At 38.7% G+C, this 288,358-nt stretch overlaps 4 protein-coding genes across 16 annotated transcripts; 2 read left to right on the top strand and 2 right to left on the bottom strand.

Moving 5' to 3' along the window:
• Positions 1–73,957: 73,957 nt before the first annotated feature.
• On the bottom strand, positions 73,958–134,105 carry tbc1d4 (TBC1 domain family, member 4). Of its 2 annotated transcripts, XM_088913081.1 has the most exons (20): positions 133,044–134,105; positions 102,395–103,003; positions 101,780–101,869; positions 101,340–101,444; positions 100,724–100,856; positions 100,342–100,433; positions 99,291–99,401; positions 97,627–97,749; positions 96,003–96,077; positions 94,668–94,903; positions 92,753–92,908; positions 87,917–88,077; positions 86,558–86,767; positions 84,159–84,320; positions 83,320–83,478; positions 81,657–81,901; positions 80,839–80,998; positions 79,120–79,289; positions 77,529–77,705; positions 73,958–76,503 (listed from the first exon to the last, which is right to left on the bottom strand). In XM_088913081.1, the coding sequence occupies exons 1-20, from the start codon at positions 133,446–133,448 to the stop codon at positions 76,273–76,275; spliced, it is 3,810 nt and encodes a 1,269-aa protein (XP_088769207.1). In that variant the 5' UTR covers positions 133,449–134,105; the 3' UTR covers positions 73,958–76,272. The 2 variants fall into 2 exon arrangements, with proteins under 2 accessions (XP_088769207.1, XP_088769208.1); XM_088913082.1 differs by lacking the exon at positions 92,753–92,908.
• Positions 134,106–136,152: 2,047 nt separating this feature from the next.
• commd6 (COMM domain containing 6) lies at positions 136,153–145,068 on the bottom strand. Its single transcript, XM_088912758.1, has 8 exons — positions 144,928–145,068; positions 144,224–144,365; positions 143,586–143,644; positions 141,090–141,155; positions 140,901–140,977; positions 138,483–138,651; positions 137,040–137,192; positions 136,153–136,717 (listed from the first exon to the last, which is right to left on the bottom strand). Exons 2-8 carry the CDS (start codon positions 144,246–144,248, stop codon positions 136,667–136,669), a joined length of 600 nt encoding a protein of 199 aa, XP_088768884.1. The 5' UTR covers positions 144,249–144,365; positions 144,928–145,068; the 3' UTR covers positions 136,153–136,666.
• A 303-nt stretch (positions 145,069–145,371) lies between these two features.
• On the top strand, positions 145,372–157,169 carry uchl3 (ubiquitin carboxyl-terminal esterase L3 (ubiquitin thiolesterase)). 3 transcript variants are annotated; one of them, XM_088912757.1, is made up of 9 exons: positions 145,372–145,539; positions 145,678–145,689; positions 146,449–146,577; positions 147,248–147,404; positions 148,441–148,526; positions 149,389–149,436; positions 150,757–150,832; positions 154,444–154,502; positions 156,600–157,169. In XM_088912757.1, the coding sequence occupies exons 1-9, from the start codon at positions 145,498–145,500 to the stop codon at positions 156,681–156,683; spliced, it is 693 nt and encodes a 230-aa protein (XP_088768883.1). In that variant the 5' UTR covers positions 145,372–145,497; the 3' UTR covers positions 156,684–157,169. The 3 variants fall into 3 exon arrangements, with proteins under 3 accessions (XP_088768883.1, XP_088768881.1, XP_088768882.1); XM_088912755.1 differs by lacking the exon at positions 145,678–145,689 and having other exon boundaries at positions 145,385–145,642; XM_088912756.1 differs by lacking the exon at positions 145,372–145,539 and having other exon boundaries at positions 145,678–145,743.
• Positions 157,170–162,032: 4,863 nt separating this feature from the next.
• On the top strand, positions 162,033–234,059 carry LOC148835570 (LIM domain only protein 7-like). 10 transcript variants are annotated; one of them, XM_088912716.1, is made up of 35 exons: positions 162,059–162,148; positions 162,670–162,767; positions 177,424–177,494; positions 181,289–181,358; positions 189,062–189,168; positions 200,986–201,016; positions 201,908–202,021; positions 202,761–202,956; positions 204,516–204,765; positions 205,317–205,613; positions 205,972–206,268; positions 206,598–206,780; positions 207,343–208,086; positions 211,061–211,090; positions 212,163–212,277; positions 213,056–213,198; positions 213,992–214,559; positions 215,037–215,333; positions 216,551–216,669; positions 217,824–217,981; positions 219,750–219,928; positions 220,586–220,649; positions 220,952–221,008; positions 222,516–222,541; positions 222,911–223,018; positions 223,284–223,376; positions 223,790–224,265; positions 224,543–224,599; positions 224,799–224,854; positions 225,899–226,057; positions 226,504–226,711; positions 228,134–228,391; positions 230,237–230,345; positions 231,179–231,281; positions 232,986–234,054. In XM_088912716.1, the coding sequence occupies exons 2-35, from the start codon at positions 162,699–162,701 to the stop codon at positions 233,006–233,008; spliced, it is 5,835 nt and encodes a 1,944-aa protein (XP_088768842.1). In that variant the 5' UTR covers positions 162,059–162,148; positions 162,670–162,698; the 3' UTR covers positions 233,009–234,054. The 10 variants fall into 10 exon arrangements, with proteins under 10 accessions (XP_088768840.1, XP_088768842.1, XP_088768836.1 ...); XM_088912714.1 differs by lacking the exon at positions 225,899–226,057 and having other exon boundaries at positions 162,033–162,148; positions 232,986–234,059; XM_088912710.1 differs by lacking the exon at positions 225,899–226,057 and having other exon boundaries at positions 219,831–219,928; positions 232,986–234,059.
• Positions 234,060–288,358: the final 54,299 nt, after the last annotated feature.

The raw sequence follows: 288,358 nt of genomic DNA, 5'->3' as shown, positions 1-288,358 counted from the left end.
CTACAGTGAGATAAAACATAATATTTGCATGGTTCATGCTCTATAAAACCCCATAGTGAATGGATGCTGTGCATTCATAAATCATTTGGAGAACAAACAAACATGCAAAAAAAATAACAACAGACCACAAGTTTATAAGTTTCCATACCAAATCAGTTCACATCTTTGACCAATTATGACCAGCTGGTAGGTAAACAACAGCTATCTGGGAACCTACTTAGCTACCCACAGGGAAATAATGCTACCAAGGATGCAGACAGCCAGATGCAGAGGAATACTCCATCAAAGCAGATTCCCTGTGATGATATTATATTGTGCTGTTCACAATCCTCTTTTATACATATACCCAAATAATTACAAAACAGTTTGACTATTGCAATTATATATGTGTTATAAGATTTTGTTATTGCTATACACAGGGGTATTAAACACCAATGTTAATAAGATAGATTACACAATACTTGAATACACGTTATTATACTTTATATTATATTGAACCACTTGCAGTGTATGATATGCATATACTGTAAAGAAATTACCATTGTGAAAGTTTATGCTTTGGAATATCATGGAGAAACTGCTAGTACTACTGGTACATTTGGGGAATTTTACCAAGACTCTTTTAAATATAACATATATATATATAAATAAAACATAGATATGTTATAATGTATCTATTGTGTGATGAGTATTTGTAAAAAATACAAAATTTGCAATTTGTATCAATTTTAATACCAGTACTAAATTTTGAAATTCATATGCATTTGAGCCAAGATACAGATTCTATGTCTCATTAGTATACTTTAAATGAAGTTAAGATGGTATAGACTATGTATTAACCTACATTTAGTTTAACACCAGTTACCCATATCACAAGCCCAAAAGCCAGTATCAATTATCTGATCTATAATTCACAATTGGTTTTTAAGTCAAAGTTATGATTAACAAAGTGTGAGAACTAAGAAGCAAAGAAAATATTCTCACAGAATGTTTTGCTTTTTTGCCATAAATTGTGGTCACTCCATGGCTTTAGCAATTCTCATGTACTGGTCTCATGTACATGTTTCACTTTTAAAAACATCTTACAAAAACATTGCTTTAACTTCAATGAATCACAAAAGAATCATTTTTATTTTATAGATTTTTATAGATATAGATCAGCATAATTCTGCTCAGATCCTTCAAATATTAAAATGGGAATGACATTAAGAGGGAATACTGTATGGATTGTCTTTGAACATTTTGTTCACTTGTTTTTTTTTTGTGTCGGTTGGACAAGCGTTCTAGGAGTTGAATATAGTTATAATTTCAGTACAAATCTGTTCGACCTGAGCAGGTACACTCCAGCTAGTTTTTATTTTAGTGGCACACAAACATGCTGACACAGCCTTTTCAGTGATGAGTTGTCTCCCACCCTAGACAAAGTCACAGCAGCAGAGGTGCAAAGATAAAGTCCTAAGGATTATACTCACGCTCAAGCTTGTTGTTTATGGCAGTATTTAGGAAAAAATAAATAACCTGGGAGAATTCCATAAAACAAAATGGAGTTCATAATGAATGTTCGGGAGGGATGACAACAGCTAAGTTCAATCAGCCTCAGCTGTCAGTCATTTGTAATCAATCCTGACAATTTCCTCACTTAAATATTATAAATAGTGTACATGATCCTCATCTCCCCCTCTCATAAATCTCTTGCATCCATTCTCCACCTCATCTCCACCTCTGCAGCTGTCCCTTGGTCACCCCTCACTCTGCATGGGGGTCCCAGCCTCCTCGTCCTGTGGCCAGGAGGCCAGCCCTCAGTAAAGCAGGTGAAGCCAGATTACTGTAAATAAATACTCAATGAACTAATATGGCTCATTCTGCGGTGATGTAATTCCTAGTAAAAATAAATTGTATTCATATGCCAGATGCCCATATGTCTCCCATTGGTGTTACGTCTGCACATTTTAGTAGAATCAAGGGTGCAACTCACAAGTGTTCACAGATTTTTAGTTTCTAGATGTATTCACTGGGGGCACCCCTTCATTGATTGCAATAGAAAACAGAAAATCAAGCGTTATGTGATCCTGCAGAGAAATAGTTTCACAAGCACCTCTGCAGACAAACTGACACATCTGACACATTGGAAGTTCACTAACAGAGGTTGGAGTGTGAAAGCTGACATCACATGACATAATCTGTACTACCACATTCACAAATTCTGCAGCCTCTAAAAATTCATCTGTCTTAACCTTATGATCATACTAGCTTAATTCCACATGTAGCTACACATAACAGCATCAACTAAAGTGTTATCTGATATGAAAGTTTGAAAGTTAAGGAAACTAGGATACCCTTTTAAGAGACAGTGTATAGTGTGTGTTTTTTCTTAATGTTGTTGTGTATTGGGGGATATGAAAATCTTTGCTGAATTTTCTACCACCAACCTATTCTAACTAAAGAAGCCCACATGGTGACAATTGTTGAATCCCCAGATGGAAGAGGAATTAAGAACTAATATTCTTTATTATATTTATATTTATATATTTAATTTTCAGATTATTAAATATGATTATTTATGTATAAAACATGCCTACAAACAAACACAAAAAAACTGATTATTTACCAAGACAGTGAGAATTTGAGCTCAGCCCTTCTATAGCTGAAGGACTCCCCTAAAATATGAGTAAACCTTATGTCAAATTTTAGACACAGTCAGCTTAGAAACAGTCCTTAAAAGACAGGCCATTGTTTAAAACTGATACACAATAATGGAAACATTTTTCTAAACCAGATAATGCATCCAGAGTTAATTCAGGCTCTGCCTGGCTCTTAGCTACCAAGCTCTGTACAAAAAAGGAGATAAATACGCCTTTGTTTTAAAACAACTGAAGTCTTTTGTGCTTAAAACTAGTTCAGATTTCTTCTGTGATCAGAGATGATCTGTTACATTGTTCTCTCCAAAGATCGGGCTTAAATGCTGATGCTTTCTGAAGGCAGATGAAACTCACTTACAGGGTCTAACTCCAAGTCTCTCTGAGTGAGAACATCAGAGAGTGCTGCAGTGCAAGAGAGCAAATCATCCAAATCTACTTCATATACTGTACACTAAGCTGGTCCTCCTGGAGCTGCTGATCATCTTTTAGTCCATCCCAGGATCTAGTCTGCCCTTGCAAAAGAGCTATAACTGGTGGATAGTTAGAGAAGACACTTTAAATTGCCCCCAGTTTGACTTGGGATTCTCCTACTGCAAAACAGGGCCACTGATAAGTGATCTGTATGCCTCCTTTTTTGCCTCCCAATGTTTTCTGGCCTGTTATAGCTCTGTCTAAAATCTATAAGCCATTTGTGCAAAATGGCTATTTCACAATCCGTGTTGGTATATTGAGAAAAACCTCAACATTGTGGAGACTTTGAAGTCCTTTAACTGATGATCTTGATCCATTCAATATTCCTGGATACTGTGCATTGTGGAAAATAAATCTTGACTAAGCTGCTAGGCAAGAGTTCTACTTCACCCAGGCAGGTTTTGATCATGGCCATTTGCAGACACATACCAGCTTACACAGAGCCAGTCCCTAGACTATGGTGAACTACAGTCAACCCAGGACCAGGTCTTCTGTTGTGGGAGAATTCTACACTGTCTAGATATCAAGGGGTGATGTAACCCCTTTTGTGACAGTGTCATGCTCACTGAACCCTGTTAATCGGCTTTGGAATTATCTGTTGATGTTTCCTAATTTATTACAGAATGACACACAGTTCAGCATTTCTAGTGCTCAACACCAAGAAAAAGGGTAGTTCTGATTATGTACTGATTATGCCTGTACTTCTGATACTCCATGTAAGAGTATAAAAAGGTAGAGATTAGGTTAAACATCTGTTTGCTAAAAAAAACTTTTACACTTTTCACTGATGAAGACATTGTTGACCTTCATTAAGATCCTAGGCAGTCCTCTGGAAACAGAACAAGATTCTATGAAATATAATGGCAATAGGAACACAACAGAAGAATTCATACTTCACTCAATGCTGTGGGCCAGTCTCAAATTTGTCTTTCAGAGCAAACTTCTTTGCTACTTAGAAAATGTGAGACATATTTTGTTGTCATTGCAAAGATTCGTATACTGTATATACTTATCAAGCTAACCTGTTAGAAGTTGGGAAACAACTAATTGGTTTATCCTTCATAGTCCATTTCACTACATTCACCCAGCGCTGTCCTCAGATGAGTACCCTCCAGCTTTTTCCCAATTAGTTTCAAAAGAAATGTGTTGTAAAGCAAGTCGAGAGGTTCATTACCTTCTTGTTCCATTGTTCCATATGTGCACCCTGCATTTATAAGAGCTCACATCAGTGTAGTCGAGGATATGCTTTACTATGATTTGTTTTTTGTCCAGCTTGGAATCTGGTCTACCTGATTTTCTTATTTCATACAGTAAATGCTATAATACTGGGAGCAAAGCAAACAACATGTACAGAAGCCAGCTGTTGCCCTTTGTGTTGCAAGCGCCATTGCTGTGTGCAGCAAAGACTGGAGAAATGACTGTACCCATGTTCAAATTCCATGGCATTCAGTGGATCCTCAGAGCATCAGCAGCTGGCTTCGCTGAAAAGCACAGCAGTACACTCAGCCAGACTGCTTGACACTTAACAGGGTCTGTCAACCTTCTGCTACCATTGCTTCAGTGACTCATTCTAAAGCACTTCAACTCAGAACCCAGCGGTTTTGATTATAATGGAAAATAGAAAACCTGTTGGGGTTGGGGGTGAATATAACCCGCAAAATATTTGTTAGGATACAGTTAATTCTAGCATTTTTTAACAGTATAAAATGCAAACATAATTGGTCACACATTTCTTAAAACAAATGCTTTTTTTGCCTACAGTATATCTTTTGTTGTGCAATCATCCACAACTATCCACACATGTCCACTCAGCCCTTGCTAACCTAAAAAAAACAGCATGAGCAATTACATCATGATTTACACAGACAATAATACAAATATATATGTTGCATAACAGAATTGATTGGATCTATTAATTAATTTTCTTAATGAACTCTGATTATTTGAAAGACATAATCTGCTTTAAGAAGGTAAATAAATACTGTACATATTTTGAGTACTTAAATGAACACTTATGCATCCAACAAGATTCTAGCCAAAATGCATCTTAAATATATTTTAAGAAATTTTGAGCATTGAGTAATTCTGAACAAGTGTGCTTACTTTTAAAATAGTGCAATATATTGCAAATACTGGTTTCTCACTGTCTTCAAGTCTTTTCTGAAATCTCAACTCTTTACAGCTCCAACAGTTCTAACAAAGAGGTCTGCTGCTGCTGCCTCACAAATGCATCCTGGGATTTTTGCAGTCCTGCCCGGGGCCCCTGTCATCCTGCAGAGCAGCACAGAGCTGTATCGCTGTAGGCAGCCAGGTGTAGCTGGGAGTGCTGGGAGACTGCTAGTGATGACACAAAAATCTCCATCTGCATCAGTCTTAAAGGTGCAGTGTGCCATTACTCTAAACAAAAGAAGAGGTATAGATTGTAAGGATCAAAATGCCCCACGTAACACACATGTAATTTAAAGATATTTGCATGGAAAGGTGTTTTTTATAACATAATTAATTTCAAAGTTTTTGCCTGGTGATTATTTCATAATACTTATGTTTTATCTATATTTTCTGGCATATACTGTATGTCTTTTTCTATAAAATGAAATGCAAAAAGTAAAAATTGCAGTACATATTAACCCTGAAGCAGACCAAGCTTTACATTCTATGACAAAATGCCATAACTAAAGTTTACAGTCAGCTGCCAAAGGTCGGTATAAATTCTCTACAGTAGGCTGATGTTGTCAACACCTCAGCTCACAGATAGTAGTATTTTGAATTCTTGAGCCAGGTCCCCTCAAGAATTTGTAGTCTTTTCTGCTCAAGACTAAGAAGATTCAGTTTCTCCTCTGGATTGATCCTAGAGCGGCATCCCTTTTTTGTAACCTGGTGACCGAAATTGAGGTCAATGTTCTGAATGGGGTTTTACTAGTGCAATTTTAACATAACATACCTTCATTTAAAATATACACACCCAAAGAAGGCTCCACAGGTGAAACTTTGTGTTTCTTTTCTTCTCTTTTTGGCATTGAATAAACCTCTACTTGTCACTTTTAACCCAATATCCTCACATTTTATGTTGCCTATTTTAAACCGGTTCTGGTTTTAAATCTTCTGTCCAGGCTGGATTGCCTGGCCTTGGACTTTTGCCCTGTTTTTGGATTTCCCTTTTGACTCATCCCCGGATTGTTTGCCTCGGACTCACCTCCCACCACCACCAGCACTCCATGGACACGCCCCCCTGTTCTCATTCCCATATCCTGCATGACTTTTTCCCCGTGTTTTCTTCACTAATCCCTGGATCGTGTCGTCTGCATAGGGTCCGGAAAGAACTCTTTCCCTGACGCTCTTTTCCTTTATCGTATACATCCCTAATTGCAATACATACTGTATATGTACAATAGACTGTATTAGAATTCATATCTGCATTTGATGTGTGTACCAACACAATGCCCTTTGAATGTCTTTTATAATTCAGAAATATATACTGTAGGATCTGACACCCTTGATTCATCTAAATTAACTTCCTGTTTCTGAATGCTCTGTCTAATGTACTGTATAGTGCTACACCTGCACCTCTTCCATTTTCTGTCCCCTCAGAACACAATGCATCCTGAAGATGTTTTATTCTTCTCCATGTTTTACTCTTCTTCATCACTGTCTCTGAGCCATGATTCAGAGATTCCGTTACATTGAAACATCCTGCTACAGCTGTAGCTTCTATTTTTTTTACGTTTGTGTCCAAATACACTTAATTTATATTGGAGCTTCCAGAGAAGTAACCAACATGTCCTACTACCGTCGTCTCCCACAGGATCCTGCCAATGACTACCAAAAGGAAGTGCAATTCACCATCTCTCTTCTTATCAGCAGCAAGGAGCTCCCCCAGGAGGCGAACCATCTTATCATTGAACATCCGCAAGTATCCTAATTTTACCTACTCCCCCAAATCCACAAACCTGACACCCCTGGTCGCCCTATAATCTCAGCATGCAACTGTCCACAAACTCACTTCTGCATTCTTGTTCACAGCTCACTTGACCTCACCAATCATCCACACCAGGCACTTTCCCCTGCATCACTTGTAAAAATACAGTATATCCAATACCGCGCTCATTCAAGGCCTTTCTGGACAATTTCGGATCACTCAAATGATATTTTGTACCGCCAGCAACTTTCTTTACTGCAGAAAATTCCCAGCTATTTACAGGTAAAACAGGAAGGAGACTGGGATACCATTTAAGGGAACATGCCAGGCTGTCTCCAAGACAATGGTGATCTCCAAGCCCATAGTTTCTCACTTCACCTCTAAGGGCCATGATCATACTTATCTCTCCATCTGCGTTCTCAAAGAGGGGTTTCAGGGATCTTATTGCAGGAAGACATCTAAAACCAAAATTATCCTGAAATCACACCTTACCCCTTCTCGCAACGACAGACTTGATTTCCTGCTAATCCTCTTTCTTCATTTGCAGCTTTTGACTTCACACCTCTCCTCACCTCTCAACTTCACACCCCTTGAGTGTCCACTCTGTTTCTCTCCTGCTTCTGCCTCCTCTCCACTCCCGGCTCTTGTTCTCACTGCTTTATCAGCTGCTGACTTTCCTCTCTTTCTCACACCTGAAGAAAGCTCCACAGCCAAAACGTTGTGTTTCTTTTCTTCTTTTTTCAGCACAGAATAAACCTTTACTTGTACCTTTGCAACCTATGTATGCTGACGTGGCTACCTATTGTACTTAACCTATTTACAACTAATTTAGCTTAGTTATTAGTCCTTAATAAATTTCACTCATGTGCAAAACACAAATTAATAAATTTCTAAATAAATAAATAATAGTACACTGAACATCCATGCTAAAGCCTGTAGTTTAAAGCTTAAGTAAGATGACAAAACAGCTAAACTTAGGCTTCTTTGGCATGTATATTAGTTTTCTGAGTCATTCTTTTTTGTATACATAATCTTTGGGTGTTTACCCAAAGACAGAGATATAAGCTTCTATTTTTATTCTGTTACAGTGTTTATTTTGATTGTGCTGGCATTTCAGACAACAGAAATGAAAGAACATTTAGAGTCCAGCATTTATTTCTTTCCCCCTTTGTGTTCCTCCTGCCAGATGACTGTTATCGGCTGTAATATGATGTAGTGAGCAGACAGATGTTCTCTGACCGTCAAGTGTGATTACTGTATATTAGTTCAAAGGCTAAGACAGTAGTGCCATATGCTGTGAGTCTATACAGTATAAAAAGAATTTTTAAGATTTCTTAAGGAAATAAGCTAACGTAATACAAGAGGTCTCTCCCTCAATAATGTACTGAGAGTATGTTATTAATGGAGCTGCAGTATGATGTTATACATACTGTAACAGGAATGACAACTGTAAGCAAAAAGTATTCAAAACAAGCTACCTGTACACATAGTTCACCCATCAGCATCAGAAGTTTAGTCTTTTTTTGAAAATATTTTAATCTCAGTATTAAGGCAATTATAATGCATCTCTGCTAGACCCAACAGTTTGTGTTGTTTTTGTTTGCATTGTACATTTAGTACAAATATCCCGCACTTTTGAATACAATGACAGACAAGATTTTAATTATCTTGTTTAAAATTAATCATCTATAAAATCAGCATAATTTTTTCCTGCATTTTCTTTCAAGTGAAAAATAGAAATTTGTTCATTTGTAAAAACTGGAATTTGACAAAATGTGTCTATGATGTGCTGAGGGTGAAGAAATGACCTAATACAGTATGTAGTTAGAAAATAGGGTAAGATCAAGTATTCTTTATCACCAAACTTTTTTTATCTTAATTAAGAATGAAAATCATTTCTTTTTTTTCCAGTAAGAATGCATGAAATCTAGGAGATAAGGAGTTACAGATAGGAAAAACTAATTTGACATTTTTTGGGGGGGAATTGTAATTTACCTTTTACAGCAACCCCTAGGATTTAAAACAAGAAAGCAGAAGGAAGAGCTTCATCATAAACACATACTGTATATACAGTATGTTTATTAAAGGCTGTGTTATCATTTAAAGCTTATGCATTAATTTTAATATTAAAAACATCCTTTAACAACCATGCACACAATTAAAATATAACAAAAGTATTTAGAACATGTATACAAATATTTTTGAAAAAATGAACCCACAAATATGATGTAAGAGAGCTAAATACTGTATATACTGATTAACACTAACAGTAAAGGTAAGAGGATATAGAGAAGCCTGACTCACATCTGGCTGTGGGGAACTTTGATGAGAGGAGAGAGTCCCAATGACATCAAGTGCTCTGAGACATTGCAAGATTTCACAGTGTTGCCAAGGCACAGGGGAGAAGTGGCGCTGGAAACAGACAAACAGAAGCGATTGTTCCCATCAGCCAGAAAGTGGAATCTAACTGGCATTGATAAAGAGTGCACCGCTCATTCACATCCGTACTTGCCTAGGGTTTGGTACAGCTACAAATTCATCCCTTGGGTGGTTCTGTGGCTAAGGATCTGCACTTGTGGCTGGAAGGTTGCTGGTTTGTATCCTGCAGCCGGCAGAGGATTCCTACTCCATTGGGCCCCTGAGCAAGGCCCTTCATCTGCTCCAGGGGTGCTGTATAAATGGCTGTCCCTGTGCTCTGACCCCAAGCTTCTCTCCCTGTCTGTGTCTCTCATGGAGAGCAAGTTGGGGTATGTGAAAAGACAAATTCCTAATACAAGAAACTGTATTTGGCCAATAAAGTGATTTTATCCTAAAATCTCACAGCCTTTACAAGCAATGTAGTAGCTTTAATGTGTAGAATTTCTCTTTCTTTAAAATCTTTAGCATGTTCAAGGTCACTAACTTTTTTCATGTCTCACATGATTCTATTTTATTAATATTAATAATCCATTTGTCTTGTTACTTTATAGATCACTAAAACTTTGCAGCATATTGTTTTTCAAAAAACAATTACCTCCACTAAGCAGTGTATTACCGAACATTAAAAGAATGTACTGTGTGTGTCTGCAAACTCCTCAGAAGACCTTAAAATCTTACATGTCAAAACCCAATAGCTATAAAGAACAGACTCTTTTAAGCTGTATTTAAATTTGTTTTTAAGCATGACTCAATTATGCCACATTTTTGTTTGATTGCATCAGTAGACAGACTGCATTGACTGAAATAGGGTGTGCTGCTCACTACATTATGTCTCTCTCAGACATTATAAACCTAAGGCCAACAAACACATTTAAGGGGTTTTGGTTCTTACTCAAACAGCTTGTTATCTGTAGACAGTGGTTTTACAGAACCAAACTACTGTCCAGCCCCTACCACTATATCAATGTCATCACCACCACCATCTAAGACTCAGTCAAATTAGTTTTCCATCAGAGCTGAAGGCAAAAGCACTCTCCACACCAACAGCAGTATTTGCAAATGGTGAGAGTAACACAAATCCTTTTCCTTCTTTAAAGAGACATAAAATAGTTTATACACAACAGTATGTATTGTACTGTACATACACAAGTGTAATGGATCAGGCTATTTTGCAGTTCAGTCTGATTTGTTATTTTTAAGACCATTCCATTCTTTGGTGCAGTTTTTTTTGGGGTCTATCTGGTCTTTCTCTGTGGCAGCAGATGCCGGTGGACCAGATTATAGCATGTCACATGCTCTCATCAGGAACAGTATGTTATGTCCCAGTATGTGTCCATGTGTGTTTTTGTTGCTATGTTCCACACTTCCTGACCTTGATTGTTCTCCTTCCCCCATTGGCCCATCATTACACCATTGTTTCCATATGACATCATCATCAATCAGCTTCTGGGCCAATCAGAGTGCAGCTTATTCAGTATATAACTTGGAGGTTTGCAGAAGGAAGGGGCCTCTTGTTTGACTGAGGTCCTGCTTGGCTCAGCTTCGGTTTCATTTTGCTTTTGGTTTTGCTTCAGCTTCGCTTCTTCGTTTTCGTTCGTTTTGCTTCATGTGTGTATTTGTATAGCTTCGGCTTTGTTGGTTTGTGTTCGTCTCCTCATACTTTCGTTTGTTTGTGTGTTTATCCTTATTTAGCCATTACCTTTACCATTACCATTACCAATTCAAGTTCAAGTTCAGGTTTATTGTCATTATACCTATAAACAGGTATATGGTATAACAAAATGCTATTTAGCTAGCTCTCAGATGATAAGTAGTACAAAAAACAACAATACAATTGTATAATAAAATAAAGACAGAGACACCAGGCAGTGTGCAAAACAACAACAGGTAACAGGTAATGTGCAAAACAACATCAGATGTGCAAAATCATACATCAACAGAATGAAATAAAGGATAGAAAATTATGGGGAGTGAGCTTCTTGACATGTGAGTTAGGGGTAGATTTCAATGCGTGTTTGAGTTTTTGGTAAGAAAGAAGGCACTGTGAGGTTCAGATCGTAGGTGAGAGAGGCTGGGAGTTTAATAGTTTGACAGTGCAGGGGTAAAAACTGTCTCTGAGTCTGGTAGTCCAGACCCTAATGCTCCGGTACCGTTTTCCAGATGGTAGAGGGTCATACAGTCTGTAGCTGGGGTGTATGGGGTCTTTGATGATGCTTAGAGCTTTCCTCAAGCACCATCTGTCATAAATGTCATGTATGGATGGGAGGGCAACCCTAGTGATGGACTGGGCAGTTTTCACCACCCGCTGTAGGGCTTTGCGGTCAGCAATACTGCAGTTGCCATACCACACTGTGATGCAACCTGTCAGTGTGCTTTGTAGTGCATCTGTAAAAGTTAGGGAGGATCTGGGGACATATCTTAGCCTTCTTCAACCGTCTTAGGAAGTACAGGCACTGTTGCACTTTTTTTTATCAGACAGGTGGCGTTGAGAGACCATGTGAGGTCCTCAGTGATATGGACACCAAGGAATTTGAAGTTACTGACCCTTTCCACTTCAGTCCCATTGATGTGGATGGGGCATGTCCGTTTTGCAGTTTTCTGAAATCAACGATCAGCTCCTTGGTTTTGCTGACATTGAGGGTGAGGTTGTTGTCTTCACACCACGATGTAAGGAGATTGACCTCCTCCCTATAGGCCCTCTCATCATTGTCTTTGATCAGATCTACAACTGTGGTGTCATCGGCAAACTTGATGATGGAGTTGATGTTGTGTTTGGCCTTACAGTCGTGTGTATAGAGGGATATACAGTAGTAGAGCAATGGAATAAACACACAACCCTGGGGAACCCCAGTGTTCAGAGTTAGTGTGCCGGAGGTTTGGTTTCCAAGCCTAGTATTGTATCAACCTCTGTGTTCTTTTGTACCCAGTTACTTGTGTCTACTCTCATTTTCCCTTATTTGTATTCATAGTTCACTTGTGTATTTGTGTGAACTTCTGTGTACAGGGTTAGTTTAGGTTGTTGATACATTCTACACACGTAGTTTGTCTCTGTATTAGTAACACTAGTTTAGGACGGGTGAGGGCCTTTTGTCTTGTATGGTTATGGGTAGTCAGTGAAGGTTAGCTAGGGTGTTTGAAGACGCCGAAGACCAAGTGTTTTGGGTTTTCTTTTGTAGTTAGGTCAGCTTTCCCTCACTTTCTTGGCCAACTCCATTTTGTTTGTTATTTTCTTTTCTTTGGCACTGCTCTAGTTCCCTCTCCCTGTGTGCTATTTTGTCCTATTACTTATCAGTCACTTATTCACCTTGAAATAATCACTTTTGGCACCAACACTTGTTATCACGCTTCCTAAGTCCCTCACCAGAACCCACCTGCATCCAAAAACTATCCTAAATATTATACCCCTTTACCCCTAGACACTTGGGGTCGAAACAAGGTGTTTTTGAATCTATTCACAACATTTCTACACATTTTTCCATTACATACGGTGTGTTCCATATGAGGTAGACAGTCTTCTATGTGTCATATGGGTGACATTTGACTCTGCTTCTCTTGAGTAATGGTAACCATTACATCATGACCACTACTACTGTACCTAACACAGTTAAACTGAACACTAAGGGGCACAAGAAATGACTCACAGGCCTCCTGAGTGGCAGAGGACTACGACCAGGGTTTCCCAAGGGGAGTAAGGTGACATTAGTCAGGCAGGGGTCTCTTGTCTGTCAGTGGCGCAATGATCCCTGCAGTCTCCCGGGCACTTTCAGGCACGCAATGCCATAGGCATGGGGTGAGCCTCATTGCCAACCAGTGCTGAGCTGGGCTGCGGTACCTGCGACATGTTAAAAGACAAGGACCTCAGAGGTGGGCGAGCTGGAGGAGTCTGCCTACACCCCCTCATAGTTAGATAGGTCATATCTAACACCACATTAATTCAAGTCCCCTCAGGACAATTTCCAATCACTCAGATGACATCTTGTACCCCCAGCAACCTTTTTTTACTGTATCTCCTTTGGAAAATGACCAGCCCTCTACATTGGGGAAACAGGAGACCACTGCTGGAGGGGAGTCCCCATTACCTGTAAAGCGCTTTGAGTGGAGTGTCCAGAAAAAGCGCTATATAAATGTAAGCAATTATTATTATTATTATTATTATTATTATTATTATTATTATTATTATTCAGAGAACATGTCAAGACTGTGAAGATTTAAGTTTTCTCCAAGCCCATAGTTTCTCATTTCACCTCTGACGGCTGTGCCATCTGCATTCTCAAAAGTAGGGTTTCTTAACTCCCATAGCAGAAAGACATCAGAAACTAAATTTATCCTGAAACTTGGTTCACACCTTCCCCCTTCTCTCAACGACAGATTTATTTTCTTCTAATTCTCTCTATTCATTTGTTGGTTTCGTTTCACACCTCTGCTCAAATCTCTCGACCTTGCACCACTCAATTGGCCACTCTGCCTCTCCCCTGCTCCCGACTCCTCCTCTTTCCTGGCTTGTTTTCCAAGGCTATATTATCTTTGCTGACTGCCCTATCTTTTGCACACCTGAAGAAGGCTCCACAGCTGAAACGTTGTTTTCTTTCTTCTCTTTTCTGACGCAGCTACCCACCTGAACTACACTCATTCTGCCTTTTGTGAGCTTAAAGAGTTCATACCCGCAAGTTATTCTAAATTAGGTGGATAGAATAAAAATAATTGGAGATCCTAGATTTATTATAAAAAATGACACACTTCTACAGTATGTTCTCACTTCTGAACTGTGGCTTCATCTTCTATTACTTGAATGGACTGGCAGTATAATAGAAGGGATTTTTTCTTTTTGCTGTTTCTGTTAAATTATATATTGGTTTAGTAAGGCCTGGTGTACTGAGCTCCCATTTTCTCTATTGCATTTCAGGGTTTCTTTGGAGAAGGCAATATAAGTTTGCTTTGGCTCATTTTGCCTACATTTCTCCTCTTCTACTGTAAGTAATACTAATTTAAGTTTTGTGAAATGTTTGGAATTAGATGTTTTCTATTGGTAGAAAGAATAACTTTAGCTTTTAAAATCTAGACATTTATTTAACCTTGATTTCTTAACTGATTCTTACCTACAGTATGAAAGTCTCAGTCATTGTGTATGTAATCTGACTCTGTGAGATATGAATTTTAGATTGGATCTTTATTAGAAAAGTGCTTAACTTGACACTACTATCTTGTTTGGCAAAACATAAAATGTAAAGCACAGTTAAATAAACCCAATGTAAAATAAAATTTAAGTTAGAATATTGTTAATAATATATCAGTACACATAATGTAAACTCCTTTTATACTGGAATATACTGGTGTTACTTGAAAAATAAGATATCTGTATTTATACAGTACCTGTGATTACAATGCATTATTTGGTAGCCTCATAAATAAGCAGACTTTTGGCAATTGTAATCTAATGTTTAATCAAATGTAATACTTTTCAGCCTATAAATTATGCTATCATCAGATTACATACATTGAAAATGAGTGGGAAAATAAAACATTTTTAAATTTACATCAGTCGTTTGTTCTTGTATAAATGTTTGCTGCGTTATCCATGCTTTGGGCATCATTTTGTAACATTCACAAACATACGTTTAGTGTATATATTAAACCAAAATTAGCATGTTGGAGCCCTCAACATTCCCTTTTCTGGGGGTTTCCTAAACCACCAAGGCCAGACAGCATCTGTTTGCAATAATGTGTTGTTGCACTGCAGTATTTTGGGAGTTCTGCTATTAAAAAGCACTTCATCCATTTTTCCCAGATTTACCATAAAATGCAATTTGGTATCTGCTTTTTAAAATGCATGGAGAAATCATATCAGTTTACACAGTACCAGCATTGAGAACAGTGCACATACCTGTTTTCTTTAAAGATTGACTTGTTTAGACATGGAGCTTCCCAGAGGATTTCCCCCTAGTTTTGAAAAATGATTTTTTTTTTCATTTTATTGTTCTGCTTTGGTTGAAAGTCTATAAGTTTAAATGACAAAGTAAGTTTATTTTAAATGATCCATGTAACCAGCTGTCATAAATACCACATGTAATATAACTGACTTTCATAAATTCAGGTTTGTAGAATGAAAGAGCCGATGAAAATCTCACTCCTTCGGAGTTTAACATGACTTATTATAAATTCTCATTTTTTAATAAAATCAAAATCCTTTTTAGAAACAAAATGTTTTTCTGATGTTTGAAGATACAAAATGAACAAATAAAACTATTTACAGGTTTCTGTGCTTCCAATTTGACTTGCGTAGTTTGCAGAACAGCTACACATGCAGTGTGTTACAGTCACCTGGCACAGCGCTAAAATTTATGAAGAAAATAATTTGAAATCCCAGAAAAAGAACACTAGTTTGTCTATTTTTTAATTAGGTCTGAAGCTTGTTTCTCAGTCAGAGTAACAGAAGTACACAAGAATACGTTTTCTTTACACACTTCATTGTTTAAATGCAGACATACTGTAAAAGGGAACTGCAACATTTTTTATATTTCAGGGTTATAAACAACTGGCATTGATGAATGCATTTCAAACCAGAATGAAAGTAATGTCAACACAGTTAAGTGTAAAACCTCCAATTTACATCACAAAAGAGACTAAATTTCCAGGTATCCAGAGCGCCATATTGCCCTCATTGTCTGCGATTCTGAATGCGGCAACAACACATCCGGTGACATGAACTGGCCCTTTGGCATTGTAAACAAGCAGGCTTCTGAATCTCTTTTAATCCAATAGAAATATGGCTCTCAATTTCAAAACAGTTTTGCCAAATACTACTTACTTGTTAACTCTGCTTGCAAATGACATTGGGACATTTCATACATCTAATTACATTAATCATTACAGTGACTAGTGAGCAGGAAGATCTGGTTTAAGACAATTCTCGGGAGCTCTTGTTCTCGAGGCTAGTGGGTTGCAACAATATGGAAACCTTACAGTACTTTCACAAAGTTCACGATTTTGTGCTTAATTTGAAATTTGTTCAATTTTGTCACACTGTCAATTTCACTTATTTTGTTACCAGAACTGGTCTGAAAAATTGGGACTGCAGTTCCCCTTTAAGAGTTAACAGTTTTTGTAAATAGTGCTGCTTATTCAGTTGTGTCTAAAATTGAGCAGAATTATTATTTATTATTTACTGTAAATTTGCAAGAAAACATAGGGATGCCTAAATCAAATGCATACCTTTAGATTACATTTGAAAAATGTTAAAAATCTGAACTCCAGTCATTATAAAAGAGAATGATGTCAAACTGAAAGAATGTCTAATGAGAAAACATCATTCTCATTTCATTCTTTTTTTTTCTCCTAGACCTTGTAGCCCATGTAGAAAGGGCATTTTCTGTATAGTAAGAAAAACCACAGTTACCACCCCCGGCTCACACCCTCCCACACACAGAGATCTGTAGACACATTTGTGCACAGCCTCAGGTCAGGATCCACAGCTGCACCAAAGCATCAGAAATCCACTGGCTGCAGGTCTTGCTTTCCTCTAGAGCCAAGAGCTCAGCAACATCACCTTCCAAAATCACCTCCTACCGCGTATAGTCAAAATCGGACCTTCTGCTCTTCATCTTCCACTGGAATTGCAGTCCCCATCTTTACTGGAGATGCTGGTATGCCAGATGGCACAGATAGTCAGCTACTATCCCTTTCTGTCTTCAGGAACAAGATTCTAATCCTGTTATTCCTTGATCATTCTGCAAAACTAACTGACCTAACCTGCACAGTTTAGACCACATGCTTTCCCACTCTAACTTCACACAAGAGGCTGTTAAAAAAGTTTAAGGCATTCAGCAGTTTCAGGATCTCACTCTTGTATGATGACTTTTCAACAAGTCAGTTTCTTTTAAAACACTCCACCCACAGGAGTTATGATGCTCAGACTGAGAAATCAAGGGCATTTTTATTTTTTTGCTTTGGTTCTTACAGGATGAGCAGGGTGGGTGTATTTATCATTCAGACGCAGTTCTCTCTTTTTTTTCTCTGACTGCACGGGGAATCCAAATACACAGTACAATTGGTTACTTTCACTGCAGGGCACACAGTCTTTGCCTTCAGCAAACACCTTCTACATTCTCCCTGGCAACCCAGATAGAGGCTGCTGTGATTTGTCAGGCTAAATTTAAACAAAATCACTCCCTGCAAACAAGAACTGCCCATTCGGCTCAAGCTCCAGATGTTTCTTATTGATCTCCCTGTGGATACAGCAGAAGGATTTTTGTTTGCTTACCTCAGAAAAAAAAAGTCTTCGGGCCACTGTGTCTTTGTTTTTGCAATGTGCCTGTCTCCTTGATTAAGTGTGCAATTTCAGCCAGCAGTAGAGCTGGCCCTTTTACACTTTGTTCTTTCTCTTGTTAATAATGCAGTGTATCTCTTCCTAATGTTTTGCTGCAGCACTATAGCTGCCGTTGCCACTGTTGTCAGCTTGCAAAGGGATTGTTCTGTGTTTGTGTGGCACTAGGATCTAGGTTGCTGTGGCAGCATGCCTGAATGTATCATGACAGTACCTCTGTTGAATGTTTATTCGACAGACAGGCAGGGGTAACATTTTACTCACCCCACCCTGTACAGTAAACTTGTGTGAAATCTAGGTCACTTTATCCTAAATGTACACCTTCTGTAATAGCTGGGGACATGGAAACATAAGTTTATTGGTTTATAGCAAATGGATATCCTAAATTGCATTTTATAATAGCACCATTGGGCTATTTAGGGGTTTGGCAATGACTCATACATTTGTTCACTTCACCAGCCCTAGTTATTCTATTGTTTGTGTTTTTAGTTTTCATTTTTACTGGGGTGGAAGTTTTTTTATATTTTTTCTCCAATAAACATCTTTCCTTACCAGTGCAAACAAGGCCTGCCTTAAGACCACATGTGCAGCAGATTGCTCCTTCTAGTAAGAACCAGAGCTTACCAAGGCTGGAGGACAGGCATGGCCTGTGCAACACCACTATCCCAGTGTTCAGGAGCAAGGTGAGAATGCTTGTGCAGACTTTTGTTGTTACCATCCTGATATCCTTTAGAGTTTGGGTACATGAACAGCTGCTGCTTCACTGTCAGTGAGGAGCTAAGCCTAGATTCTATATAGACATCTCCATATAGACATCTCCAGACATCCTCCAGACATATAAGCCTCATGTTGCAGCCTAACAGAGGCTTCACAGGATGTGGTACTGTACTCTGTAAAACCCCTTCCCAGACACATTTCTAGCAGATGTTTTTTTAACTTCTGCACTACAGAAAATGAAGCGCAAACTGTTTAAAAAAACAAATAATTATTTGATTTAAATCATTGTTTGAAAGAGGAATAGGATAAAAAAAACAAAAACAAAAGGCCAACAAAAATCTTTATGTACACCTGAAATTTACTAGTTACAGAAGTTTGGTGATAGAAAAAAAAATTAATTCCCTTTTTCCTAGCCACTCCATCAGTGAGGTTTTCTTTGTCTTTCAAAAACAGAGAGCAGCCTGTACATGAAATTTTCCCTCTGAGTGTGAATGTTCCTCTGTGGGTGGCATGTGGGAGAAGGTCTGTGGCACCTGGCTCAGTTTTCAGCCTATAGAGGGTGAGTGATATTTCACATCCAAGGTGATTGTCATCAACAATCCCATTCAGCTTGAGGACTTTGAGAAGAGCATAAACTACATATTCAAAACATTTAAAAACCAGTAGCGATTTTGCAGGCTTCGTTTATGTTTTAAATATATGTCATTATTTTGCCAGATGGATTTCTTTTGGTAGAACTGATTCAGGTAATGATTTCAATGATTTGGGTAAAATCTTACTTACAAATACTTTATTTCTAGCATAGATTATTTTCCCAATAAGTGCCACAAAGTCATTCCATGTAGATAATAGGAATACTTTTTTATAGTTTTTATAATTATAAAACTATGATGGTGCCTATTAATGTATAGTAGCTCCAGAATATAGTAATTCAAAGGATGTACAAAACCTGTTATAATGAATAAGTAAAAATATTGGGAAGAAAGTACATGATTTTGGATGTCACCAATGATATGCCCTGGTACTTTATATTGAAAATGGTTTGTTTTCTTGGCACTGACAAGCTGAAAATGATTGTTTTGGCTCCTGGCTATTATGATGACTAGTAGCTTAAGATCAAGACAATTTTGCTATTTGTCACCCTGTCACAGTCCACTGGGCCAGGGCAAAGTTCAGCTGCTTTTGCACTCTGCTGGTACATATCATTTTTTGTAAATCAATGTAATCTCCGAATCAGATTTGCCATTGAGTCAGTAATGCCTTCTGGTGCCGTTTTCTTCAAAAATTAAACTGAACTTTGTAGCGGGGGGGGGGGCGGCAGTTAGCTCTCTCTAGTTTTAAAAGGTATTGTTTATGTACCACAGCATGAAATTGCATAAATACGAGTATGAAAAGTAACATCACACATGAAAACCCATCCCAGTCCATTAATATATCAATAACCCCAACATTTAGGTTGTGGTCAATGAAAAGGCTGATGTAGAGTCAATAGGGACAGTTGTCAGTTCTAGTGGCTCTATCCCATGTAATCAAGCATATCAAATCATGTCTTTCTTTAACTTTTATATCTGGGAGATATTTTTAGGGGAAGCAGAAAGCTATGAGCTACATTTTTTAAAATACATGGTGAGAAAAGCAATTTTCTTCACAGCATATTTTCTTTTTTGGTGTTATGTGAGAGCCACTATCATGAAATTGCTGTCTTGTGTAAATAAACACAATAAGAATAATGTTAAGTTTAAGAGAAAAAAAAATCCATAACTGCAAGAATGAAAACAAGTATGCAGATTTTCTGCATGAATATGACTTTGAAAACAATCGTGATTTTTTTTCTCAGGATATTCCCTGCTGCAATACATTCCAAAGTTCTTCTGTTATTTTGGCTGCTGTTCCGGCTTCCCCCTGCCAGCAAACTCCCATAAACACACTTGATGCTGAAGTTCAGACTCTGCAGGGGGCATTCCATGAGTGTCAAAGCTACAACTGCTTTCGTCTTTCTAACAAAATCCTACCATCCTCTTGGTCTTTTCGACCACAGGCAACCCCCAAAAAATGAATTCTCAGCATTTTACCTGATGATAATAAGTGGATTTAAAGATTCCATTGCTTGCAGTAACAACTTTTCATTTTTCTCTGCTGGATACTATGACTTCTCATTTCCATTGTTAACTTCATGTTCCTGGGAAACTGTGTCTGTTGTCTGTTATATAGTGAATTGGATGCAAGCACTTTATGTTTGTGATAACTTGGCTATTCATTTTCCTAAGTGAAGTTGGAATGGTTATTCTCACACTTCATATCAAATGTTCACAGAAAGTAGAAAGGAGAAAAATCAGTCTACAGTAACCCCATCTTGGCTGATACCTATTGAAGTAATCTAGAGGTTGTTCATACTGAACAGAATATAATATAAACATATTAATGTTTTTTTCTAATTCAAGTTATGTAAAACCGCTGCAAGTAAATAACTTATATAGAATCTACAGGATCAGAGTTGAGACGCATCAATAATGTTGAAGGTTCTAGTACTTTAAAGCCTGACTAAATACTCAAATATTCCTGCTCACCACACATTCCTGTGGTTTGTTTGACTTGAAACATTTTTTTGAGGAAATTGCTGCCAAGTTACCATATCTTTCTCTGACCATCTATATGTGCGAATGCTTAATGCCTATAAAGTAGGAATATTAGAGAGGCATTTAGCTTTTGTTGTATGAGCAATATCAGCACTGTTCCCCCAGTTGTTCATGCAACTGCACAATGTCATACATGAGTTCATAACCAAACTTATTATACTATTTGAAACTTTCCAAACTTTAGAGATTAATTTTGATGAGAAAGACAACTAAAACTGGTATCATTTATGTTTATTACTTCTCTTGTAATAAAGTGGCAATTTGGACTTGACCCATAATGGAAATTAAAACAATTAGTATACAGTATGTCAACATTTTGATATTGTTTTCAACATATATTATTAGGTTTCACCACCGAAAAACCAAATGAAAAACCAAATGAGCTTGCTGGGCTTATTTCCTTAAACATTCAGTTGTTCCTTATTTAATTTAATCTAAATTTATTTTGAAGTGTGTTTGAAATATCTGTAATTTGTAGCTATTTGATGGAGTTTGTATGTCTATATGGTTTCCTCTGGGTCTTCCAGTTTCATCCCACAATCAATGTTAATTGGCTACTGGAAAGATTGGCCCTGGTGTGAGTGTGTGATCTGTGATGTACTGACATCCTGTACAGGTGGGATCCTGCCTTGCACCTGTTGCTTTACAGGATAGGCTCTGGCTCCCTTGTAACAGTGTATTGGATAAAATGGTTAGAAAATAGATGTAAAACTAGTACAATCATGAATTTTTGAAAACCTGAATTGCCCGAATTTCAGAGTTACTATTAGAATTGCATAGTGCCTCCAGAAATGAAAAGTTATGTAAAATATGGTGAACTAGATGTACAGTGTCAGTCAAGATCTAGACACAAATAAAACCACCCCTCCCCCAATGTAGCTTTCTGCCTTAATAAATCTATAAAAACAGACTCAATCCTTTTTATGATATTATTAAGACGAACAAGAGATATGATTTGAACGGGGAATATCATTGGGATAATTTGCCAGTCTGAGGAGAATGAAGAACATGTATCAGAAAACAAGAGAACATGTATCACCAATGCAATTTTTTAAGTTACAAATACTAAATATGAAAGCAAGTGGAAATTTTGAGAATAAAACGAAAGATCCGATAAAAACCTTAGTAACATTTCCAAGTCAACAAGGGGGAGGAAATTCTCTTGAAGAATGTTCGAATGAGAGTGAAGAAGGAGAACTAATAAGAAACCTGTGATCACTGAGGCAGAATTCTCAATTGCAAAGCAATGTTTGTGTGTTTAAAGATTAGATTTGAATCTGATGTAGACTTCAGACCTTCAAAGGACCAGCTGGTTAGAGCTAAAGAAACTACCAAGTACACGCTAATGTGCACAACCTCCAATTTACATCATAAAATGGAAAAAGTTTCAATGTATGCGCAGAACTATATTGCCGTCTTTGTCTGTGATTCAGATCAAGGTAACAAAACTTCAGATGGCACAAAAACTGCGCTATTACAGTACATTGTAAGCATGCTTTAGACCAAGCGAATTTTGTTACTGTATTAATACTAAACGTTTTCATGAAACCAATACAATACATAAGACAACATATCTTTTACATACTTTTAAGTATTACAAAAAAAGAGCAATATTCCAACCAATTAAATATATTCATAATAATGTTGCTAGAAGACATTCGCTTATAGAGACTAGTGAGTAGGAAGGGCCTCTTTCAAGCCAACTCCTGTTCTCACCTACGGTGATACCAGCAGTTTGTCGTCTGCCTAAGACAATGTGGCAACCATACAGCTCTTTCACAAAATTCACAATTTTACACTTCATTTGAAATGTGTAAAATTTTACGATATTGTCAGTTAATTTATTTTGGTACTGAAATTTAATAAACGGTCTAAGAAACTGGGACTGCAGTTTCATTTTAAAGTGGCATTATTTATAATGTATATGCTGGACATGAGACTGAGAGGATTAGGCCAGATTTGGGCTTGAATGGGAATCCCAAGGAAGAGTAGTGATGACAGCTTGTAAAACACAGAGGAATCTGAGAAGATTCATGAGGCGAATGTGACACAAACATTTCTCCTCTATAAGACAGTACAGCATATGGACAGTGCTGAGCAGTGGAAAAGCTGGAGGTCTTCAGGAGATGAAGCAGTCATTATAGATAAGTGATGCCGTTTCATTGCCTCTGAAGCAGAGGCTACACACTTGATTCCACTGGCAGCTTACAGCTGCGTTAACACTGTGGTGCAGAATTTTTATAGCAGAACAAGAACAAAGGATCCTAATGTGACATTGTGCATAGTGTGGTTTAAGTTACCAAGGATGTTTGACAGCTTGTGTTGAATGAGAGTGAAAGAAAGTGGAAAGAATTACCTTGATGCAGCCAGGCTTGGAATCCTGAGGTGGGACTGAGGAATATGTGGTAAATGGGACCCATTGCCAATGGACTGAATGAGATACCCAGAAAAATACCGTGCATTTGGCGCACAGTGATATAGTGAACTTCAGGAAGTGTTCCTACAGGGACAGCACAAAGCAAGGATTAGGGAAAGAAAAAAAACAACAAAGATTTTGCTGGGACCAAAGGTATGGTGGGTATATCTGATGATGAAATGGGAGGGATGGGTGGTAAAGAATCTAGAGAACTGATCAGTTGTTGATTGTAGACTGAGAGAGAAAGAGATGTGGAGCAGCTTTGATATTTCTTTGTGTTTTTTGCTGACATTTAACTTCATTCAGCCTTGAAAGTGTTCCAATGACACAATCAAGTTTTGATTAAAAATGTTCACTTTAAGAACATTTAATTTTTCTTCGGATGTGCAGTTAAGAGTGGAAGAGAGTAGGAGGGATGGGTTAGACCAAATAAAAGAATCTGAGAATAAGTAGGAGAGGTGAAAGGGGGCCTAAAGAGATGGAGATTTGGACAACAAAGTCCAGGGGAAATCTGTACAATCTGTAAATGACTGGTGTTATAAGAAAGAGAGCCGATTGTAATTTCTGAAGCAAGTTTAAAAGATATATTTGGTTTCTGATGTCTTTGTGATATGGGAGTCTTTCAATCCCTGTAAAAGAACACAAATGGAAAGAAGAGGTCATCACTTCTCTAACACGTTCCTTGAAATTGTTGTCCATTCTTTTTCCATATTCATCAATGTAAATGACAAGCATTTTCATTTGCAAGAGACGGATAGTAGGTAGACTGTAAGAAGACTGTAGGTTTGATGATTGTCAGTATGAGATTATGTTAGTATATGTATATATACAGTATGTATGTATAATATATGTTAGTCAGCCTAGGAAAAAGGTGGAATATCAAAAGAACTTTAGTTTGATAGCTTTATGAATAGAAAGCACGCTAGAGTGAAATAATTATACAGAAGTATCAGTTCAATTCAAGAATATCCCTTTGTCAATTAAAAAACTGCATTTTAAGGGTTTGGTTTTGAAAGTCAGTCTCAGTGCTGTATAAATGACAAAGTCTAAGGAACAGTGAGGAAGGAGGAGAATTTTTAGTATTTTTGGATTGGAAGAAGGTGTAAAAGAGATAACTGTGTGAATCTGCTTTATGCTGAAAGAACATTTGCCAAGAATCTATTATGAACTACGCACAGAAATAAAAATTACAAGACTCTTTCCAATCTACTGCAGGAAATACAAGAATAAAAATATAATCTGACATGAAAAGTTAGCATCAAGTGTTTTTTGTAAAATGAGTGGAAAACACAAACAAGAGCTAAAGGAAAAAGATATTTTTCATTGTAATTAAAAAAAATTGAATATATATTAAAGGCATAAAACAAGACCAGAAAAAAAGTATTATTACAAAATAAATAAAATCAACAAAACATCAAAACCAAAGTAAAAATATTTTTACTGATATATTTGTGTTATAAAATGTAAATATAACTTATTAATGCTCAAACTGATATTACATCTTACCAGTCAAGAAGCAATATCCTCAAATATACCCCTGCAAAAAGGTATCTATTAGACGAAGCTTCAGTGTAACAAAATCTTGTAACCACAAAAGGGTTCAGTTTACTGTAGGTTAAGTGGTGATTGTGTCACATTCTGTGAATATTTTTTAAATAGTTCCACTTTTGAACTATTCCACATTTATGACAAATCTTCAATTGCTACCTTACATTCACATATGAAAAAATTAAGTGCAGTATTTCTGATGTTATCTTTCCAAATGATCAAATATTGTTAAAAACAATTTTGGTTTGATCTTAATGAATTTTTTTGCACTTATCTGAAGCCCAGCAAAAGTCACAGTTAATTTAAAATGATTTGGCTACCTGGTTTTCCATCTAAAGGGATATATCATCAATTAAGCCATTTCAATTAAATTGAGTTGAAAGATTATTAAGCATTCGGTGATCGATGTGGTGATTTAATTATTTATTAGATAAGTTTCATCCAATGGAATTCATTCACATGTTGAGAATTCATAAGGAAAACAAAAGCACCAGTGAATTTTACCGTGCCTTACATAGAGTATAATCTATCCATTTTCCTTATTAAAACTAGTTCATCTTTAGATTTTTTAATAATGTTGTCATCTGGGAGAGTACATAACAGAAAGGTAAACTTTTTTCACAGTACTGCAATTCTGCATTTAATTTAACCAGGGGTTATACCGTTTCAAATGCCATTGGATCAATTAGAATGAGAGTTCTACTTTTTTTAGAAGGTTTTTCATTTGAAAATAGAAATCAACTTCATCCTAATAAAACTGTAGGGAAGGGAAACTGGGTGATGTAAGTTGGTCAACAGGATGAATTTTTAAACACTACAGGAACAATGTATGGTGGTGCAATGAATGGCATCACTGCCTTGTAGTGTGGGGGTTCTGGGTTCAATTCCAGACCTTGGCTGCTCTCTGCCTGAAGTTTGTATGTTCTCCCTATGATCCCAGGGGTTTCCTCTGGGTCCTGATTTCTTCAAACAGTTAAAAAACATACTGGCACGTTAATTGGCTTCTGGGGAAATTAGCCCTGTTGTGAGTGTGTGCTCATCTGTGTTTGTGTCTGTGGGTCTGCCCTGTGTTGGACTGGCATCCTGTCTTGTGCTCTTTTCTTGATGGGATAGGCTCCAGCTCCCCTGTGACCCTGCTTTGGAAGAAGCAGATTGAAAAAGGATGGATATTAAAGAGATAATGAGTCCATTGTGTTCTGGTATCATATTACAATTCTAAATATATTTAAAATGTGAAAAGAATGAAGGCCAAACACTAAGCACTTTCAAACCTATACTGTTTTTTGTTGCCATTTAAACTATTGTCTTATACAGTGCTGAACAAATATTTCTTGTTTCAAGTGCTCAAGTAGTGTTAATGTTTTAAAATTAATTGAAACTTGTAGGAAGTCTTTATCTTGAGGTATGAAATATGCACATGAAAAATGTGCTTCTGAATTCAGACACAATTTGCATTACTCGAGAAATGCCAGCTTCCCAGTCACTTAGAAATTGATTTCAACCACTTTTCCAACCTCAAAATGCGAAGGATTGCCTCATGTTCCTTGGCTTTCTAATGGGAAACACGCCCTAGCAATAATACTGATTAAACTGGCTTGTAGCCATCCACCATCACTGGCTAACAGCATACTGTGTAAATGTCTCCTATAAAATTCCTAGAAAGGAAGGTCCTGCCAGTCTCGTCTCAGGTAACACACAACCCTGCATTGACCAGAGCTGTTCTTGCTTCTAGGAGCCAATCAGAGAGACAGACTTTACTGTAATCAAGAAATGGATGATGACTGAAACCTGCTAATGTCAACTGACTGATGATTTTCATAGGACTGTTCCTTTCTTCTTATTATTCATCTTGCCAACTGAAACAGAACTAGCATTCCACATATTTACTCACACACACCTGTACAGATAGGTATTTGTGTTGATACATTCAACTAGTGACATACTGTGGTGCTCAGTTCACCTGCTAAGTTGGAAACCCTAGACTGCTTAAAACTTATTTTTACAGATTCTCTAGAGGGATTAAGAAATATGAAGGTAAAAAATTACATCGTTATTTTCCAAAACGCAAATTGTACCCTTACTATCAGTGTATTATGCACGATGTAATGTGATCTATTATAATAAAGTAAGGTAAATGTCTGAGTATGTTATCTCCCACACATCTGTCAACTTGCAAAATATCATATCACATTCTGAATTTCTAAAAGTACTCTCTATAAATGTACAGTATAATATAGTATAAAGCTGTAAAGACGTGCAAAAACATCAAATAAAAACAAAGAAATGAGCATCACAATACTCTAAATATGTTGTTTATTTCTATTGTACCATGAAAAATTAAGGACATCAATCTAAGTGAATAAACCGGTAACAAGCTTAACGAGCTGTAAATTGGAAATAAACTGGAGAATCATCTCTTGTATATAGTGTCATGCTTACCCTGGCTGCTGCTCTGCAGGGTGAGCTAGCTGAGTCATGGCAGCTGGTTATGTCATTGTCCACATACCTCCCTACCATGGTTGCTGTGGATACTAATCACCTGAAGAGTTGGAGCACCTGCAGGCGGTTTACAGCCATGCCTGTCCCAGGTGTTCTTGCAAATAAATACTCTGATCTGTTAAGCTTGGGTCTCTCTTATTGAATTTAACTGCTGAGCCCTTTGTGTACAGTTTGAGAGTTCTGCCTCTGGATGCCCTCATAGTTTCCCCCCCAGCTGTGTTTTGTTTGGTATTCTGACCTTTGTTTGTTCTCTTGACATTGTCTTTTGGATTTGCCCTTGTTATGGACTGATTCCGGTGTTTTCTGTCTGCCTGTGCAGTTCTGCTACACCTTTAAGTCTCAAGCTAGCCACAGCACCACATCTGCCTAAGTGCCTGATTCGTTCAGCTTGCCAGTGCCAGCTTGTCAGTGAGCAGCCTGCTTCCTGTAACTCCCAGCTCTAGGATATTCCCTGTATGCTGCTTGCAGGATTCCTAACTCAGCCCAACACTTGGATGTTCATGCTCCTGGATCATGCTGTAAGTTCATTCATAATAGCATGACATTACATATAGAAACAGGACTCTAGGGCATAATCTTTATGGATTTAGAAAAGTCTAAGCCTAAATAATTTGTTAAAGTTCTTTGAACAAGCAGTTATAGTAATGGATACACAGACTATACAATATTGCATATTTATATATTTTTTAAATCTTTTTAAGGCTCTTTTAAAGTTTTTTTTTTTTAAGTTGAATTCTCCAATTACAAGCAGTAGGCATTCAAGCACTAAGTGTGTTTGAGATCTGTTTAATGGATGAGGGGCAAATGGTGCAGTTGTTGTGGTGTACTTTGTGGAGTACCACGGGGATCTACATTGGGTCCATTCTCATGAAGAACATACTATCCTTCCTAATTGATATAAATGAATGATCAAGATTCTGATATAGCTAATAAACTAGTGAAATTTGAAGAATATATCCATAGAGGAGCATTACCAAATGCTGTAGAAGCTTTTGAAGATCTAGATGGAGTTCTGGCAGATGAGTTAATATAGACAAGTGGATAGGAAAATACACAAACTATAGATAAAATATGAAATAATAACCTTCAAAAAGATACTTAGCTGTTTATATTGACACATTTTTTTAAACTTTTGGGAAGCAATTAAAAAAGGCAAACAGAAAGTTAGAATACATTACATCAAAAGTATCCACTCCCTTGGGCTTTTCACATTTTATTGTGTTAAAATATTGAATCATAATATTTAATTGGGATTTCTTGCCATTGATTGACACAAAATATTTAATAATGTCAATGTGAAAACACAATTCTACAAATCCTCCTAAATTATAAATATGAAACGGCAAATAACTGATTGCATAAATATTCTCCCCACCTTGAGTCAATATTTGGTACATAGATAGATAGATACTTTATTGATCCCGTAAGGGAAATTGCAGTGCAACAGCAGCTTAACACACACAACACAGCCACAGTGTAACGAATTATATAATAATAGTACAATACATACAATACAATACAATACAAGAGTTACTCACAGTCCGGACACACAAGAACAAACTAGAACAGAACAGTACACAGAAAATCGTATCACACTCATATCACACATATGAATATAAATATAGATGTAACTATAGATATAAATATAAATGTATTGCACGGGTCCCTGGCATATATTGCACAAAAAGTGGTTGTAAACGGGAAAAAGAAAAAGAAAGAGAACAGATGTAGCAGTAGATGTGTAGATGCGTTTAGTCCAGAAACAGGTCACTGTCGATGTTGCCTCTGCCAAGACGCAAGGTGGATGCGTTGTACAGTCTTATGGCAGACGGCAAGAATGACCTCCTGTAGCGCTCCCTGTCGCACCGTGGATGAATCAGTCTATTGCTGAACGTGCTCTTCATTCCTGCAAGCCTGTCATAGGTACATGTACCTTTGGTAGAAATTACATCCACATGTCTTCTTGAATAAGTCTCTACAAGCTTTTCACATCTTCTAATGAGTCCCAGATACTGCAAACTGCAATAGGTTTTCCTCCAGGTTTACTTCTCTCAGTACTTTGCTGAATCCACTTTGCCTATTATATTCGCAAGTCTTCTAGGCCATAATGCACTGAAGCATCCATATACCAAAATGTTACCACCATCATACATCATGATAGGGATGGCGTTCTCAAGATGATGTGTGGTGTTATTCTTGTACCAGACGCAAAGCTTAACATTGAGGCCATATAGGTCATTTTTCATCTCAACAAATCATCTTCCACATGTTTTCTGGCAAACTGTAGTTGAGGTTTGATGTGTGTTTTATCAACAAAGGCTTTTATTTTGCCATTCTCCCATAATCCCAGATTTGTGAAACACCTATGCAATTGTTGTACTTTGCACTGTTAATCCCATCTCTGTAGTTGAAGACTGTAGATCATTTAGAGTTGTCATAGGTCTCTTGTTGGCCTCCCTGACTAGTGCTCTTCTTGCCCAGGTATTCAGTTTCTGAAGACAACCTTTTCTGCACCAATTCAAAGTTGTTTTGTATTTCCTTTATGTCTTTATAATAGATTTTACTGTGCTTTGGAGGATATTCATTGCTTTGGAAATTTTCTTATACCCTTCTGCTGAATGGTGCTTTTCAACAACCCTATCCTAGATTTACTTTGAAGGTTCCATCATCTTCATGATGTAGTTTTTGTTGGGAGCTATACTAATCAACTTACAGTATGAGACCTCCCACAAGTGCAGTAGGATGCACAGTATGGTTTCAAATTTATGTATTCACAAGAATTCGGTCAGGCCAACAAGATCTTTGAAGAAAAAAGAGCAGAGCGAGATGAAACTGAGCCAAAGGTTGTTGTGCGCAACTTTCAAATAAGCTTTCAAATTTTAAATAAACTTTCCAGTTAGCTTCACAACAAACTAGGATTGTGAGACATAACTAGTGAGCGGGCCTCTCCCAACCTCCTGTTCAAGTACCCCCTACCCGTTATCCCCATCTCAACGCGGTCTTGTTTTCATATTGTAACAGATACTCATGGTTCTGTGTCATCTGACACTGGAGATTACTTTTTAGGCTCTCTGACAGTTTTATTGCCTGCTTCATTACAGTGAGGTGGGCTAATCATGGAGGGAAAAAGAGAAAGGAGGGTTCATGTTATTTATTTTAACTGATTACTATATGTTTGTGATTTGTTGTTTCTTTTAGTTGATGTTATTTAAAGACAATGAAATAGTACTTTAATTATCTTATAAAGTAGGGTTACCCATGTACTTTAACCATAATACATACTGTTTACTGTACTGTATTACGCAACAGTATAGGGGTGGATTCACTTTTATGAGAATCTGACTATTTGAGACAGTTCTTTACACCAAACTCTCATGCTGAGACCCTATTATATTTAACCTGAACTCATGTGAAACACCTTAATTGCACACAGATGGACTCCATTCAACTAATTATGGGACATCTAAAGACAATGAGTTGCATCAGAGCCTATTTAGGTGCGTTATAGTGAAGGGGTGAATACTAATGCAGTTTTTTCCATGTTTTTTTATATTTACAGTTAAGAAATTAATTTTTCACTTTGAAATTCTAGAATATTTTGTATTGTCGATTAATGGCAAAAATTCCAATTAAACGCATTATGATTCCATATTGTAACAATGTGAAAACCTCCAAGGGGAGTGAATAGTTTTGAAAGCCACTGTACTGTATATCACAAAAATATGTAACAAGAATTCAGAAATGTTTTGGTTCTGTAATAATGATCATATTGCAAAGTTAGTAAGAGTAGGTTTTGTCTACTGCCAATCACCACATATATTTCATTTCAGACACCACATATGTCTACTTCTGTGCATATTTAATTTTTCCATCTTTTCAAAACCCACTCAAACTCAGCTACAAAGAGCAGAGACAGTGTCTGTGCTAATGTTTACATTATTTAGCTATTTTCTCAGTCTGTCTCCATAAGGAACACCATGTTCTCACCATTAGATTTGCAAGGGGCTCAAAAGATCTGACTGATAACATCGACATACTAATAAACAGCTCCGAGCCCCCGTGCCTGTGCATCTCCTGTGATCATGGCAATAGGATTTTAGAAAGCCGTTCATTAAAACAGAAATGTGTGCAGCACTTGAAGATGGGGATAACAAGGCCCTTGAGTCACCTGCACACTAAGTCTTCAGTACTGAAGTGCAGTAAATGCATCCTTTCATCTCATCTCACACAACAATATGAACACCTTCCAGCTCAGCAGGGTGCGTCTTACTGCCACTAATTCAGACATGCAAAAGTGTGTTACTTTTTATTTGCGGAGAAATGTTTTCAAAAATGTTTTAAAAAAAACAGTGGTTTTGTCATTTTTAAAGGAAAGTGATAAGGTAAAAGACAATGCACCTGTAGTAAGGAAAATGAATTTTACATAATTAAACCAATTAAATAGAATTTAGAATATGTATCTTATATACAGTACATACAGTATGTGTTTTACAGTATTTTGCTGTAGTCGCTTTATAATTTCAGATAAAGTGTATGAGACATATGTGGGAACAACATATGTGGCTTTCTCTGAATTTGGACGCTCATAATACCTAACACTGATATATAACCTACAAGCTAATACATATGACTAAGGCTTCTCTGAGCATCTTCTATTGTTAAAACAGTCACGTGGGAATTCTGGGAACACAACCCCCACCAAATGACAATTACAACTAAACTAGCACTGTGCAGACATTTCTAGTTTAAAACCTGCAGTGATGCTTTTGCAGTTAGACTTTACAAAAGGAACTGAATGCATGCCATCAATGGCTCCTGTGAGTAGTTGTGTGCATACACATATTGGAACACATAAATGTAACATTTAGATGCCAAACAAATCTGGAAATACCTCCAGGAGCATAAACAAAAGAAAGTGTTCTCTGTGCAACATAGTACCAACTACAACAAAGCCTGTGTATTGACAGCATTGCCCAGTGAACTGGGCAAACAGATAACAGCCAGACCCTCATGTATGCCAGCACACTGGGCCTATCCAGATGGGGATGGGCAGTCCCTAAACAAGATAAAACAGTATTTCTAATCTGAAAAGCAAAATACATTGTGTGTCCTTACCTCTGAGTACATTGGAATATATTTTTCAGTACTCAGAACAATTATAGATCACAGAAATTCACATTCTAAACATCAATGCCTGTTGCCAAATGGTAATGTAAATAATTGTTAGTTCCAATACATGACCTGATGCTTTTCAGCCACTGTAGTGCCTATGATCAAACAATATGTTCATTATGGATATTCATTTCATTACTAGCCATGATATCCAGAAAACCTGAACCAAAGCAGTAGAATAGGCTAATAAGGACATTTCTTATGCTGCTGAAGTTCATTTTACCAACTGTTTATACTTTGAGGTTTTCAGATTCGGATTAATGGTTCATAATTTCTTATTATCACTGCCAACCATCTTGTCTCCGAAAGGACTCGAGTAAATTGTGGATTATCATGCTGAATTTGCTCAACTTTTCTTCCAGCTCCCTCCGGGAGATCTGTGAAAGCCAGTTCAAGATGGTTGACAGTTCTTCAGGACTAAGGCAAGTTATTGTGAATTTCAAATTGTTTCAGGGGCTTTGCTGCCAATATAGCAGGTTCTCATACATTTCTTACCGTTATTTCTGTAGAAATCTCAAATCCTGATTTATAAAGAATGTGGGGCTTTGCATTGCCATCAACAGTAGAAAATGCATTATTTTTGTAATTTAGCAGTACTGGTCAGAATATATCATGTAGCACCATTGTATCTCATTTCTTTATTCCCCCAGTTTGCTTGCAGTTTGCTTACAGTTTAGAAACTGTACAATTAGTAATAAAGATTAGGCTACAGGGTTAGAAAGTTTTAGGGGTAGAACTCATGTGCTTTAAAACTTTACAGTTCTCTGCTTTACAATCCAGCTCTTCATTAAGTACATTTTCAATTAAACCCACAACAACTATCCCCTCACTTATTTTGGTATGACATAAAATTCTGATGTTTTTTTTCTTCATTCCCTTTTTGCCAGGTCAACACTTTGATTCTTCAACTCTTTTTCCATATAAAGTCAAGGTGTTTTGTTACCTCTGCATTGTCATAGATGGGGTACTATACAGTATTCGCCTCATTTTGTAAAATAAAAAACAATGTTGGACTATGCCTAATATTTCTTGATTATCTGTATGTACATAATTTTGTTCGTCAATTTGATTGCACTTTTACTGGTAAGTTTGCAAATATTTTAAATATTTACCCAATAGAAGTAGAAATAGCATAGTAAGAATGCTATTCTTACCATACTATAAGGTTTTTCTTGAGGATCGGTGTTTGTAAAGTTTTCACTTTTAGCAGTAAAATGCTAATAAAAATTTGCTGTGTCTTGAGAGATTGCTTCCAAAATTCAATGAGGTAAGCATGTTCATTTGGTTTTGTACAATTATTGAACAAGCCAAGCCTTTTTATGCTTGGGAAACTTGACTCTAAGTGCTGTACTTTCAGTTACTGCAAGAGGTTTATTGGGAATCTTCTTTTGTTGTTATACAAGCTATAGCTATGTTCAAATTCATCTGGAAAGCAGTCTCTAAATCCAATAGGTATTTTGAAAACCAAACCTGTTGGTGTTGAACAAATCTTAGTGTGGGGCGTATTGTCAGAGTTGGTCTGGAAGCCAAAATGCTTTACCACACACCTCAGGTTAATTGAAATGCATTCATTCATACTATCATTAATGAAGTTAAACATTCCAGTTCTGAATCTTTCCATACTATACTTCACAGATCTGTGTTCTGGGCATTATTTTCACCTGTTCATGTTTTGGTACAAAATGCTTGTCTCTGTAATAGGTCTGTGGTGTAGGTGCTGGTCTGTTCTTGAGTGTGTTTCCTGTTTGTAAAACTGATCTCTTAGATATGTTGAAGCACAAACACACACCAACCCCAGGAGCTTGAATGCAGTCAAGATTGATATCCCAAGCAGTAGGATGTAATTCCACAAATTTACAATTACAGTAGTGTCAAGGAAGATCCACTTGGGCTTGCAGGAACTGAGCTTTTGTTTATCACACCAGATAGAGTGGAGGCTTTGCTAATTTGTTTGTGGATTTACCATTGCAGGACCAAGACTTAGAAAGACACTTTAGCATCAAAATACTATTTTCATTTGCCTTCAGCCTCTATGCAAAGATATTCCAGCGAATGCATTGAGCCAGCAGAAATGGTAATAAGTTGTTGAAGAAAAACAAAAAGGTTCACTGCTTGGAGACAGTACTGGACAGCATTATTACCAACAAGATTTAAAAAATATACCGTATAAAGCATGTAATGTGCCAAAGACCTTATCTGTTTAATATGTGCCTGTAGTCTATAATATCTTCCTGCCATATTGGTTACATTATCAAAGGTTGTTCACCACAATCAGAAATATTAAAGTCTAGCTCATTTAGTATGTATCACATTACTGCTGTGATTGTAAATTGGCACATATTTCAGAACTTGTTTGGTGGTTAAAAAAAAGTGGCAGTGAATGCCAACTCATCAATGCCTACTCATCAACCTAAGAGACAACTGACAGCAAGTGATATTTTGCAGTTTTATTTTCTTTCTGGATAAGTGATTGTACTTTCTTGCCCATCACCAACATTAACTCTTCACACAATGGAAGAAGTATACATTGGTTTCCATGTCCTTTTTTGTTTCCATTTTTTAAATGTGACTTACAGGAAAGTTACCAAATTTGGACATCAGTGTTATGATTCCAAAATAAGATTTCTCTTATGAGCTGATCCAATTATTTCATCATCACTACAAAATGAGAGATCTTTTTCATTGATAAATCTAATTACCTCTGTAGTTCACATACCCTTCACCAATACTGCTTTCCCGTGTGTTCAGTATGAATGCAATGACTGAGATGACATAAGTTAAAATAATTATAGCCTATTGCTATTCTCATGTACCAAGATCTTGAAAGTTGGATGAGCCCAATCACTCATGAGTGGGGGCGTGCCCAGTGTGTAGGCAGAGCCCCGGTAGAAGGGTGACGCCTCAACTTTGTTTCCCAGCTGTCTTGGCTTCTAGATGATGAGCCCCAGCTGGGCAGGTCCTGTAAAGGCACACTGGACAGCCTCTGAAAGGACGAGCAGGGCCAACTCAGAAGGAAGAGTCGTACACCGACAGTCCCAGAGGGGATTGCACCCGTGTGAGGTTTTCTTTTTCTATTCTTTTTCTTTTTGCCTGTCCCATGACGCACTTTCATTGGGGCAGGCACACCTTTTTCACACACAAAGGTCTTGTTTTGTTTTTGCCTTATGCGCCCTGCTCCACTAGACTGGACCCCGCTAAATAGGGTCAGTCTGGTCACTGCTAGGCTAGGGGCTCTTTTTCTCCCAGGCTGGACCCCATTAAATAGGGTAATCCCAGCCTGGAGGTCACGAGGCACAGTGGCAAAGTGGTACTCTTTCTTCTTTATTTTTGGCCACTGCTAACCTCACACCAGTGCTTCCCTCCCTCAGATAGGGGCGTTTTTTTCTGATGCACTTGTGACTTGGATACCTGCCTCCAGTGCTCTATTTTTTAACTCATGTCATTAACTATTTTCTGTTTGCTTGAAATCCTCTGTTAATTCCTAATTTCCTACATGTGTTGTGAAGTCTCCTTTCTCATGTATTTTCATTTTAATAAGAATATTTTAAATTCTGCAGAGTGATCTTGTTTTTCTTCAGGGAGCTCATTCCAGTCAGTTGTGGTAAAATTGTTTCTGTCCGCTTTGTCTTTCTATATGTCAGAGTCAGGACATTGAGCTCTATGAATTTGCTTGGGTGTACTTTTATCTTTAGTCACCATTATTGTCCTATTATTTCATCCAAGAAAATAAAAAAAGCCATATATTACTTGATTAGGATTATTTTTGTTGAGGAGCTCAAGAATCATAATGCATTAATGTGGATCTTTACTTATTCTTACTTTGCCCAAATTTGGACTTTCTTCTGAGTGTATTTAAATTGGCTCTCTTTTTCATGTCTTCACTTAGATTCTACTTCAGACTCTCATGTTATTTTCTTTAAAAACCCTCACTCCTCACCTCTCACGCTTTATTTGCGACTGTCATTATCCCTTGTTTTAAGCTTCCTTTCTCTCCCACATTCTCCATCATCCTGAGTTTTGCTTATTCCTTGTCTATAATAATGTTTTTCTCTCTGTTTATTCTCTTCTAGAGGTAAAAATACCCTGCCCTTTCAGGTAATATGTGGATCTCTTAGCCACTGAAATAAATATAGAAATATATAGATCCATGCTGCAATACCATGATAAATGCATTGAGACTCAAAAATCACTAGGGATGTAAGGTGGTTAAATAGATATTGGAATTATGTGACTATAAATATTTTGTCTAACTTAAGTTTGGTTTGTTAGAGTGTACACATGTAGAGTGTTACACACAGAGACAAGCTATAAATATGTAATGGAAACTACAAAACTTAAATAAGCTAACTTTGATCAAATGAGGTGTTTGTGTTGGTACATTACTTTCCTACTTTACACACTGTGTGAGAGCAATAAAGAAAAGGCAAACAAATGTTTGTATTTATATGGATGTGATATTATAATTGTATAAGGGAACAAGTAATAGTTTTATTCCATGCTGAAAAGAGAAGAGAAAACACAACGTTTCGGCTGTGAAGCCTTCTTCTGGTATGAGAAAGACAGGCAGACAGCAAAGATTAAATAGCACAGGAGAACACAAGCTGGGAGAGGGGGGGGGAGGCAGGAGGGGCGGAGAGATACCACTCAGGAAGTGCAAAGTGGAGAGGGGTGAAGACAGGCGTGAAGTCAAAACAACCGGCATGAGAATAGAGAAGATTACATGAAAATAAATCGGTCATTGAGAGAAGTGGGAAGGTGTGAACCTAGTTTCAGGATGAGTTTAGTTTCTGTAGTCTTTCTGCTATGGGAGCTGAGAAAGCCTTCTTTGAGAACAGAGACAGAGAGATCAGTATGATCATGGCTGTCTGAGGTGAAATGAGAAACTATGGTCTTGGAGAAATCTTTCATCTTCAGAGCCCTAACATGTTCTCAGAAGTGGTCTCTTAGTCTCCTTCCTGTTTCCCCAACGTATATAGCTGGGCATGTTTTGCAAGATATACAGTAAATGAGGCTGCTGGAGATACAGGATGTCGCCTGGGTGATCCAGAATTGACCTGAGGGGCCCTGAATGATTGTGTTGTTAAATATGTATTTGCAGGTGATGCAGCGAGTTCTGTTGCAGGGAAGGTGCCTGGTGGGGATGACTGCCGAGTGCAGTCAAGAGAGCTGTGAACAAGACGTTTATGTAGATTGAGTAGTCGGCGGTAAGAGATGATTGGGCAATCAGAAAGAAGGGAACTGATGGAAGGATCATCCTGTAAAATGGAGTAGTTGTTAATAATGGTCCTGGGGGTAGAAAGTGTGTTAGAGTAGTAGGGAAGCACCAAAGGAATGCGGTTGTGAGACCTGGGGTTCCTGATTGAGTTGATGATCCGAGGGCTGTTTTTGGCCCGGGTGAGGGCCCTATCGATAACATGGGTAGGGTATCCTCTGTTGATGAAAAAATCATGTATTTTGAGTGCTTGGTCCATGTTATAAATGTAGAATACACAGGCAAGATGTTATTTAGATTATTTGTATAGTTTCTGTTAAAAAAATTGCAACAACAAAATTGGTGTTTACAATAGTTCAGGAGGAAGTCAAATTCTAATGTCGCATGTCCATTCCTCTATGCATAAATGCTGCCTTGCTGCAGACAGTGCTGTGCACATCTTTCTAGCATCCAGCACTGCTCAGACTTGATCTTTATTGCGTTCATCTCTTGCAGGCCACGACTCAAGTAGCTTCCTCTCCTCTTCAGCCTCAAATTCTCCACCGAAAACAAGAGCTCTACTTAACCTGTCCAGAAACTCCAAACAACTGTAGCCATTTCATCTTCTCTTTTCCTTCCCCTTCAGTCTTTTCTTATGCCCACTTGCTCCACTCTCCCTCCTTCCTCCCTTTTGTCTTGTCTCTGTAATAGACTTCTGGTTGAGCACAACCCACACCTACAATATTTGTTGTTTTGTCCCTTCCTTTTCCCCAGCCTTTCTTATTGTCTTCACAAAAGCCCCCCTGTCACTGACACCCACTCTGCCCTGTGCATGCTAGTGCACACTGTTAGTCTGTACTGGATCCAGGCCTCCTTATTCATAGCTCCCACTGTTCCTGGCACCTTCAATGGGTTTTCTCCCCATTCGTCTCCTCTCTCTCTCAGTTGGTGTCCAACTGGTGCAGTGTCAGCCATCAATTCTTCCCCCTTCCAAAGCATCCATCCGCAAACATAGCTGATGTTTTCTCTTTTTTTTGGGGGGGGTCCTCAGAATACATTTGCATCCATTTCATCTAGCAAATTTTAGCAAGCAGTATCTCTCTTCGGAGCATATCATACTACTCTTTAGGTTGCCGTAGAGTCATTTGCTGCCCACCACAGAATCTGAATCTCAAGCTAACCGTATGTATTGCATCTATACATATACTGTATATACATAATTATATAATGTATTGCTACTAGTGCTGCTAGCTGTTACTGCTGCCACCTGTTTTCTGATTCTTTTTCTATCACCCACATCATCTGTGCTTCTCATTGACTTTATTCACCGTCTGTGTTGCTTGAAAACAGTTCATATCCAAATGTACTTATTCTGACAAGCTTAAGACTGCACCATACATGCCTCTCATTCATTTAATGATTTGTGCAGTTCTTGTGAAACTGCAGTCGAACTGACTAACTCTTATCTCATTGTGAGAAATTTGTGTCAAGTGTTTTGGGGGATCCTTTGGGGAGATACAACAGTGCTGTTCTCTTACCAGTGCTGTCATTTCATCAGCCGAGCAAGTTAATATCAAGCTATTAAGTACGATATCCATTTATATTCATCAAATTATTTCATCATTCCTCGCCTAATCCTTTGTAAGTGTGTGTAGGGCAGGTGTTTGTGATAATCCTGATCTCCAACCAGTCATTTCCTCAGGTAGGCAAGTTAATTCCAAAGTATTAAGTATGCTATATATTTATATTTCTCAGCTTGTTGTGTCTGTGTTTGAATTTGACTAAACTATACTTGTTTCAAGTCTCCTCATAGTCCTCCTTCTGTATGTTCAACACTTTGAGAAATGTATCTGGAAAATCTTTCTGGACTATGTTCAGATCAGCAATATCTTTTTTTGCATCTTAATGACCCAAATTGCATTCAGTATTCTTAAAGAAGTTTTAAACTTCTTAAAGAAGTACCAAGTACTGGACAGAAGTATAATAGACATCCTTAGCAAGGAACCTCTGATTTGCAAAGAAGCCTTATACCAAAAAACTATTTGGAATGAAGGTGACGAGGTTCATATGACACTTACTTCAGGATAATTTTGAAACTAGTATCTGAATAAAATAATAATTAAGTCAAGTAATAAAGACAATTAAAGATTAATTGTCCCATGTGGTCAGTTGCAACAAGACTCAAAAAAATTAACACACCTAATTGAGTTTTATTTTTTATATGTACTTAATTTGTCATTTATTTATTTCATTGGCCTTAGTGATAGTGGGTGAATTAATTGTTTTCCTGTACTTCAATTATTGGATGGCCATTTTTTTCCTTGGTGAAATGGGTAGTGTATGTAAAGAGCAAGGCAAATTTACTTTTATTACAGTTTTTGAGGCAGGATAGAGCTCGATAGCCTTGCTCGATGGGACATTAGATAGTGTGTTTTGGTTTGGTATTGCATAGTTTGCTCTGGTCCCCCTGTGTGGATAAAACTGTCAAGTTTTACTGCAGCCCTTTCCTGTGAATGACTGCATCGGGGAGTCCCAGCAGACAATTTTGAGTTGATTTGAAATGGATATCTATTTACTCATGAGAATAATGTTACTGTTATCCCACAAGATCCACTCTCCTGTATCTCAACAATGGACTGAAATTCAGAAGTACTTCTCATTAAAGAGGTAAAATAATAATGTCTTATATCTGTGGACAGGATGGCATGAGAATGCCTAGAATGCCTACAGACCAATAAACATACCACTTTGTTATACCAGACAAACTATTAACTATTGGTCTTATTAAGGAGGAAATTATGGGAAATTAATTTTACAATCAATTAGGTAGGAATAATTTCTTAACATTTGTTGCAACTCTTAAAAACCTGCTAAAACAGGTTGTTATTATTAACTGTTAAATGGCTGGTCATAGTGTTTATGCATCATTCACTAATTGTAAAACAATTCCCTAGTGAACCTAATCCACTCACTATACTGTATATCCAGGCTGTCGGGAAAAATAATAATGTCTGAAACTGATGTCATTTATTTAAAAAATATGAATAACTAGATAGCACAGCAGAGTTCATGTTTATGATTTTTCCCATATAAATTTAAGAATTTCTGCTAAGACAAATGACAGAAGACACAGGTGCAAAACAGCTCTTTTATAATTCTTTAAAATATCAGTTTTCTTTGAGCTATATAAATGCACCTGCTGCAAGACTTCTAGCATGGGAAATATTTCCTTGTAATGGGATTTAACCAGTCTCACGTGAAATGTCACAATAAGCTCTGTTTATTAGCAATGTGAGTTACCTGATTCTCAAAGTTACAGTAGCAGAACAGTGTGTAATGTTGATAGCAAAATTTCCACAATTGTAACTGTGATGAAGCATTACAACATCTGTACTTTATGTGCCTGATCTATGCAGCTGTGAATACATAGAGCGGTGTCAGTGACTCTCTTTTACATCTACAAGAAAATGGCTCAGTACTGTTCATCTATTACAAGAACATATGAAAATTTCTTTAGTCTATCCCCTTCTTATTGCACATGAGTTCCAAATGTCTGTATGCATGAACAAAACCTGAGTTTTGATGTTATAATTTAAGGAACACACAAATAGCATACATAAGTTTCATGGTACTGAATTTATCAGAATGTTTTATTTTTCTTTATAGGATCATGTGGAATTATTTGTTTAAAGTCTTTCTGACAAATTTAACCCCTAAACAAAATATTCACACAGAGCTAATGATTTCATCTAAAAGTAAAAATGAATTTTATTTTTCTATAAACTGTTTATGAGGTACTTCAGTATTGAATTAACTATAGCCCAGTCCATATATAACAAAACCACATGTGATTCCTGATTAAATCAATTCACTGTATACTGTATGCAATATGTGCTTATGGGCCTACATGTTTAAGGACTAATATAGTCAGTTATGCTGTATTTTTTACTTGACCTTATAAAGTGAGCCAGCCTTTAAAAATCAAAAGAAATCAATGTAGCAGGCTGTGCCATGATCCCATTTTCCAACATTATAAATACATCAAAATCATCTTTTTCCTGCATTGTGCTTGTGTTGCCTAAAATCATTACTTGATGTAAATGAGATATTAAGAAACATGCTGTTCACTTCTGTTAAGTTTTAAAATCCCAGATTCATGCATACAGTAGTGCACCTTACTCAGTTTTGAGTGAGTCTATTTTGCCCATAGTGAGACAATCAGGAAGACTGCTTTCAGTGCATCTTGTTAAATGCCCTCAAATAATTTGTGGCCTTTAGGTTAACTCCCTTTCAACAAAGTCCTGAGGATTTTTATTTTCTTACAGAAGCCCCAACACCATCTCTCTTACTATTAACCCCTCTATAAAAATTATATACATTACGTGCATCACCTCCACAGTACATGACAGGTATATAAAGCTTCTCTCAATAAAGAAGATTTTTATCTTCAGCTATTCAGTAGCAACCATTCAGATTTAATCTTTAATTCATAATTTGTTTTGAATAAAAACTGCTAAAAATATTTGACTTAAGCTTCAATGAGTCGCATTTACTCTATTAGATAGTATATGCTTGAATTCTGTTAGTTTAAACTACAGTTTTACAGACATGATTAGGATACATACAAATATAAAAAATCAGATGCCATTATAAAAGAAAGACAAGTTTGAAAGAGATCATCCTGCTAATGAGTTAAAATATATGGCATGAAAGAATATTATTTTTAAAGTATTTTGTGTTACCTTATCACAGCCACAATACAGAAAACTAACATCAAGTTACTCTGGAAACTTCTGAATATTTACAGATCTTTCTAGCATAGCTGGTCACCTTATTTTAACAGGAATAATGAGATTATTATTTTAAGTGAAGTGCTTACTTGCTCAGCTATACAAGACAAAAGGAAAAATGCAAAAAGAAAAGAATCTTTAAAAAACTCAATAACTAGCCCAAACACTCTTAGGGGTGTATTGTCGGACTAATAAATTTGTCCCTTGGGTTTCTGGCTTTATTGAAGGAGTGGTCTTATAAATGTCTGCACTGTGTTACGTATTTCATCCAGGGTATCCTTAAAACCAAAAGGCAGACTGGTAAATGATGATGAAGTCAAAGCTGTTGCGCCGTGGTTATTTAAATACTTGGACAATGAGAGCATGTAGTGGCGAAGAGTCAAAGCAGACTGGGCAGCTTGTGAGAATTCTGAGCCAGTGAAGGGGAGGGCAAAATGTGTTAATAATGGATCAGGATAAAGAATGAGACTTGGCTGTGTTTAAGCAGCATTTTATGCAGAGTTTTAGCCTAGAAACAAAGGTCATTTATTCATTTTTAAACAGCTGTCAAAAGGGTACAGTGTTTGTGGATGTAATTGTTTGCTCAGTTATGTTTGCATTTTTAGGTTATGCCATACTAATCAGTATGTATTGAGTATGCTTCTATTAAAGTCTGAAAGATAAAATCCCTTTCACTTGAACATGAGCAGGCTTTTTATGCTAAATTTATTGATTTGTTAATTTCATACACAGGCTAAAGGTTATGAATATTGAAGTCATCAATGTACTCAATGTCTTAAAGGTGTGTGTCTTTTTTGAGAATTGCATGTTCATCTGATTTTGCAAGAATCTTGTATAAATGAGTTTTCAGAATGCCAATTTAATCGTTGTTTTGAGAATCACGATTGCCAAAGCTCAATCAATTGAAAAAGCACAATTAGCAAGTACAGTAAATGTCTGTGGTATAGCAAATTCACCCAACTAGGCAACAGACTGGATGTCATGGAGCTGAAGTTTACCTTGGATTAAGTACAGTTTTTGAGCACAGTTTCAAGTTTAAATCACAGATGCTAAATGCATGACCTGCTGGCTAGAGTTCAGAATTATTTTACACCCTGTTTTGCTAGATAACACATTTAAGGGAGGAAAAATTGTAATAGGCCTATGTACTCATTGGGTGCTGCTGCAGTTAGACAACGGGGACAGTTAGACCCCACAGCTGAACCACTGTCAAGAGGACTGCACCCAATCTTCTAGACGAAATGACCCAAACAAGTCATAAGCCTCTTACTAAGAAGCTATAGAAATTTATCAGTCTATTTGATTCAAGTCCAAGACATCACACACCTCAGAGCACCCAAACCATACAATCCAAACAAGCACAAGGCCTACTTTGATAACACTGGGCCCTCAGGTCAGGGGCTTTGAGCAATTTCACCTTCACTACAATATACTTGTGTCTCTAGGTTGGCAATTAGGAGAAATACTGTAAGTTAACTACTGTACACTGCTTCTTCGCTGTTTATAGCCTGAATACAAAAGGGCCCTTGGAATCCTATGGAAGGAACAGGGCTGATCAAAGAAAGGCAGTTAGCCTTCAGTAGACTGAAGTCTTCTGTCAACAATCTCCAGCTGTAACCTCCCGAGTGCCATCAGTCTGGAATAACAATGAAGACAGTAGAGCGGTTTCCTAACCTTTGGAGGTTTGTGTCAAAAAATGGCTGATAATGACAACACTGGTAACACCTGAAATCTGAACGTTCAGCCAAAGAAAATGTGTTTGAAGAAGTGACATCAAAACTGAAACAAAATTGATGGTACCATACTATAAAGGGCTGAAACATGGTCAACATGCAAGAGGCAATTCAAAAGACTTGAGTCACATCACCAGGACTGTGCTCATGTTTTTAGGTATCAGTTGAAATGATAGACACAACATCATCAGTGTTCACTCTTAACGCAGCACCACAAGCATTAAAGACATGATCATCCTCTGGAGCCCCTTTTGGGATATATTGTCAAGATGTCAGAACTAGCTTGGCCAAGACAATAACAGCAGAGGAGGACAAAAGGCATAGAGGAAGAATATCTATGATAAAGCTCAGCAGTTTAAGAACCAAAGTTAACAGTAAGAATATCCAGAGTATCAAAGAGTTCACCATGACTGTATGCTTACCTAGTTGCAGTAAGCAATTAGATATCTCTCAAGATATCACCTGATCAACCTGCCAGAGAGTGTGCATATTCCACATTGTCATTGTCACCTTCTTATGGAAGGCCATCATCCTCAGCTACAAGGGAGAGCCCATGAATGAATACATCCTATGATCTGGCCAGCTCAAACCACCTGTAAAAATGTGAAATAGTAATGTGGTGGTCAACACTGTGATCAATTACATCTAGGACATTTTAACCAAAAAAAGATACAATGAGAAACATAAAGACAATCTATGATATGAGTTCTGGCTTGTTTTCAATATATTTGCAGTGAAAATTTACTGCATTAACATTTACTAATTATTTACTAATTTCTAAACTAATGGCAAGCCAGGTTTACATAGTTTCAAATTTTCATTGTACCTTTTAAAAACATGTCTACATTTTATTGACACTTTTTTAACATACAGTCTCTGTTAGCAGTGTATATTTTGAGAACTCAAGTGAAGACTTCAATTAGACTGAAATCTGGCACTTTGGCAGGCCAAGGTTACATCGCAATAACACCTAAATACTGCAATAAAGATTGCTTGTATTACATTGTTTTTTTATATTGATCCAGGGGTCTGGGTTTAGTTGAATTTGGCTTGGGATTGCCAGCAAATGTGCCAATTCTCACCTCATATACAGTCTATAATTTAACCTTTCACTGAGATTTTAAGGTCTCTGTTTTTCATGGCTAGTTACTGCAATTATATAGGCTTATTCCAACTATGATATTTCAAACATGCTGCAAATGTGATCTTTTTACTGTACATACTCCTGCTGAGTCTTTGACCTCATGTTATGTAATCAATGTATTCCTGATTATTCTTATTTTCTGAGTTTTCTTTATTTTACTCACATATACTTTTATAAAATTTTAAAAGTTTCTCTATAAATTGTTTAAAATTTAAATATTGTTAGAGGGTTGTATGTTCAGACAAAATGGACACCCTCGTCTGAACCACATTCCCCAGAATGCTGTGGGAAATGAGTTGCTACCCTCAGTCACTTAACAGTTGGGAGAAGACAGACAGCAGATCATTTGTTGTGTGTTTTTACTAGGGAGAAGCAAAAGACTAACCATGTTACGATGGAACTACGATGGAAATTTGAAGTAGTCTAGGTAGAAGCTCAAAGAAGAGCTTAAGCTTTTGTTTTTTGATTTTTATAAATCCCTCTACACTGTAAATAAAATAACTGGATTTTATGCACTGCAGCAACATCTAAGTCTGTTTTTTTAGAGTTGATTTATTAAAGAAATCATTTTCTATGTTATCTCAACCCTTGGTGTGTAACAGTACTTAATTAAAGATTTGGTATGGCATGGTTGCATGTTAGCTGTTGATATACAGCTCTGGGACTCCATGATTGATCCTTTATCAGACATCTTTCTTTGTCGAATTTGAATATTCTAGTTGTGAACATGTGTTCCCCAGGTTCTGTAGTTTTCTTCTTCCTCTCAAGGAAATGCTGGCTAAGTGTGACCAGCTATTCCAAATCTTCCAATTCCCTCTGCCAGTAGGAGGGAAAGGTGTCTGGTCCAAGGAGGCAGTAATGATACTGTATTTTCTCAGTCCCACCTGGTCTAGTTTTTAGCTATGATATTTCCAAACAGCTACATAGATTTGTATAAGCTTATCTTCTACCTGAAGAACAATTTATTTCAATGTTTTTGAAATTTTATTATTGACACTTCATACAGTCTCTGTTAGCAGTGCATATTTTGAAAACTCAAGTGAAGACTTCAGTTCGGCTGAAATGTGGCACTTTGGAACATTGCAATAACACCTAAGTACTGCAATAAAGATTGCTTGTATTACATTGTTTTTTTACATTGATCCAGGGGTCATTCATATCAGCTTATCTTCTAAAACAATTCATTTAAATGTTTTTGCTAAGTAGAATTTCTATCAACAAGAATGACACTTTCCTATTACAAAGACATGTACTGTACTGTACAGGGGTGGGTTTTCTAATTCCTTTAGGAAGGGATTTAAGGTCTGTTTGGGACAAACAGATTTCTGGTAAAATATTTCATGTAAAATCTGAGCCAAAACATCTGCACTGTTACAAGAGTAAAAAAAAAAACTGAAACAAGCAATGTTGTAGAATAAGTACAGTGGCAGAGTGGTATATAAACTAAGAGCTCTCTTGAGTTTTTGTGGTTAATAGATTTACTGGAAACGGGGGTGGAGAAGGGAGGAGGGCCTTTCAAAGAGAACTTCCAAAAAATAGACATTTAGTGTGTCTTTATTGCAGGTAAAACCACAGAAAAATTCTGCTATAACATAAAATGTCTACATAAACAAATTTCTTTTATTATAGTTGTGGAAGAGACAAAAGCTTAGTCTCTTTTTTTTCAGCTTCTTATTTGCACACGTGTCATTTCATTCATATTATAGAACTACTGAAGACCCAAAGCACGGTGCATGCAGTCACCCCCAACAGAATACCTCACTGAGGCTGCTCATTTCATTCGCGATCAATTAATGACTTTCCCTGACCACCTCACTCAGTTCCCATGAACCAATGTAAATACAACGGCAGAAACCTCATCATTTTGGTATAAGAGAATGTCTTGAATTCTTTTACTATAATTATGTCTTTGTTTTATGATTTTAGTTAACCACATTCATGTGGAGGAAACTCTTCAAGCTTTACACCATTTTAGAGTGTCTTGCAATAAAGCTATATCCTGGTTGTCCACATTACTTTATTGTTTCCTTTATTGCAGTAATCCAATTTCCTGAAGCAGCAATAAAACATAAGGCCCTGTATGCAACACTAGACTGCTGAATACACAACAAAAGAGAGAAATGTAAAGAAATTAACTTCAACTGTTATTTAACAGTTTACAGTGCCCTCCATCAAAGGTAGTTGTATAGGTTTGCAGCCTATTTATTTAAACACAAGTTTTACATTCACTAAGGGCAGTATTTTGGATATGGCTGGTCCCAAGTAATGGGAGTTTTAACTGATATTTTGGGAGAAGGTCCCACCCTAATCTCACCCATTTCTTCTCTACTGCACATACATATCATAACTCTTGAATAACTTTCTTACCTGCACTTGATCATACTTCAGTTATCTCACCTACTTTTCTAGTCTTTAAGATTCTTCCATTTTTAACTACATATGGATCTCTAACCTTAATTGGAGCTAACTGATTCCAAATTCCTTTTCTCTGGCCAGATCAACTCCATCTCCCAACCTCTTTTACCTCTCTCCAGGACTGTTGCTCCTCTTCTCATTCTTTACTTCCATCCCTCAGCTTCCACAGTCATCTACACACTTGAATTACTTCTTGGTTTCCATCCCTTCATCTCTCAGCTCTCACTGACCAACCAAGCCTACTGGAAGTCTGGAATTCTAACCACCAATCTAGCCTCTCCAGTCTGTCTCTACAGTTTCAGAGTCCATCACTGCAGTTTGTAAACATGTTGCTACACCATCCATGAAGTCCCCAGCACCACATCCCTTTCAACTTCTTCTCTACTGTTGTGCTACCAGGTGCTGTATGCAATATCCCTACAGTTTTACAAGAACAGCTCTGGAGGCCCCTACACCTGCACCTCAGACCCACACAGACTTCTTTACGGTTTCTTGCTCAAGGTCTGCACCTCCTGCCCTGCATCAAGTTCTGTCTCCAGTCCATTGATTCCCCCTGACTTCAGTAACATAATCTAGGATTATCATCCTCCGTGACTTCCATTCCCACACTACTCTGCAATGTGAGTACAGCCTAAAGCAATATTTAATCTTCCAATAGAAGCTCAGAATAGCAACTAATCCATTTAAAAATTTAACGTACACTGAGAAGCCAATGATATTGGTTCTAGCGTTGATAAATTTGAGTTGAAAAATTAAAATTGGTAACAACATAATCAATAATGTGGCATGTGATGGCAAAATTCTCACACATATTTTTTTAATTTAGCTCAGGTGGGTAGCTGCATCAGCATGCATAGGCTGCAAAGTAACAAGTAATAGGTTTATTCCATGCTGAAAAGAGAAGAAAGAAAACACGAAGGCCGTGGAGCCTTCTTCAGGTGTCAAGTGTTCACACCTGAAGATGGCTCCACGGCTGAAACGTTGTTTTCTTTCTTCTCTTTTCAGCATGGAATAAACCTATTACTTGTTATTTTTTTAATTGGTCTACATGCAAAAAAATGACAACTACTTTGTCCATTAAGTGCTTGTTAACAATATTCTATGCTGTTTGTGGTCAGTTCAAACTGTAGCACTAAAGATTGACAACAGAATTGTGTTCAATCAAGGAAAAGCAACAAGATCAGGTGTAGAATGGTTCAAGCATAGTATTACCATAAAGCACTTTGCTTCAACATTATGGTTATCAGAAGGTGTGCGTGGTCTTTATTCTTCATGCAAGGTTTGTAATGGTAAACAGAATCAACTGACCTATTTCAGATTGGCAGGAGATAAAAAGAACTGAAAAATCCAATTTTTGTTTTTATAAAACTAGGTGCAATATCTCATTTGTCATATTGGATTGGAACTAGCATGTGAGCCAATAATACGGAACGTTAATAATTTTAATTCTAAAATCGGTAATGTCGCTTGTTACTTGAACTTACTCGTTGAATACCAAAACTGCATTTACATTATTGTTCTGCACCCAAACTCTGTATACTGTTTTAGTTTATACTATTTAATTTCCAGCTTCATGCTTTTGTTTTATTATGTTGCATGATTGCTTTACCTGCACTTAACACATAATGTCAATTTTTATACATAATAAGAACTTTTGTTAAGCAAATAAAAAATGACCAATTAAATAACAGTTTTGTAGTGTAATAGATAAATAAAATGATTATACTATCCAACCAGTACACATTTGTGCAATCCTAACTTAAAAATATAGATTTCGAAATATGTTGCTGATTATTAGTTGCAGGGTGATATGGCCAGCAGCTGATGGTATGGATGAGATGTAAAACTGAGGTCCTGACTCTCTGTGGTCATTAAAAATCCCAGAGTGTTTCTCAAAAATAGTAGGGATGTGACCCCAGCATCCTTGCCAAAGTTCCCATTGGCCCTCCTAATAATCCACATCTATGAATTGGCTTCATTATTCATTACTCTGTTCTCCTCACCACTAATAGCTGATGTATGGGGAGCATTCTGGTGCACTATGGCTGCTGTCGCATCATCCAGGTGAGGCTGCACACTGGTGGTGGTGGAGGGGATCCCCATGACCTGTAAAGAGCTCTGAGTGGAGTTTCCAGAAAAAGTGCTATATAAGTGCAAGCAATTATTACTATTATCATTACTATTTTCTTAGAACCATCAATTATGTTTCATATAATGTCTATTTTTTTTTGCAATCAGCATTTGCAGTTTGTAACCAAATATATGATTGAATTTAGTATTAATCAGAGTTCTGTTTAATACCATAATACAATCTTTATATTCAAGCAGCTCTTCCTTGCTGCCAGGCAATGACAAGCAGTTTGTGTTCCAAGTCAGGATAAGTGCACCGACCCATTAAATCACAGGGATACACAGAACCAGTGAAAGAGGATATCATAAACACATTACCTAGTCCAAAATACAAGAGAAGAATTGCTAGCATTATTTATTGGATGCATTGTTTGTTGCTTCCAAAACATGAAATCTAATTCTCTTGCCTCCATCTTCAATATGTTTAGACCAATGTTAGTTATCGTGTTAGAGAAAAGAGGTGAAACCTCAATTGTCTGTCTTGGTGCCAGATAACTAATGTTTTGAGCAAACACCAGGACAGATATTTCATAGTTGTTTTGAAGCTGGGGGACAGTAAGAAACAATATTGTTGTTATGCTATGAAATTCTAAAAATAAACTTCTCATCTATTTAAGATAAAGCACATGTTTTTGGAAGCTTATTTTAATAAGCATACAATGCAATTTTATGCAATTTATTACCAGTATTCTTCACAATACCAAAGCCAGCCCAAAGTCTAAATGCTGAACATTACGCATTGGATGAATATCAATCCCTACTGTGTATTTGATGTTTAGGTTCAGATTTTAGGAAAGAAGGAACATTCTTGTCCAGATTTGAGGAGTCCCAGATTCATATGACATTTCTCTGGACCTGGAACTTCCTTTCCCTTGGAATCACTCAACAGACAATCCATTCCCATGAATGAATGAGACATCCATTCTCCCATCCAAAGCAGAGTAGAAAACACATTCCACTGGATCTTAGCACTTAAAAATAATTAATTACTTATAGCATAAAGCAAAAGTGAGTTTATATTTTCTTTCCATCTGTACTCATCTTATGAAAAAATGGGCTAAGGGCTGCTACTTTCCTCTGGCATGATAGGTTCAGTATACTCAGAATAATTAATCACATGATTTGAAGGACTATGGGGTTTACAAGATAGTATACATATTCCCAACGTCAAAAATGAGACAAATTCAAATAGTTGGTTTATGATATTCACATTATTTTATGATTTTTTTAAAAGTCCTTAACCTGTTCATTTTGGTAGAAAATCTTTCAACCAAAACACAAAAAATGGGTGGAATTAGGTGCCTCTGACAAAGGATAAGTACATAGAGCATAATGTGGAGCATAGGAAAATACCAACACTAAATGCTCTGCAAATTCTTACAACCAGGTATTTTGGAACATCAAATTCATTTTGTGAAAGAATTTACCAACCCAAACTTTGAGGTATAATAACTGATAAACACATATTTGCAACATTAACCACAACACCATAAGCGACTCCCAAACTATAGGGAAGAAACCAGACATAAATGCAAATCGTAAGTCTTCACTGGCTTCACGCATGGTCCATTAAGGAGAAGACTAGACATGTACAGTGTAGTGTAGAGGTCTTCAGCCTTCACAAGGTGGGGGATGGTCTCCAGTGAGACAAAGTAACGAGAGAAATACTGTCTAAAGTGAGAGTTCAGAGGCAAACTGGGCTTATTAGGAAATTCACATCTCCTTTCACTTATCAATCCACCATTTTTGCTGACGGTGGGTGGGATTAGAAGTGATGATAATGGTTAATCTTATTCTTAATGTCATTCTTATTATCATGAACAACAACAATAATAATAAACATAGTGGTGTTCACATCTCTCAGGCGCTGGGTTCATTTCCACTTGTTTCAGAAAATTATGACTGCGTACAGAGGTTTCTTCCCACTCTCCAGAGACATGCTGGCTAAATTTGTGTATTAAAAATGTCCCTTGGTATGTGTGCCTTGTAATGGACAGGCATCTACTCCAGAATGTAGTCCCACCAGGCATGCTGTGCTTCTAGGATAGGTTCCAGGTGTAAATAGGCAGTTTTATGACAGTGGATGGAATTATTAATAGAAGTAACAGTAATAACTGCAATACAAGAGCAATGCTACAAGAACGAGACTACAGGATAAGATTCTGTATCCATGTTAAGTGTCAAAAAATTCTAAGTCATACAGAATCATTCTTTTATTCACCATGGCTCAAGTAAACTACAGACAGACACAGAAATTCCAGGGATTAGCAAAGTCTATACACATACTGCACAGGTCACAAAGGCTGAGCAGGGTAAGTATTTACACATTCTTTGGAGTGCTTGCGATTGCACAGCAGGCTTCAATAATGGACACACGCCTTTCCTTTCTTTCTCTGATATTGGAGCAGGTATTGAAAGCCACATGGTGGCCTTCAAGTCTCTACTTAAAAGAAATATACTGGATTTTAAAAGAAATGTACTGGATTTCTTTTAAAACGATTTGATTTTGTTTTACAAGGAATAGAGAGTACCTGCAGAGCTGTTAGAAACCTGTCATGGTCAGTCATTTGATATCTGCTCATGAAATTTTGTGAGAAATTCATTGTGTGTGTCAAAAGCCAGTTTTCTTTTTCCCTTACTTGACTGGACTTTTTTGCTGCAATTTTGCAAGCAATCGCAAACAGAACAGATGATCAATACAGTTCGGTGCAGTTTCTACATACTGTACCTCTCGTTAAGAAAATACTTCATACAGTAGGTTTTTATTTAATACAGGTTTTGTTACACATTCAACATCAATAAATAAAACATAAAAATATTAACTGCTTAATATAACCCCTTCTTTATTGCTGAAAACTGCATGTTATTTGAAAATGTAAAAAAAATTAGAATATAAAGAAACTGAAGCATTATTAAGAAAAATAAGAGACACCAGGAGGCTAGTGGAGTATTTAAGAGGGTGAAATATTAACAAAGTTGTTCTCCTTTTCCAAGCTTAAAATTCCCCTGAGAAAGAGCATTGAAGTCAACATTTAACAAATAAGAAGTATAAGGCCTATAAATAACACCCACTGAAAGATTGACTGACGCGCACCTTATTTGGATTATTACTGTAAACTTGATAATTGTATAAGATTGAACTTGAAAAAAGGTTAATTGTAACAGCATTCATTCACGTGAGCTTTCAAATTAGGAGAAAAAGACTTATTAATTTCTTTACCTAGAAGTGGTATTTATAGCTCAACATTTTGACAGATGGATGAACTTTTCAATCAATCTTGTTCAATCAATATGCACAGCAATATACAATTTCAAAATGCTGATGCCAACCTTTTCTTAACCTCATACTATATGTTACGATGCTTGAAACATATTCTTTACTCAGCATAGTTTGAGATTTTTTCAGATTGCATCATTGCTTTCAAGCAAAAACAAAATTCCTAGTGTCCTCTAGTGGCAGGAAGAGCAGAACTTTTCTGTCTATTCATAATTTAGTCATTTCAGAAATATATTAATTTCTAAAAGCATTCCTCTTTTATGTGTTTTAAAGTTTGCAAAAGTGATGTAATGACTTCAACTAGTTAGTTCAACTAGTTAAACCATGATGCAATCAATAAAATAACCATTTAATTTTTACATCTAGTCACCAAAAGCAAGCTCAAGCAATGTTTATTTTGGCTTGATCCATATGCAGCTGTTTTATGTTTCTAATGTTCATAAATACACAATACATAAATAACAACATATAACCTTAATTATTAGATTGAAAGCAATGGCAGTAAACTTTCTTGTGGTAAATGTTTAAAATTAAGTTGCTATGACAGTAATGTGTTTGAAAACCAAGAAAATACCTTCAATTTTTTGCCTACCAATTTACACCTAAAATGGGAACATTATATGATGTGTGATATATTAAATGCGCTTTGTGCATATGGAGGGGTGTTATAGCCATCAACAATCACCATATCTCTTTGCAGTTTTGGAAGACCTGAGTCCAGTTGACAAGGAATAATGCATCATCTCCAAAGATTCCAAAGTTTCTTATTGATACGAATCTTATACTGACAGATTAGATTTGCTTGTACAAAATATTGTGCAGATCCTCCTCGCGCTGTAGATCCTAGATTCACCATTTATTGTTTATATGGCAAAAACATCACATCATTCCATCAATGGGTTGTTGAGAGATCAGGTAAGGGTATTTACAGTGATCAGGTTGATGGTATCTCTTTCTGATTACAATGATAAATATTTGCTTTATTCACATAAGATAATGCACCATAAAAGAACCCTTTGGTACCTGCATATTGTTCAATTATGTTACCCACAGGTAGAATCCATTTACAGAAACTACATTACACTACAGTGTTATAAATTGTACATCAAATACTAGGGGAGCAGCTCTCCATGAGAATTTGAACTATTGTATCAGAAACCCACAACAAACATAATGCCAGGTGAAAGTTTTATTCTGTTTTATCAAAAAATAGTTTGATCTTGATGTGAAATCTCTTTAAATGCAGAGGTTTTAACTGTTTTATTACTTATTTTTGCTAAGTAATGAGATCATACTTATGTAAAGCACCTCAGCAGCCCTGCCAAAAACCCATGACATTTTTAATTAGAGAGTCCATCACTCTCCTCTCTATGGGGCGAACACATGTGAGCTCAAATAACCAACCATTTTGTTGGTAGCAGGTCAAAAATGAAGAACTTCTCTGCTTATCAAGACAATTGAGGCGTCCTCACTTTTGACTAACAAGCCAAAATATTCTCGGATACAGTCTGTTGTGCAGTTCTAAGTTGTTTAGCAGTCTGTACCTGGAGAAAAAAGAGCAACGCAACGGCCCTCGCCTCAGAACTGTAGGATTTCAAATGAGGGAAAGCTCAGTGAACCAAAAGCGAATTACTTTTTTCCCTCTGTGACAGGCTTCCAGATATTTACAGCAAAACAGAAATGAAAGGAGGGCATAAATACAGCTTTAACATTCAGTGAGGCAATCTGCCTGACCTCTTATATCCCAGTCCACCAACACCACACCCACGGCACTCTGCGTCGGATTCCACCCTAGACAGACCAGGTTGCCAGAGCTACACAACTCCCACCCATTAGCTGCTTGAATCCAAGATATCCATGGCAACCAGTCTCTCACCCCCAGGGAGACGAGCAGCAGAACTGAAAGGCTCCATTCAATTTCCACATCCACAGCCCACTGAACTGACAGTCTAGCAGCTCCTCTTGTTCCATTAGGGTGGGATGTGGGCTCATTAAAAAAGCTAACACACACCCTACATAATCTCCGGATTAGATCTTTTCCATTTGTTTCAATATGCATGAATTGTGTTTAATATTCACAAATAACACATATTTAAGTCAAGATTGCTGGGTATTTAGTTCAGCTTTTGCCAAATATGTATAGATGGTTCAATAAATAATAGGGAATGAAGAATTCTTAAATATGATTATTTGATTGGACTAAAGAACAATTGTTTTTTGGAACTATTCAAAAAACAGGCAAGAAGACAATTTTAGTATTTCAAAAAATGCAAAAGTAATTTAAATGATAGTATTGGTCATCAACACCATAATTGAAACACAACATGTTTTAAAAACACATAACCAAATATAAAACAAAATATATTTTGTTTGTCATTATATTAAATGCACTTTGTCTGACCATAATAGACTATAACACTGTTAACAACATGTTTGAAAGGCAGTATTTTTATGCTACTGTACCATGCTTCTCTGCTGTATTTATACTTTATTTTCCAGAATACAAACAGCAGATTATACCTCTGCTTGCTTTTTCACAGATGAGCGTTTAAACTAAGAACAGCAACATAAAAAAAATACAGAATCATTTACTTTACACATGTTTATATCAATTTTTAAATGCCCCAAATTAAAATATGGGTTTAACAGTAAACCTTCTGCTGTGCTTATGATGTTATAATTGATATGACATGAATTGGTTAATATACAGTAATATGTCATAACTGTCAGTTCAGTAGCTTCGTTAGATTCTAATGAATGTCATAGAGAATGTACAGTATGCAGAGCATATGTGGTGTTACTCACCTAGCTGAAGGACCCCCCCGCCCCTCACCATTTTGAATATTGAGCTAGGGAGTTGCTGCAAGGGTCTAGAAGGGTGAGAGAGATGCAAGAGAGAAGTGAAGTCCGACAAGACGTACAGTGGGTGAGTGGAAGTATGCGAGAAGTGGAAGTGTGCACAAGTCCCGTACTTGTGTTATATACTCCATTATGAGGCAGATAAAGATCAGCACAACTAAAAGCTGATGGAAAAACAAACCTGAAGCTCAACAAATAAAAAAGGGTATTTCATGTGGAAAATAGGATAATGTTCTAAAATTAATTTCATATCCTGTCACTCTTTGAGTTATCCTCAGAAGTATTGGTGCCTGATGGTATTTTCCCTAACAAAATGAGGGTCATTCATATACTATTAGCTAGGATATTTCAACTTTTTTTAAAGATGGGAGCTGTAACTGTTCTCTGGAAAACCACAGAGGAAACAATTATTAATTAAAAAAGGGAGATGAAACTGAACTAGAAAACAACAGACCATTCATAAAAACATAAAAAGTTTACAAATGAGAGGAATCTGTTATTAATAGCTAATAGCTATACATCTATATAGTTTACACTTACATCCTCAAATTTGTGTTGATTACTTATGAAAGAGTCAATTGGATATATTTTACCAATGTCGTCTTTGAATTTTGAGTACTTGAGTCACTTCATTTACTGTAGGTCTCTGCTCAGAATCAAAAAGGTTAGGTTTTTTAGTGTTTTATCAATGTATGACATTCTTTTAAGCCTGGAAATTAATCTAGTTACTCTTATCTAGACTAATTCCAGAGCGGCACTGTCATTTTTGTAATGTGGTAATCAAAAATAGTAAAAATAGCTCAATGTACTTTTCTAACTTAACATCCCTTGATTTATTATGAATCTTACCTCTGTTATGGTAACATTAAGGAAGCAATAGTGAGAGTTCAACTAGCAAGATACTTACAACACAATGGGATTTTAAGAGACAGCAAACATGTCTTTGGAAAGATATGGTCTTTTTTACTAGAATTCATTGAACAAGCATTAAGGTCTATAACTTTAAATGATATGATTTGATATATTTTAATTATTTTGAGAAGGTTGTCCATAAAAGGTTAATTTCTCAACTTAAAAGCCATAGGAATTCAAGCTAATTCATGCACGTGGAGTGTGAACTGTTTAAGAGACAGGAAAAAGTGTGCAATCTTAAGGAGCACAACCTCTAATTGGACAAATGTAAGCATTGGTGTACTGCAGGAGTCTGTTTTAGGCCTGTTGCTCTTTCTGATCTATCTCAAGACCTTTGATCTGGTATAGTCAGTAAACTACTTAATTTGCATGTAAAACAAAAACAGGGGGAGGTGTAAACGAGAACTAGCGATGGGATTACAAAAAGACATACAGTACAACTGGTATGCCACTGCTTAAGAAGGCTCAGCTGCCGAAATGTTGTGTTTCTTCTTTCTGTTTTTCAGTATGGAATCAACCTTTACATGTTCCTCTACTAAAAGATATAGACAGAGTCTATTGGCAAATACAATTTAACATGAATAAGTGCAAAATGATTCACATTGGCAATATAAACATACAATATACATATTGCATGTGTGCTTCTGAGCTGCAGCAAGTTACACATGAAAGGGATTTGGGTGTTTATGTAGATTCTTCTATGTCCACCTCAAGACAATGTGAGGAGGCAATAGAAAAACTAACAGGATTTTTGGGTGTGACAGCAGGACAAAGTGTGGAAATTCAGTCAAGGGAAGCTTTACTCCTTCTAGTGCAAAGCACTAGTAAGACCACACCTAGAATAGTCTGCTCAGTTTGGATCACAATGGCACAAAAAAGTATTAAAGCCTTCAAAGAAGTGAAACTGGAGACAAGGTGACAACTGGAAAGTCAATGATAAATCCACTTAACACTGAAAGAAGAAAATTCTTCTTTACACAAAGAATTGAGTATCTGGAATTGTCCTCTCCTCCTGTCCAGACGGCCGTGGCTCTACAGGATCGGTGCAAATGACTAGGAAGCAAATCCACCAGAAGATAATCCAGAGACTATATGAGCTGCAGTGTCACAAGTAATATAAGGAATTAAGACAATACAGAGTTTTATCAAATTGATTTATTAATAGAATGGAGTAGCCCAAAACCAAATTGTCATAGTTACTAATTTTTTAATGGTTTATTGAACTAGATGAGTCAAAGGAACAATATTAACATTTACAGTGCCAACCTGAAGAGTACCCATTTACAGTATATAGTAGGTGTTTTACTGGGGCAATATTGCTCAATGTTACCACAATAGCATCAACGTAATTCAAACCTATGGCCATCCAACAGGATGTCTAGATCCCTGGCAACTAAATGACATAAAGAAAACCCTCTTCAAAAACACAAACAGACAAAACAATCAGTTAACAAGCACACACAGTGCTCCAGATCTGCAAGACAGAGAGCACCAAATACTCTGAGGCTTTTTTATACCTGGTGTCTTCCTAAGAGATCCAAGTTATTGATTGATTGGTCAATCATAAACCACATTGTAAATCTCATTCCCAGGCCAATCCCTGCATCAATAAGACTCCCTGTAGTGCAAACATCACTCAAAGATCAGTACTACAAATTAATAGGATGCCAACTATTAGTGGTTTAGCATATTAAAATAGACAAGGAAGGTGGACATTCTTGTATAAACAATGCTTTATCCTCCCAAAATGCTTTATATTCCCAAAAAACATTAAATGTTTTCTATAAGTAATAGATGCAAAACACCTCGTGTCTGTCTGCGGTTAGTAATCTGTTTTGGTAATTACATACAATATGCATTCTAGTTCAAATGCATACTAGATCTTCACCCGTCTTTCTGCATGCTGTAAGAGAAAGTCATGTCAGTGGTCTGGCAGATGTGAGGCTGCAGAGGAAGTGGAATATTTGTTTGGCCTGGGGGTTCACCTTCTCCCAGCAGGGAGCCATCTTCTGAGTCTGGTCAGCACTACGCCCTTCAAGGCAGCTGTGTGGGGCTGTGGGCCTGCAGAGAGGGAACTTGATTCTGTAATGTGAAGGAATTTGAAGGGCCTGGAAAAATAAACAGGATGTACCGTTTCATTCTCAGTGGATGGAGGGATTTTGATATTAAGAAGGAGCATTTCTGTCACTTGCTCTTTTTCTGATTGTCACACAAGTAATATAATGTACTATATACAGTATAGGAATCCTTCAATGTTTTGTCTGTGTAGTGATATATTTACATTGTTTAGAAAAAACTGTAATAGAATACTATTTTATCAATTAAGTTCAGCTCTGTAATTACTGAATCACTTTTTAAAGAGAAATGGTACATGCAACGAATCTGTAACAGCCAAAAAGTTTTTTCATATCAGTAATGTGCAAAATTAATTTCTGGTACAAATGCAGTAATGGAGAGTGACATGGAGACACAGTGGTTATCATTGCTGCCTTGCAGAACTAGGGCCCTGGGTTCCAATACAGACCTGGAGTGGTCTGTAGGTGAAGTTTGTACAGTATGTTCTCACCGTGTTTGTGTAAGATTCCTCCCACAGTCCAAAGACATACAGTAGTTGTAGTTAATGAAAAATTGGCCTTGGTTTGAGTGTGTTTGTGTTCGTGTCTGTGTCTGTGTCTGTCTGCCCTGTAATGGGCTGTCACTGTCCGGAGTGTATTATGCCTTACACCCATTGCTTGCTGGGATAGACTCTGGCTCCCGTGTGACCCTGAATTGGACAGTGCAGTTGGAAAATAGATGAATGGATGTAGTAACAGCATGGAGTAGAATTTAAATTTTGTAGTTCAAAAAGTTTACTTAGTAAGAGAGAAAATTTCTTAATTTTAATCTCTAGTAAAAGCCTATTTCAACTGGATAAACAAATGTTGATAAAACAAAAATAAAAAAATCCTACCAGAGGAGGATGGGGCTTAGCAAGGCGGATCTCTTCCTTAGTTCAGTAGAATTCAGTGACGAAGATTGGGGATAATATTCTGTACGAAAGTCAGTTCTTCCGCTTGGCTGACAGGAACACCCTGTCCAGGGTAGTATTCACTCTGGGCTTTTAGCCAGAAGCAATAGCTGAGCGCCCTGGGATATATTAGCCAGCAGACTGCTGGGAGCATGGACCACCACACCCAAAGGCCAGGGTTCTGATTTTACAAGGTGAGGAAATCTATCAGCAAACATTTAGGGAAAACAAAGTACAAACATAAAATGGCTTAATTAGGATGTTATCTAGCTACGATAAAATTCTGAGAACTCTCGTCTGAAGAAAGACCATGTTCATCTGAATTCTTCATGAATTCAGAATTCATCTGAAATCTAAATTTGTAGTCAAATGGCCTCATTTGGGTATGTCCTTAAGTGAAATCTCTGTACATTAATTTCTTATCACAACAGCTATTGTTGCTTAACTAACATTTGAATGAGTCTAATTGATGATGTATGATAATGTACTGAAAAACCTTAGATTTTGAAAATACTAGAAGTGCAATGCATGTAAGATATTTTTTCTAGCAACTTTAAGAAAAAACTAACACTAAAAATAGATTTATAAATGATGTTCATAATCATTTCATAAATGGAACAAATACAAAAAGTATGGTATAAATAAGGTGGTAACCATATTATACTGTATGTTAATTGGATGATATTAACAAATTCCTAAAATCTTGACCATGCCCTGTAATCACACCCTTAACCCTAACCATAGTATGTAATAATGTTCTTTAACAAAATGATTAATCACATGCGAATAGGCTATTTATAGATATTAATGGACACCAATCTTTAGTGTTAATACTGAGAAAACCATCTGAAACATTTAAGAGAAAAACTCCACATTTTACCTGTACTTGTTATCCTCTTGTTAGTGTCACAATAAGCCAAAGGTTATCCCAGACTTGTAGGGAGCAAGACAGGACTGAGAGCACTGGACCCACTTGTGTGATGGGATGCCAGTCCAGTGCTGGGCCACAAAGAAATGGACAGTTTAGACAAGCCAATCCAATCTTGCCAGCATGTCCCTTGGAGGTGGGAGGAAACCAGATCATTTAGTAAAAATGCAGAGAACATGGGACTGACAAACAGACACATGCCCAAGGCTGGAATCTAACCCAGAACCCCAGAGCTATTAGTCAGCAGCACTAATCATCACACCACTTTTCCTTCTAGTCCTTTTTTATTGTATAGACAAAATATAACTTTATATAAATATAACGCTAGGGCGTTAGAAGATGCCAAAGACCGAGTGTTTCTGGTTTTGTTTTGTAGTTAGGTCAGCTTCCCCTCATTTAATTAGCGTGCTCCGTTTTGTTTGTTATTTTCGTTCCTTTGGCACCACCCATATTTCCTCTTCCCCCATATCAGTCACCTATTCAAATTTAACATATTTCACTTCTGTTTACCTATTCAAATTTGTTACAACTATCTTTTCCCCACACCAAAGATGTCTTCCTGCACACCTGAAATACACTTAATGTCGCACTCCATAGACCCCTAGACTATTGGGGTGCGTAACAGTGCCCAACAGCATATCTGTTTCAAATTCGGGCATGGGAAGAGCTGCACTACACATACAAGTCAGAAGTTTGAGTTTGAAATTCTGTGGTAAAAAGGGATGGATAAAAAGAGATACCTGACTGGAGATTGGAGGAGTCATAATTCCTGTGTTCTTTTAGCTTCCACGTATTTGTTTAGTGAGCTATTTTAATGTACATGTTAATGAAATCAACAACGTTTTCTGCCTTTTGAGTTAGATTCTTACAAAGAAAATATTTTCATAGACGTAGACTGGTTTCCATTAAGCTTTTCAAAATTGATCATTTTGATTTAATGTTATCTACTCTAGGTCTTTTTCTTGACCAGCTTATCATGATGAAAATCACTTACTGAATCACCATGAAGAAAGTCTGATACAATTTATCAGCTCTGAAAACACTGCAAGATGGACTGAATAGCCTCCTCTCATTTGTAACATTTCAAAAATGAAATACACATTAACTGCTATTCCTTTCCGTCTTCTCAATATAATCTTTCCTCATTTCAACACTTGGGAAATGCACAGGGTGAAAGGTAAGCATCTGGACTCATAACTGACAGGTTACCGGTTTGGGTCCTGCAGCTGACAGGCTGTTATATCTTTGACTAAAGTACTTTACCCCATTTGTCCCTGTCCACCCAGGTCGATCATTATATACTGCTTGGAGTAATCCTTTTGAAGGACTGACATCCCCTCCTGGAGGGGAATCACACTCTTTCAGTTTTGTTAATAGCAAATAGGAAGACATTGACTTTCCCTTTTTACCTACCATTTCAGTACATCTATTGGTAATGGGTCAGTTATACAAACTACATACCAAAAGGTGTTTGTACCAAATCATCCTAAACAGTAATTGTAGCAATTGAATAATAAAATCCCACAATAAGGTTAATGGACCTTGTTTTTTTTAATAACAAGTTACTGTACTTGTTTTACTGAAAAGCTCTAAAGGAGAAGTTTAAATGCATGATAGGCAAATGTTTCATTAACTTCATAGATCAGTATGGCCTCATGAAGAGTGTAATCTTAATAACTTATCTTAAAAATCACATTATTTTTGTTTGCAATGCATTTTTATACGTTATAAGCCTCACTACCAAGGTATCCTAGTACATGCTGTCATACAGAGGATAAAACTGATAAACTCCTTAAGAAACTGCTAGGCCAATAGACTCCAGACATAGTAGCTGTCATCCTAATTTTCCCTTACAGTTCACTCACACTATTAAAGTACATAGACACTGCAAAACTGTTTTCATGTTTCTAGTCTTTTTTTGTTTTTCTCCTAAACGTTTTTCTAAAGAAGCTGCCAGGTTATTGATGCTCATTGGCCCCATTACCCTGGAAAAACAAAAAATTGCATAAATGGAATAAGCATTCAGGCTGAGCTTTCTGAAATAAACACACACCCATCTTTTTCTGCCAGTCCTAGAGTGGCTATAGACAGGGTGTGACGTAGAGGGGTTTGTTAGCAATTAATTCAGGGTGTGCCGTGGGCAGCACACACACAGCTGGCACAACAGCACACAGAACTGTCAGGTCAGCACAGCAGAACACTATATTTTAGTGAGGCAAACAGCTGGAGTGCCTGGAGTTACAGATCCACAATGCTGTTTCTGTGCTTCTAATTTCAATGAACCACGTGCAAAAACCTACAAGATTCCAATGGAGAATGGGCATAAAACATTTTTTCTCCTCATATAGAAATTCAAATGTCATCTCAATGCAGACCCTTTGGACATCGAGAGAGAGAGAGCGAGAGAGCGAGAGAGCGAGAGCGAGAGCGAGAGCGAGCGAGCGCTACCCTGTTTGCATTGTTTTAACCTTTCCTTAGTTTTGGTGTAGCAGAATTGTCACACATCCACTTCTCATTTATTTGTCATGTCAAACTGAAGTACTTCACAGGACAGTCAGTGCAGGGAAGTGTGCATGTCTCACTGTAGTCGCCACAAGCTTTCAATGAGCTTTGGAGCTCATAGCTTCCACGAAAATGTTGTTGTGCTGATACTTGGTCAATTAATGCCCACCTATCCCCAACAGCACTTAAGTGCATAACCATGTGAGGAATCACAGTTTAAGCTGGCTAGTGACATGGCTCAGGCTTGAACTGATGACAAATCCTTAGAAGCACCAGTGTTTAAGTAGTATATGTAAAACTAGAACTAAAACAGAACTGGCTTGGTCACACACGTTAAATGGTCTGTGCGGGTGATTTTTAACCTGAGGAGACAACTGGAAGATTAATTATTTCAGGTTAACCTCTACACTACAGAAGATTTAAAGGCAGCATGTGAAAAATAATTTAATTGAGTTATATATAACTTCAGAGTGAATGGTAGAAATTGAACTGGCACTTGCAGAACCGTATTATGTTTGAATTGAGGAGAGGACATATTGAACCTGAAATGGAGTTTGAATCTGCAACAGTGTCAAGATATCCTGTCTAGGTTAATTGGTGTCTTTAAATTGCTCCCCTTCTCTCTCCCTGTATGTCTGTGAGTGAATAAGCCTGTGCTGGATTGAGCTTCAGGTCACTCTGGCCATCCAAGGATAAAATGGTTACTGAAAATTGATTGATGGATGGACGCATACTAATCTGGGTTTTATTAAATTATTATGGCTATGCCTAATAGTCCTATGAATAAGAAATTATTATTGAGTGCTAGTAAATGGCTAATACAGGTCTTATTAGTGATATGTGAAGGCTGTGTTGGAGGATTATTACTGATGAAAGGTAATTGAAGTCAGGCATTATATAAGGGTTGCCCATCATGTACTATTTTTTTATTCACATATCAGCAGCCCATCTTTACAAGTGTTTTCTAAAGTGTTACCCTCAGATGATTATTGTATTTTTATGTCACAAGTCTACAACTGATTCTATGCTGAAAGAGACAACCAGCATCTTTTTAAATTTAGTTTTATTTTTTATTTCTTCACATCTCTCCTGCATTTTATTAGTAAAGGATATGATGGAAATATTTCCAAGCCAAGTGAAATATTTACTAAACACCTCTTTGACACTAAATGGTATGACTGTCCTTGTGAACATTTGCTCTGCTGGCAGTATCTCAACTGCAGTTTTCATTTTTTTTTCTGACAAATACTGTATACAGCTTGATTCATATGATCTATTTTCAAAGTACTTTCCCAAGTTCTCTCTAGTTGATCAATAATTGCTATTTTTTTGCTCATATCATTGATATCATGCAAAATCTTCTAATGTTTATCTGATGAACCTCAGACAACTTTTCTAATTGAAGTTCTGTGCTAATTACTTTTTGATTAATTTTACCCATAGCAATTTTTAAAAACTAGCTGGTGTGATTAATACCAAATGGGATTATGAGGCATGTTATTCCAGTATGCAGGGTATGAGCCTGTCACCAGGGACTGTTAAGTCCCAAGTCCTTAAGTCTCAAGTCCTTAATTCAACTGGAAAATTGTTCTCAATGAGAGTATATGGTAAGAACCTTAAAGCATATTAGCAACAGTCCTGGAACATACTAATGTCTGCTTAACCCTTTCACCATTTTCTAAATGTTATTTTTTTAATTAATTGTGTCACCCATCTATTTTCAATCACCTCTTAATCCAATACAGGGTCATAGTGAACTATCCCAGCAGAAAAAGGTTGCAAGGCAACCCTGGACGTAACACTTGTCTATTTCAGAGCACACACATACTGTTCACGCACTCAAACACATGTTTGTAGAACAGTTCAGAGATAGTTCAGGTGGGTAGCTGCGTCAGCATGTGTAGGCTGCAAAGGAACAAGTAAATTTTATTCCATGATGAAAAGAGAAGAAAGAAAACACAACATTTGGCTGTGGAGTCTTCCTCAGGTGTAAGAAAGATAGGGCAGACAGCAAAGATATTATAGCCTTGGAAAACAAGCCAGGAGAGAGGAGGAGGAGGAGGAGGGAGCAGGGGAGAGGCAGAGTGGCTAATCAAGTGGTGCGAGGTCGAGAGAGGTGGGGAGAGGTGTGAAGTTGAAACCTACAAATACATTGAGAGAATTAGAAGAAAACGAGTCTGTCGTTGAGAGAAGGGGGAAGGTGTGATCCTAGTTTCAGGATAATTTTGGTTTCAAATGTCTTTCTTCAGGAGTTAAGAAACCCTTCTTTGAGAACGCAGATGGAGAGATCAGTGTGATCATGGCCGTCAGTTGTGAAATGAGAAACAATGGGCTTGGAGAAATCTTTCATCTTTACATCCCTAACATGTTCTCTGAAGCGGTCTCCGAGTCTCCCTCCTGTTTCCCCAGTGTAGATGTCTGGGCATTTACTGCAAGAGATACAGTAAATAAGGTTCCTGGAGGTACAAGATGTCATCTGAGTGATCCGGAATTGTCCTGAGGGGCCTTGAATGAATGTGGTGTTAGATACGTGCTTGCAGGTGATACAGCGAGCTCTGTTGCAGGGGAAAGTACCTGGTGTGGATGATTGTCGAGGGCAGTCAAGGGAGCTGTGAACAAGAAGGTTACGGAGATTAGGTGGTCAGCGATATGAGCTGATAGGGCGGTCAGAAAAGAGGGCCCCAATGGAGGGATCATCCTGTAGGATGGAAAAGTTGTTGTTCATAGTCCTGGGGATAGGAAGTGTGATGGGGTGGTAGGGAAGCACCAAAGGAATGCAGTTGTTACAACGGGAGTTCCTGATTGAGTTGATGGTCCGAGGGCTGTTATTGGCTCGGGTGAGGGCTCTGTCAATAACACAGTGGGGTATTCTCTGTTGATGAAAAAAGAATGCATTTTGAGTGCTTGGTTCTGGAAATCGATGTTATCACTGCAGAATCGTCGTATTTGAAGGAACTGTGAAAAAGGGAGAGAGTTTTTAGTATGTTTGGGGTGAAATGAGCTACAGTATACAGGAGATATCTGTATGAATCTGAGGGTTTGTAATAGACTGAAGTAGAGAGTCAGGGATGGTTAATGGATAGGTTTATGTCTAGAAATGGAAGAGTAGCGATTACTCTAATAACAATTTAGAGAGGTCAATCAAACTAGCCAGCATGTCTTTGGACTAGGGGAGGAAATCAGAGGATCCAGCAAAAACATCACCTGAATTATAATTGAACCTTAATAACAATATGCTGGTTTTTATAAGATGTTACAACAATGAATCACTAAAATGTTAACAATGTGAAACCAACTTTGGAGCTGATTATGGTGAAAACAATTTGCCACTGACTTCTTTGCACCAGCCTATTATTTATTCAGTGCACCAAAATCCAAATACAGCAGCAGAAATTTGTAAGCACTATCATCTAACTCATCTATGAAAAGTATGACGCAATTAGAATCTGCTCTGTATTTCAAAAGAAGTCCAGTACCGTACAGTATGTCTTAGCTACACGCACAGTGCTGAGTTTAGTGGGTCAAATGAAAGCTGTGTCTCTCACCTTCCGAGGTCAAAGGCTGTGCTACATTTCCTTCATGCTGTCAAGTGCAGCATGCATATAGGTGTAAAGAAGAAGAACATGACATTTCTACTAGTAGTATTGTAAGGCAAAAATAGTGACGACGACTATGTCAACCCAGACCTGTATTCTACATTGAAAGGGAAAGGGAATGTGATGTTAGGATTTGAGTCACAGCTCTGCCTATCAGAGCTCTGCCTAGGGTGGAGCTGTGGCACTGTGGCTAAGGATCTGCGGCTGTGGCTGGAAGGTTGCTGGTTCAAATCCCATGGCTGGAAGAGGAATCCTACTCCGTTGGGCCACTGAGAAAGGCCCTTTACCCCTACTGCTCTAGGGATGCTGTGCAATGGCTGACCCTGTGCTCTGACCCAAAGCTTCTCTCTGTGTCTCATGGAGAGCAAGCTGGGGTATGTGAAAAGACAAATTCCTAATGCAAGAAATTGTATATGGCCAATAAAGTGATCTTAGCAGATCCAAGATCCCCACCACCCCTATAAGAGATAGCACCAAACACAATGGAAGATATTTGTATAACCTGACATACAAATATTTAAAATATTTTTTAAAACTGTAAAAAAAAAGTTTAATTCTCTTAAAAGAATACTTAATCATTATTAGGTTTATTTTAAAAATGATAGCTTTGCAAAACAAATATCTTCAATAGTCCCTGTTCTGAAAGTAGATTATACAAAAGCATTATCAGATGTGTCCTATATTATACCTCTGGATATAAAAATTGAAAAAAAAACTTAATGCACAAGAAAAAATAAAATCATATCAACAGTGTGAATGTGTGAATTCATTAACTAAAAAATGTAAACATTAACGGTGAAGCACCAGAAAACCTATCCATCAAAAGTTCCACTGCTAATTGGTTGAGAACAAAAGGATCTGCAATTAAGCCAGTCTCACAGCTGGTCTTCAGCCTAGATATAAGTTTGACTAAAATGATTCCTGAATAACATGGAATATTATATATGCAGTTTTGTGTAACAGAACATTAAAAAGGGAATGGTTTTCAAAATTAAAGCTTTTAGAAAAAGGTCACAGCAGACAGCCTGAGACGACATGACTCCTGGCAATAGCCAGAAAGGAGGAATCTTGGGAAGCTCCCTTTGGGCTCTCCGCTGCTTTGTTCTTCTCCCACGAGGGCGGATGATTAATTCTGAAATGTATCAGGTGAGCCCAATGATTTCAGAGAGGATGTGTAGTCAGTCTCCAGAGATTACTGGTGTGCTTTCTAAGCAGCTGTAGATTGTGACTGAAAATGCTGCTCAGAAAGACCCTTAGGCGGAATTGCTTGACAGGTACACCAGACAGAACACAAATTGTATATAACACTGTCTGTACAAATACAAATCACCAAATATCACCATCCAATTGTATTTCTATTCTCTTCCTGGATCTAGCACTGCTGCTCTTCATGCCTGGCTTTTTCTAGTGCAGTTTGAAGCTTCACATCAAATCACTTCCAAACAGGTACTGTACATGCAAACATATTTGTAAACTTGTCATATGCATGTGGCACAACCTCCATGTCATTTTTTCAGCATTCTTATTTACACTGCTTAGGATATGAAAATACAAACATGAAAAAATTCTAGTGTTATGGAATTAACGGGAGTCAACAATACTTTCAATAAGCTAGAATAAGCCTTTATTATACTAATATGCATAAAACAAACACATTGATGTTAGAACTTAAGTTTAAATTTCTCTTGGATAAAAACAAAACAGCAACAAAAAAAACTTATCTACACTCCATATTCCACTTGGCTACAACTAGCACAAATGGAAAATATGATTTTCGGGCTCAGGTTACATCTTTCATGCCAAATATTACTGTATTTAACTTTGGTCATAAACATCTGGTAAAATTCATAACACATTCAAAATCCTTCACCTTAAACATTTACTTTTAGGCAGGATACTGTTATCTTGGACATTAAATCTGTTGAGTCAAATTATTTAAATTATTGAGTTATATGTACATATTTTGCAAGTTAAATTCACAGGATTCAGCTTTTCACACTGCTGTATACCTACATTAATATCTTGGTTCTAAAGTGCTTCACTTTAAGCCTCCTATAATTCGTTTTCAGGTATTTTAATATTTAAACTGATTAACACTGTAGACAATTACATCAGGTATATGTAGAAGAACCTACTGAATTAACATCTGTGATTTCTTTAGGCACCATTAATGTAAGAAATATCAAACTTATTTAGCTAAGATGGACAATCTTAGCTTGATTAAAAGGGGCAAGTGTAAAAAAATATTAGAAGACTATAAAAATGTTATCATAAAAGGTATCATGCAAATGATCATTTCAGCATTCAGAACAATCATAAAAAAAAACAGGAAATGAAACAATTCTCAAGAAAGCACATACAAAATTGTTGTTCTGATCTTGTCTCCACACAGATGAATTGGCAAAGAGAGAAATGGTACATAGGATAACAATAACCTGTACTGTGAATCCCTTGCAAGGGAATGATCATGAAAAATATTTTTTGCTTTGGGCAAAGGGCTTCCTTTACCTAGATGAATGTGTGCCTTAATTGTGAGATTATTCCCTCTCTTACACATTAACAAACCACCTGTTTAAGAAAGGACTTGCATATTCAAAACAGCTACTATTAACAAAGCTGTACCAAAGTATTTACTCCACTCATTTTTCTTTCCCAATGGGAGTCATTTGTGTCCTGTTATAAGCACTGTGGCAAAGTATTGATGTCAGGCTACAACTAATGTGTCCCTGGACTACACTGCTCTCTCTCTCTGCCTGTCAAGCACTTTGAGCCTCTGCAACAGAAGAGCTTTCCCAATTAATGATTGTGGCTGAGGGTAAAATTCTATGTAATTTTTTGCATGCCTAGGTTGTTAACAAGAACATCAGTACTAATTTATCATTTTGAATCCTGGATTTTTAGAATAAGGAAATTAAACATACACTTGAAGGCTGATTATTGTAAACAGATGACAACACACAATCTAATTTTGCAAAAGACTGACCCCCTGCATTGTTTGGTTTTTCTCGGGTTCTCCAGAGCTGTCTTTGTTTTTACAATTTTGAAATCAGTCAGCAAGCAACTTATAGAATGAGGCCATATCATGAGTGAATCCTTGTCAACAAAATGACAATCTGAAGATGAGTCTGGTATGTGAAGAATTAGGGAGTCTTGCTCAGCTATAAAACATCGCTTTTGCACAAGAGTTCGGCATTTGGTTTGCAGCATGAGGATTATTAAACCACAGTCATGTAGTATGTAACACAAAGAATTACACCTGAAATCATACTTCTGTAAAAAAAATATACTCACCAATTCAAGCCAAGCCATTAACAGAACGACCACAGTATAGCTCTGGTTGTTAAGATTAATTTGTAGAGATAGCATCATAACACTTGTGCAATTTCAGGTTAACATAGCCAAGCACTTCAAGGGAAGTGTTTCTGAAACACGTAGAAGAACATGAGCATTGACCATGCGATTATTACACAATTCAAGTTCCTCTGTGGATTGCACTGTTAGCAAGGCACAGCACCTGGCCAGGTATCCCTATGTGAATACTGTCCATTTTAAATTACCCACACTAAAGGCAACATGACATGTGCATAGATGAATCATACAACACTTCTGTCCCTGCAATGTGTGGGAAGGCAACTACAGCTATGCCCACCACCATCCTCTGCTCCTGTATTACTCAAACACAATACAATTTCAATATCTGAGATTATTTTCTGACATTGTCTTCCATCACACAGCAACTGAGAAATAGCTCGGCTGGATTTGTCCTTTTAGCTCCTACATGTTCTGCTGCAGCACCAGAAGTCGTGAAAAACACATTTTGTTTTCCATACAAGGCGAGCTAATAAAGGGTGCTTTGAAATCTGGTAGATGTGTCTGAATGCGATATGGCGCACACTCATCTTCCTGACACTCTGTGTGTCCCGTTCAACAGTGGAGTGGAGAGAGGACACGAGGGAGCAGCCTGGCGGGACCCTCAGGTCACAGGCTGTGGGCTGGATTCACAGCACCTGCGTCTCCTTGTGCTCCATCCCAGCTGCTCCCAGAGAAGCTCCTCTGAAGCACAATCAGACTACCAGCACTGCTTCTGCTGAAACAGCGGCAGCCGCACAAGCAATCCCGACCCGCAGAAACTAACCAAAACACTGAGACAGAATCAAAATGTCTTACTTCAGTTTAGCAGAATAGCTCATTTTGAAAAAATTGTGCCAATACTGCTTACCTTTTGGGTTTTTACAGTTTATACCTCATCGTATCCAACTTATTTGCTGATGTGTGACAGAGGCCACATCATCCAAAACACGTAAGTGTATGTTAATGTGTTGTTTCAGAACATAGTATTTTTCACATTATGGAACAATAGGTTTATTCCATGCTGAAAAAAAAGAAAACTCAATATACTCAAAGCTCCACAGCTGAAATGTTGTGTTTTTTTCTTCTCTTTTCAGCTTGGAATAAACCTATTACTTGTTCCTTTGCAACCTATGTATGCTGACGCAGCTACCCACCTGAACGTTTTCACTTTTTGCCAAGTTTAGTTCCAGACCAGGAAGAGTATAAGCTGTTTATGCATGTATTGGGGGAATTGTTTTAATATTTCTCTCCACTTAAAAATCAACTGAATATTTATATATAACACAAACACATGCATATATACATTTTCTTTTCCAGTCAGGGTTCAGCCTATTCTCCCGATGCCTCCCAGTCTTCAGTTCCAGAGCTTAAAGAACGATGTTCTCTGACACAAGCAATAAGAAGAGCCTTATAAGGCAAAAGAGCACCTACCCCCATCCCCCGCTGAAAGCAGTTCCAACCTGAGACAGTGTAGGCTTTTCTTTTTCATTTTCTATACTTATGAAGCACTGCTTCTATATTTTAAGATCCCTAACAACAGTGATAAATAAAATCATTTAATAAATGTAACAGAACAGGCCCAAGAGATCATTAAATGTTGTAATAATAAAACAAAAACCATCAAGAGACTATTATGTGCACATTTCCAGGAATACCAAGCTCACATTGGACTTTCCCTGTATCAAGGCATTTCCCCAGCAATGTCACTGTTATCACGTGGGAACAGAGATGGAATGTGTCCTTGTTTTGGATGCAAGATAATTTTTTAACATGAAGACTTAAGATCTGTACCATGCAACCCCCTTTCTCACCGAGATATCTACTAAATGAGTCTTCCAACTAAAAAAAATATCCGGACGCACCACACGCTGAACTATAAAACAGTAGATACTATCTTCATGAGCCCATTTCCTTTGTTTCCTCTGACGATGAGCACAAAGCAGCTGAATAGAATTAGACTGTGACCAGCCTTTTTGTCTGAAGCACATACACACCTAACGCGGAGCCCTGAAGACAAAATCAGAACTTTAAAGGTCAAATGAACATGTACAGTCTGCACACATCTTACTCACTTGTCATTGTCATTTTCCATTTCAGTGCTTATTGCTGTACATTTGTATTTAAAAGACAGAACTTTTATACCAGTTAACACTACTAAAAGGTACTACGACAATTGTGTGTGTAGAGGCATTTTCTATGTAGCTTTTTTCACAGGAAAAGTCTTTTAGTCCTCACCCGTTTTCGAAACGTTTCTGACAAAACAAATTACTGTCATTGTAAACCAGCACAGAAGATTCCCATGAAACAATAATACTGCAGGATAGAAAAGCTATATTATAAGCATACAGTATAAGAAATATCAAATCATTTTCATTAAAAACAAACTGAAAGATTGAATTTAAAGCATCTTCAGTTTCTGTTGGAGGGGGGGAATACAAACTAAATTTCTTTTTCTAAAAATGAACATTGATAACTTATTTGATTAAAAGGCCAATTAACTGGCCTGCACTGTATTTGTCACACTGTACACTGTATCTGTCACGGATAATGGAAAAAGTGTATACAGTACCTAATAGATAGATCAACATAAATATGCCTAAGGGCAACAGTGGGTAAGAGAAAACATATCCAGTATCACACAGGTTTTATACTATAAAAACGAACACAAAGCATGTACCTTCAGTTACCGAGTGCAGTACCCTCCTGGTTGGTGTGATGAAATGGGAGAGATGCAATGGTCGACAATGGGGAAAATCCATGCGAGTGAATTTTGAATTGACCCCGAGATGCCTCTCAGGCCAGGCGTGACCACATACCTCAAGCATGCGAAACCGTGGATGGAAAAACCATGATGGAGGATGAAGAGGTGTAATACATGAGAGATGGACCTTTTGTTTGGTACCTAGAACCTTATTAATTATATAATTGTGTAACTATTTTCTACAAAGATCTCACTGAATCATACTCCATAACAATGAATTGGCAGCCATGCAATACGAGCCCATAACAATTTTGAACAGGTTATGGAAACTATGTTGTGTTTAACTTTCATGTTAAAAATTTAAAGTATTTGTTTTGAATTGATCTTCACAGTCCATTTCTTCAGTACCTTAAACTGATTGACCCATAATTATCTTCATTCTAAACTAAATAAAATCAATTCTTTTTCAGCTACCCTGAGTTTGCCCATACCTCTAATGCATGGAGTTAGTACTGGTCGGTGTTCTTTGGTGTTCTTAAAAGACCATCGTCTTTCACCAACCAAAAACTAAGTCATGTTCCACATCTGGTCAAAGCAGAGCAGTTCCACCAATTACTTCATTTTGTAATGAAACCAAAATTCTCAGACATAACAAGATACAAAAATTAATTGTATTTTTCATTCTGTTTTATTGGTGTTAACAATGTAATTTACAATGGCTATTTCATTGCCAAATGATTCCTGGTAACCCCAACATCATAAAAACCTGCACCAGACAAATACTATACAGCAGACAGTCTTCTACAGTGAAAGCTGCATCATGTGCTACATAGAATAGGAAATGACAGAGGATGGGCAGCAGAAATTTTTCTCAAACACTTACTGTAAGTATACCAGTACATCAGTTTACCCTTTACCCTTTTCTATATTCACATTCTTAATTTTCAAGGACACATTGCATAGTGATCATTAATAACTTCTTGAAGTTTCATTAAAAATACTGGTTGAGGAAAGCAATGCTAGTTTTGGCACTTTGTCAGAAAAATGCTTAACTAAGCAAAAATAAAGAAAACAAAACAATAGAAGATAGTCTGTATTTGCAAACAAACTGAAATGGTTTGAAGGTGTTTTTCTGAGGAGTTCACAAAATATCTTGCAGCATCTAAAATTTTGCATAAAGTTACAGAAAACAATCCTCACAGACAAAATAATAAACATCTCTTTAAGTATTAGTTAGTCCACAAAAATAAAATGTGACTTGGAAAAGATAACTCTCTCTCTATAGATTTAAAATTACCAATCATTAATTAGTTCTGCTTTTGATGGTTTCTAGATAATATCTTAGGCCAGGCAAACACCAGTAAATTACCAACCATTTCAGAATCCAGTAAATCTGAAAAAGAAGCTGCAGTTTTTAAATAATATTTGTCAATTATCTGGACAATATTTACAGATATTGATATACATCACATTTCTGGTTCATCACCTATTACAGGTATAAGCAAGTACAAAACTTCAGTGTCTCATCTTCCTGGTGGATGACATGAGCCTGACTAGAACCTGATGAGTTAAGCGTGTTTTTAAGAAAGGATCAATACATTTTTTTGCAAACGTTATGAAAAAGAACCAACACATCATGAAGATAAAAAACAGAGCAAAAGCAGACCAAAAAAATGCTTCACAGGGGCACAGAACTTTCCGCTTTGAGTAATATTCTAACCTCACTGTTTAGGTTTGTGAACAGCTGCAACGCTGCTCATGGTTTCCCACACCGAAGTGTGATCTGACTTTCTCAGGTTAGACAATACCGAAAAGAAAAAAAAGGCGACATCCCCATCACAGAATGAGCAAACTAACAATAAAAATCAAAAAGCAGTAACAGCCTTGGGGGACAGAATTTGTCTAGTTTGTCTTTCTTAAAGAAGCTTAGAACACCTACACTTACAAAAGAAATTAAATCATGAAAAATTATATATACACTGTCCATAAAATCTGACTGTAAAGCACTTAGATTACTTCCGGACACTTTCTACTAGCATCAGTTCTGTAACTGCGTAGCATGCAATCTGTGATCACACCAGCAAAGTTTGCATTAAAGTTACAGTATAAGTGTCATGATGAGAACTGGCAAAGGAATCACTAGACTGCAGCTGTTAATTACCTGTCTGTCTAACACCAAAGTCTGCAACACAGGAAGCCAATGACTGTCGCGACTACAGTTTTGAATTCTGACTGAACTTTGGGTTTAGCTTTTCTTGTAAGAAGCCAGTAATGTTTTTGGTATCACACAGCGCTACAGAAGTAGCCATCCCTTTGTTGCAAATTCTATGTTGTGATGGAAGGCTGTACAGCTTTTAATATTCAGTGTTAACAGCAAAGCCTTATGACCGGTTTATTTGATTCCACACATATATTCTTTTTGCACAAAACAGATTTCATACATGCTGTTCTTTGGAAGGGAAATACATTCAACATTTTCAAGTATTTTCAATACATACAACATTCTTTTGTGTGTCCCAAAATACAGTATATGGAATAAGGTTGTACATGAAAAGCAAAATTTAATTTCAAAACATTGCAATTCACTTTGAATTATATTATTGTAAGGTACTTAAACCCCATATTTCAACGCAACACAGTGATTTTTTCCATGAAAAAACAAAAGGTTTTCTCATGTCGAAATATTAATTTATCTTACCATTACACTGTTTCATTGAAAAAAAGCTCTTATTTGCTTGACATTCAAGGATAATTTGACATTTGTATGATACAGTAATGGACACCCAGGTGAAGCTCTGTATTTCTACACTGATATTACAAAGGCCTGCAAAAGCTTTAACTGGCTCACAACACTTTGCTTTCAAAATGTCATAGGCCAAAGCTTTTAAAGTCTCTGTAGGCAAGGCTTTTTTTTTCCTTATTTATTTTTTATATTCATCCAAAAGGGAATAACATACTGCATGACACCTTACCATATTTCAGCATCACGGCTTTTTGTTTCCTGGTTTTGCTTTGCTATTTGAGCCACACTTAATCTCTGTCAGTTCGACATCAGACAGCATGTCTTGTGGCAGGCTGCTCCGCATGCGCTCTATAGTCTTTTGGTAGGCTGCCTTCTCCTGCTCCAGTGAACGAATCAAGTGCTTCATTTTACTCTCCCGAGTTAGAAAGTTTTCCATGGTAAGTTCCAGGCTCTGGATTTTAAGACGGGCAGCCTGCAGTACAAAAAAAAAATCCTTCTGTCTCATGATACACAAGATCTTCTTCTAAAAACCTATATCTGCACAGCTCACATAAAGGATAAGATAACCACACACTTATCCATTTCTTGTCAAATACTGTGGGTCAGGATTACTTTGACAGGATCTTCACAAGTTCCATTCCATATAACAGTGTTGTCTGTTCAATCAGCTCAGGAATGTCATTGCCAAAGGATTCTAACAGATTGTAAAAACTATGAAGAAAGTAATATGCTACTCTGAGGGATGTATTGTGCAAAGGCCCGGAACTGATAGTTATGTGTTTTCAAATCTAGAATTAAAAAAATATTTCTGAATTAACACTATTCTGATTAATTCAGTGCATTCAAAAATACAACTATGAGAAATGGAATACGAAATAAGTATTTGAATGATAATGAAGTGTGTCTTTGGATTCCTTTGTATGATACCCTTGCTATTTTCTTTTTCTTAGTCTTACATTTATAACTGTCTAAAAGCGCCATCTGCTGGAAGAGAGTTCAACTGCTAAACAGAATCCCATCTTTTTGCAATGTCCTGTAACCAGTGTATAAAGCTCTCAAAATAGGTTTCAGGTATTCGATCACTTTCTTATAATGATTGCACTGTACTTTGTTTCAAAATGAGAACAGGTAAACTGTATGTTCATTTGCCATTTTACAAAATTCTTCAGGGCTGTGAGTTTTGATTTTAAAAACACTCTCTTATTTTGGTCTTAGTGTGACAAAATTATATTAGCCACATTTAATTAATGCCTTCATGCCGAGAAACTGAACAGAGTACAGAGTGTTAAAGTGCAGGCTTTTTAGGCCAAAATACCTTTTTACCAGTCCTGGAAATTGGACATTTCTGAACCATCTTCTTAAAATGTCTAACATAGCACTAGATTCTGACATGTCTGCTCACTTCCTCTTTAAGCAGAGAAGAAGGGGTCTAAAGTGAGAGAGGAGTATTGTTGGCCAAGAAGGACCTTTAAGAACTCTGCAAAAAAAAAGCCTCACCTGTAGTTTTTCAAGCAGGTCCATGTTCTGCTTCTTGAGCTGACTGTTGGCCTTCTCTAATTTCTCCAATCTGTCCCCATCTTCAGTAGGTGAAGATGCTTCCAGCATTTCATCCTGTAGCACATGATATTCGACCTCATATGCGTGGAGCTGCTTGGAAATGTCCATCTCTAGCACCTGCAGCCAGACAACAATGATAAGGCTTAATCACAGTAGTTTCATTAGAGGAGCACTTAGCTTGGTTTTTCATAGTTCCATCTGCTTGCACATGTTTCTCTGGATTTTACCTTTGCTCTGGCCTCACTCAAATATATACCTGGTAATATTTTGCATTTTGTACTTTAAGCTTTTAGGACACTCATAGAAAGAAGCTGCAAAGCCAGCAGCCATATCACCCTGCAACTCACAATTGGCAACCCACTGAAGCTAAGCAAGTGTGAGCCTGGTCAGTACCTGGATGGGAGACCTCCTGGAAAAAACTAAGGTTGCTGCTGGAAGAGGTGTTAGTGGGGCCAGCAGGGGGCGCTCACCCTGCGGTCCATGTGGGTCCTAATGCCCCAGTATAGTGACGGGGACACTATACTGTAAATAAGCGTCGTCCTTCGGATGAGACGTAAAACCGAGGTCTTGACTCTCTGTGGTCATTAAAAATCCCAGGGTGTTTCTCGAAAAGAGTAGGGGTGTAACCCCGGCGTCCTGGCCAAATTTCACATTCTTCCTAATAATCCCCCACTATGAATTGACTCCCCCTCCTCTCCCGGCAGGCGGAGCGATGAGTATTTCTCGGTCGCAGTTAATGGCAACGTCAGCTCCAAGATTTGGTTCAAACCACCAAATGGAGACGGGCGTGCCGACAAGCGGACCCTGCTGATGCGGGATTAACGCTAGGAAAGAGATAGAAAGAAGCTTGAAGCAGTTTTTCACATCTCTCTGCCTATGATGTATAGTGGGACTGTTGGCTGCTGTGCATCACCAAGCTGACCGAAGTGGATCCATTCCTGTATATAAAGTGGTCTGTGATCCTTTGGGATAAAAAGCACTACATAAATTCAATTAATTATTTTTGTGACTTCTTCACTCCCCTGGGCTTTAAACCTTACAGCAGCTTACTGGTGCCTCACTTTCAAACCCTTTTCAGATGTTAATTATGCTTCAGTGATCTATCTAATACTATACAGTCTGTAATGGTGAACATATACACATGGTCAGAATTAATCCTATTATTGTAAATTAAATAAAGCAGGATGAACATCAACAGGGCTATTTTCAATGTCTCTCTGTGATGCACATTACTTTTGTTTATTATAAAGAATACAAATACCCTGTTTTCCAAACTGAGACATGACTATAATGAATGCAATTTACTGCCACTTTAATGTAAAAGTACTGGTATTGTTATTTTAATAGTTTGAAAATAACATAATTGTAATGAAATTTTAACAGTAATATTAGGATTGCTATGCAAAAGTAGCACAGTTCACATTTAATATACCTATATATGCATACATTCTTCTCAAAAGAAATTATTTTTAATAAAATGGTATTTACCTCACTATTTACAAAAATAATATAAAACATTTTTGTTTCACACCTGGGAGATTGTCTTTTCCATCTGAGCTAAGGTCAGATTTGGGATGGTACTCTTCAGAAAGTCCACAATGGTCTCAAAGCTGTCACACTCCATTATACGGGATTCATGGCTACTCAGCAAATACAGAGCCACTTTAAATATCACTTCGGTCCCCTGAAGAAATATTAGATCTGCAACAAAAAGGAGCAAAATTTAGTACTGAGGAATGGAAATAGCTCAATAATTACAATTGATTACAATTACAATTAGCAATTAGCAATAGAAACAACAGCAATTATCAATTATTGTCTATAGTCTATAGCATTCTCTTGTCAGTGTCTTTGTCTGTATTTGCACCTTAGACCTGGAGATTGATATCTCGCTCCTCTGTATACCTGTATATGGCTGGATTGACAAATAAGCTTGAACTTGAAGATGTTCGAATATATGTGGCATTCTTACCCTGTATGTTTCAGACTCAGCAATTCCTGTTTCTTCTCATGTTTCTTTCCAAAATAATCACTAAAGAGATTACTTGAATCCTACAAAATATTCTGATTTATCATTGGAACGCTTTTAGCATGTCTTACAAAGGTGTGCATTATGAACTCCTCATCAGAATGCAACTAAAGTTTTACACTGAAGCCTCAGATCTTCTGATGGAAGGACTGCACAATTATTTTCATGCAATGTGTTCTAAATACTCATTCAAATAACAAAAAGAAAAGGTGCTTGAAAAGATATTGCAAAAACAGTCACAACTGTCACTAGGAGAAAGAGTCTTTCCGTACAGTGTGTATGACCATGGAGAACTTCTCTGAGTGAGAACCTCCTTCCCCTATAGGTGTATTCATGCTCTAAGTAAGGGCTCTCAGTTTTCTGTGCCTTAAAACCACAACAATGAAACTTGTTTAATTACACTTGAATGCTTGCCTTCATATTATAATCACAAAACCATTCAACAAAACTAATGCAGTGCAACAGTCAAATACTATTTTTTTTATTTGCATAACAGCATTTATAACACTTTGCAATAGAATGCTGTATTACTCACCAAATTAACAGTTGATCTTTAAACACAGTTCTGTTACGTTTTCCACTGCTACTATGCTCTTAAGAAGTCTTAAATCATAACTTGTGTATGCATTTAATTTTTGCCAGACAATAGGTTCAATAACTGTTTTAAGATTTGTTAATTCCACAGTATTCATATACCTACTCGGGTATATTTTAGTCTATAAATAGTAACAAAGCTTTACAATCTGATCAATAATCAGATGCAGTGAAAGACAACATTTCCATCGTGTGGAAAAACATTTCTGTATATACAATTTCTGTAAATAAGATGGTTTTAATTGTTTAACTTTAAGTCAATCACACAGTATAAAACTTTTCAATTTCTTCTTTGTACATTTTGTGCACTACTGGCTGGAAATGCTTAGACTCAGCCAACCACAGTAAGCTACAAGTAAATATAAGATTGTCTACTGTGTACACCAATGAAATAATAACTGGTAAGACATCTAAAACTAAATCAAGCCACAGTGATCAGAACACTCAGTAACACACTGCTGTATTTCACAAAAAAGATTGGTCATTCCACACTATCCTCACAAGGAAAGCAATTAGAGTAAAAAAAACTGTAAAAGGCAGTGGCTTTTAAATCAAAAGACAAAGAAAGACAGACACCATATGAAAAGTAGTAACCAAAAACGGTAACAATCCACCCATGGTACTTACCATAAATGCTGGCCACAAAGCCCAGAGGAAACTGAGAAGCAAAGAGAGTGAGAAACCAGGGAGCAGCATAAAGGCTTGGGCTGATCTCATTCTCTTCTAGGTGATCGTACAGATCCCTGTGGTAGTCATGGAGCAGTCGGGAAAGCTGGTACATCTGGATCTAGGAAGCCAAATCCATTCATAAAGTACAATGGACAAAAACAAGAAGATCTGCTGTGAACTTTGTTCAAAACAAAAGCAGATAAACCCACAGTGGAAGTAGTTAAATATTACAATACCTGGTGATGGATTAACTTCTAACTGACACAGGTACATTAAAATTCACAGAACGTCAGGGAAAGAGAATGTATATATATAACTAGGATCACAAACACCCGATTATATACTACGTATCGTGTACCTGCTCATTAGAAAACCCTATACTCTACTTTTAAGGACAATCTTCTTAGTTATACCTATTTTTACTGCTAGTTAAAAATCCTCTCTTGGATAATTTCATTTTTTTGTGCAGAACGTTGAGATATTCTTTTAAGCTATCCTTCAAGCTAAGTGATATGGCTGGCATTGGCTGTTTCTAATTTTTATGCAGGACTACAACAAATGACATTTGCACTTGGCTTAAGCATGAAGAAGGGCTAACAAAAATCTGAGTTAAAATTACATAATTTATTTTTCCAAATCGCAAAGTAGGCTATGATTTTTTTTAGTCATTGCCTGTTAGTCTTATACAGCAAGGACAACTTATGCCCAGAGTGTCCCTCTGTAAAGCTACATCTGCTTTTAATCTCTATTTTAAATTACATGTAAAGTTTCCTCACCTGCAGGGAGACCATGTCAGGCTTGTACTGCTTGCGGAAGCCCAAATCGTACATTATGAACTTGAGCATCTCAAAAGCCTGCTCCTCACTCATGTGTAACAGCAGCACCCCAGCCACAAAGCTGATTCCCTGGCAGTAGCCGACCTCCATGTCCAGCAAAGAGTAGGCCTTCAGAAGATTAAAGAGTGACAGCTGGCCGGCACCCAGCTGCGTGGAGAAGTACTGATGAGTGGGAAATGTCCGTCCTGAAGGAGAAAACAGAGAAGCACTTGATTATTAATTAATTAAATGGGAAAATCACCAAAACTAATGTTTGAAAGTGCAAGTCTTTAGGAAAGCACTGCAACATTTGTTCAAGCAAATACCAGCAGATCAGTACACAAAAATTGACACCACTACAATGTAAGAACACAAGCCAAGAGTGAAATATATTTAAATTAAAAAATGCTGGGGTCATGAGGGTCTTGTGAAAACTGAAAAGGGGGTGTTGTGTCAAAAAGTTTGGAAATCTCGACCTTTCAAGGTTGAGGTTTTATGGCATCATGCTGACATAAGGTGGCACTGTACAGCAACAAGAGAATGCATTAAAAGATTTCAGCACGTTCTTTTTGTTGCTCCTCTCAGTTGTGTTACTAGTACAAAGGAAGCATAGACAGATCAAAAAATATTTATATTAGTCTCAAGCAGTGGTTTTTGGTCTGTCATGGTAGTGAGCCACAGGATTATGCAGACCTCCTCAGTTTCTTAAAAATCCCTCATTGATACGTTTGCACTAATAGATTATCCTACTTTTTTGTATCTACAGTACTTGTTTATTTGTGGTCAGTAAGGCTAGAGAAAGTGTATGTATTTTACAGGCACCTTGGCGCTTTACTCGTGAAATTAAGCTTCACCTCCTGATCTACAATAGCCTCTGAGCCACCATTAGTCTCTACATTACAAGTCCCAAAACACACCTCTGTTTAGGTCCACACATTTCCTCTTATGTGTGTCTTCACCTTCACAAAACCTTTTTCTGTATGCCAACCTGTGCAACTCTCAATTATCCAGAGACAAGCAGCCAGATGAGGAAACTACTTTCATTTGAAAGTAGATGTTATGCAGTAATTACCAACTGTTTTGTAGAAGTTTCTATTTGTAGCACATACTGTACAGCACCATAACTTTCTGTAATGTAAGGGTTCCACATAGTTAAAACAGAGATTAGAACCCTGCACTGCTCTTCCAAGTTCAAAAACAAAGTTCATGTGTGCTGAACCTTGCAAATACACCCATACCTGTATTAGTCTAGCAAAATGTGGACATACTAAGCATCTCCTAATGACAATAATACAGACTGGAGAACCTGTATTTCCTTTTACAGTTCATTGGTCGTCACTGATTTACACAGAGACTAATGGAAACTATTTTTCCTCAAAGAGTCTGTCAGTAGACTTGTATGTTTGTAGGCAATTGCATTTCTCAGTGCAGTTATATACAAACTGTCCGCCAGAAATCTACTACAACATTACATGGCTGCACGTGCTTTGTTTGTGTGTTTGATGTTTTGGGACAGCCAATGTGCATGCCTGCTGGTTTCAGATTTACGCCCCTCAGGCAGGTGCTGGTTACTAGTGATCAGTGGCTCTACCATTGAGAAGAAGAGATGGGAAGCAGAGCTTACCAAGATCTACAAGGATGGCATGCTGCTGTGCAGTGAGCTGCTTCAGGAGCTCTTTGTAAGAAGTGTCTGGAGGTTGCTGTTTACAGGGAAACCGGTGTCGCAGGCGATACTGGTGAGCCAGAAACTGCCAGATCTCCCCACGTCGATTCTTTGGTACACCTACATACAAAAACAAGACAAGTGTGAGAGGGAGGTGGGTACAGACAAGATGGAGACTCTCGTCAGAACTACATTCACCAGAATGCTGTATCCTCGATCACCTGACCAGGTGGCACAAGACCACTGGTCAGGTAAAATTTAAAAACCAGGATGTAGAAGCAGAAGGTGTTTAAAGTTTCGAAGACAGAGGCTTTGTTTTGGAGCTGAAAAGCAGCTTAGTTACCCAGATACTGATAGAGAGTCTTCAAAGAAGAGTTTGGAGCATGTTTGGTTTGTGTTTTGGAAATAATTAGACCGCACACTATAAATAAAATAGCACCTTTTCTTTTCTTTGGCTGGTGTGTGTGTCTGCTTCACCTAAAGCCTCTGTCACACTACAGGACTCGACACAACTTCTAGTCGGAGAGCATGTCAAATTTAACGACTGCAGTTGATGAATCACCCTGCCTTTTCTTACTGCCTTGTCTTTCTCACACCTGAAGAAGGCTCCACAGCCGAAACGTTGTGTTTTCTTTTTTCTTTTTTTTCAGCATGGAATAAACCTATTACTTGTTCCTTTGCATAAAACTATTTGTTGATGTAACAGACACTGTCTGTAAATTAACACTGCTTAGTACCCACACACAATAGCGCTGTGACAGCTATATAACTTACACTGGAATCCAGAATCCAGAGCTCACCTTGACTCAACGCACTGTGGATCTCCTCCATATCACACCGCGCCTTCGCCCGACCAGGAACACTCAGTCTCTTGTCCCATGCTGCTGAAACATCCTTTGGACACTGGCCCACTTCCTGATAATCAAGCTTTATCTTTCGGGTATGGAGTTCATCTCTGCTGGCTGCAACACAAGAGTAAAATCAGTTCTTACTGCCATCTAAGGATATTGCAGTTAAATGCCTTATAAAAAGATTAACAAAACAAGACCTTATCAGCACCAACCAAAACAAAGGAAAGAAACACATACAGGCAAAAACCCATTGTCATCTTGTAATCCTAAATCACCCAGGTATATAAACATACCGAAACAGTTTAGAAACACAGCACATATTTCAACCCCTAATTTGCAGTTCTAAAATACTAAATGATTAACCAGCTTCAGAAATCTTTTGAAAAACAGCTTTTATATGCCAGTAAAAATCTTAGAGCCAGAAATATGTGAGAACAGTGTTGTCAGAAATGTATATTGGTGAGTCTGAGCGTTCATCGCACATGCATAAAGGCACACACTCATCACTTTACTCACACAGCAAGAATGCCAGTCCTCAGTGAGAAAGAGAACCTATGAGAAGCGAAACTACCAGGACATTCTGGATCCATTTATCTACCATCACTAGACTACAGCAGTGCTACCAACTGACAGGAAGCAGTTGTAATTAGCCTAAACCCAATCCACTGTGTATAACAACCCAGAATACTCCACCTGAGGGACCACTTCTGCGCAGTGATGACTGTGGCTGCTAACAGAACTCAGTATTTTGGATTGACCCACAAATCCAACTTAAGTCATCAACCTGCTTAAGTGTTGCCACAGTCTGTCATATAGGTACCCACAGGATGGTAACATTATGACTCAATGTCATGGGGTAGTCTGACTGCACCTTGCACAACAGCATCGGAAAGGCTGTTTAAGAAGTCCTGGTACAAGGTCAAAGCAGTGATTTGTATATGGGAAAAACACTGTTCTAGTGGTGGGTGGTCATTAATGACAGGCTAATATTTTGCTGGTTGCAGATGGTAATCTCACTGTACAGCATTATGCTGACAGCAGTCTGTGACCTGTACTTGGCCTGCTGGTACTCCAACAGCATAGGCAAGACAAGCACCTCAGTGTAAAAAGTTGGGTAGATGTACAAGTTCACCACCCACAATAACATTGCTGCTCTGAAAGCTGCTTGTCCTATTAATATGTATTATGTGTGTTTGTTGAATTTTTCTTATCAATAATTTTCAATTTGATAAAATGGAAAAACACCCCCAAACCCACAGAATAACCTAAATTAGTTCTGTAATTTTTACTTTAAATATAGGGTTGGATTTCTAAAATGTTTCAGCTTATTTAAATGCATGAAAAGGACAGAGGACAAAATAATTTCCTTTAATTAATGTTAATAAGATTTAGGTTTAATGAATATTGTTCATTTCAGAAGGACAAAAAAAATGGAAAAGTGAAGTAAACCACATGCCAGAAGAAAGTTTCCTCTGTTATTCCATAATAATACCGAATCATGCCATCATATAGATTAGTGCCAAAACCTGAAGGTTTTTTCTTACCTTCTACTTAAATTGAATATTCACTGTTAATTCATCTCAAAAGAAAAAAGAACAGGAAACAAATAAACTGACAGAAAAGTGAACATCAAACTTCATCAAAGCTTTCTTGACTTAGTAATAATAATGATAATGTTGCTTTATTAGCCCTATACAAGTTATTGCATTAGGAATTCATCTTTTCGCAGACCCCAGCTTGCTCTCCATTAGACACACAGACACACAGACAGGGAGAGAAGCTGGGGGTCAGAGCGCAGGGTCAGCCATTGTACAGCGCCCCTGAAGCAGCTGGGGTTAAGGGCCTTGCTCAGGGGCCCAACGGAGTAGGATTCCTCTGCCGGCTGCGGGATTTGAACCGGCAACCTTCCAGTCACAGGCACAGATCCTTAGCCACAGAGCCACAGCTCCGCACCCAATGTTAGTAAATACATTTAGAAGGGAATTTAGAAGGTCTCTGCAATTGTAATTATTTCCACAAGAGGATGCTCTCGCCATCAAAAGCCACTTGACCACTGAGCCTCCCTTCAGTTTGTAAGACCAATATGGCTTTTGCTTTCTGACAACAACACATTATAGAGTACTCCCAGACAAACCCGTCATTATACAGTGTTTAATCCACTATAAATATCTATTGTACTAAACAAATCTAATAATATTTCCTAACAAAAAGGGAAAATATCAACACAACAGAGCTGTAGCGTTTTGGATCTCTCATTCATAAGTTCGGTTTCGTTGCTAAAGCATCTATGATCCGAGGAAGTGTCTCTAATCAAGGGTATTCCCACTGGGAATGAGCGAGTGACTGACCTTCCAGCCGCTGGTTCTCCTTCTCCATGCGCAGCAGCAGGATCTGCTGGTGGATGGCCTTCTTCCACAGGGCTCTCAGCTCCTCTGCTGTGTGCCTGGGCCTCTTCTCCACGAAGGCCTCTTCAGGCTGGAGCAGAGCGGCCAGGGGGTCCTTCTCCACAGCGGGCGCCAGCGGGGACAAAGGCAGAAGCTCAGTCCCATCCAGTCGGTCTACAACCCAACAAAAAGACGCCTGTAAGGATGCACCTTATCGGCAGGCCTTTCTGACAGAACTCTCAATGGAAATACTACTCATACATTTAATTTGGCTGACACTTTTATTGAAAGCAATTTACTGTATATTTGCACCCATTTAAACAGCTGGGACAAGTTAAGTAAATGCTCAAAGGTACAATAGCAGTATCTCACAACAGCTTCAAAACTGGATTCAAAACAACAACCATGCAGTTACAAGTCCGGGATCCTGACCACTATGGCCACTGCTGCCAATGTACAGTATACATTTACAGTCAATGTCTCTAAAAGACTTGACGGAGTTTACACAGATAAGTGTGTGATCAGTTCCCAATACAGACAGTCAGAGCTGAGAAACCTTTTATTTATTGCAGCTATCAGGATAGCAAATTAGAATTCTGAGGAGCTAAAGTTGAAAATTAAATCTTTTTTTGAAATGTACAGCATGGTACTGTATATAATTCTGGTAATATCGCTCCTAACACTTTAAGATTCTGTTTTACACACTTTAAAAATGGTATCGTGAGTGGCGAATTGCAGCTTTAATTTACTTTAATTTACACCCGAAGAGGGCTGCACAGTTGAAACGTTGTTTTTCTTTTCTTCGCTTTTCAGCATGGAATAAACCTTTACTTTTTCATTAATTCAAATTTATTTATTCTGCAGACACTTTGATCCAAAGCGACTTACAATTGAATGCAGTCAAGATGCAAAGGGCCCAGTAACAGCAGCCTGTACAGAGTTTGAAATCTGGTTAAAGTCTGTGCATGTGAAAGCAGTGAGACAGACTCCTGTTATGTGTAATATTGTCCCATACTGAATACAGTATGGCAGTCTGCATGCAGAATTTAAAGGTTAATCCTAAATATATACTGTACTGGTCCTGAAATACAGGCTTCTCTAAAACTGGCATTTATGGTAACTAAGAGAGATGGTCTCGCTTATAAAAGTATAAAAGTTGCTTTCTTGCATTACAGTGTGTTCCTGTTTGTTCTCCTCAAATTGGCCTTTTCATAACAAAATAAAACGTTTGCTGAACTGCGCTGCGACTTCTTGCAACCCCACATATAGCAGCAATATAACGCAAAACCACAAGACACTGAAAATGAAAACAACTGAAGGGACCTTTCCGCTGCATCGCGGCGGGGGACTTGTTCATGGGTGAGGCGACCCTGAGGAAGATCTTCTGGCGCCAGGAGATTCGACGGGGGGTGACGGGAGGACCCCCAGCGCTCAGGGAGTCACTGCTGCACCCCGAGAAGGTCCTCTTCCTGCCTTCACCATTGCTGCAGGACAAACGCCACTGTCACCGGACAGAGAACAGCCCGCGCACACTTCTGCTGAGAAGCTCACGCAGCAGGCCCTGCTAAGGGTCGAACTGCGACACATTAACACTGCCGGTCTGTTAATTATGCCCAGTTGGAACAAGATGCTCTCTGCTGGAGATAGCCGCTTATCCTCAGGTGTTTTATTGTCTTTGTTTTCCCTCGTACATTTAAAGTACTGGGCAACAGTGCTTAAAACACTTCTTCGTCAATAACAATCATGGAGAAATAAAGTTTTTCTCTTAATATAAATGTACAATGAACATAATGGTTTTAACTTTTTATCGACGTCACAATCCACCAGTTATTCTTGCATTGTAGAACTACAGGTATTGGACAAAAAAAGTTGACACCTGAGTAAATGAAGGACACCAAGATTATTGAGGGCTGCCTACCACCCACACAGAGGTGGCTCATGGGCTAATTGAGCAAATGACATTCCAATCTGCTTAGGGTTATGTCTAAAAATGCAGGACAGACCTGATTGACTACAGTTACAGCCAGCATGGCTGTATGAGACCTCAATGACTTTGAAGGAGGGGCGATTGTTGGGCTGCATTTACCAGGAGCTTCAGTGGCAAGGACAGCTCAACTTGCCAATGTTTAATAAGTCAACATGTCTAAGATCATGTCAAAATGGAAATTGGAGGGAATTACATTATCAGCAGGGAGCAACAGTGGGCCAAAAACCTATTCCAGGACTGTGGTATCTGTGGATTAATTCAAAGTCCGTGTCAAAACAAGCGAGAAACTGCAGATCACTTGACTGCAAATTTCAACCTTGGGTACAAGCAGCTAGTTTCATCAAGGAACAGTCAGCTGAGAACTGTTTAGTGTTATAGGCAGCATTTTACTGGCATGACTTGGGTGCCTTTGCTACTTAATGGTACTGAGAAATCATCTTTACCTCATATTTCATCATTTCTTTCTTGCTGGTAGGGATGCCCCAATCCACAGAGCATGCTGGTAGACTCTACACCGTGGTGCACACAGGTTGTGCTGACACCATGTAGTGACCCAACAGTTCATTAAGTGACCTTACATCGGTATTTCCATTTTTTGTCCATTACCTACATGTTTTAAAAGTTGTGTAATAAAATACTATGATCTATGGTTCAATATTTCAAGGAACCGATTGGTAGAATTATATTTTAATACTAATTCCCACTCAACAGAGGTATTCCAACAGGTACCACAAATCACCTCTTACCTAAGACAGGAGCAGCTAGAATTATTTTCCAAACAGTTGAAAACTACATAATTATGCCCAAAGCTAGACAAATTTATAATGGATGTCATATACAGTATAACAACAGTTTAATGCGTATTATTCAAATATAATTCAAATGAGTAATGACCTAGATTTCAATATTAAAATATTTTTAAAAAATCACCGAAGCTGTATTAGATAATAAAGAAAAGCCATTAGAAAAACAAAACATTTTAGTCACGTACAAAAACTAAAAAAATAAAGTGATATGATTAAATACAGCTTGATTAGTACCTTAATAATTAGTAAAAAGCTGTAAGAAGAAGCTGCATAACACACATAGTAAGTCAGATATCACAGATGCAAAGGATTCAAAGTACTGAATAAAATGTCAAAAGCTTACAGAAGTGTTTATTTTTCAAATCTCTGAGCGGTTTCATGCCTCTCAGCCTAATACCTTTAGGCCTTAAAGTGCATAAAGAACAGGTTTCTGACAGAAGCAGTTAAAAGTCAGTGTGATTAATGCATTAAGTTTAACCTTAAGACTTTTCAAGGTGAATAAGGCAATAACGCTCAGAAAAGCATTTAAGCTACTTGACAAAATGTGCAAAATAACATGGACCTCTATTCGGTACACAAAGCCCACTCGCCCCACAGTGGAAGTGTTCACTGCAAATGCCATCTGGCTTTTTGGCTCTTCTTATTAATTACCCTGTATTTGGCAGTAATCTCCATTAACCTGCCACACAAGTATGAAGAAAAATCTAAATTGGAAAGCATTAGCTAGCCATCCAATTGCAATGAGATGATGCTTGGTAGAAGTCTTATTAGTTACAGACAAAGCATAATGCACCACTGTTTCATCTTCGAAAAGTGCACAGAAGCTCCTCCTGTTGCAGCACAATCAGGCATATTCAGACAAAAGTAAACAAAAATAACTGAATTACAGAACAGGTTTAATTGATTGTCAAGGGCGCAGTGGCTAGCCCTGCTGCCTCGCAGTGCGGGGGCCCAGGAATTCCAGTTCAATTCTGAGTGAAGTCTGCATGTTCTCTCTGTGTTCGTGTGGGTTTTCTTCAGGTGCTCTGGTTTCCTCTCACAGTCCTTAAACATAACAGCAGGAAAACTGGCCCTGGTGTGACTGTGTGCGTGTTTGTGTCTGTGTGCCCTGTGATGGACTGGAGCCCAGTCACAGGCATACCCTGTCTTGAGCCAGTTGATTTCCAGGTTAGGAGTGGTTAGACAATGGATGGATATAACTAAATGTCACCACAAAAGCACCCCACTAACATAAGTGTGTGACCTATCAGTTTGAGTCACACAAACTAACGTTTCTAACATCAATGAAACCCTCCATTATTTAATGTCATGTCCATTATTTTAACAAGAAAATAAAAAAATGAACTCAATTAAAAATCACAATGCACATATAAATTCATTTAAGATATATTTCACTCACCCAACAGCCTTTAACTGCCATTTCATAAAGCATTTCAGTTATATGAGTTGAACCATAATATCTAATATTCTCCCACAGTGACTTTTTGATTTTGTATTCAACAACTTATTAAACACAAGACTAACACCTTTGCAAAACAAAGACTAAACAAAACAAAACTACTGAGGGAAGGTCCTATCAGATCCTATTTACTAACCAAAAAAACAGAAAACAAAGCAGTTAATTGTCAGTTTAAAACAGTTTAGCTTTCATACCCTACTACACAATAATTACCACACAAACACAATATTTTCGTGATCATGGCAGATGATCAGATCTGAGAATCTTCCTCCCAAATAAATTACAAATATAAATACTAGCACAGCTCAGTTATATTTCCTCGTTAAAGGTTGGAAGAAAAAAAATGCCTAAAAAAATGACATTCAAAACTGGTAACAAACTATATAAAAATCTCTTTTACTACACATAGCTTCTTGCGTGTATAATTGTACAAAAAGAAATATTGTTTCTGTCAAGGAGGTAACTGCATTATAAAGAACTAACTACACCTTATATAAAAAAAGATGTTTATCGCACAGCATACATTACCTTCATTTTGTTCTAAATAGTTTCTAAAACAACCTGGAGCATTTGCTCCTGTTATTTGGCTTATTTGGTTACAACAGAACAAAGGCTACATTTACAGCTGAACTTTTTTGAAAGGGGTTTCATTTTAAGTTCCTCAATTAATAATTAGCGTCAGCTGATGAGAAGCCCACATACAACAGGCGGCACGAAAAGGCTGATTCTTCCTCGCCGTCAGCAATGACATCATAGTCCTTCAATGACAGGTCCTGCCAGATTTACTTGATCCAGAATCTTGATCATTTAAGACAAAAAAGCATTTGTCTCAATTCACTTTAGGTTCTTTTATCATACTGTAGTTTTGTTCTGATAAAGCTGCTGTTGTGTCAGTAAAGACGCAAACAGAGCAGTCTAGACTGACATGGGAAAGGGCACTCCACAATCACATCTCATCTCACATTTTAGTTCCCATTTTCTGTTCAGCTTAGTTGGTTTCTACTGATATGAAGCTTTTTTCACTCCTTTTCTTCTTAGGAGCTACAGTTACTTTTATAAAATATATCTTTTTAATGCCAGATCTTTTCACCCTCTGGTTTCACTCCAAATCAAACATTGGCAGTACGATATGTTTTTTCATGTTTTCTATTCATTACAAGCAAGCCTATATCACTAAATCTCTAGTTGCGTAAATTATAACTTCTCATAACAAGGTAAGTCACATAGTCCCAATTTCACAGAATGTCCTCTACAGTATAATTTTTTAAATGGTGACCCTAAAGCAAGTATTATCCTCATGAAAACCTTAAAGGATGTTCACAGGTAAAATGAATAAACAAATTATTACCAATCAATTCCAAAACTACAAAGATAAACAATTCTGACATTAATAATAAAAGCAGAAATTAAACGGCTGGCCTCTTCAAGGTCTATGCTGGTCTCCACTTCCTAAATTCATTTACAAATCTCTGATAGCCTTTAGTAGACAGACAGGGCACATTGCTTATGTTAGTCCACTTATCATATACAGTATTAGGATATTAAATAGCACATCACTGATTTTTTCATAGTGGAAAATTCATTCACAAAACAACAGGTTACAATGCAGCGCTAAAACAGAAAGACCTAAAGCAAGGGGTTTCAAAGCAAAATCTGACACCTAGCTTTAAATTTTTTTTAAAGAGAGGTAGAGCTGTATATCACCAGAGAGATACAGGAGAAAATAAACTGTGACAAAAAAAGAGCCTGAAAAAGCTGATTTTCCACTATGGAAGTTAGAGTGATTAGACAAATTAGGAATATAATTCAAGGCAGGAAACAAGCACTGAACAGCGGAGCCCCCTTGACGGCACCATTCACCCCCTGAAACACTGCTGATGGGGCAGAGTAGGGGTGGCCCCTCTCACCTCTTGAAGTTCCCACTGTCGGCCAGAGGGAGGGGCCGGCTGGAGGCCTGGTAAAGGTTTTTCAGGAAAGTGGGAGCTGAGAATGAAGAGGGGATGCTGGAGGAGGAGGAATCGCTTTCAGAAACACTGCGAGTGCGCCTCGAGATCGCAATGGGGCTGGGTAAGGCCAATGAAAAACACATTTTCACATTTAACAAACACAAAGGACAAAAACAATGTTAAAAAAAAACAAAGCTGTATATTTGCTGTATATCTGTATATCAATTTTTTTTTATGTCAGGGACATTAAGTAAGGGTAGCACTGGTCAAGAAGTCTGCTAAGCTAAACAAGCATCTTAGTGGTGAGTTCCAGCAACTGTAATATAATCTGAAATTCTGTTCTGGGCTTCTAGCATCCCTACAGACTTGGCATTAGAGAGACACAAATCTGTCTGGATCTGTGTGGAATCTGTCTTTAAAGCATTTAACACCCAGACTACAACTATATAGCATATGCAGTAGGGCATTCCCATTAATAAGCCTCCAAAATGAAACATGCAGTTTAATTACAACTTCTTTTTTACCGCTATAATACATTTTTTGGACAGTCATACCTTGTTATTTGCTGGAGTTTTTGAAAAATACAACAGATAAGGAATTGCCGGAAAATGAAGCAATTACTTGCACAAAGATTAATGTAAAATAGTTGGGTCAATTTCAGGGACTTATATACACTTTGAACAGTACAGTGTTCTTTCCTTTGATAGTTGCACAACACAACAACACAGCAATGAAACATAAATACAAAATAAACCAGGCCAATGTTTGTGTTTTAATGTAACCTTACCTTTTTTACCGTTGTTAGAGTTTGGTGAATTTTACACTAATGTACACGTTACTTATTTTATTCTGATTTGCTGTTTGCTTGCAGGCAAGTTATCAATCTTTGAAAAACACTAAATGTGCATGCAGCACAACGAATTGTAGTCCATGCTGTCATCTGCAGCCCATCAGCCCCACTTTAGTTGGGCAGCTTAGGAAGCTGCTGGTGGAACATATCACAACCATGACCCTGCGCTGCAGCAATGATGAATAGCAGGGTTTGAAATAAGTATACCAGCAATGGATAAAGATTCAACAAGTAGCAGGGTGGGACTGTACATAAAAATAGTATGTTGTTTAACTAAATACTAAAACATGTTTAAATATGAGTAAATGCCTTCTAAATATGACTAAATAGATACTAGATAGTATCAATTATTCAGATATTCACATGCTTGATACAATTATATAACAATAACAAGTGTTCTGTCATAACACTTGTCATGAGGTTACATCATAAAAGGTTCTCCTTGCTAAAGCCTAAAGCAAGCTCTCCGTTAAAAAGAAAAGTTTTTACTGTGTTTGCTTTAAATTAGTACCAAACCACAACAACCGGGAGTTATAAGCCACTTTTCTCATAAGCAGTGTTAGCTCAGACGGTAAAAAGCATGAGATTAAATGTGAATTAAAACATCTTCCATTCAAATTTATATCTCATACTTTTCTCACAAAATCAATTTGCTTGCCACTCTTCAGCTATTTTAGGTATTATGCAGTTTCAGTCTTTTAAGATGAGTTTTTTATAGTTTACTTTACTGCAGTATATAACAGACAGAACAATACATGTATTTTTTTCTGTACACTTCATCTGGCATCACCAGTCTTTCACAACAGGCCCTATAGTATTGGGGATGACAATAAGAATCATAACACACCTTCTATCGTCTGCAAGTTCAGAAACAGAAAATTTGACAACAAAATCAAACTACATTCCTTCCTATCCGAGCCTGTTTTGCAAAGGGTAAAAAAGAGTTACGAGAGAAAAACACAAAACCAAACGATGTAGAGAGTATTGCTGCCTCAGGCAGAAAGAGCGAGCTAGTTTTCACTGTACCTGCTCTGCAGCAGCTCAGGCGCCACAGATTGCTGCCTCTGGATGGGTGATCTGCTGCTCTGAGATCGGGAGTCTGGGAAGGAGATCCTCTTCTTGCTGGAGGGTGGGTGGCTGAAGGTGTGAGCTCGTCTCCTGAACTGCGGAGAGTCAGGGTCTTCCTCGGGGAAGGCCTGTCCCAGCGAGGACACTGGGGAGGCTGGTGGGGTTGTAGGGGGAGAGTCCCCGGGGGAGCAGTCCTGCAGAAGGAACCATGCAGCTGACTTTCAGAGGTCTGAGCAGCTCATGGCAGGAAACATGACAAAACTCTTGATCCATGCACACGGAGCCACAGATCTATTGTATGCAAATTTTCTGCTGGACTCACTTCCTGTGACTCGCAGCGACACCACCTCGTGTTTTTGTAGAATCATACTTGGAACCAAGTCTACTGTAGTTCTTTTTTCCACCCACCAGAGTTTTTTGTAAATAAAAAGGGCACATTTTAGGAGTTCAGCAAACCCTGTGTAGTCGGAAAACACCCCTTGACAACTGAATCAGTGCTTCCTTTTAATATCAGCAACATATTTCCTGTAGCCTTCAAAATATTCTGGAAGACAAACTGTTATTTTGGGATACCACTACTTATCAAAAAGAGATTTCAGGAAGGCAGAAATTTTCAAACAGTAACGTGACAAATGACACCAGAGACAAAAGTCATCCCTGTTAGGACAAAAGCCCAAGAAATAAAATGGAAAAAAAACCCCACAAAAATCCATTTGACATCAGTAATTCATAGTAGTTAAACCTTCTGTTCAATTACACATCTGCTTTCAGCCATATCATCACAGAAAAAAACATTTGAGGAATGTTTCCCCATTATCTTAGAGCTAGAGCTTCTGAATATCAACAAAGTTGATGTTCTAAAATGTTCTGAGGAGGAAAAACATATTTTAATAAAAACATCGCACTTTCAATGACACTCCTAAATTAAAGGAAAAAATGTTGCTACAGAAAGTCAACAAAATTACAGTTTAATCAGAAAATCAAAAACAGACACCAAATTATTGATTTTTTTTAAAGTGCAAAACTATATTTAGGACTATCCATAATCTACAGTAAAACAATTCAGAACATAAAGGTAGGTCTTTCAAAAAGTGTAAATGTATATGATTTTTTCTGATTATGTTTTAGCTGATATTTACACGCTTCAGGATTTGATTTGTACATTTTATGAACTCGGCTAACACACACCAGGTCAGAGACTCAGTTAAAGGCTCCCATCGCATTTCATGCACAAATCCCACAATGACTGAAAGTGACAGATACATTTTGAATGAGGTCTCATTAAATACATACCTTATCGGAGGCTAGGCTGCTGGACCGCTCATAACTGTCCATGCTGCCAAGACGACCTCTCATTCTGCTTGCTCCCTGTTTTAACGATACAAGATTAAACCACTCTAAAATCTTGTTCTATATAAATAGAAAATAATAATTTCAAAAATCGTGATTAACCTACAATATTATCACAAAATATTATGTGCATTTATTATCATTACGAGTCATATTTGTATAGTTGCATTTAAATGAATGGCTATGCACCTGTATTTGTTTTAAAAGCCTTAGAAAGCATTTTAAAAATTGGCTGTTCTGTTCCAAAGTTATAATAACGATTCCCTATACACAGCCTTTTTGTTACAGAGAAGCTGTGTTTATGGCATAAATGTGGCTCATCATTACATCATTAATGTGGTAAATCATTACAAGATAAAAAAACCCTGAAACTATGCTTGCACATGATTTATTTCTTGCTAGCAATCTAAAAATGATTATTCTCTTCCTTGCAGAGAACAGTACAAATGAAGGTGTGTGTGATGATCCCATAGCCTACATCACATTTGAATATTCCTGTTTGTAACATCTTATGATACAGCTTTGAATTCCACAACATAGACACTGTTTTGTGTTTTAAAACACAAACAGATGATTGGGCCGGAAAAATGTTCTCTTCTCAAACAAAGGATGTATTCATCTATCACCGTGGTGTAAATAGGTCAAAAATAAACCGCTCCAATGTGCTAGGCGCCACTGGAAAACAAGGAACAGTTTTCTTAAAAGTAATTAACCACAGTGATGCAGGAGAAAGTCAGGAACATTGACGCAAATTAAGTAATGTAAAACATTGGGATTTCCACATATGTAAGAATGTATTTAATTAAATATTCATTTAATTATTCAATAAATTTACTTATTCACATCAAAGGCCTCCTGTTCAATAGCTGTCAGGTGTTTGATGTTGGCACTGTATAATGTTTCTTTGTTTTGGAGTGAAATTAGCCATTTCAAAATGAATCAGTTGTGCCATCAATTAAATACAGCTGTCAGCATCCTGGTATTTTGAGACCGGTCTCAGCATTAAGAGAAAAACCAAAGCAAAAAAGAAACAGCTCTGATCTCAGCTCAGTCTTTACTGATGCACATTCCCCTGTGCTTGATGCGTCTGGCTGTGAAACCAGCTTCACAGGAAAAATAATAGGCTCTCTGGGTTCAGTAAAATCAAACAAGAAACCTCTCACACTGTTCTACTAAGTGAATTAAAAATGGCTCAACAGACAAATTACTATTAATTAACAGTAAATCTAACTACAGATTACTACTAATCCTTAGGATTCAGATTTAGTCTAAACATTTACTACTTAAAACTGTGATAAGCTCCCAGCTGGTTAAAAACCTTTATTCTGGTTAAATCTATGCAAAAATAATGTTTTTCCTGCCATGTACATTTCTGCCAAACCAATGCAAACAAATATTTTTTGTACTTTACATACCTTTTCACATTCTCATTTCACAATTATAGTACCAAAACACTATAACAGAAAAAAATAACAACAGCAAAAAGTACCCAAATAAACAGGTAAAACCAAAGCTAGAGATGAAGGCACTTAAGCAAAACTAATTATCATGAGATGGCTACACATACCCTTGAAAATATATTTTCCAGAGAGTTGGTCAGAGACTTCCGAGCCTTGTTCTTCAAAACGTCGAGTTTAAACCTGCCGCTTGTAGAAACGCTGTCCGACAACCCGCTGTTTGATGAGTTTGGCTTTCAAGTGCAACACAAAAAGGAGAGATAACACAAACATATAACATGTTTTGTTCATATAACAAAAACTTGAGAACAGTTCATAGAAAGTCTAATTAAAAAATAAAAAAAAATACTTTTTCAATTTTGTCAACAATTATTTCCAGAGATTTCCAAATATACTCCCCCACAGCCGTAGGGGGAAGTTAATTTATATAAAGTTAATTTATTGCCACACAATGTAAAAAAGTAGTTCTCCGGGAAAAGAGGATTGAAAATGACTAGATGAACAGCTGGATAATAATTTTGCTTCAAGAGCAGGAGTTTGCAGTTCAGCATCACCATACAACACACTGTACACTGAAATGTCCAGAGTGCTTCCACAAGCACTACAAGAACATAATACAGCAGAATACAGGTCTACAATCCCATGTATTTGACCAAAATCCATTATCAACATGTAACAACAAATTCTTGGGAATATCTACTTGGGTTTCTCCTTTCCACATTAAATCTGAAATGAAAAACCATGAAACCAAAATTTTCAAAACCTTAAAAATGACCACAACTGAGAAAGTTTTTTTAAAAAAACAAAGTTACACACAATACACAATCTATTTAAAAAATAACATCAAATCAATGACCTTCTTTTTATCTCCCAACATGAAATGTGAAAAGAACAGGATGAGAAGAAAACAATATATGATATTTTATTTGTATCTAGTTTTTAAATAGTTTGCCTTAACTTCAGCCACCCAAAGATGTTATATAAAAATTGAAGACCCAACAGCAGAGGCCTTTTTTTATAGGACATTGTACTGTGCCTCAATTCCTACTGAAAGTGCGAGATCTCTATTCTGAAATGTCTGAAAAGGGCACTTCCGCTCCTGAATTACAGTTGTCAGGTAAGGCCAGATGGTTCCCAAATCATTCCTACTATGACTTTTCTGTAAATTTATTGACAAACATAAAAAGCTTTTATCTTGCACAGAAAGGAAAAGGTAGAAAAGATTCAAAATTAGAGAAGAATTAGGGATTATTTTCAGAAGAAAGATGGCATAGAGAAGTTATAGGAGCTTGTTATCTTTAGCTGCTTTGAGACACAAGTACTGAATTCATCCACATCTCTCCTGGGTTTTAAAATTTAAATAAGACAGATGAGCTGGTTTAACTGAGTGGGGCATTGTGCTGCCGCCCGGTGCAACACACGATTGGATATTTTTCGTATTAGCTTTAAGGAAAGAACGTGTAACCATGTAAACCTGTTTTGCATACAGGTACAGGGTAATCCCTTGCTTTTACAAGGGACGTGTGTCTGCTATGATTTATATGCAAATCCCCTCCAATCTTTACAAAGTCTTTACAAGGAACCCTAACAAACAAAACCACGCTTTTAGATCAATCCTATTATGTTAACTGCGCTGTGACAAGCGTAAGTGAATAAAGACCCCTGTCTGATTTCATTTTAATGGTCTTGTCACTTCAGATATAGTGCACTTATCTAACAACAGGGAGCAGCAGTGCTGTGCTGCAACAGGGAGCAGTGGAGTACGGAGCCATACCTGTGGAGTCTCTCCGATGTGAAGATGGGTTTTTTGTTTAGCTTCACACAACTGCCTCAGGTGCAGAATCACCAGCTCGTTTTCCTCTTGATCGCTGCTTGGCTTCATTTTCTACAAGGAAAAGGTCATGAAAATAAGCACTCACCGTCTTGCATCTTTAGGATAACAATTAAGATAACAGAAAAGCCGTTTTATACCTTTTTTATCATTATTGAACAAATAGAAGCACCTAATCTAATGATCAAGTTTTGTTTGGACTGATGTATAATGTGAACAAATAGAAGCACCTAATCTAATGATCAAGTTTTGTTTGGACTGATGTATAATGTTAAGAGAATATAAATCCACATATTTCTTTCCCTGCAAACATTAAATTGAAAAACTTAATTAATGGTGCTTATGTACTGTATTACTAGTATATCAGGTGGGTAGCTGCGTCAGCATGCATAGGCTGCAAATGAACAAGTAATAGGTTTACTCCATGCTGAAAAGAGAAAAAAGAAAACAAAAAGTTTCGGCCATGGAGCCTTCTTCAGGTGTCTTACTAGTATTACTATTAAGATTATTACTAGTGGCTTATGGACACACCAGCTTTCGGGCAAGTTGGCTGTGGTTTTTGAATAGCATAGGGAAAAATAAAAAATGGAAATGGGTCTTCCCAAGACCAAGGAAATCATTCGTTTTTAAATTGGTAGAGTGGAGGTAGACGTTAACTGGGCTGAGCTCTATTCATTTTGGAGCAGAAGAGAAGAAGAAGCCAGATGGTGAGGTTCATCCACTAAAGAGGACTTGGCAGTTGGTTAGTTTGCATTTGGTATTAGTAAATATTGGAAAAAAGAGCTATTATTATTTAGCTAACTGATCAATCTTTTTAAAAAGCTAAATACAGGGATTCAAGAATACAAAAGAAAGGTTTTTACCAGAACATGGTAGTAGTTAGGCTGAAACCAAGTTCTGCCTTTTTCACATGCAGGAATCTAATATATGCCAACAGATACATCTGAGCCACCCAACTCCCTAGCAGGTGTAATACCATAGGCACATATTTTACCTGAACACGTTCGAAAATGTCAGCCTGTTCATTGTCATTCAACAAGGAAAGATGTCTCTGTATGATGAGCTTTGCTCTAGGTGGGTAAAGACCTACATGAGGGTTAAAAAACAAAATAGATTAATCTTTAATCTTTAAGTTTTTCTAAGACTGGAAAAGCTAATGTTTCAAATTGTGTAGGTATGACAATGGCATTTGTATTAAATTATCTGGACATACCATAATAATTATCTACAATGTTAGATATGAATTGTTTAAGATTAAAAATATAAAGTGACAAAGAGAGTACTTAATGCAATCTTATATATTGATGCATTTCACATGTGAATTAGTAGGCACTACACTAAAAGCAAAATGGCACAGTGGGCAAGTGTCAGGTTACCTTCTATCCTTTCACAGAGTTTGTGTAAGTCATGCATTGGGCAGGCTTCACACAACTTGATTTGGGTTTTTGCATTCTGAAGAGCAGCAGCAGTACTAAATGCTTGTTTCAGAGTCAGCATCACCTCATCCACCTGGCAGGAAAACAGAAAACCAAAAAGAATTGGGTGGCTTTTTGATCTTGTTTTTGATTGGGTGACCGGTACAAAACAAGAAATACATACAGTGTATTATAAACACATTTGCTGTTGCCAAAGAAATACAAAGGGGCAGTGGCTTTTCAACAAGTAAAAACAGTGGAAACATGAAGAAAATACTTTAGACAAGCCATGGCATAAATAATACAGTTGTGTGGCACCTATCATTGTTTTTATGTGAATAGCTTTGTATCACAAACCACGTGGGGGCTACAAGAAAAATGCACTCTTTGCCTGAATGGGACAGGATGATAAAGAAAATACTTTTACAGCTGCATAAAATAACTTTTCCTTGATGCAACAAATCCAACACTGTTTAACAAAGCAACACGATGAGAAAGGAAATACAAAACAGGCTTTAGTGTTGTGGGAGAGAGAATTCCACGAGTATACTGTTCTTTACTATGAGACGGCACTCACCAGAGACTCACTTGCACACTGGAAAACATAGCACACATACTGACTTGGACCTGACTCAATAGCTTCACGGCAGATGAAACCAAAGTGATCAGTTTGTTTAATGCCCTGTAGAAAAGAAAATATACAGATACATATTCGTACACATACATTGAACACTGCATCAGTCTTGTTCAATTATTAAAAGATTAAACTTAACTTTTATGGTATACAAATACAGTGCTTATTTATTTAATTTTAAGTGTTTCCTATTCCTTAAAAATGTAGGCAAAAACAGGCAGAGCATTATTGCACTTTTTCCTTATAAAGATAAATCTAGAATATTGTAAGCTTTTTATTTGTACATAATCATTTGAAGATTAGGTAGTTTCGCCCTATAATCAGTACACATAGAAATATTCTTTAAATAGAATCACTGACAATTGTTTTATTGATATACTGACCTGAGAACATGAAGAAATATCTTTAAAATTCTTTTCAAGCACCACTGATTTACTGTCAGGACTAATGAGGTTTACTTCAAAACGTCCCACCTATAAAAAAAAACATAAAATAGTCTATCTGAAAGCAGCTCTCTAAGGAAACCAACAGTACTGAAAACTAGTTCATAATATCTTAAGATGAGTGGAGAGTATCTCACGGCAGAGGGACATAAGGCTTTATTCAATACCCTGTCATTGTGAGCTACATACTATAACTCCACTGCTCCCATTTAATGATTCCATCAAATCTCAAAATAATTTTATTTCAAACTAGACATGATAGCACCGCTGTAATGCACTGTAAAACGTGTTTCCTAGTTTTGGCACTTAGTCAAATCATATTATTTTAATGAGGATCTGCTTTGTAATCAATGCAATCCGTGGAACTTTTATTTCTGAGTTACTTCTGCAGACTTCTCCTCACCTCAATTTATGAAGCATCTAGTAACTCCTCTCTGGTCTCTCTGCCTCTCTGTGGCAAACCTAGACCAGTCACTCTGGCATGTTTGCTGCTCTGTGACAGCCCAAGAGATTACACCCAGGATTATTGTAATCTACAAATGAGCACCCTTGTACCTGGAAGAGCATGGTCCTGTTCTTTTCTGCATCTGAGGGCTGCACATGGCTTGGCGCACTGGCGTGTCTCCGGCGGAGTGGACCCTTCAAGCTGCTATCTGACACCTTTTTTTGCAACCCTGCAGCCAGGCTGTTGCACCGGGTCCTGAACTCCTGCTGATCATCAAACCCTGAGTCCTCCAAGATGCACTCCGGAAAGGCACTGCGGGACCCATGGAGGCTGGCTTGGCTCGCGCTGGCCGAAAGGACACCGTTCCCATTCACGCTGTCCGCCGCCCCGCCGCCCTCCCCGCGATCGGGCGGGCTGCTCAGGAGCGGCGTCAGGGGGTCTCCTTCCCCAACTATAAAAGTTACCGAGTCTGTCGACCCTCTCTGGTCATTCAGCAGCTTGATGCGTTTGCTCTCCAACTCATGCTGCTTGAACTTCTCAACGCAGTCGTCAATCAGGGTGGAAGGGGCCTTTTTGTGAAGGACTGTCACCTTGCCACAGTAGAGAACCTCAAACCTCTGGGAGTTGTAAAAGGCCTCCTCTCCCTCCTGCTTGGTCTTGGCATCCTCTTTGAGGGCTGCCTTCGACACCTGTCGGATACTGCTGATGACATCAGGCACCTGGGGGGATAGACACAGGCGAACTTCAGCAAAAGACACTAACCTGCAGGAATACTCTCATCTTTACCCAATACACTGATAAAGCACTTCAGTGATAAAGGTCACATTAGCCCGGAGAGGTAAAGAGGGAGGACTCAAGCCTGATAATCTATCTTAAGAGCTGCAGTTGTGGACTGTGAAGTACTCAGCAAAGTTGCAAATCACTGTTATCGACAGTAACAATTGTTACATGGGGAGAAAAAATCCAAATAAATATTTTAAAAAATGAGGAACTGCAGAACAGATTGGAAGTCATGAATTAACTACAGCACCGGGCCATTGCATGGTCACTTTTGTCCTTTGAAAAAACAGCACAATACGACAAAGAATATAGTTTTATAAATGTTCAAGCGAGGAGCTGTCAGCATGCTTTCTTAAATACTCAAATACTTATACATCATCTAATTTATTAAATAATTTTAATATGAAAGAGCAAGTTAAGTGCACATAGAACTTAAAACAGAGCAATACCTTCTCTTTTTGAATCCTTTTGAAGAGAAAAGACATTTTTTCTATTAATACAATCACAGCAAAACACCTTTACTTGGTACTGACCAAGTCTAACAGCTATCAAATAAAGCACTGTGTCGTACTTTTGAACAAAAACACTCAAGACGCCATTTACTTTAGATCATTTCCTCCTTATTTGCTATTTGAGGCTTAAGGGCAGTTCTTAAATCTCCTAGTTTCTTCAAACGATGTCACTTAGCTGTTCAGCAAAATGAAACCGTTACTCCAGGAAATGTGTTTTCTGGGTGGAACTACACTAAAAACAAATTCCAAGGGACAGAATTAAAAAGATAATGTCTGAAAAATACATAACCCCAACTAGATCATACTTAATCTAGGATATTTATTTTTTATTTCATGTTAATAAAACAGAATTCTCTGAATTCTTGAATTCTCTGAATTCTTAATTTACCTGAAACCAGTTCTTGCTAAAATCCATACTTTTAATACAACTTTAAACACTTAATGTAGAAACTGATTCTTTAAAATTTGTTTTTAGTGAGGTGCAACACGTTATAGGATATAAGCCAAGATATGATGTTCTACCAGAACACAAAAAAGAACAGTTTGGGGGTAAAGGAGTTCACATTCAGGTTTTGTGAACCACATGAATAATTATTCCAGATTTAGCACCATAAAACTGTAATTGTTAAAGAAAACACACTGGTTGCCATTAATTTTCAATGTCTTCTCAGTTTATTATACATTTAAATCATTTTAATCTGTAATTCTACAGGCATTATTATACACAGAACAACAACACAAAGTCAGCAATTCAGACAATTACTCAGCAATTAAGATCACTGTCAGTATAAAATATACAGATCCCTGTAATTCTCTTCTTTGCAGAGAACTACACAAGGTTGAATTAGTCCGAATTCTTGTGCTGTGCAGAGGGATTAGCAGGACTGAAGATGTGGTTCATGTGAGCCCGTGGTTCTCACAAAAGTCACCAGACAGCAGTAAATGTAAATTAATTAAAGCTCATTATTAATCACTTAACTATGAAATGAAAATCAAATATGTGTAACAAATGCAGCTGAACTGTTAAGAATAAGCAAGTAAAGGAGCCAGATCTGCACCATTTGCAGATTAGAACACTTCCTTTTGATATTTCTCCTTAGGGTGAATTTATGCGTTTTATTCCTCCTCCCCATTTTTCATCTGATTCACAAAAGCTTCTCGTTGTGTTTTAGTCAAGCATATTTCTCTGTAGGTCCTCCACACAAATGTTATTGTGAAATGTTTTCTTTGCTATCATCAAACTCAGATACGTCATTACACAGCACCTGGTTAACACAGAGTGTATTCTTTGGCAACAGCTTTTATTCTCTGCCAGTTAAACATTTGAAAAGTAAACTTTGCAAAGCCTAACAACAATAAAAGCAATTTAAAATAACCCGATGTACCTTGACAGAAAGCTTTGTAAAAATAACCCTAGTGACAAAACTGGACTGCCAGCCAAAACCAGCCTGAGATGAAAAAGCAAGCTGGCACATGTAGCTAAAAAGAGAAGTGCTGGCCAAAAGCAAAGTCACAGGCTGGTGTGATTTTATCACACAGCTTGAATTCAGCTTCACTGTTCTGGAAATATATGAGTACCCTGCAAGACTGTGTAAGGTCTAATTGATAAATGCTTTCTATTTCAACTACAAAGCTCTGGAGTTACAAGGCCACTCCCTCAGAGCAAACAGCCATACTGAAGGTGGTATGGACCTTGATCACAGATTCTGTATAACATTTCTACCCTTGCAGACACAAAACCTGCTTAACTGAGGAACAGCTAAAGGTTAATTCCACACTGAAAAGTAGAGAAAAGAAAGATTTTGGCTGAGCCCTCTACAAGTGCAGAAGACTCAACATCCAAAACGTTACATTTCTCCTTATTATTTTTCAGTGTGGAATTATCCTTTAGTCTTCAATCAACGTTTTACTACAGCTGTGGTTAGTTTGGTGATGCAATGGATTTAGTGTAGGAACTTACAGTACCATCAGGGAACTGTTCAGTTGAAAAAGGCCAGATTCTTTACTTGAGTTTAATTATGGATATCACTCTGTAGTGACTGAGGAGGGAACTGCATGAGGTCATATTTGTATCCAAAGAAAGTACTGTGAGACAATGTGGTAATCATAGTTGCTGTTAAGGACAGCCTGGTTATGCACTACTTCGAAGGACGTCACTCATCATTTACCAGGGAACTAAAACAGCGGGAATGGTAGTTTTACTGGCTATTTTTTTTTGCTTAGGGTGCTAACCCTGAGCTGAGTGAATGCATAAAGCCAGCAACCACAACTGGACGCCCAATGAAGCTCAGCAGGTGTGAGCCTGGTCAGTACTGGATGGGAGACCATCTGGGAAAAACTAAGGTTGTTGCTGGAAGAGGTGTTAGTGGGGCCAGTAGGGGGCGCTCAGCCTGCAGTCTATGTGGGTCCTAATACCCCAGTATAGGGATACTTGGATGAGACATAGAACCAAGCTCCTGACTCTCTGTGGTCACTAAAAATTCCAGGGTGTCTCTCGAAAAGAGTAGGGGTGTTACCCTGGTGTCCCGGCCAGATTTCCCCATTAGCCTTTAACAGTCATGGCTTTCTAATAATAATCTATGAATTGGATTCATTACTCTGTTCTCGTCTCCATTGAGAGCTGGTGTGTGGTGAGTGAACTGGCGCACTAAGGCTGCTGTCGCATCATCCAGGTGGGTCTACACACTGGTGATGGAGGGGAGTTCCCATTACCTGTAAAGCGCTTTGAGTGGATTGTCCAGAAAACACAATATCAGTGAAAGCAATTATTATTATAAAGAAGTAGACAGGATAGCAATTACATGTTTTTAAAGAAAGTTAAAAAGGTAATTATTAGGTAAATTATTCTTCTCTCTACTACTAAACACTTTGCCAGATCAAGTACATACATAATAGCAGAAAACAGGACAGGAATGTCATGTCTGACTTGAATTCATTTTAGATTTCTATATGATAGAAAAACTGTTTCTACTTTTGCATCTTCCTTATCTAACCAATTCTTCCATCCAGAACCCAGCAGCTTTAGAAAGTGACAACATGGTTTTAATTCAGCTTTTAAATTATGGAGATTCTATCAGGAAAGAAAGTACAGTGCTAATTTAACATCTCAATTCGACTGTTGCTATTGATAAGCAGAACAGCTGGATATCAGCAGCCTCCTCCCTCAACCAACAACAGACGGTTAAACAAACAACTCTCTCAGTTCTCTGGACAAGGTCAAATATAAAAAGCTCACAGCTATCAGCTACACTGCCACCTCTTGCACCAAGGAACAAAGGCATCATAAATAATAAAGACTGTCTTATATTTCAATACAGTCGCTATTTATTATTTTTATTTTATGTTAGGAAAGCTTTATTCTTCTATAGGAAGTATGTTTGGAAAGAAGCTGGAAATAATCTGTTGTGATAATGTCAAGAGTAACAAGGTGAACACCTTGTGTACAGAAAAAAAACATTTACATAATTTACTCAATAATAAAGACAGGAAGAGAGTGATTTTTGTTTTAATAATTTTGCAGTAAATAAAAGAATTTCACATTTTCATTATTCTTTTGGTTGGATCGATGTGTGAAGTGCTAGAATTCTATTACACAATGATCAAACTCATATTCCCCCTTGAGTAATTCAACATAGCTCATGCAGAAGCTAGAATATCGGACTTAAACAGAACCTGTAGGGAATCTCATCTGCACAATAAACTAGACCAGAATATCGTAGGATGTATCCATGATCTACAGCTGCAGAGGTTTCTTAGGGTATTTTAACAATTAAAAATAATTAATACTGTATCAGTAACAGTGGCATTTCTTCTACAACATACACATTATTTGATTTCATGTTGAAGATCAGGGTCCTGCCAGCAAGACATTTCTTTAAAACCAAGAGAAGCTGGAGAGTCCTTGAATTAAAGAGACGGCTCTAATTCAACTCAGAGTACTGAACAGTGTCCACTAAGTATTATTCGTTTGCTTGTTGAGAAAAAGGATCTTTCTGGATGCTGAAATTCAAAATGTTTGCATTTTGCAATTAAAATAAAGGAACCAAATGTTCAAGAGAGGAAGCATGAGAACCATTTTCCAGATGGATCTTGCAATGAGCTGAGTTACTAATGATATAACCTGCACGAGTGCAGATAAAGTGCAGCATAAAAGTCTCAATCTTCCAGCATAAAGGTGATGTTTATTCCCCCACTGAACAGGATTTGCCATTATATCGCCCACAGAATCAAAAACCTTATTATAAAAAGCTGGAATTCCCACTATTAAGCATGAGAAAATGTTATTTGATCTGGTCGCTCGTTTATAACACACATACTGTATATGCCATAACTAACTGGAAATGAGGTCTGCATCGTGTATACAAAAATATCCCAAACAATAGACCACCCACTGAAAAGTGTGAGCCGGACAGAACTGAGGTAAAATGATGCTAAACTACATTAAGAAAAACAGCTGCTCTGAAATGCAAGCATTTGTCTTTAGGATGGGTATGCTTTGAAACTGACCTACTCGAAGCAGGCACCATGTGAACAAAGCAAAGAGCTACTCTTAATGATGCGTGACCATTCTGCTCGTGTTAAACCAGATTAATGACTCCACACTCTCATTCTGATTTTATCAAATTCTGTAAGATGTGCTTGGAGTACTTGTCATGACTCCGCATAAAGGCAGCTCATTATCTTCATTTCTTTTCCAGATGACAGGAAAAGGTCATTTTCCACTGTATGCGATAACACTTTCATTGGCACAGCTGTTAAGGCATGAGGGTGGGTCACCATACTGAGTCAGTCTTTCTCACCTTTTCTCTGGTGCAGGGCACTGCTTTTTTTGTACATTCTCAAGGCTAGATTTTTCACCAGACTCGAGTGAATAATCTTTGTTTGAACATGCATTTGCATTTTCCCAGTTCCTCAACTGAATCGATAGTGTAGAGTACTTCAGGCAAATTGTGTACCAAAATGGATAAGTATATACTGTAGTTATCTAAGAGGTTTTCTATTATACGTTTTTATCACCTATTATTGTCAACACTTAACAGTTAAAAAGTCAAACATTTTCAAACTCCCAAACCCAAGCATCACAATTATAAACAATGAGAAAGCAAAAACAAAACAAGAATTTCCCTACTATTAGATATATTTGCATCAGTTAACCTATGTAACACTTAAAAAAACAGTCTCTCTTCCAGTTCACATATAAGTTTCATACATATTGAAATGCAGATGTTGTATTCAAGTTTAATTTGAAATTGGTGACGTGGCTTCCTGGGTAGATACTTATCTAGCTTTCAGACTCAAGCCCAAATAATTTAATGGCCATCAGTGGTGAAGTGGCCAGCCTCAGGGCTCAACACCAACACGACTGAACAGACAATGCAATTACAGGCCTTACTGGCCTCAGTGCTTGACCCTTAGTAAAAGCATTATGTGACTGAATCTAATTACTGTTAACAAATCTTGCACAGGTAACAAAAATGTACTCACTGCCCTTTATAAAGAATTTGAGAAAAATAAGGCTTTATTGCATGACATAATGCTGAAATAGTGGAATTACTGTACCCCTTTTGCCATTCAGCCCACTGAAGCTCAGCAGGTGGGAGCCTGGTCAGTACCTGCATGGGAGACCTCCTGGGAAAGCTAAGGTTGCTGCTGGAAAAGGTGTTAGTGGGGCCAGCAGGGGGCGCTCACCCTGCGGTCCAGGTGGGTCCTAATCCCCCAGTATAGTGACAGGGACACTATACTGTAAAAAGGCACCATCCTTCGGATGAGACGTTAAACTGAGGTCCTGACTCTGTGGTCATTAGAAATCACAGGGCATTTCTCGAAGAGAGTAGGGGTGTCCTAGCCAAATTTCCTCCTGGCCTTTACCATTCATGGGCTCCTAATAATCCCCATTGAGAGCTGGTGTGTGGGGAGCGTACTGGCGCGCTATATAAGTGCTGTATAAGTAATTATTATTATTCAAGAAAACAATATCATTAGAATGCAGAAAATGTGATGAACAGCCTAAAGGCAAACTATAGAAGTAAGAAGTAGTAATTTTCAAATTTAAAATTTTACCAAAAAATGTCCAAAGCCCCGAAGTGTAATGTCAACTGAAACGCAGGAAAAATATCCTTTAGGTGGTTAAAAGGACTGAAATAAAACATACATTCATCATACATCATAATACAAATAATTCAGATAACTAATGCAGCTGCTGTCTTGTTTCCATGGATGCATCAGGTGTTTCAGTAAGACTAAATCTTAAGCAAAAGTATGCAAATTTTTCAGGAGCATAAATAACTTTTATGTATTTTAGCTCACACAAAAAGAAAAGCGGGAAATGCATTTTCTGTTATTAAATAAATATAAACAATGTCAAAATGTCATTAAATAATACAATGTCAAAATCATCAAAACTTAATAAATCTTCTTTTCTTTAAGCACCACTAATATTAACAAGTGAACAGTCAACTAACTTTTCAATGCTCATCCATTAATTACTTTCCACTATTTAATGTCAGCATTTGTTTTTTTATGTTTTTAATTTTTAGCCTGCAATCACATTATAGCAGTATTTCAGAAAGTTCCATTTAGAGAAGAGGCTCTTGGCAAGAGATCGTCGTGGAGTGCCTTCCCACGTTATTCTGCCAGTGGCATTCCAGCAACTGAAAATAAACAGTAGCCCTCATAAAGACTCCTGGGAAGCTCAAGTTCAAGAGTCAAATATGGTGCAAACGATCATTTCACATTCCAGCTGCAGCCCAGATTCTAATCATTCTAATCTAATACTGGGGAAGTCCGTGCAGCTGCTGCAGCTGCTCATTTGTCTGATTTTACAGTAAAAAGAAGTTTTGGCTGTTGTGCTACTCGTTATCCTGTAGTCTTACTACCCCCATGTTCAATACTTTCAAAAATTCTTTGTTTTTGTATTGTACACTTATTTTCTATGTCAAAATAAACATAAAATAGAGTTTTCATCAGTACAAAATGGGAAAGAGAATAGCTGTCTAATTACAAACTGAAATATCTTCATTTACACTTGTTGGTGTTTCCTTATAAAAAGTCTTCATCATAGAACGCTTGTATAAGCTAGCAAGAAATTAATGTATATAGCAGATCAACTCAGGAAAGGAAGAATATTATCTATAAATCATACATTTTCTTTTTCCTGAGGAGTTCGGTTTCGCTCATCAGTAATATCATACGTAATTACAGCCTGGGAGAAGTTGTAGGGTAATGTAAAGGACACATTTCATACCCAGACTAAATCTAAATTTAAACTCACTGGAAATGAAAATCTTGGTGCGTAATGGTTGCCTTTTCACTGTGAGCAAACAAGAGGCCACTTGTGTGGCAAACTCTGCCGTGTCGTGGGGCTGCACTGCAGCAGCAGACGGAATGAGTCTCCTTATAAAGACCTTTGGGATCCACTAGAATAAAATCTGGTCTAAAAATGCAAAGGACTAAATAATTAAAGTACTGTGTCTCTAACCTGAGACTAGTGGGTAAGTCAAGACTTAGGATTCAGTCAGGGTCCTCTCTTTGCTGGCAAATGAACAACAAATGTTATTTGTCGGAAAGAATGCACTTGACTTAATAAAATCTGCCACTTGCAGCAGCTCTATTGTAGTTTCAAGTTCCATGTATCCTCTGAGCCGTTGTTTTGCTTGTTTTGCAAGACGTGAACTAGAGACTCCACTACCTGCATAACAGATTGCAGCTCTGACGTTGGACTTGTGGAAACACACCTTCCACCTGCCGCACGATTTCTACTGAGAAAAGCAAACCTTCAGTTTTAAAGGAACAGTTGTTTGAACTTTGCACAATAAGTCACCTTCGACAGCTGTGTTTTCATAGAGAACATGGAAAAATGCAGTCAGCACATTACAAAAAACTTTTTCTTTCCAAAACCCAGCTTGGGTATAAAAGGGGGAGCAACAAAAGTGATTCAACTTTAAACATGTAGCCGCTTTTCGTGTAAAGAAATGGGAGTGTAAGTTTTCTTTTGCAATGCTGCAAGTATTGCCAACAATCAGTAGTCAAGCAAGACAGCATTAACACCCCTACTGGAATGACTACAAATCATTAGAAACAACCTGAAAATCTTTGCTTTCAAACACAGGAATGGGAACTCACAGAGCTCTGTGTTATGGGATTTCTTGTTTGTGGAAATATAACAATGGGCAGCTGGACACTGCAACAGAGGGTAGATGAGGTTAACAAACGATTGTTCTCAGCAAAACAGTTTATATTATGTGATGACTAATTAATTTTGTAGCAACTTTTAAAAGCTTTTGGGATACCATTAAATAATCCTATGAGATTAAACTGAAATTAAGGAAAAACTCAGAATAGAAAAGCTTTATTAATTTAATAATATAATAATATTTTATTATAACCTTTGTCTAACATCTGTAAGTGGTGATGTTCATTCACTCTAACCCTGAGGAGATTGTTGAACACTGAAAGCGTTACTGAAAGCGAAAGGTTCACAGTATGTGAACCAACACTTGTGAACATGCGCCAATTAAATCTGAGATAGCACTGTGAAGCAGAAACCTTTAGAAAATGCTGAGCATATCCAATAAAGGGAAAAAATGAGCCCGTCTTGTGGCTCAGACTCATTATGTCTAGACATGTACAATATGAACTCTATATCTAGATTGGGAAATCCTGTTCATTTTCAACCCCACTTTGTATTTTAATACTTTGCTGAAGCTACAGAAACCACACCTCTCTTGCTATTGGTCTGAACAAAGTTAGTTTAAACAGCTTTTCTTTAAAATTTCTTCATAAAGCCTCTTTTCAGTGCTAAAACCAATCTTTGCGATCTTTGCAGACAATAGTACTCAATGGTTATTCTGTAGAGGTTGTGGAGAGCTTTAAATATCTGGGAACACATATCGATCAGAGGCTGAGTTAAACTGAGTATTTAGACTACATTTTTAAGAAAGCAAATCAGAGGCTATTTTTAATTCAAAGTCTAAAGAAGTTTAATGTTAGACAAAATGTCCTAGAGATGGTATGGTACGGCATGGTATGGAAACATGCGGTTGAAAAGCAAAACCAAACTGTCAAGGATTGTGAAAATGGCAGGAAAGATAGCAGCAGCCCCAGCTCTGCGATTTATATCATAATGCAGTTCTCAGAATGGCAAGGAACATCACAGCTGACTTCACACACCCACCCCAATCTCAATTCATAATACACCCATCAGGGAGATGGTATAGGATACCTAATTCAAATAAAAACAGTTATAAGAAGTCCTTTGTCCCCTCTGCAATAAAACTGCTCAATGACTGTATGTAAATGTAGTCTCCTATCTATTTATTTATCAATTTATTTATGTATCAAATACTGTTGTTGTGATTTCATGTGATTTTATGTGACTCTCATATGTGTTTTATACTTCTATGGGAGAAGCCAAAGACAAATTTCCACAGTAGTGGACCATAAAGTATCTATAAACATAGATGCACACTGTACAGAACCAACTCTGGTGAGAAGATTTAGAAATGTGACAAAACTTGATAGACCAAGAAGAAAAAAAAATGCAGTTTAGCTGTTTCTACAGAAAGCCGAGATAATTACCTAAAAATAATCAAATGTGTTTGTACTAAGGGCACAAATGCTAAAAGGCGTGAATGGGCTATACTTGCCTTTTACAATTGCAGCAAACTCAAGGTTCAGATAAACAGGGATATTTGTTTACAATGTGATCATGTTTTGCAAGAAATAATTCACCAAAACACTGCAGATTAGTATGATTGATATACAAAGGGAAGAGAATGATACAGCTTTATAACACAACGTCTTTATGCCAAACGCTTGTCAGTCGTGCAATGTTAACCTTCAGAACAATAAACAACACCTGTCACTGCTGCTCCTGCTGCTAGCAGTTCAAATATAAAACTGTGATAGACCTCAAGAAATTGATGTCCTATTTAGTCTAATTTTGCATAACAGGTTTTGACTATGCAAAGGTTTCTGTGATTTCTTGTTCTAAAATCTTATCTGATTTCAGCTTCACTCACTGAAGGTCAGATTTTTTTTTATAGGAAGTTTATATATTCTAGCTCCACTCCTACACATCCTCATTATAGATATAATTTTTTCCAATTCAGCTGGACAAATGTCAATATTTTTTTAAATAATGCCAAAGAGGAATATGTTTTGTTGTTTGTTTTGTTTATAGCTTTATAGCCTGACCAACAGAATTGTTCAGATGCATCTTTGAAAATCGTTAACAGAGCATGGTGATCATTAATTACCAACTGTATTCTTTTCAACTCCACTCAAGATTCAGGTATGTACAGTCCATCATGAAAATAAAAGCATGGTAAGACAGTTACTTGGACTTATTACTGTATGGCTTTAAAAATAAACTTGACTTCACAGGACAAGCTTTGTCATCTGCAAACTAATAAAAATCCACAAAACTAATTTAGACCAGGTCTTGAGCTGGGGCAATGAGAATATGAGAGGTAAAAGAGGAGGCAGGATGTTGCCTCTCTTCCAAACGACCCATCTAAGTTGTTCACTTACTTGGCTGATGTTATTGAAAACGACTTACATTTGTACCCACCGATATTCTGGGTATTTTGCTGAAGCTACCTGAGAGAAATAACATCAGCAGTGCCTTATCCCTGCCCTCAACTATATTCTAACCTGGTCTCAAATACAAATGTCAGAATTTAATATTTACTGTTAAACTGTGTAAAGAGTGATGCAGGAGCCATTCTCAATAAATATATACAAACTAAACATTTTGATTAAGACTTTCTTAATGACCATTCCATGGTCATACCATGGTCAAGCAGGAACTGAATTTCTTAGATCTCAAACTTGAAGGCGTGTTTAAAACTAGCCAACCACAGTTCCCAGAAAGCAAGATTATAAGAACACATGCTCTAATAGTACCATGAAGCCACTCAATCACAGTGACTCTGAACTGCTTTTGGCTAGAGTCTGCCAGCTCCCTTTACGACAGCTATTCCCAGGAGTAGAGCCTGTTGATTTTGCACTGGTGTACTACTGACATCTACATTTTTTCCCTTAGCCAATTACAAAACCCAGAATTAAAAAATACAGATGCTCCCTGCTTAACTGAGCTCCTTTAAGCCATTCAGAAAACTCAGTGTTTTTTTTTATTTTAAGCCTAGTAAGCATTTATTGTGGCCTGTCTTTCTTTAAATGCATGATAAGCAGCACTTGACAGGATTAAAATGATTTATATTTACCACTTTATAAGGTTCTCCCAGTCTCCTTGAAAGACAGCAGAGTGTAGTTATTAATATTCAAGATGGACTCAGCGTTATCCTCTCAGGAAAGGCACAGCTGAGCACTTACTGTAAATGATTCAGAGATTCAGAGAGTCCCTCCCTCCATCACTGTAACCACATGATATCCTAGTAACAACAAACCAGTCAGAACACATAATACTGGCAGACAATGTGGCAGAAAAAAACACTGATAGCAATAAAACATATTTAATCTAATTATGACGACCAAAACTATCACAGGGTAGAACATGCAAAGTATTTCAAGCTGTATTTTTTAAAATATTAAATAGCCTATTAAAAGCTTTGCTTGTTTCTAAGAAGGTGTATTTTACATGTGGAGGAACAAGTAATAGGTTTATTCCATGCTGAAAAGAGAAGAAAACACAACGTTTTGGCTGTGAAGCCTTCTTCTTTTTACATGTATTTTACATGTGCTTTGTATCAAGGTACTTTCAGAACACAATAATCTTTCAAAATAGTTATGTATCATGTTTTTACTTTCCTTTCCTTCTTGCAGCCTGTAGATTGTTACTCACTCCATTAGAGGTACCGTGAATTTTCATATTCCAATAACCTCACAGCTCCATTAAGGCAAGGGTTGATATATGGGATATTTCTTTAAAAATCTAAACTCTTCCCGAGCCCCATAAATTTGGGGGTCCTGAATAACTCCACCACTAAAGGCTATTGCCTGAAGGTTGGGTAGAGCTGTATATGTCACGATCGTAAGCCCTCGTCTTAAGGATGCTCCAGCCCTTACTTGTTTACCTTTGATTTCCCGCACCTGCCTCCAGTTCCAGCCCCTATCCTACAAAAGCCAGACCCTCCTACCAATCTGGGCTCAGCTTTGAAAGATGGACGCCCGGAAGCCCGCCTCCCAGCGAGTCCAGGAGGGGCTCGACGGCATAGGCTTCACAACAGCGTCCTGACCATCTGGGTCTGGGGCTGGGAGCTTCTGGCCCTGTTACACTTTTTATTCCCCTGACCCTTCACCGGATCCCGCTCCGGCTTTTAACTCTGTCTTGTCTCTGTCATGGATGGATCACCCGGCTCTGAACATTTGCTTTCCCATGGATTTTCTTACGGACTCCCTTCGGACTTGTTAGCCTTGGCCACGCCCACCCCGAGCACCAGCGCACCTTGGACACGCCCCCCTGTTCTTCTTTCAGCCCTTCCAGTCTTCTTCCCCGTGTTTGCCTCACCCCCCTGTCATCTGCATAGGGTCCTGAAGAAGGTTTCGTGAGAGTACAATGCAGACATTGGAAGTTCGAGCTTGGGTCACATCACTAGTAGACTACAATCAGGATTCCCAAAAGACGGATCACAACTGGCTCAGCAGGTCTGGGATCAGTTCGCCAGGGATCTCTGAGATCCCAATGAAACAGCAGCCTTATACTTACTGTATATTCAGGGAGACCTGAGAGAAGCAATTGGGAGCAAAAACAAGTGAGATCTCCTTAAACCAACACCCAACCTTCCAACTGACACTGAAGGACTGTTTATCAGCCTGGACACCTTCCAGAACTTGCAATATCTCTCACTCAACAACCAGAGAGCGGTGGGAAGTCCATGCAGCTGTTATCTCCAAAAAATGTCTGCACATCCCCCTCCCCCAGAAAAACAAATGAGAAAAGTAAATAAAATGTCAGAAACCCACTAAAAGGAGCCATTTGCAATAATGTATATTTATTTACAGTAGGAACTGCAGCATTTATAGAATTGTTCACCACTAGCAGTTTAAGTGTGGGCTTGCTCTTTTTTCACCATGACAACCAGGTCCTGTTAACAAAGATTGCTATGTACACAGTTGCAAAAGGAACAAAAGAGTAGGGCTTTAGGTTAGACTAAAAATACCATGAATAACTAAGCAATAGTGTAAAAAGGTTGTGATCCAATAAAACTCCAGTGAGTCAAGTAATTTATCTCAGCTGCAGCACAGTGAATCCTTAGTGATTCAGAAGGAGATATATCACTGAACTGAGAAATAACAATGTCAAAATGATTTACCCTGTAAAACATATTTTGTGTCATTTGTGAGTAATGGTGTCACAAACAGTCACTGCTGCTGATCTTTCAGCACTATCCCAGGTCTATCAGTTATGAGTTTTGCATAAAGAGCATATCCTCATTCTTCATCTTGAGATTGTATTTGGAGTTTCTGACACTGCTCTTAAATGGTTCAAGTCTTACCACATGTCTGCCTCGCTGGCAGATTTAGTTTTGAAATTGGTCTTGTTAAGCCTGGTGTTCCTCAGGGCTCCGTACTGGGGCCCCCAATTTTTAGAATTTTTATATTTCCACTTGGTCAGCTTTGAAGATTACATGGCCTCTAATATCACTTCTATGTTGACAATACTTAAATCTACATCCATACCAAACCTGACACTGATGTGGCTACATCTACATCCTATGTTATCGCTAACTGTTGCTGAAAAGCTGATCAACACAATTGTCCTCTCCCAAATTGACTACTGTAAGGCTCTACTTGCTGGAAATTTTAAATCCACATTGAAAAAACTCCAGTTTGTCCAAATTTCAGCAGCCAGAATCCTAACCAAGTCTACTGCAAGTGATGAAAATAACTCTTATCCTGGAGTCCTTGCACTGGCTTCCTGTCAGGTTTCATGTCGACTTCAAAATCCTCATGCTCACCAATAAGGCTCTGCATGGCTAGGCACCTCAGCAGCTGTCTGTGCTACTATTGCCTTACTCCCCACCTCACAACCTTCGCTCTTCTAATTCTGGTCTCCTGCCTGCCCCCCAAGCCTGTCCACATTCTATGGGTGAAAGGGCCTTCTCCTGCTATACCCCAAAGCTCTGACACTCTCTCCCCAAGGATATCAGAGAGTCACCTTCTCTAAACTCTAAACTTCTCCAGACTCAAAACCTTCTTCTTTAGAAGAGCCTTTACTGAACTGGTTCTGTTCTTTACCCCTCTGCCCCTACCATGTTCAGCACTCCCTTCTACTGTGTCCTCTCACTGTGAATTTTCATTGAGCATATATTGTGTATTTTTTGGTTATTGTTGAAGTTCTATAAAGCGCTTTGAGAGGACTATATGAAATAAAGTTTTTTATTATATTCAATCCTGGATTTCCCTTCGCACCCTTTGTTTAGTTAATTCCAATTACTCCCTTCTGAATGCAGATACATTTTTCCCAATTTAAAACAAATAGGTTTAAGTTCTAATTTATACCTGTGGCTATAACCGCGATTAACAAATGATCCTTTTGTGCATGAGTATACGTGAACTGCTTGTTTGTGGGTTTTCTTTACATTGTCTGCTGCTGTAAAATACATTACTCCATTAGGACAATAAAGACTTTTTGTTCTTGCATGCTGCTCCCAGAAAGTAGTGGCACAAAACAATGAAATAATACACAAATTATTAGTAGCATCCTCACATTATAATTTTAGATTGATAATGGATTACAAGGAAGAACAATCTCAATGGATATTATCACCACACAGTGCACGCTCACAGTACTATGTTAATGGCTCCTCCCAACATTTTCTTGCTGCAGGCATGCTGGCGCTGGACTCGGACCAAGTTTGTTAAGCTAAAACTACTGCACTGACTTTTTAGGTATGTTGCAGTCAGTCGTTTTATGATTCAAGCTTGCAAAACAGCCCACAATTTTTAACAGTTTTCAAAAGTACACCAGAGACAATTACAGTAGATACACACAAACCTTGAGCTAAAAGATTTTTTTCCAGTTGTTTTTTTAATCACTGCTGTCAGTCTGGACATTTGAAAAAAACAACAAAATAAAGTACTGTATATAAAAATGGCTTCTGTAAAACCACTGAACAGTTGAAAAAAAATACTTATACATATACTACATGTACTAATAAAGAAAAACAAATGATCACACTTATAGGCATGTTGCAGGGGTATTAAGGATTACTGTATAGCCACTGAGCATTATGACCAACCCAGAGTTGATTACAAAGAAAGAAAAGCTGTGAAGTGTTGATACAGCTGGCTATATACAATAAAACTAAACCCTCTTCAATTAGTTTATAGATGACATCAAACGAGGGGAATAGTCAGCACTTTAGACAGAACAAATGAAACTCAAAATTATTAAGATAAATTTCAAGACAGGGCGAACGGCAGGTGACAGGATGTAAAAATTGAACTGTATTAGTTTTGAATAGATAAGACTACAAGGCATCTGTTTGAAGTATTAAAAATCCTTAAGAGGCATTAAAGTCAACCCAGTTGACTTCTTCAGAATCAGCAGTGAAACCAGAGGACACAAGAGTAAACGCTGATTTAAAAACCAAGAACAAGAGCCTTTTTGAAAGGGGATGTAGGTCCATGGAATAAGTTGAATACACTGCTGCCAAAACAACCAGTTGAATGAAATTTGGTTTGATGAGCTCATACGATTAAAAAAAGACGTACAATACAAATAAGAATAATGGCTGGGTACAACAAGCTATAGTATTAAAATACCAGACAGGCAAGAACCAGTACTGATTAAAAATCACATCACTATATACTGACGCTACCTCTCCATATCTGTGGTCATCTAACTTATTTGGTCTATCCATGAAAAGGTTTCCACTGATCAATAAAGTGCATTGTATAAAACAGTTTATTTTTATCATTCTAAGCCTATTAATTTTTTTTAAAATCTTACTATAGCTCCGATTCATTGTGTATTTAGTTTTGATTTGCAGAATTCATGAGACATACAGTAAGTGGTGCTGGTATACCTGTAGGTGGCACTTTTCCCTCTTAACCAGAATTTTCAAACTAGTGCCCCCGTATGGTGACCAGGGACTGGTGTAGGAGGTGCTGTCCTTTGTATAAGACATTCAACTTATAACATCATGACCTAATTACTTTACTTTAAAAATCCCATAGCACTGTTCATGAGAGGGGGTATCCTGGTTAAATTTAACTTTGGGTTTGTATAATCTGATCTACTGAATCTGGGCCTCCTCCTGTATGTAAAATGTGTTGGAATCCTTTGGGATGAAACCACTATTTAAAAAAAACATATTATTGTTTAATAATTATTGTAAGTGTAATGCAAATTGGTTGCTATGGTTGTTGAACTCAAATTCTACATATACCTAATTCTACATTATTCTGCATCTATGACAATACTATCCCATCCAAGGGATCTAGCAGTGTGCTTGAAAAGAAAAAGGAAAATGTGAGTTAAAACCTGACACTTGCAAGCCCTTAGAAAAACTAATTAACAAACCAAAGCTATGGTCTGGAAGAGAGTGTGTTTACAGAGCACAATTAATCACAGATCAGAATTCTGATTTTGCTCGATGTTTCACGGGTCACTTAATATGATCAATAATTACAAAAGCAAAAGACACAAGGTTAGAACCACATGGCACTGAAACCCAATCCAGATGTGGGATGTTCCAGAATCATTTGCAATATTTCCAAGGTCAAAAGAGGGGCTTGTATATCAAAGAAAAATAAATCATTTTTTAACAACCACTTTAATTATCCTTCTGATAACCATCCAGATCACAAAATGATCAATGTTATACCCAATAACATGTTATGCAGGGATGAACCAATTACAGGATTGAATTTATTAAGTTTCCTATCCTTACACCAACAATGGTGATATGACTTTGGACAGCTCCTATCTGGGCATGACTCCAGTCTAGTCTATGGATCGATAGCCGTAGATCAGCAAACAATTTCCAAAGCAGTTAACTGTGAACTCACATTTTTAGGTTTCATGAAATTAGTTGTAAAATTAATTTTGTAGAAGAAGAAAAAGCACTCTACAAGTTGTTTCATTTCTAGACAGTGCAATTTATATTACAAACATAAATAACCAAATAAAACAGTGATAAACGTATATGTATATTGCACCAAATAAAAACATATAAGAAGGACTGGAAGAAAACTGTCATTTCTCAGGTAATATGTTGTTTCTTCAAGTTAAAGTTAATTTATAAGCTCATTTTTGGATTATGTAACAGTTAAAAAACCAGAACTTTTCACTCCATATACCAACCTACTTCAGAGAGCAATTATTTAGATTTTCACACAGCATTATATTAACATCCAAAAAGGTGATATGCTCTCTGTGCTCCTCAAGTACATATCAGCAGAACACTGATCACTCCAATCAGCGATGTATTGAACCTCTAAAATAAGTGTTGGAAGTCTACAAATTAAAATGTAATAGAACATAACAATAATGTTTAAACAGTTAATTTTTCTGCAAACTTACAGCAGGTATTACTGAGTCACAAGTACAATGAATAAACTTGTTTCAGCTACAAGGTGCCAAAGCCTAGCCCTATAGGTGTACTGAATGCTTTGTTCCGAAAGGTATGTTATAGACAACATAATACAAAAGGATTCATATATCACATAAAAGCACAGTCTAATAAAGACTTTACTCATTGTTGATCAAGCTTCAATAACTCAATTCAAAGCTCAATGAATTAATCCAAATACTACAAATCACTCTAAACAATATGGAGATCAGCTTAAACTTTAGAGAAGAAGTCTAGAAGCGAAGAATTAAATATCTGGAATATTTATATTACTCACACTATTCAATACCTGCAATAATGTAGGCACATAACACACTGTAAAAAGCACAATGATTTATTGACATTAACTATTTTAAGTAGTATAGCAACACAGATTAAATTAGGAAGATGAGTGCTCAGGTTCATGCACTCAGATCTACCATATCAGTCAGATCAGGGCCAACAGCTCTCTTCCAACACCCTACAGTCTGAATATGGATGGGAATCAGGATAACTATGCAGTCAGTGTACAAGGTTGAAACATGTTGCACTGCTTCACATCATAGTTGCAAATGAATGTTTGCTTTTGTACATCAATACCAGCAGGCTGTATTTTTTTCAATTTCATACTGTATTTAGTGTGGCGAACATAAAAGGATGGATTAATGAAGTAAAATTGTGTTGAGTAAAAACCCATAAATTAATGTTGTCTTGTTGAACAGGCTATTTAAATAGCCACCCAATAAGCTGTCAATTTGATAACAGAGGGTCTTATTTTCCCTCTAGGCAAACTGTATGCAAGTGGCCTGAATTAGTTAAAAAATGAGTTTTATTCAAAAGGAAACTGGACCAAAAAGTTTAAAAAGGTACCTGAACTATAGCATAGATGCAAAGAATTGCACATTATAAAAAATGATTTTCTAAAAGTAGCCATTTTTACCAGAAAACTCTTTTCATTGTTAAAATATACTTTGTATCAACATTGCTGGAATACAATTCTAAAGCTGTCCAAACTGAAGTATAAATATCACAATTTTGTATCAGATAATTCAGCAACAAGTGTAAAGTTTTAGCAAGTACATCTACTTTAAATTGACAATTTTATAAGCAAAAATCTTTGTGTGGAAGTAACTACTATTTTTTTAACAAAACATTAAAACCTACTACTTAATATCCTTTAGTAATTTAACCCTGAGTCTTTTAACACACACAAAGTTTTCCTTTACAAATCTGTCAGGTTACCAAACTACTGACCTGTCTGTCTTCAAGAATGAAATTAAGAAGAATTATGCAACATTATACATTAAAGTCAGACATATTTCCAGGATTTTGTATTTTCAAAGATATACAGTAAAAAGATAGATTAAAGATAAAGATTAAACACACATTATATTCCTGTAATGAAATGGGATTCAGCAAGTACATATTCAAATTAAAGAAACTTGCTTATGAAAATGAAATTGGCTCCTTTACTTGTTTTTTTTATTCCTTTTCAGATTTTGCAGCTTTAATGTTCTGTTCTTTGTGGAAAGTTACTAAAGGCCACTGTGACCTACAGTCCCTGCTACCAAGCCAGTTTTTCCAGTACAACAGCAAAGCAGCAATTCCACAGTCCCACAGTTGCTCTGTTGGTGCAGCACACTCGGAAACCAGTTAACAGAAATATCACCATCTTTCTCTCCACAAGCCTGCACAATTCCTTAGCTTGTTACTCTCTGAACAGGACCTGCTGAAACGCATCGATGTTATTTTATAAATCTTTGATGACAGACTCTGGGTTGTTTTCAGATGCCACATTCTTTCAAAGCAGAAATCAGAATTTTAACTATTAACTACTTAATCTATAGATAATAGATGTTCTCTCATGGTATTGTATGACACTTACTTATTTGTTTTTATTCCCCTGTTTTTACCCTGGTCATTTTGCTTCTATTTCATGTCTAAAAGAGAGAAAACTTTTGTCCTAAGCTGACTTTTGAGAACAGGGGTAGCTCACTCTAGGCTAGCCTTTATATGATACAGTACTGCATGTTTTACATGTACAAAAAAAGTGCTTTACAGTAGATGTAAAAATGTTAAGGATAGCAAATTGCAAAATAAGGGACATTACAAAATATAGCATATAAGAACATTAGTGGTTAGAGGTATAGCAGAAGATACAAGTTTATTAGAAAATGGAGCAAACACAGACACTAATTAAATTAAAGCCTTTCAGGACTAACATTCTGCACTTGAGGGTGAATAGTCAAATGATAATTCAGACCATGTGATTTTAATATCTGACCAAGTGGGAACATGTAGGGCACCCAGTAACTTTAGAACTAAAAACCCCAAAGAAAATGTCAGTGATTGGAAAGATAAGAGTTGAACCATTTAAGAGCAACGTCAGAAATGTAAAAACCATCTCAAGACAGGGGAGTAGGTCTGGGAGAATTAGAATAGATAAGAGAATCAGAATCAGTTGTGCAATGAGATAAACGTTAAATTGTATTGCAACAGCACATTCTAAAATGGCAAGTTAGAGATAGTCGAAGTCGTGCTTGACTTTTTAGGCACAGCCACAACTGAAACTGTTTTAAAGGCCATTGGTACCACTCCACGCACAAGAACTCATTTATTATGTTGAGGACTTCAGGGCATAGGGCTTGAAGACACGAGTGAAATAAAACAGAACGAATGGGATCCAGCAGACAGGTGGTGAGTTTCACATGCAGCACTAATTACTAAGGCATGCAGTGTCAAGTTGAGAGGAACAAGAAAGAGGAGACCCAGTAAAAACAGGCTTGCAGGGAGGAGTGAAGTAGTGGCAAGTGTGGTGGGGAGAACGTGAAGCTGGATATCGTCAATCCTGGTTGTAAAAAAACTTTAAAAAGTGTTGCATAGTTAGGATGAGGAAGGTAATGCAGTGTGGCATAGGCTTTAGCATTCGATTGACGACAACAGGTACACATGTAGCCATCTAAACTGCTCTTCAAAATGTGCGCCAGTGGAAAGCACACTGCGGTATACTACTATCTGCATCTGTATCTGGGTTGTTTCGATTATTCTCAATGAGAAATCAGAAGTAGCTAGATCTAGCAGATATCACTGCATCTTTATAGTCAGCACCAGTGCATTGTTGACATACAAAAAACAATACCTGCTAAAACAATATTTTATAAGAACAAATCATAAAACATTATAACAGTAAAAATGCTATCAGTTAGGAACCATAGCCAGAAGTTCCAGTGGTTTCTAAGGATCTTTAGGTAATGTTCTAAAGACAAAGATCCTGGAAGCCTTTTCCCTAGAAACGTCTGCAGCACAACAGTTTTCACAGATAGCAGCAGCAGACCAAATTCGACCAAACAACAGACTATCAGTCACATGCACCCATTCTGCAGTGAAGCGCATCAGCTGACTAGTACCAGAGTTCTATCGGAATATCAAGGAAAGTTCTTGTGAAAAAATACAGAGAGGGAAAAAGAACCTTGATGCAGCAAGTGCAAACATTAATGATTCTTTTTTCATAACTATACGAAGTTGGTTTATATATAAATGTTACTATGTAGTTCAATAACATGTCATAATGCTATTAAATATTAAGTTTGTAATAATAATTATTACTATTAATAATTAATTAATGTTAATTGGAAATAATTCCAATTTAAGACATCCTACCAGGAGGGTAAACAAATCTAATATAAAACTGACAAGCCACAGAAACAGGCATGGCTTGGATAAATCTATGTATTACTCTAAGTATTCAAGATTTAGTTCTGTTTACAAAGCAAACATTTAACATTCAGCTTTTTCAGGTAATAACATCTTTTTGTTGAACTATATAAAGTAACATCAAATCAGAGATTTTACACTTCTGAAAATGTGCCAGTTTAAAATACTGTTATCAACATACCATTTTAAAAGAGCAAATTCTAATACATAATCCAGGAATTAAAATAAGTCTCCCCTTGCAAATCACTTAAGAATTTTTTTAGGCTGTTTCAGATTTCTTAGGTTCAGGCTCTTATATGTAATTTGGAGTCAGGCACTGGATGTATCATCTTCATTATTTTTTTCTTGAGCAAATCTTAATAAATGGGCACAGTTAAAATCATAAATCAAGTGCAGACTTTCAAAAGGCACTGTGCACTATTATAAATATTTTTTTTGGAAACTAAATAAAATGGAGGTAGGTATATAATGCAAACTACTTTAAACAATGTGTATAATGTACATGCATAAATAATGTAAAGTATTTAAGCACCAATGCCAATTTTTTTAATGTGCTTTAGGTGCTCAAGTTACATGATAACTTAAATTAGTTAGAGGGCAATTTTAAAAGCCTGTCATGTCTCAAAGTGTCCTGGATTATTGGGCCAGGTGGCAGCCTAGTCCACATCTGTCAACAATGGTTACATCATCACTGCAAAATCCTGTTTGAGAGTAGCTTATTTGAAAGACACTCTCAAACCTTTGCGTACTCATAATGATCAGTCACTGGTATTAACGTTTTTAAACAACAGAAACAACCTACTGTTTTGAATCTGAGGAATTAGAAAGAGAAAATTACAAGGAACATTTTAACTTCAAACCCACAGTGAAACACCCCACATTTATTGACTGATCTGTACTTTTTAAGTTACTCGAAGATCAGCAGAAAGAAAACTTCACAAGAACTAGAATGTGTGGCAGCTTATAGGGTGATCACTGTCCATTAATTATAAATTGTTTTTATTTGTTCTTCAAGCTTTTATTTTGCTTTTGTGCAACCTTTTCTTTTATGTTTCAAAGCTGTATTAATATTTAAATATGCCTGTGAAGTCGAGCCAAACTGCACCCACATTCTTCTTCGCATTTTCCCACTTATGTGGGGTCTGCTTGTTTGCACCGATTTTTCCATTTCGTACGGTCTGTGGCGTCTCGGCGGGTGACTTTTGCGAGGCGCATGTCGTCTTTCAGCCGATCCAGCCAGCGCGTAAATGGTCGTCCACGGGGTCGGCGGCCTTCCACATTCAATTCGAGGGCGGTCTTTGCCATTGATGTGTCATTGCTGCGGAGCACGTGTCCATACCATCGCAGGCGCACTGCAAACTGCACCCACATTACGGACAGCATATGCACTTAGCCCTAAACCATGACAGGTAAAATGATTTAACATTTCACTTTAAATCATTTTTAAAACTGGGGCTTTGAAATCAAATCAATTTCAGCTCTATAATTAATTTTTGATGCAGTGTTAAAAATGATATTTTACTGTGTTACAATTGGATGCTTTTTGTGTTGAGCACACCCTATATCACTTCCTCAGAATGTCACTTTGAAATGAGTTTAAAAAAAGGTCATTCCCAAATTATGTTCCTCCTTAAATGAACTGAATTCAGAAACCCACCCCCTCTCCCCAAGTACTCCCCTCACTTAAGACCAGCACCTCACCTCATTATGCAACATTTTGGAATAGGCACTTATTAATCAAAAAACAGAAAGTCATCTACTATTTTTACCCCAAATACATCTGTGAAAAAAGAAGCTAACCTTTAAAATATTTATTAATGGACAAAGGATGTGCATTAAACAGTTGTGGTATCAATAACCCAATTTCTAGTTGTACAGCAAATTTCTTAGAGGCTTTAATGTTTATGAAAGAATTGTAGTGCATACTTTATACTTTTGAATACCAAATCCCAGAAATGTAGAAACGGCACAAAGGAAATTAAATAACAAGCCATTTTTACTATAGGAAAGATCTCACTGGATTCTTATATCAGGATTTTGATCTGTAAAACACTTTATAGTACAATTACAGTTTTAAACTGTAATTGATTCTTTCCAGTGTTATAAATGATGGTACCTTGGCTTCACTGACTTTTATTATGGAAATTAAACCAAATTACACTATTTTTTTAAATCACTTTGCTTGGCATGATGACACAGTGGTTAGCACTGCTGCCTTGTAGTGCTGAGGCCCTGGGTTCAAATCCGGACCTGGGGTCCTGTCTGTGTGGAGTTTGAATGTTCTCCCTATGTTTGCATGGCTTTCGTCTAGGTGCTCTGATTTCCTCCCACCGTCCAAAGACATTCTGGTAGGTTAACTGTTTTCTGGGAAACATTACAAACCTGTTATCTCTAAGTGTGTCCAGGATTATTGGGCCAGGTGTCCCAATACTACTCACACATCTGTCAATAACGGCTACACCATCACAACAACATCCTGTTTGAGATAGTTTATTTGAAAGTTTTTAAACAACAGAAACAATCTACAATCTTTGAACTATTATTACAGAGTAACTTAAAAAAAGAAAATTACACAGAGAATTGAACTTCTAACCCAAAGTAAAAGACCAAAGTGTAAGTGTAAGTGTGTCTGTCTGCCCTGCAGGGCGTTTACTTGCATTGTGGCTGTTGTGCCACAATCATAAACTACAAACATTTCTTAGAAAATTATTTTTATTACATTTCATAAAATGGACATAAGAGATATACACTAACCTTGCCTGTTCTCTTACTAATGAAAAAGGGAGATGAAATGATCATAATCACACCAGTTTTCACATTAGTGGTATTAAAATAATATCAGTGCCAGAGTACACACACAGTGGCCATGGGACCTTGTCAAACAGCTAAGCTGAGAGACCGATATCAAGTCTCTTGTTATCTACTCAGTCGACACCCACAGTTGAGATAAGGGGCATTAATTTGCAGTTCGTAGGTGGGTAAAAATGAATTAAAACAGACCTCAGTTTCAGTGTTCAAGTGAGAGGAACCTAAGGACTATATAGGAATAAATGCTGCAGTTGGTTAGTTTTATATTGAAATGGTAAAAATCAACTTGTGACAACATTTTAAACATCACTGGAGTTAAAGAGTTAAAGTAACACTTCATCTTAAGTGAATCAAACATATGTTAAAATACATGAGGTCTTCAGTCTCCTCTACTACAGGAGACTGCCTAAATTATTGAAGTTCAGAGTTGATTGATGCATAGAAAGCTTTTTTAAGAAAGTGACATTAGTGGCATTTAGTCTTACAAATTTAGTAAGTGATGCACCTACAGAATAATCTTAACATGTATATGAGTGGGTAGGCGAAATATCACCTGAAATAAAATCACCCACTAAATGAAAGCTGCTTATTCCTGGCAAGATTCACAGTCACCTAGAGTCTATCCATCAAGCACAGGGCGCAAAGAAGAGCTACATCCTAGAAGGCTGCCAATTGATTGCAGACAAACTCAAGTACACAGGTACAATTTAGAGACACCAGTTACTTGAGCCAGCACATCATTGAAGGTGGGAAGAAACTGAAATACAGTACCTGAAAAAAACATGCAAATTTAGAGAGAACATGCAAGCTCCACACATGAGCACCTACGTCCAGCAGAACTGAACCTGTGTCCCAAGAGCAGTGAAACTGCTGAGTTAGAGAAAATCAAGAAGAACAAAGATACAATGCTTCTGATAATATATATTAACCATGCTTCAGAATTTTACTTGTTTGTCTTTTATGTTTTAATGACATTAACTACATTGTAATCTCCTGTAAAAAAACCCACTTGACTTCCATCACTGTCCATTTTTAGGCACAGGCCTAATGCTACAAACTATACATTTTAGTAAAGATTCTACTTAAAGGTTGCAAAGGAACAGGTAGCAGGTTTATTCCATGCTGGAAAGGTAAGGAAGGAAACAACGTTTCCACTGTGAAGCCTTCTTCAGGTGTCACACCTTTCTTTTCTTTTCAGCTTTGGAATAAACCCGCTACCTGTTCCTTTGCAGCCTACGCATGCTGACGCAGCTCCCTACCTGAACTACTTAAAGATTATTGTGAAAGTATGGTAAAGCCGATGGAATTAATGTGGGCACAAGATGATGATGATAACAATAGAAAGACAAAAAAGAACAAATGGAAGTATCTGCCTTTTCTTTATCATCTGAATAACAATACATATATGACACCCAAACAACAGCTGAAACGTTGTGCTTTCTTTCTTCTCTTTTCAGCATGGAATAAACCTGTTAGTTGTTCCTTTGCAGCCTACACATGCTGACGCAGCTACCCACCTGAACTACATATACACATTCTCTATAATCAGTAAAATGGAATAGAAAAATCACCAACAATAAATGAACAAGATCCCCTCATTTCTAAATCCTGTAAACTCTTGCCCTTGCCTGCCCATACACATTGCCTTGAATACAGTACATACTGCACCTAACTCCAATAGCATTGTCAGAGTCACAAGGAACACAGATCGTACCAGACAGTACTGTGCAATATGTGCAGACCATGCATTTGATTTCTTGGAATAACAAGGGCACAGGAAACATACAGAGCTCTCCCTGAGAGCTCTGCCTCTTTGTTTATTCAAGGAGTTCACAAAGTGTGTGGTGCCTAGTTACAGTACTTCTCAAACAGTGTGTCTGCAGTTAGAAAAAAAACAGCTGTTCTGAAAATGAAAATATTTCGTATTTGGTAACAAGGATTTCCATTACAGCAAATAAGAAGGAGTAAAAGAAATGGACAAGGGCGAGGTTACATACAAACTAACAACCTGGTGAAAGTAAGTTTTGGTTGAAAGCTTTTTCATACAATCTTTTGGCAAACTGGAAACAGTATTTCACAAAAAAAAGAAAATGCAACATAAAATGTTTAAAACTGACAATTCAAACATAACAACACCAGTAAGATACTGTTTGTAAGATATTTCCCCGAGCTTTGTCAGTATTAAAAGCCTGTGTTGTTTTGTGGGAGCTCCCATATCTGAGGAATGAGGTGCTGGCCATTATGCTGACACCTGAACACTGACTTAAGTGGAAAATGCAATATAAATCAATAGTTCTGGATGTGGTTCCAACATATAGCTACAACAAGCTAAAAAGCAGAAGAGTTTAACATGTCTGAGTTTCAATAAAAAGGCCTTGTTCACAAAATATCTGCAACATCCACAGACTTTAAGATGGCAATGAAAGGCGTGAAGCAACTTTTCAGCAAATTATTTTTAATGAAGGTTTTATTAAGAAAACAATTACTTGTTCAGTCTTAATTTAAGTTATATGAAAGCAGCAATTAACTGACCATAAAAGAAAATGTACTTTTTTTAAATGATAATTCACTGAATGTACTGTGATAATTATATCGATAATAAAGGCCTTGGGAATGGCTCTGTGGGCTAAGCCAGCACAGAACTATCTCTGAGCTTATTTTGGCCAGCCTATAAATATTCCAACAATGAACGGAAAGAAGAGACTAGGCTATATTTCAGAATAAAAATAAAATATGTAACTAAAAACTATTTTATATGATAAACACACAATAAAAACATATTTCACAAACCATTTCTAGAACCCTCCAAGATTCTTTGTTTGGAGTGAGGACATTTTATTTTTATACTGCCCCAATCTGGTATACCTGATTGTCAATCACTTGTCCCATCATGCACTAGGACCCCAGCACCAAGGACAACATAGACATGGGTGGGGTCACTGCCGGAGGCAGGAGCCAAACAAAGGAGGTTCAGCGATAAGGCAGATGCTTTAGAAAACATGCATCTAGCATGTCTGCTGAGCTAGAACAGCCCATTCCCCACCCCTTCAGGGGAGATGCAATCAAGCCTGTCTCAGGCCCACATGTTTAGGAGGGAGTCACCATCTCTAAAAACAAATGAGAACTATAAAGTCATTCCCACAAATCATCCCCCATCACATCCACCATTTCCAACACCACAGATCACACTGTGCCTACAGCAGGGCAACTGCCAGCAAAAGAGCAATGTGTCTCTCACTAATGACACCATAAGAAGACAGACAACTCAGTGCAGATTCAGGCACCTGTGCAGTGCATCTTGGGAAATCCTGGTCATCGCCAGCTACTGATATTATCAAGACTTATTACAGAGTTTGGGGTTTCTAACCAGAAGTATATAATCAAAATGCATTCAAGTCTGAAGCATGAATCCAAATGTATCTAGCAAAAAAGATACTTTCTAAATATTTGTTATTCATTTATGTTATGCATTTTATGTTCTTATTACTTTCAAATCAACGTTTCTCCATAATTTACTTTGTAAAGTGACTGTTAAAAGTATTAACACGTTTCCATTAATAGTTTGCTCTACAATCTCACAATGATAATTTGATATTTTCCATTGAAGAAAGAAAGAGTACTTGTATCATTTATTGGAAGCAACTACAGCACTTTAATTAAAACCAGAGATCATGTTCCTACAGCTCTGGAAATAATTTTGAAGAAGTGTAATTAAAAAGGTACAACAGCCAGAGATTAAAAGTGTTAGACATTTAGAATGGATTCCAAGGACCTCAAGACAATACTTCTTCACATCTTTAGCAGTTTACTACCTTGGAAAGGAAATCGGTACAATTCATAGAACTGCACCGTACAGAGAGAGCATAAGAGTCAAGACCATATTTTAAAAATGTCCTTGGCATGAACACACGTTTTATAGTTACTACTGGGCTTTTGAATGATCTATATTTTACAACTGTCCAGGGCTGAAAATAAAGGACTTTTATTTGTCATACACAAGAGGTAATTACAAAAAGAATGACTACAAGACAAAGTGCCCGAGAGAGTTTACATATCTGGGATTGTAATCCTTGCGTTACCTCGGTTTATATACACTGCACAGAACGCAGTCCACACCCATCTATGTCCTACAGCGAACAGGAGTTGTGCCAAACCTCTTCATGTGGTAGTCAGACTCAATGTTGCCACACTATGTTTTTTTCCCCAAATAATACATATTAACAAATATATCTTGAATCAAAGATTACAGCTTTTATCTTGTTGTACATAATAACAAAATATTCAGGATTAATCCGCATACTGCTTTACATACTCTGGGCAGCTCCAAGCGCTGTACATAACGGAAGACTTTAAGGAGGCAGAAAACTAGCAAGAAAACACAAATTGATAATTGCAAAGAAATTAAGCGTACAAACAATTTTATGTTAAAAGGGTTAGATGACGAAAGTTTCTAATCTAGAATAAAAATTTGCAAATAAATATGCATCAACAGACGACAGTTTCACGTCATCAACGCAACAGAATAACGCAGCTTCTCTTAGGAAGTTGTTCTCACAAACCTGAGTATGCCAAGGGCTGACGAGTTCGTCCTACTTAAACAGTCATGTGTCAATCCATTTCGTTCTCGACGCAATACAGTTTTAAAAAATCAGATGTAATGACAAAATCAGTAATGATACAGGCAGATGTTACATGTACCCCCTTTTTTTACTTTGATGGTGGGATTCCAGAAAGAGCCCAGCGAATTCAGCCTGTAACACCCAACAAATTAACCATTACCGTAGCTCAACAGTAATAAAGTAAGCTGATCAGCGACTTTCTCGGATTTCTAGGATCGAGAGGATCGAAATGACAGTTTCTAAAACGATAAGGTTATTTTTAAATAACGTTGCTGATAATTTAGTTCATCAGCAATGTTCCAAGGTCTACGTTTTTAATACAGGTTTAGCTCAGAGTAGAAAGCACATATATATATGAACTGTGAAATTATCCTATTCATGAGCAACAGAAACTGCTTTCATGTCACTAGCGCTCACCCCGTGAAACCTAGAACACCAAGTCAACTGTGCTCATAAAGCGTCTTGATTCTGTGAGATCATGGCAGTTACAATCGCCCGTGCAATAACAAATCCTGAGGAAATGCAGTAAACATGTCGCTCACTGTGCAGTGAACCTCTCTTGCGAATCGGCGCAGCACCAGTGCACATGGACATTCCACAACAGTCCGGTTCAGACGAGAGTTACTACTAAACTGAGGACTTTGGCGCGTCAAAACGTGCCTCACCGTAACCCTTAGCAGCTGAAAGGAAGGACTGTCTACTTGCTAACCTTGTAAAAACTTCTGATCGTGTACCCTCTTGCACGGACCGCACGTGCACACTTCCATATCGATGATCAAAGGCCACACGAGCCTGACACGCACTAACCTGGTTTGGGTCTGATGCCTTGAAAACATGGCACGCCATCTCGGATTCAGGGTTGTCAGGCTGAGTCCTGATAAGGTAGGCAAAATAGGTGATGTCATGGCTGTTGTGAATGAATCTGGATATATGCTGTGCTTTGTGCTCGAAGATGAAGACGGACGAGCTGCTGTTGCTCGCAGGAACGCAGCGTATGAGCGGTGGGATCAGAATAATCTGCACCTCCCTGGCCTGGGCCGAACCTGCTTCGCTCCTCTCACGTCTCCTGCGGATCTCCGCCACCAGCCAGGGCAGCATGGGCAGCGTGGTCCGCCTGTCCAGAGGCGACCAGCCCATGTACCAGAGCGCAAACCTCTTCTCGGGCTTCGACGGGTTATTCGTTTTGTCATCCTGACTGTCCGTAACTTCCATCTCCGTTTAATTCAAGGCCAACACGAGAAACCAAAACAAAAGGTCTTTAAAAGCCAGTCTGTGTATCGCTAATATTGGGTTTCGGTAGGGAAGCTACGAGCTATCGTTCTAAAGAATGCAATCGCTTGTAGATTTGTAAAGTCTGTAAATTATTGCAAATGTTGACCTGGGAAATAAACTCAGTATACATTCACTGTAAACTTTTCCTTTAGGATAAAAAAGTTATTACTGAGGACGCGCTTGCATCATACATGTGCACTTCTGCACAAAGAGCAAAATGCATAAAACATCCAGTTCTTCAGGTTGGAGATTTTCCTGCTTTTCCGCTCTATGCTTCGATTCGGTTTTTCGCTGATGATTTCCGTCCGAAGGCAAATCTTTTTTTAAAAAAACGCACGGGAAACACAACTCAGTCCCCTACCTTAAGAGCATGAGCACGTCGAGCTTAAACGTGGCGTCCTTTCCACCCGTGCTGGAAACACGGAAAACGAGACGGGGGAAAAACAGATAGCGAGAGAATGTGAAAACTTGTTTTCGTGTGTATAGACGCGCACGGATGTAATTAACCCATGATCTGCAATGCAGGACTGCACTCAGTTCTGGATCTCTTGGAGCTACTTCCACTCCCCAACGAGCATGCCCTTCGCACTGTTTATGTTTGCCACTGCTTGCTGTATTATCAGCGGGGGGACTGGTCTTGCCTGCCTGTAGCTCCGAGAGGAGTGGCTGTACTTGACACGACTAAGGAGGCTTCCTTCTACTTCACCGTGCAAGGAAAAAGGCGCTGCTGCGTCCTTACGGTGGGAGGAGAAACTGCACATGGCGCTTTGAGTGCCCATCTTTCCAGCCTTGCCTGTGCACCGGGGTTTCTCTGGATGGCTTGACAAAGACCTGTTCTCACAGGCTCATGGCTTCTGTCCTGACCCGGGTAGCATCTCAGAATGCATTTCCGAAAAACCCACAAGATACACTACACGAGTTTTGTCGCTAAAATGACTGTCGCTGCAGCAAAAAAAAGGTTAAGTTACTAAGGTATCTAATTACGCAGGCACAGAAATAGTGTACCTAGATAGGATACCTCAAAATGAGGGGTTAGAACTTTTGTTACATTATGTCATAAACATAAATTATATGAGTTTCCAGCAATAAAGAGTAAGTTATATGGGTTTATGCACTTTAGCATATACTTAACAAAATGCTGTCTAGTCAGACGGAAAAAAAGAGCTCATAACCCTTCATTCTTGTCTCGATTTCTTTTACGTCAGGAGATTTATGCTATCCTTAGAGGTCTAATGAGTGACTGATGAAATGACACATATTAATGTTGATGAGCTGAGGTGCAGCATCTAAGATCGAGGAATGAAAAGCAATTAAAAAGGCTTGGAAGTAATTTTAAGAACATTATAATTTCACAGATTTTATTAGCCTTTATTAATAAAAGAAGGTTTTGTGTATATATCTAACTTGATGCACTTTCTGAACTTATATTCAATGAATGATTGCAGAGCTTGAGATTGTAGACCCTGAATTGGATGAAGTGTTTAGAAAATGGATGGTTGGATAAGGTACTGTATGCTAAAGGTATATTTCAACTATTCCTTGTGTGCCCAGTTTCTCAATATTCACACTGGACTAGGCTTCAGTGTGATCAGTTTTACAAGAATTTAGTAAAATCGGAGTCATGTGGGTTAAAAGTATTAATAGACTTTCGTTTTGGAAAAATATCTTCTTGTGACCTTAAGTAGGTAATTCATATGTCTTCAATGCTGTAAAGGAATTATTCAGTACCCATTACACGGCTGCTCTTTTTAAGAGCTGTATACCTGCGGTGCAATTTTCCTTATACACTACAAAGAATTCTGCAACACACTGTTTTTGGTTAATTTTATGGTAAAGTGTACAAACAGTACATCCAGGTGGAAAACATCTGCTAGTGCTTACAGTCCTACTGTCCAGCAAGAAAGCTGTAGTATATGTCATGTGGAACACAGCCAAACACCAAATAATACTTTCAGGTCATGGTGTTGTTGTGTCTGCGAAACCTATGGCACACTGAGGTTAGGAGTATCAGCTGTGCTCAGTGCTCCAGTGCTGTCTGGAGTTCCTTGAAACCTGTAACAGGATTCCCAAGCATTAAGCTGTCTCCCAGAAATAGATAAAATATGCAACTAATGTAGCCCCACCACCACTTTCTGAACATGTGGTAATGTACCTCACCCCAGGGGCTGGCAGACAAATAACAGACCCAGTCAGAGCTCATATTCTTCCCCATTTATGCTACAGACAATGCAAAAGCTCCTCCTGCTTATCTATAACGTCATTAGGCTGCAATCTGCAGTGTCAAGAAACAGTTCCAACAAATCACGAAAGCAGTACATTAAGCCAAGTCACAAGTGACAACTCCAGGATATACTGTACTGTGTGTAGACTGCACTGTATAAAGAAACTCCAGTGTTTTATGCTGCATGATCAAATCATTACTGTAGCCATAGTAAAGCTGAGTGGAACACATGGAAGTTTTTTATTGGCTGTACAGTATACTACATGGTGGGTCCAGTAACAACATGCACTCCATGTAAAAGAGGGTTGTGTGATGTCTGATGTAGATAAAAAAAGCTATGTATAAGTGGTGACAACCGCTATTCATTTTTGCTAGTTCAGACATTTGTAAAGGAGAAACTGATAAAGATAGTGAAACAAAGGGTTGACAGCCAAGTTTATTTTTATTTTAAAAAAGAATAGGTGGTGTAAAATGATTATGTTCATACAGGTCACTCATGTTTTATGTCTTTGTTTTAAAGTATTTTAAACAGTACCAGCCAACTAAATAAAGGCATAACTGGTGTTATCTTGATCTTTTTAAATAGAACTCCATTTAATACTACACACAACTCTGTAGATTTCAGAACAGACCTCATTCAGGGACACTCTAGCTTTTAAAAGCTCTCCAAAGATGTGTTTTGAATAACAGATCAAAACATGCTTGTGCTGGTAAGGTCTTTTTTAGTGTACTGCAAAATAAACAAATGTTATAAATACAGTCATGCACCTGTATTCTTTTGTATTCTTCTTACTCTTCTATATACTGCATCCCACAACACAGTGAAAGCATCTTTGCACTCAGTGACAGTTATACAAAGTTGCCATCCGTGTCCTGTTTTATGTTTCAGGAGAGATCATATCAAGCAGAATAAGTACGAAGTTCCAGGCCATCACCATTACACTGTTTCTAAAACAGCTGCCATTTCTCTGAACTGCCTGAAGAAGTTCTGAAAATAAAAATAAAATAAAGTTTTAATTGTAGAAGAAAAAAAACAGGTAAAAAAGACAAAATTAATATATAAATCAAGTCTACTAAAATTATGATTTTATTACAAAAGACAATCAGGCTTTCTCCTGTCAGCATGCTATATTTTAGTATACAGTATCTATGTATTTAAGCAAGAATGCAAAATATTAATTCTAATTGTAATTAAATTCACATTGCAACAATGTCAGTGACAACATAGAAACACACTCTGGAGTTTAGTATTGGGTTTGTATTTTGAAGACCCACTTATATTGAAAGTTAAGTAAAACAAGGGAACTGACCTGGAACTGTGGGACTGTCATTTCAAAGGATTTACTCAATAGTTGCCCTGTAGTGTCAGCAATCTTTAAAGTCATGGAGACGTAAGGGTAATTGAGGGACCTGCAGGTGTCTGAGCTCACAGCCATTCCCAGTTTCCACTGCAAATCAACCAACTAAGGAAATAATAGAAAAAAAACTATGATGAGGTTGTTTCTGGAAATATTAATATAATACAATTTTACAACAGAAATATCCATGACTGTAATCCCTTTCAATACTGAAACAAGATCATTCTTGACAATTACTTTAGACATACTGTATTTCCCCTTGCAAGGTTATTTTGATGCATACAGTACAATATCTTAGTTTTAGTGCATAATTTTAAAAATAGAATTGCTCTCATTATTCCTCTCATACAGTAATATTTTATTGCACTCCGGTTTCCTCCCAGACTCCAGCCATACTGGTAGATTAATTTGGTTTGTGGGGAAATTGGCCTTACTGAGAGTGTGAGAGTGTGTGTGTCTATGTCTGTGTGTCTGCCCTGCGATGGGCTGGCGTCCCATCCAGGATGTACTCTGCTTTGCATCCGTTGCTTGCCGGGACAGGCTCCAGCTCTCCTGAGACCCTGAATTGGATGGAATATTTTATCACCCCAGTCAAGGGGAAGCCAGAGCCCATCCCGGAACCAAAGGGCGGAAGATGGGATACACCCTGGGTGGGATGCCAGTCCATGGCAGGGCAGACACTCATGCAAGCACTCACATCAGGGACAGTTATCCCAGAAGCCAATTAACCTACCAGAGTTTCTTTGGGCTGTGGGTTTCTGTGGGAGGGAACCAGGGCACGAGGAGGAAACCCACACGAAGACAGGGAGAGCACCCAAGCACCAAACAGGCAGAACCCCAGGAACTGAACCCAGGTCCACAGCGCTGCGAGGCAGCAATGATAACCACTGCGCCCCCATGCCGCCTATCCCCATTGTGGCATTATGCGGGGCATTCAGTGTGGAGGCCTTGGCAACCACAGCTTCCCTGGCTGATTATGGGTGAGCTGCAGCTGTGGTGCCCTTTAAGACACACAGAGCACCCCCCAGAGGGGTGAGCAGACCCCTGCAAGGGGAGGACCTCCCAGCGACAGCTGTGACCAAGCGCAAGGCCGCATTTTCCCTTCATTTTCTTTTCTTTCTCTTTTTGCCTGTCCCGCCGTGCAGTAAATCGGGTCAGCCCAGTCTGGATACCGCTGTGCCAAGTGATCCTTTTTCCCAGGCTGGACCCCACCAGATAGTGAATCCAGCCTGGATGCAGCAGTGCACAGCAGTGCCTTTTACTTTTGCTTTCGCCCCTTTTTTGTGTTATTTCCTCACAGGCGTTTTACCAGTGTTCGCTGCGGCTCCTCCCACTCCCGCACTGTTACACCATATTTGTCCTTATCTTGGGAGTTCAGGAGCAAAAGGGCTTTACCTGTCCAGTGTTTATCATGGCTTTTGCATTTTGATTTGCCAAGACAAATTTTCCCTGTTCATTCCACAGCTTGTGAATAAGCTGAAGAGCCTGTTTGGACCATTTGCTGCTTCTTTCACTCAACTTCGCGATGAGCTCTTCAGAAGACAAATTGTTTTTTCCTGCTGTTCTGGAGTAAAAGAACCAAAAGCAATTAAATCTTTAAATTTCAACATCACTTTCTATTGTTCATTTTTAACAATGTATGTGAATGTGAGTGCTGTAGGAGAAGTTCTCTAGTTTCATTCCATCTTAAAATAATATAATGCCAGTGTGTAAATTGTATTTATAGTAAAAAAAGCACAAATGGTGTATTATCAAGCTTTGCATGACCATGCTGAATCTGAACATAATTTGACATTTCTATGCCCACCCTCTGCTGCAATGCTGTCTCATTGCTGTTGATTTTGCTCACCCACCTCCAAGCAATCTGTTACGAGCGCTCAGTGAAATCAGCCTCATGTAACAGCAGTACGATAAACTGGGTCTAACTGAACAGAAACATACAGGGCTACATTTCCATGCCACAGTCATTGTAGTTTTGGTGGAATTTTACCTGTTTTGATAAAACTGCTATGCAGGTTTCCTTTCTATTAACTGCGGTAAGAATTTGTAAAAACAAAGAAAATAATCACGATGTTTCTTCCCAAAAAGTCAAATTAACTTTAGTTAATAATAATTCCTTGTATTTCTTTAGCACCTCATATACCAAAAGATCTCAAAGTCCATTCTATATGGAGCTACATGAAAAGTTGTGTTGTTAAAAAGTTACAAAAATAAAATGGTGAGGATCTGCCTCTGCAGTAACAAGCAATGCAAATCAAGGCAGAAATTAATCCGCACCTGTCTGGGTGATGTGTGGTGGACATTATTAACCAGCAGCCCCATAAATCAGGGGGATAAGTAGAACATTTCTCAACCATTTCAAGTATGGGGGAAACTAGATTATGCAATTTAGCCAGGATATGAGTGCCAACACCCCTACTAGCACAAAGAGTGTCATGTGATTTTTAAAGAACAGCTAATTCGGGACCACCATCTAACATCTCTTCTTAAGATTGGCACCTCTTACAGCAGTGTCACCTGTCACTATACAGGCAGTCCTTAATATGTGTCAGACATACAGTAGGAACCAGAAAGTCACAACGTATAGCAAAAATATAAAAAGGAGAACTTTTCCCCATAAGAAGTGCTTAAACATTGCCCATGTGCTTTAAATTGAGAATATTTTCCCATAAGAATTAATGGGATAAAGTGAGGTGAGGGACCATAAATTAAACAGAGGGTGTTTTACTTGTAGCTAAACAAAGGAAGACTGTTCCACTACAAGTCCAGGTTCCATTCCTAAATAATACAACTGTGCAATTAACAGCAGAATAATTATTAATCAGCTACATTTCCATTTCAGATATAGGTATGTACATTTAATTTACCTATAATCCATAAAAAAACAATAAAGATACAGTCACCAGCTCCTTTCGATCTGTGGTGTTGTCGAAACCATCAAAGTCACTTGCTGATTCAGGTTACATTTTTTCCCACACACTGTTCATGCATTATGAACAGGGTTAGTGATAACCTAACGAAAGTCAGCGATATCACACCCTGACCCACTGGTTGGATCGGTGATGTACAGCTCTGCATGGTGATAAGACTTAACCTAAATGTTGGAGCACAATGACTCAAAATCTAAGTCAAGTGTAACAGCATTGTCCTATGAAATGTTGCTTTGGAAATAAAGTATATTTTGATAATAAAAACAGCATTGTGTACAAGAAGAAGAATTTTTAATGTTAGATTTTGCTCTTCACAAATTTTTTTTAAACTTCTGGAACAAAATAATCCATGAACCGCCTACATTACTGGCTTTTGGAACCTTGAAAAACAACATTTAAGTGTGGGCTTTTTTATGTTGTGTTCAATTTATCAATGCCATCATTACAAAGTGATATATACTGTAGCTGGGCAACTTGTAACAGGAACTGCCTGCACTGGGACACTGATTTGAAAATTCTGTCCAGAGGGAAGAGAGCCACCTACTGGCCCAGCATCACAGTTCACTACAGCAACCTAGTTTTCCTCGTCTCCAGCCCCTGACCAGGCCCCCCTTGTTTAGCTTCTGATATCTGAAAGACTGGGTGTCAGAGATCCTTGTACAATGTCACAGCCTTTTCTACTGTGCCTAACAATGATTTGATAATGTATAAATTAAATTAACCACAACAACTGTAATATGCCCATAAGTAATGTAAATAATCTGTTTTTTTATACAATCATTACCTGAATATACTTGGCAAACTGTGAGTAGTACATTTTATACAAGTGATAAAAGATCTGCTGAGGTTTATCATACATTAGATTAAAAATATACAAGAATACCTGAAAATGAATAAGACCATATGAATTATTTTCTGGAGAGCCTCCAAGTCTAATTTCACTCCAGCTTTCTGAAGCCTCTGTTTTAAAATATGAAAATGAAAAACAGAAGTTACCATTATGGACACTGAATTCTTACTGGCAATGAGGTCACTATGAAAAGGTGTGAAGCAGAACAAAGTGCGGACTCACTTCACAAATGTCACCTGTGTCCACAGCTGGGCTCTGCCCTTGCAGGTGTGTAACAGCCTTCTGACACTGAAAAGATTACACAGGTTACCCAGATTGCAAATTCCACCATTCACCACACAGTTCAACATTAAAGTCAATAAACAGCTTTATGGACCTTTTGCTGTGCTTTTGTGGAAACATCTACATTGTAACTAAGTGTAATTTTCCAAAAGACGTGAAACAAAGCAGGGTGTTCATGTTTGTTATATAAGTTACATGAGAACTAAGGAATATCCTGTAAACCGCATAGTACTTCATATTAGTGATTTGTACAAATACTTTTCAGGAACACTGTAAAGCAGCAAAAAACAAACTATTTCCACAAAACACTATAGGATTAACATAAGTAAGAAAAACTTTGCACAAGCTGTAAATCAAGCTCTCAAAACATAATATAAACAGTACAGGCTGCAATAAAAGTATGTACATCCAACATACAAATAATAGTTCAGCTAATGTGAGTTAGTTAATTAAATACTATATAACTGACCTCCAAAATGAAGGTACTGTGTTAAGATTTATTTAAATTAAAAAAGGCTACTAATATTTCTGAATTCATCCTAACAAATACATTTAACAAACATCCATGATGATTCAATGACATTTACAAATTCATTAACAGTTTACTAACGAGTTCTATTACTCACATTAACCACCCATTAAATGTGTCATCAAACTTCTAATGTTCTCATTTTTTAAAGTTATATATCCAATCTGTATCAACACCTTACATTACATCATTACAGTGTACAAATTTAACATGAAAAATTCAATACAATTAATACTGACCCAAAAATTGATGTAGTTTAATTTTCATTCTTTTGGTTAGTCTTTCCATTTACAAAACTGAAGCTTTATTTAGAATAAATTCAGTTTTGCTAAACATTTACAAAACTGAAGCTTTATTTAGAATAAATTCATCCATTTTAAGTCGGATAGGTCTTCCATCTGCTGTAGTGAGTTGGTATTTTAACTGCATTCATTCAAGTTGCTCCTTATCCTTTCTCATATCTGCGCACATTAAGTGGATTCTTTGTGACATCAGTAAACACCACCATCACTGCTCTACACAAGAATTTCAACTTTCTCTAAGTAAGAAAATAAATTTAATTGAATTGAAACTGCTGCCTTGGGGATGAATAAACTATTTTTAACTGAACTGGAAATGTGAACATCATATTAGTTTCTGAAAGAGACTGCAATAAAACCTGCGATTCTTAATGGATCAATTAAACACACAAAACTGAGATGTGTAATACTCTCCTGAGGTTTGCTCATGTAAAAGAAGGGGCTTCAGACTTTGGTAAAATATTTATAATAAGTGCTTCTAGTAACTGATTGTTATCATGAATTTGGTCACACCCCAAACAGCTCATTCAACTGGAATTTATTTTTTATTAAAGTGATGAGAATAAGGAATAATTCTAGTCAAATTACTTTTTAACACATTTCCAAACCATCTTGGTGTGGAACACAGTTTGTTCAAATTTACATAGATTAATTAGAAATGTAGAAAGTTGCAACATTCCATGACTGCTGACAGGAGAAACTATTTTCTGTCTTAAAGTTTTTGTTTGTTTTTTTTTACCATTTGCGATCAAAAATAAGAAAGAAATGCCGGTTACCAACAGCTAGGAACCTAAAAGGTATACAATGTATATACAGTAGCTACGGATTAAAAAATTTCAATACATTTTCTTTGCAGCACTTTTCAAGATATATTTACTTTGTTATTGTAGTCTTGGCTAGTACAAATATAATGTAATGTTTTTAAGTAATAAAACCTTTAAATTGTAAAGTATACATATTTTAAAACCTAACTCACTGAATGATTCCTGTGCAAACTGTGGTTCACATTTCACTATTTGAAAAATGAAAGTAATATTTACATATTATTAAAATTGAAAATAGACTTGTGGTTGCAAAACACTTTTATAAATAACTACAGCTGGTTAATTACTATTTTTGTGTCATTCCTTCTTTCTGACTAGAACAATCCTGATTATAGCCTATCTGTAACCCTAACTTATAAAACCAACGACTGGTACACAAATAACAGACTTGGCCAGAACTGATATTTTTATTTGAAAATGACCATATTTCCAGTATGTTAAAATGACACAGTGGTGCCAATTAATATAAGTGTAGAAAATTGGTAGGAGGCCACAGGCTCCTTTGACCATAGTCTACGTCAATCACTATCCATTAGAATTTCCACTATATGAATCAGCAATGTCTGTTATTTAATGACTTTTGTTGTAACTGGAAAAAAAAAGTCTTGTACATAATCTGATAATTAATTTGATGGACACTATCAACAATATGTGAAAATGTCATATTTGTAACCAGATTATCCTGGTTTTAAAAAAAACATAATCCATTCGTAAATCTGAAAGACAACAATGTTACAAGTGCAATGGAGAGAGAGATTCAGATTATTTGGGAAGGGGTGCTTACTATTTCTGCAAACAAGTCTGGAGGTAGCTTTCCAATTCTTTCAACAGTCTCCTCAAAATCTGAAAAAAATCCAATACTTTAAATTTCAGTTCCAAAAATGTACATCTTCACCTAAATGAACCTCGTCAATCATCGTAAATTAAGGATTCCATCTCTGTCTAATACACACTGATTAATTATCGCAAGATTGACTAAGATTATCGACCCACAGAAAGTATAGGACAGTATAGTCTGTCCTCGTTACAATCTCCCAGTGACACTGACATTTCCGTTTTGCTGCCTCAGACAGCTGATCATGATTATGAGAAGGGCTACGTCTTTAAATTAACCTTACGAAAATAAGGCTATGCAAATACTGCTTAACAACAGAGCTTGTCTCGCTAAATAATAAATAACGTTAGATAATCAACATTTAAGAGTAGGCGAAACCACAAAAAAGAAGTGCGCATCTAGAAGATAAATTAACTTCATGTGACATGCAAGTATCTAAAATATTAACTGTCAGTAACAAATATGCACCCCAGTTTAATTCCAGTATTACACAGACCCCCTGTCTTTCCTTTTGTGGATTACTGTCATTAAATGTATAAAACATCAAAGTAAAAAATGGTTATGCTATAGGGATAATTTATACTGACCACAAGCCAGGCCCACTTCAAACATCTCTGATCTGATCTTCAGCTACAGTTTCCGGGTGAGGATGACGTCTGTCCCCTCGAGCGCGATTGGCTGGCGAGCACCTCACGGCGCGAGCAGGAACACCACCTTGTACAGCTCGCGCTGCGGAGGCAGCAGTGTCCTGTTGTCACCGCGCGCGGAGTTTGAACTCATGCATAATAATGCCCGAGTACCGCAGCTACTGTGACTAATTCTTTAAGTAAAATATACTATGGTAATGTTAAAATGTAAAAAAAAAACAACAAATGTAATTCACAGCGACAGCGGAAACAGTTGCAATGTCATAGATATTACATTTTCTCTGTTGTACTGATGTATTATCGCACGTTGTGCAGTACTGTACATAGTAGTTTCATAAACACTGTTATGAGCTGAACATAATACATGGGATTATACAATGCGAAATGCGCCCACTTCCTTCATGCATTTCAATAAAAAGAATTGAATAAAATAAGTTATTAATGATTTCATGGCGCTCATCTGGCTAAATCCCACTTCTGGCTTTCAAAGTGATCTAGAAAAATCTCCCAAAAATCATTTCCGTGTTTGTGGAGCTTCTGGTTCACAATTGCTGTCGAGCACAATTTATTATTATAGTATATAAAAAAAAACTACATATATTCTATATTGAAGTATCACCGCCCACAAATGCTGTCAGGCTTACCAGTGTCTCTATCAATAAGGTTGTATGAGTCAGCAAATGTTACATTCGAAACAGAACTAGAAATACAATGTAGAAATTGAACGGATTGCGGGGAAAACACGGATCGCTCACGGCTCCGAGGGGAGAGGAAGACGGTCCCAGTGCTCCAGCTGTAGAAAGACGCCCCCTAGCGCCGGCGCCGCGCATCTGCGCTTCAATCGGGCTGACTCACTGCCTCCGGCGGTCTCACCCCTACCCTCTGACACGGCACCGTCCACCTGCGTCTCAGGGGTGTTTCACTGAGCTTCCAGCGCAACCACTGCAAGATACAACCGTGAAGACAACACCCCCTGCACACATGTGCTTTAATATCTCGGCTTATACTGAAAGTGCTCCATGTTGTCTGGGTGGAATTGTTTGGAGTCCAGTTTTAGCTCATACCTCTCCCAGCCTGCACCCCTCTGTGGGCGGCGAAAGTACAAGGCGGAAGCTCGTCTCATCTGTCAGGCTAAAGTGGCGAAGCGCTTAGGAACTTTAAACATCTAGTTTTAAAAAATCCACAGGACAGAATCCGACCAGTCCGTTGCCAACATGGAGTGCCAGCGCTGGCTGCCTCTGGAAGCAAACCCCGATGTACGTATCTGCTATCCTGCGCTTTTAAAATCCACATGCTCATTCATTCTAGCGTGCCCGATGTGATTGCGTTATTTATCATCTGCGCTCAGCTTGAACAATGGTAAACCGCTTCTTCTCTTTTTCGTTGTTTTGCAGGTCATGAATCAAGTGAGTCAGTAGATTGTGAAAATCAACGCTGAGCCCCACAGCTGGATTGAAATAGTTAAATGTTATAAAGGGAGTATGATGAAACGGGAGACAGTATGATTTATTTAATGAGATGCATTTTTGCATAACGTTCTGAAGTGCTCTTTGGACTAGGAATGCGCATAATTTCAAAGACATTAGTATTTTTCTCTTTTTTTATTGGAAAGAAGTTTTGAAACAATTCCAATCCTGCCTCAGAGTCTGGCAGCTCTAATACACTTGTGCTTGAAAGCATAGTTACTGGTGATTCTAAACGTCACATTGCTAATTTTGCACAGTTGTCATCATCTAAAATTGCTCATTCATGATGGAACCACAAGCCGTAAACATTCAGTAGCTAAAATCCACTTTCACTTATTCAGGCTAAGAAATGTTACTTACGTATTCAATAGAATATTTCCTGGTTTTGTATGTGAACTGTTTGTTATGATTATGATGATGATTCAACAGAACTTTATTTACAGTAAACTGGGAGAAAAAAATCAGTAAATGAAAAACACTGAAATAGTAAATAGCCATATTGACCAGAAAGAGCACATCTAAATTTATTTAAAATAATAATACCTAGACATTATTTCCTTCTCTTTTACAATAACTTAAATCATTGTTCTTGTTATGCTTTTATGTGTTTACTATGCAAAAAAAACAAGGAATTTGTACCCAAGCAATAATTGTCTGTTTTATGTCTGCAATAACCAGAGGCTTGTTTTTCTGCATTAGTTTCTGAAGCAGCTGGGTTTGCTGCCGACTTGGCAGTTTGGAGATGTGTACGGTCTGGACCCTGAGCTCCTGAGTATGGTACCAAGGCCTGTGTGTGCGGTCTTACTTCTCTTCCCAGTGACAGAGAAGGTAACCTATCATTTCATTTAGATTTGATCTAAATTACAAGTACGTTGTCCACACCAAAACAGGTAGCCGAACACTAAACCGGGACCAAAAGAGAGACCACTGTTCAAACATAAAAAAACAGTTGGATTATGAGGCAGAAACAGGCTTTATTCTTTCACAGTTCTTGGGAGCAGCATGAAAGTGAAGCCCTTTTTCTGATTAGAAGAGGCCGTATACCAGGAGTCACAGCTTGCTTCACACTGTTACGTTTTGAATATCCATCTTTTTTTCCATAGTTATGTTCCTCCCTAGCAACAGTCTCAGGGCTGAGCTGAAGTTTCAACCTTTTAAAGTGATATTAAGGAATACTCTAATTTTGTATGCAAGTAGCAAAATAATTAAGTGGCAGTAACAGCTACCATCAAGGAAATTGCAAGTCTAGTGCACACATGTCCTGCAGTCCCTCAGGTTAAATTTCTGTGGTATTAAGCTGGACTTCTGTTCCTATGTCTTGTGATGATCCTGTCCATTATCGTAAGCTGTACAAACAAAATACTTTTGTAAATCTAATAATAAATCAAAGTAATAGGGTTGTTTTTGTACTCTGATTCAGCTCTTGTCCTGAAATAACATGCTGTAACACTCTGCGTTAAATGCCTTTATTGTTTTTGTTTCTTCTATTTCTTCTCAGTATGAATCCTATAGACTGGAAGAGGAGGCAAAAATCAAATCACAGGGACAAGAAGTTAGTTCAGAGGTTTATTTCATGAAACAAACAATAGGAAATGCATGTGGAACAATAGGCCTTATTCATGCAGTGGCAAACAACCAAGACAGACTGGAATTTGGTAAGCATTTTTGGTCAGAATACTTCGTTTTTTTCTTCAGCGTTGTTATATTGAGAGTGCAGTAGATGGCACTCTTACACTTTGTTTCTTACAGATATTTAATAAAGTAACTGAAAGATTACAACACAAGAAATCAAAAAAGAATTATACTTTCAATAAGAATTTTTTATAACATAAAAAATGGTTATGTTTGACAAAACAAGTTTCACAGCCTAAGCGGGGTTATAAATGGATTTATTGTAATCTCTGTTTTAATAAAAGTTCAATACTTTTCTTAAATAAATGTCATTTTTAAATGTACACTTTCTATTTTATTTGCAACTTGCAGTTTAAGAGTAAGAAAAGATGGACAAGAGATTTTTTTTTACATTTTGATAATGCTCGCCTTAAATGTATAAAAGTAGATGCATTAAACTTTAGTTAGGAAAATGTACAAATGCAAAATAATATTTTGAGTCTACTAAAACCTTTATATTTTGCTGTCTTGTCAATGTGAAAGTCACCCAGTGCATTTATTTTTTTTTAAATCCTGAACATTGTTTTGTTTGTAAAAGCAGTATATTACTACAGGACTTAAACAGAGAACCACAGAACCAAGCAGACTAGATGGAACCAACCAACCAACTCTCATCTGTAGCCATTCTTATTTTCTTGTTTCTATGAGCTGCACATGATTTCTCTATCCATGGATTAGACAGCAGGCCATCACAGGGTTCTGGAGAATTAAAATTTAGAACGAGATCATTTTTAGTGTATTGCACAAATTCCATAGTTGTGCTGTGTTGCTGCTGCGCTTAAATATACTCTTTCTTTTGCTTTGTACATACATCAAAGGACAAGACTAAATATTTCCAAGACAGAGATATCTGTCAGCATGCTGAAACCTATGTTAATATGAAACATTGGGGGTGAGATATAAGTATGATTTCTGTGTACCTGTGTGGTCTGTCTAAGGCATGACCTGTCTGGATTTATATTTGAAATGAACTTTATTTTGTTTTACATTTTATATTTGATTTTTTTCATTTATTTCCAGAACCAGATTCGGCATTGAAAAAGTTTCTCATTGAATCTAGATTGTTAAGCCCAGAAGAAAAGGCAATTTTCCTGGAAAAAGATGAGGTAAGAAACAATAGAAATGACTAACATTAAAAATGGCATTGAATTTAAGTTTATTTTTTAAAATTGAAATGTATGTACCCGAGAGTCAGCATGTCCCAACACAAGATACATTATGCTTAAAACAGACCTGGCAGTTTCTATACTGAAAAGGAAATGTTGAGCAAAATGGTGTTTTGTAACTTACAGAGGAATATTAATCTTGATTGAAGAGTATTCAGAACATTTGTTCGTTGAACGTTGTTCAGTTCTACCTTTTGCAATTTTGCGACACCTCACAGTGCACAGATCCCACCGCTAGATCCTGCAGATTCATGTCTGCGGCTCAGTGACTGTGGTTGGGATTCCACCTGGGATGAACATGTCAGGCTGCCCAAAGGACTGGGCCTGTTGCCTGGGAGACTGAATAGTGTAAGCAAGGGAGTAAGAGTGTGTCGAGGGCTTCCACACGTGCGTCAGAGCACTAATCCTCGTCCTCTGTTCTCACCAAGGGGTTTCAGAGCAAGCTGGAATACCTGAACATTGCTGACGCATTCCAAGCCCTGATTTAAGACATTCATAACTTACACAACATTCAGCTCGTAGGACGTTGATTTTGTCCTGATGTTAATGAATGTCTTCAGTTGGGGTTAATAGAATACTGCTTGAATGGTATCTGAACTATAAATATGGTGACCTAGTTTCAGATGGAAACAACATGCTGCTTCTCTTCTCACAATCTAGTTGGGTGCTTTGTCTTTAACCCGTGTTGGAGATCAGTACTTGCCTTTTTGTGTGCATCGTTTGAAGTTGTAGCATGTGTTCCAGTAAGAACAAGCAGCCTGATTTCATACATAAAACATATTTTGTTGTTGTGCTGTTTCAGAGTATCCGTGTAACACATGAATCGAGTGCACAAGAAGGTCAGACAGAGGTGAGTATACTTTTGATTATTTTTTTCCCTTATTGATTCTTTTAAAGTAGTCATTTAAACCATATTAAAGATATCTAGCCACACAAAAGACTCCCAGGATACTATCATTATTTGCTTCTACTGTTTTCTTCTGTCTGTAATTGTATTGTCTAAACCATCAACCCTCAAAGACACTTTGAAAATAAACACAGCATTAGATACAGCATTACCTTATTTACATTGTCAAAGAAATACATCTGTATGTGGGAGTCTGAAAACCATACAATATATCATTTTTACATTATGCTTTGCCAGAATCCTTTGTTTTCAATTTTTTGCTTATTTCCCCACCAGAAAGTACATCTGGTTGTTACTGAAATTCAATGTAAATTATCTGATTTTAGAGTCTACTTTCTAATGCTTGGCATAAAGATAAAAATCTTGGTAAAAGTTGGTTTTAATTGTAAATGCCACTATAAAGTATTTCCTGGTTGAAAGGTCCTTGGAAATCCTTATGTTGGGTTAGCAGATTCTTGTAGTTATGTGGGTTTTGTTTAGATGTTAGTTTCGTGATCTGAGATGGTAAGGAGGTTGTTTCATAGAGAGAATTTTCAAACAGAAGTACGATAACTATACTAAACAGTACTGCTGGACATCTGACTTTGGAACATAGTCATTTAGGTCATTTCACTGGCTTTAAACCAGTATCATTGAAATAGGAATGTAAAGGCAGTTTTAAATCTCTTGTATAGCTTGCCCGTTACTTCATCTCTTAATTTTTCTATGCTCTGTTACATACTCTCCAGGACAAGAAACCATACATGTATGTATACACATTTGGATACTTATTGTACATTAATAAGAGGTTTCGAAGAGGTTTCGAATGTTTTTAAAATATTGTGATAAATCTTGGGAAGCACAGATCAATTGGTCAGGATTAGTTTGTAGAGAATACTGAGGTTACTCTTAATGTTGAGGTGAACTTGTGCTCTTCCATTGGAAACGCATACAGTGCTCTCCAGATTTACTCATAACTCAGATGAAATAGAAAAAATACACATCATATAACACAAGGTTTTATGGATTGAATAAAGTGCTCAGTGGAAAAGAAATCCCAAAATTAACATTTATAGAGAGATAATAAAAAGATATTAGCATAATTTGTGAAAGATAAGTGCTTTTAAAATATTTATTTACTGGTGTCTTCCATTATAGATGGTGATGGTTAAAAAACAAGTTCTGTACCCAATGTATTGATTAAGTTTTATGGAATTTTAGTGACTTTGGCATATAAAGGTGTTAATTTTTTGAATATGTTTTGAATTTTTTTTCTGTAATTAGGCACCAAGTATAGATGAAAAAGTGGATCTGCATTTCATTGCATTTGTGAGCGTTGGAGGACAATTGTATGAGTTAGGTAAGTCCAGTAACGACAATCATTTTTTTATATGCATTTAAAAACTCAGGAATTTAGAGTTTATCGTGTATCTGCTATAGGAAAGCAGTTTATTCCTTGGAAGGCTACTCGGCTGCTGTGGCTATCGAGGTCACTGGCAGGCACATGGCACTGCAAGAGATGCATAAGCAAGCACTCGGGAACAGTGCAGAGACACTAATCAATCAGGTCAGCTTGTCTTTGGAAGCAATATGAAGCACCTGGGGAAACCCTGCAGTATGTGGATCAGGGAGAACATGCAGATTCCCCACAGAAGGTGTCACAGGTCAGAATCAAACCCAAGAGTTCTGAGGCACTCACCGCTCTGCCACTGCGCCACCTTATAATTCATAATCTTCTTACTTAGGTTTGTTTTAACATGTTTTCTCAGGCCTGCTGCAAATTCTAGGAAAACACCGTACACTGACATCACAGGTTTCTGTGGCTGATACACAAGTTTACATTTTTGATTGTTGCAGCAGTCTTGGAAATATCCCCACTATGTACCACTGTATTTTTAAAATGTGTACATACAGAATTGTTGTCTTTAGCTCTTTTGAAACTGCATTTTAAATCTAAAAAAAAGATCACTAAGAGTCTTGTTTTTGGAGAGCAGGTCACAAGTATATGTGGAATCTGGAGGTTGGGTTGGGTTGATTGCATGTTGTTTTTGTCACTTTAGGTCTTCATATACCAGTTTTATTTTGCTAATTTCTTATTTGTTGATATCCTTCTGTTGTCTCATATTTTGTGTGGTCTGTTCAATGTTGCAGCAGATTTGCAAATTCACACCTTAATTTTTTACCTCCATGACAAGACTACCAAAGGAGGAAGTTGGGTGCGATCTCAATATCGTGGCCACATGGTTGTATTTGTGGATTTTTTATATCGATGGTCATGATTTTGTTTTTTTCCCTGATATAACAAGGCCTATTCGTTCACTGTTCAGAAAATCATTGTCTTTTTCTACAAACCTGTGGCTGAGCTGGAGAGCAGTGCTAAATGTCATGATTGAAGTCTGTCTTCTACTTGAGCTGACTGCTGACCAATGTGATTCCAGGGTTTTTTTCTTTAGCTTTGTCAAACAGTAGAGGGGGAGACTCCTGTTATCACCTTCTATCAGTTTTGCAGTTCAAGTAGGTGGTGGCATCAGCATGCGTAGGCTGCAGAGGAACAGGTAAAGGTTCATTCATGTTGAAAGTTAAGGAAAAGAAACACATTTCAGCTGTGGAGCCTTCTTCAGGTGTGAGGAAGAGATGGAAAGTAGCAGATAAATAAGGCACAGGAGAACAAAAGACGGAGTAGGTAAGAAGGGGCGGGAAGCAGTGGGGAAAGGGTAATGAAGCAGGTGAGAATGAGTGTCCAAGCTCCGGGAGAGCAGGAGGAGATGTGTGAAAGCTGAAATCTGCAGCTGAATAGATAGGATTCAGAAGAAGATGAGTCTCTCGTTAAGAGAAGGGGGAAGGTATGGTCCAAGTTTAAGGATAGTTTTGGTTTCAGATGTCTTTCTGCAATAAAAGATAAGATCAGATCACTTTATTTGCCATATACAATTTCTTGCATTAGGAATTTCTTTTGGCATACCCCAGCTTGCTCTCCATGAGACACACAGGCACACAGACAAGGAGAGAAGCTTGGGGTCAGAGTGCAGGGTCAGCCATTTATACGGCGCTCCTGGAGCAGCTGGGGTTAAGGGCCTTGCTCAGGAGCCCAACGGAGTAGGATTCCTCTGCCAGCCGCGGGATTTGAATGGGCAACCTTTCAAGCACAGATCCTTAGCCCCATAGCCACCACACCGCCCCAGGTTTGATAACCTTTGTGCTATTACGTTTATGTAAGACTTTTGTAGATCTCGGAGTCCCTTAAAAAAAACAACAACAAATAGAACTCTCATTTCCTGGATTTTCTTTGATTTGGAAATCTGTCAAGGTTGCAAGGGATCTTCAAGAAATCATGGCTGAAACCACTGCATGGGGACACATATGGAGAGAACAGAAAGATTGTGGCTGTTAGAGGTGAAGTGGAGAGCTATTGGTTTGGAGAGATCTCCCAGTCTCCTTCCAGTGTAAATAGCTCAGCATTTTCAGCAATAAATGCAGTTAAAAAGTAGCTGATGGTATAAGATGTCATCTGAGTGATCTGGAATTGTCCAGAAGGGCCTTGAAAAGGTGTGGTTTTGTATATATATTTACAGGTAATGCAGCGAGTTCTGTTGCAGGGGAAAGTGCCTGGTGTGGATGATTGGTGAGGGCGGTTAAGTCACCTGTGAACAAGAAGGTTGTGCAGATTAGGTGGTCCATGATGTGAGATGATGGGGTGTTCAGAAAAGAGGGTTCCAGTGGGAGAGCTATGAGATGGGGAAGTTGTCATTGATGGTCCTGGGAAAGACGGTGTTAGGGAGGTAGGCTGTGCAGTTGTTGTCCACTCTAATATAGCATTTGCTTTCCTCGTATAGGCCTGTGATGACTGTAAAAAAACTAGCGCTCTCTGTCTCAGCTGTCAAAAGCACCTTGAGCTTTTAGCACTTTTTCCAGGATCTATCCGAGAGTGAAGATGTAGTCATATAGATCTCCTTTCTTAGGCAAGTTTAATTTTCTCCTTTTTTCTGCCGCTGTTGGACAGGTTCTGTTCATCTGGCATTGTTATGCACAGTGGCTCTCACTGCCTTCAGCAGTTTTGTGCACATTGTTGACGCCCATTGCCTTTCAATTCCTTAGCCCTTGATTGCTTTTCTGATTTCAGCTGTTGTGTGAGGTTTGATGTTAGTATGACTGGAGTTTCAATGAAGAAATGTGAGTTGGTAGCTGGTGAATGTAGCTGGAGCCAGATTAGCATTTTTGTGAAAATGTCCTACCATCTGTTTGATTTCTTTGTGTCTTCTGCTACATTGTCACTCCCTTTTAAATGCGTGGAGATCAACATGCATCTGTACAGCGGCATGGTTAAATGGGTTTTGCTGTATGAGACGGAGACCTGGGCCATAAAAGAGACACAGCTTGCTGGACCGGATGGCTTTGACTTCTGCTGTCTTCACATTACCTTACATATAACGTTAACAAGACAAGGCCAATGACAACACTGCATACAAATAACAAACCAGCAGAAACGAAGACTGATGGGGTTTGGTCGCACTTTGAGAATGGACAAGTGGCGAATTTCCAAACAAGTGTTGACATGGGCACCTATTCCAAACACCAAATGCTGCCCTAACAGACCAAAAACTACTTGGATGCCAGTGATCAACACAGACCGACAAGAGCGGGAGCTAATTTACAAGTTGCCAAGACAGAACTGCAGGGTGGAGAAAACAGTCTGCTTTATGTTATATTAGGCACAGGTCATTAGACAAGAATTTCTTATTGTGTTGTACCCATTATCTTTCATTTTATAAGCCTTCAGTGGTAACATTATTTTAAACAGAGTGATTCTTCCCCTGGAGTGCTTACTAAATCGTTACTCTCCTAAAATAATACACACTGATATAAAATAAGTACTGTAGATGTTACTGTTTAACTGACTTCATCAGAAACTCTGGAATAATAATAATCCTTATAGACATGGGGAATGTAGCTGTTTCATTTATTTTCTGACAGATGGTCGCAAGCCTTTCCCAATTGTTCATGGAAAAACTACGGAAGACTCTTTTCTAGAGGTAATGAATACTCTTTCCTTTCATTGTCACTCATAAATTCTCAGAATTCAGCATGCAAATTAATTGGTACTAGATTTGGTTAATAGCAAAGTATACAAAGCTTTTTTGTGGGGCATGGTGACTCTACTTAACCCCTGTAAAATTTTGAACCGGGATGGGGATACAAGTTTTTTCTTAAAGGGAAAGACAATAACATAAATTATAACAGACCTGTAAATCCAAATACTGATGTCATGTTGCTGCACTGACCTGCTGCTTAACCTTTCCTCGTTCATTCATTCTCACTTCCCAGAGTAAATCAACAGCAGATCAGTGTGTCTAGTGTGATGGAAAGTGGAAATTAAAGTACATTTTGGAAAATTATAATAAATGAAAACAGTCACTAAAAAAGTATTATTTTTTAACTTTTAAAATTATTTTTGAATGTTTATAATACATTTGAAATAACATGTCAAAGAGCCCTTGTCTTAATAAAATATGAAGTTATATATGTGATAGTTTTGCTAACTATTTTTGGAAATGAAAAATACAAATGTTGATTTTTGCCAGAAAAAGCTAAAAAATGCTTAAATGTCTTTTAGTGGTTCTTAAATAAGTATCCTAATAGATCTGTGCCATTTTCCATCTTTTTTGTGTTATTTTCTCAGAAAAGAAAACAGATGTAAATTTATCACAATAGTGAACATTTGGTTAAGCACCCTTAATTAAGCACTCTTCAATTATCTCCAAGTAGTTAATATCTTACTAATTTAGAGTTCTTCTATCAGTCACATCAGTAACTGGTCAACCATTCGTTTAATCTAATCATTTGCAGGAAAAATAGAATGGCTGATCACAGTACCTCATTCGTCATGCATTTCAATTTGAAATCAGTATTCATTATTGGCAAATGTAGAATCATTTACATGTTTTTTTTTCTTCTAGTTTAAGGGAAAACATAAAATCCCTTTCTGTTTTGGGGTGTTACTGGCAGGAGTGATATAGTTATTCTATATCATCTATCCATTCTAAAAATCTTGGTTAAACCTACAATAAAAATTCATTTAATTGTATTACCCAGTTACTGTTTTTCTTAATTTAGTGCACTTTTTTCTGCTTTAACCTTATCAATGCATTATAGTCAAAATAATATCTCAGGATGAGCTTGTTTAACACAGTGTAACAAAAACTATGATAGAAATTGAACTTTTGCAAAGATAGATACTTTGTTGATCCCGTGAGGGAAATTGCAGAGATGACTCTCAAGACATCTCCTTTCTTAACATTGCTTCTTTGGGAGTTCAGTGCTAGCAATTCAAGGTGTGTTCTTTGAGTTAGGACGTGTGATGAAAATCATTTGAACCAGGTATGGCATAGTGTTTTGGCTGTTGCTATAGCGTTTTGGACCAAACTTCCTTACAACTTTGGCCATTCAAAAAATTGAATTGAAAAATAATACTTTAATTGTGTTATTAAACAAACATTAATTTTTAAGCAATAATTTATATGCTCTATGTTTATGCAAATCTTTACCTTAGTGATACCAGACTACTCTCATTGGATTACTGAATCATTTTCATTGTGATGTTGACTCAGGCGAGGTGTCCTGCCCTGGGCTGCGCTTGGGCTGAGTGGGTTTGAACCGCTTCATTATAGTGACACAACAGGTTTGGGCAGTTAGGAACTGCAGTCTCTTGTTCATATCAAAAACAAGAGAGTGTGCCTGGAATTTCCATAGATGTCACCAGTGGAGCAAGTTGAACAGGTGAAGGGATGTGTGTGCAAAATTTCCATAGTCATGTCCTCGGATACTAGGGTCAGTTCAGTGTTTCTGAAATCCCATTTTTGTTTCACAATACTTTACATTGTGCAAACAGCAATCACATAGTCTAGATTTTTAAATAAATTAGGAACTGTGTTACAAGGTACTGTAACTACAAAGTAGTGAAGATTTAAAAAAATAAACAAGGTGCTGGCTGGACTGTTAGGGGTGGGAAACTCACATCTTTGTCTATTTTTGTCTTTGCATTCACATATGCTCTTTATGTTCGAGTGTTAGATAAATGAATGTTGCACCTTTCTGCTTCTTACAGCGTGAGCTCTTTGTCATGTTTCTAGGATGCAGTGGAGGTGTGTAAGAAGTTCATGGCACGTGACCCCGAAGAACTGAGGTTTACTGTGGTGGCTCTTTCCAAAGCTTAGGTCATGTGCTCCTGCCGATGACACCTTTTGATAAACTCTAAAGAAATATTGCCAACTATTCATAAGTGTGGCAAGGTTTAGGATACTAACATTTTTACAGTGTGTAGATGAAACTGAAAACTATAAAAATTTTGTGATTTTCATCCATGACTTTTGCAGCCGAATTAAAAGGAAGAAAAGAAAGAGAATGCCAATGAGTGTTTGGGTTGTCTACCTTATCCTACATAAGTAAAGCCCCAAATTCATGTTTAAGTCTCCATTGTGAAAGGGTATCATGTAGTGTGATGATTAACATATCCTCTAGATATATTTGGCTAACCGGTGCTCAGTATTACTGTTATGTATTTCATTTTTTATTGACCTGTTCTCACGCTGAAGCTAACAAGGGTGGTCTTTACACTTGTAGCAGTTGAAATTAAGGCTAAAGGTTTGGACGTACTAAACAGCTATGAAGATTAGTGCGAATCTAAATAAACACAGACTCAGTTATGTGTGTACTGTCCTCTTTCTATTTTTAACTCATTAGTCTTTGCTGTGTAAGGAATTTCAAAATGCCAAATTATTCTTTTTTTTCTTTAAAACAATAAAGCATCACATCCTTCACATTGCATAAAAAAACACTGCTTCTGTAAATTTGTGCCCTGATATTATTCATTTCAGAAACTTAAAATGTTTGTTCTATGCCAGTTTTAAATTTCTATTTAAATTCAAATATATTTATTTTTCTCCTTAAATCCAAATTTCCAACAAATCAACAAATATAATGTGTTACTTGAATGGTTTTTACCATTGCATTTTATACATTTATTTTGAGTATAGTTCAGTCTGTATTCATGTGGCATAAATGAAAGCTCTTGTTCAATGTATTCCTCTTTTTCAGTATATTTCTTTCACTTTGAAAGGCTAAAGTTATAAAGACAGTTCATTTTCAGTGCTAGCATGAATATCTAATATTGAGCAATTCTATAAAATTTTGAATGCATTTGAATAAAAATGATATATTTGTTTTAAATTTAGAATATTTGCACAACTGATGTCATTTAGTTTACCAAATGTAATCACCTTTCCTACTGTTGAAACAGTTTAGGGTAGATAACATACAGACATTTGTGGATAAATCCCTTATCTGACCAAATAAAAAGGTTATCAGAGCATAGCACTTACTCAGTGCATTCAATCAGTGTGATGCTTGTATTTAAAGTATAGTTTTATTTAACTGCAATCCTTACACAAGGTTTTCCCAATAATGTAGAGAAGCATCACAGAAGGTTTCTTATTTTTAGGTAGCTATTTATAAGAATGTGTGTATATATTTTTCCCCATAAGAAACAAGTTCTCTGCTTTTACTTGAGGCCAAAGATCAAGGCATTATTTCAGGAAACTGCATAATCTGTGTAAAACATATTAACGATGGAATGCAGTAAAAAAGCTGACAGCTCATCAGTGCCTTTCTTGTTTATCTTCCCTCTTTAGTAGGGTATTTTGCACCTGTTAAAACGTGGTCCAAAATTAGCGTGATTCTACATATATTTGATTTTTTAGGCTAAATAAACACTACTGTGTCATTAGCCATTGCGCCATTTCTATTTAAAAATACAGTTTAATGGTTAAAAACAGATTCAGCAAAACCATGGAAGAAAAGAAAATGCTAAAAGGCACAAAAAAGTGATTAATGTTTTATTATTAAGATCGGAAAATAATAAACTCAACAAAAAGAATCTTTAGAAAATTTTAAGTAGGAATCAACTTGAAAGGACTGAAATGTGAGCTAAGAAAAAATAGTAAATAAAGTCATGCTCTGGTAGAGGGAGTGGTGAAGTAATCTATTCTGGTCTGACCTTAAAGATCATCTGGGGACTCGTTACACAATAACGCTATAGATCGGTTAGAATCCTAAACAATGGCACTCTCTGTAATAACAGGATCAATTTTAACTTTTTCGGTGTTCCGGCACAAAAGTCATATAAGCCATTGAAAGCAATGAAAAAGTATGGCTTTCAGAATTTCAGGAAAAGAGTTGAAGTAACATTTGAAGAGGTAAGGAAAGCCAACAACATACACTATCGTCGGCTTCAGGTAAGGTTTTGTGTGAAAGATCCCATTTCCTTGTAGTGAGTTTTTTCAAATATATCATTCATCCATTTTCTAACCACTTCTTCCAGTTCAGTATTGCAGTGGAGTTCAGTTAAGTATTGCCTGTCCTCCAAGCAACATGCTCAAGGCAGGGTACAACCTGGATGGGACACCAGTGCACACAAAATACAGACAGATACACACTCGCACCTAAGGCCAATTGTCGCAGAAGCCAATTAACCGACCTGTGTGTTTTTCAACGGAAACTGGAACACCACGCAAACACGGGAAGGACATATAGACTTCACACAGACAGAACCCCAGGTCAGGAATTGAAAACAATTTGCCACTTGGAAGTAATCAAGATTCTGTCTTCCAGGGCCCCAGTGCCACCGTGTCTCCAAATACAAACATTTGATTACAGTTAATTACAAAACCTGGCATACAAAATTGGGTCCATGGCCATATCGCAAAGTATCATATATGTCGATTTTGTTCTCAGGTAACTAATCAGGTTTTGAATTTTATGTGCCTTCAAACATTCCAACAGTTTTGTCAGCTGTGAGTATTAGTATATTGCAGTAAAAGGCAACACCTGTTGGACTCAAGTGCTCAGGTATGTGCTTCACTCATTGTTTACATTTTAATTAGGTCACACTGGTTTTTCTACATACTTGAAAATCTTTAGCATTTTCCATGGGTGTGACATTCTTTGTTCCACTCATAAGTAAAGAAACTGGCTTTTTTTTCAAATGCTGAAACTCAATAATAATCAACTGTTCCTTTAATTACCTTCGAACCTTTGTTCTTATTCATTTTGTTCTATAGAAGGTTATTGTATAGCAGAAGCATTTAACCCTTCCTCTAAAAGCACAAAGAGAAAGCCATTTCTGGAAATTACAGGGATTGTGTTAACCAAAGGAAGGCTCTTGCGGATGCTTGAAGAAAGCTAAAAGGAGACTAAATTGGGGAGTGTCAGTTACTGACTACTCATTGAAATCCTCAGGGTGGTTCCTCTTCTACATGAAAGGCATGTTTTCAGAACAGTCTACCTATTACGTGTTTTATCTTCTTGCCAAGGATGAGACTTCTTCCCCATTCCAGTGTTAATGGAATGTTGAAGACGGGCTAAGATTTTCACAGAAGTGTGATCTGAATGAAAGAGTAAAGGGGTCTTTATCAGGAAGGTTCTGATGTACGGACACAGGCTTGATGCCTTTGTGTTCTATAAGTTAACTCCATAACAAGAATTATATTACAATATAATATATGCATGAATCCAGGAGGCCATGGGTTTTATGAACCAGCAGACCTACTTCAGTTACAGCTTTTCAGTCCGTAGCCTTTCAAATGCTTTTCAGAAGGCAAGAGTGCTACTTGTGTCATGGATTGGATTATATCTTAAGAAAAAGATATTGCACTTTATTATGTCATTAGTTATTTTATTGTTAGTGTTTTGAATTTTTACTTCTCATTTAAATTATTATTCAGATTTTGGTTCTGATGTGCAAGTTATATTCATTATAATCAAAATAATTACCCTAACCCCACCAAAAAAAAAAATCAAAATAAGTCCCAGTCCTTGTTCACACAGGATCAATATCACATCTTTGAAACCTGAGAGGAAGCCAGTGCAAGGACTGTGAGACAGGAGTGATATGATTATTAGTGTGAGACCTAGTAAGGATTGTGACTGCCTAACTCTGTACTAGTTGTGTCGTTAAAGAGGCTCAGCCACATAGGATTACAACAATGAAGCCTTTAAACACAAAAATCTGAACCATTTTTTTTTGCAGACACATGAAGGATCAATCCCAATGCTGGTGCCCCCCATCTGACTAGGTGTTGTGAGAAGACCAATAATAAGAATTTCAAAATATTTTGTAAAACTTTTTTGTCTCAGAAATGCAATCAAGGAGTACTGGATCAGCTACCTCGTTCAGGTTTAGGGTGGACATAGATTCAAATATAATCTGCATAAAACTGATAAAATCAGTAAATGTAATTGTAGAATTCCATATTTCAACACGGGGGAATATATGAATACTAAAATTCTTCTTATCACTAGAATGCCTCCGTTTATAATATCATGTACAATATTGGTTACCAAAACAAACATTGGTTGCTGCTCTGAAATCAGTCTAGAGCAGAGCAACCAGACACATTAAGGGGTCTTAGCGAATGTCCTACATAACAAGCTAAAAGAGATACATCTTTTTTTAAATCTAAAATAGACTAGTTTACAAGCTACTGTACCTGATTACAACATGCCATTGAATACAGGAATGTAAAAGCCTCAGTCATTGACAAAGTCAACCTTGTGATCTTTCTCAACATCAACAGTGAAACGTGGACTCGAGCTCACAAGTGGAATTGCATTGAAATCCAAGAACAGGAGGCATTTTTACACAAAGGGTTGTGGAAGTATGGAACAAGCTAGCCAATGTTAAGACAAAACCATGACTTCTTTAAAGAAATAACTGGATGAGATCAACTCATTTGTAAACTCTTATGTTGTTAAATGACAGCCTTCAGATGTCAAATTACCTGTGATTAGACAACACGGATGCACTGTACCCAAGTTTACCAGAGAAAAGCAGCCATCAAAACAAAAGAAATAGAACGTCGATGCTCAAAGGGGTAAAATGTAAACCTTTTAAACGTCACGTTAAGGGCAGTACCAGAGATGTCATACCAGCTATAATTTGATTTAATGGGGTAAGCAGAATGTCATCATTTGCATAAGAACCGAGATATAAAAAGAAGATTATAATCTTTAATAAAGAGCATTTTCAATTATCTAAATCCAGATTGAAAGTTTCCGAAAAAAATACTTTCAGTGAGAGGACCATTTAGTCTACACGACGGTAGCGCATTCTATTTTTTTAAATTTTGAAATGGTCTTTTTACGCTCGAGTTTTCCGCAGATTAAACCGACAATTAAAATAATAGTTCAAGCAGGTAATTAAAATAATACACCATTCAATTAACTGCACCCTACTAAAAAGCAATGTTCGGAAACTGTCCCCAGGAATAAACCGAGTAATGCAGTGCTGCTGTTTTAAATTTAACTTGAAGGTGTTTTTAATCTTAGAGGTTTGGTATCTGGTTTTCTCTGCATGTGTGCTAACACTGATAGCGCCAGTGACCGGTCCTCCGGCCCTGTCTCCTCTGCGGGATCGACGGAAACTTCACCCGTGTTTCGCCAAGTAATCACTAGAGGGCGGGACTTCCTCCCATCAGGGTTTTTCAAACTTTTAAGTTCAGTGCAAGTAGTCGACCTGGTTTCTGGACCTGCAAAGTGTGTGCGGCTGAGGGCTCGTCCAGGGTTAGTTGTGTTTTCGTGACTTCTACGGCTGTTGGAGAAATTCATGCACGACCGCGGGCATCAGGTACCAGCGCCCGGAGGGTGGGGAGTTTTACCGAGCAGAGGATACAGGTGGGAGGCAGAGAGCAAGACGGGCTGTGAAGCTGCAGACGTGGGGATAACGGGAAACACCTGTATGTGCATTGAAAAGCAACTTTTCAATGGGGAGTTTGGGGCATAAAACTTATTCTGTCTGTCTTGATTAACTTGAAAGTAGTGCAGAGCTAAGAGTAAGTATTTTAGCTACAGAACTCAGACGTCTGTAGGAAACATGTAGGTTAGCGCGGAAGTTTCAGGTGAAGCGTTTTCAAAAGGAAACTAAGTTACTATGATTCCATCGCCAATACTTTACGGACTCGTATATAAATATACAGTCGTAGAGTACCAGTTTAATGGGTAATTATCTCGCTAGCATAATCACAGTACAGCTGTTACCTTTGGTTTTGGGGTCGTGAATTAACAATCAAGCGCAAGATTTATTTTGCCGTTGTAAAACTAATATTTTGACCTCGTTTTCTTAATATCCTTCGGGAACCGCGAACAAAGGATTACAGAGCTGCCAGGATTACTGCGAGATGGAGTGGAGAGAGAATTCCAATGTCAGCTGTGATTTGGCTTTTGCAGAAGCTCAGCGATGGATGGAGGTACAGAGCATTTAATTCTAGCAAAATTACTTTTCCCAAAGGCAAAGCGCCTGTTTCGTATTCGGTTAAAGCACGCTTTTATTTTCCTTCGTTGTATACTTGTTCATTTGAGCATTGGTGAATGACGGCAATTTTTAGTTACTGGGTTGCTGTAGATTTGTGGAGAATATACATGTAAAACTATATGAGCTCTACAGAGTTAATGTTTGATGCTGGCAAAGTTTCACTGAAGTCATGTGTGTCTGCATACCTACTCTGGCATCCAATCCCAGACCAATAAAACCGGCTTGTTAAAGCTGCATGGTTCGAGCTTTCTTTCGGAGTTATCTCAGTATCGCTATCTCCACTCAGTAATCTCTTGCTTGGTTTACCCCTCCTTTGAACTGTTCTATGAATCATGCGAACCGTCAGCTATTGTCTCAATTGCTTAACTTACCTGAGATCTCTAAGGAATGTGTTACCAAGCATCTGAAATCTCTTGAACACGTTTCGCGTGCAATGTAAGCGATTGCAAAATAATTGCTACTCTGTGGTTCTAGAAATCGGGAGAAGGCAACTAAAAGAGATTTAGCGGTGTACAGTCGTCTAATATGAGCATTTAAATTCTTCATACACATTAATTTAAATAAAATCTGCTAGCCCTTATCCTGTACGTTCTTTATACAGACCGCTGTCGAATACCTTTTGAGAACAGACACATCATTAAGTTTGCTGATGACTCTGTTCTTGTCGGTCTCCCCCAAGATGTAGACGTTGATCATGGGCCTGTAGTGGGTTATTTTGTTGGAAGAGTGTAACAACACATCTTCCTTTAACTTATCGTGTTGGTCGTTAATTATAGAAAGCAACTACCCATTGCGAAACCAATAGTCATTGAGGAACAAGAAATATTTTGCACTATGGTTGATTATAAGCTAAACGTTCAGGAAAATACGGATGCCATTTTCTGAGGAAATTGATTATTACAGAGAAAGCTCTGCTGTTTAAATGTGTGTAGTACAATAAAACAGTCTTTGTTCTATGGAACTCTTATTGACTCTGTTCTGACATTCACTTGGTAGCCTGGTTTGGTGACCTTAACACATGCAATAAGACAGACTGAACAGGACAGTGAAGGTAGCCAGCGAAGTCTTGGGTGCACAACAGCTACAGCTGGGAGACATCGACATCAAACAGTGTGGAAGGCCAACATGATCGATGGCTGTCATGACCACCCCTTACACAGTGTATTTGAGCTCCTTCCATCAGGGTGTCGATTTAGACTGCCTAGATTTTAGTGCAAATAGTTATTCTTTATTCCTTCGGCTAGCAACCTGCTTGAATCTGAACAACTTGTGATATTTTACTATTTATTTTATTTTTTATTGTCATGCATACTGTATGTCTTATGTATCTGTCTCAGCCACTGATGACAAAGTTTATTTTCTTAAATTGTGAAAATTACTTTTTCACAATTACAAGCTGCTAGCTTGTTTTCCTTTCACTTTATGCATGTATGTTTCGTATTTGTAAATGAGTTAAGAAGTGTTAAATGTATTGTGTTGTAGTGTTATAAAGTTCGAGTAGGTAGCTGCTTCAGCATGTGTTGGCTCCAATGGAATGGGTAAACATTTATTCCATGGTCAAAAGACAGGAGACGCAAAGTTTTGGATGAGGAGCTCTGCAACATCTAAAGAAGACTCTACAGCCTAAACATTGTCTCTTTTCTTTTCGTTTCAGCATGGAATAAACCTTTACCTGTTCCTGTATTGTGTTATGTCTTGTATTTGCCTGCAATGCAAATTTCCCATGTGGGACAACAAAGTCAGTAATATTGCAAATACCATGAAGCTAGGAAGAGGACAGGGGTGGCTTACTACAGTACATATCTGGAGAAGGAAATGGAGCATGGGATGAACAAAAAGCTCTATATAAGGACAGTGTTTGCTCCAGGCCCCCTGTAGTTCTGGGACTGCAGTAGACTATTTATGAGCATTCAGTAGGAAAACACCCAGTTTAATTAAAATTAAGATGTATTTGGTTCGCATGGAAAATGTGTTGTGCAGTTAATCAGCTACTCTTTTCCCATTAGCATTACTGGAAAGTCTTGTCCAGGTTTGCTCTAACAGGACCAAAAATTAGCAAATGTTCAAGGCAGAAGATACTGAAGGCATTTTGGCTTTTCATTGCAAAGTTAATGTGCAGCATTTGCTGTTCTGTGATTCACTAAGTTACCACACTATCCTTTGGTCTGGCCAGGTCTTAATATTTTTTTGGGGTAGGACATGGTTGATGTCCCTTTCATTAAAGAAGTAGTAAACATTTGCACTGTTGCTCCAAGTTAAACACAACCTTGGAAGACACAAGAATCTATTCTCTTCCCATTAAAGATAGCTCTAATTATTGCAACACTATAAGTCATTGTTAAGTATACTTGACATAAGGAATATTAATCAGCTTAGAATTTGGCAATCGTACCTGACCTGCTGTGCTTGATGATGGTGTTAAATTTGATTGTAGAAAAATCCTAAACTTCAAGGGTGTGGAGTTTCTCCTTAGACTCAAAGGGGATGTTTAAATATTTTTGTGGCATGGCTTATACTGTGATTTGTTACTGGTCTGTTATGATGTAGTTGCTAAGAACATCTTAAGACGTCAGTAATGTGGAGTTATTGTCAATTTGTCAATTACTTTAAAACAAAAATCCTTTTTTATGTTTTGATAGAAATTAGTGTGGAGTTATCTCATGTTGGCGATTTCTGTTGATCACTTTAAAGAATGTAGAAAAACCTGTCCTGGGTAAAGGCCAGATAGTCCGCCAAGGCATCAAACGTATTTCTGGCCTCTCTACTGTGTATAATTTACAACATATCCTGCTTGAATGTACCATTGATTTTCTAATCTTTTAAAGACCCCATACCATTTGTTTTAGTATTTCTGCAAATCTTTGGGATTTTCCCGATTCTAAACTATCGGATGACAAAGTGGCTTATAGCACATGTTCATTAACATGAAGTGTGTAGAAAAGCTTGTTGCCGTGGGAGATTTGCTAACAGAAGTTGTTCATGGGATCAGTAGAAGTGACACTTGACTGGATTAAAGCATTGCCCTTTTTGTGTTGTTCTCTGTGACTGAGGCTCTCTGTGGATCTCATGATCAATTTTGTAGCACTTTGCATTGTATCTAAGGGAGATTGGTCTATACATGGTTAAGCTGTCTGACAAATCCTAAGTGTTTTTAGATTGTCAGGGTTGCTGACAGGAGGGGACTTCCTTTTACTGTTATCTATTTTCAATTAAAAAAAAAAAGTTTTTGCTCTTAGAAACCACAAAAACTTGCCTGGAAGTTTGAAGTGTCAGCGTCCTTGTGCTGAGTAGTAATATAGATTAAAGACTGTGGAAGAACAAGCTAAATGGACTAAGTACCCAGCTAAGTACCCAGTTACCAGTGTAAGATGTCAAAGCTGTGTCATTGGGATTGGGACATCTGTGTTGGAAAAACCACACTGCCTCCTCTATTTCAGATGAGAGTGGTGTTTTCAGCTAGAACTGGTGAAATTGGACACAGTATAGAGTGAGCAATTATAAGGAAAACGTCATTAATGGGGGCCTGAAGGGGCAAATTTGGAAAACTGCAAAGGAGGTTAGACATGGAAAGTTCATGAGTGCTCTGCATTGTTGTGGATGTGGTCTGGTGTAACTAGATATGTATTGTGGTCTGTTTGGCTGCAACTCTTCTTGAAGGATTTTTCCATGGTTACAAAATGTAGAGAGATCCTAAAGTGACAATATGTGGTTAGAACTATTAAGCACAATTCTGAGAAGTTCTATTTAATTATTGTTTGAGTATAGTCACTTATTCTTCCCTTTTCCTGACCCATTTAGCAATTTCTGTTTATTTTTCGACTTGACTTTTCACTGAGTTAGCTTGGGGAAAAGACCCACAATCCATCATCTATGATATGCACTTTTTTGATTGTTGGCTTCAGAATACAAATGAGTCATACACTGGCTGGTAAGTGGAATTTCTGCACCTAACACTTTTGTAGTTTTTCCTCCAGCTTGCACCACAGGTAATATATACCTGGATCACTCCATTTCAGTCATCTCTGAATGCTTGGCATTTCAGTCATTTCAGTCATCTCTGTGCAGGTGTCAGTCTTGATTGGGGTCAGAAAACAGTACAGCCTGGTTGTGACCCTCAGGCCCCAAGCCTCACTATAGTGTGTGTATATACTGTATATATACTACAGTATATATATAGACTATATATAGTCAGAGGCTAATAGTTGGTAAGTTGCTTGGGCATGTCCCTGTATTTGACTGTTTACAATACAGTGCTTCAAACAATTTCTTTCCGTGTGATGAAAAAAAGGAATGTTTTTCTATTTTTTTGCCATTTTCAAATTTGATAATTCGTGTGAGAGTGGGATCAAAAGATATTTAGTGAACTATGGGGTTCTTTTTCCCTTTAGTTTTAATATTTGGTTACTTTTGGAAAAGGGAGCAAGTTACACCATGTAACTTGACTATTGCTCAGGTCGTGACCCAGATGTACTGTAGGTGTTTCCATTAAAGGGGGTTTCACAGTTTCAGGTGTTATGAGTTTTTTTGTGAGGAATAAATCTTAAATTGCATGCCAGAGGAATTTTGAGATGTTATGGTTCCTGGTAAAGGGTGGCTTTGTGGTTAGTGCTGTTGTTTCAGAATTCTTGAGTTTTGTATTGAGTTTTCATGTTCTGCTTGAGTTCATATGCATTCTCTCTGGGTAATCCAATTTCTTCTTGTCTTCCAAAGATATTCCAGCTTGGTAAAATGTAACTGTGCCCTACCCTACATTCCCTGCTAGGGTCCTGCCTTATGTTTTATGCTTTCTGGGGTATTATATTTCTATAGAACTGATGTTAAACAGATTTTTTCATATGACTGAACATATGTTTTTAACTTGTAATTTCTGAAAAATCTCCTCCTATCTTGTGTTTATTTGTTTAAACAGGTTTCTTGCATTCAGCAATTTAGTTTGCCCATGCTTGTTAATACCTGTAAAATAGAGCAGTTTTGCTTAATGTCTGATCAGCTAAGAGGCTCACACACAAAATAAGAGGTATAATTTTATCCTGTAACTAAAATGTTTGGGTGGTACAAGAAATCATACTATTGAAATTAATTAAAATGTAATTTAGCTTTAGCTTTAACTTTATCTTGAAAAGTTTTATGTTGAGTTTCCCTTTTTGAAATGATTAACTCATTCAACGGTCGTCACTTAAGACACAAGTTTTTAGGAAAGCTGAACATTATGATTGTTTCTCTATTGTATTTCTGGCAATTTTTCTCAAGAAGGTGAGGTTCTGAGGTGCCGAGGTTCAGACTTTTGATCCAGTTGACACCAGTGCTAACGTACAGGTACCTTGTTTTGAACATTTTTTTCTGTTAAGGTTCAATTAATTTTATCCTCAATTTCTTTTTAAGCTGTAAATATTGGAATACTGAGCAGAGGTGGCTGATTTAAATGACATTTAAAATATGCCGCCTGTTCTCATACTTCAGAAAAGTTTGAACACCACACTACTAGTGAAATCTTATACAAGATAAGGTTTAGTACACTGCACTGAGACTACTTTATATTTGAACAGTCTATTAGTGAAATTTTGCTCGTCTCATCTATATAACGGCTTGAAGAGGACAGGACCTAGTTTGAAACTTCTTGACCGAGATGAATGAGGGACATGTTCCATTGCTAGCTTAGTCTTTTCTGTATGACTTTCCCCCTGTGAATTAAATGGATACAATTGGCATATTGGCAATTGGTGTTAATAAGTTGTGTACTTGAACGTCTTGGTTACATTTGTTGTATTCCAGCTGTTTTTTCCCCAATTTCCATCTTTATTAAACTTTAGTAGTTCAGGTGGGTAGCTGTGTCAGCATGCGTAGTCTGCAAAGGAACAAGTAATACATTTATTTTATGCTGAAAAAAAAACTGAAGAAAACACAATGTTTCGGCCGTGGAGCCTTCTTCAGGTGTGACCTCACACCTGGTTCTGGTTCCAGCCATTTAATTGTGTTTTTTGTGTTCATAAAGGGGCAACATATAAAAGCTTTGTTTAGCCCCCCCAAATCCTCTTTCTAGAAGGATGGTGTTACATTTGAATGATGTCTGCAACTAAACAAATATTGTTCTTATTTCACCAGGGGTGAATGTAAATGCTTTCCCTGTGACATCAGGCCTCCTGCAGTTTGCAAACTGGCTGATTGTAGTAGCTACTGAAACTTGGCAGGGATGTTGCATTGGGTTTAGGTTGATTGCTCTGTGTTGAGGGAGGCTGAATTTGATTGGCCTAGCTAGGATGATTTCCTTGGTTTAGACCAATGATTAACAGATTGTCAGGCTCCAGGGCACTCTTAATGATTATGAAAAATAGGGGGTTGTCAAAACAGAGGAAATAGAGTGGAATGCATCACATGGAAGCCTTCCTGCAGTGCATTCCAACACCGTGCCTAATGACTATAGCAGCAATGCACTGTGGATAAAACATGCAGTAATTGCCTTCATAGCAGCTTTGATGCACTTAAATCAGGCTTTACAGTGACCAATTAATTCAGATTATAAATCCTCTTAATTGCTTTTGCATGTAAATCCATTTTTAAATCAAATAATTGGTTTTGTCCTTCGAGAGTTTATTGAATTCTTTTATAAATCCTGTCCAAAATTAATGAGATACAAGTATAAGTCAAATTGATTTTTAAATTGCATTTTGAAGAAGATATCTCCTGCTCGTGTTGAAACATTTCTCATCTTGCCAGATCCTATTACTGAAGTGCTCTTTACACTCATAGCTTACTTTATATTCATGTACTTGTGAGTTATTCCTGACAGGTCAATAATGGTAATCTGATATTTAACTGGACAAATTGTTAATAGTTTATCTGATTGTCTGTGTTAGTCGATGTGGTGAAGCAAAATCCAGAGCTTTATGTTCTGTTACAGTGTATTATATTTGTGGTTATAACATTTATGTGTAATAAACTTCGGTACAGAGGAATAAAAACTATTAAATAGGTTGCTCCTCTAACCCTCCCCTAAGTGAATTTTAAAATGCTTAATCTAGAATATTTGGAATACCTTTATGAACAATTGTCGCCTTTCTCTGAGCATTAAGCAGCGAGCTTGTTAATGAAATGGTCAAAGGTTCCTCTAATGTGTAGCCTGATTTGCAGAGTAAGGTCGGAAATGTAAAAATCCTGTCCTGCTTGATGCTGTGCTTTATTGCTTACCCAAAGGGTGGAAAGAAAGTGCTGTAAATAAATGCTGGGGCACTGATGGAAAGCCTGAACTGCTTCAGAAATTCAAAAGAGTGGTAAGAAAAGCTTTTGTTTTGTATGGCTATTTCAGTAACATAGAATCATGTTCTTCATTCCACATGATCACTTAAAACATGCAGCTCAGTCCAGGCACACTACCATCATGCATTTGCAGTGTGAATTCAGGCATTGTTAGACTGGGCTGGAATCCCCTGGAACTGGGTTTCTTAGTTTTGAATGTGTACTTGGGTCTGTGTACTGATGTTTTAACACTAACTGTCCCTGCAGATGGCACAAAATAAATAATAGCATACAGTACATACTGTACAAGATTGTGGTTTTACTGTGTTCATCAGGAGTAAGCTTTTGTTTCGTACATTCGTGTTAGGCTATTTACTGCAGTCATTCTGAGTCCACACACTTCTCATATTGTATTTTGAATAAAAAATTATGTAGTATGATGATTGGTTTTCATCAGGTGATGCTATACCTGTCAAGGAAACGGCATTATAACTTGGTTGTCAGAGTGTTGTAGATGCAGATAGCTGCAAAACGGTTTTCCTCTGCAGGATTTTGGTCTTGGAAGTTTAAGAACAGCTCTTTGTATTGGACAAAATCAGTAGATGCATATACATGCGGTATGTTCTGTTTAATGACCTTAAATGATTGGAGGTTGACTTCTTAAGGTACGTTTTTCTATTTAATTTCAGCATACTTGATTTCTCTACGTCCTACAAATTAATAACAATACCCAGTATTGTACCAAGATGAAAACTAATTATGAATTAAATTGATTTTAAGCTTTAATCTGTTAAGCAAAAGGAATAGGAGTGCATCAGTTTTAGCGTGAATGTGTGGCTCATGATGGCATTCTGCTAATTGTCTAATCATCAGATGCAGACTTTTTTTTAACGATGATGTGAACCCAGTTGGAATTAAAAAAGTAACATTTCTTACTAAATCAAAGTAAGTAAAGTTTCTGTTAATTTGGAATAATTTAAGAATGCTATGCAAAAATTTTCAAGTGTTATGAAACAATAGCCTGTAACAACTGTACATGTTATAAGTAGGATTTGTCTTCATGTTAAAAGTACAAGGACAGTTGCACTAGGAAGACCCAATTTAGAGAGTACAATTTTGGTCATCCTGTTACAGAAAATACATTGTTACTTTGGAATCAGTCCAGAGAAGCAACCAGGTGCATCTGTGGTCTTAAAGGGATGTCCTACACTGACAGCCTAAAAGAGCATTTTAGTCGTGTTTAGAGACGATTAAGGGGAGGGGATTCAAGTATTCAAAATCCCTGAAGGTATTAAAATCTGAAGAGAAATAAATCAAAGGACATACAGTAAGTGGGGGGGGGGGAAGGAAGTGTGCTTAAAACTGAGAACAGGGACTTGTTTTTTATGCTCACTACCATTATGTCTATATAAAACTAGCTACAGTATGTCCAGGTGGATGAGGTCCTAGGATCAATTAGCTACATACTAGGGACCTAACAAAATGGTCTCCCCTCCTTTGTAATGATTTGTATCTAAAAACTTATTGTTCTTATAATTTGAAACTTGACAATGTTAAAGTGTGAGTTGTCCTCACTGTCCAAGGTTTTGCTTTAAATAAATGATAGTTTCTCATGGCCTTTGAATTTCATAGTCTCACTATACAGTCTGTCCTTTTGAATCTTTAAGACTACATCTTTTCATTGTACTTTCCAACTACTAAGTATTTTAAGCATCAAGGAAACAGTTCATTTTCTTGTTTGTGTTTGAAATGCGTGACAAGGACATTAATTGTATGTTGTTGTTGTTTTCTTTGTGGCATGATGGACTCTTAGTAATTCTCGCCTTAGATTTTTTTTGTATTAGATTACATTAACATTAAGAGACTTATCTTTTTGTCAGTTTGCTTCTGTCAAGCATTCATTGCAAAACATATTGACCTTTATTGCACTGTTGAGTAAAAGATATGGTTGGTTTATATTGACTGTGGAATTCAAGTCCCACACAGGGACTCTGTAGAAGCAACTGTTCTCTCTAAAATGTTTTGTCCTGGGAACTAAGCATATTAAACGGGATTGCAAATCTGACATGACATTCATAAAGCTGAACTGTCGAGTTGTGTATGTGGTTGTTTAAAGCCGATTGAGAAATGTATTTTAATGATTCTGCATTCTTGAGCAATGAGATACTGTTTAACTCTTATGTGAGAACTGAAAAATGTTTTCAACATTTGTGATGTTGCCAGCTAGGACTTGGCTGAAATCTCCTGCTGGGGATGAATTGGACACACCTGCCTTAATTGTCTGATTAGCATCCTGTGAAATGGAATTCCACAGGAGAAGAGAGGGTTTATGTGATTGGCCTCTTGGTCAATGGACATTCCACAGCATCAGCAAATGAATGTATAACAGCAGTCAGGTGTAGAGTGTGGGGCTGTGGTTGAGCTTCTTTAGTCCAGGGAGTGAGTCAGGAGAAGAATGAACTATTTAGGTAGCACAGGTATAGATACTCCTGGGTCCTAGCTTCCACCCAGCACTCCTAATTTCCAGATAGTTTTAAGGATTTAAGACGGTCAGTGGAAGAAATGTGCAAATCATTTATTGGTTATGGAGTGTATTTATTTATAGGTTAGTTATGATAGTTTTAGTGAATGATAGATCCAGAGTGAACTTAACATCTTGTCTCCACTATGTTTTCCTGTATTTAGTCTGAATTCTCCATAATCTCTGTAGAGTTGTTGAGTAGTGCTGATTATAGTTGAAAACTGGGAGGATGTAAGTTACGCAATGTAAGGTATGCAGGTAGGTCTCCAAGGAGACAAGGAACATGTACTTTCCCGTTAAATGGGAAGCCTGACTATTGTGTGAGCCAGCCTGGTTCAGTGTGTCGGGGTGTCCCTGGGTGTGTTATGAATTTTTTTTTTTTAAGGAATAGGAATGGAATTTGACTGTTCCGGCTGGATTGTAGAAGACTTGACGAGTCAGTTCAGAGGAACTGAAGATACTGTATTTCATTAACTAATACCTCTAGGAAGGGTTAGACTTCACTGAAGGGAGACCATCGGTGCATTGTAGGAGCTTGGAGGGGTTCTGCAAGCCAAGAACAGTGACAGACCATCGAAACACACACTCCTAATCTGGTCATATGCTGTCTCTGGGTTACATGCTATTGCCTGGGGGTCATTGTTCACCATAACATTTAACTGGATTAAGACCTTTATTTAAATTATTAATTCTGCCTTTGATTTGCTTAGTCCCCTATTATGTGCACAGCATTGTAATATTTCTTGTTATTTTGCATTCTGATTAGATATGAGATATTCAATCTTAAACAAGTTCTCTCGGACTGTATAGACTGTGGAACATAAATACTCAAAAATCAGTTGTTCTGATCCCTGCAGTCATGTTGCACTAAAATGTTTATTTTTCCCACTTATTCTCAGTTGTGAGTCTTTTGCAATGTTGCTTTTGTTAAAGTACAAGTTTAGGCTGGTGGTGAGCATAACAACCAGTTTATGTCAAAAGTACATAAATGGAAATTGAATATTTCAGTTGTTCTTTTATGCTGTTAGTATTGATCAGCAGCTGGTACACTTTTTGTTGACAGCCAGGATCTGAAGATACCTTAAAAATAGAATTAGTTGGGTGCACACCTTTAGTGCTCAAAAATACATTTATTAGCACTTGTCAGTGCTTCGGCATACACAAACCTTCATCAGGATATGGCCTTGGCTTGCTTGGAGAATAGTTTGCGCAAGTCTTTATCAGGACATATCTTTGTATAAGTGAAAACATTGACAAGAAGTAATATGTTTTGGAGTGGAGAAGGTGTATGCCTATTCAATTTTTGCCACTTTGTTTTTTTTTACCACACACAATGTGTGTGCATTCTTTTCTTCTTTCTTTTTGTAACCTTTTGCAGACATCCCATGTATACTGTAGTAGGATTCCATGTTATGTAAGTGTCTTTAGTATTTACTAAGTATATTTTAAGAGAATGTATCCTTTTCATAGAAGGCTTAAGTTTTCCTAGACCAAGATAAGATGGCAAGATATTTAGTACAAATTATAAGGCTCTCAAATGTATCACCAGGGGTCAGGATTTCACACCCTGAAAGCATGTTGAATACACAGATTTTACTTCCTTAGTGGTACAGAAAGTACCTAAACAGTGGTAATTGTTCTGTAATTCAAAGGACTCTGTAACTAAGTTAATCTTTTTTGCCCCCTGAAGAAATGTTGCCAGTGAGAAGCCTCTAATAACAGATTTAGACATTCTGTAGCAACCTTCTATTACTGCTGCTTGGGTTGGCTTTTGAAAACACCATGAAAGGCTATCTCCTTGTATTGTTGAGCTAAAAACAGCCTGTTATTATTTTAAAACGATAAAATAAGGGCTTTGTTCTCCTGGAATTCATGTTTCTGAATTGAAATAATCCGTGCATGTACAAGGAAAAGAGTAATTTGTAAAAATATAAAAATATTACATTTGACCTTAATCTGCAAAAATGTCAGAGGTACTCTTGAATTGTACAGTTGTTCCTGAAGCCTTAAGGGTTGTAGTCTGCAGTTCATATACTCCCTGCAGTGTCCTGGTGTTTTCTGACGGTTGTTTTGCAAAGGTTTATGTTGTAAAACAAAAATAAATAAAGCAAGTAGTAAGTTCAGTACCTCAAAGCCAGAGACATTACATTAACTGTTTGATTTTAGTTTTGCACGAATTTCACAAAGGCCATTAATGCCTTTGAAAGAGGGTTACGGTTAATATGCTGTCCGCTTCAAATGAAGTTTGCCAGCATTGGTTTCCTTAAGAAGCTCTAGAAAATTGAGACCATTATACTGGAATCCAAACCACAGAAGACTATAAAGCCAGGCAAGCAAGAGATGTCCTGTTTTTCTCAGTCTTGTGGTAGCAACTTCACAGACACTGCTGTACATATGTTTTTCATTAATTACTGTTGCTATAATGCATTCAACTATGACGTTTGCAGAGATTTTTTTTTGCCACTAAAGGCAATTTTCTCCTATTATTGTTGTTATTTGGAAAGTTGTTTTTAAAAGCCCATCCACTTTCAGGAAACAGGAAAAGCAACACCAAGGTATCATACTAAGACGTGCAACTATTTTGCAACATTAATGTGACGTTATTTAACTTTTTAACGAGCAGAAAACACAAAGATTGAGAACATGCCTAGACCAATCTACCCATTGAGGCTGACTAGTTTGTTTATAGCCAGCCAAACCTGTTTGTGCTTTGGTTTCTCACAAGAAGAAGAGCTGGTCCTGGTAGCTAATTACAACAAAAACACTGTGGATTGAAACGAGAAGCTGTAGGACTGGTCATATGCACATCAATGGCAATCAAAAAATCCTGTCCGCTTGTACCCCCTGCTGAACAAAGATGAAGTTTATCATTGCAAACAAAAAAATTAAAGAGCTCACTAAATAAACATAATTTTAATATACTGTAAATCAACAACTACTTCTAGTATGGACCTGCAGCAAAAAATGTGTACTAATTCGTGTGTACAATATAACTTTGCTTATTTAAACCACAACTGATACAAATGCAAAAAACAAAGTTGTAGATTAAATCTCTCAATGACATGTTACGTACAGTATATTCAGAAAAGAGATTGGCATGATCTTAATAACCCAAAACTAAATGAGTTTTCTCCTTAATAAAGATTTGAAGACAGACAGGGAGAGAAGCTTGGGGTCAGAGTGCAGGGTCAGCCATTTATATGGTGCCCCTGGAACAGTTGGGGTTAAGGGCCTTGCTCAGTGGCCCAACGGAGTAGGATTCCTCTGATGGCTGCGGGATTCGAACTGTAACCTTCCAGCCACAGGCACAGATCCTTAGCCCCATAGCCACCACACCGCCCCAGGTTTGATAACCTTTGTGCTATTACGTTTATGTAAGTCTTCTGTAGATCTCGGAATCTCTTCAGAAAACAACAAATAGAACTCTAATTTCGTGGGTTTTCTTTGATTTGGAAATCTGTCAAGGTTGTAAGGGATCTTCAAGAAATCATGGCTATAACTAGTCTGTGTAGATTTAAAATCTTTTTTGGACACATTAAAGCACAGTGTCTGTTAGGTTAAGGCAATTGTTTAATATATTATAAACAATTAAAGTGACACATTAATACCTTCTGGAAATGCCATACTGCTTGCAATGAGAATTACATATAAAAAATTAAATAGAATATAAATATAAAAACATTACATTGCGTATGCACCTCAGCGCAGTGACCGCGTCACAAACCTAGATGGTGTAGAATTCTTCTGCGGCAGAGGACTTGATCTGCTGGTGTAGCAGAGTTCATATAAAAGAGTGGTCAGCCTGTAGTGACCCTGATCGAACCCTGGCAGGGGCAGGGTGGAGTGTGCATGTTACACTTACATGGAAAAAAAAAATGTTCAAAAGGGAGTACATTTTTGGAAACTAAAAATTAAGGTATTTTCTCTTTTAACAATAAGCACCTGAGTTTGTTTTCAAATTTTAATGTTCTTTTTATCAAGTTTTCATTTTTAATCTGTAGTTTTCTTCAGATCAGGAAGAATGCTAAATGTCTCAGTAAACCTATTCTACATCATCCCTTGTTTAGATTCTTTGAGGCATGCCTTGTATATTTAGAATAAAATGCTGTGCTCAGGTTGCATATATAATGAACATCTACAGCCTATGTGTATGCAAGTAAAAAGTTAATTCTAGCAGTGGGGTCCTCACATTTTAGCAGAATAGGTTAATCTTGTATTGGGGAAAGTTTGCACATAATGCATTACATCTTCCTTTCAGTAAAATGGTAGAACATAACCAATGAACCAAAGAGAATTGCAATAAAACAGTTTCTGATTTTGATGCATCTACCTTCAGATTCAAGTTAGCTATGCGAATCTAACCATCCAGTGGCAGATCTTGTGTCCTGACCTTCTATACCTGTAGAGTGTTCATTGTGTACTGAAAATTACAATATGTGTTTTTTTCCCTATTCTCTGTTTCTGGAATTGCCATTTGGGATTGTAGAGATACTGAAAACATGATGCAAAGGATCTATTAATTTCTTCAGCATTATTGATACCATTCTTTGTGTTCCACATTTGTGAACTTTAAATCATTTTTAAGCAGCCTAAGGCTAGTAATTAACAACATGGTAACATTCCTGCAGAGGTTCTTATCACTTGTCGTGTAGCAGTCTGGTACCCGTGTCTGCTGAAGAGCTCAGAACCCGAGATGAACCACAGCAGAGCCAAACAACCAGTGGCAGAATGTTGGACTCTGTCTTGTTCAAATAATTTATCATTACTCTCTTTTTTTAAAACAAATCTGTTGCATATTTTAATAGCAAATTGTTTTTTTTATCCACCAACAATCCAGGAGGTGACAAATAAGAAGTTTGGAAGTAACAATTTTCGATCAGCACTTGAAAACGGAGTCCTGCTGTGCGAGTAAGTCAATTTCTAACTTGAGACTTTGTGTGGTTTGTGTGCTTTTTTGCAAATATTTGTAAAAATGTGAAATTTGATTTTTTTTCTGGGATTTATAACATGTTTTGCCAGACAATTCACATGGGGATAAATACTAGAAGTAGTACCGTAGTTGTTGGAACATACAGTACATGTTGATGTAAGAAATGTGTAGATTTATAGGATTTTATATTCCTCATGAAAAGCATATGGCTTTTCTCAAATCAGTTTGTTTCAAAGGTAAGTAAAAGAAGACTAGTAGGTAACCAAATAAAGTAATCCTTAAATTCATGGTTCGTCATACGTTTTATCAGTTTTTATTCTCATGAATAACTTCAGTTGCATCAAAACTGTGAACTCCACTTACACTACTAAATATAGGTTTCCTCTTTAGAAATGCACTTCAATTGATCCACTTAAGAGTCCCCAGAAAGGATTATAAAAATACTCATGTGCCTTTATTAAACAAATGATAATGGCCCTAGAATATATGTTCTTTCATTGGAGTGCCCAAATCTCTGAAAATTACTACAGTCTCTGTATGGTTCCTCAAGCAAGACCACTGTTTGTTGTAATGTATCACAGTAGCTAAGGAACTGGGAACAGATGCCAAGAAATTCAATCCTCAAGCTTCTTTTCTGAGAAGGCACTTAGGTTCAGTGGGGTGACGCTTTTGCCTAGTGTGTTTGTGTGACTGGCTTTGTAAGGTCACTCTCACAGAGGGGCAATCATCTCCTTTATTAATTGTGGCTGATCTGTCTGCGTGGGCTGGGCTGGATCTGTGCGCAGGTGCCATTTCTGTGACTCAGCAGCCTAATTACTGTGGTCAGATGTTGCATAGCACTGCTGTTCTAGTTCTGTGGTCAGAAGCAAATTGCATCTTGATTTCATGCTCTAAATTTAGTTCTCATTTCCACATGTGTTCACATTTTTGAAAGGTGCATATATCAGCTTTTGGGTGTGTGTGTCATTCAGCTGTTAAGACAGATTTCTTTCTTGTTTAGGATTGTTTGGGATCTGTTTTCTTCCACATTTGCTGTAAAACCTTATATAATGCAGTAGTAGTATTGCAAATTAATATACTCATACTTGGCATAGTCTAAAAGTTTTCATAAAGTTGACATTGCTAATGAAAAGCTATTTTCGCTAGCACACTTTCAGATGGGATGTAAAAACTGCTGATTTCATTGGGATAGTATTATATAGTTTAGATGTATAACGAGAGAAAGCCCTACCACTGAGTTTGTAATGTGGTTGTAGGCACAAAATGAGGGTTTACCTTTTCCACGCTTTGGTCAATTGTCACCGATTTATGATTTAGTTGAAACTTCCTGAACACTCCCTGTGTTTGATGTCATGAAGCTCTCTGTTCACGTCTTATGAAAAACCACCGACTTTAGACCTGCCGCAATCCACTTTTTTTTTACTCAAATTATTGCAAAACTGCATTGCAAGAAAAGTGCAAAGATTACCAAGGTTTTTAAATATAATCATTAGGACGTGAAGGTGCCATTTCTGTGACTTCACTAATTACTGTGATACTTCAGCAGATAAAACTGGTCTTAACATGCTGTTTTCAGTGTGGGATCAGTGATGCAGACAGTTTGGCATGAGATGACTGGTGATGTATTCTTAATCTAATGTGCTGTTCAGGCCGAACCAGCGTTTTTAACATGGTTTCTGATTTGTAGAGTTTTCGTATTTTAAATTGAAAGACAGCAATTCTGTAAAGTCAGAATGGCAGTAATGAAGGAGTAAAAAATTGACTATTATATACAGTCATGACAAGGCGTTTTAGATGTGTAACAAGTACTCAGTTCAGCAAAGGCCAGGATTAAGTTAAGACTTTTACCCTGCCACCAGTCACAAATTACGAACCCTGTACTTGATTGTAGATTTTCATTTGGTAAAAGAGCAAGTACCACTAGCAGATGAAAAGCTAATAATGGAACAAGTAAAAGTTTATTCCATGCTGAAAAGAAAAGATTACTTTTCTTTTCAACATGGAAAAAACAACTTTTACTTGTTCCTTTATAGCCTATGCATGCTGACACAGCCACCTACTTGAACTAATTTGTTACTTTGTTTCTTTAATGTAGACCAATGTTAGAATTATATTTTTTAATGTATCACAACAAAATGTGGAATGCTTCAAACTCTCAAGGTAACTGCATAGACTTAGAATCCTGGATTGTGTATATTCCAATGGTGAGATACTGATGTACTATATTGTACTCTACTTGGTTTACATACTTTTTGTGCAGAAGTGATTTTACATAACTATTACGATAAGTTAGATTTACTCAGTTTACTCATCAATATTAAAAAAAATATATATATAGAACGTGAAGTTTTTTAAAATGGTACACTGTAGTCTATTTGCCCCTTTTAACGACAGTGGTCTTTTCTAAATATCTCATGGTGCTCATTGTGTGGGGACCTGTTTTATAACTGTTGATTCCAGTAGTCATGGGTTGGTAACATTACCTTTCCTAATTTGAGACACTGAAATTTCCTGTTGAGTTCCCTTTAAATCCTGAATTCACTTTAATCTAGTATTTGCCTGGGTGGAATATCATACAAGAATGATATCCTGTAGCAAATTTAGATGAGCATGCTTTCCATGTTTGTATTGAAAATAGGTGTGTGTACCTTTTCACAGGAGTAGGGATTTACTTAAGAATTAATTAAGAGTGATTTAATTAAGAATTTTACCGCATCATTAGAACAAGGTTATTGGTAGTTTGGCGATCTGATAAAAAGAATATAGTACTGCCTGATGCCCATATTTTGGCTACTCAGGTACAGTATCTTGCTAAAAAAGTACAACACCCCTTTTTGGTTTAGGCATTCATAAAAACGGAGGCACATGGATAAGTAGATTTAATGGGCTTACAGAGCTAAATAAGGGTATTTCAGACAGGATTTGTTTGTTATAATGGAGAAATTTACGAGCAGAAATAAGTTCACTACATGTATTTAGACTGTCTTTTCTTAATGTAAGTGCTGTGCATGTTATGAGACTCGTGGTGCCTAATGAGCCTGTTTACAGTGGCCTCAGTCCCTGGAGCTCCCAGGAGCAGTGGCCCAGGGGATGTGTGCTTGGTGCTGTGTGTGTGACTGTTCTGTGGGCTGTGCGGCTTGGGCACTCAACTGCCATTTCAGTCACATTCAAAACCACAAAATCAAGGATGATCTCAAACCGTGAAGCCACAAATCATGTAAAACTACTATGCAAAAGTATGTATAGTTTGGGATCGTGTGTGTTATGTGTAGATATTAGCACAATCAGTCCCATAAGAAATTTAACACCTACTGTATATGGTGTATGAGATGGTTTTTGTATGTACATGTGTTTTATACTGCTATGACACAGTGTGAGTGACTCTGAGGTATGTTGTCATGTAATAATAATTTAGATGAAAAGAGATTAACCATCTGTTGTGCCTGTTCTATCCTGTTATATAAAATGTTATATACTGTGTGTATAATATACTTTTATATAAAATAACAGTAGTTGGATTTTACTTGAATATTTGTCTGTTCTTAGTATTTTGACTTGTCAACATCCTACTTTCATACATGTATGACTCTCAAATATGTTTGTTCTGGTATATTTCTCAATGGTGTTTCTCATTTCACATTGAATGTTGGGAATGGAGTAAACAGAAGCCAGGTGGCTAGAATTATAGGAAGTAATAAAATGGAGTTATTTCCATGAAGCGGCACTGTTGGTACTTGCTGTAAACTGAACCTCTTTCTCTTTTCTTTTCCAGCCTGATAAATAAGATTAAACCTGGGATTATAAAGAAAGTCAACAGGTTGTCCACTCCAATAGCTGGCTTGGTAAGTTCACAGATGCTTTTAGTAATTCATTGGAGGTACCATGTTTTTTATGGTTTTCCCTGCCAAAATGTACCAGAAGTGTTTATTATATAACTTTCGAAATGTAGGGCTTGCTAACAGTATGAGAACTGGTAAACAGGTTAATACAGAATATGCTGGTTTAAAAAAGTTATATAGTCACTCAACATTGTGTTCACTCTCTTACTTTGTGGGTTCACACTCCAGACTCCCAAATCGGTTATCTAACCATTTGAATTGAAAAACACAAAAAAAATACATCTTTCTGAATCATAACTGTGTATCTCCAAGGGCTGTAAATCGGTTTTGAAGTGAACATTTATTTAAAGATGTGGTTTCTGAAGCAAATTTAAACATGAAAAGTTATGTTTTTTTTTGCCTTTCTAACTAGAAATTATCTGTAATGGCAAAGATAGCTTCTCAGTGCGCTTGCAGTGTGGTTCTTTTAAAATGTGCCATATCCATTCTGACTGAGGTTCCAGATTAAAGGCTGCTTCTAGTACTGTTTCCAGACCATTATAAAATGACCAGCATTGTACATAATTGCAGACAGCTGTTCCAGGCAAAAATAAATGTAGAAATAAATTAGATTTTACTACATTTAGAGGCATCTGTGGAACATTCAGAATTTTGTGAAAACAGGCTTTTATTCTCCAGTTGATATTTATCCACTAATATGTTTAGTGGGTAAATGTTCATAGTCCAGACATAGGCTGAAGCAATTTTCTGAAAGTGCTGTAAAATATTAATTATCCATAAATACTTGCTAAGTTTTACATGCTGGTTTTGGATAGGAAACAGTGCCAACTCTGTGCAATGCAGAGAAGTAGAGTAAGATTAGGTTGAGAGGCATTTGGAAAGCTTTCTAACAGTAGGTTTTTTTCAGAAAAAATTGCAGCCTTCTTCCTAGACCCAATTTATATATTTTTTGTAAATTTTGAATTTTTATCTTGTATTTTCATAGTAGTTCAGGTGGGTAGCTGCGTCAGCACGTTTTGGTTGTGGAACCTTCTTTGGGTGTCATATATGTATTGTTATTCAGATGATAAAGAAAAGGCAGATACTTCAGTTTGTTCTTTTTTGTCTTTCTATTGTTATCATCATCATCTTGTGCCCGCATTAATTCCACCAGCTTTACTATACTTTCACAATAACCTTTTGTTAACCTGACACCTCCATTTGGAAAAAAAAAATCCAAAAGCATTATACTTCCGATGATTTGAGTTTGTATTCATGTAGGATTCCCAAATTCTGTGAAACTCAAGACTGTTTTTTTTTTTAAATAATATTGACATGTACACTTGAACCTTTTACCAATCTGGAAGCAAAGTCTGCAGTTTTGTGGTCTATCAAATTACCACAAGAGACTATTTAATTTTAGTGGAACTGGAGGATGAGGAAACAGCAATGACTTCATGGTTTTGAACCTCAGGCAGTTAATTGTACCAGATAGACATTTTTTGAATTTCTGTAACTTAATTGCAAATGGAACTGCTAAGAAAAGATAAAGACTGCAGCTTACAACAAATATCACAAAGATTTGTTTTAATTGTGCAGCAGCCAGGGTTCCTTTTCTTGTCAGGAGTGCCTGCTGTGTAGATTGTGCATATTAGGCCCTTACCACTGAAAGGGAGCTGGAACTCCTGGAGAAATGCAGGCTAGGTTGGTCGCTGTCTTGACATTATCCCTGTGGGTGGTTTTCCTACAATGGAATGGCATCCTATTCAGATATTCAAATAGGATGGTCATGTAGCTGCCATTGTGTTCTTTTTTTTATGTGTATTATGTACTGCAAACCATTCCTCAGCAGAAACCGGACTTTCAATAGCAAACCTATTGGTAGGTATCATGCTAGTTTCCCCTTTCTGTACCTGAAATTCACTCACACTATTCAAGTAGATGGGCTTGACTTGGTAGGAAGCCTTCAAAATTTCTTGCATTTTTTTTTTGTTTTAAATAAAGTAAACAAAGTCCTTTTTTATATAAACTATTGGCTGAAAATAATCCATACTCCCCTCTTAACATTCCTCTAACAATTGGATATTAGTAGCATATTTGTCTTTGATACTGATTGATCTGTTTAACGGGGTTGACCAAAACAAAGCTTATTACATTTTAGGTACTTCAGCAAATAATTTGAACTTTCATGGCTTCTTGATAAATAGTTTTGACAGTTTTCGTAAGTCATAAGCTTAATCTTGGAACACTAGCAAGGAATCACATGAACCTACTTTAATGCTTCCCTGTCATGTCAGAGTAGAACTGTGGCAGATCAAAACTACTGAGCTGTGCATATTGAGCTAGCTGGATCACAGTTTTAAAATTTATAAAGATTAGTAACTCGTAGTTCTCTGTTAAACGCTTCTACCCCAGATCTGAGGTGTACAGTTATTATCTATTGCTGATCATGCCTTCTTGTGCATAGTTCTATTAAACATCTAGTCACAGTCCATGCCAGGCAACAGAAGCATGTATCGCCTGTGAAAAGTAGCCAGCAGCTTGTGCATTCGCACTCTCCCTCGTAATTTCAGGATAATAAAGGAGGGCACCATACGTGTTCTGAAATTTCATTGCAATTTCTTGTAGTAGAGAGTGACCTAGCATTAGCTAAACATAAGTTAAACATTAGTGAAACATGAGGAAGACTGCCAAACCCTTTCATGAACCCATATCAGACAAATAAAGATTAAGGATTTCTTCAAGCACAGGTGACATGGTGGTGAATTGGTTAACATTGCTGTTTCCTTCCACAGTCCACAGACATACTGGTAGGTTAATAGTGTTCTGGGAAAATTGTTCCTGGTATGAGGGTGTCCGTGTTCATATCTGCCTGTTGATGGACTGATGTTCTTGGTTCTGTTGTTTGCGAGGATAGGTTCCGGCTTCCCCATGATCCTGTATTTGGATAAAGTACTTAGAAAATGGGTGGATGGATCTATTTCTACAAGCTAATAGTCATCTGCTTTACCTCTCCTATTTGTGATGATAACTGATCTCCCTTTCTGCCATTTCACAAGGATTCAAAGACTCTTATACTAAAAAGACATTAGAATCAAAAATGATTTACGTTTGGTTCACAATCTCTCCATTCCATTTTCAGATTGCTACCTTCCACACCTTTTGTCTCCTGCCTTTTCATCTCTTTATCCCTTTTTTCCCCAAACCCCTTTCCTGTGCTCACCTTTTCATTTCATTCCCATCCACCTCTCTCTTGTATTTCTGCTCTCTCCCACTCTTCCCCTCACACCTGAAGAGGGCTTTACAGACAAAAGTCTTTACCTGTCTGTGTGGAATTGAAGTTCCTTGGCAAATCTTATTTATAACTGCAAACCCCAGCACCAGACAGGACACAGCTATTAGCGATACTTGGTGCTGCAGGAATCCTGTCAAGAGAAACAATTCCTGGTATCCGACTGTTCAAGGATTCTACCGTTCTGTTCCAGCAGCGCTTGATTCATTGCCCAACATCCTATGACAATGTGTATGTGCTTTTAACCTCCACTGTATGCATTTCAAACAGGGATTACAAGTAATTTTCACAATGGATACCTTAATGCAGATTTTTCTTCCATGGTAACCTTTAATATTCAGTAAATATGCATCTAAAGGTTTTCCAAGTGGTTTAAAATTGGTGTAGTGATAAACTGTTGTAAAGAACTGGCTGAACCTCCCAAACAGATTGCAGGCTGCTGAAGAGCTCTTGATATATTTCTTTTAACATGCATATCTAATGTATTCTCATTTCATCTTAATATACGATAAATTGTCATTGTGACAGCCAAAACCTGGCACGTACAGTATGCCTCTTTTACAGTAGTTTAGGAACATACCACTTTGATAGAAATGTGTATTAGATCAGAATACTTGTCATAACGAAGTGCCAGCTATTAAAAATATTTATACTTTCAAGTTTAGTTAACCTGATACTTCCCCTATATTTAATTATGCCTTTCTGGTGGCGATAATGTAGTAAATCTAGGCCTTTGCGTAGCTAAAAATATTTAGTGAAAATCTCCTGAAGCCTACATTTAACAATAAAAAGGACTGGACGTCCCATTAAGCTCTCTTATGTTTTAAAATGACCAACCAATCTTAAACCGTCTCTTTAAGAGTGACTTCTTTGAGTTTTTCCATCTAATAAGGTATCTCTTTGGTGACTGCATACAACATTCTTCTATCGCCTGGACATTATTCTGCTCTAAATGAAGATTTTGTTCAGCTGAATTAAACTATAGGAAGAAAGTGATCTCTTTTTTTCTTCTGATTTTATTTTTCTGTTTATCCATATATGCATTTTGTTATCATAATAACAAGGTACTTCATGGGTTATCAAAATGTGGTGCTTTACATCTTGGCCACTTAATACTTGAGTGCAGCCAGCATCGTTATTGTTACATTTATCATACTAATGACCAGTTAAAGACCTCAATTATATAAATATGAGAAGCCTTGTTTTTTTCTTAATTCAGCCAAGGCTAGTTTACCAAAGAATAAAAAATATGTGGGATGGAAATAGATCAGTAATTTTCCATTACAGTTGACCAGCTGTAGTTCTGATCAACTGTTTCCCTTGTGTTTTCCCTGTATTAGAACATTACACCTAACTTGAATCTGAACTTTTTGACTCTTTTCATTTTCTTCTTGTCTAGAAAAAAAACGTTAAGTGGAAGCAAAATTGCCTTACAGTGCTTTAAACTCTGTATAAAGCAAGTTGTTTATTACTAGTTGATAATGTTTTAAAGTGTTTCAATTCAAGATACTGCTGCAAGAGAACTGGGGGGGATCTTTGCTCTTGGCTTTATCACCAAAGTTCAACAGTTTGAGCCAAAGTGTTTGAATCACATACCGGACATTTTGACTAGATAATGCAAGCTCTCCATGTACTATTACACTAGTGACAGTTTCACATCCTGCCTTTATTTTTGCATGCTCAGTATTGCATGCCAACAAAAGCAATTTAAGTTTACAAGTGTTATGTCCTGGCGTGCTGTTCAATGTTTTAAAAGTTGATTGTATACAGTGAAGTCAATGCTTCTAGATTAACCTCTTTCGGGTTGTTATTTACACATGAAGGAGACATGGTTAAGATAATTGCAGACTAAAGAAATAAAAGAAAGCAGAAAAGATTACTATTAGATTGGTCTTATTGATTGTTTAAAATTTTCAGATTGTTTCATACCTTGGATTAAATGTTGATAAAGGTCTAAAAACAAAATAAGGCACTCCAACAATATTATAGAAACCTAAGCAGTTTTGAGTGAGACAGATATGATGACTCTTTTAAAAACTTTTTAAGCACAGGATATATTTATGCAATAAAAAGGTTAATTTGACAGCATGATGTACTATACAGTGTTGCTTAGTACTGTCATGGGCAAAGTCTGAAACAGTAGCACTAAATAATTATATTGACTTCATGCATTTTGGGGGGTGAAAGATTTCTAAAAGTATAATCGTTTAGGATACATAAGTATTTTGTATCCTAAACGATACAAAGGATACAAGTAATTTGTCAAGTAAATGGGATTTGTCTCTCACATTTTTTGGTAACTATTAGATAAATATCAAACCTTATTAAAGTTATTGATTATTCATGTAGGAAAATTAGATTAATTTTATTCTTGAATCATGTCAAAGGAAAATGTCAAGAATGTAGTAGAACACACCCAGTCTGTAATTGTACCTTGGTTATATAGCAAATAAAAATCACAGTTTGACGCTCAAGAATGTTGACTGTTTTAAGATAATCCATATTTTCCAATAATTTTTTAAAGTTTATTTTCCTTTCAGAAATGTGTATGAACAAATAGTTTGAAGTCAAATCTGCAATCTTTTTAAAATACAGTCAGGCATGTCCAAGCCCTGAGCCACAAAGTGTAGAGGCACAGAAGCAGTCAACAGGGATAAGAGGACTTGTCTGCCTTTGTGAGTCTTGGCGTGATTGTCACGCCTCAATTTACACACTGGTACATCAACATTAGGATAATATTCACATTAATAAGGAAAGATTTCTTATTGGTCTTAAATTCGAACTATAGAAAATAAAAAAAAATGAAAGAAAATGATTAATGTTATGTTACTGGTGTTGCCTTTTAAGAATATCTCGTTTTTTAACTTAATTGTACCTTTTCCGTTATTCCAGATGCATTTTGAAAGCTTGGTAAAAATATCATTATGACAATAACATGTGTATGGGCATAAGAAGTGTAATTTACACTGGGTAAAAAGTCTGGGCATGCTCTGGTAATGCACAATGATATCTTTTGAATAATGATGTTAATTTAATCAACTCCCATTATTCAGGTTATTTGTATAATCCTTTATTTTCAAACATCTTTCTGCCATTCTCAATTATATTTCTGTTAATCCCTTGTGTTCAGTTAACATCCTAGTTCACTGGATTCTGAAGTTGCCTTAAATCCTGTTTTATTACAGTTTCAGGCTTCGGAGTAGAGAAGAAGATTTCTGAAATGTTCACCAGTGATTTGGTGGTTAAGTTAAGTTGCATGTGACATGAGGGTCAGACATTTGCTTGTGGTATGGACCTCAAAAACTGCTGGAAGGGTTGACATGAAGTGAGATACAGTTTCTGCTGGTCTTTTCTCATCTCTTAATAATTTTGAATTTTATATAGAGCAGCCAAACCTGTAATCATGGGGGGTGGGAGGTTAGCAGAATTACAGGAGTTGGTTAGATTTAATTTAAGTAACACCATTCAGAATCCTGCAAGCATTTGTGTATAAGAAGTGTACTGTATATTTATGTAATACAACTCTAATGTCCAAATCATCTGTGTTCCATAGAAGAAGACACAGTTTCTCTTCCTATTCTATAAGAGATTGGGTCTTTATACAAGACAAATACTGAACAAAAGCAGCTAGAAAGTTGGTATTCTCTTATCTTAACTGTGTATTCATTAAATGTCTGCTACCCAAAGAGGCTATTATTTGGTGGGAATTAATACTGTTTGAGAAATAGCCTGCATATATAATCTGTGTATATGAATGGGTTTATACCGTTTTTGAAATCTTTGTTCTGGCTAGATTGCTGCAGCTGTACTCTTTCCCCTTGTAAGGTGTCAAATCATGCACATACTGTACTCTTGCCAGTGGCAACATTCCAGATGCCACCACACCTTTGTTTTGAGAGACTGAGAGAATAAGACTGCCATGCCCCTTTGCTTGTCATCATGCCTATCTGCTACATAAAAAAAAGTGTGCATGGTAACCGTACGTCTCCAAAATAATACGCTTAGATTCCTAATGTATTTCTCGGCTAAGGTGCAGGCAGGGAATACTTCAGCTCTCACACCCGAGTAGCTGACAGTTTCTGGGTGGGTGAGAAAGTGAGTTGGTGTTGGGAGGGGCGGAGAGGCAGCATGGCTCTTTGGGTACAGCCTGTCACATTGACGAGGGTGGGTCTTCTGACGGACTGTGACGCCTGGCTGGCTGGGTACTTCCCACTCACGGTGCAGAAACTCTATAACAGGTAATGTTTGAAGAGTCAATCATTGCCGTCACGCAGGGCTGCCTGCACATTATATGTTGTCACTGTTTGCTGCAGCATTTCCCTGTCTGGTTTATTGAAGAAGTGGACTTTGGATCAGAAATTCGGGAGCGTGTTTGCTAGAGAATTGTCCTGTGGTTTTGTGCACCTAAGCAGCCACTTTCCTTCTCCACTTACAGGACAACGTTAATGTGTTCCTGAAGGCTTGCGGACGGCTTGGATTGAAAGAAGCACAGTTGTTTCATCCAGGAGATTTACAAGATTTGTCAACTCGAGTCACTGTCAAGTAAGTTTTATTGATCATTAACTAAAAAACCAAATGAGGTTGCTTAAAATTAAAGCAGTGTGAGCACATTGTGATCTGTTGAGATGCCAGCAAGTGGTGTAATTAAATCTAATATTGGCTATTAACACTTTTTTTGTTCAATTTGTCAGTCTCTGGTAATTTTTCTGTTTGTTGACTGTGTTAAAGTATAAAAGGATTGCTGCAACACATTTTTTTTCTTGGTATGTAAAACACCTGAGAGATGTATAGGGACAGGGCGCTTATCTCTAAAGTGGAGTAAAAGTGGAAATACTGTTATTGAGTGTCCCTGTATCTTCAGGAAGCCTTGGGATATTTGAATACTGTTTGCAGCATAATTTACATACTGCTGAGCTTTTGTCTTGTCCCTTTCACCTCATGCGACATAATGCGACAGAGCTACCTAATAATTTCTCAGTGCGTTGAAAGTACGGCTGTGGTGATAGTTTGCTTGATGGTCTAAATATCTGTTTGGTGTTGTTGTTAAGCTTTAATACAGGGTCTGTCTCCTGTACTGGTGTATTCCTTCCAGTAAACAGCCAGTAAGCAGTAGCCAGTAGTAGCAATCACTCAAGGGGTTCTTTATGCAGGTTTCTTGAAACACAGAAAAGGTTTTACTTTTCACAGGCGAAATTGTACTCAATGACAGTACAGTACATATAGCGAAGATAAAGTATTATACGGTACAAATTATCAAAACATGAAGATCTTCACTCTTTAAAGAATGGCTTTAATTTTATTTTATTTATGTTGCTAAATTAAGAATAAGATGCCAGTTTAGGCCTTGGCCTTGAATGAGTTAGCACTTCGGTCAATAAGGTACAGTGTGATGATCAACCTGTTGAGGATCCTCCACAGGTGTGTCAGCTATTTCATCTCTGAGGGATGAATCAAATGCAGTGAACTCAGTTTTTAATTTTTTAACTATCAGCATCGTTATCATTTATTCTGGAAATGTTACCAGCTGCACACAACAGTCTATCCTTAAATGCTGGGGAATTTTTAAAATAATGATTGAATGTAGGTATATGTTTTTTTTATTGTATAACAGATTTATGGTGCAGACTGAACAGGTTTCTATATATATAACCACTGGAGGAAAAAAGTATTAGTTTGAAAATGTTTAGATAAAAGTATAACCAGTGATATTTCAAATTATATTCTATGAAAAGCAATGTTATATATTTAATAGTCAGAATACAATTCTTGTCATAGTTTAATAGATAACTGCATAAATAAAGGTTATCTTGGGCATTTGTTATCATTGAACTGATGTATTACTTTGTTCATTTTTTAAAACATAACTGTATATAGCACGTAACTTTTTTTCCCCCCCAAAGTGTTTTGACGTTTTAGTAAGGGCAGCAGTCCATGAGTGATATGACTTGTCTGACTGAAAACAGAACTTAACTCTGCTGTTAAAATGATCTTCTGTGCCTTGTTGCATTGTGTTTCTGCATTCCATAGTCATGGAGGATGGTATGCAAAGTGGCCCTGATCCACATACTTTGATATGGAATCACACTTAATACGTGTCCTCAATTATACATTGTAATATATTCTGTGTATACACTGTAATCTCTTGGCTTTTCACTGATGGCTTGCAGAGCTGTCAGAACAGGTGCCGCCAGCAAGTCAAACAAAGGGACAGCTTTGCTCTGCGAGTTTTACCACACCCTGTTGTACCTAGCAACCAGAAAGGCATTCTGATAAATTGAAATGATTGATGCTATTATCCAACTCAAAAACATGGACTTGTCAGCTACATTAAATCCAACAAAAACTGTGTGTGCGGGCTGTGCCATTCTCAAGAGACTCAAGTCCATAGGCCTGTGAATCGGCAACTGCCCCTAATTTTAGAACTGGAAGGTCACTTTTTGACATTGGGTTAAATGGAATGGTGACAAGACTCTATAGAGTAAGCACTTTATTTAGAGCGTTTCCTTTCATTCATTGACATTTATATAAAGGTCCATAAAGAGTCACCACTGACACGGCTGAAAATTGACTTCTTGTGTTATCTGGTGTGGTTTTATATCATGTTATAACCCCCATTTTCTTTAAGACATTCCTCTAATTAGAGAAACGGCTAAAATGGCTTTCTATGTTTATTTGGTTCGCTGATTTTTTTAAACAACTGATCCATAATATGATCAGGTTATTCAGTATAGTTTGAAAATGAGCAGCATTGCATGTGCATTACCAGCAGTAAGGCTGTTTTAGGCTTCATATAACCTGACATAGTCAGGGTTGGCATGAGTCCGTGGTCTGCTTTCAAAATTGAATTCAATGTGCGTTTGAATAACTCATTTTGGTAGGTAGGGAAGGTGCCAACAGCTAAATGGCTAAAATGCCAACATTTTGCATTAGTAATCTTGAATAAGAACTATAATATATTCATACATTGATTTATAACTTCTTAATAGAAAATATTTCAATCCAGTTCCTAGAAGATCTATTGTCTTGGAAAAACTGATTACATTGGGTTTTAATAAGAGGATAGTAAATTTAATGTGATTTGGCATGCAAAGAATCTGTCTCATCATTAATGGAGAATTTAAATTTTTAATTTAAATACTGCTTGGGAGAGACTGCAAGACTTTCACACAAGCGGGTAGATGGAGTTCACAAGATTGTACATTACTACTTAAATAATGCTGCCATTTCCTAGATATATCGCAATTAAAAGTAAGTTTGCTGGCAATTACCTCTCCTCATCTGTAGGTGCTTGTATCCTTGGATTTGTGCACTCTAGACTGTGCCAATTCCTCACCAGGGAAAATAATTAATTAGCAGGTGTTTCCACATGTCAGCCTGAATCTGATAGCTGGCAAACCGATATTTTTTCTGGGGTTTGCTCTAAGGCAGCCTATAAGCATTTCAGTGATTTTTTTTTTTTCAGTAAAAATTAAGCTGCAGAGACGATTGGTATTCTCTCTCTCTTACTTAATGATTGTATACAGGACAACTTTTCCAGCTGTCAATCAATACTAGGATATTCACTATTGACCATAAAATTGCTAATGTCGGCCCCATTCCTAATGACAAATCCGAACCAAGTACTTATACACCAATAAATCTTATGATTACCTGTAAAGCTATAGAAATGATAATTAGAACAAAACATGAGATGTAATTATTGGAATTTCTATTGGAACCTCTACTCTTCCTATAGATAACTGATCTAGATTGTGGTACAGTAAGGAAGTTAATACAGGTTACTAAATTAGGCGGACTAACCAAATAATGTAAATGGAAGCTATTAGACAAAATGTATAATTTGGAAACATCTAAGTACAGAATTTCACATGCAAGTAGTAGAAACGTGATTTCTTGAATATAAGGAAAGATTTAGGTGATTGCTGTTCATTTTTTCCCCATCTTCTGGACAATTTGGGGAAGCAATATTAAAGGTGAACAATGTTTGGGTATATACTGAATTTAAGCTAAGGTGTTACAGTATGTTAAACTTGTAAGGTCTCATTTAGAGTATTGTGTACAATTTTGATCTCAACAAAAAGATAATTGCTTCTCTCAAATCAGTCTATGGCAGATGAAACAGAATGATCTCTGGGCTCAAACTATTGTCTTCTGAGAAATTCAGATTAATAAAATGTAAAAGGTCAGTTTAGCCTTTTACATTCCTTCGTGTATTTCTTATTCAAGTAATCAGAATCCTCTAAAACACTTCAGCAATGTAAACTCAATTAATTTCTTCAGAATCAAAAGTGAAACACACAGCAGAGGTGATGAGTGAAAACTACAGAGACCGAGAACGGGAGACACCTCAGTATTCAAAGGGTTGTGGGAGTCTAGAACGAACATAAAGCTGATAGTCTGGCTTCTTTCATGAAATGTCCAAATGAAATCCACGGAACACTTAGTTATTATCAATCGAATCGGCTAGACTGGTCAAGTGTCCTGTTTAATGTCTTTAATTACATGACCTTTGTGTCATCTCAAACTTTTAAACAGACATAAAATAACTTTCATATTTTTCAAATCTAAGAAAGTCCAGATCTATTGTGAAGATATTGTGCTTCCAAATGAAGTGAAAAGAAAACATTTTTTTAAATTATGCTTTTCTAACTTATTTAAATCTATGACTTTTGCAAACTAGCAATTTTGTAAATTTCCTAAAACAGATTCTGCTGATTTTGTAGTTTTCTCAGGCAGACACTCAAAATGACATTTATTTTGTCCATTTGTTGTTTTTTTTAAATTCCTCCTTGAAACATAACCAAATATTTTTCTCTGCTGATAGTGCATTCACTAGTTACATAGAAACTATTCTGAAAGTTTAGGAAAACAGTGTTACAGAATAATGAAAGATGATGAGAGATCCATAAAATATTATGTGATCGCTGCATGAAAATCTTCAAAAATTTAACTAAGTATTCACAGTGAGAACATGATAAATCCTTGACAATACCCACATCTATTCTGAGGCCTCCAATTTAGAAAAACACATTCTGATGACGTATCTGACTAGATTACAGTATATATAGGCAACACCCTGCATGCCTCAGTACCTTAGCTGTAAATTACTGTAGTTTTTGCAATGCTGTTTTCTGAAGTGTAAAAACTGTGATGGGTTCCTGCTGTGCCACTGGTGTTTTGAATGATTGTGAGTTATGACACATGGTGTGATACTGTGCCACTCCCCAAGTTTATTGTTATCTGTTAGTAACCCTCATCTGGCCTTTGAACTCTTTGTTCAAGAATGTTCCAGTGCTTGCTTTCATTTGTTCTGTACTGGGACTCTGAACAACAAGAACTGCTTGTTAATGGGAGAAGAGGTGATGATGTGGGAAGAAGTAATTGTCTCTTATTACACCTTACAGTGCAAGCCGGTCCTTACAAGAGGACTGATTGTACAAGCAATCACAATCCTCACAGGCATGTCAGCTTCTTTAATAATAATAATAATAATAATTGCTTACACTTATATAGTGCTTTTCTGGACACTCCACTCAAAGCGCTTTACAGGTAATGGGGACTCCCCTCCACCACCACCAATGTGCAGCATCCACCTGGATGATGCGACGGCAGCCATAGTGCGCCAGAACGCTCACCACACATCAGCTCTCAGTGGGGAGGAGAGCAGAGTAATGAAGCCAGTTCATAGATGGGGATTATAAGGGCCAATGGGATTTTTTTTTTTTGGCCAGGACACCGGGGTTACACCCCTACTCTTTTCTAGAAACGGCCTGGGATTTTTAATGACCACAGAGAGTCAGGACCTCGGTTTTCGTCTCATCCGAAGGACGGCACCTGTTTACATTATAGTGTCCCCGTCACTATACTGGGGCATTAGGACCCACATGGACCGCAGGGTGAGCGCCCCCTGCTGGCCCCACTAACACCTCTTCCAGCAGCAACCTTAGTTTTTTCCAGGAGGTCTCCCATCCAGGTACTGACCAGGCTCACACCTGCTTAGCTTTAGTGGGTTGCCAGTTGTGAGTTGCAGGGTGATATGGCCGCTGGCTCGGTGACCTTCTTTACTGAATGAACACTGAAATATGAACCAGAAAACATGGGTTGAAACTACTGTACATGGAAGTGCATTAAAAATCAAGAAGAGCACAGTCCTTACACAATGGGTTGTGGGAGTCTGGAACAAGCTACCCAGCTATGTTGATGAAGCCAAAAACCTGACTTCTTTCAAAAAACAGCAGGATGAGTTCATTGGTACTGTAGTTTGCTATTAAGCAAACTACAGAAGATGAGCTCATATGGTCTCCACTTGTTTATAACTTATGTTCTTTCCTATTTAAAAAGAACACCCATGTGACAGAGTTATAAGTCATTTGGGTCAAACTAGTAAAGTAACCTAAGATATAAATAGGTAACAATGAGGGGGACACTCTTCAAGTTCTTAGTTGCCAATGGCATTTGTGCCACATGGTTTATGGAGAGGTAGATACAGGCCTAGCAGAAGCCAAGGAGCCTTGAGAAACAGATGTGGCTTCATTACTCCCACGCAGAAAATAGTTCTTGTTAATAGTAGCTTACAGTATATTGTAACACAGCCTTAAGTGCTCATGTGCTTTTTCCAAGAGCTTTCTGAGAATTTTGAACTTCAAATAGTATTTTGAATAATACAATTGATGACTGAAAAGTCACTGTTCCAAACATTTTAACATCAAATTTAGTGATATTGTTCCAGTACATAAGAAATTGTGATAGTCCTGCACATCGTTATATTGATATACTAGTGTGGAGATCGAAAAGTGTTAAATAATAACTGTGGTATTAATTCACATTGGAAACTGTCTGCTTCTAACATTGGCTGTTTTAATATTATATTATTTAGCAATGAATGCTTTTTAATGGATAATTAATCTTTTATTTAATCTGTGTACTGTAAAATGGTTTTAAGCTAAAGCCCAAGGTCAGTAGTTCAGGGGTCCTTTTTGCAGTCAGAGAACATTTTGTTACTTTGTGCTGCGGTTCCATCAATTTCAGTCTCATTCTTCTTCATTGTTGTGCCAAGCAATTGTGAAATACGATAGTTACGTACAACCAATAAATTCTGTCATAGATACAAGCCTTACCATAAATGGTCACAGCCCTTGTGTTCAGTGCATACTGTTACGGAAACTATGGAAGATTTCATCTACCCCTCCCTGTTGCCTTTGAACAGTACCTGTACTGTTTGATAAGGATGGAAGCCTTGTAGAGACCTCTATAGTATGTGCACCTGTTGTTGCTTTTACTTACACAACATCAAGTCCTTTCAGTATACCCAAGATATTAAAAACTTGTTAGTCCCTCTTTAATGTGAGGCAAGATAACAAAATGGTGTTTTCTTGATTCTTTAGACAGTTTTGCAGTGCTGGTAATACAATAATGGCTAGAATTATCCGCAGTACAAAGCTCACCTGTTACTTTTGTGCTTTATGTTGAAAGAGATTGTCAATGTTGAGATGCTGGAAATGAATGAGGATGTTTCTTTTTTTTACCCCCTCATGATAAACACACACATACACTTGTGCTGGCTGGTTTTGTCTTTCAGTGTTTATTTAATGCGTTGATGCTTTGGCTATATACAGTATATTTTAGATTGTGTATGTACTGCTTATATTATTGATGATTGAGATTTATAATCGCAGTGCTTGAGTGATACTCCTTTCTCTCATGATTTTTTTTTCTGACTGAATTTTATTACTGTTCCTTAATCTTTATTCTTATTTGCTATGAGCCATTTATCCTTTGGTTGCAAGACACCAGACTGGGAATATAGATATGACATTAAAGAAAGTTGAAAATGTGTCATTCATCAGCTGTACAATAGAATGACAAACTAATAAAATACATTTCCATTTACTCTGCTACTGTATGGGAGCTCTTGCAATGGAGGTGTAATTCCACAGACTCTCCTCTAGTGGTAAAAACCTTTCCAGACCAATAAATATTACCTTTTTGTTACCATTGTTGAAAGAAAATTGGACTATCACTAATATGAATTATTTGCCGAGCATAGAGCTATATTGGCTCAGAACGTCTGTTATAACCTCCCCAGTAGCCAGTGGAATCATATCTTCATATCTTTAATGAAAATCCTGATTTGTTTTTGGTATGAATAACTTTTAACACTGCACTCTTTCTGTATCCCAGTGCTACCTTGAAATTGACCTATTGACACAAAATAAATTTAAATTTATCTTTATAAATGTGTAATTCCTTCAAAACTGTGCTTCAGATTGTGAAAACCTATAGGAAAAGTATCTGAAAAATGAGGAAGCTGAGATGTAAGTGAAATTTCAAAAACCTTTTTTGGCATGGTAGCCTTAGTCTAGTAATGGAGAATACTACTGTCCGTATTTTAAATAGGTAAATTCCAACCAAATAATGGGAAAAATATCTGTTGTAAACTTTTGGTGGTCTCACAAAGTGAGAAAGTTTATAACTGTCCAAGTGTGGTAAATGTTATTAACCCATCTACTTTAGGTTCAATGTAATCATGCACTTGCCTACCTATCTTGTATTATCTTTGCAGATCACTCAAATTGTTTCAAGTTACGTTAAACAAAATTGTCTCCAAATGTACTCTCCTAAAAGTACTGAGATCTAAATATTATTTTCATTGTGTAACAGTTTTGGTTTTCAAATGCAGCATATGTTCAAATATTAGCAAAATGTGCAGTATTTTACAGGTTCTCCTTGCAGTGTAGTGTGATCAATGAACGTCTACAGGTACTGTAGCAGAATTCCAAATGCCCTAATTTAGAGGCTTTCAGCCGAGGAACTGGCAGAAACATTTTAAGGTGGTTTTGAAAGTTGTTTGGAAATGCATGTATTTTTTAAAATTAACCACACTGTTTATATTACATACTTAATGTAGAATCTTCTTTGGTGTTTTATAAATCACAGAATTGTTATGCACCCTCACATCAAGGAAAGGAATCTTTGTGAATTGCTTTCAAGATGGTTCTGGGCATCTTGGTAAAAATGCAAATGATGAAATTAAAAAAGGAGTAAAAAATCTTTAAAACAAAAATGTTTTTTTCTTTCAAGGAGAAACAAAATCTCCTTGAAGACATTCAGAAGATAAACATCGTAGTGATTTATGATGTACTGTAGGTTTAATTTCATTTTTAAAATGTAGCATTAAAACACAAGGAAATCGGTTTTCCTTGAGTGTTTTTTCACTTCTAATCTGGAATTTCAGGGAACAGTAAAGCCCTCAGCCCTTATTTTGCAGCTTCTGCGCTCTCCCATTGTGCTCTCTAGTCTTTTACAGGGGCTCCCCGAAGAGCTCCCCCGTTCTCTTTGTCTTGGGACCCTCATGAGGAGCTTAATTTGGCCATGGTGTGTGGTTGCCTTGACATGCGCCCTGTGCATTTCTCTCTCTGCAAATGCTAGAGCTAGTGCCAGTGTTGCTTATTTCAAGCCCTTATCGTGCTCAATCTCAGCAGGAGAGAATGTGAATTGGTACAGAATGTCTTGTTCACATGATGGGGGTGGGGGAGCCTGCTGTCATCTGACCTGCAGTGTTTCTATCGGGGTCACACCTATTGAGATGAAAGGTCCTGGCAGCCGTCCCCAACATTCATTGTTGTAATACGTTGACAATACTGGCATTTTGTCATAGCAACAGCAAACTGTTCTCGCTGTGCGGCAGCAGTTGTTTTTTCTTGATATAGGCTTCACCTGTTTCATGTGAATTACAGCGGATGAGCAATAAAACCTGTTAAATTCCTTGGGTGTGAGACGGAAACTTTTTTGAATAAGTTTCAATTTGTAGTTTTTTGGTGTGGGTACCTAAATAGAGCACATTGCATTTTAGATATCTCTGTCTTTTAAAATCCCTGTTAAGTATACACTGAAATATTATTGGTGCCTCATACATTTGAGTCACCGGTCAAAGTCAGTGTTGATTCAAAGGTCATAGATGTTTATAGAAATGTCTGCTGAATAAAAAGCCTTTACTGTACCATTGCTGAATTTTCTCATCACTAGAATGGTTATACTATACAAAAACTTTTTTTCTCTTTTACAGAAAAATATATCATAGATACAGTACTTATACAATATATAAAAAAAGTTTTGCTTTTGTTCTGATGCAAATTGTCCAACTGATAAAGGAAAATTTGCATTAGAATCTGTTTCATATGAACGTTGTCTTGTTTGAGAAAATGGGTGGTTGTATGGAGAAGACAAAGTTATTTTTTCTTAGTTTTCAGACACCATGCTCTAATCAATACTGGGAAGATGACAGCCAGCTCTTAACTAAATCGACTAGCTACTATTCTCATTTTCTGACTGATTGATACAGTATGCCTCTGGAGTTGCAGTATCAATTATTAAGGAAGCATGCATTAAATAACATTCAGTTATCTTTTAAACTAGTTCAGGTGGGTACAGTAGCTGTGTCAGCATGCGTAGGGTGCAAAGGAACAAGTGATAGGTTTATTCCATGCTGAAAAGAGAAGAAAGAAAACACAACTTTTCAGCTTTGGAGCCTTCTTTGGGTGAATACAATTATATACTGTTTAATTATTAAAAGTATATGTGATTTATCATTGTTAGTCATAGTTGTATTGGAAGACTATTTGCACTATAAAATTTAGGAACATGAATTATTGCATCATATAACAGACTCTGTTATTTATTTTTCTGAAAACTTTAATAACTGATAACACTAAAAAAGTCAGAAAAGAGCTATTTTTACCTCACGAGCTGTCCTAGCAATCCTCATGTGTATGAACGATTTAGGCATCCAAGTTCAGAATTAACTCCTGAGACCTGGAACAAATGGAACAATGGCATGCCTTGTTTAAGATTATTCCCAAAATCATATAGCATTCAATGAAGTATATTAATGAAGACTTAATTCCACAATTAATAAGCACTGTTTCCATCTTTATTGCAGTTATAAATTGGGCTGTGTGTATAAGAGGGGGTGGGTTCCAGCTGCTTTCTCAATACTGTAGCATTCACAGGTAATAAATTACCTAAGTCTAAGCAAACATAGGAGGGACTAAAATAAAGTTTTGTAACATTGAAGACCTTAGTGCAGATTGATGGAACTGCTGTTCTATGCACATGAACACATTTACAGCATATGCATTGCTTTAAGAAATGCTGTAGTCTAATAAGTCACATTTACAATCAATGTGACATTCTATGAAGATGAATCAATAGAAAATATTTGCTCGGGAATGTGTTAATGTAAAAGGTGACTGACACTAATAATCCCCCTGTGTCAGAAAGCATTCTTGTGCTTTCTGTGCTGGTGTTTCCAGCTGCAGAAGTGCCATGGACCTAGACATGAAAAGTGTCACAAGGTCAAGTAATGTCACATTATTGTATTACCCTACACTGCAGGAATGCGTTGCATAGAGACCAGCCTAGTGTCTCATACTTCCTTAGCTAATAATCTCCCCCCAGCATGGCTCAGTGTTATTATTGGAGGCTATTCAGAGCAATAAGAAGAGCTTTATAGATATTATGATTGATGGTGTACAGGGATTATTAGATCGAGGAGGTGACCAGCTAGCCAGAGGAAGATTTAATTTGTTGATTAAGGCAATGCAATCAGGGTTAGGCACAGTCTGTTGTTGAACCTGTAGTATCCCTGGGATTGCCAACCACATGTGCAATATTGTTGAAATTCCAGTTTCTGTCAGATAGCTTGGTGGAGGCAAGATCTGGTCTGGGGATAGGAATTTTAAATTAACCACTTTTAAATTTCACCTTTGATACACCAAATCAAATAGGCATGCTGTCTGATCAGGTAAGCAGTTTTTGTGAATAGTTCTTGTGAACTGTAATTTCTTTGGTTCAAATAACATGAATGCAAAACATATGACATAAACGTTTTATATAAAGACAAAGTATGTATTTTAAATGTTGGATTTTGGGCCCAAAGTTCTAATACCCCATAAAGAAAGATAATTAAAATCACTGATGTCTAAATGCCAAAAGCACACAAAAACAATCTGCTTTGTTTAGGATCAAAACATTTGAGTGCCATTGATTGTGTCTTAGATAAGACAGTCTGCTGACATGTATTCATGGTTAAACAGGTTTCTTTGAACTATGCGAAGCCGGTGATCTGGTTACCCACTGTTCTCAGTGACAGGAATTCTGTGCAAGCCTTAAGGCCTCCTGGCTAGAGATAGCATGACCTTTTGTAAAGTAGGGTGGAGAGCTCAGCGTGATTGCCTGTGCTTTCACTTTCTGGCTACTTCAGTGGGAGACGGTGAAGCACAGAGGAGACATTCTTGCACTTCTTTTATAACGGCTAGGAGACTACAAATGAATAACCATTTTCTCCCCTCTCTATTCCAGGCCTGAAGAAACAGACAGGAGGTTAAAAAATGTAAGTCTAAATGTGGTGAACATTTTTTAAGTGTTTAACTAAAGTTGTTTACATCGCACGAGCATTGAACTCTTAATGTTTAACATCCTTTTGAAATGTTTAAGAAAAAAAAAATAGAAATTCATGTTTTAAAATCCTATACCTGCTATTCATCTGTCACAAATTGAGTTAGATCTTCCATAAAGTGACTGTATTGGGAAAAGATCATCGCTAATGGGGCAGAGAAATTTATCTTTCAGCCTTTCATCTCAGCTGCTACAGCATGTAGTACCCATGACAGTGTGTGGAAACCACATGCAAAAATAAAAACATTGTGATCTTAATGCAGAAAACAATTGCACAAATTACATTTTTATAGTTATTAGTTATTCTTCTGATTATCAGCATACAACCGTACACATTATATAAGAGGGGGGGGGGAAAGGCTGCATTTTTTAAATTTGTGTGCACTGGGGTTTGTATGTGCTTTTTGCTGATTTATGGAAATCTATAAAGAGCTTTTCAATTCTTGCCAAAAATTGTGGTAGATATTTAGAATAGTGTAATGGGCATGCATTTACTACTATACAGGAGATGTTAAAACACAAGAAAGTATTGATCCAACAAACGCACTGCACCTGAAATGCGTTTTGAAATGTTTTAATAGCAGAGGCTGTTAAGTTGGATCTGACAAAAAATAGCTCTAGGGAATCTACTGTAATTTAGTCTTGTCTGCACATGGACAGCTATAACCTTCCTTTCTAATTCTTTAAATAATTACATTAATAAGCATGAACAACAGAAGTTAATTCCAGACTTCTTTATTAAAGGGTTTTAGGGAAACTCTCTTGTAATACTAGAAATCTCTAGATATTTTTAAATGTGAAATTCAACTTTTTAATTTTTTTCCAGGTTTTAATCACAATATATTGGCTGGGTAGGAAAGCACAGACTGGTCCTTTCTATAATGGACCTCACCTAAACCTGAAAGCTTTTGAAGGATTATTAGGAACAGCTCTATCAAAGGTAATGAGGTTCTTTTTTTGGTTTAAAAAAAAGAATTGTTCCTTAGTTTAAGGTCTAACTTTTGAAATAGGTGGACTGTAATAATGCAAGTTATCTATGAAGCTCAACAGCTGTGTAAAATCTTGTTGTACTAGTCTTTTTTTTGTATTTAGTAGCTCCAGTTATACAATATTTTCTTTTCAATACCTTGAAACGGAGAATCTCTTGCTTGTTTTCAAACTCTCAAAAGCTAATCTTTAGTGTTATTTACCTCATTTGTGTCTCTTAAGCAGTATAAACAGTACTTTCAGGTTTGTTTCAGGTAATTTAGCAATTTCGCCGTTATTGTGGTTTTAAATAAAATATATTGTAGCGCTTCGGGTTCACGTGAGTATGCGTCCTCGCCGCTGCCGCCTCAGGTCGGCCCCTCACTGCTGGGGACTCGAACCTGGGCCTCCGGTGTCACTCAACAGGGACCCAGCCAGTTGAGCTAAAGGGAAATCTTCCGTCAGCCCTATTCACAGGAAAAGGCGGTGACGTCACGCACAACCTGCAATGTCGGCCGTCTGCGTTACGATATTTTTTTTCAGTAATGTTCCATTTAAATTAAATAATGAAAGGACTTGAAACGTCTTTTTCTTTTATATTTGCCTTAAATTGTTTCACAAGCCTTAAAATTTGATTTGATGTGCATCTGAAATGACCCTGAAATTTGTAGGAAGATCTGTAGAACGTGAGGCTGAGCTGGTTTTGATTGCAGGTGCTTGAAGAATCGGGCAGTCTGAAGCGAAGCGGCAGGGACAGCGGATACGGCGAAAGCTGGTACGCGGAGAAAGGGGAGCTGCTCTTACTTCCAGCTTCTCACCAGAGAGACGACTCCCTAGACAGCCTGGACTCGGTCGGCTCGAGATCGCTGAGCAACTCTTCGGACGCAACTTTGAAAGGCAGTAGCGAGGGTACGCCGTGTACCAGTTCTATCAAAATAGAATTGTGCTGCAACTTGGTTTTATTTGGGGGGGGGGGAGACCGCTAGCAGACAGGCTTGGAGAAACCATGATGCCATTAAAAAAAAAAGTAGAAGAGAAGTTTTGTTGTCTTGTGATTAGGACCTCAGCTGGAACCAGTTGATTATCTAATGTTCAATTGTTCCATTATTTAAAAATGGGGTGTGAAGAAATGAGCTATGAAAAGCAAAAAGAAAACAGACATTGATCTGTTGATATATGTTTTTTTTTACCCTAGCATGTGAACCAGAACTACTGTACACTGCTGTATTGTGAGTTTCAATAAATATGTACAGTACCACCCATTAATAACAAGAGCCACCACTGCAGAATTGAACTTGGGTTAGCTCAGTAATCATCAGAAATCCCACTGTATAAAATCATACAGTTGGAACACAAAGCCCTCTGGTGGTGACATTTATCACTGCTGCCATGAAAGAAGCATAACTGAAGAATTTAGACCAGGGTAGTAGAGGATGAGCAGTGAAGCTGTGGAATGTGATTCACACAAACCCACAAAACCTTCTAGGAGGGAGCTGTTTGCACATTCCACAGAAATATTTTGCGCACAGTAGGATTCTGAAATCCTACTGGCCTAAATGCAAGTTTTTCAGTTGCTGTTACATCTAGCCTGATTCAATCCAAAAGATAATTTTAATTTGATGTAAACCTGGTATTTTTAACTTGAGATTGAAGTAAATAAGGTCCAGGATCTTTGATTATCCCATACCCCAACAAATAGGCAAGGTAATCTTTTAATCAAAATATGCAACAACATATGGGTTTTTCTTTCTCTAAAACAAATTCATTTTTGCATGTGTAAAATTACACCCAGTATAATATTTATCGTACAGAAGATTAATCATTATCAGTATTAAATGACAAAATTGATCCTTGTTATTTGATCTGCAGTTTAATTTTGACTTTCAAAATTGCTGTGGGGTAAAAGCATCCAAAAGCCTATTTTAAGAGATATTGAAAATCGTTCTTGAGTGCTGTGAAAATGTATTTATAAATATTTTTTTTTACCTTTATTTACCCTCCAGTACTGAGAGTGGCATTGTGTGGCCACCTTTGCAGATCTTTATCTGTGAAGGTGAGTCCTTTTCATGTTTATCAAAATGCCAAAACTTACCCTCAGTTGTTGGGAATACAAAATGCCTTCCATGCAAATATCATTACTGATCAAAGAACAGATTAAATCAAACATTGGCATGGTTTTGAAGGTCTGGAAATTGTTTTCCAATTATTAGACGCGCCTTTGTTTCTGCTTCTTTGTTCAGCCTGGTGATACATTCCAGTGCATTCAGCAAGGGATTGCAAATGAACATGTTATTCCTGAGCTGGTTTTGTCGCTGTTTATTAACAAAAGTCTGAAAACATTCCAGCCATTGCCAACAGCAGTCTGTGAACTTCTGGATGGGGACAGCGCACGACTGAGCAGTCCGCTGAAATGCGGGTACAGCATTTCAGCTCTGTTCCTCTCCTAACAGGCTGTCTTCTCTTTACAGGTTGTGGGAGTGACGTGGAGTTGGAATCGGCATTCAAGATGTCGGAGAACAAGGACGGTCTGCAGTACCGCCGGGTTGCAGTGGTAGAACCAAAGAGCAATGCACAGTTTAACCAGTTTCTTCCCACTAAAGACAAGCAGGCTGGATATGTCCCAGCCCCACTGAGGAAGAAGCGAGCTGAACGTCATGAAGACAACAGGAGAAGCTGGGCAAGTCCCATGTACACTGAAGAGGATGGCTCCTTTTCCAGGTAATTTGACCTGCTTTGGTAGCAGAATGTTTCTTGTTATAATAAGGAAAAACAAAATATCAGGTGAATAAGGATGCGGGTATGTACGAGAGAGTGGAACAAACAAAAGTTGTTGGACGTCTTCTTAACATTGGTTTTATAAGGTCTACTCTGTGAAATAGTTTCCTGAAAAATGATGGCATCTTTTTATTTTGTATTCTGTGGTATATCATCACTTGGATATCCAACCTGTTTCACAGTTGGTTCTTTGGTTAAATTTAAGTGAATATCCTTGATTATGCTACTTTATGATTATGATTATGAAACTTATCCTTTTCAGAACTACCTGTAAATTAACTTTTCATATTTTTTTCTGCAATAACTGCTTCAGCTGTTACACGAGGTCTCGTCACCAAGTGATAGCATTTGGAAAAATCTTTGCTGGTTATTTCTTCAAATGCGCTTTTCCTTCTTTTTTGCTGCCAAGCTGGTCTCATGTGTTTTAAATGGAATTAGTTTACGCTCTACTGTTCTCAGTGTGTTGAATTGCTCATTGTTCTGGATGACCTCAGTGAAGAAGAGACCAGTAGGAGTAATCCCATTCCTCAGAATGGGGATCCCCTGCAAGGCCACCCTCCCGCAACACACCTGCGATTGGCTTACGACTATGAGAGCGATTCCGACTCGGAGGGCGAAAGGAGGCAGCCCAATGTGCTGCTGGATGACCTGGCTAGCCGCAGGTTTCAGACGCACCCACCTGCTAGCCCGGCCAACTACGCTGTGCCTGTGCACAGCGCCGATTTCTGCTGCCACCTGAGTGGTTCTCTCCCCCTGGGCACTTTGTCACCAGCACCTGGGCTGGCAGTGGGGTCAGTAAGATCTGTAACTGCAAAATAACATGACGCTCAGAATATGCATTGCTGCTCTCAAACTTTACAGGAATAGAGGCGTTTAACCAGCTTGCTTCATTTGCTCCTTTTTCGTCTTTAAACGGGGACTGTTGACCTTTAAAGAAATGCTATGCATTGTTTATGCTGCAAACTCAGCACTGTGCTGTAAAATAACTGCCCTTTGGAGCTTCTGTGTTTTTGAATTTGCACTAACCTTGCTGGCAGTGTTATGTTGAACCTGATTTTCTTTGCATGAAAGCATGGTGCTCGCCCTGGTTTGTGTACAATATGTGCACAGTCGCCCATAGGACTCATGTGATTGGCTCTTTTTGAGCAGTAGCACGCAGCAGTGTGGGGGTGTCAAGGTGGACAGTGACCCTTCAGCTCCAGAGCAGGTCCTCATAAGTGACCTTTGCCAAAATTTGGAAGAGGAAGAAGAAGAAGAAGGCACAGCAGACCCACAGAAGGATGACCTCTATGCACGCAAGGTGGGCTTGGTGCTGCAGCCCTCGGCAATTGTGGCTTATGACACGTTTCTGCCAAAGTACTGGACTCCGGAAGAAGACCTGCGTGTGCACAAGATCAAGCTCGGATCTCAGCGCAGACCATGGTATAGGAAGATCCAGGGTTTCAGGTTTGTTGGGGTTTCACAGCATTTAAGATCCAGTTACGTGGATTTCATTGCTTTATACCAGGTTTAAAACATGCACTTAGGATCATGCCTACAGTAAGTTTAATTAAAAAAACATATTGCTCAAATTCTAATATCATTAAAAAACCCAGTTTCCTTTAATTCTCCTCTTTAGTTTTTCTCAGTAGTGGATTGTTCAAATGTCTTGGACATTTTTAATTCCTTTTTAAATTAATTTCTGTTTCAGTCAGTACATCTTTACCTTATCCCTCCGATGTCTGTTCTGTACTTTGATTTCTTTCCTGTTGGGTCTTTCTGTGTCTTTGCCGTAGCCAGAAGAAGTCTGGTTCATCTTCAGAGGAGTCTGACTGTGAAGGCAATCCCTTCCTTGATCCCTCATCTGCTAGAGATGAACAGCCACCCCAGTTTGTGTCTCATAAACACCTCAGTCACCTGGACAAGCCAAGGGCTGCTGAAAGCATGTCTGATTGCTGTTGTTCCAGAGCGCAGCAAAGGTTCATACCACTGCAAGATGAAGTCTTCAAATTAACTTCCCCTTAAACATATAAGGGGAAATTTAAAAGCATAACCTGTCATAATCTTTAAATTTAGAAATTAAAATCCAGGATCTTATCATTTCATTGTATTTGTACATTGGACTTTTTTAAAAGGCTCAATACAGAATCAATGGGCCCAGAAACATTTCCTGTCATTTAGTATGAATTTCTTTGAAATTCCTTGAAGAAAAAGGGAATGTGCACACTGTTTTAATCAAATGTTATTATATACTGACTATTTTAAGTCAGTTTTTCTTCTTACATGTTATGATAATACTTTTTTTCTCTTAAATGAAGGGAGATCTGTGGTCATCCCTTTCCATTAATTTATTTTATTTTTTAACTAATTTAATTATAGCAAAGTAAATAATTTTTATAAGGCTGGTTTTAACCTGGTATAGGAATTAACTAAAGGCTACTTTTTCCCTTTTCACACTTTGGTACTCCCACTTTTGTTCTACTGGGGTTTTCTGGTGCTAAATAAGTTTTCTTTCTGCTCTCTCCTGTTGCTGAACTCCAGTCTTTCCATGCAGCCACAAACTCTAAAAGGTGCAACTGAACATTCACAATTCATGAAGCCTTGTGCCAGCGTGCCCAGACTTGACCCCATGGCTGGTCCTAGAGTCGTAAAGTGTGAGAGGAACTCATTTCTTAGCCCTTTGCAGCACCAAGACTCGGGCGACATATCGGAAAAGTTTCTTCCTGATCTAGAAAACGATGACATGTTTGCCCGTCGGACTGGGTCTTTCCAGAGCCTTGTGAACCTCCAGTGCACGAGTCCAGAAGCCCGGGAAGACCGTATCCCGGATTCAGAGCCTGAAAGCAGTATTGTCACTCAGAAGCGGCGAGAAGAGTCGGCGACCCCAGATGTAAAGAAAGATGATCTGGTTTTCCGTAAAGTGAGGCTCGGCTCTCTGAAAATGGGACTTTCCCTTTCTGGAGCTCCTGATGTCTACCATGCTATCCCTGTACCGGAGCCCTGGGCTCTGCCACCGAGCCTCCGGTCCCGACTGCTATGCCAGCCCAGGACACCCATTCCCGAAGAGGAGGGGGAAGAGGGCGAAGAGGTGGAGGGTAAACTCTGTGCTTCACACCCAAAAGTAGATGACATGTTGGTGCGAAAGCTGGGGGCAGTTCAGCCTCACACTTCTGTGCCAGTGACTATCCCAGTTCCCACTTCCTGCAGTGAAGAGGACCTGCAGAAATGGAAGGCAATTCGGGAAGCCAGCAGGCAGAGACACAAGAAGAAGCTGATGGTGAAGAGGTTAGGCCTTTGAGCTCTACGGAATGTTTTCCAGCTTCAACATTTCTTCTTCTGCTGCTGATTAATGGAATATGGTGTGGATGCACAATCTAAAAAAGCATGTTGGTTTTGACTTTGGCAATTTAGGTGCTGTAAACGAATGCTCCTGTGTTTGTAGGCATTTTGTGATGGTCCCTTTGTTTAATACAAAAGCAAAGCCCCACGGCTGGTCCTAGAGTCGTAAAGTGTGAGAGGAACTCGTTTCTTAGCCCTCTGCACCACCAAGACTTGGAGGATGTATTGGAAAAGTTTTTTTTCCTGATCTGGCAGGAAAAAAAATAGTGGTGTTTTTTTTTAATTTTTGGACTCCAAAGAAATTTCTACTTTTCATATCTGTCAAGAGTTGCCAAAAGCATTCTCAAAGCAAAGTGGTTGTACATTAAATGTAGTTTATAAATTAAACCTATGTTTAACAAGATAATGTGAGTGGTATTATGTTAAGAAAAAGAGGAGAAAGTAGAACAGTTTATTTCCAGAATATATAATTGCAGTAGTTCTATTTCAGACCTTTGGTGCCATATATGATGTAAACATCAACTAGCTTACATAATTATTGATAAGTAATTTATTTATGAACAAAATAAACATTTGCATTTATTTTCTTAGGTGTCCTTATTATTTTTGTGTCCTTAATTTTTTTAAAGAAACCTAAAAATATTCTTAAGAAATGTGTGGGTTAGACTTGTGCCATGTTTTAATAACTGCAGTCCCTCTGGCTGCATTTTGAGTGTTCTAATTATCTTTCCTCAGTTAGATCTCAAATATGCTTAAGACACTTTAGAAAATAAAATTCATGTCTAACATTTAATGGATGAGAGACTATAAAATAATATTTGATTGCATGTGACTATTTGAAATTATTCCAATTGTAAGTACGAATGACATTCATGGCACTTGTCTGTTTTAATCCCAAAGTTTGCATTCTATCGTAGTAAAGGAACTGCAGCCTTTTTAAAAGTGATATTTTCTTTTACTTTTTTGTCATTCCTTATCAGAGAAAATATTTGGTCATCAAAATTCTTTGAATTCTCTGTATTTTGAAGTCATATTTTGCTTATCTTTCAGTAGAGTATTGTACTCCTCAATAAATCTGCCTGAAAATTTTCTGGGATGTCTGTTAACATGTAAATGCTATCTCTTAAAGGTGTCCCCACACTAAGGTTCAGGTCTTATTCAGATTGACTTAGGAAAGTATGAGCCAGTGGGTAAGACAGGAGGAAGTCTGTTCCAAACCGAACTGATTCCAAGATATGCATTTTCATGGAGAACAAGTTGGGGTATATGAAAAGGCAAATTCCTAATACAAGAAATTGTATGTGGCCAGGAAAAAGAATCTGATCTGTACACAAGGTGCAGGTGCTTCTCTCCAATTGCTGCTGTGAATGCCCTATTGAATTGATCATTTCCCTGCAGTCTCCAGTCCTTAAATTGAGAAATAACTTTCAATTACACTTACCAAGTAAAATAACAGAATAAAGTATGCTATACAGGATGCTATATCAAATAAAAGAATTGATATTGAATAAAAGGATTGATTGCTGTGGGTCACTTTACCTTTTATGCTGCCCCTGTAGTTGATACTTTGACCAGCAGGTGTCACTCGTAGTCAATTCCTGAGTGGGATGCATCACCTCCACACCTTGAGCTCCAACCCCTAGCATCTGGCCATGGAAAATTCTGCTTTGTGTGAATATGCTGCACGAGCTCATGAAGAGCCACCTGCAGAGTTTTCTCTCATTTCCCTGGGACAAGCTCAGACAATGGAGTAAATGCAGGCTCCAAGGCTGCCAGCTGGCCAGAGTTTGCGCTGCATTTGGAAGACTTAAAATTGTATGAAGGCAAAGTTGTTTTAATCATTTGTTGAAACTGGACAGGTTAGGGTTCATTTGTATTTTTTAAACGCATCCTTGCCTGTATGTTTCATTACAAGATCTCTGTTCTTGACCCTTTTCTTTATAGCAACCAGTATTTCAAATTACTTCAAGGTCATAAGAAAACCAATTCTTTCCTCAGCACATCAACATCTGCCACTGTGAGCTCAAAAACTTAATAGTTAAACTTCATTAAGGATCAATTTTCCTTAATTTCCTTTATTTTTCCCCAAAATTTGTTTAGCATGATGATAAATTCGTGGAAGGGAAAATTTAAAAGGGCTTGGAGTTGTCTATAGTGTGGAGAGTGATCTGAAATGTGGCTTCATATTAAATTATGTGCATTAAAGCAACTATTACAGGGGTCTCTACCCCTAGTCCTGGAGATCCCCAGATTCCAAAGATAAATGACCAGTTTGTAAAGACTTTCACTTTTTCACACAGTTTCACTGTGTCCAATTAAACAGGCCATTTGTTAATACATATTTAGATATCATTTGTATCTGTGTACCCTTTTTTTAGTTTTCAGGGACCAAAGTTTTGTTAATTGAACAGATCACTTGATCAATTCAAGTTGATTAATACCCTCCTTCTTTAGTCTTTAGAAGCAGGTGACATGTAAGCCTGACTTGACTGGTGATATCTATCTCTAGGGTTGGAGCCTATGCTCTGTCATTTCTTTTCTTAATGACATGAGTTCAATTTGAGGAAGTGATGCTTCCAGAAAAGTATATACTGTATTTATTCACTGTTATTTAATAATCCTGTTGTTAAAAATATATACAAGTCTGCCCATGTGTAAATGTTGCTTGTTTGGCATGGTGGTTTTATCTAGTAATTAAAACTTATTGAACTATTGAAAGCTATAAAACTATTGAAAGCTTGAATGATTAACCTTTAAAATGAAACTGTCATGTTGTGCCATTAACAGGAATGCAGGGAAGACGAGGTCATTTAATTCCTTATTAAATCTTCCTTAATTAATATATGTAGATAGGATAAATTATAGGTATCTCTACTTGGGAGAGTCATATGGTTGTTTGTGGTTCTCTTTGGTTCCTTAGACTGCTGGAGAAACACTCGGGTGGAGATGGGTGAGTTTGTGCACAGAAAAGGATTCAGCCTGTTTCCCTCTTTGCAGCATGATGCCCCTTAATGGCTTCCTGCGTGTCAGGGTGTCCTGCAGTGTTGCCAGTTGCTTTTTGTTACACAGCAGCGAGCTGCTTGGTTCTGTAGCTTTGCTTCCCAGACTAGGGGTTCACAATAATAGGAAAGAAAGCAGATACATGAAATATATAACAAATCTAATCACTAACATTACTGAAATGGAAGAGGGAAATATGCAGTAGGATGAAACTTAATTTCAAGAAGCAGTTTAGCTCCATTTTTTAGGAGAGCTACCTGGTGATCACGGGTATGTTCAGGAAGGATCACATTAACCCTGACACTGGCTTAAAGCAAGTTTGCCTGCAAACATTTTCTTTTCATTTTTTTGTGTGGCTGATGGGTTGGCTGAGCATTTTGCAAAGATTGTGAATTCTGCTGTAGCTTATTGATTTCCAGTGTTTTCTGCCGTCTAACTATGCCTATTAATACATCGGCTTGTCTGGAAGTTGTCGAAAGTCAGCGTTTCTTTTTTTTAAATGAGCTTTCTTCTTCTAGAGAGCAGCAAGTTAAATATACTCTTTATCACTGTAAAACTGATTCTAAAAATGTTCTGTATTTTTAAAGATTGTTGCATTAATTTCCTGTGTAGCAGAGTGCTGAATGTTTGGGATGCAAGATTACTGGGGAAGAACGGCACCTAAGCAGCACGCTTCACAGTTTACTTTGAGCTCCTTGAAATTGCAGTTTGATTATTCAATTTCAACACTAGGTGGCCTTCTAGTGACAGTCCAAAACATTGCTTGTGACTGTAGGGATCATGGAGTAACAGTATTCTGAATTTATATTCATAATTCTCTCCCCCCAGACATTTTTTTACAGAAATAACAGACATTTGTTTGAACCTTTCTACCTCCAAAGTTATTTTTCTTTGCTTATCAAATTTTCACTTTTCCGGCACACATAGGTAAAAGAAATAATAAACCATGTGTTTAACCCAATTGATGGGAAAGTGCCTGCTTCTCTCTGACTGAGATTTTCACACATGTATCTCCCTTGCAGGAGCAAGTCCATGAACGATGTAACCCAGGACACAGAAATAAACCGCCAGATTCGCTTTGAAGGGTTACAGAAGTTAAGAACTCAGATAAAAGAAAGCGACAATAAGTGGCAGGATGTGAGTATGATTTGCTGGCAGGTCTGCTTTGGCTCACCTGATGTACAAGACAGCAATGAGGGCCACGAATGACAATGCATACTGTCCATCTTGCAAGCTGGTCAATAGCTATGTGTAGTCTTATCTAATTAAAAGATTGCAATGTTCATTTGCTGTTATTATTCCTTTCTGAAAATGGTTTGGCTATTCTTATTTTCAATATAGAATCCTAAAACAAGTGCATGTCACTGATCAGTCTTATGCCGGTGTGATGTTTGTGCTACCATTCAGTGAAAGACATCTCCTGTTTCGGCCACGCACTGGGTGTGAAGGCAGTGCCGAATATAAATGAGAAATCTGTTTTTACCGCCTATCTGCCTGTGCGCCTTGTCACTTAAGGAGGCACGATCAACATTTCTTTTTAGAATAATAGTCTACATGGGTAAAGAAATATGCTGCTACTAACACTTTTAAAACTAATAAAGTTTAAAACAAAAAGTTTAATCATGCTGATATTCCTAATGTGTTACATATGGTTTTATCATCATTCTTTCATTTTTTAAATTATGAATCCATCTTAACCAAGCATTTAGGTCAAGCTCAGCAGCCTAATACACATGGGACAGAAAATGGGTGGAACAGTGTGTTACTTTGAACAGAATTAGGACACCAGCAAATCTAGTCCTTTTTTACTGCAATAGAACTGGCCAGTGCCTTTTCCGTTCTTCCTTCCTATAGCATAGAAATATTCTGGATTTGATACAATGGGTATTGGAGGTTTTATGACATTCATCTTTAGGATCTTGCTAAGTGGAAAAGCCGTCGCAAGAGCTTCAATAATGACCTTGTGAAGAAGATGGCAGAAAGAGAAGAAATTGAGCTGCTGACCAGCACTGATACAGAGAGGAAAACCAAGACCTTTCGAGAAATGCAAGAGGAAAGGTAAACCATAGAGGGCAGACAGACTTCTTTAGTTTGTTTCTCTCGACAGTTACTAGTATTTCTGGATTTTTTTCAGTATTGGAAAAATAAAATTGACCTGACGATTTTGCTTGGCTTCAGTATATTGTGGGCTTGAAACAGTGAAAGCCATTTTTTAAATGGCATTTTTTATTATTTAAGAAGGGGGTCTGTTTTTTTCTTTCATCTCTTATGTACTGTATATTAAAAATATGAGTGATGGTCTTATGTCTCGACAGAAGACCAATTAATACATAATTATGCAGAATCCTGGCAATATTGCATCCCCTTTTCATGTACCAGTTAGAGAATGTAAATGTTTGCACAGCTGATGAACAGTATAGTGATAGTTTTTCAGCTAACTTATACCTTTACAGATAGCAATTTTTCTTGTGATTTTTTTAGTGTGAGATCTTGTTACAATCTTGATTTAAAATTCTTTAAAAACATTCAGACTGTTTTTCACGCATTTGCTTGCTTTTCATTTAGAATATCCCTTTCAGGCTAATTTTTATTTTATTGTTTAGGACCATTAAGGTTATCTAGTTCTTAGCTTTTTGTGCCAATATATAGAAATAGTTCAATAAGTCATTCAGTGGTGAGTATTGGCTTCATTTATTTTTGTCTTAATAGCACTGTAACTTTAGGTATTTAGTTTAAATGTTTTCCTCCTGTTTGTGTGAAAGTGTAACCTAATAGCTGAATGCTTCCAGGGACCATTCCTGGCTCCTCCTCTCCCTCACATGCATTTAAAAGCACGTCGCTTTTTCCACAGGGAGAACAGAGGGCTGAAAACCCTCAGCACAACAGCAGCTGAGAGCATGTCCCTTCACTCATCCAATGAAGACGTGTTCACTGAGCAAAAGCCCACTTCCAGAGCCCTATCCGAGAGAAGCTATACTGTGGAAGTGGACAATCCTTACACGGCCCAGACCAGAGTGGCTCCCCCTTCCACCCCTTCTCGGAGCACACAGAAGGAGCACACAGAATCGTCCACTCCCAGAGTAGCACCAATGCCCACTTGCACACCTGCGTCCACAGCTGCCTCTTCCTCCTTCAGAACAGCCACAAGCCCCACAAGTAAGACCGAGGCAACCACCACTAGCACAGCCAGCAGAGCAACAGAATCCAGGCTCCTGTTTGAGAAATCATCGGAAGAAAAGAGCTCTGTTCCTTTGTATACACACAATTCAATGGACACAAAGCCAGGGGTGGCTCGGGTTTCAGCTTCTCTCCCTAGAAGCTACCAGAGATCTGATAGTTTACGGCTGACCTCCGTAGTTGCACCACGACCTTTTGGAACTCAGTCAAACAAAATTGCATCCCTTTCTAGAGCTTTTACTGTGAGTAACCTCTTTCTTAAATTTTGACAATTTTAACAGTTCTTCTTCTGCTTTAACAGCTCTTGTGTTTAAAAACAAAGCGAATAATGACTTTTTTTCTGTGCTTTGTGTATACGTTTAATGTTACCTGCTACTGCATGATCTGTTTACAGTGTTTATAAATAATAGAATAGCCTAATGTTATACCACTTCGTATCCACATCCTGAAATTTCAAAATGCTTCTGTTTTTTATGTTTATATTTAAAACATGACTTTTTTGTGCTATCGGGAAAAGAAAGAAATCTTATTAATCAGTGTTTAATTGTGGCCAAAGATCTTAGAAATGTTGAACCTGGTGTCATAAATTAGTAATTTGGTGACTGTTTTGGTAAAGCTGTGTATTTGTTGAGTATCCTTTTAGGAAGAAGAAACTTAATTTTAATTTCATGTAAGATTTTCTTGTCTCCAAATGACATTCCTATTATTTTTTGTTTCAGATGGATGATGCACACAATCGCTACAACGGAGAGAGAGAGAGCTCCCAAAAGACCAGCACCCCTAGCCGATACAGCCAGTTCATGACAGAGGATGATGCTCAATCCCAGTCCAGCTCTGTCCTGAGCAGCAATGAGGAGGAGGAACAGGAAGAGGAGATGGACCCTTCTCCTCCAGCACAGAACACAAGCAGCACTCTTGGTGACTTGAAGACTGACGCTCCCTTCAGCTCTGAAGCGGTGTCACCAGCCACAAAGAGAACAGCAGCAAAGCCACCAGAGGCCAGGGTGGCTCCACAGGTGGGTGTGAGTGAGAAAGATGGCTTCTTGTGTTTTAGTCAGTCTTGAACCTTTGTTTTTGGACCACAAATTCAAATGTCCAGTACAACATTTTACATTCCTCTTCAGAAAGATATTTTGCTATGGCTGCTTGTTCTAACATACCTGCAGTTTGTTTTATCCTCTTTAATTGTTTATAATGTTCTGTACTGTCTTTCTTATTGTACAAATTCTGAATCTGCATACAAAGCGTTAGGTAATTAGAAAATGAGAAAGTTTATGTGATTGTTAAAAAAACAGCCATTATTGTAGCAAAAATCATTTTTAACTGCATCGCACCTTAAAGATGAAGCCTCTTGATGTCAGAAGAGCTCACTGTGAGAGCCATGCTTTTGATTTTTAAAGGAAACTTCCCATTAAATTTCCAGAGCACATTTTGTTTGAGGAAGCAGCTAAATATTGCAAGGTTGCAGATGAGTCAGGATAGTCTGTATTTTCTGTCATATTTGTATAGACTTTTGGCTGCATCTTAAGCATCTACTTAATATTTTACTTGAATATGAGGTTATTTCTTTAGAAGCTTTTATATATGTAAACTGCTTAAAAGTGTAATTTTAACAAGACTGTTAACATAAACACATTTTTTATGAATGCCCTGTGGAGTAATGTATTAAAGACATAAATCATTTTCCAGTTTAGTTAAGTATGTTTTCAAGCAAAATTTATTTGATTAGTGTTATAAAACGAACACCAGGCATTGCAAATTTGTCAGATAAAACACAGCCTCTTGTCTCCTAGTCTCAACACATTTAAGTCCAAACTAAAGTTATAGTGTGGTTGTTTTGTTCAGATACCTCTCAGGCATAAGTTGTGTTTTTACCAAAGAAATTATTTTAATCTTTTAGAAATTATTCTTAAGAATTCTAAATTAATACAATTTAATTCATGTAGAAAAGAGATGTGTATTGTTTGTGTTGAATTATTTTTTTTTAAAGCAAGTTATGAGGATTGCAATACTTGCATAATAACACTGCTGAAATTTGTAGTCATAATTGTTTAACAGACAATTCTGCCAGACTTGAAGCAAGAACTGTCTGACCTACTAAGAGCACCTGGACATTGTAAAGAATGATTATTTTTTAAGGTGCATGCTGGTCCAGATCCACTTAAATGAGGGATCGTCTTACCCCCAGGAAAGGCGAGACACGAGATCCTAGGTGTCACGTTCTGTTTTTCAGGAGCAGTATAGCGACATGAGAATCATCCTGAACCAGAAACCAAACAGCAATCGAGACTTTGGGTTCACAACTACCTGGGACTCCACTGCTGCCATTGTGAAGTCCATAGAACACGGTAGGTCACATTTTGTATCAACGGGATGTAGACTGTATTCTGCATCGTTTTTCAGTCATCAAGTTTGTTTTTCTTTGTAGAAAAAAAGGCAAAATAAAAAAGTCAAACACAAAACATGTTATGATGACATTTATGTAAGGAATTAGATGAATGTTCACTCTTTGTGAAGTACACTGAAGTTTTAACTGTTTTGTCTATTTTGTTAGAAGATCCTATATATTGTGGGTGTTTGTCCAGGTACATTCAGTGGCATGTAGGGAGGAAATCAAAACTACTCTTCTATGTGCATGTTATTTAACTCCTCATTCCAAGGTTGGGGTGTTGAATGAAGAGTAGTGGGGAATACTTCCTCCGTACTCTATGCTTTTGCATAATTCTTTCTGCTGTTTTGCAAATATAGCCAAAGAATGCTATTTCCTTATTAAGTACAGAATCCTCTGTCCGCTTTCAGTTAATCTTTTAAGATTAAAGATAACATTTACTTTTTTCAAAAGCAATTGCAATCATTTGCTTCAGAAATATACTCCTGTTTAATGTCTCTATTTTAGAGGACTCTGGTGGAGGATTTTGTAGTGTCAGGATTATATATCGCACTGTGAGTTCAAGGCACTGGTTGTGCTAGTTTCAGGAGACAGCCATGAATGATTTATCAAGGTCTGGGACAAAGGTTCTCCTTACACTCCAGCTGCCACATCAGATCTGAATTTAAAATTCCCCAGAAAAACTAGTGATTGGCTTATCAACTTGTACTTCAATATGGTAATCAATTAGTAAGTATACCTAAAATGTGGGTTTTCTTTATATATAAAGTATATAGTTTATTAAAACATGCATGGTACACTGGAGGGACCAATTACTCTTTTTAATCTGTGAAGGACCTTTTTAGCACACAGAATTTGAAATCAGCAGCTGAAAAAGCAATTTGCTTTGTACACGTGTACAGTGGGATTTCGTTTTTTAAATTCAAAGACGGTGAATTTGTGGATTCCTTGCTTGGTGATGAGCCAGGCTTTCTTTATTCCATTAGTCACGGTGAAAGACACGAGAAAAATGCAAATGTTGTGCCACTATGTAATGATGAAGCATTATATACACTATACTGCTCATCAGGTTGAAGCTGGCCTTGAACTATGGTTATGATCTCCTACCCATAGGTAGCCCAGCTGAACTGTGCCAGCTGCAGGTGAATGATGAGATCCTCACAGTTAATGGCCTGACGGTCTCCGAGATGGACTACACGCAGTGGAAGGAAAGTATGGATAAAGCTCAACAGAATGGAAACCTTGTGATGGACATACGCAGATACGGCAAGAATAGTAAGTTTGGTTCTAAGTACATGGTACTTGTGATGCTCCGTCATGTTTCATGTAAATGTTTGAAAAACTGCACACACAAAAAAAGCAATCAACAAGAATGGATTTTGTTTCTCATGATGTACTTCAGTAAGGCATTATCTTGAAATCACTGCATCCAAAATGTTTTCCCTTTGAGAAAAGGAGGAGGACTCAAAGACAATTCAGTGCAAAGCTGAAAAATCTAAATCAATTGATCTCATGAGAAAGAGGATTTGGTAACATGTGATGAATCCCATCTTTCTTTAAGACAGGTGGCTTGTGAACTTGATGTTAGAAAATAATACAGACCCATTAGGAGTGCTTTTTCAGTTTACTGTAGGTATAATAGCACTCTGTCAAAGTGGTACAAGACTACTGTAGGGTGCATTGTTGGCACCTTATGAGAGCTGCAAGAGGTTTTTGCTTTTGTTTCTGTCATAAGAATATCATATCATGCTCACAAATGATAGTAGATCATTTGGCCCAATTAGCCAGTTTTGTTCTTTATAGCTAGTTTATCAGAATAAGCAGAGTTGTGCTTTTAATTCAGTTGTGGCCTTTGTTCTTCTGTCTTGAAATCAATTTACAAAGTATTCACGTGAAAAGAGAACCTTGGCAATGTTGTCTAAGTCTCTAGTGTAACACCCCGTGGTGGCTGTTGAAAAGGTATAGTGTTGAGTATAATGGATGGGAGCTTGGGAGGTCTACATATCTTCAAAAGTGGCCCGGTCCCTTTTTTATTTACTTGGAATGATAGTGTTCTAGCTACTGTTTGACTATTTTATTTTAATGGTCAGTGATGCTTGCCCTCAGAAACAAATAAATAGAAGAGAGAGGCAAGACTGTGTCCTTGTAACATCCTCATATGAGCCCTTGGAAAATAAATTTCAGCCTAGCCTCAGATCCAATAGCCACTGGTCAATAGCCTGAAAAAAGAGAAAAACTTTAAACACTGTCATTAGAAAGGTATCTCAGAGCTCTGCAGCTCAGGGAAACCATACATTTAATGTACAATGTTCTTGTATTTCAGGTGGACTAGGAGGAAGTAATGGTCTTTTGTCATCAGTATTGAGTGGCAATTTTGTTTTATTTTAAGCTTTCTGGTCTGCAGACCACTTGATGTATCCAAGTTGATCACTGGTGATCATTAAAAAAAAAAGTTTGCAATATAATATTATACAAAGGCATACTATGCTTTCGTGTTCTCGTAACAGTTTTTTTGTGTGTGCAGTTTAGCTTCCTGCCTGTTCACCTTCAGTGGGGGTTGATGCTTGCAGGTGCTTAACTTACTAGGTGTTAACCTAACTTAGTGAGTACTTATGGTTAAAGAAATGGTTCTTTACCAGCAAGGTTATGGATACATCAGTAGTGGAACACTTAAAACATATTATACCCATCCCTTCATGAAATTTTAAAACACACCTTTTGTTTCAGCCTAAGTGAATTATTTTCACCAGGTTGCATATAGAAATGGGTTGGTAAAATATTGTTACTCCAAACCCAAAAACCCAGCAAGAACATGGCATTGCTGCATACATTTGAGTATCTGTAATCTTGTTTGTGAAAATGGGTTTCTTAAGCTTTGACTAAATGTAGACTATGCATGTATGGGGAAGGTGGTCTGTCCATTATGCCCTCTCTTTTCGGTATTGTTTTGTCTGCCTTTCACCTATACTTGTTGTTATTATTTTGATTTGTGAACTTGATATTTTCATAAACTCATGATTTTATGCCATCATACACCATTCAGACTGGGGCAGAGACCTACCTTCCCTACCATTTAAAAGCCATAAAACCATCAATCTGACCAGTATGGATGCAACACTTATAGGTTCCCCTGAAAAGTACAGCAACACCAGCACAGATCTTACTTCACGCAAGTCCCCGGGGGAGACCAGGAAACCAGATTTTATGAGTGAGCCTGTTAATGTAAGTTCGCTGGCTATAAAAGCTTCTTTGGTAAAAAGTTGAATCCAGTTTTTTAATGATTTAACTCTTTATTTTTTTCTTTGTGATTATTGGTTGACATTCAGTATTTGAACAACAGCTTTTTAGTGCCGTCATTTGGCTTGGTAATGAAAGATTGTGATGTAAAATGTAATTCTTAGCGATAATACACTTGCTGACATGAATGAATAGAATTATTTTATACGTCACTCAGTCATGTAAATGTTTAAAAATGGGTAACAGTGTGACGATACATAAAATATTTATGGCAGGAAAATGTTTTAAGACCCTTCAGAAAGCAAGAGCTCATAAAGATTTAGATACTCTTAGTATTGGAGTGAAGATTTGTTTGACCAGGGCAGCACAGATTCCTTTGACAGGAGTTGTGGCAGCTGCCTCGCCTTTCTTGGGTCCTGGGTTCGATTCTGGCCTGCACAGTTTGCGTGTTCACTCCCATGACCACATGGGCTTTTGCCAGGTGCTCCAGTTTCTTCCCACAGTCCAAAGAAATGCTGTCTAGGTCAATTGACATCTCTTAAATTTTCTGTGTGTGATTTGTGATTGAGGATATCTTTAATAGTCAGCTTTTCTCTGCATCTCCCTTATTTGTGTTTTATTCACCGGGTGTTGCTTTTCTAGGATGCAGCAACTAAGGAAGTGAATGGAGGTTTCCGTGGGGAGGCGGTCACAATGAGACATAAAGGTACTGAGCAAAGAGCTGAAAGCCAGCTGGTGTTTTCCTGCCTGAACTAACGTGAATGAGAAGTGTAAGAATTTATCCTTTAGCTATGCGACAATAATATTGTTTGCCTGGGTTTTACTGTGCCTGTTTTTTGTTGCCTGTGACAGGTGGTATGACATAAAAATCTATGTATTAAAGCATATTGAACTATTTCAGTTTCCTAAATTGTTTGAAACCATAAACTGTGTACCTTAACTTTTACTGAGTTCACATTTGGGATTGGGATTTATCCTTGTGTACCTTATTTTTTATTTCTTATGTAGAATCTGAGCCAATTTCTTTGAAAAACTTAAAAAGGAGATCAGAGTTTTTTGAACAAGGTAAAAATACAAAGATCGATGTGTTTTGGTGCTGGCAAATTTTCAGATCATCTTCGCATTGAAAATGTGGTGCTGGGTTATAGGCCTCTTCATCCTTGTAATCAATTCATGTAACAAAGCAACATAATTCATCTGCTCTTTCTTCAGGCTCATCAGGGTTTGCATTCAGTTCATTGGTCTACCTTTGTGGTAATGGGGCCTTGCTTGTTGTGTTAACCTTTATCTGTGAGAGTGATATGCTGTTCTCAGTAGTAGTTTATTGATTTGGGGAAACATGAAGCCAATATTTTAGTTATTTAAAATTCTGACCTCAGTGTTCCTTATAAATATAGACTTTCATTGCCACTTCTGTTTGGACTCCAGTATTTTGTAAATCCTGCACCATGGAGTCCAACATGTATTTATTATGCAGAACAGAATTTCTAATTTCTCTATAACAGCATATACCATGTCATATACCATACCAACATATAAAGAATGCCATTATCATGAGTTGGATTTCTTCCTTGCTTTCAAATTTGTTTTTGTTTTGGCTTCTTCCTTTTTTGAAACATGGCGACAAGGTAGTTTCCCCTTTAAGCAGTATGAACATGGTATAAGCACATAACACTGCTTCCAGACTTTATGCAGCTCTGACCTTTTCATCTTCATCTTATTACGTTAAAAATCAGTTTCATAATTAGATACAGATTTTCATCATTTTTAAATAACTGTGATGTGATTTTTTAATTGACAAAAAATACCCATTTAAATGTAGAGCATTTTGCATTAAATTGCTTTCTTCTTTTGAAGTATAAGGATTCACCTTTATTAACACAATCAATCAAGTGCAGGACATCTCACTTAAACCACTACATGACGTATTGGCTTTATCATGTGCATAAGATAGAATAAAAGCAACTAAATTGAATTCTAATTACAATTTCAACATGTTTTATGGATGTGTGCTCCATATGTGCAGATATATTCATGTTCATGCTGATGTTCAGGTGAGCTTCAGGTTTTTGTGCTACGTGCTATATGTTGGTATGGTGTACAGTGCATTTAAGTACCACTCTTACATTCTGCATGTTACAGTATGTTGGGAATGCCCTAAATTTACAATTTGCTAACTAATATTAAATGCTTGGGCATGTGTGAGTCTGCCATTTTCCTCTCTTAAAAATGAAATACGATTTTCTTGTCAGACGATAGCAATATTCTGATAATTGCTAATGCTCTAAACTGATTTATATGAAGTCATATGAAGCATATGTATCCCTTTTGTTCACGATTTATATACTATATTTATTATACTTATTTTCTGTGCTTATGCTGCATTGCAATTTAACACATGAATAAGAAAATGAAATGTTAGTGTGTGTACAGCAAACACCTAATTATTATATAAATATTTTAACACAAAAACCCAGTGAAAGACACCAGTGTGCTTTGTACTATACAGATCGATCTCATAGATATACAAGTAGATATTAGTAAATCAACTAACATTTTTTTTTGTTCTTAGGTGGATCAGAGTCTGCAATATCAGATGTAAGTTCTGATGTACATATTCGAAAATATTTTTTTGCAAAAATTTTTTGCATTTACTACTGCTTAAGATAACTTCCAGTACCTGGAGTATGTATTTCCTTCTTGTATTTTAGGAAAAACGTATAGCATAATAGAAAACAGAATAGGAACACTTTTGTGAAACACCGCTCTGTATTTTTTCTCATCGCCACTGTCTTCCCTGCGTCCATCCTTGAATCAGTCTGGAATAGGTCTGAAAGAGCAGAAGGAGTTTGTGGCTGCTTCTGCCTCTCTTTGTGTAACTGTACATGGGTATTAACCTAATGATTGTAATTCTAATACCAGGAATATCTGGCTCAACGTTTCCCTTGTCCTGTCTCCGCCCATCAGCTGCAGGTCCCCTCCATCAGCACCTCCTCCAGCCGCTGGTCCTGGGACCCTGAGGAGGAGAGGAGGCGCCAGGAGAAGTGGCAGAAGGAGCAGGAGCGCCTGCTGCAGGTAAGAGTTTACTTGCTTCCGTGTCTCTTAGCACCTCACCCTTTTTGGTGAAGCGATGATGCTTTCTTTCACAGACATCAGAACCATGTTTCCCTTGACCAAAAGAGCATGCCGTACATTAAACCTTCCTGCTTTCGTCACACATGCAGTGAAAGATCCCCACCCCATTCACTCCCAGCCCGGTCCAGGTGTTGCACATTGTCCACTGCTCACAGGTCTCGCCCACCTGTCTAGCTGGTGACGGTGACCTTGCTGTCATTTGCAGGAGAAGTACAAGCGTGAACAGGAGAGATTGGAAGAGGAGTGGCGCCGTGCGCAGCAGGAGGCTGAGAAGGAAGGGTCCAAGTACTATGAGGAGGTATATATGGTGCAATTCCGAAGGTTCCTTTTGTTAATTTTTTTAAAAGAAATGCCTAATACAATAGATATTTCAAGTTGTCATATTCTGATAAACAGTTTCATTCAATTATAATGTCCTATGGAGATGGCTAAAAAACTTCTAAACTTTCTTGAATCACTCTCTTTAGACTTGCATTCTGTATTAAAGCTATACATATTTACCTTTTCTTTTGCTTCTGTTGTATTATGACTTCATTTCAGAATTGGATTTTCTTGCAAATTGGTCAAGAAAAAAGGTGTTTAAGGTTTTCTAATGATAAAATTACATTCCAAACTGGCAGTCTAGCCCTAATTTTTCATATATGCCCAAAGATTGGACCCTGTTTGACCTATCTTCATATAAATCTGTTTTTTTTCCCCCGATTCCAACAGGAGCGCAGGATAATTGAAGTCAACACTAAACCCTGTTTAGTGACCCATCAGTCCCCTGACTCTCCCCTAAGCCCGCAGACATGGTCTTGGAAAGATCGAAGCACTCTGGGGGAGGAGTCATCCAGGATCACTGAAGAGCAGAATGTCGCCAGGCTGCAGGACGAGGAGGCCCAGTGGCTCAAGCAGCAGCAGCAGCAGCAGCAGCAGGAGGAGGAGGAGGAAGAGGAGAGGAGAAGGATGAGGCAAAGGCAGGAGGAGGAGGCACGTCTGGAGGAGGAGAGGAGGAGGCAAGCTGAGCAGGAGGCACGGCAGCGCCAAGAAGAGCAGAGGGAGAAAGAGAGGAAGCAGAGAGAAGAGGAAGAGCGCCAACGTCAAGAGGAGCAGAGGCGCAGGCAGCAGGACGAGGAGAGGAGACGTCAAGAAGCTGCTGAAGAACAGCACAGGGAGCAGGAGAGGCTGAGGCAGCAGCAGCAGCGGTATGACCTCCTCTTTCTCAAGAGAAAGTGTTGGACGCCTAAACCTCTGTCACCGCAGTGCTTAGTTTAAGGAGGATGCACAAGCAAAACGTCAAATAGCAGATAAGAACAGAGGCTTGTACGGTTTGTGCCCAACAAGTATCTACATTTTGTAAACAGTACCACATGATGTCATTCTGTAAATGTTACTCTTTACTCTTCTCTGTCCTCTTTTCTCCTAACATTTAACTGCTATAAAATACTTCTCTTTGCTATTTTCTTGGCTGCACTAACACAGGTCTGGCGATACCTATGGTTTTTCTAAAATCCAGCCTGAATTTGCAGTCTCAGACAGGTTAGTATGACTCTGAAATTCTAATTATATTTAAATTAACAAAACTAAATGCCTCACAAATCACTATAAAATATGTAATGGACTTATATATATACAGCATATTACAGTAAATAAGGGTGATATTGATTATTTTTCAAAAATGTGGAGAAATACCCATCAGTTTATTTTGACACCATATATACTTGTTTTTGTGATTTAGGAACAAGTCAAAGTCTACTTCAGACCTTGATGATGATTACACAGCAGACAGCAAAGGTAAGTTTATATAAGGTATTCTGAAGTGCAATGCAAATTTATTGACTGTTTTATAGACAGTTTGCATACAGTATTTCTGCTAAATGTATGAAATAATTTTGGAAATATTTCCGTTTAGAAATATGACCAAACTTTTTCTTACTTAGCTTAAGCATGTCAATAAAAAAATGTTGGAGCAGAAGATATCAACTATAGTAGATTTTGAACTACTTTGGTTATTTTCAATTTTATATTAAGAGCAAATTATTTAACCCAAACTGAGAAACCCACAAAAAGCCTTTGAAAGCCAGTCTTCACTATCCAGTTAAATAAACTGGAATGTATATTTCCAGTTCTGAGCTAAAGATAGGAATATATGCTGCTCAGGGCAGTGGCTCTGTGGCTAAGGATCTGCCCCTGTGGCTGGAAGGTTGCTGGTTAGTATCCTGCAGCCGACAGAGGAATCCTACTCCTTTGGGCCCCTGAGCAAGGCCCTTAACCCCAGCTGCTCCAGGGGCGCCGTATAAATGGCTGACCCTGCGCTCTGACCCCAAGCTTCTCTCTCCCTGCCTGTGCGTCTCATGGAGAGCAAGCTGGGGTATGCGAAAAGACAAATTACTAATGCAAGAAATTGTATATGGCCAGTAAAGTGATCTTATCTTAAAATTTATTGAATTATTTTTTCACATGAATAAGCTGTCTGAAGTGTGCTTAATAAATACTTCCCAATGCTAATGACCTTATCCCACCTCATGTCAGTTGTCTGGTATAAATTTCAAGCTAACATACTGGGGACTGTATTATTGTTGTACACGGTTTCATTATTTCTTTTTAAGTCCTAATATACGGCAAAAAACATTAGTAGGAAATGACTTTTGGTCATGAAATGAACTACCTTTTCATACTATTCACACAATTTTTAAGAAGGAAAGGTGTCATTACAAATGAACATATGGGTCAGAGTTTACAAGACCATTATATTTAATATTCTCTTCACCGGTGAAACAGAAATGCTCATTACAGTTTCAAAATAAACAAGGTATAGTCGTATAATCGTGTACGTAGGTGTTTACTGCAGAAATGGGGGCATAGCTCAATGGCTGCTGGAGGAGGAATTGAGGAGGAAGAAAAACAGGGAAGTCCAGAAAATGGTGGCAGCATCTGAGCTGGAGGCAGAAAGAAAGCAAATCCTTAATTTGATGAAATATGCTGACCCAGAGAGAGGTGGGCAAAGGCCTTTAATCTGTGGCCTTCACACTGATCAGAAAAACGAAAAAAAAAGTTTTGAATGATTGGCAATTGTGTGTTGATTGGAATATCTCTAATCATTTTCAACATTTATTTAAAATGCGTAATTCAGCATGCTGGTTAAATTCCTCTACCATTTATTTTTCCACCATTCTTTTATGGCGCCTACATTTCTATTAATAAAATACAATTTACTCTTTCTTTAAAAGTGTTCATCACCAAGATAATTACCACCACTGTCTGGCATGTACAACAATAGTTCTTGCACAAATCTTTTTTAATAGAGAATAAACTGTTGCCAAATTGGTGATCTTGAATCAATTAAAATAAGGTCTTTAAAACCAAATCATTTCATCAAATACTATATCACGTCTTTTCATCCCTTAATGTTCTGCTAAGTCTGGACTTTTGGTTGATTTCAGCCACCAGCAAATCCATGGACAGCACCTGGATCAGAGCAGATTCTCAAAAGAAGAAGGACCAGGCTCTCTCTCAGGCAGAGCTGGAAAGACAGCGGATCATTGAGGAGATGAAGAAGAAGAATCAGCTTGTGACTGACAGCAGCTGGATCAGACAGCGCAGTGCCAGTGTCAACAAGGAGCCAGTCAGCTTCTCTGGGCCAATGAGGAGGTAAGAAGTTAAGTCCATACTGTCAAAAACAGTCTATTTCAAAGGTACTTCTTTAAATATCTTCAGCAAACAGAGCTTTATGAAGGCCCCTCCTCAGCCTGCTGGCTATTATTTCTGACTAAACAGCTCTTACTAAAAGATCAATCAATGAGGAACAGAAACAGATGGGAATGATATAGTATCTGACACTCCCACAATGATGTTTTTTTTCCTTTTGCAGAGGACCAATTGGTTACATTTCAAGCAGTACTTCTGAATAAGGGCAGTTCTGAAACTGATTTTGGATAGTTTAATGGAAATTGATCCAGGGTTGAAACCAATTACAAATCCCATTTGACCTTTTAAGAGCTAAAAATAAATTGACAAATATAATATGCCCCAAATAAATAACCTCAATAAGTTAGCCTGTGGTTAAGAAATCAGCTGGAGCAAAAAATTAAAATAGTGTTCTTCCGGAATAAGGTTTATCATTATTAATTTTTTTAAACCAATAAGCACAATTGATAAATAACGGCCATGATCATTCACCTCTGATGGCCATGATCACACTGATCTCTCCGTTCTCAAAGTAGGGTTTCTTAACTCCTATAGCAGAAAAACATCAGAAACTAAAATTATCCTGAAACTTGGTTCACACCTTCCCTCTCTCTCAACAACAGACTCGTTTTCTTCTAATTCTCTCTATTCATTTGTAGGTTTCGTTTCACACCTCTCTCGACCTCGCACCACTCAATTGGCCACTCTGCCTCTCCCCTGCTCCCGACTCCTCCTCTCTCCTGACTTGTTTTCCCATGCTATATTATCTTTGCTGACTGCCCTATCTTTCTTACACCTGAAGACGGCTCCACAGCAGAAACGTTGTTTTCTTTCTTCTCTTTTCAGCATGGAATAAACCTATTCTTGTTCCTTTGCAGCCTGTGCATGCTGACGCAGCTACCCACCTGAACTACATCAAACTCTTAATATCCCTACAGAGGCCACACAAGAGATGAGCTACCTTCTAACTATATATAATGCAACCTGCAGTTAAATCTGCTCCTTTGCAATCATTAACCCACAACTTACTTAGGTATACTAAGATAAACTTTACCATTGTTTCTGCTCAAGGGACCCCCCCAGACCTCAGCAAACATCCTCTTTCCTTTGAAGTTTGAAGTGTTTACTCTTCCCAGTGTCACAAACTTTAAAATCTAAGAGGCACTTCTAAGTCACCTAAAGCTGAAACAGATCATTATTTTGTTTTAGGTACCAAGTTGAAAAATAGTATCAACCTCTAGGATTTGACAGGGAGGGAATGTGTGACATTTCAAATGCTTTTTGATTCATTAGCAAACAGTCCTCAGTTTAAAGATGTAATTTGTGCTTTCTCATAAATGCACTTCATATATCTATATTCCTTCCAAAAAACTCTACCATTTTCAGAGGCGAGTCGCTTGACAACCTGGATTCCCCTCGATCCAACTCCCTGAAGCAGCCTCCATGGATATCCAGTTCGTCCTCCATCTCCTCTTCCTTGGTCCAGGACTTCAGCCGGTATCCCCAGCCAGTGTCCACGTCCAATCGCAGCTACATGCGCACACCTTCCACTCTGCCCACATCCCTCTCCATGGGTTCCCTGAAGCAGGGTCCCTGGAACCAGCCCTCTCCCGATCTGCTCTCGCAACAGCAGCAGCGCAGCAGGTGAGACTGCCCGCAGCTGCACCCTAAGGGCTGGTATCCCCTCTTCTTCCCCTCGAGAAACACGACTTTGTTTTACCGTTGACTTATACAGCCATGCAACACTATTTTCAAATGGTAATACTCTGCTGCAGAGGTGGGAGTAGCAGTGGATCTGAGGTGTAGAATGAACCCACATTCTGGGCGAGGAGCAGCTGAGATGGGGCGACCCGCAGGCAGGGGGGTTGTAGCCAGCTCCAGACACAAGGAGGCGTTGTTGTATGCGCACACAGATAGCGTGCTGTGGCAGTGTAGGAAACCGGGAAATAAGCATAGTCTGAGATTGTGGTCAAACAGGTGGGGGGGGCAAAGCCGATGGAGAGGCACAAACAAGGTCCAAAGCACAGAGGGGGTGTGGTTCAAAGGGTCTGGTCAGGATGAAGTGAGGGTCAGATCCAGGAAACTCGGTAACTCACAGTTTGTAGTGGGGACAGATCTACAAGAAATTGTGAGAGTGAACAGATTCCAAAGAACAAAGTAATAATAATAATAATTGCTTACACTTATATAGCGCTTTTCTGGACACTCAAAGTGCTTTACAGGTAATGGGGACACCCTCCACCACCACCACCACCAATGTGCAGCATCCACCTGGATGATGCGACGGCAGCCATAGTGCACCAGAATGCTCCCCACACATCAGCTATCATTGGGGAGGAGAGCAGAGTAATGAAGCCAATTCTTAGACGGGGATTATTAGGAGGCCATGATTGATAAGGGCCAATGAGAAATTTGTCCAGGACACCGGGTTTACACCCCTACTCTTTGAGAAATGCCCTGGGATTTTTAATGACCAGGGAGAGAGTCAGGACCTTGGTTTTACGTCTCATCCGAAGGACGGGGCCTGTTTACAGTATAGTGTCCCCAACACTATACTGGGGCATTAGGACTCACATGGACCGCAGGGTGACTGCCCCCTGCTGGCCCCACTAACACCTCTTCCAGTAGCGACCTTAGTTTTTCCCAGGAGGTCTCCCATCGAGGTACTGACCAGGCTCACACCTGCTTAGCTTCAGTGGGTTTCCAGTTGTGAGTTGCAGGGTGATACGGCTGCTGGCAGTACAACACACAGCAGGAATCCAAGCAAGGCAACACCAGGGAACACTAGGGAAATGGGGGCAAGGAGAAGCTAGGGCAATGGAAACTATGGACTCAAGAATTCAAAGACAGAGCTTTATGGTAGAGCCCCAAGCTCCGTCAGATCCAGGTATTTTCTGGACCAACTGAACTGGGAGTGGTCATAAATTGTTTCCAGGTGGTCCTGGAAACCATGACAAAAATTAATTAAAAGGTTTTATTTTATTTGAAAATGTCAAGGTAATTTCTGAAGTAATTTTCCTAGTTCCACACATTTTTAGTTATGTTTTTTTTAGATGTATCACAAATGCATTTGTTAAAACAGTTCATGCTTTATTCATCTTTAAGGCACTTAGAAAGCCAAACATTGTTTTAATGTATAGTGGAGAAAGCTGACCCCAGCACTTTGTGTGTTTTTCTTTATTTTGATATGGATCTCTTTCAGCATAACGGAGAGATTCAATTAGGTGGCTGTGTCAGCATACAGTATGTAGGCTGCAAAGGAAGGTTTATTCCATGCTGAAAACAAAAGACACAACCTTTTGGCTTTGGAACCTTCTTCAGGTTTACCTGTGCCAAAACAAAGAAATGTTTTCTCTCATGGATGTTAAATTAATTTAGTTATTTAAATTAATGTACTATTTGGTTGGATAAATGCTACTACACCTACATGTACCTGAGGGACTTGGACATATTATAGATCTCCAGTCACATTTCCATTCTGCAATCTAGGTCAGTCAGTGGGAAGAAAATCTGTGCATACTGTGATGCACCTTTGGGCAAAGGAGCTGCCATGGTCATCGAATCTCTGGGTCTTTGTTATCATTTGCAGTGTTTTAAGGTGAGATCAAGGACTCGGCATCATGGGAAGCTCATGCTGTACTGCTGAACAGCTGCATGTCTGCAAATACTAAGCTCAGTTAATTTGCTTGGACTAATTATCTACTGCATATACTGTATGTGTATGATCCATGCAATTCCTCAGAGACTGGAACTCTTAAAATATTGTCTCTAAAGATTTAAATACTTAAAAATGGAAAACATTGTTTTTTAGGTGGAATCTGAGTGAGAAGTTTCTTTATTTTTATGACAGATGTATAAATTGAGAAGTTAAAGAAAAATCTGAATATAGACTATAACAATTCAAGGAAAAAAGTATAAAAACGTTATTTACTTATTTCCTAATACTAACATTCCATTTGAAGTCTACATCTGTTTTTAGCAGGTTGTTGAAATTGTCTTTATAGGATGCATGGATCCTGCACTTGGGACTATGTCAGTGCCAAATTGAATGCATCACAGAAACATGCTTCTTGTCAGCTCTCAATCACTTTAGCATTTATTTTGCAGTTCTTGCTTTAATTTTTTATTTTTCAGAAACATCTACCATGTACTGTTTTAAAGACATACAGCTTTGCTCATTACATTTTTTTCAGCTATGAAAAGCATTTTTATTTTCCTCTGCCAATTTTTGCTTCTTCAGTGCATTATTTTGTCACCTCCCTATTAACATCTTTGGCTTTTGCTTAACCCCGGTAGAGGATTGGCTGGTGCACTGACTAAAGGCTCACTTCTTACACTAAAGCAGCTTGTGGCTTTTCACACGGTGTCTGCGTGTTCCTCTAAGGCAGTGCTGTTTTAAAGGTTACATTCTTTCACTGTTGTCCTGTGCAGTGTATTGACTGTGGCTCAGATCTCGGTGGATCAGAAACAGGAGCTGAAGTCAGAATACGAAACCGCCAGCTTTACTGTAACTCCTGCTATCTCAGATTTAAAAGTAAGTGTCATTTTCAGTTCACTATTTTCTACTTTGATCAATGGACTAAGCAGAAATGAAATATATTTTAGGTGAGGCAATCTGGAGCAAGACCAAGGGCCAGAGAGAGGTACAGATATGCATGCTCAACAGTAGGTCACAGCTGCAGAAAAGGGCATGTGCACCTAACAGGGGCTACATCCCCAGACCACACTGTGTCTTTCTGGACACTTGTCAACTGTCTTAGTGGACATGGATCTAGGTCAGGAAAGCCTTTCAACCTCCCACACCTAAATTGGAATATTGTGATGGGGAATACAGAAGCCGAAATTGAGATGGTTGAAACGATTATTGACTGCTTCTTAATCCATTTAGTAAAACACCAATTAGTTAAGAAGTTCTTTCAACTAATCTTATTAACCCTCTAGTGCATAGGCAACGTCCTGGGGCCGGCAAGAAACTGAGATTGATTGGCTTTTGCAATTGAATTTGAATATGACCGTTTGAAAAGCTGGTCTGATTGGTGAAAAACGACGTCTTTCATCGTATTTTCAGCCATTCAGAGTCATTAGGGGACGGGACTTCCCCTGGGAGCCACTGGCTGCCTTCTGTCTGCATTCCAGCTGTCAATCATTGCCCCAGCAGTTGGTAATCAATCACTATCTTATCAGTGGTAATTTTTTCAGACCTGAAGGCCACTCTAAATTTTTTTTTCAAAGCTTTACAGCAGATAAGGCTCTTTAGCAGTGCCTATAGGCTTTTTATAGCAATTGCAATATCTTTTACATCTTGTATAGGCTTTCAATAACTTTTATCATTTTTTGGGGGGAGGTGAAAGATTTCATTCTAGGTCCAGTCTTCAAAAAAAAATGAATGAATTTTTTCAAATTGATCAATTTATCACACATTTTTATCCAAGCTAGTAGACACCTATGACAAGGCCTGTAAGCATTTTGAGACCAGTGGCAGGCCTAGAAATTGACAACTTTGACCTCTGAAGACCCCCCCAAAAATTTTTCTGTATCTTTGTCTGCTGATCGGACACATTAAGAGATTAAAAAAATTGACTGTTCACACTTGAAGCCAAGGGGGTTAGCTTCAATTTAAGACCTGAACCAGGCTTCTGCTGTGTTCTGCTACAGGAAATTTAACAAAATATTTAAGAGGAGAAAATTCCAGGTGCAAATTTTCTGTAGGGGGTCTGTGACAGTAAAGGGGTTTACTAGGATATATTTAAGGAAATCAGTGTAATTCCACCACTTGGAAATAGGATATATGCATACTTCTAGTATACATCAAGAGATACCATCATCACAAAACGTAAGTTTACAATTCAGGGGAAATATTTTTGAAAGACTATGAAGGAATGAGGCAGAGTTTGTTTAATAGACTCTTGTACGGAGCTAGTTATAGAAGTGAAACATCTGAAACCTTGACAGTTCATTACTGGCTGACGTGTCCTCTGCCATGGTTCTTACTTGCCATTTGCTTTCTTCATACCTCTTCCTAAAACAGTGCAGTTTCCTTATCCAACATTTTGATTCCACTGAACAAGATAGTGCAGGCCACAGCACTGAAACATTTATTTGCACAGCAGTGTAACAGTGCTTCTGTTTTTTGCTGATTCATGAACAGGGGCTTTTACTGCCTCCTGGCAGAGAGCATGGTTCTGTTATAAAATAGTGTATTTCAGGAGTGATTAACCAAACTCTTGATCCCACTTAGCTGGACAGCCCACTGCCATGTGATGTCACTGCAGTCAAAGGTGACTCTCTACAGCAGATTGAAGAAGAAGCTTCAGAAGACAAATATGTATAAATACAGCAGCAATGGCTATAAATATTGTTGCAGAGAAACACATTGACACTCTTCTTTTGAAACATTCACTGATTCGCTTAGTTTAATAAACTTTGTTTAATAAACTATTTTATCAATGACACATTTTCAAAGTTTATTGAGCACTGATTTATCCTGGAAATCAAACAGTAAGGATTCCAAGTAAAATTAATATTTTATGACAGGGGTTGCCAATAGATTTGTCTCTGACTGTAGGTCATGGCCTTTTCCTAGATATTAAGATTATATATATATAATCGTGAGTCTTTATCAAATGATTGTATAATTCATTTTTGTGACCTTTTGTTGCAAGAGAGTGAGCTTCACAAGGTGACTCCTCTATACTAGAACATCTCTTTCAGCCTGTACAAAGATAAGGGACATGCATGTATATTACAGAAGTTTTATTAAACATGATACACGTATTGTACCTATATCTAGTTAATGAATCATTATCGTGACCTTCAACTGGTATGAGTGATTTAATTTCAGAGTAGCATTATTTGGCTGTTCATATTAAAAGTATTTGATACTTGCTATTTTATCATTTCTTTTGTATCTTAGTACCCCCCTCCAAAAGTTTTTGTTGAACAATTTGTTTGTGGTCTAAAATATCTATCACAGTTTATCAACAATGTGCCTTTTTGATTTTTTTTTTCTTTTGTCAAGGTGACAGATTATTATATATGCAATGAATTACATTGGGTATTTACATTTTTGGTATAGTGGTTAGAAAGTTCTGAGTTATGTTTTTCATTGAGGTGCTCTATTCAATGCATTTTGGGGAACAAAGATTTTTCCTAGAAAAGCAAGTGTTATCATAACTGGAATCTTAAAAAGTCTATTCTTTGTTCAATTATGTTTGTAAATAAAATTATTAAATCTGCATTTTTTGTTTTTGTGAGTGTATGAACTTCATATTTTCCTAGCTACAACATCTTTGATTAAATCTTTGGAATGGCACGTCTCTGGTTATCTTGTTTACTGAGTGTTGTTTTTTCTTGAGATGACTAAAGATTTGTACCATAAGATGGTTGTGAAAACGTGGGATAGATAAGGATTCACTTTCTTGCATATGCATAATGACATTTATCTATTGTTTTTTCTAACCTGGTCTCAAATTGTTCTTTCATCCCTGCGGTGCACATCATAGAGGATTGTTCTTGTCATACTTTGTGTGGAAAGGAACATGGCAGTTTTGAGTCATACATTGTAGTACATTTACAATTGTAAGGATGTGCCTGGATCATAGTTAAGAACTAATAAAGATTTTTTTTTAACACCCCTTTCCATTCTGCTACATTTTACCAAGACTGGTGGCTGATATTGATATCATCTGCGGAAAACTCTTATGATGAACTTTTATGATGCCTACCATTAGTGATAATAAGTAAATTGCATGATTGGAAAAAGTACACTGAATATGAACCATTACATTGTTCCTTACCTTAGATGTATTATATAACTACTGTAGAATGTAAAAATAAAATAATTCTCTAAATATTTACACATTTCAACTCAAAACGCATATTCCCAACAAGCTTTCACATAATTAGACTTTCACATAATTAAACTTTTTCATCTTTCATAATTAAAATGAAATTACATCCATCCATGAAGTGATAAGTGCTAAAATAAAGGTCCTTTTAAATAAATGGATAGGTGACTTCTAAAAATAAGACTTGTTTTGTTTTGTGCACAACTACTGTATGTCACCTAGCAATTATAACAGGTGCTAGGGCCCTTATTAATTTGCCACATTAATTTAATCTCCCAGACTCGCCAATACATCCATTAACTAGACAATTATCATACATAATATCCCATTTATTTTAGTCTAATATTCTACCCATTACACACAACACAAATCATTTACCTGAGTCACTGGCAGAACAGTACAAATCCCATTGGAACTCAGTTACCAAAATATGTCCCCAATGAGGTGTCCAGCAGCAGTGTTCTATGAAACCAGCTCAAGTCAGTGATGTAGTGTGATGCCTTCCATTACACCAAGGAACAAGAATGAAACTGTGTATACTTTCGATGGCTCTTCTGGAAACTGGACTGGAAACTTCTCCAGTCCCGGCCTTCCTGAACAATGCGGTTCCCTTCTGTCCTCCATCTTGATTTATCCAGTTTAATGCAGGGGGGAAGAAAGATGATGCTGGAGCCTTTCTCAGCTGCTCCCTGTAGAATCCATAATGTCTACATCCTCTCCTGGTTTCAACTACAGTGATCGTGATCTGTCCCACAAAACTTCTTCCAAAAGGATCCCTATTCTATACTGACTGGGGCTTTTTATAACACCTTTAAAACAAAGGCTCCTTACTCTTCCCCTGGGGGGGAGGAAAATGTTCACTTAAACATTTGGGTAAGAAGGCAACCCATTTGGGCAAGTAAGTCAGGTAAGTGGGTAACAGGTACACTTTTGGGTAAGCAGGAAAGCTTTTGGAAAAACAAGTAAGCATTTGGGTAAACAGTTATGCATTTGAGTAAGGAATTAATAATTGCTTAACTAGATAAGCATTTGACCAAGCAGGAAACCATTTAAAAAAACAAGTAAGCAGATAAGCATTTGCCTAATCAGGTAATCATTTGAGTAAATAGATAAGATGGCTGATTGGGATGAGTGAGGCGAGGAGGTATGAGACAAGGGAGTGCAGACGGCAGAGGGCAACCCTATCCCGTTTACTGCCAGTCACACCTTACCAGGGGAAACTGCAACAAGGCCTGTCGCTCCAGTCTTGGACTGTACAGTCACAGTAGGCAATGTAAATCGAAAAACTGACAACTACGGCGCAAAACCATGGTCTCTCGAGACAGACAGATGCCATCTATAAGTAGGTTAGCATTTGGGCAAGCATAACAGTCTAGTTAAACAAATAAGCATTTGGATAAGCAGGTATTTAGGTATGCATGTAAGCGGGTAACTGCCTGGGAAGGCAGGTAAGGGTTAGGGTCAGGTTGTTTGGAGCAGAATTCCGTTTCCAAGGACGAAGTCTCTCTTCACCAATAAAATTGAAGAGTCCCCTCTGGGAAAGGGAGAGGAAGGTCCATCCACCCTGTCCTGGTGACCAGAGGTTCCCTCTACATTTACCTGGTTTTTCGTGTACTTATCTCATTTTCTTGACAGTCCTCCACGGTGTTCAATTTCTGGATCTTCTCTCCTTTAAGTTTCTTATTCTGTTTGTATACTGTATGTTGGATTGCTTTCTATACTGTATATTCTAACTGATTCCAGCCCATGCTGGAAGAACTGTGCTACTAGTGGGGTCTGGGCTTCTTTTTTTCTAATATCATGTAAGTGCTGTGCCAATCTTTTGCGAATAGAATTTTTGGACTCGCCTGTGTATAAATTGTTGCATGTGTTACATCTGATGGCAAAGGTGCGCTTGGTATCAGTTTCTACTTTATTCTATATGTGCTGTTATAACCATTACTCTTAATGAATCAGATAAGTGTTTGAGTAATATGGAAATGTACAGGAACAAGTAAAGGTTTATTCCATACTTAAAAGAAAAGAGACATAATGTTTTGGCTGTGGTGTCTTTCCCAGAACATTTTAAATGGTTTTGAATGTTTTAGACACATACTTTTTGGTTTGAGGAACATTCTCAAATCTGATGACTGGAGGACTTCAGAGATAAATTGCAAGATTAATGTTAAAAACCCAGCTAGGGTTAGCATTCCCACAGACTTTTGGCTGCTTATGTTGTATATTGCAGCATTCAGTAATTCTATGCCATAACTCAGTCGGATAAAAAGTTGCAAGTAAACCTGTTCTACTGTGTAAACTCTCTTAATTTTTTTCAATTACTTGCAACAGGATGTACGCCTGCAGTATTTTTCAGGTTATTTAAAATTTGCCAAAAGAGATGAATTATTGAAGATCATCAGTTTCCAAGAGCTTTTTTTCAATGGTTTTGATTGTTGTAGACTTTTGGCTGTTTGACGGTGTGGGGCACCGTTCAGTAATTGTATATCAAAACTTACTCAGTCCAATCAAAATTTGTCAGGAAAACATTATTGAATCAAAAAAATTTACAAAAGGGTTTTGATCATGTCACACTCATATTGTTTGGGGAACATTTCAAAATCCGAAGACTGGTGGATTTCAGTGATAGATTGTGGAATGTGGAACTGCTTGGTTGAAACACCAGCTAGGGTTAAGAATAACATTCCCACATTACTTACACAATTCTTATGCTCTGCAGCATATTTAGGTGACAAGTCAACATTAGGACAAGTGATAATTTCTTCTTATCTCCAACTGTTTTTAGGAGACTTTTGGCTGCTTGAAGAGTGTGGGCATCGTTCATTAATTGAATCCAAAAATTGAGTCAGTCAGATCAAAAGTTGGAAGAAAACTCTTGAATTTAATAAATATACAAGAGCTTTTATCAAAGTTACAAACTGTGATTGTTTCACACATACTTTTTGATTTGGGGAACATTTTAAAATCCCATGACTGGAGGGCTTCAGGCACAGATTACGGAACTGTTCGCTTGAAACCCCAGCTAGGATCAAGAATAGCACACCCACATTACATAAACAATTCTTACAATCAGTGATGGATTTTGGGGCCCAAGTCAGCTTAAGGACAAGTGATAATTTCCTCCTATCTCCAACTTTTTTATCAGAGAGTTTTGGCAGCTTGGATGGTGAGCTAAAATGCTTAGTAATTGTATCCCAAAAATGAGTTAATCAGATCAAAATCTGACAGGAAACATGAAATCTAATAAAGTTGCAGGAGCTTTTATCAAAGGTTTCGATTGTTTCTCATACATTTTGGTTTAAGGAACACTTCAAAATTTAGTGCGTAAATCCTGATCCTTACCCTACCTGGGGTGTCAACTGAGCATCTGCGTTATTTATATCTGACTTATCTCGGCATAGGATTTTGACATGTCCCCCAAACCAAAAGGAATGAGTGGGAAACAATCAAGACAACAGATAGAAGCACTTGCATTTGAATGAGTTTCAAGCATGCTTGGGTACTCGTGTGATCTGAGTGACTCAGTTTTGGAATACAACTGTCGCGTGGTGCACCGCGACCTCCAGGCACTCCGGAGTTTCTGAAAAAAAATTTTGAGCTAGGATCACGAAACCACTTTTCTTCAACTTGACTTGGGCTAAAAATCCATCCCTGAAAATAAAATTCTCTAAGTAGTGTGTAAATGCTGATCCTTACCCTCCCTGGGGTGTCCACCGAGCATTTCTGCGAACTCTACTTGAAGTTCTCTGGGCATGGGATTTTGACATGTCCCCCAAACCAAAAGGAATGAGTGGGAAACAATCAAGACAACAGATAGAAGCACTTGCATTTGAATGAGTTTCAAGCATGCTTGGGTACTCGTGTGATCTGAGTGACTCAGTTTTGGAATACAACTGTCGCGTGGTGCACCGCGACATCCAGGCACCCCGGAGTTTCTGAAAAAAAAATTTCTGCGATTTACCCGAAACCACTTTTCTTCAACTTGAATTGGGCTAAAAATCCATCCCTGAAAATAAAAATTCTCTGAGTAGTGTGGAAATGCTGATCCTTACCCAGCCTGGGTTGTCCACTGAGCATTTCCCCGAACTCTACCTGAAGTTCTCTGGGCATGGGATTTTGACATGTTCCCCAAACCAAAAGGAATGAGTGGGAAACAATCAAGACAACAGATAGAAGCACTTGCATTTGAATGAGTTTCAAGCATGCTTGGGTACTCGTGTGATCTGAGTGACTCAGTTTTGGAATACAACTGTCGCATGGTGCACCGCGACCTCCAGGCACCCCGGAGTTTCTGAAAAAAAATTTTCTGCGATTTTCACGAAACCACTTTTCTTCAACTTGAATTGGGCTAAAAATCCATCCCTGAAAATAAAAATTCTCTGAGTAGTGTGGAAATGCTGATCCTTACCCTTCCTGGGTTGTAAACTGAGCATTTCCGCGAGCTCTACCTGAAGTTCTCTGGGCATGGGATTTTGACATGTTCCCCAAACCAAAAGGAATGAGTGGGAAACAATCAAGACAACAGATAGAAGCACTTGCATTTGAATGAGTTTCAAGCATGCTTGGGTACTCGTGTGATCTGAGTGACTCAGTTTTCAGTACAACTGTCGCGTGGTGCACCGCGACCTCCAGGCATCCCGGAGTTTCTGAAAAAAAATTTTCTGCGATTTTCACGAAACCACTTTTTTTCAACTTGAATTGGGCTAAAAATCCATCACTGAAAATAAAAATTCTCTGAGTAGTGTGGAAATACTGATCCTTACCCTGCCTGGGTTGTCCACTGAGCATTTCCGCGAGCTCTACCTGAAGTTCTCTGGGCATGCGATTTTGACATGTTCCCCAAACCAAAAGGAATGAGTGGGAAACAATCAAGACAACAGATAGAAGCACTTGCATTTGAATGAGTTTCAAGCATGCTTGGGTACTCGTGTGATCTGAGTGACTCAGTTTTCAGTACAACTGTCGCGTGGTGCACCGCGACCTCCAGGCATCCCGGAGTTTCTGAAAAAAAATTTTCTGCGATTTTCACGAAACCACTTTTCTTCAACTTGAATTGGGCTAAAAATCCATCCCTGAAAATAAAAATTCTCTGAGTAGTGTGTAAATGCTGATCCTTACCCTGCCTGGGTTGTCCACTGAGCATTTCCCCGAACTCTACCTGAAGTTCTCTGGGCATGGGATTTTGACATGTTCCCCAAACCAAATGGAATGAGTGGGAAACAATCAAGACAACAGATAGAAGCTCTTGCATTTGAATGAGTTTCAAGCATGCTTGGGTACTCGTGTGATCTGAGTGACTCAGTTTTGGAATACAACTGTCGCGTGGTGCACCGCGACCTCCAGGCACCCCGGAGTTTCTGAAAAAAAATTTTCTGCGATTTTCACAAAACCACTTTTCTTCAACTTGAATTTGTCTAAAAATCCATCACTGAAAATAAAAATTCTCTGAGTAGTGTGGAAATACTGATCCTTACCCTGCCTGGGTTGTCCACTGAGCATTTCCGCGAACTCTACCTGAAGTTCTCTGGGCATGGGATTTTGACATGTTCCCCAAACCAAAAGGAATGAGTGGGAAACAATCAAGACAACAGATAGAAGCACTTGCATTTGAATGAGTTTCAAGCATGCTTGGGTACTCGTGTGATCTGAGTGACTCAGTTTTGGAATACAACTGTCGCGTGGTGCACCGCGACCTCCAGGCACCCCGGAGTTTCTGAAAAAAAATTTTCTGCAATTTTCACGAAACCACTTTTCATCAACTTGAATTGGGCTAAAAATCCATCCCTGAAAATAAATATTCTCTGAGTAGTGTGGAAATGCTGATCCTTACCCTACCTGGGGTGTCCACTGAGCATTTCCGCGAACTCTACTTGAAGTTCTCTGGGCATGGGATTTTGACATGTTACCCAAACCAAAAGGAATGAGTGGGAAACAATCAAGACAACAGATAGAAGCACTTGCATTTGAATGAGTTTCAAGCATGCTTGGGTACTCGTGTGATCTCAGTGACTCAGTTTTCGAATACAACTGTCGCGTGGTGCACCACGTCCTCCAGGCACCCCGGAGTTTCTGAAAAACAATTTTCTGCGATTTTCACGAAACCACTTTTCTTCAACTTGAATTGGGCTAAAAATCCATCCCTGAAAATAAAAATTCTCTGAGTAGTGTGGAAATGCTGATCCTTACCCTACATGGGGTGTCCACTGAGCATTTCCGCGAACTCTAGTTGATGTTCTCTGGGCATGGGATTTTGACATGTTACCCAAACCAAAAGGAATGAGTGGGAAACAATCAAGACAACAGATAGAAGCACTTGCATTTGAATGAGTTTCAAGCATGCTTGGGTACTCGTGTGATCTCAGTGACTCAGTTTTCGAATACAACTGTCGCGTGGTGCACCACGTCCTCCAGGCACCCCGGAGTTTCTGAAAAACAATTTTCTGCGATTTTCACGAAACCACTTTTCTTCAACTTGAATTGGGCTAAAAATCCATCCCTGAAAATAAAAATTCTCTGAGTAGTGTGGAAATGCTGATCCTTACCCTACATGGGTTGTCCACTGAGCATTTCCGCGAACTCTAGTTGATGTTCTCTGGGCATGGGATTTTGACATGTCACCCAAACCAAAAGGAATGAGTGGGAAACAATCAAGACAACAGATAGCAGCACTTGCATTTGAATGAGTTTCAAGCATGCTGGGTACTCGTGTGATCTGAGTGACTCAGTTTTGGAATACAACTGTCGCGTGGTGCACCGCGACCTCCAGGCACCCCGGAGTTTCTGAAAAAAAATTTTCTGCGATTTTCACGAAAGCACCTTTCTTCAACTTGAATTGGGCTAAAAATCCATCACTGAAAATAAAAATTCTCTGAGTAGTGTGGAAATACTGATCCTTACCCTGCATGGGTTGTCCACTGAGCATTTCCGCGAGCTCTACCTGAAGTTCTCTGGGCATGGGATTTTGACATGTTACCCAAACCAAAAGGAATGAGTGGGAAACAATCAAGACAACAGATAGAAGCACTTGCATTTGAATGAGTTTCAAGCATGCTTGGGTACTCGTGTGATCTGAGTGACTCAGTTTTCGAATACAACTGTCGCGTGGTGCACCACGACCTCCAGGCACCCCGGAGTTTCTGAAAAAAAATTTTCTGCGATTTTCACGAAACCACTTTTCTTCAACTTTAAATAGGCTAAAAATCCATCACTGAAAATAAAAATTCTCTGAGTAGTGTGGAAATACTGATCCTTACCCTGCCTGGGTTGTCCAGTGAGCATTTCCGCGAGCTCTACCTGAAGTTCTCTGGGCATGGGATTTTGACGTTCCCCAAACGAAAAGGAATGAGTGGGAAACAATCAAGAAAACAGATAGAGGCACTTGCATTTGAATGAGTTTCAAGCATGCTTGGGTACTCGTGTGATCTGAGTGACTCAGTTTTGGAATACAACTGTCGCGTGGAGCATCGCGACCTCCAGGCACCCCAGAGTTTCTGAAAAAAAATTTTCTGCGATTTTCACGAAACCAGTTTTCTTCAACTTGAATTGGGCTAAAATTCCATCCCTGAAAATAAAAATTCTCTGAGTAGTCTGCAAATGCTGATCCTTACCCTACCTGGGGTGTCCACTGAGCATTTCCGCGAACTCTACTTGAAGTTCTCTGGGCATGGGATTTTGACATGTTACCCAAACCAAAAGGAACGACAGTGAAACAAAGAAGACCACGGATAGAAGCACTTGTATTTGAATGAGTTTCAATCATGCTGGGTACTCGTGTGATCCGACTGACTCAGTTTTGGAATACAACTGCCGCGCGGCGTATCGCTACAACCAGGCACCCCGGAGATTCTGCAAAAAAATTTTCAGCAATGTTCATGAAACCACTTTTCTTCACCTTGACTTGGGCTAAAAATCCATCCCTGAAACTAAAAATTCTCTGAGTAGTGTGTAAATGCTGATCCTTACCCTGCCTAGGTTGTCTACTGAGCATTTCCGCGAACTGTACCTGAAGTTCTCTGGGCATGGGATTTTGACATGTTCCCCAAACCAAAAGGAATGAGTGGGAAACAATCAAGACAACAGATAGAAGCACTTGCATTTGAATGAGTTTCAAGCATGCTTGGGTACTCGAGTGATCTGAGTGACTCAGTTTTGGAATACAACTGTCGCGTGGTGCACCGCGACCTCCAGGCACCCCGGAGTTTCTGAAAAAAAATTTTCTGCGATTTTCACGAAACCACTTTTCTTCAACTTGAATTGGGCTAAAAATCCATCACTGAAAATAAAAATTCTCTGAGTAGTGTGGAAATACTGATCCTTACCCTGCCTGGGTTGTAAACTGAGCATTTCCGCGAGCTCTACCTGAAGTTCTCTGGGCATGGGATTTTGACATATTCCCCAAACCAAAAGGAATGAGTGGGAAACAATCAAGACAACAGATAGAAGCTCTTGCATTTGAATGTGTTTCAAGCATGCTTGGGTATTCGTGTGATCTGAGTGACTCAGTTTTTGAATACAACTGTCGCGTGGTGCACCGCGACCTCCAGGCACCCCGGAGTTTCAGAAAAAAAAATTTCTGCGATTTTCACGAAACCACTTTTCTTCAACTTGAATTGGGCTAAAAATCCATCCCTGAAAATAAAAATTCTCTGAGTAGTGTGGAAATACTGATCCTTACCCTGCCTGGGTTGTCCACTGAGCATTTCTGCGAAATCTACTTGAAGTTCTCTGGGCATGGGATTTTGACATGTGCCCCAAACCAAAAGGAATGAGTGGGAAACAATCAAGACAACAGATAGAAGCACTTGCATTTGAATGAGTTTCAAGCATGCTTGAGTACTCGTGTGATCTGAGTGACTCAGTTTTGGAATACAACTGTCGTGTGGTGCACCGCGACCTCCAGGCACCCCGGAGTTTCTGAAAAAAAAATTTCTGTGATTTTCACGAAACCACTTTTCATCAACTTGAATTGGGCTAAGAATCCATCCCTGAAAATAAAAATTCTCTGAGTAGTGTGGAAATGCTGATCCTTACCCTGCCTGGGTTGTCCACTGAGCATTTCTGCGAACTCTACCTGAAGTTCTCTGGGCATGGGATTTTGACTTGTTCCCCAAACCAAAAGGAATGAGTGGGAAACAATCAAGACAACAGATAGAAGCACTTGCATTTGAATGAGTTTCAAGCATGCTTGGGTACTCGTGTGATCTGAGTGACTCAGTTTTGGAATACAACTGTCGCATGGTGCACCGCGACCTCCAGGCACCCCGGAGTTTCTGAAAAAAAATTTTCTGCGATTTTCACGAAACCACTTTTCTTCAACTTGAATTGGGCTAAAAATCCATCCCTGAAAATAAAAATTCTCTGAGTAGTGTGGAAATACTGATCCTTACCCTGCCTGGGTTGTCCACTGAGCATTTCCGCGAGCTCTTCCTGAAGTTCTCTGGGCATGGGATTTTGACATATTCCCCAAACCAAAAGGAATGAGTGGGAAACAATCAAGACAACAGATAGAAACTCTTGCATTTGAATGTGTATCAAGCATGCTTGGGTATTCGTGTGATCTGAGTGACTCAGTTTTTGAATACAACTGTCGCGTGGTGCACCGCGACCTCCAGGCAGCCCGGAGTTTCTGAAAAAAAATTTTCTGTGATTTTCACGAAACCACTTTTCATCAACTTGAATTGGGCTAAAAATCCATCCCTGAAAATAAAAATTCTCTGAGTAGTGTGGAAATGCTGATCCTTACCCTGCCTGGGTTGTCCACTGAGCATTTCCCCGAACTCTACCTGAAGTTCTCTGGGCATGGGATTTTGACATGTTCCCCAAACCAAAAGGAATGAGTGGGAAACAATCAAGACAACAGATAGAAGCACTTGCATTTGAATGAGTTTCAAGCATGCTTGGGTACTCGTGTGATCTGAGTGACTCAGTTTTGGAATACAACTGTCGCATGGTGCACCGCGACCTCCAGGCACCCCGGAGTTTCTGAATAAAAATTTTCAGCGATTTTCACGAAACCACTTTTCTTCAACTTGAATTGGGCTAAAAATCCATCCCTGAAAATAAAAATTCTCTGAGTAGTGTGGAAATACTGATCCTTACCCTGCCTGGGTTGTCCACTGAGCATTTCCGCGAGCTCTACCTGAAGTTCTCTGGGCATGGGATTTTGACATGTTCCCCAAACCAAAAGGAATGAGTGGGAAACAATCAAGACAACAGATAGAAGCACTTGCATTTGAATGAGTTTCAAGCATGCTTGGGTACTCGTGTGATCTGAGTGACTCAGTTTTCAGTACAACTGTCGCGTGGTGCACCGCGACCTCCAGGCACCCCGGAGTTTCTGAAAAAAAATTTTCTGCGATTTTCAGGAAACCACTTTTCTTCAACTTGAATTGGTCTAAAAATCCATCACTGAAAATAAAAATTCTCTGAGTAGTGTGGAAATACTGATCCTTACCCTGCCTGGGTTGTCCACTGAGCATTTCCGCGAACTCTACTTGAAGTTCTCTGGGCATGGGATTTTGACATGTTCCCCAAACCAAAAGGAATGAGTGGGAAACAATCAAGACAACAGATAGAAGCACTTGCATTTCAATGAGTTTCAAGCATGCTTGAGTACTCGTGTGATCTGAGTGACTCAGTTTTGGAATACAACTGTCGTGTGGTGCACCGCGACCTCCAGGCACCCCGGAGTTTCTGAAAAAAACTTTTCTGCGATTTTCACGAAACCACTTTTCTTCAACTTGAATTGGGCTAAAAATCCATCCCTGAAAATAAAAATTCTCTGAGTAGTGTGGAAATGCTGATCCTTACCCTGCCTGGGTTGTCCACTGAGCATTACCCCGAACTCTACCTGAAGTTCTCTGGGCATGGGATTTTGACATGTTCCCCAAACAAAAAGGAATGAGTGGGAAACAATCAAGAAAAGAGATAGAGGCACTTGCATTTGAATGAGTTTCAAGCATGCTTGGGTACTCGTGTGATCTGAGTGACTCAATTTTGGAATACAACTGTCGTGTGGTGTATCGCGACCTCAAGACACCCCGGAGTTTTTGAAAAAAAAATTTCTGCGATTTTCACGAAACCACTTTTCATCAACTTGAATTGGGCTAAAAATCCATCCCTGAAAATAAAAATTCTCTGAGTAGTGTGGAAATGCTGATCCTTACCCTGCCTGGGTTGTCCACTGAGCATTTCCCCGAACTCTACCTGAAGTTCTCTGGGCATGGGATTTTGACATGTTCCCCAAACCAAAAGGAATGAGTGGGAAACAATCAAGACAACAGATAGAAGCACTTGCATTTGAATGAGTTTCAAGCATGCTTGGGTACTCGTGTGATCTGAGTGACTCAGTTTTGGAATACAACTGTCGCATGGTGCACCGCGACCTCCAGGCACCCCGGAGTTTCTGAATAAAAATTTTCTGCGATTTTCACGAAACCACTTTTCTTCAACTTGAATTGGGCTAAAAATCCATCCCTGAAAATAAAAATTCTCTGAGTAGTGTGGAAATACTGATCCTTACCCTGCCTGGGTTGTCCACTGAGCATTTCCGCGAGCTCTACCTGAAGTTCTCTGGGCATGGGATTTTGACATGTTCCCCAAACCAAAAGGAATGAGTGGGAAACAATCAAGACAACAGATAGAAGCTCTTGCATTTGAATGTGTTTCAAGCATGCTTGGGTACTCGTTTGCTCTGAGTGACTCAGTTTTGGAATACAACTGTCGCGTGGTGCATCGCGACCTCAAGACACCCCGGAGTTTCTGAAAAAAAAATTTCTGGGATTTTCACGAAACCACTTTTCATCAACTTGAATTGGGCTAAAAATCCATCCCTGAAAATAAAAATTCTCTGAGTAGTGTGGAAATGCTGATCCTTACCCAGCCTGGGTTGTCCACTGAGCATTTCCCCGAACTCTACCTGAAGTTCTCTGGGCATGGGATTTTGACATGTTCCCCAAACCAAAAGGAATGAGTGGGAAACAATCAAGACAACAGATAGAAGCACTTGCATTTGAATGAGTTTCAAGCATGCTTGGGTACTCGTGTGATCTGAGTGACTCAGTTTTGGAATACAACTGTCGCATGGTGCACCGCGACCTCCAGGCACCCCGGAGTTTCTGAAAAAAAATTTTCTGCGATTTTCACGAAACCACTTTTCTTCAACTTGAATTGGGCTAAAAATCCATCCCTGAAAATAAAAATTCTCTGAGTAGTGTGGAAATGCTGATCCTTACCCTTCCTGGGTTATAAACTGAGCATTTCCGCGAGCTCTACCTGAAGTTCTCTGGGCATGGGATTTTGACATGTTCCCCAAACCAAAAGGAATGAGTGGGAAACAATCAAGACAACAGATAGAAGCACTTGCATTTGAATGAGTTTCAAGCATGCTTGGGTACTCGTGTGATCTGAGTGACTCAGTTTTCAGTACAACTGTCGCGTGGTGCACCGCGACCTCCAGGCATCCCGGAGTTTCTGAAAAAAAATTTTCTGCGATTTTCACGAAACCACTTTTCTTCAACTTGAATTGGTCTAAAAATCCATCACTGAAAATAAAAATTCTCTGAGTAGTGTGGAAATACTGATCCTTACCCTGCCTGGGTTGTCCACTGAGCATTTCCGCGAGCTCTACCTGAAGTTCTCTGGGCATGGGATTTTGACATGTTCCCCAAACCAAAAGGAATGAGTGGGAAACAATCAAGACAACAGATAGAAGCACTTGCATTTGAATGAGTTTCAAGCATGCTTGGGTACTCGTGTGATCTGAGTGACTCAGTTTTCAGTACAACTGTCGCGTGGTGCACCGCGACCTCCAGGCACCCCGGAGTTTCTGAAAAACAATTTTCTGCGATTTTCACGAAACCACTTTTCTTTAACTTTAATTGGGCTAAAAATCCATCCCTGAAAATAAAAATTCTCTGAGTAGTGTGTAAATGCTGATCCTTACCCTGCCTGGGTTGTCCACTGAGCATTTCCGCGAACTCTACCTGAAGTTCTCTGGGCATGGGATTTTGACATGTTCCCCAAACCAAAAGGAATGAGTGGGAAACAATCAAGACAACAGATAGAAGCAATTGCATTTGAATGAGTTTCAAGCATGCTTGGGTACTCGTGTGATCTGAGTGACTCAGTTTTGGAATACAACTGTCGCGTGGTGCACCGCGACCTCCAGGCACCCCGGAGTTTCTGAAAAAAAAATTTCTGCGATTTTCACGAAACCACTTTTCTTCAACTTGAATTGGGCTAAAAATCCATCCCTGAAAATAAAAATTCTCTGAGTAGTGTGGAAATGCTGATCCTTCCCCTGCCTGGGTTGTCCACTGAGCATTACCCCGAACTCTACCTGAAGTTCTCTGGGCATGGGATTTTGACATGTTCCCCAAACCAAAAGGAATGAGTGGGAAACAATCAAGAAAAGAGATAGAGGCACTTGCATTTGAATGAGTTTCAAGCATGCTTGGGTACTCGTGTGATCTGAGTGACTCAATTTTGGAATACAACTGTCGCGTGGTGCACCGCGACCTCCAGGCACCCCGGAGTTTCTGAAAAAAAGTTTCTGCGATTTTCACGAAACCACTTTTCTTCAACTTGAATTGGGCTAAAAATCCATCCCTGAAAATAAAATTTCTCTGAGTTGTGTGGAAATACTGATCCTTACCCTGCCTGGATTGTAAACTGAGCATTTCCGCGAGCTCTACCTGAAGTTCTCTGGGCATGGGATTTTGACATGTTCCCCAAACCAAAAGGAATGAGTGGGAAACAATCAAGACAACAGATAGAAGCTCTTGCATTTGAATGTGTTTCAAGCATGCTTGGGTACTTGTGTGATCTGAGTGACTCAGTTTTGGAATACAACTGTCGCGTGGTACACCGCGACCTCCAGGCACCCCGGAGTTTCTGAAAAAAAATTTTCTGCGATTTTCACGAAACCACTTTTCTTCAACTTGAATTGGGCTAAAAATCCATCACTGAAAATAAATATTCTCTGAGTAGTGTGGAAATACTGATCCTTACCCTGCCTGGGTTGTCCACTGAGCATTTCCCCGAACTCTACCTGAAGATCTCTGGGCATGGGATTTTGACATGTTCCCCAAACCAAAAGGAATGAGTGGGAAACAATCAAGAAAAGAGATAGAGGCACTTGCATTTGAATGAGTTTCAAGCATGCTTGGGTACTCGTGTGATCTGAGTGACTCAGTTTTGGAATACAACTGTCGCGTGGTGCACCGCGACCTCCAGGCACCCCGGAGTTTCTGAAAAAAAATTTTCTGCGATTTTCACGAAACCACTTTTCTTCAACTTGAATTGGGCTAAAAATCCATCATTGAAAATAAAAATTCTCTGAGTAGTGTGGAAATACTGATCCTTACCCTGCCTGGGTTGTCCACTGAGCATTTCCTCGAGCTCTACCTGACGTTCTCTGGGCATGGGATTTTGACATGTCACCCAAACCAAAAGGAATGAGTGGGAAACAATCAAGACAACAGATAGAAGCACTTGCATTTGAATGAGTTTCAACCATGCTTGGGTACTCGTGTGATCTGAGTGACTCAGTTTTGGAATACAACTGTCGCGTGGTGCACCGCGACCTCCAGGCACCCCGGAGTTTCTGAAAAAAAATTTTCTGCGATTTTCACGAAACCACTTTTCTTCAACTTGAATTGGGCTAAAAATCCATCCCTGAAAATAAAAATTCTCTGAGTAGTGTGTAAATGCTGATCCTTACCCTGCCTGGGTTGTCCACTGAGCATTTCCGCGAGCTCTACCTGAAGATCTCTGGGCATGGGATTTTGACATGTTCCCCAAACCAATAGGAATGAGTGGGAAACAATCAAGACAACAGATAGAAGCACTTGCATTTGAATGAGTTTCAACCATGCTTGGGTACTCGTGTGATCTGAGTGACTCAGTTTTGGAATACAACTGTCGCGTGGTGCACCGCGACCTCCAGGCACCCCGGAGTTTCTGAAAAAAAATTTTCTGCGATTTTCACGAAACCACTTTTCTTCAACTTGAATTGGGCTAAAAATCCATCCCTGAAAATAAAAATTCTCTGAGTAGTGTGGAAATACTGATCCTTACCCTGCCTGGGTTGTCCACTGAGCATTTCCGCGAGCTCTACCTGAAGTTCTCTGGGCATGCGATTTTGACATGTTCCCCAAACCAAAAGGAATGAGTGGGAAACAATCAAGACAACAGATAGAAGCACTTGCATTTGAATGAGTTTCAAGCATGCTTGGGTACTCGTGTGATCTGAGTGACTCAGTTTTCAGTACAACTGTCGCGTGGTGCACCGCGACCTCCAGGCATCCCAGAGTTTCTGAAAAAAAATTTTCTGCGATTTTCACGAAACCACTTTTCTTCAACTTGAATTGGGCTAAAAATCCATCCCTGAAAATAAAAATTCTCTGAGTAGTGTGTAAATGCTGATCCTTACCCTGCCTGGGTTGTCCACTGAGCATTTCCGCGAGCTCTACCTGAAGTTCTCTGGGCATGGGATTTTGACATGTTCCCCAAACCAAAAGGAATGAGTGGGAAACAATCAAGACAACAGATAGAAGCACTTGCATTTGAATGAGTTTCAAGCATGCTTGGGTACTCGTGTGATCTGAGTGACTCAGTTTTCAGTACAACTGTCGCGTGGTGCACCGCGACCTCCAGGCACCCCGGAGTTTCTGAAAAACAATTTTCTGCGATTTTCACGAAACCACTTTTCTTTAACTTTAATTGGGCTAAAAATCCATCCCTGAAAATAAAAATTCTCTGAGTAGTGTGTAAATGCTGATCCTTACCCTGCCTGGGTTGTCCACTGAGCATTTCCGCGAACTCTACCTGAAGTTCTCTGGGCATGGGATTTTGACATGTTCCCCAAACCAAAAGGAATGAGTGGGAAACAATCAAGACAACAGATAGAAGCAATTGCATTTGAATGAGTTTCAAGCATGCTTGGGTACTCGTGTGATCTGAGTGACTCAGTTTTGGAATACAACTGTCGCGTGGTGCACCGCGACCTCCAGGCACCCCGGAGTTTCTGAAAAAAAATTTTCTGCGATTTTCACGAAACCACTTTTCTTCAACTTGAATTGGGCTAAAAATCCATCCCTGAAAATAAAAATTCTCTGAGTAGTGTGGAAATGCTGATCCTTCCCCTGCCTGGGTTGTCCACTGAGCATTACCCCGAACTCTACCTGAAGTTCTCTGGGCATGGGATTTTGACATGTTCCCCAAACCAAAAGGAATGAGTGGGAAACAATCAAGAAAAGAGATAGAGGCACTTGCATTTGAATGAGTTTCAAGCATGCTTGGGTACTCGTGTGATCTGAGTGACTCAATTTTGGAATACAACTGTCGCGTGGTGCACCGCGACCTCCAGGCACCCCGGAGTTTCTGAAAAAAAGTTTCTGCGATTTTCACGAAACCACTTTTCTTCAACTTGAATTGGGCTAAAAATCCATCCCTGAAAATAAAATTTCTCTGAGTTGTGTGGAAATACTGATCCTTACCCTGCCTGGATTGTAAACTGAGCATTTCCGCGAGCTCTACCTGAAGTTCTCTGGGCATGGGATTTTGACATGTTCCCCAAACCAAAAGGAATGAGTGGGAAACAATCAAGACAACAGATAGAAGCTCTTGCATTTGAATGTGTTTCAAGCATGCTTGGGTACTTGTGTGATCTGAGTGACTCAGTTTTGGAATACAACTGTCGCGTGGTACACCGCGACCTCCAGGCACCCCGGAGTTTCTGAAAAAAAATTTTCTGCGATTTTCACGAAACCACTTTTCTTCAACTTGAATTGGGCTAAAAATCCATCACTGAAAATAAATATTCTCTGAGTAGTGTGGAAATACTGATCCTTACCCTGCCTGGGTTGTCCACTGAGCATTTCCCCGAACTCTACCTGAAGATCTCTGGGCATGGGATTTTGACATGTTCCCCAAACCAAAAGGAATGAGTGGGAAACAATCAAGAAAAGAGATAGAGGCACTTGCATTTGAATGAGTTTCAAGCATGCTTGGGTACTCGTGTGATCTGAGTGACTCAGTTTTGGAATACAACTGTCGCGTGGTGCACCGCGACCTCCAGGCACCCCGGAGTTTCTGAAAAAAAATTTTCTGCGATTTTCACGAAACCACTTTTCTTCAACTTGAATTGGGCTAAAAATCCATCATTGAAAATAAAAATTCTCTGAGTAGTGTGGAAATACTGATCCTTACCCTGCCTGGGTTGTCCACTGAGCATTTCCTCGAGCTCTACCTGACGTTCTCTGGGCATGGGATTTTGACATGTCACCCAAACCAAAAGGAATGAGTGGGAAACAATCAAGACAACAGATAGAAGCACTTGCATTTGAATGAGTTTCAACCATGCTTGGGTACTCGTGTGATCTGAGTGACTCAGTTTTGGAATACAACTGTCGCGTGGTGCACCGCGACCTCCAGGCACCCCGGAGTTTCTGAAAAAAAATTTTCTGCGATTTTCACGAAACCACTTTTCTTCAACTTGAATTGGGCTAAAAATCCATCCCTGAAAATAAAAATTCTCTGAGTAGTGTGTAAATGCTGATCCTTACCCTGCCTGGGTTGTCCACTGAGCATTTCCGCGAGCTCTACCTGAAGATCTCTGGGCATGGGATTTTGACATGTTCCCCAAACCAATAGGAATGAGTGGGAAACAATCAAGACAACAGATAGAAGCACTTGCATTTGAATGAGTTTCAACCATGCTTGGGTACTCGTGTGATCTGAGTGACTCAGTTTTGGAATACAACTGTCGCGTGGTGCACCGCGACCTCCAGGCACCCCGGAGTTTCTGAAAAAAAATTTTCTGCGATTTTCACGAAACCACTTTTCTTCAACTTGAATTGGGCTAAAAATCCATCCCTGAAAATAAAAATTCTCTGAGTAGTGTGGAAATACTGATCCTTACCCTGCCTGGGTTGTCCACTGAGCATTTCCGCGAGCTCTACCTGAAGTTCTCTGGGCATGCGATTTTGACATGTTCCCCAAACCAAAAGGAATGAGTGGGAAACAATCAAGACAACAGATAGAAGCACTTGCATTTGAATGAGTTTCAAGCATGCTTGGGTACTCGTGTGATCTGAGTGACTCAGTTTTCAGTACAACTGTCGCGTGGTGCACCGCGACCTCCAGGCATCCCAGAGTTTCTGAAAAAAAATTTTCTGCGATTTTCACGAAACCACTTTTCTTCAACTTGAATTGGGCTAAAAATCCATCCCTGAAAATAAAAATTCTCTGAGTAGTGTGTAAATGCTGATCCTTACCCTGCCTGGGTTGTCCACTGAGCATTTCCGCGAGCTCTACCTGAAGTTCTCTGGGCATGGGATTTTGACATGTTCCCCAAACCAAAAGGAATGAGTGGGAAACAATCAAGACAACAGATAGAAGCACTTGCATTTGAATGAGTTTCAACCATGCTTGGGTACTCGTGTGATCTGAGTGACTCAGTTTTGGAATACAACTGTCGCGTGGTGCACCGCGACCTCCAGGCACCCCGGAGTTTCTGAAAAAAAATTTTCTGCGATTTTCACGAAACCACTTTTCTTCAACTTGAATTGGTCTAAAAATCCATCACTGAAAATAAAAATTCTCTGAGTAGTGTGGAAATACTGATCCTTACCCTGCCTGGGTTGTCCACTGAGCATTTCCGCGAGCTCTACCTGAAGTTCTCTGGGCATGGGATTTTGACATGTTCCCCAAACCAAAAGGAATGAGTGGGAAACAATCAAGACAACAGATAGAAGCACTTGCATTTGAATGAGTTTCAAGCATGCTTGGGTACTCGTGTGATCTGAGTGACTCAGTTTTCAGTACAACTGTCGCGTGGTGCACCGCGACCTCCAGGCACCCCGGAGTTTCTGAAAAACAATTTTCTGCGATTTTCACGAAACCACTTTTCTTTAACTTTAATTGGGCTAAAAATCCATCCCTGAAAATAAAAATTCTCTGAGTAGTGTGTAAATGCTGATCCTTACCCTGCCTGGGTTGTCCACTGAGCATTTCCGCGAACTCTACCTGAAGTTCTCTGGGCATGGGATTTTGACATGTTCCCCAAACCAAAAGGAATGAGTGGGAAACAATCAAGACAACAGATAGAAGCAATTGCATTTGAATGAGTTTCAAGCATGCTTGGGTACTCGTGTGATCTGAGTGACTCAGTTTTGGAATACAACTGTCGCGTGGTGCACCGCGACCTCCAGGCACCCCGGAGTTTCTGAAAAAAAAATTTCTGCGATTTTCACGAAACCACTTTTCTTCAACTTGAATTGGGCTAAAAATCCATCCCTGAAAATAAAAATTCTCTGAGTAGTGTGGAAATGCTGATCCTTCCCCTGCCTGGGTTGTCCACTGAGCATTACCCCGAACTCTACCTGAAGTTCTCTGGGCATGGGATTTTGACATGTTCCCCAAACCAAAAGGAATGAGTGGGAAACAATCAAGAAAAGAGATAGAGGCACTTGCATTTGAATGAGTTTCAAGCATGCTTGGGTACTCGTGTGATCTGAGTGACTCAATTTTGGAATACAACTGTCGCGTGGTGCACCGCGACCTCCAGGCACCCCGGAGTTTCTGAAAAAAAGTTTCTGCGATTTTCACGAAACCACTTTTCTTCAACTTGAATTGGGCTAAAAATCCATCCCTGAAAATAAAATTTCTCTGAGTTGTGTGGAAATACTGATCCTTACCCTGCCTGGATTGTAAACTGAGCATTTCCGCGAGCTCTACCTGAAGTTCTCTGGGCATGGGATTTTGACATGTTCCCCAAACCAAAAGGAATGAGTGGGAAACAATCAAGACAACAGATAGAAGCTCTTGCATTTGAATGTGTTTCAAGCATGCTTGGGTACTTGTGTGATCTGAGTGACTCAGTTTTGGAATACAACTGTCGCGTGGTACACCGCGACCTCCAGGCACCCCGGAGTTTCTGAAAAAAAATTTTCTGCGATTTTCACGAAACCACTTTTCTTCAACTTGAATTGGGCTAAAAATCCATCACTGAAAATAAATATTCTCTGAGTAGTGTGGAAATACTGATCCTTACCCTGCCTGGGTTGTCCACTGAGCATTTCCCCGAACTCTACCTGAAGTTCTCTGGGCATGGAATTTTGAGATGTTCCCCAAACCAAAAGGAATGAGTGGGAAACAATCAAGAAAAGAGATAGAGGCACTTGCATTTGAATGAGTTTCAAGCATGCTTGGGTACTCGTGTGATCTGAGTGACTCAGTTTTGGAATACAACTGTCGCGTGGTGCACCGCGACCTCCAGGCACCCCGGAGTTTCTGAAAAAAAATTTTCTGCGATTTTCACGAAACCACTTTTCTTCAACTTGAATTGGGCTAAAAATCCATCATTGAAAATAAAAATTCTCTGAGTAGTGTGGAAATACTGATCCTTACCCTGCCTGGGTTGTCCACTGAGCATTTCCTCGAGCTCTACCTGACGTTCTCTGGGCATGGGATTTTGACATGTCACCCAAACCAAAAGGAATGAGTGGGAAACAATCAAGACAACAGATAGAAGCACTTGCATTTGAATGAGTTTCAACCATGCTTGGGTACTCGTGTGATCTGAGTGACTCAGTTTTGGAATACAACTGTCGCGTGGTGCACCGCGACCTCCAGGCACCCCGGAGTTTCTGAAAAAAAATTTTCTGCGATTTTCACGAAACCACTTTTCTTCAACTTGAATTGGGCTAAAAATCCATCCCTGAAAATAAAAATTCTCTGAGTAGTGTGTAAATGCTGATCCTTACCCTGCCTGGGTTGTCCACTGAGCATTTCCGCGAGCTCTACCTGAAGATCTCTGGGCATGGGATTTTGACATGTTCCCCAAACCAATAGGAATGAGTGGGAAACAATCAAGACAACAGATAGAAGCACTTGCATTTGAATGAGTTTCAACCATGCTTGGGTACTCGTGTGATCTGAGTGACTCAGTTTTGGAATACAACTGTCGCGTGGTGCACCGCGACCTCCAGGCACCCCGGAGTTTCTGAAAAAAAATTTTCTGCGATTTTCACGAAACCACTTTTCTTCAACTTGAATTGGGCTAAAAATCCATCCCTGAAAATAAAAATTCTCTGAGTAGTGTGTAAATGCTGATCCTTACCCTGCCTGGGTTGTCCACTGAGCATTTCCGCGAGCTCTACCTGAAGTTCTCTGGGCATGGGATTTTGACATGTTCCCCAAACCAAAAGGAATGAGTGGGAAACAATCAAGACAACAGATAGAAGCACTTGCATTTGAATGAGTTTCAACCATGCTTGGGTACTCGTGTGATCTGAGTGACTCAGTTTTGGAATACAACTGTCGCGTGGTGCACCGCGACCTCCAGGCACCCCGGAGTTTCTGAAAAAAAATTTTCTGCGATTTTCACGAAACCACTTTTCTTCAACTTGAATTGGTCTAAAAATCCATCACTGAAAATAAAAATTCTCTGAGTAGTGTGGAAATACTGATCCTTACCCTGCCTGGGTTGTCCACTGAGCATTTCCGCGAGCTCTACCTGAAGTTCTCTGGGCATGGGATTTTGACATGTTCCCCAAACCAAAAGGAATGAGTGGGAAACAATCAAGACAACAGATAGAAGCACTTGCATTTGAATGTGTTTCAAGCATGCTTGGGTACTCGTGTGATCTGAGTGACTCAGTTTTCGAATACAACTGTCGCGTGGTGCACCGCGACCTCCAGGCACCCCGGAGTTTCTGAAAAACAATTTTCTGCGATTTTCACGAAACCACTTTTCTTTAACTTTAATTGGGCTAAAAATCCATCCCTGAAAATAAAAATTCTCTGAGTAGTGTGTAAATGCTGATCCTTACCCTGCCTGGGTTGTCCACTGAGCATTTCCGCGAACTCTACCTGAAGTTCTCTGGGCATGGGATTTTGACATGTTCCCCAAACCAAAAGGAATGAGTGGGAAACAATCAAGACAACAGATAGAAGCACTTGCATTTGAATGAGTTTCAAGCATGCTTGGGTACTCGTGTGATCTGAGTGACTCAGTTTTCAGTACAACTGTCGCGTGGTGCACCGCGACCTCCAGGCATCCCAGAGTTTCTGAAAAAAAATTTTCTGCGATTTTCACGAAACCACTTTTCTTCAACTTGAATTGGGCTAAAAATCCATCCCTGAAAATAAAAATTCTCTGAGTAGTGTGTAAATGCTGATCCTTACCCTGCCTGGGTTGTCCACTGAGCATTTCCGCGAGCTCTACCTGAAGATCTCTGGGCATGGGATTTTGACATGTTCCCCAAACCAATAGGAATGAGTGGGAAACAATCAAGACAACAGATAGAAGCACTTGCATTTGAATGAGTTTCAACCATGCTTGGGTACTCGTGTGATCTGAGTGACTCAGTTTTGGAATACAACTGTCGTTTGGTGCACCGCGACCTCCAGGCACCCCGGAGTTTCTGAAAAAAAATTTTCTGCGATTTTCACGAAACCACTTTTCTTCAACTTGAATTGGGCTAAAAATCCATCCCTGAAAATAAAAATTCTCTGAGTAGTGTGTAAATGCTGATCCTTACCCTGCCTGGGTTGTCCACTGAGCATTTCCGCGAGCTCTACCTGAAGTTCTCTGGGCATGGGATTTTGACATGTTCCCCAAACCAAAAGGAATGAGTGGGAAACAATCAAGACAACAGATAGAAGCACTTGCATTTGAATGAGTTTCAACCATGCTTGGGTACTCGTGTGATCTGAGTGACTCAGTTTTGGAATACAACTGTCGCGTGGTGCACCGCGACCTCCAGGAACCCCGGAGTTTCTGAAAAAAAATTTTCTGCGATTTTCACGAAACCACTTTTCTTCAACTTGAATTGGTCTAAAAATCCATCACTGAAAATAAAAATTCTCTGAGTAGTGTGGAAATACTGATCCTTACCCTGCCTGGGTTGTCCACTGAGCATTTCCGCGAACTCTACCTGAAGTTCTCTGGGCATGGGATTTTGACATGTTCCCCAAACCAAAAGGAATGAGTGGGAAACAATCAAGAAAAGAGATAGAGGCACTTGCATTTGAATGAGTTTCAAGCATGCTTGGGTACTCGTGTGATCTGAGCGACTCAATTTTGGAATACAACTGTCGCGTGGTGCACCGCGACCTCCAGGCACCCCGGAGTTTCTGAAAAAAAGTTTCTGCGATTTTCACGAAACCACTTTTCTTCAACTTGAATTGGGCTAAAAATCCATCCCTGAAAATAAAATTTCTCTGAGTTGTGTGGAAATACTGATCCTTACCCTGCCTGGATTGTAAACTGAGCATTTCCGCGAGCTCTACCTGAAGTTCTCTGGGCATGGGATTTTGACATGTTCCCCAAACCAAAAGGAATGAGTGGGAAACAATCAAGAGAACAGATAGAAGCTCTTGCATTTGAATGTGTTTCAAGCATGCTTGGGTACTTGTGTGATCTGAGTGACTCAGTTTTGGAATACAACTGTCGCGTGGTACACCGCGACCTCCAGGCACCCCGGAGTTTCTGAAAAAAAATTTTCTGCGATTTTCACGAAACCACTTTTCTTCAACTTGAATTGGGCTAAAAATCCATCACTGAAAATAAATATTCTCTGAGTAGTGTGGAAATACTGATCCTTACCCTGCCTGGGTTGTCCACTGAGCATTTCCCCGAACTCTACCTGAAGTTCTCTGGGCATGGAATTTTGAGATGTTCCCCAAACCAAAAGGAATGAGTGGGAAACAATCAAGAAAAGAGATAGAGGCACTTGCATTTGAATGAGTTTCAAGCATGCTTGGGTACTCGTGTGATCTGAGTGACTCAGTTTTGGAATACAACTGTCGCGTGGTGCACCGCGACCTCCAGGCACCCCGGAGTTTCTGAAAAAAAATTTTCTGCGATTTTCACGAAACCACTTTTCTTCAACTTGAATTGGGCTAAAAATCCATCATTGAAAATAAAAATTCTCTGAGTAGTGTGGAAATACTGATCCTTACCCTGCCTGGGTTGTCCACTGAGCATTTCCTCGAGCTCTACCTGACGTTCTCTGGGCATGGGATTTTGACATGTCACCCAAACCAAAAGGAATGAGTGGGAAACAATCAAGACAACAGATAGAAGCACTTGCATTTGAATGAGTTTCAACCATGCTTGGGTACTCGTGTGATCTGAGTGACTCAGTATTGGAATACAACTGTCGCGTGGTGCACCGCGACCTCCAGGCACCCCGGAGTTTCTGAAAAAAAATTTTCTGCGATTTTCACGAAACCACTTTTCTTCAACTTGAATTGGGCTAAAAATCCATCCCTGAAAATAAAAATTCTCTGAGTAGTGTGTAAATGCTGATCCTTACCCTGCCTGGGTTGTCCACTGAGCATTTCCGCGAGCTCTACCTGAAGATCTCTGGGCATGGGATTTTGACATGTTCCCCAAACCAATAGGAATGAGTGGGAAACAATCAAGACAACAGATAGAAGCACTTGCATTTGAATGAGTTTCAACCATGCTTGGGTACTCGTGTGATCTGAGTGACTCAGTTTTGGAATACAACTGTCGCGTGGTGCACCGCGACCTCCAGGCACCCCGGAGTTTCTGAAAAAAAATTTTCTGCGATTTTCACGAAACCACTTTTCTTCAACTTGAATTGGGCTAAAAATCCATCCCTGAAAATAAAAATTCTCTGAGTAGTGTGTAAATGCTGATCCTTACCCTGCCTGGGTTGTCCACTGAGCATTTCCGCGAGCTCTACCTGAAGTTCTCTGGGCATGGGATTTTGACATGTTCCCCAAACCAAAAGGAATGAGTGGGAAACAATCAAGACAACAGATAGAAGCACTTGCATTTGAATGAGTTTCAACCATGCTTGGGTACTCGTGTGATCTGAGTGACTCAGTTTTGGAATACAACTGTCGCGTGGTGCACCGCGACCTCCAGGCACCCCGGAGTTTCTGAAAAAAAATTTTCTGCGATTTTCACGAAACCACTTTTCTTCAACTTGAATTGGTCTAAAAATCCATCACTGAAAATAAAAATTCTCTGAGTAGTGTGGAAATACTGATCCTTACCCTGCCTGGGTTGTCCACTGAGCATTTCCGCGAGCTCTACCTGAAGTTCTCTGGGCATGGGATTTTGACATGTTCCCCAAACCAAAAGGAATGAGTGGGAAACAATCAAGACAACAGATAGAAGCACTTGCATTTGAATGTGTTTCAAGCATGCTTGGGTACTCGTGTGATCTGAGTGACTCAGTTTTCGAATACAACTGTCGCGTGGTGCACCGCGACCTCCAGGCACCCCGGAGTTTCTGAAAAACAATTTTCTGCGATTTTCACGAAACCACTTTTCTTTAACTTTAATTGGGCTAAAAATCCATCCCTGAAAATAAAAATTCTCTGAGTAGTGTGTAAATGCTGATCCTTACCCTGCCTGGGTTGTCCACTGAGCATTTCCGCGAACTCTACCTGAAGTTCTCTGGGCATGGGATTTTGACATGTTCCCCAAACCAAAAGGAATGAGTGGGAAACAATCAAGACAACAGATAGAAGCAATTGCATTTGAATGAGTTTCAAGCATGCTTGGGTACTCGTGTGATCTGAGTGACTCAGTTTTGGAATACAACTGTCGCGTGGTGCACCGCGACCTCCAGGCACCCCGGAGTTTCTGAAAAAAAATTTTCTGCGATTTTCACGAAACCACTTTTCTTCAACTTGAATTGGGCTAAAAATCCATCCCTGAAAATAAAAATTCTCTGAGTAGTGTGGAAATGCTGATCCTTCCCCTGCCTGGGTTGTCCACTGAGCATTACCCCGAACTCTACCTGAAGTTCTCTGGGCATGGGATTTTGACATGTTCCCCAAACCAAAAGGAATGAGTGGGAAACAATCAAGAAAAGAGATAGAGGCACTTGCATTTGAATGAGTTTCAAGCATGCTTGGGTACTCGTGTGATCTGAGTGACTCAATTTTGGAATACAACTGTCGCGTGGTGCACCGCGACCTCCAGGCACCCCGGAGTTTCTGAAAAAAAGTTTCTGCGATTTTCACGAAACCACTTTTCTTCAACTTGAATTGGGCTAAAAATCCATCCCTGAAAATAAAATTTCTCTGAGTTGTGTGGAAATACTGATCCTTACCCTGCCTGGATTGTAAACTGAGCATTTCCGCGAGCTCTACCTGAAGTTCTCTGGGCATGGGATTTTGACATGTTCCCCAAACCAAAAGGAATGAGTGGGAAACAATCAAGACAACAGATAGAAGCTCTTGCATTTGAATGTGTTTCAAGCATGCTTGGGTACTTGTGTGATCTGAGTGACTCAGTTTTGGAATACAACTGTCGCGTGGTACACCGCGACCTCCAGGCACCCCGGAGTTTCTGAAAAAAAATTTTCTGCGATTTTCACGAAACCACTTTTCTTCAACTTGAATTGGGCTAAAAATCCATCACTGAAAATAAATATTCTCTGAGTAGTGTGGAAATACTGATCCTTACCCTGCCTGGGTTGTCCACTGAGCATTTCCCCGAACTCTACCTGAAGTTCTCTGGGCATGGAATTTTGAGATGTTCCCCAAACCAAAAGGAATGAGTGGGAAACAATCAAGAAAAGAGATAGAGGCACTTGCATTTGAATGAGTTTCAAGCATGCTTGGGTACTCGTGTGATCTGAGTGACTCAGTTTTGGAATACAACTGTCGCGTGGTGCACCGCGACCTCCAGGCACCCCGGAGTTTCTGAAAAAAAATTTTCTGCGATTTTCACGAAACCACTTTTCTTCAACTTGAATTGGGCTAAAAATCCATCATTGAAAATAAAAATTCTCTGAGTAGTGTGGAAATACTGATCCTTACCCTGCCTGGGTTGTCCACTGAGCATTTCCTCGAGCTCTACCTGACGTTCTCTGGGCATGGGATTTTGACATGTCACCCAAACCAAAAGGAATGAGTGGGAAACAATCAAGACAACAGATAGAAGCACTTGCATTTGAATGAGTTTCAACCATGCTTGGGTACTCGTGTGATCTGAGTGACTCAGTTTTGGAATACAACTGTCGCGTGGTGCACCGCGACCTCCAGGCACCCCGGAGTTTCTGAAAAAAAATTTTCTGCGATTTTCACGAAACCACTTTTCTTCAACTTGAATTGGGCTAAAAATCCATCCCTGAAAATAAAAATTCTCTGAGTAGTGTGGAAATGCTGATCCTTCCCCTGCCTGGGTTGTCCACTGAGCATTACCCCGAACTCTACCTGAAGTTCTCTGGGCATGGGATTTTGACATGTTCCCCAAACCAAAAGGAATGAGTGGGAAACAATCAAGACAACAGATAGAAGCACTTGCATTTGAATGAGTTTCAACCATGCTTGGGTACTCGTGTGATCTGAGTGACTCAGTTTTGGAATACAACTGTCGCGTGGTGCACCGCGACCTCCAGGCACCCCGGAGTTTCTGAAAAAAAATTTTCTGCGATTTTCACGAAACCACTTTTCTTCAACTTGAATTGGGCTAAAAATCCATCCCTGAAAATAAAAATTCTCTGAGTAGTGTGTAAATGCTGATCCTTACCCTGCCTGGGTTGTCCACTGAGCATTTCCGCGAGCTCTACCTGAAGTTCTCTGGGCATGGGATTTTGACATGTTCCCCAAACCAAAAGGAATGAGTGGGAAACAATCAAGACAACAGATAGAAGCACTTGCATTTGAATGAGTTTCAACCATGCTTGGGTACTCGTGTGATCTGAGTGACTCAGTTTTGGAATACAACTGTCGCGTGGTGCACCGCGACCTCCAGGCACCCCGGAGTTTCTGAAAAAAAATTTTCTGCGATTTTCACGAAACCACTTTTCTTCAACTTGAATTGGTCTAAAAATCCATCACTGAAAATAAAAATTCTCTGAGTAGTGTGGAAATACTGATCCTTACCCTGCCTGGGTTGTCCACTGAGCATTTCCGCGAGCTCTACCTGAAGTTCTCTGGGCATGGGATTTTGACATGTTCCCCAAACCAAAAGGAATGAGTGGGAAACAATCAAGACAACAGATAGAAGCACTTGCATTTGAATGTGTTTCAAGCATGCTTGGGTACTCGTGTGATCTGAGTGACTCAGTTTTCGAATACAACTGTCGCGTGGTGCACCGCGACCTCCAGGCACCCCGGAGTTTCTGAAAAACAATTTTCTGCGATTTTCACGAAACCACTTTTCTTTAACTTTAATTGGGCTAAAAATCCATCCCTGAAAATAAAAATTCTCTGAGTAGTGTGTAAATGCTGATCCTTACCCTGCCTGGGATGTCCACTGAGCATTTCCGCGAACTCTACCTGAAGTTCTCTGGGCATGGGATTTTGACATGTTCCCCAAACCAAAAGGAATGAGTGGGAAACAATCAAGACAACAGATAGAAGCACTTGCATTTGAATGAGTTTCAAGCATGCTTGGGTACTCGTGTGATCTGAGTGACTCAGTTTTGGAATACAACTGTCGCGTGGTGCACCGCGACCTCCAGGCACCCCGGAGTTTCTGAAAAAAAATTTTCTGCGATTTTCACGAAACCACTTTTCTTCAACTTGAATTGGGCTAAAAATCCATCCCTGAAAATAAAAATTCTCTGAGTAGTGTGGAAATGCTGATCCTTCCCCTGCCTGGGTTGTCCACTGAGCATTACCCCGAACTCTACCTGAAGTTCTCTGGGCATGGGATTTTGACATGTTCCCCAAACCAAAAGGAATGAGTGGGAAACAATCAAGAAAAGAGATAGAGGCACTTGCATTTGAATGAGTTTCAAGCATGCTTGGGTACTCGTGTGATCTGAGTGACTCAATTTTGGAATACAACTGTCGCGTGGTGCACCGCGACCTCCAGGCACCCCGGAGTTTCTGAAAAAAAATTTTCTGCGATTTTCACGAAACCACTTTTCATCAACTTGAATTGGGCTAAAAATCCATCCCTGAAAATAAAAATTCTCTGAGTAGTGTGGAAATGCTGATCCTTACCCAGCCTGGGTTGTCCACTGAGCATTTCCCCGAACTCTACCTGAAGTTCTCTGGGCATGGGATTTTGACATGTTCCCCAAACCAAAAGGAATGAGTGGGAAACAATCAAGACAACAGATAGAAGCACTTGCATTTGAATGAGTTTCAAGCATGCTTGGGTACTCGTGTGATCTGAGTGACTCAGTTTTGGAATACAACTGTCGCATGGTGCACCGCGACCTCCAGGCACCCCCGAGTTTCTGAAAAAAAATTTTCTGCCATTTTCACGAAACCACTTTTCTTCAACTTGAATTGGGCTAAAAATCCATCCCTGAAAATAAAAATTCTCTGAGTAGTGTGGAAATGCTGATCCTTACCCTTCCTGGGTTGTAAACTGAGCATTTCCGCGAGCTCTACCTGAAGTTCTCTGGGCATGGGATTTTGACATGTTCCCCAAACCAAAAGGAATGAGTGGGAAACAATCAAGACAACAGATAGAAGCACTTGCATTTGAATGAGTTTCAAGCATGCTTGGGTACTCGTGTGATCTGAGTGACTCAGTTTTCAGTACAACTGTCGCGTGGTGCACCGCGACCTCCAGGCATCCCGGAGTTTCTGAAAAAAAATTTTCTGCGATTTTCACGAAACCACTTTTTTTCAACTTGAATTGGGCTAAAAATCCATCACTGAAAATAAAAATTCTCTGAGTAGTGTGGAAATACTGATCCTTACCCTGCCTGGGTTGTCCACTGAGCATTTCCGCGAGCTCTTCCTGAAGTTCTCTGGGCATGCGATTTTGACATGTTCCCCAAACCAAAAGGAATGAGTGGGAAACAATCAAGACAACAGATAGAAGAACTTGCATTTGAATGAGTTTCAAGCATGCTTGGGTACTCGTGTGATCTGAGTGACTCAGTTTTCAGTACAACTGTCGCGTGGTGCACCGCGACCTCCAGGCATCCCGGAGTTTCTGAAAAAAAATTTTCTGCGATTTTCACGAAACCACTTTTCTTCAACTTGAATTGGGCTAAAAATCCATCCCTGAAAATAAAAATTCTCTGAGTAGTGTGTAAATGCTGATCCTTACCCTGCCTGGGTTGTCCACTGAGAATTTCCGCGAGCTCTACCTGAAGATCTCTGGGCATGGGATTTTGACATGTTCCCCAAACCAATAGGAATGAGTGGGAAACAATCAAGACAACAGATAGAAGCACTTGCATTTGAATGAGTTTCAACCATGCTTGGGTACTCGTGTGATCTGAGTGACTCAGTTTTGGAATACAACTGTCGCGTGGTGCACCGCGACCTCCAGGCACCCCGGAGTTTCTGAAAAAAAATTTTCTGCGATTTTCACGAAACCACTTTTCTTCAACTTGAATTGGGCTAAAAATCCATCCCTGAAAATAAAAATTCTCTGAGTAGTGTGGAAATGCTGATCCTTCCCCTGCCTGGGTTGTCCACTGAGCATTACCCCGAACTCTACCTGAAGTTCTCTGGGCATGGGATTTTGACATGTTCCCCAAACCAAAAGGAATGAGTGGGAAACAATCAAGAAAAGAGATAGAGGCACTTGCATTTGAATGAGTTTCAAGCATGCTTGGGTACTCGTGTGATCTGAGTGACTCAATTTTGGAATACAACTGTCGCGTGGTGCACCGCGACCTCCAGGCACCCCGGAGTTTCTGAAAAAAAATTTTCTGCGATTTTCACGAAACCACTTTTCATCAACTTGAATTGGGCTAAAAATCCATCCCTGAAAATAAAAATTCTCTGAGTAGTGTGGAAATGCTGATCCTTACCCAGCCTGGGTTGTCCACTGAGCATTTCCCCGAACTCTACCTGAAGTTCTCTGGGCATGGGATTTTGACATGTTCCCCAAACCAAAAGGAATGAGTGGGAAACAATCAAGACAACAGATAGAAGCACTTGCATTTGAATGAGTTTCAAGCATGCTTGGGTACTCGTGTGATCTGAGTGACTCAGTTTTGGAATACAACTGTCGCATGGTGCACCGCGACCTCCAGGCACCCCCGAGTTTCTGAAAAAAAATTTTCTGCCATTTTCACGAAACCACTTTTCTTCAACTTGAATTGGGCTAAAAATCCATCCCTGAAAATAAAAATTCTCTGAGTAGTGTGGAAATGCTGATCCTTACCCTTCCTGGGTTGTAAACTGAGCATTTCCGCGAGCTCTACCTGAAGTTCTCTGGGCATGGGATTTTGACATGTTCCCCAAACCAAAAGGAATGAGTGGGAAACAATCAAGACAACAGATAGAAGCACTTGCATTTGAATGAGTTTCAAGCATGCTTGGGTACTCGTGTGATCTGAGTGACTCAGTTTTCAGTACAACTGTCGCGTGGTGCACCGCGACCTCCAGGCATCCCGGAGTTTCTGAAAAAAAATTTTCTGCGATTTTCACGAAACCACTTTTTTTCAACTTGAATTGGGCTAAAAATCCATCACTGAAAATAAAAATTCTCTGAGTAGTGTGGAAATACTGATCCTTACCCTGCCTGGGTTGTCCACTGAGCATTTCCGCGAGCTCTTCCTGAAGTTCTCTGGGCATGCGATTTTGACATGTTCCCCAAACCAAAAGGAATGAGTGGGAAACAATCAAGACAACAGATAGAAGAACTTGCATTTGAATGAGTTTCAAGCATGCTTGGGTACTCGTGTGATCTGAGTGACTCAGTTTTCAGTACAACTGTCGCGTGGTGCACCGCGACCTCCAGGCATCCCGGAGTTTCTGAAAAAAAATTTTCTGCGATTTTCACGAAACCACTTTTCTTCAACTTGAATTGGGCTAAAAATCCATCCCTGAAAATAAAAATTCTCTGAGTAGTGTGTAAATGCTGATCCTTACCCTGCCTGGGTTGTCCACTGAGAATTTCCGCGAGCTCTACCTGAAGATCTCTGGGCATGGGATTTTGACATGTTCCCCAAACCAATAGGAATGAGTGGGAAACAATCAAGACAACAGATAGAAGCACTTGCATTTGAATGAGTTTCAACCATGCTTGGGTACTCGTGTGATCTGAGTGACTCAGTTTTGGAATACAACTGTCGCGTGGTGCACCGCGACCTCCAGGCACCCCGGAGTTTCTGAAAAAAAATTTTCTGCGATTTTCACGAAACCACTTTTCTTCAACTTGAATTGGGCTAAAAATCCATCCCTGAAAATAAAAATTCTCTGAGTAGTGTGTAAATGCTGATCCTTACCCTGCCTGGGTTGTCCACTGAGCATTTCCGCGAGCTCTACCTGAAGTTCTCTGGGCATGGGATTTTGACATGTTCCCCAAACCAAAAGGAATGAGTGGGAAACAATCAAGACAACAGATAGAAGCACTTGCATTTGAATGAGTTTCAACCATGCTTGGGTACTCGTGTGATCTGAGTGACTCAGTTTTGGAATACAACTGTCGCGTGGTGCACCGCGACCTCCAGGCACCCCGGAGTTTCTGAAAAAAAATTTTCTGCGATTTTCACGAAACCACTTTTCTTCAACTTGAATTGGTCTAAAAATCCATCACTGAAAATAAAAATTCTCTGAGTAGTGTGGAAATACTGATCCTTACCCTGCCTGGGTTGTCCACTGAGCATTTCCGCGAGCTCTACCTGAAGTTCTCTGGGCATGGGATTTTGACATGTTCCCCAAACCAAAAGGAATGAGTGGGAAACAATCAAGACAACAGATAGAAGCACTTGCATTTGAATGTGTTTCAAGCATGCTTGGGTACTCGTGTGATCTGAGTGACTCAGTTTTCGAATACAACTGTCGCGTAGTGCACCGCGACCTCCAGGCACCCCGGAGTTTCTGAAAAACAATTTTCTGCGATTTTCACGAAACCATTTTTCTTTAACTTTAATTGGGCTAAAAATCCATCCCTGAAAATAAAAATTCTCTGAGTAGTGTGGAAATGCTGATCCTTACCCTGCCTGGGTTGTCCACTGAGCATTTCCGCGAACTCTACCTGAAGTTCTCTGGGCATGGGATTTTGACATGTTCCCCAAACCAAAAGGAATGAGTGGGAAACAATCAAGACAACAGATAGAAGCACTTGCATTTGATTGAGTTTCAAGCATGCTTGGGTACTCGTGTGATCTGAGTGACTCAGTTTTGGAATACAACTGTCGCGTGGTGCACCGCGACCTCCAGGCACCCCGGAGTTTCTGAAAAAAAATTTTCTGCGATTTTCACGAAACCACTTTTCTTCAACTTGAATTGGGCTAAAAATCCATCCCTGAAAATAAAAATTCTCTGAGTAGTGTGGAAATGCTGATCCTTCCCCTCCCTGGGTTGTCCACTGAGCATTACCCCGAACTCTACCTGAAGTTCTCTGGGCATGGGATTTTGACATGTTCCCCAAACCAAAAGGAATGAGTGGGAAACAATCAAGAAAAGAGATAGAGGCACTTGCATTTGAATGAGTTTCAAGCATGCTTGGGTACTCGTGTGATCTGAGTGACTCAATTTTGGAATACAACTGTCGCGTGGTGCACCGCGACCTCCAGGCACCCCGGAGTTTCTGAAAAAAAGTTTCTGCGATTTTCACGAAACCACTTTTCTTCAACTTGAATTGGGCTAAAAATCCATCCCTGAAAATAAAATTTCTCTGAGTAGTGTGGAAATACTGATCCTTACCCTTCCTGGGTTGTAAACTGAGCATTTCCGCGAGCTCTACCTGAAGTTCTCTGGGCATGGGATTTTGACATGTTCCCCAAACCAAAAGGAATGAGTGGGAAATAATCAAGACAACAGATAGAAGCACTTGCATTTGAATGAGTTTCAACCATGCATGGGTACTCGTGTGATCTGAGTGACTCAGTTTTGGAATACAACTGTCGCGTGGTGCACCGCGACCTCCAGGCACCCCGGAGTTTCTGAAAAAAAAATTTCTGCGATTTTCACGAAACCACTTTTCTTCAACTTGAATTGGGCTAAAAATCCATCCCTGAAAATAAAAATTCTCTGAGTAGTGTGTAAATGCTGATCCTTACCCTGCCTGGGTTGTCCACTGAGCATTTCCGCGAGCTCTACCTGAAGTTCTCTGGGCATGGGATTTTGACATGTTCCCCAAACCAAAAGGAATGAGTGGGAAACAATCAAGACAACAGATAGAAGCACTTGCATTTGAATGAGTTTCAACCATGCTTGGGTACTCGTGTGATCTGAGTGACTCAGTTTTCGAATACAACTGTCGCGTGGTGCACCGCGACCTCCAGGCACCCCGGAGTTTCTGAAAAAAAATTTTCTGCGATTTTCACGAAACCACTTTTCTTCAACTTGAATTGGGCTAAAAATCCATCCCTGAAAATAAAAATTCTCTGAGTAGTGTGTAAATGCTGATCCTTACCCTGCCTGGGTTGTCCACTGAGCATTTCCGCGAGCTCTACCTGAAGTTCTCTGGGCATGGGATTTTGACATGTTCCCCAAACCAAAAGGAATGAGTGGGAAACAATCAAGACAACAGATAGAAGCACTTGCATTTGAATGAGTTTCAACCATGCTTGGGTACTCGTGTGATCTGAGTGACTCAGTTTTGGAATACAACTGTCGCGTGGTGCACCGCGACCTCCAGGCACCCCGGAGTTTCTGAAAAAAAAATTTCTGCGATTTTCACGAAACCACTTTTCTTCAACTTGAATTGGGCTAAAAATCCATCCCTGAAAATAAAAATTCTCTGAGTAGTGTGGAAATGCTGATCCTTCCCCTGCCTGGGTTGTCCACTGAGCATTACCCCGAACTCTACCTGAAGTTCTCTGGGCATGGGATTTTGACATGTTCCCCAAACCAAAAGGAATGAGTGGGAAACAATCAAGAAAAGAGATAGAGGCACTTGCATTTGAATGAGTTTCAAGCATGCTTGGGTACTCGTGTGATCTGAGTGACTCAATTTTGGAATACAACTGTCGCGTGGTGCACCGCGACCTCCAGGCACCCCGGAGTTTCTGAAAAAAAATTTTCTGCGATTTTCACGAAACCACTTTTCATCAACTTGAATTGGGCTAAAAATCCATCCCTGAAAATAAAAATTCTCTGAGTAGTGTGGAAATGCTGATCCTTACCCAGCCTGGGTTGTCCACTGAGCATTTCCCCGAACTCTACCTGAAGTTCTCTGGGCATGGGATTTTGACATGTTCCCCAAACCAAAAGGAATGAGTGGGAAACAATCAAGACAACAGATAGAAGCACTTGCATTTGAATGAGTTTCAAGCATGCTTGGGTACTCGTGTGATCTGAGTGACTCAGTTTTGGAATACAACTGTCGCATGGTGCACCGCGACCTCCAGGCACCCCCGAGTTTCTGAAAAAAAATTTTCTGCCATTTTCACGAAACCACTTTTCTTCAACTTGAATTGGGCTAAAAATCCATCCCTGAAAATAAAAATTCTCTGAGTAGTGTGGAAATGCTGATCCTTACCCTTCCTGGGTTGTAAACTGAGCATTTCCGCGAGCTCTACCTGAAGTTCTCTGGGCATGGGATTTTGACATGTTCCCCAAACCAAAAGGAATGAGTGGGAAACAATCAAGACAACAGATAGAAGCACTTGCATTTGAATGAGTTTCAAGCATGCTTGGGTACTCGTGTGATCTGAGTGACTCAGTTTTCAGTACAACTGTCGCGTGGTGCACCGCGACCTCCAGGCATCCCGGAGTTTCTGAAAAAAAATTTTCTGCGATTTTCACGAAACCACTTTTTTTCAACTTGAATTGGGCTAAAAATCCATCACTGAAAATAAAAATTCTCTGAGTAGTGTGGAAATACTGATCCTTACCCTGCCTGGGTTGTCCACTGAGCATTTCCGCGAGCTCTTCCTGAAGTTCTCTGGGCATGCGATTTTGACATGTTCCCCAAACCAAAAGGAATGAGTGGGAAACAATCAAGACAACAGATAGAAGCACTTGCATTTGAATGAGTTTCAAGCATGCTTGGGTACTCGTGTGATCTGAGTGACTCAGTTTTCAGTACAACTGTCGCGTGGTGCACCGCGACCTCCAGGCATCCCGGAGTTTCTGAAAAAAAATTTTCTGCGATTTTCACGAAACCACTTTTCTTCAACTTGAATTGGGCTAAAAATCCATCCCTGAAAATAAAAATTCTCTGAGTAGTGTGTAAATGCTGATCCTTACCCTGCCTGGGTTGTCCACTGAGCATTTCCGCGAGCTCTACCTGAAGATCTCTGGGCATGGGATTTTGACATGTTCCCCAAACCAATAGGAATGAGTGGGAAACAATCAAGACAACAGATAGAAGGACTTGCATTTGAATGAGTTTCAACCATGCTTGGGTACTCGTGTGATCTGAGTGACTCAGTTTTGGAATACAACTGTCGCGTGGTGCACCGCGACCTCCAGGCACCCCGGAGTTTCTGAAAAAAAATTTTCTGCGATTTTCACGAAACCACTTTTCTTCAACTTGAATTGGGCTAAAAATCCATCCCTGAAAATAAAAATTCTCTGAGTAGTGTGTAAATGCTGATCCTTACCCTGCCTGGGTTGTCCACTGAGCATTTCCGCGAGCTCTACCTGAAGTTCTCTGGGCATGGGATTTTGACATGTTCCCCAAACCAAAAGGAATGAGTGGGAAACAATCAAGACAACAGATAGAAGCACTTGCATTTGAATGAGTTTCAACCATGCTTGGGTACTCGTGTGATCTGAGTGACTCAGTTTTGGAATACAACTGTCGCGTGGTGCACCGCGACCTCCAGGCACCCCGGAGTTTCTGAAAAAAAATTTTCTGCGATTTTCACGAAACCACTTTTCTTCAACTTGAATTGGTCTAAAAATCCATCACTGAAAATAAAAATTCTCTGAGTAGTGTGGAAATACTGATCCTTACCCTGCCTGGGTTGTCCACTGAGCATTTCCGCGAGCTCTACCTGAAGTTCTCTGGGCATGGGATTTTGACATGTTCCCCAAACCAAAAGGAATGAGTGGGAAACAATCAAGACAACAGATAGAAGCACTTGCATTTGAATGTGTTTCAAGCATGCTTGGGTACTCGTGTGATCTGAGTGACTCAGTTTTCGAATACAACTGTCGCGTAGTGCACCGCGACCTCCAGGCACCCCGGAGTTTCTGAAAAACAATTTTCTGCGATTTTCACGAAACCATTTTTCTTTAACTTTAATTGGGCTAAAAATCCATCCCTGAAAATAAAAATTCTCTGAGTAGTGTGGAAATGCTGATCCTTACCCTGCCTGGGTTGTCCACTGAGCATTTCCGCGAACTCTACCTGAAGTTCTCTGGGCATGGGATTTTGACATGTTCCCCAAACCAAAAGGAATGAGTGGGAAACAATCAAGACAACAGATAGAAGAACTTGCATTTGAATGAGTTTCAAGCATGCTTGGGTACTCGTGTGATCTGAGTGACTCAGTTTTGGAATACAACTGTCGCGTGGTGCACCGCGACCTCCAGGCACCCCGGAGTTTCTGAAAAAAAATTTTCTGCGATTTTCACGAAACCACTTTTCTTCAACTTGAATTGGGCTAAAAATCCATCCCTGAAAATAAAAATTCTCTGAGTAGTGTGGAAATGCTGATCCTTCCCCTCCCTGGGTTGTCCACTGAGCATTACCCCGAACTCTACCTGAAGTTCTCTGGGCATGGGATTTTGACATGTTCCCCAAACCAAAAGGAATGAGTGGGAAACAATCAAGAAAAGAGATAGAGGCACTTGCATTTGAATGAGTTTCAAGCATGCTTGGGTACTCGTGTGATCTGAGTGACTCAATTTTGGAATACAACTGTCGCGTGGTGCACCGCGACCTCCAGGCACCCCGGAGTTTCTGAAAAAAAGTTTCTGCGATTTTCACGAAACCACTTTTCTTCAACTTGAATTGGGCTAAAAATCCATCCCTGAAAATAAAATTTCTCTGAGTAGTGTGGAAATACTGATCCTTACCCTGCCTGGATTGTAAACTGAGCATTTCCGCGAGCTCTACCTGAAGTTCTCTGGGCATGGGATTTTGACATGTTCCCCAAACCAAAAGGAATGAGTGGGAAACAATCAAGACAACAGATAGAAGCTCTTGCATTTGAATGTGTTTCAAGCATGCTTGGGTACTTGTGTGATCTGAGTGACTCAGTTTTGGAATATAACTGTCGCGTGGTACACCGCGACCTCCAGGCACCCCGGAGTTTCTGAAAAAAAATTTTCTGCGATTTTCACGAAACCACTTTTCTTCAACTTGAATTGGGCTAAAAATCCATCACTGAAAATAAATATTCTCTGAGTAGTGTGGAAATACTGATCCTTACCCTGCCTGGGTTGTCCACTGAGCATTTCCCCGAACTCTACCTGAAGTTCTCTGGGCATGGAATTTTGAGATGTTCCCCAAACCAAAAGGAATGAGTGGGAAACAATCAAGAAAAGAGATAGAGGCACTTGCATTTGAATGAGTTTCAAGCATGCTTGGGTACTCGTGTGATCTGAGTGACTCAGTTTTGGAATACAACTGTCGCGTGGTGCACCGCGACCTCCAGGCACCCCGGAGTTTCTGAAAAAAAATTTTCTGCGATTTTCACGAAACCACTTTTCTTCAACTTGAATTGGGCTAAAAATCCATCATTGAAAATAAAAATTCTCTGAGTAGTGTGGAAATACTGATCCTTACCCTGCCTGGGTTGTCCACTGAGCATTTCCGCGAGCTCTACCTGAAGTTCTCTGGGCATGGGATTTTGACATGTTCCCCAAACCAAAAGGAATGAGTGGGAAATAATCAAGACAACAGATAGAAGCACTTGCATTTGAATGAGTTTCAACCATGCATGGGTACTCGTGTGATCTGAGTGACTCAGTTTTGGAATACAACTGTCGCGTGGTGCACCGCGACCTCCAGGCACCCCGGAGTTTCTGAAAAAAAAATTTCTGCGATTTTCACGAAACCACTTTTCTTCAACTTGAATTGGGCTAAAAATCCATCCCTGAAAATAAAAATTCTCTGAGTAGTGTGTAAATGCTGATCCTTACCCTGCCTGGGTTGTCCACTGAGCATTTCCGCGAGCTCTACCTGAAGTTCTCTGGGCATGGGATTTTGACATGTTCCCCAAACCAAAAGGAATGAGTGGGAAACAATCAAGACAACAGATAGAAGCACTTGCATTTGAATGAGTTTCAACCATGCTTGGGTACTCGTGTGATCTGAGTGACTCAGTTTTCGAATACAACTGTCGCGTGGTGCACCGCGACCTCCAGGCACCCCGGAGTTTCTGAAAAAAAATTTTCTGCGATTTTCACGAAACCACTTTTCTTCAACTTGAATTGGGCTAAAAATCCATCCCTGAAAATAAAAATTCTCTGAGTAGTGTGTAAATGCTGATCCTTACCCTGCCTGGGTTGTCCACTGAGCATTTCCGCGAGCTCTACCTGAAGTTCTCTGGGCATGGGATTTTGACATGTTCCCCAAACCAAAAGGAATGAGTGGGAAACAATCAAGACAACAGATAGAAGCACTTGCATTTGAATGAGTTTCAACCATGCTTGGGTACTCGTGTGATCTGAGTGACTCAGTTTTGGAATACAACTGTCGCGTGGTGCACCGCGACCTCCAGGCACCCCGGAGTTTCTGAAAAAAAATTTTCTGCGATTTTCACGAAACCACTTTTCTTCAACTTGAATTGGTCTAAAAATCCATCACTGAAAATAAAAATTCTCTGAGTAGTGTGGAAATACTGATCCTTACCCTGCCTGGGTTGTCCACTGAGCATTTCCGCGAGCTCTACCTGAAGTTCTCTGGGCATGGGATTTTGACATGTTCCCCAAACCAAAAGGAATGAGTGGGAAACAATCAAGACAACAGATAGAAGCACTTGCATTTGAATGTGTTTCAAGCATGCTTGGGTACTCGTGTGATCTGAGTGACTCAGTTTTCGAATACAACTGTCGCGTGGTGCACCGCGACCTCCAGGCACCCCGGAGTTTCTGAAAAACAATTTTCTGCGATTTTCACGAAACCACTTTTCTTTAACTTTAATTGGGCTAAAAATCCATCCCTGAAAATAAAAATTCTCTGAGTAGTGTGTAAATGCTGATCCTTACCCTGCCTGGGATGTCCACTGAGCATTTCCGCGAACTCTACCTGAAGTTCTCTGGGCATGGGATTTTGACATGTTCCCCAAACCAAAAGGAATGAGTGGGAAACAATCAAGACAACAGATAGAAGCACTTGCATTTGAATGAGTTTCAAGCATGCTTGGGTACTCGTGTGATCTGAGTGACTCAGTTTTGGAATACAACTGTCGCGTGGTGCACCGCGACCTCCAGGCACCCCGGAGTTTCTGAAAAAAAATTTTCTGCGATTTTCACGAAACCACTTTTCTTCAACTTGAATTGGGCTAAAAATCCATCCCTGAAAATAAAAATTCTCTGAGTAGTGTGGAAATGCTGATCCTTCCCCTGCCTGGGTTGTCCACTGAGCATTACCCCGAACTCTACCTGAAGTTCTCTGGGCATGGGATTTTGACATATTCCCCAAACCAAAAGGAATGAGTGGGAAACAATCAAGAAAAGAGATAGAGGCACTTGCATTTGAATGAGTTTCAAGCATGCTTGGGTACTCGTGTGATCTGAGTGACTCAATTTTGGAATACAACTGTCGCGTGGTGCACCGCGACCTCCAGGCACCCCGGAGTTTCTGAAAAAAAATTTTCTGCGATTTTCACGAAAGCACTTTTCTTCAACTTGAATTGGGCTAAAAATCCATCACTGAAAATAAAATTTCTCTGAGTAGTGTGGAAATACTGATCCTTACCCTGCCTGGATTGTAAACTGAGCAATTCCGCGAGCTCTACCTGAAGTTCTCTGGGCATGGGATTTTGACATGTTCCCCAAACCAAAAGGAATGAGTGGGAAACAATCAAGACAACAGATAGAAGTTCTTGCATTTGAATGTGTTTCAAGCATGCTTGGGTACTTGTGTGATCTGAGTGACTCAGTTTTGGAATACAACTGTCGCGTGGTACACCGCGACCTCCAGGCACCCCGGAGTTTCTGAAAAAAAATTTTCTGCGATTTTCACTAAACCACTTTTCTTCAACTTGAATTGGGCTAAAAATCCATCACTGAAAATAAATATTCTCTGAGTAGTGTGGAAATACTGATCCTTACCCTGCCTGGGTTGTCCACTGAGCATTTCCCCGAACTCTACCTGAAGTTCTCTGGGCATGGAATTTTGAGATGTTCCCCAAACCAAAAGGAATGAGTGGGAAACAATCAAGACAACAGATAGAAGCACTTGCATTTGAATGAGTTTCAACCATGCTTGGGTACTCGTGTGATCTGAGTGACTCAGTATTGGAATACAACTGTCGCGTGGTGCACCGCGACCTCCAGGCACCCCGGAGTTTCTGAAAAAAAATTTTCTGCGATTTTCACGAAACCACTTTTCTTCAACTTGAATTGGGCTAAAAATCCATCCCTGAAAATAAAAATTCTCTGAGTAGTGTGTAAATGCTGATCCTTACCCTGCCTGGGTTGTCCACTGAGCATTTCCGCGAGCTCTACCTGAAGTTCTCTGGGCATGGGATTTTGACATGTTCCCCAAACCAAAAGGAATGAGTGGGAAACAATCAAGACAACAGATAGAAGCACTTGCATTTGAATGAGTTTCAACCATGCTTGGGTACTCGTGTGATCTGAGTGACTCAGTTTTGGAATACAACTGTCGCGTGGTGCACCGCGACCTCCAGGCACCCCGGAGTTTCTGAAAAAAAATTTTCTGCGATTTTCACGAAACCACTTTTCTTCAACTTGAATTGGTCTAAAAATCCATCACTGAAAATAAAAATTCTCTGAGTAGTGTGGAAATACTGATCCTTACCCTGCCTGGGTTGTCCACTGAGCATTTCCGCGAGCTCTACCTGAAGTTCTCTGGGCATGGGATTTTGACATGTTCCCCAAACCAAAAGGAATGAGTGGGAAACAATCAAGACAACAGATAGAAGCACTTGCATTTGAATGTGTTTCAAGCATGCTTGGGTACTCGTGTGATCTGAATGACTCAGTTTTCGAATACAACTGTCGCGTGGTGCACCGCGACCTCCAGGCACCCCGGAGTTTCTGAAAAACAATTTTCTGCGATTTTCACGAAACCACTTTTCTTTAACTTTAATTGGGCTAAAAATCCATCCCTGAAAATAAAAATTCTCTGAGTAGTGTGTAAATGCTGATCCTTACCCTGCCTGGGATGTCCACTGAGCATTTCCGCGAACTCTACCTGAAGTTCTCTGGGCATGGGATTTTGACATGTTCCCCAAACCAAAAGGAATGAGTGGGAAACAATCAAGACAACAGATAGAAGCACTTGCATTTGAATGAGTTTCAAGCATGCTTGGGTACTCGTGTGATCTGAGTGACTCAGTTTTGGAATACAACTGTCGCGTGGTGCACCGCGACCTCCAGGCACCCCGGAGTTTCTGAAAAAAAATTTTCTGCGATTTTCACGAAACCACTTTTCTTCAACTTGAATTGGGCTAAAAATCCATCCCTGAAAATAAAAATTCTCTGAGTAGTGTGGAAATGCTGATCCTTCCCCTGCCTGGGTTGTCCACTGAGCATTACCCCGAACTCTACCTGAAGTTCTCTGGGCATGGGATTTTGACATGTTCCCCAAACCAAAAGGAATGAGTGGGAAACAATCAAGAAAAGAGATAGAGGCACTTGCATTTGAATGAGTTTCAAGCATGCTTGGGTACTCGTGTGATCTGAGTGACTCAATTTTGGAATACAACTGTCGCGTGGTGCACCGCGACCTCCAGGCACCCCGGAGTTTCTGAAAAAAAATTTTCTGCGATTTTCACGAAACCACTTTTCTTCAACTTGAATTGGTCTAAAAATCCATCACTGAAAATAAAAATTCTCTGAGTAGTGTGGAAATACTGATCCTTACCCTGCCTGGGTTGTCCACTGAGCATTTCCGCGAGCTCTACCTGAAGTTCTCTGGGCATGGGATTTTGACATGTTCCCCAAACCAAAAGGAATGAGTGGGAAACAATCAAGACAACAGATAGAAGCACTTGCATTTGAATGTGTTTCAAGCATGCTTGGGTACTCGTGTGATCTGAGTGACTCAGTTTTGGAATACAACTGTCGCGTGGTGCACCGCGACCTCCAGGCACCCCGGAGTTTCTGAAAAACAATTTTCTGCGATTTTCACGAAACCACTTTTCTTTAACTTTAATTGGGCTAAAAATCCATCCCTGAAAATAAAAATTCTCTGAGTAGTGTGTAAATGCTGATCCTTACACTGCCTGGGTTGTCCACTGAGCATTTCCGCGAACTCTACCTGAAGTTCTCTGGGCATGGGATTTTGACATGTTCCCCAAACCAAAAGGAATGAGTGGGAAACAATCAAGACAACAGATAGAAGCACTTGCATTTGAATGAGTTTCAAGCATGCTTGGGTACTCTTGTGATCTGAGTGACTCAGTTTTGGAATACAACTGTCGCGTGGTGCACCGCGACCTCCAGGCACCCCGGAGTTTCTGAAAAAAAATTTTCTGCGATTTTCACGAAACCACTTTTCTTCAACTTGAATTGGGCTAAAAATCCATCCCTGAAAATAAAAATTCTCTGAGTAGTGTGGAAATGCTGATCCTTCCCCTGCCTGGGTTGTCCACTGAGCATTTCCGCGAACTCTACCTGAAGTTCTCTGGGCATGGGATTTTGACATGTTCCCCAAACCAAAAGGAATGAGTGGGAAACAATCAAGAAAAGAGATAGAGGCACTTGCATTTGAATGAGTTTCAAGCATGCTTGGGTACTCGTGTGATCTGAGTGACTCCATTTTATAATACAACTGTCGCGTGGTGCACCGCGACCTCCAGGCACCCCGGAGTTTCTGAAAAAAAGTTTCTGCGATTTTCACGAAACCACTTTTCTTCAACTTGAATTGGGCTAAAAATCCATCCCTGAAAATAAAATTTCTCTGAGTAGTGTGGAAATACTGATCCTTACCCTGCCTGGATTGTAAACTGAGCATTTCCGCGAGCTCTACCTGAAGTTCTCTGGGCATGGGATTTTGACATGTTCCCCAAACCAAAAGGAATGAGTGGGAAACAATCAAGACAACAGATAGAAGCTCTTGCATTTGAATGTGTTTCAAGCATGCTTGGGTACTTGTGTGATCTGAGTGACTCAGTTTTGGAATACAACTGTCGCGTGGTACACCGCGACCTCCAGGCACCCCGGAGTTTCTGAAAAAAAATTTTCTGTGATTTTCACGAAACCACTTTTCTTCAACTTGAATTGGGCTAAAAATCCATCACTGAAAATAAATATTCTCTGAGTAGTGTGGAAATACTGATCCTTACCCTGCCTGGGTTGTCCACTGAGCATTTCCCCGAACTCTACCTGAAGTTCTCTGGGCATGGAATTTTGAGATGTTCCCCAAACCAAAAGGAATGAGTGGGAAACAATCAAGAAAAGAGATAGAGGCACTTGCATTTGAATGAGTTTCAAGCATGCTTGGGTACTCGTGTGATCTGAGTGACTCAGTTTTGGAATACAACTGTCGCGTGGTGCACCGCGACCTCCAGGCACCCCGGAGTTTCTGAAAAAAAATTTTCTGCGATTTTCACGAAACCACTTTTCTTCAACTTTAATTGGGCTAAAAATCCATCCCTGAAAATAAAAATTCTCTGAGTAGTGTGTAAATGCTGATCCTTACCCTGCCTGGGTTGTCCACTGAGCATTTCCGCGAGCTCTACCTGAAGTTCTCTGGGCATGGGATTTTGACATGTTCCCCAAACCAAAAGGAATGAGTGGGAAACAATCAAGACAACAGATAGAAGCACTTGCATTTGAATGAGTTTCAACCATGCTTGGGTACTCGTGTGATCTGAGTGACTCAGTTTTGGAATACAACTGTCGCGTGGGGCACCGCGACCTCCAGGCACCCCGGAGTTTCTGAAAAAAAATTTTCTGCGATTTTCACGAAACCACTTTTCTTCAACTTGAATTGGGCTAAAAATCCATCCCTGAAAATAAAAATTCTCTGAGTAGTGTGTAAATGCTGATCCTTACCCTGCCTGGGTTGACCACTGAGCATTTCCGCGAGCTCTACCTGAAGTTCTCTGGGCATGGGATTTTGACATGTTCCCCAAACCAAAAGGAATGAGTGGGAAACAATCAAGACAACAGATAGAAGCACTTGCATTTGAATGAGTTTCAACGATGCTTGGGTACTCGTGTGATCTGAGTGACTCAGTTTTGGAATACAACTGTCGCGTGGTGCACCGCGACCTCCAGGCACCCCGGAGTTTCTGAAAAAAAATTTTCTGCGATTTTCACGAAACCACTTTTCTTCAACTTGAATTGGTCTAAAAATCCATCACTGAAAATAAAAATTCTCTGAGTAGTGTGGAAATACTGATCCTTACCCTGCCTGGGTTGTCCACTGAGCATTTCCGCGAGCTCTACCTGAAGTTCTCTGGGCATGGGATTTTGACATGTTCCCCAAACCAAAAGGAATGAGTGGGAAACAATCAAGACAACAGATAGAAGCACTTGCATTTGAATGAGTTTCAAGCATGCTTGGGTACTCGTGTGATCTGAGTGACTCAGTTTTGGAATACAACTGTCGCGTGGTGCACCGCGACCTCCAGGCACCCCGGAGTTTCTGAAAAAAAATTTTCTGCGATTTTCACGAAACCACTTTTCTTCAACTTGAATTGGTCTAAAAATCCATCACTGAAAATAAAAATTCTCTGAGTAGTGTGGAAATACTGATCCTTACCCTGCCTGGGTTGTCCACTGAGCATTTCCGCGAGCTCTACCTGAAGTTCTCTGGGCATGGGATTTTGACATGTTCCCCAAACCAAAAGGAATGAGTGGGAAACAATCAAGACAACAGATAGAAGCACTTGCATTTGAATGTGTTTCAAGCATGCTTGGGTACTCGTGTGATCTGAGTGACTCAGTTTTCGAATACAACTGTCGCGTGGTGCACCGCGACCTCCAGGCACCCCGGAGTTTCTGAAAAACAATTTTCTGCGATTTTCACGAAACCACTTTTCTTTAACTTTAATTGGGCTAAAAATCCATCCCTGAAAATAAAAATTCTCTGAGTAGTGTGTAAATGCTGATCCTTACCCTGCCTGGGATGTCCACTGAGCATTTCCGCGAACTCTACCTGAAGTTCTCTGGGCATGGGATTTTGACATGTTCCCCAAACCAAAAGGAATGAGTGGGAAACAATCAAGACAACAGATAGAAGCACTTGCATTTGAATGAGTTTCAAGCATGCTTGGGTACTCGTGTGATCTGAGTGACTCAGTTTTGGAATACAACTGTCGCGTGGTGCACCGCGACCTCCAGGCACCCCGGAGTTTCTGAAAAAAAATTTTCTGCGATTTTCACGAAACCACTTTTCTTCAACTTGAATTGGGCTAAAAATCCATCCCTGAAAATAAAAATTCTCTGAGTAGTGTGGAAATGCTGATCCTTCCCCTGCCTGGGTTGTCCACTGAGCATTACCCCGAACTCTACCTGAAGTTCTCTGGGCATGGGATTTTGACATATTCCCCAAACCAAAAGGAATGAGTGGGAAACAATCAAGAAAAGAGATAGAGGCACTTGCATTTGAATGAGTTTCAAGCATGCTTGGGTACTCGTGTGATCTGAGTGACTCAATTTTGGAATACAACTGTCGCGTGGTGCACCGCGACCTCCAGGCACCCCGGAGTTTCTGAAAAAAAATTTTCTGCGATTTTCACGAAAGCACTTTTCTTCAACTTGAATTGGGCTAAAAATCCATCACTGAAAATAAAATTTCTCTGAGTAGTGTGGAAATACTGATCCTTACCCTGCCTGGATTGTAAACTGAGCAATTCCGCGAGCTCTACCTGAAGTTCTCTGGGCATGGGATTTTGACATGTTCCCCAAACCAAAAGGAATGAGTGGGAAACAATCAAGACAACAGATAGAAGTTCTTGCATTTGAATGTGTTTCAAGCATGCTTGGGTACTTGTGTGATCTGAGTGACTCAGTTTTGGAATACAACTGTCGCGTGGTACACCGCGACCTCCAGGCACCCCGGAGTTTCTGAAAAAAAATTTTCTGCGATTTTCACTAAACCACTTTTCTTCAACTTGAATTGGGCTAAAAATCCATCACTGAAAATAAATATTCTCTGAGTAGTGTGGAAATACTGATCCTTACCCTGCCTGGGTTGTCCACTGAGCATTTCCCCGAACTCTACCTGAAGTTCTCTGGGCATGGAATTTTGAGATGTTCCCCAAACCAAAAGGAATGAGTGGGAAACAATCAAGACAACAGATAGAAGCACTTGCATTTGAATGAGTTTCAACCATGCTTGGGTACTCGTGTGATCTGAGTGACTCAGTATTGGAATACAACTGTCGCGTGGTGCACCGCGACCTCCAGGCACCCCGGAGTTTCTGAAAAAAAATTTTCTGCGATTTTCACGAAACCACTTTTCTTCAACTTGAATTGGGCTAAAAATCCATCCCTGAAAATAAAAATTCTCTGAGTAGTGTGTAAATGCTGATCCTTACCCTGCCTGGGTTGTCCACTGAGCATTTCCGCGAGCTCTACCTGAAGTTCTCTGGGCATGGGATTTTGACATGTTCCCCAAACCAAAAGGAATGAGTGGGAAACAATCAAGACAACAGATAGAAGCACTTGCATTTGAATGAGTTTCAACCATGCTTGGGTACTCGTGTGATCTGAGTGACTCAGTTTTGGAATACAACTGTCGCGTGGTGCACCGCGACCTCCAGGCACCCCGGAGTTTCTGAAAAAAAATTTTCTGCGATTTTCACGAAACCACTTTTCTTCAACTTGAATTGGTCTAAAAATCCATCACTGAAAATAAAAATTCTCTGAGTAGTGTGGAAATACTGATCCTTACCCTGCCTGGGTTGTCCACTGAGCATTTCCGCGAGCTCTACCTGAAGTTCTCTGGGCATGGGATTTTGACATGTTCCCCAAACCAAAAGGAATGAGTGGGAAACAATCAAGACAACAGATAGAAGCACTTGCATTTGAATGTGTTTCAAGCATGCTTGGGTACTCGTGTGATCTGAATGACTCAGTTTTCGAATACAACTGTCGCGTGGTGCACCGCGACCTCCAGGCACCCCGGAGTTTCTGAAAAACAATTTTCTGCGATTTTCACGAAACCACTTTTCTTTAACTTTAATTGGGCTAAAAATCCATCCCTGAAAATAAAAATTCTCTGAGTAGTGTGTAAATGCTGATCCTTACCCTGCCTGGGATGTCCACTGAGCATTTCCGCGAACTCTACCTGAAGTTCTCTGGGCATGGGATTTTGACATGTTCCCCAAACCAAAAGGAATGAGTGGGAAACAATCAAGACAACAGATAGAAGCACTTGCATTTGAATGAGTTTCAAGCATGCTTGGGTACTCGTGTGATCTGAGTGACTCAGTTTTGGAATACAACTGTCGCGTGGTGCACCGCGACCTCCAGGCACCCCGGAGTTTCTGAAAAAAAATTTTCTGCGATTTTCACGAAACCACTTTTCTTCAACTTGAATTGGGCTAAAAATCCATCCCTGAAAATAAAAATTCTCTGAGTAGTGTGGAAATGCTGATCCTTCCCCTGCCTGGGTTGTCCACTGAGCATTACCCCGAACTCTACCTGAAGTTCTCTGGGCATGGGATTTTGACATGTTCCCCAAACCAAAAGGAATGAGTGGGAAACAATCAAGAAAAGAGATAGAGGCACTTGCATTTGAATGAGTTTCAAGCATGCTTGGGTACTCGTGTGATCTGAGTGACTCAATTTTGGAATACAACTGTCGCGTGGTGCACCGCGACCTCCAGGCACCCCGGAGTTTCTGAAAAAAAATTTTCTGCGATTTTCACGAAACCACTTTTCTTCAACTTGAATTGGTCTAAAAATCCATCACTGAAAATAAAAATTCTCTGAGTAGTGTGGAAATACTGATCCTTACCCTGCCTGGGTTGTCCACTGAGCATTTCCGCGAGCTCTACCTGAAGTTCTCTGGGCATGGGATTTTGACATGTTCCCCAAACCAAAAGGAATGAGTGGGAAACAATCAAGACAACAGATAGAAGCACTTGCATTTGAATGTGTTTCAAGCATGCTTGGGTACTCGTGTGATCTGAGTGACTCAGTTTTGGAATACAACTGTCGCGTGGTGCACCGCGACCTCCAGGCACCCCGGAGTTTCTGAAAAACAATTTTCTGCGATTTTCACGAAACCACTTTTCTTTAACTTTAATTGGGCTAAAAATCCATCCCTGAAAATAAAAATTCTCTGAGTAGTGTGTAAATGCTGATCCTTACACTGCCTGGGTTGTCCACTGAGCATTTCCGCGAACTCTACCTGAAGTTCTCTGGGCATGGGATTTTGACATGTTCCCCAAACCAAAAGGAATGAGTGGGAAACAATCAAGACAACAGATAGAAGCACTTGCATTTGAATGAGTTTCAAGCATGCTTGGGTACTCTTGTGATCTGAGTGACTCAGTTTTGGAATACAACTGTCGCGTGGTGCACCGCGACCTCCAGGCACCCCGGAGTTTCTGAAAAAAAATTTTCTGCGATTTTCACGAAACCACTTTTCTTCAACTTGAATTGGGCTAAAAATCCATCCCTGAAAATAAAAATTCTCTGAGTAGTGTGGAAATGCTGATCCTTCCCCTGCCTGGGTTGTCCACTGAGCATTTCCGCGAACTCTACCTGAAGTTCTCTGGGCATGGGATTTTGACATGTTCCCCAAACCAAAAGGAATGAGTGGGAAACAATCAAGAAAAGAGATAGAGGCACTTGCATTTGAATGAGTTTCAAGCATGCTTGGGTACTCGTGTGATCTGAGTGACTCAATTTTGGAATACAACTGTCGCGTGGTGCACCGCGACCTCCAGGCACCCCGGAGTTTCTGAAAAAAAGTTTCTGCGATTTTCACGAAACCACTTTTCTTCAACTTGAATTGGGCTAAAAATCCATCCCTGAAAATAAAATTTCTCTGAGTAGTGTGGAAATACTGATCCTTACCCTGCCTGGATTGTAAACTGAGCATTTCCGCGAGTTCTACCTGAAGTTCTCTGGGCATGGGATTTTGACATGTTCCCCAAACCAAAAGGAATGAGTGGGAAACAATCAAGACAACAGATAGAAGCTCTTGCATTTGAATGTGTTTCAAGCATGCTTGGGTACTTGTGTGATCTGAGTGACTCAGTTTTGGAATACAACTGTCGCGTGGTACACCGCGACCTCCAGGCACCCCGGAGTTTCTGAAAAAAAATTTTCTGTGATTTTCACGAAACCACTTTTCTTCAACTTTAATTGGGCTAAAAATCCATCCCTGAAAATAAAAATTCTCTGAGTAGTGTGTAAATGCTGATCCTTACCCTGCCTGGGTTGTCCACTGAGCATTTCCGCGAGCTCTACCTGAAGTTCTCTGGGCATGGGATTTTGACATGTTCCCCAAACCAAAAGGAATGAGTGGGAAACAATCAAGACAACAGATAGAAGCACTTGCATTTGAATGAGTTTCAACCATGCTTGGGTACTCGTGTGATCTGAGTGACTCAGTTTTGGAATACAACTGTCGCGTGGGGCACCGCGACCTCCAGGCACCCCGGAGTTTCTGAAAAAAAATTTTCTGCGATTTTCACGAAACCACTTTTCTTCAACTTGAATTGGGCTAAAAATCCATCCCTGAAAATAAAAATTCTCTGAGTAGTGTGTAAATGCTGATCCTTACCCTGCCTGGGTTGACCACTGAGCATTTCCGCGAGCTCTACCTGAAGTTCTCTGGGCATGGGATTTTGACATGTTCCCCAAACCAAAAGGAATGAGTGGGAAACAATCAAGACAACAGATAGAAGCACTTGCATTTGAATGAGTTTCAACGATGCTTGGGTACTCGTGTGATCTGAGTGACTCAGTTTTGGAATACAACTGTCGCGTGGTGCACCGCGACCTCCAGGCACCCCGGAGTTTCTGAAAAAAAATTTTCTGCGATTTTCACGAAACCACTTTTCTTCAACTTGAATTGGTCTAAAAATCCATCACTGAAAATAAAAATTCTCTGAGTAGTGTGGAAATACTGATCCTTACCCTGCCTGGGTTGTCCACTGAGCATTTCCGCGAGCTCTACCTGAAGTTCTCTGGGCATGGGATTTTGACATGTTCCCCAAACCAAAAGGAATGAGTGGGAAACAATCAAGACAACAGATAGAAGCACTTGCATTTGAATGTGTTTCAAGCATGCTTGGGTACTCGTGTGATCTGAGTGACTCAGTTTTCGAATACAACTGTCGCGTGGTGCACTGCGACCTCCAGGCACCCCGGAGTTTCTGAAAAACAATTTTCTGCGATTTTCACGAAACCACTTTTCTTTAACTTTAATTGGGCTAAAAATCCATCCCTGAAAATAAAAATTCTCTGAGTAGTGTGTAAATGCTGATCCTTACCCTGCCTGGGATGTCCACTGAGCATTTCCGCGAACTCTACCTGAAGTTCTCTGGGCATGGGATTTTGACATGTTCCCCAAACCAAAAGGAATGAGTGGGAAACAATCAAGACAACAGATAGAAGCACTTGCATTTGAATGAGTTTCAAGCATGCTTGGGTACTCGTGTGATCTGAGTGACTCAATTTTGGAATACAACTGTCGCGTGGTGCACCGCGACCTCCAGGCACCCCGGAGTTTCTGAAAAAAAATTTTCTGCGATTTTCACGAAACCACTTTTCATCAACTTGAATTGGGCTAAAAATCCATCCCTGAAAATAAAAATTCTCTGAGTAGTGTGGAAATGCTGATCCTTACCCAGCCTGGGTTGTCCACTGAGCATTTCCCCGAACTCTACCTGAAGTTCTCTGGGCATGGGATTTTTGACATGTTCCCCAAACCAAAAGGAATGAGTGGGAAACAATCAAGACAACAGATAGAAGCACTTGCATTTGAATGAGTTTCAGGCATGCTTGGGTACTCGTGTGATCTGAGTGACTCAGTTTTGGAATACAACTGTCGCATGGTGCACCGCGACCTCCAGGCACCCCGGAGTTTCTGAAAAAAAATTTTCTGCGATTTTCACGAAACCACTTTTCTTCAACTTGAATTGGGCTAAAAATCCATCCCTGAAAATAAAAATTCTCTGAGTAGTGTGGAAATGCTGATCCTTACCCTTCCTGGGTTGTAAACTGAGCATTTCCGCGAGCTCTACCTGAAGTTCTCTGGGCATGGGATTTTGACATGTTCCCCAACCCAAAAGGAATGAGTGGGAAACAATCAAGACAACAGATAGAAGCACTTGCATTTGAATGAGTTTCAAGCATGCTTGGGTACTCGTGTGATCTGAGTGACTCAGTTTTCAGTACAACTGTCGCGTGGTGCACCGCGACCTCCAGGCATCCCGGAGTTTCTGAAAAAAAATTTTCTGCGATTTTCACGAAACCACTTTTTTTCAACTTGAATTGGGCTAAAAATCCATCACTGAAAATAAAAATTCTCTGAGTAGTGTGGAAATACTGATCCTTACCCTGCCTGGGTTGTCCACTGAGCATTTCCGCGAGCTCTACCTGAAGTTCTCTGGGCATGCGATTTTGACATGTTCCCCAAACCAAAAGGAATGAGTGGGAAACAATCAAGACAACAGATAGAAGCACTTGCATTTGAATGAGTTTCAAGCATGCTTGGGTACTCGTGTGATCTGAGTGACTCAGTTTTCAGTACAACTGTCGCGTGGTGCACCGCGACCTCCAGGCATCCCGGAGTTTCTGAAAAAAAATTTTCTGCGATTTTCACGAAACCACTTTTCTTCAACTTGAATTGGGCTAAAAATCCATCCCTGAAAATAAAAATTCTCTGAGTAGTGTGTAAATGCTGATCCTTACCCTGCCTGGGTTGTCCACTGAGCATTTCCGCGAGCTCTACCTGAAGATCTCTGGGCATGGGATTTTGACATGTTCCCCAAACCAATAGGAATGAGTGGGAAACAATCAAGACAACAGATAGAAGCACTTGCATTTGAATGAGTTTCAACCATGCTTGGGTACTCGTGTGATCTGAGTGACTCAGTTTTGGAATACAACTGTCGCGTGGTGCACCGCGACCTCCAGGCACCCCGGAGTTTCTGAAAAAAAATTTTCTGCGATTTTCACGAAACCACTTTTCTTCAACTTGAATTGGTCTAAAAATCCATCACTGAAAATAAAAATTCTCTGAGTAGTGTGGAAATACTGATCCTTACCCTGCCTGGGTTGTCCACTGAGCATTTCCGCGAGCTCTACCTGAAGTTCTCTGGGCATGGGATTTTGACATGTTCCCCAAACCAAAAGGAATGAGTGGGAAACAATCAAGACAACAGATAGAAGCACTTGCATTTGAATGTGTTTCAAGCATGCTTGGGTACTCGTGTGATCTGAGTGACTCAGTTTTCGAATACAACTGTCGCGTGGTGCACCGCGACCTCCAGGCACCCCGGAGTTTCTGAAAAACAATTTTCTGCGATTTTCACGAAACCACTTTTCTTTAACTTTAATTGGGCTAAAAATCCATCCCTGAAAATAAAAATTCTCTGAGTAGTGTGTAAATGCTGATCCTTACCCTGCCTGGGTTGTCCACTGAGCATTTCCGCGAACTCTACCTGAAGTTCTCTGGGCATGGGATTTTGACATGTTCCCCAAACCAAAAGGAATGAGTGGGAAACAATCAAGACAACAGATAGAAGCACTTGCATTTGAATGAGTTTCAAGCATGCTTGGGTACTCGTGTGATCTGAGTGACTCAGTTTTGGAATACAACTGTCGCGTGGTGCACCGCGACCTCCAGGCACCCCGGAGTTTCTGAAAAAAAATTTTCTGCGAT

Source organism: Atractosteus spatula, chromosome 4, assembly GCF_055471065.1.
Source record: "Atractosteus spatula isolate fAtrSpa1 chromosome 4, fAtrSpa1.hap1, whole genome shotgun sequence".
NCBI lineage: Eukaryota > Metazoa > Chordata > Actinopteri > Semionotiformes > Lepisosteidae > Atractosteus > Atractosteus spatula.
This window is presented reverse-complemented; position numbering and strand designations above follow the sequence as displayed.

What these genes read in the sequence shown, in the direction of transcription:
- tbc1d4 (XM_088913081.1), bottom strand. Translation starts at nt 133,448, where the DNA reads ATGGAAGTTACGGACAGTCAGGATGACAAAACGAATAACCCGTCGAAG. An exon ending in ACTCTGTGAAAGGATAGAAG is followed by an intron (nt 100,434 to 100,723) that starts GTAACCTGACAC and finishes ACCCTCATGTAG; the next exon opens with GTCTTTACCCACCTAGAGCA. An exon ending in CTTTGTGGCCAGCATTTATG is followed by an intron (nt 79,290 to 80,838) that starts GTAAGTACCATG and finishes TTTTTGTTGCAG; the next exon opens with ATCTAATATTTCTTCAGGGG.
- commd6 (XM_088912758.1), bottom strand. Translation starts at nt 144,248, where the DNA reads ATGTTTGAAGTGGGCCTGGCTTGTG. An exon ending in ATGGTCTTATTCATTTTCAG is followed by an intron (nt 138,652 to 140,900) that starts GTATTCTTGTAT and finishes CTTTTACTCCAG; the next exon opens with AACAGCAGGAAAAAACAATT. An exon ending in CCATGATAAACACTGGACAG is followed by an intron (nt 137,193 to 138,482) that starts GTAAAGCCCTTT and finishes TTATTTCCTTAG; the next exon opens with TTGGTTGATTTGCAGTGGAA.
- uchl3 (XM_088912757.1), top strand. Translation starts at nt 145,498, where the DNA reads ATGGAGTGCCAGCGCTGGCTGCCTCTGGAAGCAAACCCCGAT. An exon ending in CCAAGACAGACTGGAATTTG is followed by an intron (nt 147,405 to 148,440) that starts GTAAGCATTTTT and finishes ATTTATTTCCAG; the next exon opens with AACCAGATTCGGCATTGAAA. An exon ending in AGGACAATTGTATGAGTTAG is followed by an intron (nt 150,833 to 154,443) that starts GTAAGTCCAGTA and finishes ATTTTCTGACAG; the next exon opens with ATGGTCGCAAGCCTTTCCCA.
- LOC148835570 (XM_088912716.1), top strand. Translation starts at nt 162,699, where the DNA reads ATGGAGTGGAGAGAGAATTCCAATGTCAGCTGTGATTTGGCTTTTGCA. An exon ending in TCAACTCGAGTCACTGTCAA is followed by an intron (nt 189,169 to 200,985) that starts GTAAGTTTTATT and finishes TCTCTATTCCAG; the next exon opens with GCCTGAAGAAACAGACAGGA. An exon ending in ATCATTTGCAGTGTTTTAAG is followed by an intron (nt 230,346 to 231,178) that starts GTGAGATCAAGG and finishes TGTCCTGTGCAG; the next exon opens with TGTATTGACTGTGGCTCAGA.